General features: G+C 36.8%; 2 protein-coding genes across 4 annotated transcripts; one reads left to right on the top strand and one right to left on the bottom strand.

The window, feature by feature from the left end:
• Window positions 1–10,660: 10,660 nt before the first annotated feature.
• SKAP2 (src kinase associated phosphoprotein 2) lies at window positions 10,661–174,558 on the bottom strand. Of its 3 annotated transcripts, none has more exons than XM_033088628.1 (13): window positions 174,303–174,558; window positions 164,494–164,599; window positions 163,860–163,885; window positions 155,404–155,511; window positions 78,114–78,191; window positions 76,980–77,063; window positions 64,612–64,736; window positions 63,674–63,737; window positions 63,184–63,321; window positions 30,080–30,157; window positions 24,439–24,551; window positions 11,789–11,890; window positions 10,661–11,434 (listed from the first exon to the last, which is right to left on the bottom strand). In XM_033088628.1, exons 1-12 carry the CDS (start codon window positions 174,367–174,369, stop codon window positions 11,798–11,800), a joined length of 1,080 nt encoding a protein of 359 aa, XP_032944519.1. In that variant the 5' UTR covers window positions 174,370–174,558; the 3' UTR covers window positions 10,661–11,434; window positions 11,789–11,797. The 3 variants fall into 3 exon arrangements, with proteins under 3 accessions (XP_032944519.1, XP_032944520.1, XP_032944518.1); XM_033088629.1 differs by having other exon boundaries at window positions 10,661–11,431; XM_033088627.1 differs by having other exon boundaries at window positions 10,661–11,368.
• LOC117012393 (high mobility group protein B1-like) lies at window positions 138,623–139,528 on the top strand. The gene has a single exon (XM_033088630.1). The coding sequence runs from the start codon at window positions 138,623–138,625 to the stop codon at window positions 139,271–139,273; it is 651 nt and encodes a 216-aa protein (XP_032944521.1). The 3' UTR covers window positions 139,274–139,528.
• Window positions 174,559–253,903: the final 79,345 nt, after the last annotated feature.

The following is a 253,903-nucleotide window of genomic DNA, read 5'->3' as shown; positions in this document are numbered from 1 at the left end:
TACAGCCTCGCTCATACCCTGCAGCGGGGTTTGCTCCAGCGATGGGGTACTTCGGAGACCAATTTGTTTAGCTGATCACTGTCTCTTTGACGTGGCTGCAAATGTTACCTTTCTTTTTCAATCAAAAACACAGCAGGGGGTGCCATCTGTTTGGCACAGGCCTTCACTCACTTCCCCAATGCCTTTTTGTGCAGATCATTTTACGTGGCAATTCGCTAAAAATCTTTCATTCCTTGGTTTTGCTAAATATAACTCTCCAAAATGGGCTGTTTTCTCAGAATGTCAGCAAGACTCACAAATGGGCGCAGTTTTTCCTGAACAGCCAATATCAGATCAAATGGAGCATTTATCAGCCTTTTTTTTTTAATGAACAAATACCTCACTGTCATTTCATTGTTTACTTAAAAGCGACATGTTTACTGAGGGTGGCGAAATCACATCTACTCCACTGAAGTTCACCCCAGTTTCTTTGTTTGGCTTTGACAGAGGTGCACCATCCCCCACAGGGGCACCCCAGTTTTTAAGATCCTTGAAGAGAACAGGTAAAGCAAATGCATACGTAGAACCACCATATTAAAGAGTCGTTAGGAAACAACAGCGTGCAGGAAAGTGGTTAACTATTTCCCCAGCTCAGATGCTGTTCAAAGCAATGACTCCCCCCCAGCCGACCCCCCCAGGAGGAACAGATGATCAGCACCACGCGCTGAAGCCACAGGGATGCTTGTGGATTCCCGAGCGCTTGTAGAATACAAATGAATTATCCTCATTCTTCTCCTAGCAGAGCATATAGGCCAGACCTCATTAGAATTCAATATCACTCTGCTTTTCTAATGTTAATGTACCAGTTATATAAGAAATACGGGGTGTTGGGGGCGTCCTTCCACAATTATGTTCAACGTGATATCATAATTCTGAAAACTGGATGTAATCTTTGTTAAAGGAAATTATTGCATTTTTACCATTTTATCTTTTGCTTCTAATATAACTTAAATTTCCATTCTCATAGTGGATTAGAAGACGCCTTAATTCTTTGTGTCTCTCTTAAAGCCGCAGTGACTACAATACTGGCTTTATCGCCTTTTTTTTTTTTTTAATGCCATGACTAAAGATGAGATCGTGAAGGCTCCGAGGCCACCTCCCTGTGAAAGGAAACACAGCACATCACGTTAATAAACAACTGTAGGAGTTTTCTTCATCCAGGAATAACTCAGGGCATTAAAGCTTAGGGTCTTTTGTTTAGAGTGCGGCAAGAAGTGTAATGAAAACAAAAACACCGACACATAAAAATGCAATTTATGCTCTTTTATCAAGCGAAGAAAAAGTTGTTTAATGTTTGAAAAGGGAGCAGTAACGTAAATTTATTGACAATTTTATTGTAATAATTAGATGTTTACACAGTTTGGACATTGTGGCTAAATCACTTGGAGCATGTTTATTTGCAGGGAGCCGATTTCTGGGTACGGCAGCAGGTTCATTAAGAAGACATACTGTATTAGAATTCAAAGAAACAGCCAGTCCTGATCTCCCCATCTCTGTTTTATATATTTTTTAAAATCTACAAATAATGAAGTAAAATACAGAATTCCCTTCACAAGGAAAACAACTTCTCTCGTGACCCCAAAATAGCTTGAAAATAAATCTTGTATTGAATATCTCAACACAGAGACCACTTCTAATGACTATAACTAGCTTTAATACCTCGTGTGTAAATGGCAATCTGTTTTGACTAAGAATAAATTATAGCAGAGTATTAGGGAAGCTCTTGCTTCACTCTTTTCTTAAAAAAAAAACCAACAGTATTTATTTTGGATGAGAGGTTTCTCTTCTCAATATATATTGAAAGAGAAAAACCTCATTTGGAGAGAATTATTTCTCTTCAGCAGTCTCAAACCAGATTAATGGATCAAAATTGCAAATTTGAAAAATCTGACTAAATTTAAACTCTCCACATGGCTCTCTTCCATTAATTTTTTGTGCTTCTATACTAATCTTTACTGTGTTGCTCTGATATGGCTTTCATATTTCCAAACTGAGCTGAAATGGAAATGACAGATTTTCAGTTATGCAAAAATAGCAGTGAAGTGCCAGGAAAAATATGTGAACAAAACAATCCCTAGAAAAGATATGAAATGAGAATAATTTTATAGCATGATATGGATCCAATAACAGAAGTATATTTGGGGCAATTATATTAATTTTTAAATTTTAAAACTGTTTAAAAATTAAGGCACTAAATGCTAAGCTATAATGTGTTTCCAGCCTTAGTATACTTCCATTAGAATTAAGCAGTAATCAATATAGAGTATTTATTGCTATAAACCACAGCACCAGAGGAAGCAAAAGGTGGTATGCTTAGAAGTCAAAATTCTCTACTGTAATCATTTTGAAAAAGAGGACAAAGTTTTAGGAATGGACTGATTTTTACTTTAATCAGTTACCACAGTTTATTGTATTCCTAACTACTTTCCTTTACCAAAAGAGTATAGTAATGAAAATACATTATGAAAGTGGTAACTTCCCTGTAAAGTTTAAGATGGTAAGAGAAGCTTTTATTTTACAAAGTAAATAATAGGTAAGGAATATGACTATTTTTAAAAGTTAATGGAATTGATTAATGGCTCAAAATAACCAAGAATTCACATTACTATTTTAAAGAGAAGTGCTGAAAATTAACTCTATACTATAATGACATTACCAAACGTGTTACTGGAATTATATACTGCATAACACTATAGATTATAATTGCTAGGCTAAAAAAATGGAATCTTCAATGATGCTGTGTGATAACAAGTATATTTAATAATCTTAAATAAACTCAAACTTACTTTGATATCTACACTTCTAAGTTATTCAAGACATGAGAAATGAATTTTAAAAAATCAGATCATGAAAGCCATTATTATTTGAAGGAATATGCTCAATTTTTTAGATAATTTAAATTATTTAAGAGTCCTTTGCATTTTTTATTAGCTTTGCCTAAAGTTATAACATTAAAGCATTAAGGTTACATGTAATGATGTTCTGGTTTGCCCTTATTTCTAGTCCCATACTTTTACAAACTACAAACCGAGATATCAGTGCTATATTACAAAGCTAATTCCATCAAATAAAATTGTCTTATTTCTAGATAGGCACCTGAAGAAAATGTTTAACTACAGTGTGTATTCACATGCAAACAATCACAGATACCCATTGGAAGAAACAGTTCATAAAGAGAGTAGATACTGGTCAAAGGAAATCTGTATAAAAATTTTCTTTAGAGTGTCTATTCCAAAAAGAAATGCTCTGTTAAGTCCAACCAACTACAGACAACATATACCTAAAGCCTGTTATTCAGATTCATGTTTTTATATATTAAAGGAAAAGTTCATTTTGAAATTTTACAGACAGAAGTAACATCTCTGTTATTGAAATCTCCATTAAGAGAAAGTGACCAAGGCTTGGAAAACAATGGCTTCCTTCATAATTATATTGAAGATTATTGGAGACTTTAATCCCAAACTCCTTCAGGATGACTCACATCAATTTTCGTTATAACAAAACCAACAGCTCACTAACATTATTCCAAGCAATCATTAGCAAATCTCAGCTAATGCTGAGTGTTAAAAAAATTTTCCCCTTGCTTGTTTTTGGTGTGAAGGAGCAATTTTTATTTTGACCCATCGTTCCATTTCAGTTCTCATGTCTTCCGATGCAGGAAAGACATATTTAACACTGTCACTGATTTTTCAAGTCACCTCCAAATATAATCTCACTTGAGCCTAACGACACCCTGTGAGGTAGAGAGAACAAGTATTTTGCAGGCAAGGAAACTTTTTCTAGGGCACAATGCAGTAGAGAGCTGAAACTAGAATTCTGATTGACTGCAGTTCCAGTGGTCGTCCTATTACCCACTGTCAGCTGAATACCACTGGTACACCTCTGTCTCCAACTGAAGGAAAAGAGTACTTTTTCCCAAAGGGGTAGGGGCCCCTCTCGGCTTCCAGAACTGTGCTTTACCATAATTGGCAGCAACTCTGCAAAAGATGCTCAGGTTATTCACACACAGCAATTTGGTTCCCCTCACACTTAATTCAGTATGAACTACAGGCATTTCATAAAATTTCCCAAAACCAATGTTTTCATCTGAACCAACATTGAAACCCTCCCTTCCTCTCTGTACATTCAAATATATGCATGAAAGGATTCTCAGTTTGTTTCCAAGCTAGTCTCCTCGATTCAGATGTAACAAAATCTGTTCAGTCTTAGGACACTGCTAGTGATTAAACCTGCTAAGAATTGCACCGAGGTGAGCTACCCGGGGCTGTTCTCCTTCCCAGAGTTAACATCCTGTCTATTGTATTTAGACTATGAGTCTGCTCGGGAAAGACTGTGTCGAATTCTATGTTTGAAATGCCCCTAGCACACTGTTGGTACTTAAATGCAATTATTCAAAATGGAATCATTTAATTAGATAGGAAGAGAAATAGCAAGCCCGGAGATGATAATAAAGAATAAACCAAATGTGCTGACCGACTGAAGCAAAGCAACACATAGGTAACCACGCGTACTCACAAGATAACCACGTTGCAATTTTTCGATTCTGGATGCACAGAACAGGGTAAACACATAGTTGCATCCCTTGCTTTTGCTGGGTTCACATAAAGCAGAGAGCACAACTGATATTGATAACTCTGCAGAGTGATAAGAATTCTATGCCTCATGCCTCATATGACTTAGCTCCTTGGGAAAACCTGAGGAGGAGGAGGAAAGTGGAGCAAGGAGATGAAAGCAGGGAGTGCCAGAGACTCTACGAAAGTGTACCCTGGATGCTGAACTGGGAATTAGGAATGAGTTGTGGACCCACCTGGAAGGGACAGGTCACTGTACACCAACAGGGTCCACTTAGTCGGCAGCTGGAAATCAGAACAATGCAGTCATTTGTTCCCTGCCCTTTAGAAGCATGGTATTCTGAGGACTAGGCATAGAAACATGTCAGGTACAATACAGAATGAAGTATTCCTTGGAAAGCGAACTTCAGCACATCCTCTCATTTGGGGCTGTAAGGTAGCCAGTATGTCAGAGTGCATGTTAGACCACGAATGGGCTCAATCTTACCCCTCCTTCAGCTAAATTCCAGAGCCCCATAATGGATGTAGTTCTTAGCTCCCAAGCCCCCGAACCCTGCCAGCCTCCAATCTCTGAGCTACAAAAGATTTTTTTTTAAAGATTTGTTCAAAACACACAACAGAAGACTCATTATGGAGCCCTGCACAAGGCACCACGCAGGTACCCAAGGAATAAGTCTTCGTACTTAAGTGCCAGACATTCTAATAAAAGTTCTCCTTAAATGAATTCATATCTCCACTAGTAAAAGTCTCATGTCAGACATTGCCATCACTTGGTTACAAAATTATACAAGTTTTATAATGAAGTTTGCTTATTAATTGTAAAGGCCCGAACCGTTTAATAACAATCCTTTAAACTGGTGAGAAAAACAATAATTTAAACCCTACCCCCCAAAACAACTACGGAATTGAAAATCGTTTGAGACAGAAGCAGCCAGCTTTTTGTCCTCTCCAAGGCCTCCCTACTGGCCTGTGTCCTTGGGCTTGACTTTGAGGAGGGGGAGGGGATAGGAAAAGGTCATTTGAAAGGGTCCCTTTGGCCTGGTGTCCTCTCTCGTCCCTCTGCTGCCTGGACTATTTTCAGCCAGACTGCAAGTTTGTGGAGAGAAATATTCCTGTGTTAGTCCATGGTGGATTAGCTGCTTTTGGTTTCTTACAGTCACCACGGTCTGCTTTAACTGGTGCAAATTTGGCTGTCCGCCTGTCCATCCCTGAACTACCATGTTTCCCTGAAAATAAGACCTGGCTGGACCATCAGCTCTAATGCATCTTTTGGAGCAAAAGTTAATATAAGACCTGGTCTTATATTATGTTAGATAAGACCTGGTCTTGTATTACAGTAAAATAAGACCAGGTCTTATATTAATTTTTGCTCCAAAAGACGCAGTAGAAATGATGGTCTGGCTAGGTCTTATTTTTGGGGAAGCACGGTATTCTTCTCACATGCTCCAGCCTATTTTGTAAGAATGGGCAATACATTTTTATTGAGTGCCTGCTACATACAAACAATAAAGTATTTGGTTTGCATTTGTCACAGTACTGGGCAGCAGAAGAGTGCTGAATTCGAGGGAGGGAGGCTGGGTAACTCACTAGGTCTGGACCTTGGGATAAGTTACTTACCCTCAGTTTCCTAATCAGGAAAATGGGAATAAACGACAGAACTTACCTCATAGGGTTGTTAGAAGACTGAATGAAAAGTGCACACGTAGTAAATAGTTAACGTTAGCTATTGCTGTCTCTAGTCTTAGTTAAATTATCATCATTTTGACATAATAAAGAACACAAGGTTTTCTAAATGGACTCCCAGGAGAGGGAAGAGGGAGGCTGTGTATGGGAATCAGCTTAGTTTTTGGAATTTTCTCCTCCTCTAAAGCAGCCATTTTTAATTGGCATACATCGCTGGCATTCATTTTCTCCTTTGAGAGTATCCTTTCCTTAAATAAGAGGCTCAAGCTACAAAATGTCACCTGCTTTTACTCTAGCAGGAGTGACAGTTTTCTAGGACAAAGTTGAGGCCAGTAAACAGAAAACAGGCAAGTGCTGTTCTGTATTACGTCTCTGAGTAACAGTGAATAACAAAGGAAACCGTGAAAATGGTGAAGAGAGAAACCGGAAACACTTTCCAAAGTTCCAACATCACATCAAGAAAAGTATTTAAGAGATGGGCTTTGGGGGCAATTTCTTTTTCACATATTCACACGTGTTTTTTGGGGTTTTTTTTTTGTCATGCTCAACCTCCAGCCTCTTTCCCAACATTACAAACTGAGCTCGGTACAACTAAGACCACTTTCTGCACTTAGGTTCCTGCATGTTGGGGACCACTGCACTCAACATAATCAGACCGCTTCAAAGAAATGGGGAGCAGAGGGTAAAAAGACAAAAGTCGGATTATGGTTGGATTTGGCAATCATTGTGAAACTTTCCACTTACAGAACTGCCTTTTTTGATCCATCTGAGGACAGCTTGAATGCTTCCAAGATCAAGAGCTCCGGATGTTGCCCAGGTGGCATGCAGTGGGGGCAGCATTTGGGGCAGATTTGGGATGTATTGGGAAGCGAAACTAGACTGCTTACCCCAAGCTGCCTGAATCACCTGTCTTCTCTGAAAGTGTGACAACACTGAACACTGGAAAAGGAAGGGAGGAAACATCTAAAGACCAGCAGCCGCACTCAATTCAGGTAGCAACAATCAGATCCAATCCACTTGCTGATGGTATTACGGGGACAATGAAACTGCTTTTAGACTCAGTAAAAAGGACTGATTTTTGGACTAAGAGAATATCGTCAGTCAGAAAGCCAATGTCCTAACCGATACAAGTCAATGAATGTACTACCAGGTAGAGAAGTCACGCTCTTCTTAAATCTCAGGTCTTGAGATCAGTTAACTAACAAATATTCACTGGACCCACACCATATACTCTGAAGTACCACACTGGCAATAAACCGTGTGTGTGTGACCGAGTAATGACAGAGCAGATTCTACTAGAAGCAGCAGCAAAGGCCCCTGAAACACAGTGCTAGTGAAATGTCGTCCCCTGTTACCGTGATCATATAATTTTGTAAGTATTTACCTCATCACATCAAAATGTTACCCTATCAGGGGTTCTAACAGATATTCTAGAAGGACTAACGACAAGGCCGTGGATGGCAACGTGGGCTGCAGTTGAGGATGTCACAAACTCCTCGTTCCCAATTCAGACGATCAACTGTTTTCAGTTAATGCCCTTGGATGAAGGTTACGTTTGTAGAAAGGCACTTCAGTAATATACTATTTATTTGTTTCTCTGTATTTCGGAATACTCAGGATTTTACTAACAAACGAGGCCGTTTTAACAAATGTTTTTATGTTTTATGTATTAATTATATTCCTTCAACCTCTGGGTGAAGCTATGTTTCCCATGTTTTGATGCAGCTTTAATCTCCACCACACCTCTCTTTTTACCACAGGATTGCTTTTCAATATCCTGAGATCTACTGAACTCAAGAGAAATAAAAGCGATATCTACACAGTTTGAGTGTAAAATTCCATTCAACAATTGATATATAAACAATTGACTTACCTGAAATTTAGAAGTACTTTATCTGACTTAAAAAGTCTTCACTCAGTCTCATTGATGAACTTTAAGCTTTTAAATAACATGTATGTTAGGATCAGTTTTCTTATAGTGACTGAACTATAAATCTGGATCTCTAATACATAACCCGGTTGTGGGTTGTTTTTCTAATCACGACCCTGGAAGGTACCAGACTCTATGAAGTGAGTAGAAATACATTGGACTGGAGAAAGTATAGAAAAAGTAGAAATCATAAGAACTATGAGAGAGTCTTAACTAGAAACATTTTAGAAACAGTTGAGTGGACTCTTCTTATGAAAGGATATATTCCACGTGTTTGTACACTAGTAGCAAAAAAAACCCCTACATTTACAGATTTCACGTACCGAATGGTTGAAAAGTGATTTTCTATGATCCTATAATACTTTATGTAATTAAATTAACACAAGGTAAAAGTAATCAACTTAAAATTATAATATAAAGTATTGAAACCAATTGCCAGGTTAAACAACATTCTTTTTCATAAAAGAAAGTGTCACATGTAACAAAGTGGTAAAAACAGAATGGAGCGAGCTGTGGTTTAGTGTAAATCCTTACAGCAATACAAGTCATTTGTACTATCCTTACTTCTTTGAATAAATTCAGATGACAGCCCTATTTCATTTCTTCATTCAGTTTGGAGGCCAGATGGCATTAGAATCATTTACTTCACCTTGTTGTGCTTAATTACTACAATCAACACACTATTTTCCAAATTAATCATAACAAAGTAATTTCATTAGTAACACAGCAGGCTGTTGAATTATTAGCATCATAACAGTTTGCAAACAATTAAACTTTATTTGAACCTTAAAAATTTGCAGAGTGGAACATTATTGTAAGATCTAATGGCAATAGAGTACAAATTCAGTACAGAGCAAATAATCAAGCAAAATGCTATATAAAATATGACTTACAATCACCTTTGAAAAAAATTAGCTCTCTAACTGTTCATACAAAAACAAATAAAAGCTAAGCAAACATAATGAGAACATAGCAATTAGCATATTTTCTAACAAGCCATGTTGTTTAAATTCACATTAATGATATTATTATGATCTTGAATAGTGTGTGATATATTGTCAAGGGTGTAAAGAAAACTTTCTCCCTAGCAGTATACAAATGATTTCACCAAATGAATATCAAGTTGTCATGAATTGAAAGTAATGATTACTTTTCCTGTCACTCCAATTTTAAATCTTTTGTTTTATTTCCTATCTTCCCACCTAGATTCAAGTTAAAAAAAAGAACAAAGGCCAGAGGAGCTCTGGACAGAAGTAACACTTGATTTCTGTATTGTCACCATTCACGGAGAGGCTGTCTGGCTTGGAATTGTTGGCCATCAGTTGGCAAAGGACTCCCTCTCCTGGATTAACTGTAAAAGGAGGCAGAAATGTTCTAAATGCTTTACATTCTGTGTGTTTGTGCCTGAGTGGGGGAGGGGTTTCCAAGCAGCTTGGTCTGCAATGAAAAGCTGCTGCCATCTCCTGGCCCAGGGCTAAAACCTTCGCTTTAACCAGGAGCATGAAACCTGTGTCCCGTCCACAAGGAGCCTACATGTGCAAACCCACAACTGCTTCTGCTTTTCAACTGCCCAGGCTTTGAAAACCAGTCCATTAGTTTCACCTCCGGTTGTCTTACTTTTCTCAAGATGATTTCAATCTATTCCAAGGGCTCGCTATTAGGAAAAGATGAACGAGTGCACAGATCAATTTCTGAAAGCTTTAGCTCAACAGTGTCTAATTTATTAATATACAGACTCGGGTTTACCCACAATCCCTAAACTTAGTACTTTTTAACATTTCAAATCACATGATGGTGGTATTGAGGGGATAATGGTAACATACACACTCTGAAATATTGCTTGTCAATAGTTTTATGTAAATAATGGAGGCTTTAAAATATAATCAGCTTGTTTGCATGGTTAGAATCTTTATCTTTTTAAAGCAAAGATCTGAAAAGTTCAATGAAGGTAGCACCTACTATTAATCAGTGAGTCAATATGAGGAGATTATATCTACTCTAAATAATTATCCATTCAGCAGTGCATTTTGATATACTATAGTAAGGCCATATTGGTACTTTATAGGCATTTAGAATACCTCTGATTTCAAATAGACATGAAAAGTAACAATAAAATTCTGCAAATATTGGGCTCAGGTAGCACAGCTGAGAGCTCCAATCAATGTCACGCTAAAGCTACCCTTCACTCACCTGTTGGTGTGTGTGCTCACCGGGATGTCTATGCTCTCCACTCTGAGCTTTTCTTTTCTTTTCACAGAGGGGTGCAGTGGAGAACTCACATCTGGAATTGTGCTGTTTTGTGGTAGGATTTTAAGAGCATCACCACGACCAGGAAGGATAAGAGAGGGCTGGGGTTATGGCTGCCTACTCTGAGAATACATTGAGATTCTTTATGCCATTATATTCATGGAAAATGGGGTTTCTTATCAAGTTTTAATTTTATTAAATTTAAACAAAACTATGGCAGTAAATGTTGGCAAGCCCATTACCTAACCAGGATATTTGTTATTGATACAAGGCTTTGCACAAACTATGGTTCTGGTCTGCACATGGGTTGCAGAAGGTAACAGCAGCCCTGCCCCTTGCAATTCTATCTTTTTTTTCTTTCTTGTGGCTTATTACACATAAAGCAAATCTGCCAATCAGTACAAATTCCTTCATGAAAATGTTACTCTTGTGTGAAAAATAAATACTCTAGATGTAAAATCATCTACAAAGTCTTAACACATCCTTACTCTTTAGATAGCATCTACCAAAAGCTTACATGGTTTCAGTTTGAATTTCTATGAAATTATGTATTACAGTTTAAAAAAATAATTGATGTCCAATATCAAGAGAAATTGCAACTCATAAGTAGCAGTGACTACGTGGTACATACAAAATAGTGCTGTATTCTTCACACAAATCAAATAAGTAAATAAAAACTATAATTATGTCTTTGCAAAATAGCAACAGGTATAACTTTACTGCTTGCATCTAATTTACAGTCATATCCTTCATTTAATTTCACATCCGAGGAATACTATAATGAATGCATAAAATCACGAAGAATGACGTTCAACAAAGAAAGGTTATGAGCTGTCACTCATGCTTTCACGATGATTCTAAATCCAAAGCATTGGCAGAGTAGGAGAATCCTCCTTTCCTGAAGGCAGAAAGGGAAAGTTGCTTTGTAATTTTTTTTCTTCAATCAAAATGTTGATTTGTCCTGCTTAGAAAAGAATGACATCTTTAGCCAAGGAAAAATGAATGTTTACTCAACCTTTTGCCAATTCGGTTCCTCAGAAAGGCCATAAAAGTGGTATTTTACTAAAGAGAAAGAGGTTTGGGAAAACAGCTGGCTACTATGAAAGGGACTTTCTCTAACTATTTATTTCCAAAGCAAATTTTATGAAGTTATTGTTTAAATTAAACCAGATGTTTTAAAAAAGATGATGATGATTTGGGAGCATAATCTCTGTGTTATCAGAAAACTACAAAGACTTCCAAAAAGGCAAAGACTCATAATGCAGAGACCAAGAGAACATATGAGCTATTACAGAATATTGGATTAAAATGTACTTACCCAGGACTCTCAAATATCATACATCTCCATTATGTAGTCTTTCGGCACCAAGCCAATGGCTCCCTTCATTTCTCCTACCCACCAGCCATATCTATTGTATTCCTAATTGAAAACAATATGCAATATTAACCTTTAGACTGGTGGGAGTACAATGTCGTTTTTATGCAACTTCTTAGAAATGTTATTTCTTTTTATAAAGTTACAAGAGCTGGAGCTGCAAATTGAAACATTTTAATCTTTTTTGTTTCAGGACACTTTAAAAATGCTGTTAGGCAAAGATTTAAATTAAAGTGTAAGACAAAGCCTGTTTATTACTGTGTAGAACAGAAACAGTCACTTATAAGAACCTAGCAAGTAGAACTATGTACAGCTATCCGGGCCCCTTTCTCTCTCTCTCTCTCTCTCTCTCTCTCTCTCTCTCTCTCTCTCCCCCCCCCCCGCCTCCACCCCACCCCATCCTTAGGAGTCTATCTTTGCCTTCAAGAAGCTTATCATCTAGCAAAGATAGAATTTTTCTTTTTCACAGTGAACTACTTAATTCTTACTTAAAAAACTCGTATAACCAAAAATTATTTAGAATGTAGAATTTCTTTCTTCTGAAGAAATTCTAAGCTACGAGTATAGACATTTTAAACAGATAAATTAGAGAATAAAGACACACCAATAACACCAGGAAAAAAAAAATCTTTTTTTTACAAAACCATTCACAAAAGGGCTCCCTTTAAAAAGCTTCCCTCAGGCATTTAATTGTTCTTTTTATTGATCATAAACTACATTAGATAAAAGATGGGTAGAAGGAATTTAAAGGTAGTGTTCGAGTCACCATTACAGTGGGAGATCAATGGGAAATAAAAGCATCTCAAGTTATAATGGTGAAATATTAACCCAGCTGTAAAGAAGAGTGACTGGGGCGTCACTTTTGCCTTTACTTTGCAATGTGGGCCCAACCTCCACTTTCGTTTCTCCCCTCGGTCTCCCGATAGACACACCACCGCTTTAGGCATCGTGAACACTCTGTAACTGGTCTCATATATCTGCCAGATTGACTAATGTATTTTTATCTCAAATTTATTTATGTTTACTGAGATACAAACAAAGTAAAATGAATTACAAGTTTCAAGAATAATATCTTTCAAAAGCAATACTCTGCAAAAGCATTGTAGGACCCAAATTTAATTTTTCATATAGATAAATTTTTAAAATCAATCCCCACCGTAATTCAATCGGCTATGATTTTCCAACATCTGAGTCATAGATAAATGTGCATATGCATATTGTTCCATGTGGGGAGGAAAGTTAATACAGGCACAGACTTAACATCTGTACTGATTAGTCTGTTATTGACCACCAGAAAGGAAAAAAATCATACAATTCTTCAACTCAAATGTAGTAACGTTAGTATATGTGTATTGATATGTAGTCTACAGAGAGATTATTGGATTAAAATTTATTATGTGCTTTTTAACAGTGAGATGTATCAGAATTAGGTTTATTGAAAGAATAGGTGGAAGAAAAAGGGGGAGAATCCTACATTTCTTAATTTAATTAGGGCATAGAGCTGGCTTATGAGGCAGTGGATACAAGATTTTAAAAGTTCACTGATAATGTGAACTAGTGGACAAAACTATCTAAGAAACGAAAATAGTCTGCTGCCCAGAACTCAAGGATGATGACGAAAGTGTATGAGGGATATATTTATCAGAAAAAAATACCAACTTACTGAAAGCTAAGATTAGCGACCATTATATCCTAATAGGTACCTAATAAAACTGCCCTTTTCAATTTTTAAGGCAATGAATACAATTAGAGCCTAATGCTTAACAAAACAAATGTATTTAACCTTTCAGAGGCCAACGGCTTACCCTGTAAGATTTCAAAATGGATGGTTCATAGGGTAAGCGTAAGTGTGAAAGCTCTTACTCAATGCCAACGAAAGACTTTTCCAATTGATTATTTGGAAGGAGTAAAGGAACTAGCCCCCCAAAGGGCAGACACAGAACACGTTCAGTGAGAACACATTCAGTGACCCAAACCTGCTTTCAGAGAATGGCCCACAATCTGAGTTTCAATGTTTAGATTCAAATTACAAGCCAGAAAGTTCATATTACTTTATAATATTCTGCTTTGGTTCTAACCTGTGCTCTCAATTAAGAGACTATTATTGTTCTCAGAAAGCTGACTCACATCCAAATTTAAGAAATTGATTTCTAACAAATCACTTCAACAAAGGACCAATGACATACTTCACACGTGAGAGAATTCTGCATGACGCTAACTGGTAAGATTCATTAAATAGGAAGCACAGTAGTAAACAGCAGGGAGGAGCTTATTCAGCTGTAAACAAATCCCTTAAAAGTAACATTCTAGGAAAAAAATTAAAGTTTTAGACTAAAAGCATCTTAACTGCTTCACTTAATTTAAAATAATTGAAAAGCATGTGAAATGCACACCTCATAAAAGTATTCTAAAATATCACAGGTTTCAATCAGAAAAGGGTAAAAAAAAAAAAAACACCAGAATGTTTATTACTTTACATTCGTAAAGGATTCCAGATAATACTCCTGTGTGGAATTAAGAGGTAAGATAAAATATAGTGAGGTAAAAATCTAGTAGGCAAATTTATGGATTTCCACTGCCGCCGTTAAGAGTATGTCTACAAGACTGCAAACACAGAAGCTGTTACTTTTATTATTACCTCCCTCTGTATGAGCCTCCTGAGCAACATGAATCCCAATTAAACCATTTGCAGCCTATAAATTGGAATGAAGATGCTTCCTGGAGTACAGTATTCTAAATTTCGGCCTGAAGATTCAGTATCATGCGAGGTTGCCTTTGGAAGAAGAAAATCTGCTTTTCTTTGCCTTCCCCCAAACACACGTGATTAGGAATAACACTTTACTTACAGTGGAAAATAATGCAATCCATGCAATGCTGCCTTGTGGTCCACATACTGATTAGAGGATTATTCTAAAAGACACAGGTGGGTCATGAAAAAACAACAACCCTCACACCTGATCTTGTTCATAAACAAAAAAATAAAGAGACAAAACCATACCAGGCTGCATATAAATCTTTGAAAGGTTAGGCAGCACCATGTCATCTTTATGGCACACGAGAGCTCAGGTACACGACGATCTGCCATCTGGTATCCCTCAGCCGCCTCGGCTCTTCCCATCACTGAAACGCTAACATAGGCAAGTGACTGCACTTCAGGAGGACTGATAAAATAATGAAGAGTCCTTTAATCTACAGGAAACCATTCTAGTCAATTTATAAGAAATATTGCATCCCTTTGTAGGACGTGTAATTATTTTCTATTAATCATGTGCTATAAAGCTACATTATGCGGTTATTCTGTTATCACTAGAAAGAAGCCTGCAGTCAGCTTCTGACAATGTTAGGTAATTACTAACACAAAGCTTCTTTCTCCTCCCGTAGTAATGCTATCAAGATCCAGAGGTGTAGTGATGCTTATTGTATAAAAATCGTACTCAAACGAAATTCAGTATCTGCAAAACAGATGGCTTCAAGGCAAAATGTAATGTGGCAGTCAAAGAAGAAAGCCAAACTTGCCTAATAAGCCAAGAAAAGAATCGTAAAGCGGCACTGAACATTTGTGATCTAACTCGTCTGTTTTCAATATTCATACCATTAAAATCATTGTTATTGTAGTTAAAATTTTAGGCCTCAGTTAATAGGTAGTAAGCAATAAATTAAAGTGATTATGTAATAAGGCAGGAAAAAAGGACTAGTTTTGATAAAGTGAAACAGGGACTTTCTCCAACACAATAGTAAACATATGTCCGTGTTTACCCACCACAACTACGTCTTCTGTCTCTGTCGGTGTGTTATTTTACACTTAAATAAGGTCCCCACATTTACTACTTAAGTCCTTTTCAGCACCATGATTCTCATTTTTCAAGTATGTTAATCCACTTTCTGCTAACCATATGGTAAAAGAATGCTGCCTTTACAGAAACTTGAAACACTAATAAGATTTTGTGATGTACTACCCCTTCCATAAATTAGTTACCAATCTGTTTGAAAGCAACAGGTGTTAAAAAGGTCCTTTCTTCAAACATATATCTGTGTTCCAACTATGCACTATAATAATTTCAATTTTTCAAATTATTCATAAACACAGAAGCAGTACAAGAACTAGACAACTATTTAAAATACGGAAATACTTTTTTCAAGACTACCTCTTCAATCACTTCCTTTTTCCTAGCTCCAGTTAGAAACTTTGTAAGAATTCTTTCATTTCTCATACATCTATCATTTCAAAGGTCCTCTTAAAATGCACAAGAACTTGACAGCCTCAGTGTTTTACTATTTTTATCTACACATTAGCTGCTCCAATCAGTCTCCTGACCTGTTAAATGACGAAACTGACACTAACTATCTCCAAGTTCCTCCAGGACGTTTGAACGCCACCATTCATGAACCTGCTTGAAGACACTAAGTCTCCCAGTGGCTTATGGAAATCAACCTAATTACTTTATAATTTACTATGCAGGTGTGACTCTGAGTTACTCTCATTTGAAGAATTACTTTTTTTTTCCTTCTTGCACTGTGTCTTCCATTTTTAAAGCAAGAAAGACAAAGGACAAGTAAGCAAACTGATAGTAAGAATTTAATTCTTAGAACAAATTTTGGTTTATATGCCAGAGTCGAGACACACTTAATGCAAACTGCTACCAAGTCAACATTTACAATACCGTACAGTAAAAAGTGATGTTCAAACTGACGATGGTAAATACTGTTAGGCAAAGAAGGCTCAAATCCAGCTCAGGAGGACGTGGTCTTGGCACTCAGTGTATTCACCAACCAACACGTGCCTCTGGTAACTGTTCGCAGGCTCACCCAACTCCTCTCTATTCCACCGGTCCCTACTCTTGTTCAGGCCTTCATCATCTCACCCTGGATCACTGCATCATCAACTCTGCCTCTCCGTTCTTCCCAGAAACTGCCTTTGTCAGTTTACCTTGCTGCTCAAGAACGTATACTAGCTCCTCGACGCAGTAACTATGAACACCTCAGCTTAGCTTTTTTCCAACATTCTTTGCTCACTGATCTGGTCCGCACCGTCCAACCTTCCACACTACATGCATTCTTACCTCTGTACGTGGTGCTCCTTCCCCAGAGGATGTCTCTCCCCCCTCATCCAAATCCCAACCAGAGACTGAGAGTTACCCATCCGTCATGAAGTTTTCTCCGAATCATCTAATCCATACCCACATGTATATTGTAGTTTTGTCCCTTCAACTAAAAATACAAACTCACTGAGATCAGGGAAATGTCTTACACTAAATCTGTATGCCCCACACTGCAGAATGTGTAAAACATGTTCAATAAATATGTACAGGGTGATGAAACACACCCTATCTTTATTTTGGATGATGCACCAGTTGACTATCCTAAATATTTTCTTAAGAAATGAAGTTTCCAAAGGAATGGCCTTTCCTTTGTGTATATTAGACATACTTGAAGAATTTTGATAATGATTCAACAAAGATTTGTTCCGAAACATGCTTAGCTTTTCAATCAGAAGTGTGTTGCTCCTACATGTAATTGGCTGTGGCCCACCACGTTTCCCAATGCATTATATATGATACCTCATCTAAAGAGCTAAAGTTTCACCTGCTGAAAAAAAAGATAACTGTCTCCTGAAGAATGGGACCAAATAATTCCAGTTCTTTGAAGAAATGAGTTCCGTTGAATTTATTTGAAGTACTGAAGAGGTGAAGACGGAACCCTGAAAAGGTAGAAAGAGTGTGGCAGGTTTAAGGGACAATCTGCTGGGTTGTCAGGTCCTTCTTATTATTCTTGTGATTACTTTCTCAGAAGATCCAGAGTCTGATCCCAGCTCTGTTACTAACTAGGTATGCAACTTTGGGCAATACCTAAGTTCTTTAGGGATGACTTTCTGTTTGTCTGTTTGCTTCATTCCTTGTGACTCCACAATAATCCTGTTACATACTTAACATAAATCAAAAAGTCAAATTACTATATATTTGGACCCTCACAGAATTACTTTTATGAAATCTGTTGTCATATTATAATTTTTTTGTTGTTGAGGGTATTATCTACGCTTGTTGTACAGATTATAAAAAGCTGTTTAGGTCCAATAATCAGTGAACATTCTAGAAATTCATGTGAGAATTTTGTTTTTAAGTAGCCAGTACTGGGAAAAGCGAAGATCTCTACTTTATGATTAAAAGGAATTATTAGCTCTTTGTCTCTCCCTTTTTTAGTCTGGTTGCCAAGAAGCTCAGGGCCGAGCTGGAAGCTGGAGTGCAGAAACTCCATTGTCTTTTAAGGTCTCCACAGGGTAGTCCTTTTCCCTTCAGCTTTTTATTTATTTTCCCCCCATTATCTTGAGCCTCAAGATTTCCTCACCTATAAAGTGAAGGGCTAGCACGAAGTTTCCGCTGACTCTATGATTCTAAATTCTTTTAAGAAGTTCAGGATTATTTCCTACGTTAAACTGTTTCTTCATTAACATATTAAACATCTGTCTGCCATAACGTTAGGTATTGGGCGTACAACAATACCTAAGACATATCGTCTACTTCAAGGATTTCAGGGCTGAGACACAGACACGGATAATCCTAGTCGCACCCATTAGGGGGAGCAAAGCAGAAAGAGAAAAGGCTTTAGGGTCAGATCTAAGTTGATTCCAGGAAGTACTTACTAGCTGGTGTCCTCAGGCGATTTACGTAATAACCTTACTGAGCATCAGTTTCCTCATCTGCAAAATTGTACCACCACCGGCGCCACCGGGTCCTCTTACGAATCAGGTGAGCGCAAGTGTATTGAGTCTAGGACAGGATACGATAGGCATGCAACAAATACTTGTCCATTCTCTCCCTCTCCCTTCCCACTAATTGGTGTGGCAAAATACCGCGGGCAACACAAAATTGAGTATTTGGGAGTGTACTGTAAAGCAATCTGAGGATTACAAGCAGTTCTCTACCCTGCTCAGCCAAAGGGAATCTGACCTTTAACGGGAGGTGGAGGGAGACATCTTAAAGGAGTGAAAGTGTGCCATACATACATTGAGGGGGTTCCTGATTGGGGTGGGGGGAACATACGAGCATGGATTTTTCAGTTTAGGATTAAAAAAAAATGATCAGCATAGTGATTTTTGGTGGTGTTTTTTTTGGCTTGTGGCAAACCCTTGCTTAATCCACGTAGAATCAAACCCCATAGGCCCTGCAGCCCCTCCACAGCCACCTCCGCTCACCTGGCCTCTGCCGCATGGCCTTCTGGCTTATCTACCTCTAAAGCCATTGCAGGGGCTCAGCCTGCCAGCCTGCCTCCACAAACACCTTCCCCTTTCATCTGTCAACATTTTCCCGGAATGCTTCCTCCATCTTATGCAAGAGAAAATAGGGAAGTCCTCGAGCATGGTTCCCAAGGAGATAAGGACATCTTCACACTGGTGCTGTTTCCACAAACTGCGTATCACTCCGCGGGAGCGGCGGGTACTAGCAGGTCTGCCCGGTTCCTGCTTCCCTGTGCCCCGTCCACAACGTCCCCGTGGTGACAGCCTAAAAACTAAATGCCACCAGACCCAAACAAACGCAGTCACAAGTACAAACACTCCACAGTACTGCTCCTTCCCCAAAGGCTGTAAGAGAGGACAGCAGTTTGGGAACTAGCTTTGTGTCAAGAACGTGTGTCCTATTTTGAGACGTCCCAGTTACTCTTCAGCAGTTGGTTATGCTATTTGTGGCACAATGGGCCAGAGAGTCAGAGGAAAAACTAAGAGCTGACGTGTACACCTGTACTTCCCTCTGCCAGGAGAGCTTACCAAGACTTCCTATTTATTCTATTTTTCTGGTAGGTTTGAAGCCAAACAACGCCCTAGAAATGGAATCTTTACATTTTCACAACGAGAAGCAAATGATCATTGACAGCCTCCCCCAATCGCTAGAAAAAGTCATAAACAAATATAAAAGGAGGTGATGCTTGGAACTCTAACTGATACACACTTTAAAAAAAAAAAAAGCCCTTAATTGTGTATTAGTGAACAGACAACCTACATTTCCTGTTTTTGACTTACTAAAAACACTTCTCAAAAAGCTGCAAACCTCAAGTCACACAAGGCCCTGGACTAGATAAAATATTCCAGGATTCTTAACGCTCTTATTTTTCTGTTAATACCAGACAAAGTAGCATGCCTCTTTCCTGCTGAAGCATAGCTCTTCTGTCATTAAGTCTCTAAAAATAATTTATTGCTTTAAAAGTAAGAATAGGAATGTGGTGAGCAATTTACCGATGGGCACAGATTGAAAGATAAACTAAGAGAGGGTGTAAATCCAGAACAGCAAGTAGAATAACATACCAGAGAGGCATGCAGGCCCACCGAATATGCCTATAGCTATATAACCTGGATCCTGCGATTAGAATTATAGAATTTCACAAACACAGTTCTAAGAAAATACTATTAACAACGATATTATGTCCACGTTTGAGGTGGTTATAAAATTGAAATGAAAACTAGTAAAAGAATTTAGCATGATTTTAAACAACCGATTCCTAAATAAATATGAGTTTCTATTTCAAATACAATTTCTTCCCCATCAAATTAATCTGAAACCAGATTAATTTGTGTTTCAGAGTTAATTCACTAACAACGCAGCTGTTATTAAAATTACAAATTCTAGTTTTATCCACTCTAGAAAATGTGCTCCATTTTGGGTAGGGGGAAGACGGTAGGAGGAGATTTCTAAATCTCCACTTAACTATTAAAGTATTTAAAGTGTTTTATTTTAATACATAAAAAAACAGCAGCAACCCTACATGAAAAGAACTGTAAGCAAAATGCTACTGGCTCACCTTTTTAGGCAAGCAGTATTTAGATTTATTATTGGTGAGGTTCAAGGGTTAAAACTAAGAAAATGCCCGACCCTTTGAAGGAGGGGCTAGCTCAGCCAGGGGTCACATGACAGCTGCTAATTGGAAAATGTTAAAAAGAGAAGGGGGAGGGGCAGGGTATCTGCCTACTCTTCTTTCTTAATTGCAACATTTGATTTCCACTAAAAATTTTAAAACAAAGGCTGATTTGTAAAACTCTCAAAAGCGGTCTAAAAAAAAAATAAATCACCCCAGGCTGACTGAGCACAGCTGACACCCCATCAAGGCTTCCTTGCAAAAATAGAAAAAGAAAGGTGAATTTTAAAATCAAACTGTATTTCTATAGTGAATTGTAGTGGACAGTCTAATCACCAAAATAGTTAAATCTGTTTGTGTCATTACATTTACAAAATCAAAACCCTCTTTATTATAATGCATGTCATTTGGTTTCATGATTTGTTTCAATGTTTATTTATATTGAAAGAATGCATCTTTTCTTAAACTCTTTTTTTAAAGAGTTATCTTCAGAAATGACAACCTTCTGGAAGATAAGGCAAAAAAGTACTTAAATATTGCAAATTACAGATCAGTTAATTATTAAAGCAAGCTGTATTTCTTTAAAATGTTTTCAATGGTGTTAGTTATTAGAAAGTCATGGCATTCATTTCTTTACAAAGTGCACATTTTCTATGTCTCTTTAAATATTATGTTAAGACTCCTTAAAATGTATTCTTCCTTGTATATACAATTTTTACATTTAATTCAGAATGATGAAAAAAATTTTCATGATTAATGCTAATACTTTATTGACATGAGATAGGAAAGTAATAACCCATAGCTCGATTTAAAGTTGGATTTATGACATCATTTTGATTGTGCACATTAGAGGCAATTACCTGCACCACTCATTCTGAGCCACTAGATGGTGTAAAAAATAAATTAAAATGGTAAAATTTCATTCCATCACCACGAAGCCTAAATATAACTCTGAGAAAGATTCAACAAATTTCTAGGTATAAAACAATGCTAGTGATTTCTATATTAATTATACTTAAAAAAATCTGTCAATATATAACATCAGGTCTACCTTGATCTAGAAACAAACTTTTGAGCAATTTTTCACTCTAATGAGGCCCTTTAGTTCTGCATTTATAAATAATAATACCAAGCATTCAAATTGCTGTCACCATTCATATAGTGAATAAACCTATGATATTAACTTATGGTCTGTGTTTGCCAAACTTTTGATAAAAACCAGAAGGCCAAGCCACAAAAAAATTATTAGTGTCTCCAGAGATTCCAATCTAAACTTGCCCAAAGCAAAATATACTGAACCCCAAAGCAACCGGACAATCAACAGTCAAGCACCCATCAGTGGCCCAGAATTTGTCCAAATTCCATCAAGGAAGAGCTAAGTGTCCTTTCTTTTTACCATCACCAAGATTTACCTGGTTGAGTCTACTAAGTTTCACAGCTGGATAAATATGGGTAGTTAATCATTCAGCCAATGGTACATTTTGCTGGCTAACAATGTCTTGTCTCTTCCTTCAAAAACCAAAACGAGCTCCACACAAAATACCCACCTCTAGAAGGCCCTTTCTGAAATGATGCTGAAGGTGAAACTTCAAGCCTTTTGAAAGGCTGATGATACAGGAAGTATTCTTGATCAGTCCATACTCAAATAGCATTTAGAAATTTCAGTTGGTCGTATGCTCTTCCTATGTGCTGGGCCACCACTAACCTTAGATCTATGATCAGGCTCCACGCGTAAAATTACAATCTCCACAAAACAGTTTGGGGAGTGCCGGAATTAACTCCCCTGGAATCTTAGAAGCATGGTACACCCATACGATTATATTTTTAATTTCGTATTAACAGAAAATGGTTTTCTAAGGCAATGGTAGGAAGGACACATGCCTATGGGAATGCTGCTTGCTTCACAGCCTGTCCTGGAGGTTGGTACTCTGAGGTTTTCAGTAACAGTGACTCAGAAAGAAGGTTTGAAGAACAATTCCACATGGGCTTTGTAAGTTTCCTACTTTATCATAGGAATATAATGGCTACCTGCCATTTATCCCTATAATCTGAAGTTCTAAGTGGAAGCTAACCAACCTTTCAATTTTATACACAATTGTGGCTAAACTGGTGAAAAAACTGTGAGCTAGGTAAATTTGAGGAAAGTTGGCAAAAGAGTTTGTCAAGAACTGAAACTAATCAGTTTGGTTCTTATATTTAGTAATTAACTAAAAAAACTGTTATCTTAACTCAGGACAATTAAATGCTCAATAATAGACTTAATCCAAGAGTTGTGATATAGCTATCTATGTCTCCCAAAAAAGCATCTTAAAAAAAAAATCCCAAACTGATGAGCAGAGGACTGAGAAATAAATGACAAGTCTTAGCTTTGGGTACCCCAACTAGCAATGATCACAGTTGGCTATTATTTACTTATTAAATATTTTCCCCCGACAATCTACAAGTGTTTATTTCTTTTGGATCCTGGTACCTAGAATGCCGTTCTGGCATATTAGAGGTAGTTTATGACAGTTTCAAATAAAACACAAGAAAGGAAGAAAAGGAGGGAGAGAAGGAAGGAGGAAAGAGGAAAAGAGAGAGAGAGGGAGGGAAGAAGGAAGGAAGATAGATAGAAGCACAAGAAAAAGAAAAATAGAGCAGAAAACCCTGTCTGGGAGTCAGGATGCCTAGCTAAGTACTGGCTCTTGCACTTTCTTGACCCAAGTTCCCTAACCTGTAAAAAAGAAGAATAGATAGATGATCCCTAAGATCCCTCACGCAAGCATTCCATGATTTTCTGTGTTACGATTTTATGTACTGGCCACCTATTGTTAAAATTCATTAAGTGATCTTATTTATTTCCAAACTATCTTCTGTATCTAACAAGTCATATTATTTTTCTGAAAAGCCCAAAATATTTTTCTAATCAAGAAACCACATTAACCTCCTAGACTTATGATTTATATAACATTTCCATACTTCTATTTAAATAGTTTCCATACATCATTTGTTTCTAAAATAGTCTCATAAAGTAGATATGGAAGGAGATAATTTTTAATAGCCATATTACAGTAGGGAAAGTTAAAATGTGAAGTTTAAGGGAGCTCACACACGTCATCAGAAGTATAATCACAATAAGAAACTTTTAGATCTAAGGACAGAAAGATTTTGAATAAACCAGTATCTTAAGAGGCAGAGACATGATTTTTTATATATAAAGATGAGTTCGTAGCAATGTATTTTGCTATTATGTTTACAAATACAATTATGTTAAACTTAAAAAAAATTACCTAAACCTGTCTGAATAGAAAAGCATTGCTCTTAAATTGTCGGAACACCCGATGTATTTACATAAAGATGAAAAACTTGTACTATAAACATAGTGTTTCCAGTAGTGAATGGCAGACAAAATCAGAATAAGCACACAGAAGAATAAAAAGGAAGAGGAAAGAAAAACATAATAAATAACCTAATACCTTACAATGTTAACTTTCACATAAGTATATTGTTTCTGGAGAAGGCAGTGTGTGGATGTGAGCCAAAGGCTGAAGTGATAGGTAAACACACTGTTAAGTTGAATCCTGTTATCTGATTGTGTTTAAATTTTGATTATATTTCACTTGACAAAATAATTAATTATTGTGAACTCCCAATTGTTAACAAGGATCTAGAAGAATTCCAATTGGCAGTTTTCCCCAGTGTTGTAATCCAATGCATAAAAATCAAGCTTTGTATTCACCCTTTACAGTTGTCATTTTGGGGTATCTTCTTACCTTGCTAAGAATGTAAATCACATCACCACGTTTAAATGACAACTCATCAGAAAGAGAACCTGTGCAGTCCCACAAACCCTGGTAAAAATTAGCATAATCAGTGCTTTTATCGCCTAGGAAGAAGAAAGAGAAAACACCAGTTAGAGCTTTCATGTAATGGACTCGCATTTAAAAATAAACCCAGAGAAATTAAAGGGCACCCCAAACCACCAAAATAGTCTAAAAAAATTCTTTACTGATTCAAAAAACATTTTATTACATCCACACAAGAATCCTACTTCCTTTTATCGTCTATAATTAAGGACCATTTCAGAAAAATCTGATTTTGAATGTCTCTTTTTTCCTGACCCTTTCTTGTTTATGTAAAATCTGTCACTGAAACATATTCTCATCACACCAGCACTTCCCACTTATTTTACATACGAACCTAAGCCCACTTGAAACCTGTTTTAATAAAGAGACCCACACTGCATAATGGGCAATATCCATGAGATGTGATAAATACATTGTGAAAAAACCACCTTACAGAATTTGGGACACTTCATAAAAAATAATAATAATAAAGGAGCTAAGGTAATAATAATAAATAAATAATAAATAATAATAATAAATCTAACCCAAACTAGGGAACAAAAAATTTTTTTTTTAATTCTAAAACCTAAAGATGGTTAAAGAAAGAGGATAAAGTGGAAATAATACAAAGGGTTCTTTAGGGACTTTTGTACCCAAAGCCTCTCAAAGTTATTTTAGATATATCTAACAACTTAGAAATTGCCAATGCTGAAGCTGCATTTTTCAAGATTTCAGTCAGCCCTAGTTTAGGACATTAGGCTCTGAATAAACATGCAACATACACTGCGGTTATCAGCTCATCCTTCTAACAGCATAAGCACAATGGATGTGATGTGTTCGAACTGCCATACAGACCATTAACTGATTGATTATTTAGCGCTCTCCGCTCTGCAATACCACAATAAACCGGGTAATAAATGCTTTGTCACTTATACAATGTGGGTCTTCTGAAACACAGCACAGAGTTAAATACACTGGGTGCTTTTGTTACACTGAGAACTGTTTCCTGTTTTTAATTTCATGATAATTGAGTTTTGATGAGTTCACGCAAAAAGAATGCAAGTCGTATCAATAAGATGTCCATGCATTCACTAACCAGGCAGAACATACACGTGCTGACAACTTCCATCATTGGAATGTCATCTTTGAATTCAGAGGGGATCACTGTGGAGACACACGTTGCATCAGGGTTGTCATCTTGTGTTATATGCCTCTCAAACAGCAGGCTTCTTGGCAATTTCCACACAACTAGTCACATTAGTGTGTCATTAGGGCGTTCGTCTTATTACACCTCGTTTGTGATACATACAAAGTGGTATGCTCATTAGAAATTTTTAAAATTCTCTTTAATACCTGAGACTTTTTTTTAAGCCAAAAAGAAAATCTGAATAATACGGAGTCTGAATATTTAGGAGGTAAGATGCTGCTTCTCAATTAGACTTTTAAGAAAATAAACAAGGACTAGAATACATAGCCTAGCAAAAGCCCCCTATTATATTTTTTTCTTTTTGTTTTTCTAAGAATTAAAAGGGGGGGATGGGAGGGAGGATGGAAATGGGAGGAGGTAAGAGAATAGAAAGGAGAGAGGAAGAGGGGGAGGAGGACAGAGAGAAAGTGATGCCTTATTGACTTCTCGACTCTAGCATTTGAGCACTCATCACTGATACCAGCAGGGATGTGTACAAGCCTGGGAATCCAACCAAGAACTAACAACGCTCGTGGCCACCCTTCATTACATTTTTTCCCCCAAAGCACAGATTAAGTAAATTCTATAAATGGACACTAGAGGGCACTCTGGCTGGACAGATCACTCCAAACATTGTCAAATTTTTTTTTTTTAGAAAAAAAATTACTAAATAATAAAGTGACTGATTTCCTTTAAAAACCACTTATTTAGACAAATAGAGATTTAGAAGTTGAAACATCCTAGTCAGATTAAATCAGCTGCTAAATGGGTCAAATGTTGTGCCCCATGCAGTCCGTCAGTGTCAGTTTAAAAGTCAAGGAATTAGAGCAAAGAGAGGATGACATCATTTCACGTGCAAGGCCCTCCCCCACAATCACTGGCCAGGAGGTAAAAGGATCTAAGTCGCTGGTTTCCCCAGTCGAGGCTCCTGTGTGTTCCCCATGCCGCTCTGCCTTAGGCTGGATCCAAAAAAACGTTGAAGAAACAAAACTTGGGCTAAAAACTAGAGCAGAAGTTCTGGCTTAGCTAGGGTATCCTACTAGCTTCCTCAGCCATCCAGCCTGCTGCCTGCTCTTCCCTTTTTCAGACTTTCTCACAATAGTTTTTGTTCAACATATTCTCAAGGGGGGGAGGGAAGAAAGAAGGAAAAGTAGATGATTTCTAACACATAATCATCCTTATCACTTTGGGGTCTCTCTTCCGCTCGATGCACTTGGAGAATCTCCCATTAACACTAATGGGAGTCACAGGAGCACATGAGGGGTAGACAGACCCACCCCCGCCCCCCAGTGTGCAAGATGCATCTCTCTCTAGATGTGCATGGTGAACATTTCATTAAATCTCACTGCTGTAAGAGGCAACAGAGCTAGCGATTTGGTCATACTGGGGAAAGAGGCATTTTCTACTGTGCTTTCTATACTCTTGATGATGATGTTACCCAAAAACGAACCTCTTTCTGTGTCCTGTATGTGAGTTCTGTTAAAGAACAATAAGTTGCTAATATCACGTGGTTACATGTACATACAATTTACTATTCTATCAATTTTAGCATGCAGTACTCGTTACAAATTAGAAGAATCACAACTAGAGAGAAAACCTGGCAGTGTGTTTATTAGCCTCAGGGAAGTAATATTAAGATTCTTGGTTTAAATTCTAGACATAAAATTAGGAATTAATTTTCCCTTAGAAAGCAGCACGCTCCTCTGTTTTACTTTGTAAAAATTTAACTGTGGTTAAACATACACAAAACATTACACATAGATACAGCCCCAGAAGCACGGTGGGTCCACAAAAGTTAACAGTGTTCACTATACATTGAAAAATAACCCACGGTGGGATGTGATTTAAAAAAACAGCAGCAGAACATTGGATGGAGCATAATGTCATAAACCACAGACAAACATACATTTTGAGTACAAATTAAGTCTGTTTAGTTGTCTACCACATGCATTAATTTTCCTATTTTAGCCACATGATGATCTATGTTTCCAAAAATTACAACAACAACAAAATCACCTCATTATGTTTCTTGTCCTGAGAGGCATGAATGGTTAAACAAAAAAAAAGGAAAGAAAAAGAAAAAAACAACATTGTAAATTAGCCAGCCTGTGAAGGATTTAAGCAATGTACTTGCTACTGCTTTTTTAAAAATATAAAACGGATCGCTGGGCAATAATAGTAAAATTATTACGAAAGTAGAAACTAAACAGTGGGGATAGTTTTGCAGACATGAAAAGGTTTTTAAAAATATGACAATCGATGAAATGTAAAATAATAAGATAATGGAGAATCTCTCCTTGAACAGTGTTACAGGTTTAAAAACTATTCTAGAAAGGTAAGCATATTATATATACTATGTTCAAAGAAAATCAAATGGAATCTTTACTGTACATATAATAAATATATGCACGATATATAAGCTCGAACATGAAAGAACTTGTAAGAAATACAAGACTAATTTTGTTTTTGCTTACGTATTTTACAACAGTCTGATTTTTTCCTTCTTTTTCAGTAAAATCAGCCAGTGTGAAAAATATGTAACATTCTTGAGTAAGGTTAGAAGTTCACATCATGTGATGCTCAGCAAGATAGTAATACCCTTGTCAATTCACTGCCTTGCACAGCAAACAAACTTCTAGTGTTACATCTTTGACAGCCTAGCGAGAGCAAAGGTCACTGCTATGCAAAAGCATTAAAACTGTTGCTTGAAAAGAATTTCATGTCACTAAAGATAAGAATTATTGCAGTGCTAATTTATAGCTATTGCATGAAAAGCTAGGTCTAGTTACTGCATTCCTCTGAGGAAAAACTGATTTTTCCCCCTTCCCTCAAAGGCAAAAACTTAGGAGATAGTTACTATAAAAGGATTTTTGAAAAATAGAATTGCTTTAAGCCAAAATACTTACTATATTTGTGGAAAGAATATGTATACGTGTCTATCTTCTACACCTGCATTGAAATTTTAAAAAAGGAAACTACATGCTTTTGGCAGAAGCTTTATGACACGTAATAAAACATAGATACTTAAATTACTACCGAACATCTTCCTCAAGGTTTCACTCAGCCTTAGTGTTTTATAGCTGCATTTTACAGGGCCTGAGAGCGAACATCTAATGACTTCGTCCTCACTTCCTTTCTGAAAAAAGCAAACCAAAACCTTTTGCAGCAACCTGCTCCGGCTTTCCTGTTCAGGTCCGGAAATCAGGCCTCTGTTTCCTTTCCACATGTCACAGTAGGAAGGACTCTGGAAAGCTACTTCCTGAACACACACTTCTTGTCCACCCTGCCACTGACAGCTTGGAAGAGTGATGTATGGACATATCAGAGAGGGGAAGGTGACCCTCAACGAGAGTTCTTTGCAGGACGTGGGATGATATGGCAGACCTTGCCCCAGCTGACATGCGGCTGTGAAGAGGTGTAAACTCCTGATAAGAAGGCAGTCCTTCTCTTCTTTCCGTGTAAAATCATTGCTAGTTTATCAAAACTAACCTCATGCTTGCACTACAGATATGGTTTATCTCCGGCTATTTCCAAATAACAACGAGCAAGAAAAGTTGCCCATATCATGTGCTTTTGTACATCAGCGTGTGTAGTTATTTTTCCAGTCTCAGGCCTAATTAGTACCTGGGGCCACGAGCCAAGTGGAAATGGATAATGGGAATATCCTGCCTAGCGTTCTAGCCACCAGTGTCCTTTTCCAATGTTGAAGCTGCTGTCACTGGACCCTGGCATTTCTTACCCAATTCATTTGCTTTCTGTGTTAATCATATGCAATGAAGATATGCATGGCCAACATTTAAACAGGCTGCAGATCAATTAGCGGTCTTAAGTTTATCTGATTTTTATCAAAGAAGACAGAGCTGTGGGTCGATTGTCAGAGGCTGTGTCAAGTTGACCTTTTCAGAGATGTCTACATTGCCAGTCCCCTGGGCAACTGGTTGTCCCCTGTTAGTCTCTGAATGGCAGAAGTCTGTTCTGCTCAAGCATAAAGTATACACAGATGTCTATATTACATTCTTATAGGTTTGACAGCAACTGCATGTTGTATCTATAAACTGTCCTTTAGCAGTGACACTTCCTCAATGATGATAAGCTAATTTATGCAACTAAATCTCCTTTGTGCAGAAATGAAAGCTAATTGAGTCATTACAAAGTAATTCAGGAAGGAATACCTTGTATAAATTGGCTTACTTTATAAATCCTCCTCAAGTGGTTTTCATGCATCCTAAATTGGGCTAAGCAGCTTATCAGCCATAAGATATACAGACTGAAGGAACCAACTTCAGGGAGCTGCGCAAACATCTTTAGGGCGGTGAGAAAGTGACTAAAAGGAAGTGAACAAAAGCAAGAGCCACTTTCCCAGGAAGCTACACAACCCATTACCTGTGGTGTGATGAGCAATGTCCTGACTCATCTTCCTTTGTTCCTCCACTTTGACAGGGGCCGTGTCCTCTTCCTCTTCTGTAAAGAAACAACACAAACAACACACTGAAGGGTTTCCTCGGGAACAACAACACGGCCCTCACGCCATCCTAAGAGTAAAACTCATAAAAGTGTATAACCCAGAAAGCATCCTTTGCAAAGAAGGAAATCACCAACATTCACATTCCTTCTTCCATGATCTAAAGCTGAACAAATAAACCTCTAGCAATTTCCAAATAGCAATCTTATCAGTTGGCTTAATAAACTTAAGATATGTACATACGTTGTTTTAAATACTTACCAAAACTCATCTGGGACACCCTTAAACCCAGAAAAGCCCTGAGATCCAGTAAAATGATGCCTCGCCTACATGATACTGTGGCAGGAGCACAACAGAGGATAAAATCATGAGCCCTAAAATATCAGCACAGCAGAGACAGATGTGTGATATAAAAATACCTGTAAGTCACTTATTAGTATCAGAGGCTTCATAAGTTTTCTCACTTGATCTTCACAGGAGGACACTAAAAGGATCCTTAGCCTTTCAGATAATCCCCCCAAATTATACTGAGGACCTACGAGGTGTCCTGCACTGCAGCAGACGTTAAGGTTTCATAAGTAAACAATCTTTAAATCCCCATTTTACAAACTAGTAAATTGAGACTCAAAAAGGTAAAGAAATTTCCAATGTTTGTCATTCAAATTTAGGTTTGTGATTATAAAGTCCATGTTCTTTATCCTGCATATATTCAATACCTTAACTATATTATTTCCACACTCTCCTGTTACATTCCTTCCCCAACTAATAGGAAGAAATGTGGTAAAATTAAATGAGAAGAGTTTTAAACAGAGTCAGTAGACCATTTAAGTCTTTAACATCAAAGAAACATGTATTACACTACCACTTTCCTCACCTAGGGATTTATATACAATTTAAAAATATTTAAGGCAGGACATATGAACAAAATGGCATGCCAAAGAAAAACTGGTTCAAAAAGAATCATAATTTCAAGAAAATCCAAAACTGTAAAAAAAAAATACACAAAATATGTAAATATAGCAAATATGATGGTTAAATAATCCAACCAATAAATCTTCATTGAGTATTAAGTAACTGTCAGGGAGAGAGAGTCTACCAGGGAGGCAAGAATAGTTGGGGGCTTCTGCCTTCAGGAAGCTGACAGCCTAGAGGGGGCAGAGACAGGATCTAAAGGAAAATGGGAGAAGGGGCAAAAACCTGACATGTGGGGACCTGAAGGACTGCAGAGAAGAAACCACCCAACGGGGGAATACCATGAAGGCTCTGAGGGATGGAGAGAATCTGAATAAGAAGAGATGGGAAGGAGAAAATTTCCAGAGGGAGAAGCATGAAGAAAAGAACAAGGCACCATCATGTTCATTTTGACTAAAAAATGTGGTACTCAGAGGGGACGAGCAGGATGGGAAGTAATGCTGGTAGTTTGCACCACTTGTTGACGGGCCATGAACATCTGCTATGGACTTTAGACTTTTATTTGGTAAGCAACACAAGCCCCGGAAGACTTTTGAGCAGAGAAAGGGCAGGATAGAAACTATGGTTGAGGAATGGTCGTCCAATCCCATTGTGTCAGATCCTGGAGTAGGGCGTGGGGGCAAGGACCTGGGAGTCTGGCTAAAGGGGAAGGAGGTCCCGAGCTGCAGGGGCAGAGGAAATGGAAAGGAGATGGTATGAGAACTAAAGGAACTAGAACTGATAAACTTTGTGCCAGACTGGACATGAAAGGCTAAGGGGGGAAAAAAAGAGCAACGAAGGATGACTGAGGTTTTGAGCTAATTTAACTGAGAAATAGGAATATCATTCCTAAAACGAGAATAGCCCAGCTAAGCTATTTTGCTGAGGAAACACAAGGAGTTGTGTTTCTGACACGAGAGATTTAACATACTGGTGGGCTCATCAGAGGAAATGCCCATGAGCCACTGAAAAGTTTGGTAGAGAAGTCAGGACTACAGATGTAAATTTAGAAGTCTCAGGCAAACTTGAAAGTGGTGATTAATAAAAACCAGCATTTAAATAAAGCTTGAGAGTTACTGTATTTATAACACAAATACAACTATTTTGAATTTTTGTAACTCAATTCGAACAAAATAATGAAAGCTCCAATATAAGGAACAGCTGGAAATATTTGGCACTTTGTAATATTAAGTCGAACTTAACATTGGCAATTTCATATAGTTCAAATAGTAATTATCACATAGAAGACCTAATAAAAAGTCTGATACTAAATCCTGTCTCTTTTCAACAACAATCATCTCACTTATACCAAATCTCAAGGACTAGTTATCATAAATGGGTTAATAGTGTGTTTTCATATAAATTTTAAAGGTATTAGGGACATCTGCAGTATTTAGTCTAACTTACTCATTTTACAGATAGTTAATTTTTTTTAAAGGTGAAGGAGAAAGCTTTCCTTACTTTTCACACTTGCTCTTCCTCCAGCACTCCCTCTTACAATTTGGTCACACATTCAACAGTAAAGAGTAAGTTAAAAAATAGTTAAGGGCGCTTGTCCTCGAGTCAAAAGCCATAACCACATCAAGCACTACTTCGCTCTTAAGAAGAGATTATGAGATTTAGACTCTCCTCAAAGTCAGCGTCAAGATATCACATAAACTAATTACAATAATTAAATAGAAAAACTGCTTTTGGCAATGTTAACAATGAATTTAGAGAAATTTATTACTATGAATTTATTCTTATTTTATTAAAATGTAAGTGCCTATAATGTGCACAGTCTATTCTTAAATTACCAGACTATTAAAAATTTTTACGTAAGAATCAATATTTACTGTGATGTATCCAAATCGAAATCTGTGTTAAGATGCTTAATAAGCAGTATTTTAGAGGATGAGATGCTCGTCAACAACACTTCCTTTCTCCATTTCAAACCTAGTACTGATATTTTTAGTCCAAATCTTTCTGCGTTTCATACATCAATTTTTCCTTAACAATATTCAAACAATTCATCTTATTTGAACGAACAATACAAACAGCTTCCATATAAAAGACAACAAATCAAATCTGGTGTGTGTGTGTGTGTGTGTGTGTGTGTTTAATCTTAGGGAAAACAACTTAGGCTGAATCTTGAATATGATACAATCAAGATGTTCACTGAGTGATACCCAGACACATCATAATTAAAATGTTAAAGATTAAAGACAAAGAGAGAATCTTAAAAGCAGCAAGAGAAAAACAGTTAGTTACTTACAAGGGAACACCCATAAGACTATCAGTTGATTTCTCAACAGAAACTTTGCAGGCCAGAAGGGAATGGCACAAAATACTCAAAGTGATGAAAAGCTAGGACCTACGACCGAGATTACACAGCAAAGCCATCATTTAGAATCAAAGGCCAGATAAAGAGCTCCCCAGACAAGAAAAAGCTAAAGGAGTTCATCACCACCAAACCAGTATTACAAGGAATGTTAAAGGGACTGCTTTAAGACGAAGAGAAGAGGGGCGGCCGGATAGCTCAGTTGGTTTAGAGCACGAGTTCTGAACAACAGGGTGGCCAGTTTGATCCCCACATGGGCCAGTGAGCTGCACGCTCCACAACTAGGTTGAAAACAATGACTTGACTTGGAGCTGATGTTCTGGAAAAACACACTGTTCCCCAATAAAAAAATTTAAAAAAACTAAAAGAGAGAAGAAATGATCAAAATTCTGAATAAAATGGCAATAACTACGTATCTATCAACAATTACTTTAAATGTAAATGGATTAAATGCTCCAATGAAAAGACATAGGGTGACTGAATGAATGAGAAAACAAGACCTTTACATGTGCTGCCAACAAGAGACTCATTTCAGATCAAAAGATACATACAGACTGAAAGTAGAGGGATGGAAAAAGATATTTCATGAAAATGGAAATGAAAAAAAAAAAGGCTTAGGTAGCAATACTTATACCAGACAAAACAGACTTTATAACAAGAGACAAAGAAGGACCCAGCAATTCCACTTCTGGGTATTTACCTGAAGAAACCCAAAACACTAATTTGAAAAGACATTTGAATCCTTATGTTCATTGCAGCATTCTTTACAACAGCCAAGCTACAGAAGCAACCTAAGCGTCCATCAGTAGATGAATGGGTAAAGAAGTGGTACATATATACAATGGAATATTATTCAGCCATAAAAAAGAATGAAATCTTGCCATTTGCAACAACATGGATGGACCTAGAGGGTATTGTGCTAAATGAAATAAATTAGACAGAGAAAGACAAATACTATATGATTTCACTTATGTGTGGAATCTAGAAAACAAAATAAACAAAACACAAACAAACTCATAGATATAGAGAACATTTTGATGGTTGCCAGATGGGGTTGAGGAGGTGGGTGAAAAGGGGGAAGGGATCAAGAAGTACAAATTGGTAGTTACAAAACAGTCACAGAGATGTAAAATACAGCATAGGGAATATATTTAGCATAAATATAGCATAGGGAATAAGTCAATAATATTGTAATAACTACATATGGTGTCAGATGGGTACTAGATTTATCAAGGTGATCATTTCATAAATTATATAAATGTCTAATCACTATATTGTACACCTGAAACTAGTATATTATTATATGTCAACTATAATTGAAAAATTATTTTAAAAAATACTGAGTGAACAAATGGGAGTCAAAAATCATGAAAATATATCCGACTACATTCATTTAACAGAGCAAACCTGTCCACACCACTCAAAAAATATATAAGGACAAGTGACTCAAATTCTAGGCAATAATCACCTTCACAATATATTAGAAATACACACATGTTGTTTTATTTAGGTTTATTATTAGACATATTTTATTTTGGTGTTGAGGCACAATGTCATTATACAACACTAATTAATACCTCAAATAGTCAATGTTTGTGGGTTAATATATTCCATTCAACATTTTAATAACAGTAAACAAAAACAGCTCAGCTATGCAGTAAATCCATCAAACCACACAGATGGTTATAAGGTTTTCATTATGTGGTTTCCATAGCAATCATATTGGAAATCTGGAAGCTTCTTGCAAATAAGCAGCTTGTATTTACATGCCTCTCAGCTGCAGCACAAAACTCTTCAACATGTGAAGTTATTATTCCAATCACACATTGTTAGAAGAATCATCAGGAGATTTTTTTGATCAGACAAGATGCAAATAACAGTAAAGTGAACTCATTGCAGAAGATAATTCAAATAGAGTTATACATTTACTAAACTAATCGATGAGTATCAGAAATGTTCTTGTAGGCACTGAAAGGTTTTAACATTAAACCCTATCAAAAATATGAAACTTCCAGGCGCAATCAGACCCGAAAGAATCCAAAAGCTTAAACTCCACTCTCACTCTTCTTTTTAATAGATATTGAGCCTTCTTCCTGAGTTGAGTGAAGAGAAGAAGAATAGTGGAGAACTGAGTCTTTCCACATCTTTTTAGAATGACGACTATTTGAGGAAACGCTTACTGTGGGAAAAGTCAAGACCTTATTTTTTTCCTGCTCGATTAATCAATTTAATTTACAAATTGATCCAGTTCTGTAACAGATGGATTATTACCCTAATAAGTATCACAAATCTGTCTAGCTATGCAGGTTTTACAAAATGGCTATTTCTGGTTTACTAATGTTCTTTTTAAAAGGATAAATGACCAAAAAAAAAAAAAGGAAAGTGATAAGCAAATGGCACATGTAACTGGCATTGCTTGAAAAAGGCTAAGGACAACGTGTTAGCACCCAAACAGGATGTGTGACGTTCACATCAGGGCTAACATTGATTTTATCATGTCTTCCAGGGAGAAGAAGATGACAACATATGAAAAATCTTTGAACTTTGTGAGGGGTGCAAATGTCTAATCGTTATGTTGTTTTGTACACCTTTAGCTAATAAAAAATATGGAAAAAAATAAAACTTGGCAGAGAAAACAGAAAAAAAAAAAGACAAATCTTTGACTCAACGCAATGATTACCTTTCTCACTAAAAACCTTTAGAAAAGAGCTCTGCTGAATTAGAATATATTTCAAAAGACATAAAACACAGAACCAACAGTTATGCTCTGAAATAAAGCTTGGGTTTAGAGCCCTAGCTGTCCAGGACTCATTTGATTACGTGACTACATATTTGTCTTCAGTTAATATTTATTGCTTAAATGTTCATACTATATGCATTTATATTCATTATGTAACTAAATCCTTGTAACAATTCTATTGATATAGGTAATAGTACCTTTATCATCATTTTATGGATACAAAAATGAAATTTACAGAGCTTGAATAATTTGTCCAGGTTCACACATCCCAGTTAGAACAAGAGCTGGGATTTCAATTTTAGCTTGTGCCTCTAAAGCCCCAGCTCTAAGCCATAGTGCCACTGCTTTGATTTTCATTAAAATCTTCAGTTTGTAGATGGATTGTTTTCTAAAATTTCATTTGAATACTGGCTGTTCATGGACTTGGAAAACATTTGCACGGAAGTGGGTGAGTTCTGTCCTACCGTAGCATTGCATTTGAGGTACATCTTAAGTGATCAGTTAGTGATGATTTAAAAACGGAATTTCATGTTGGGATGCCCCAAATCTCCATCTTCTCCTTTCTATTCTCCCAGCTCTCCCTCCCCACCTCGAACGTTGCACATACTCAACTGCCCCTAAAGCCAGCACACAGTGTTTGATACTTGGTAAGGACTCTAATGCAACTCGTAATTGCAAACGAATTTATTTCCAGGCCAACCAGCTTTTCTTTCTCACTTAATTTCAATAAGGAAAACATGTTTAAATGTAGAGGGTAAAGGTGAGTTTTTCTGCAAACAAAGATCTGAAAGAAGTTCACCTACATTTCAGAGCAACAGGCTATCCTGCACATGTCATCTCAGGTTCAGGCTCTAGGGTGCTGTGTGCAAGACGCTCCTGAGTGGGGAGAAAAGGGAGCAGACGGGAAGGGGAAGCGAAGACACCTCTGGCTGGTCCTAGCAGCACCATGCAGAAGAGGGAGAAATGCAGGAAGGATTTACACAAATGGCATCTCACCCCCTCTTCTCGCTCATACCTGGGGCAAGCTATGAAGCTGGTGGAAAGGTTAGGAAAGTGGAAGCGTAGGGTCAAAGGGATTTGGGCAAAGGAATTCAAAATTACGACAATGAGGAAAAGTGAGTTTCTTAAGGGCCTATGAATCCTATACTACTGGTCATTTAAAATAGGACACTTGTAAAGAATTTTTGTATCTATTTAACAGACTGACATATATTTTACAGCAATAAAAGATATACTTTTATAAAGTTAGAAGCATGTGCCTTTTAGTATTATAGGAACTTCCAAATGAACAGAAAGATAAGACTGAAAGAACGTAGTTAGAGTCATGTTTACTCTTCTGGAAATCAGGCAAACTGGGGCCTCTTGCTCAAGTTCTAGTTACTCATGTAACCTTGACACTGTTTCTAATTCTCAGTGTCATCTCTTTTAAGTAGAAAGAATGTCTATCCCATAGCACTTTGAACAGGATTTGGGGAGGACAATGAGATAATCAGATTTCTCAGGGGAGGCGGAAATGCACAATTAGCATGTACTATCAAGTTCATTACCACAGGAGCTAGGTGTTTTGCAACCATTTATTAATTTAGCAACCAAGAAGGTTAATGTGATATAAAAGGCAACACAATAAGCAATAGTTGTTCAATCATACAATCCAATTTCCAGCTTTGACATTCTATTCTTATTGGGCTTAAGAGTAAAAGGTTATCATTGCACTGCAAAAGCACAAAGACATGCCATTAGATTGTAGCACATTTCTGCACTATTAAAATTAATAATTTATACACAAATCTGATACATGCAAAAATAATTATTTTTCCCAGACATTAAATTTGTTAACATCACGGCTAGGATGGTGGGGGAAAAAATTGCAAATTCAAGCAAGGATCTCATTTGACTATAGAAAAGGGTGAAAACTTGGAAAGAAACCTTAAATATAATCTAATTCAACTTCCTGCTTTCATTAAAGGGGAACCAGACTGGGGGTGTTGAGTGACGGGATCGAGGTCATGCAGCGTGGACCCTGCTCTGCTCACCTTGCACTGCAGACATTTCTGAAAAAGTCTGCGGCTGCTCTACATGTACTTCTCTATTCAAGAGCGTCTTACATAGACTTGACCACCTGCAGGCAACTATGGCAGGCGAGAAAAGCACACAGGTTAAAAATCAGGTTTTAACAGGCCATATTCTGTCAGAAGCCGCTGTGAGTCAGACAATGATCCGACTCCTAAAGATTACTCGACGAGGGGAAATTATGAAATGTGGCTCCTTGTCCCAGGGTTTTATCTTCACCGTAGGCTATAATATGAAATTCTTCTAACTATTCTATAATGCTCAAATTCTTAGTTTTTTAATTAAAATGTGTTATAAATGCTGCAACATTAAAATTCATTTAACCCAAGAAGGTCCAAATGAAATTATTTCTCAATTATAGTAACTGCTGTCTGGCTCTGGATTTCTGGTACAATTATAGTTTGCTACATGTAAGTTCTTTATTTAAAATTTAAATGAACCTTTTTCTTATTGTTCTTGTTACAAAAACAGTATCTGTTCATTGTTGGAAGTCAGAAAATAAAGATAAGCAAAAAATAAAAATGTTTTAAAGTCATCCAAGACGTATCCATAGTCACAACTGACATCTCCTTGCAGACGACCTGTATTCAGTTTCTGGTTTTTCTTTATTCTCATTTTTAATAAGACTATCCCCAAATGTATACATATTTCATTATAAACCATTTTGAATCCCCTTTTAGACAGTAAATTATTTAATCTCAATTTAGATTTTCGTTTGTTTTAAATCTTAATCTGAAAAAAAAAAATAACACCTAATGATAAATAGGTTGTGTTAAGATCATTTAATTGTAACGTGGCTGTTTTATGAGGATCTACAACTGTCTATTATAACCTTAGGGGGAAAGAAGATACACAGATGCAGAGCGCACTTGTTATAGGCTTTGGCTCTGTTTCATCCATTTGTTTATGCAAATACACTCGTCCCCTTTACGGGCAGAGTACCTTAACCTCATTTTCAAGATCCAAGAAAGAGAAAACATAGATCCATTAAGAGGAACTGTCGCCCATTAGACTTATTGGTTCCAGATCCCTTGCACCAGCCGTGGTTTCCAAGGCCTTTATGGGGGCTGGAAGGTCTATGAGATCAAAACTATTTTCATAACAAAATTAAGACATTAGCCTTTTTCGTTGTGTTAACATTTGCACTGATGCTGCAACGCAATGGTGGGTAAACTGCTGACACTTGAGCATAAATCAACACAGTGTGGCACCAAACTGTCACTGTATTGTTCACCGCCTTGCACGAGTATTAAAAACAAACAGGCCAGTCTCACCTAAGAACGTCCTTGATAAAGCAGTAAAAATTATTTTTATTCCACAGTAACCTTGAGTACATGGCTTTTTAGTATTCTGTGTGACAAAATGGGATGAATGCATAAAGCATTTCTGCTGCATTTCCAGATATGCAGAGACTGACTGGCAAGCTGAACCAGCAGCTTTTCCTATGGAACACCGTTTTCACTCGAAAGAATGACTGACAGACAAACTATGCTACTCAGACTTGGGAATTTGGCAGACGTTTTCTCAGAAATGAACTAAGTGAGCTTCTTATTTCAAAGAAAACAACGAATAGTTATTTATTGCCAATGATCAAATTTGAGCTTTCAAGCAAAAATTAGAATTTTAGAAACTTGTATCTTCCACTGGAAGCTTGACAGCTCCCTAGTATTTAAAGACTTTTCTAATGAGATTGGTGGTGCTATTAATGAATGTGGTTTTTTTAATCGTATCACCATTGTGTCAATATTTATGCACAATGTAGTGAACCAATATTTTCCAACTGACTGATGCATGAGTTACAAAAACACACATGGGTTGAAGACCCATTCAAAACAAGACAGACTCATGGATTTTAATGTAACAGAGTCTGAAAAGTTCACTGATAACGGTTTTGGATTCCACATTCAACTAACATTTAACTACCTCTTGTCAAGTTTGAGTACAGTATCAAAGAATATCTACAATTACCTGCAAGGACTATTAAAATAATTCCCTTTTGGGGCAGCTGGTTAGCTCAGTTGGTTAGAGCACGGTGCTCTTAACAAGGTTGCCGGTTCGATCCCCACATGGGCCACTGTGAACTGTGCCCTCCACAACTAGATTGAAACAACTACTTGACTTGGAGCTGATGGGTCCTGGAAAGACACACTTAAATTAATAAAAGTTTTAAAAAAAATAGTTCCCTTTTCCTACTACATATCTGTGTGAGGCTGGTTTTTCTTCATATGCTGATTGTACTTAAACTAAAACAACATACCACAACAGAGTGAATAACAAAGCAGATATGAGAATCTAAATGTTTCCTATTAAGACAGACACTCAAGAAATCTGTAAAAATAGAAACCACGCCACTCGTCTCACTGATATTTTGGGGAAATACAGCTATTTTTCCTAAGACTATGTTATATTCATATGTAATGGGCTTATCATTGTGATTTTTAAATTCATTAACATTTTTAATATTTCTCAGTTTTAATTTCTAATACAGTAAATACTGAGAGGCATAACCCACATAAACAAAGCTTTGTGGGGTTCTCAATAATTTTTAAGATTGTAAAGGGCTCCTGAGACCAAAAAGTTTGAGAATCACTGCCCTATACTTCGGCAGTTTAGTTAAATATCTAAATATTGTTGATCCACAACATGAAACCCAGAATATTTTTGATAATTACTTTATATTCCCTAAGCACACAATCTCAGGAATGAGTTACATTTGCACAGTTGACTCATACTGAATTGTTGACCAAAACCTCTTTGTGTTTTTCCCATTTGCTGTGGAGCCAAGTCTCTCCTTTCTCATACTTGTGCAACTAGATTTTTGGAGTAAGTGTGATATCCTATCATATTTCATCTTGTTAGATTTGATCCATGAGTTAGGTCTATTGAGAGCACTGCCTGTATATCTTCATCCAAGACATTGATGAATATGATGGTATGACAATATTGAGACAATATTAAGCTCTAAGGCATTCTCACAAAATCAATTCATCACCACCCTTTGGGCACAGCTATATGGTCAGTTATCTAATGGTCTTTATATCTATAAAGATTTTTAAAAAGCAAAAAAAAAAAAACAAAAAACCAACAACAACAAAAAAACGATTTTATGAGGATCCTGGCCAAATGCCTTACTGAAGTCCACTTATATGTCTGTCATTTCTTTGAACCCATATTGGTTCTAGTAATTATCATTTCATCTTCCAGATCACATAAAGGACTCTTGGACGCCTTATTTTAGTAGCTTCTCTGGAGTCCACTTCGAAGTTCCTCAACTGTCTACAGTTTGCAGAATCCACCTGTAGTGGATAATGCAGTGTTGCTCCCAGAAGTGCTCTTCAGGGCCAACACAGCCGTCCTCCAACTGCAGGACTCAGATTGCTGCTGGCTCACAGCTGTGTCCCTCCCCAGGAGTTGACCTTGGCTGCAGGAAATTGCCTCACTCAAGGTCACACCCCTCCCAGAGGATAGCCTGGAGCCAATGATTAGTTGTTGTGGGGATATAGACATGCCCCTTTGCCTCAATTTGGCACAACCCTGAAGAATCATCCCAATCCCACAGCTCCCCAAACTAGTCCAGCTGAGGCCTCGGTCACAGCTGCATTGTGGGTCAGCTTCTGTGGTCCAATTCTGCCTTCCTCCCTTTCACACAAGGGTATCTTCCAAGATCATTCACCAATACATCCATATACAATACTGTCGCAGGGTCTGCTTCAGGGAACCCAACTTAAGATACTACAACTTTCTACTCTTTTTAAAAAGTTCACAATTCAATAGAAAGACTCCATACGTCTAACACCTCTCTTTCATCCTGCACGTTTCCTTCAAAATCAGTGACAGCCGTTCAGTGACTTCATTCACAAGCTGTCTTGTGATGTAGTCTTATCTGGGCCAAAAAACAAACTCTCCTTTAAGACATGGCTCAAATGTCCCCCAATTTAGGATGCTCTCACAGTCTCAGAGCAGGTCTCCCTTATCATTGCTCTCATAGAGGACTTGAAACATTTCTCTACGAGTCTACTTTTCCTCCAAATGTGAACTCCCCAAGGGTATATTTATATTACACAACCTAACACAGGCTGGGACAAAAAAATATTTTCCATGAATGTTTGTCGAGTGAAAACTAAATGGATTTTGGCTAGCTAGGTATTTTATTTGAATCTCTTTGCCCATTCTGGGATTCTGTTACCTCTTACCAATCTTATCAGTTGGAAGATAATTCTTGACAGAAAAGGAGCAAATAAAATAGGAACTGAATTGTTTTCTTTGAATTACTGCCCCTAGCAAATTCCAAAAGGAAAACAACAACAACAAAAAAACCCACATAGCAACTGTATACCTTTTGCTGGACTTAGCATAATTTACACATTTCAGCTATTTTCATGTGTTCTTTGGTTATCTGGCTATTTCAGTGGTTAATCTATGTTTAAAAGCTGCATTCTTTGGATAGATTCTAGCACAAGAATACTCACATATTTTAGTTTCTTTCCCTTTTTTCATCATTTGGATCATCTGAGATTAAATGGTATTTTTAAATACTTGTTAGCATTTACTACCATCCATTTGCACCTATTCTTTCTCTGAATTTTCTGAAATCTGCCTTCCTCAAGTGTAGGCAAGTATGTTTGGCTGATGGCCAATGTTTTCCTCGCTGGCTATGATGGATTCTAAGATGACAACTGCTTTTGTCTAATTTTTCCCACAATTAAATCTGGATACAGCAGCAGGTTCCCTATTTCTTTCCTATATCCTTCAGCCTCACTCATCTTTTTAATACGCTACTTCCACGTTTAAACTGTATCTGAAGAAAGAAAACGATGCAATGATAATGACTGGTTATTGCTTTTTCTTTCTCTTCATATTCTTAGCGTCAGTTCCTCTTAGTTGAAGATTCCTAGTTGCTAAATGCTAGAAAAAGTAACCGCCCTGGTCCCTGGTTCTGTGTCTCAGCCATGAGAAGCGATGGTGGGGAGGCACTCTCCATTACTTAGTATCTGTGCTCAATTGGCTGAGCCTGAAACTAATACTACCACCTGCTCAGAAGCCCTAAATTCAAGGAATGGAAGGGACTGAGCACGCAGTATTGGATATTTAATATTTATAGGGCAATTATCAAATAACAGCCCCACTTGTATTTTTCTATTAACACCACATACTCCCTTTGCAATGCATAATTTCCAGTTTGGGACTAGATATTCTGAGCTACATCAATATGCATGGCATAATTCCATGACATGCTGTTTACCTACAGCAGTGGTTGTCAAACTTTAGCAGGCATCGGAATCACCTGGAGGGCTTGTTAAAACAAAGATTGTGGGCCCCACCCATAGTTTCTGGTCAGTAGTTTGGGGTGGGCCCAAGAATGTACATTTCTACCAAGTTCCCATCCATACTTCTGCTCTTGGGACCACATTTTGAGAAGGACTAAATCTAGAGCCGTATCTTCGGAGGATTTCTTTTACATAATATTTCAATGGTTTGTGTTCTATCATTCTTTGAAGTAAATTAATTAGAACACTGTATCTTCAAATGTCACTTGTCTTTTGAGCTTCACACTATAGGTATATCTAACTAAATAATACTAATGGGAAATTAATTATAATGAAATTAGTAAAGCAGAGATTCATTTCATATTAATCCCAAAAGATACAATGGAACTACAGAAATGCAAATAAAATCCATAGTCCAGAAGTTCATATTACCCTCTTTTATTGGCTGTACAAACACAGACAAGCTCATTACATTCTCTGAACCTCAATTTTCAATCTGGAAAACAAAAATACAAAATCTACTTTAGAGAATCAGTGTGAGGATAAAAGAAGGTGAAGTAGGCAATACAATGCCCAGTGCACACATTTATAATAACAGTGATTATAATAATAATCTGAGGAATCACCGTGTACTAAGCACCATGCTAACACTATACACATAAATCTCATTCAAGCCTCAAAACCCTATGAGGAAGGCATTGCTGTTGTTCCCATTTTACAGATAAAGAAACAGAGGCATAGAAACATTTAAGGAACTTGTTCAGCATAACACAGCTGTGAGAAGTAGGGTCAGGATTTGAACCCAGGCAGTCTGCCTCCAGAGCCCAAGTTCTGAGGCGCTATACTTTTCCTTCCCTTTTGATGTAAGACCTTACATAGATCACTTGTTCCTGTATTTGCTAACTAATTAAACAGCACTTTAACCTATTGCCATAACAATCTATGAGAAAGTTAATATTCATGATGTCATACTGACATATACTCTTATTTTTAACACTCTTCAATGACAAAATAACTTGGCTAACGATGACAGTCTAAAAAAAAAGTGCCTCCCTTGAAAAATAGTGTACACTGCAGAAAAACAGGAGAAGAGTCATGTTTGTAATGGCCATAGAAAGTGAAAAGCTTGGCATTTGCCCCCTCCATTTTTCTTTCAGTTGGAAGGCAGCTTGCAAATGGAAAAATCATCTCCCATCACCTCCTTCTCAGAGACTGAATATGATGAAAAAACAGAGGAAGGCCAAGCCCTGAAGCAAGCAGAGCTGAAAGCAGCTTCCGTCCTAGCCAGGAGCCTAAGAAGATTGATTAATCCTGAGTAAGACAGCTATAGCTCCTCACCAGATTTGACTGCGGTGAGACATGAAAAATGTAGCAAATTAAAGCACTTTATATAATACGAAAGAATGGCACAAATTTCCATGTACCTATGAGGGGTTGTGCACAGACTTTCGGAATTACGTTTTCAAGACATGTTCAATTCTAAGGTAATAGGTATTTTTTTTGGACAGACAAATTCATGATAAAATATGTTCCAGTGTCTAGAAAATGAAGGATCTAAAAGTGGAGTCTTTCTGTAGAGAGGAGTTGCCAAGAAGAAGCAAGGTAGAACCTGCAGGGGAAGAAGGGGAGGTTCCTTTGATGGAGGTCTGGGGGTTTGCTCCTGCAAAATAGTATTTGATGTTCTTCAAAGTACATAAGAAGAAACATTTGAGCTTAAAAAAACAACACACTTGCTCAGTTTGGGCCCCCGAACGGGACAGGTTGAACTTTCATTTGCAAAGTGTCTCTTACTTGGATTCTAGAAATAAAGCCAACATAAACAAAATGTCTGCTCTTACGTACAAGAGCCAGGGTATTTTGAATATACATGGCAGGTCAACCAGATCTGACTTTTTGAAGGTCTCTCCCAGCAGTGTCCCTGGGGTAGCAGATGGAGTAATCGTATCTACTCTGGAAAGACAAATCCCTGCCACCCAAGGGTCCCCAAATCCAGGCAGTGTCAGCGCTCCAAGACTAACCCCTCGCCTGTTTCCCAGTATGACAAAGCATTCTTGTCTTCTCATCCCCAAACCACAACTGTTTGAATTTTTTAAGTTAAATACAACATTTTACAAACTTTTCCAGGCATTTTTAGTTAACATAAATGTTATGCTATAATTGCATATATTAAAATGCAATTTAGGGTTTATTTCCAGCTAATTAAATAATGCAATCACACATGTAAATTTAATGACATGCCCAACTATCGTACTTAATTAAAGGGTCATTCAATGTTTATTGTCCTTCCTTAGAGTAAATCATTGATTTAAAGAGAATACATGAAAGGACATATGAACTTTCCTGAACAGTCTAATTAGGAGAATAATGTTAATGATCTGAATGTAGTTTAATTGCACGACTTATTTACACCTACTCTAGCTAAATAAAAGTAATTCTCAACCAGCTATTATAGAATTCAGGTAGTTATAAACAATTTTATCATATGATCCTCACTTCGCTTTGGAAAATAATTTCTGGGTTAAAACAACTCAAGAAGAAAAATTATCTCAATAGAGTTCCCTTTAGTGAGGAAATATAATACACTACTTGGCATGTGTCCACAGGAAAAGTCTGGCTCCCAGATGCTTCTTGCCAGCCCACAGTGGATTCAACAATGTTTAAACAACTGACAATGTGCTCTCATAGCACTGATGACACAGTGACCAAAAATTCAGCAGGAGCCCGTCTCATGGGTATTTTCATATATTGAAAAGTAATATCAAAACAAAACAAATCATAGGCACACTTCACAAACCCAAAAGACTCAACACAATTCAGTCAGGCTTTTTTAAAGTAGATGTCACCAAAGTTACATAAAAATTTACAAGGAAGGCTTGTTAGACCCAGTAAGAAACACAAATAAAACATAATGTTTTTTTATTGTACTAGTGTTCTTAAAAGTGAAAAATATAAACTCTAATTTGATTTCTATATCAAAAGTCCAACAATAACTCTTTCCAGCATTAGATTAATTGTTTCCATAACTCATTCATTATAACCATGCAATGTATATTAATATCCACGATTTCCTAAAAGCCATACTTGTTGCTAACAACTGTTTCTACGTATTAGTTTGAACCAAGTGAAATTCCCAATATATTACCATTTTTGACCTCCAAAAACAGTTAACTTGGTAAGATTCAGTGGTAAAGTGAAACTTCAAAATTTTGACCCTAGAGTGGTAGTGTAAATTTCTTAGACAATGTCTGTGATCTTTATAACTAGCCCGCAAGTATGTCATTTAGCTGGGATGATACACTTTCTAACCAGGAAGATTCTGAGTAAAATCTACATCCTACTATAACACATTCAAGCATAAACAAAATACTGTTAATATTTAATATGAAATCTGCTGTCACAAATGTAGCCAACAGTAAAAAAGCCATGATACAAATAAAATTACTTTGTGTGATTTTTCCTATTTCCAGATGACAAGTTTCTTGGAGATAATATTCTCTCTCTTAATAATAAACAACTTCTGTCACATAATGTTTATGTCATGTAAGTTTTGCAAATCAATAGTGCAAAAACTGGTCTGACATTCTGGGAGAGGAGACGACTGATGGCACAGGGAATAAAATTTACCTTATGTAAATTAGGAGGACTTCATTTGATTGAAATGCCAACCCCATTTTAAAGATATTCTCATGTAACCACATTAACCTCATTTGACATGGCCTCACATGCAAATATGTTTTATTCTTAGCTTATAAAACCAAGGTACACATTTGGATCTGGATGGATCTCGACCTTGATATAACTTTTGAGTAATTCTTTGTATATACGAATACAAATGTCATTTTCCCCTAAATAGTAATAAGCAACCATTGAGGATCATTCACTTCATAAATTCAGTATCTATTTAAGATCTCTTCCTTCATAAATTCAACAATAATTTCTTCTTGTCAAGAAGTAATTAAGAGTCTAAAGCCTATTAGCAGTCAGGAGACAGAAGACATTAGACCCCTAGCATAGAGCCTTGCCTACAGTATATACACAATTTTTTGTTTATTTGACTTGAATTAAAGTTTATCAATGAAGCACTTATAATTAAGCTAAGTCTCTACTGTAATGTTTTTGCAATAATTGATTACTGATGACTAGAAATTCATCCTCTAGCAATATGGTCAACCAAGATGAGACAGGCCTGTCTCTCCCCACTTGCTCAAAGAGGAATACTGACTGTGCAGGGCGGGGTTGAGGCTGGAGTTTTATCATCTTCAGGGATACAGGAGACATGGCCTTGGGGCCATGAGAAGCAGACAGCTGGAAGTAAGACACCCCCTAACGCCCACCCCAGGGAAGCCACAAGGAAGCTTTTTGTCTTTCCAGGGCTCTGGACCATGGAAGTCAGAGGAGGAGGGAAAGGGTTTCCTGTGAGAAATCAAAACTCCAAGCCTGTACAGTGTGAGATCCAAATTTATACTATCTTCAAGTGTGGTATTCCCAAGCCAAGAAATTTAACATAAAAACTGAAACTCCTGGGCTGTGGCAGAAGCAAGTGCAAAACCACTGTACAGGAGCATTCCAGAACCCAGGGCACACAGCACTCCCGCAGCGGAAGGGAGAAAACCTGACAAGCTCGCTATACTTGTAGCCAGCAGAAGAGACACCCGAGTAAACAGGCAATTCCTGTGTACTCTTCTAATAGAAATCAACGCAGAATGCTGTAAGAACACAAAGAAGAGCTAAGAAATTGAAGTCCAAGGAGACGTAGTTCTTTATTTTTATAGCATTGCTAAGCTAGAGATTCAAAATAAAAATTGCACTAGTCTGGTCTCTCTGCTTTCACCCAGTGAAGGATTGATCCCATGTGAATATTTTCTGGGGCTTTGGACCATCTGGTTTTTAATGTCTCAAGCAATGGGGTTTCTTCTACCACTTCCTTTGGAAAGTTTTTTTTTGTTGTTGTCATTGAGACAAAAAAAAAAAATAGGTTTAAATGTTAAGGGGACTTGGCAGTTGTATTTAGTCTTTTTCTTTCTTGTTAACTCTTTCTTAAATCTTTTCATGAATATAAATGCCCCTCTTTTCCTATGACATGAATATGCTATAATCTGGCCTCTTCCAAATATACCGACTGCTTGGTATATCTAAACACTCTGTAAAGGGTCTTTATTTAATACACACCCGGACCGTAACCACTTTATTTTCATCTTCGGAATGTCCTGTAGGGAGCGTTCAGAACCCCGTCTTGCTCCTCAGGTATGCACAGCACTGAATGAATAGGTCCTTTCAGTTATCTCATCTACTGGCACAGACTCGGCTTTGATCTTTGTTTCTTATCAGTCTCCGATCACTTTTCCGAAACTATTTCTTATTATTTGTTATATTTTCTATTTCTACTTAACGAACTCTGAGTCATACTGGTCACCGCTGCATCCCCAGTGCCTAGCACACTGCCTGACACGTAATAGCTGCCTAATAAATAATTTATATTTATATTTATGCATGAATAATGAATCATTGAATTACATAAATGTTGGGTTTTTACCTTTCCTTATTTCATTTTATGTTTCATGTTCTTCGTCCTTTCTTTACAGTTCACGTATTAGAATATTAAATGATCTCTTCAGAATACCTTTAAATGAATGCTGGGCTCTCGGGAACTATCAAATATAACAAGTAGGCTCAAAACTCACATATTATAAAGCATTTAGATAGCTATAGTTACATGTTTTGGGGTCACTGTTTCTTAAAGTTATATCTTAAGCAACATAGCAAAAGATTAGATTTTATTATGGCTAGCGATGACCTTCACCTCGACCGTCACAATCAAGCTGGGTTTCCAGGAAGAACTGAGATGTAAGGTAATTTCTGAAAGAAAACATAGGCCAACCAGGGACGTGAAATGAGGTTATCTGTGGACGAGAGAGTGCAATATGCAATGTGAAATGTGGAGCAGGACATGTAAACAAGCGGGCTGAGAAAGGAGCTTGCCTAATTGAAGGAAAGGGTGTGGAGTGGAGAAGGAAAACAAAGGGCTTACTGTAAGGAACGAGGAGGGAGCACAGCAAATCTTTACCTCAGCCCTCCTGTTCTCGAGACCCTGCAATGACTCCTCCATGCCCACTGAAACAAAGTGGTGGCTTGAAACACAGTTTTTTAAATCCTTTCCCCAAGCATCTCTCTAATCACTGATTCTTACTTAACCTTTGTTTCACCATCCTTTAAGCTGCTTATGCAACTTCCCATATCTGAGTTTATTTTTAAACATGAGGCTTGTTATTTTCTTACCAGTTACAGTCTGATGTTTGTCCTTGTACGTGTCAGCTTTTTAAAATCATAGTTACGGTCCTGTGCTCTTTAAACCTACGTTACCTGTGGTCTTTTATGAATGAGTGGAAGCAAAGGAGAAGGTCATTTCCTGGGAAATGTCTTACTTGAGACGACTAACCTACTTCAGGGAACTGGTAACTCGGGTTGGTCCTGCTGCTTCAGTGCATGATCTCTCTTTAATGGCGCACAAGATTGATGGTATTACAGCTTTTCATCACTCAATGTATTCCATTTCATGAGTTTATTTATTTGAGACTATGCTCACTGGAACAGTAATGTTAGATTTTAATGAGGCTTTGGGAGATCAGCCAGACTTCAATGTACTAGTCATAATGTGCTACTTAGTTATCTCATTCTTTTAGAATTCTGCAGTAACTGGTGTTATTAGGAAAAGCATCATCAGAGCGAGAGCAAGAGAGAGAGAGAGAGAGAGAGATTCTCCTAATTTAACTTCAGGCACCTCTAACTATAGACTACATTGTTCAGGTATTATTTTGTTGACTTTCTATGAGGAAGGCATTTATCTAAGTACTCTAGGGGATGCCAAGAAATACAAGGTTTGGTCCCTGCCCTCAAGGAGCTTGTAAATATAATAAAGATAAGTTATAAAGAGCCATCCATTTGCTTGTTTGATGAATAAATAATCACATGAAAAGTAAAATATTACTATAAGCTTTAGAGAACACTAGATAACAACACAAAATGTCACAACATTGTGTGTGATTAATTTTCAAATGAATGGTGCTATAGAAGTTCAGAGAAGCAGAGGTCATTTCATGCTGGGATGGGTAGGAGAGGGTTTTCTGGGGGTATGGGATTTGGCCTGGGCCTGAAAAGTGGGGAGGATCTGGTTAGAAACTGAACTAAGAAGAGAGCATTCCATACAGAGTGGAGTGTACGAACAAAAATGTGAGGTTGGAAAAGTATGGCATGTCTAGGGGAGAATGAAGAGTCAGTCAGTTGGTTGAAATGGGAGAGTTGGTGTAGCCTAATAGGATTTGGGCTCGAGTGTGAGGTTTCAGTCAGCCTGTGGAAGACCTCTGAACCCCAAAGTAAGGAGTACAGGCTTTATCCTGCGGGCAGTGGAGAGCCATTCCACATTTTAGAGCAATAGAAAGATATGCCTTAAGAATGTTCCAGTGTACAATTGTGTGATACATCATCTGTATGTCGCATTGTGTGTTCACCACCCAGACTCAGTTCTCCTTTCATCACCTGAAACCTATGTAACTTTACTAACAATTGTCACCCCAATAAACTTTCACTGAAAAAAAAAAAAATAATAATTTTTTTAAAAAGAAACTTCCGACTTCTGTCTTTCTGGAAAATATTTTCCCCATTAAATGAAAAAGTATTAATCAATTTATAAAGGTTTTCAAGTCTCATATATGCATCAGATTCCTACTATCAGAGGAGACATTCTTAATAAAAGTGCTAATACCGAGAATGGTAGAGTATATGTTATAATACTGTATTTAGTAGTCTACCATAATACTATACTGTGTTTAGTATTATACCATCCTATACTATAAAAATACCATACTGTGCGCAATAAATATACAGAGCCTTCAAGGGCACTGTAATTGTGTCGAATGGAAAGACCACAAAGATTCCACCTAAGCACGTTTACAGCAAGTACTATATTCATACCAGTACTGTGCAATGGTGTGATAAACAGACAGAATCAACAAAGGTATTTTTAATTGTTTCTCACGGGCGACTTTAAAGGTTCTTTATATATAAAGGGTGACTATAAAAGGTGTGGATAAGGAAAACACGGCCAAAGTGTATAGTAACACTGTTAGACCTTGGAATTGGTAAGAGTATGATTTAGATAGACTAGATAGATAGATACCAGATAGACAGATAGATAATGCTAATGGATCTACCTCTATGTGTTTAGTTTTGGTGTTTTCTATAGCTAGATATTCATACACCCATTTCTCTGATTAAATTACAGCATATATGAGGACAGGGGCTATTTATTCGTCATCTTAGCATCCACTCTGTGTCTTATAAATAGTGAGATACATTAGAAAATATGGGCGAGTTGTTGTGGATTGTGTAGATGGAAAAATAAAAAACTTCATCAACCAAAAGGTTTAGCTATACACTATTTGAGTGAAATTTTGTCCTCTAATTACTTCATTAACTCAACATGTTAATTTAGTACAAGGTACCTAGTGCTAGGTAGGTGACGAAAGCAGTGAGGCGAAGCACAGGGCAGGAATAAGGAGCCGTTATGAGTTCGGTCGGTCTGGAGCATGAGGGGTCTGAGCAACAGGAATGGGACTGGAAATGTAGACGTGAGTCAGACCATGGAAGGGGTTCGGGCCTGGCCAGGGCGTTTGCACTTGATTCACTAGGCAGTTAAGACACATAAAAGTTACTGAGCGAGGCATTAATTTGACCGTGTTATATTTTAGGAAGATCAATCTGTTGGCAGTGTGTAGAACACATTATCACGTTGGCTGGTGAGAGAGAGAGACAGAGAGAGAGAGAGAGAGAGAGAGCGACAGAGACACATAGGAAGTGGAGAGAGCACTTAGGAGCTCTGACAATGACCCAGAAATCATTAAAGCCTGAGCGAGTGAAGAGCTGGGGATGAAGGATGTTTTAGAGGCAGAATCAGTGACAACTGGCAACTGATTGGACTTGGTGGGGAGGACAGGGGGAGACTCATGGAAGGAGTCAAGGATACTTTTGAGTTTTGCTTTATTTTTTTAAATGTGCATGGGTATTGATGCTGTCAATAGAAATAGAAAAGAAAGGAGGAGGAACAGTATTTGTAAGAGAGATGGTGAATTTGATCTTAGATACAAGTTTGAAATGATGGGCGAAAGTCACTTGAAATGTGAAGCCAAAGCTCAGAGGAGAGGCTAGCTATGAAAACATTGGTATATTAGCCTTTCTGGTGTTTTTTAGTACACGTGTGCCAGTAACTGCTTACTTGATAGCTAAGAACAAAGGATTATCACCACAATTCTGTTGAGAGGCAGTCTAGTTATTGGCTAAAAGCTTGCCCTCCAGAGTCAGAATGCCCAGGTTCAAATCCCAATCCCACCACTTCCTAGCTTGTGACTCTACACAAGTTACTGAATCTGTCTGTGCCTTAATTTCTACCGGTAAAATAGAGATAGTAAAAGTCGCTGGGCCATAAAATAATTATGCTTGTTAAATGAGATAATACGTAGGGAAATGCCTGGCACACACTGTTAGCCACTGTTGTTCCAATTATCCTTTCGTATCACCTTCTACATTCTTTTGATGAACTGGCTACTAAGTGACGATGTTTTACATTGCTCAAACCGTACGTATGTATATGGAGCCATACAAAAATGTATAACGTTGCCCAAGGAGAGAATAAAGAGATAAAGAGCTCTTAAAATCCATTTGTTTTGTCACATTGGACCATTAAACAGCGTTTGCTGTCCATGGGCAACCTCACATAGCATACAGGTCCGTCTCACGTTAGTGACTCAGTACACATTTCCCAAGTGTTACCTATGCACACGAGGTGCAGTAAGGATCAGTCCCTCCGACAAAGGCCCGGCTTGACCTGGCTTTTGCCTCTCTCCGATCTCATTCTGAGCTCTCTCTGCGAGGCAGCCTGTGGTTCTCCTTTGATTCCCGAATACCTCAGCATTCTCCGGCCTCAGAGCCTTTGCACGTTGTGCTCCCTCTGCCGAAAAGGTGCTTCCCTGGCTTTTTGTATTTGCCAGTTTAAGCTAAGAGGATCAGTTTAAAAGTCACCTCTTCCTTGACCACAGAGTATAAAATAGTGACTCCTCTCACATCATGCTCTTCTCTTTGTAGCGCTTACTACAATCTGTAATGATCTCAATAGAGACCCCCAGGTCTGCCTCTTTATGCCTAAACCCCCAACAGCTAGAACAGAATCTGGCATATAATGGACTTGCAGTAAACATTTGTTGAATCAATTAATTAAATGCAGAATAACAACAAAGGATGAGAAGATAAGAAAAGACAAAGTAGAAACAAAAAGCTTCACTATTAAAGAAATACAGGATAAATAGGAAAACAATCTGAAACAATCAGCAAGCCTCAGGAGATGAGGGGATTTAAAACAGTGCTGACGTGCTTATTTATAAATATGATATGCAGCAAGAAAACAAAATGGGAAAGGTCAAAGGAGGAGACAGTTTCCAGAAGAAAGAGGTGGCCAGTAGAATGAAATTTCGAGATGAATTTGAGGACGAGCTTGATAATTGAGAGTGTACCTGTGACTCTGAGGAAACTGTCTGAGTGAAGGGAGAAGGACAGAAAACCAAACTGCCCGGAGTTAAGGGGTTAGCAGGTGAACAGACAATGAACGGGACAAACAGTTCTCCCAAGGATTTAATGCTCAAGAGAAGCAGAGTTAGGTTGTAGCACCTTGAACCCGGACGAGGAATGTGGAAAGGGGCCCCCAAAAGGAGGCAGGAGATCTGGGATCTGGTTCCAAAGGGAGCTAGAAAATGGCCACTCTGCATCTGAACTTCCTTGTCCGTCTACCAGAAACATGTTCTGCCCCATCTCAACTCCTCTAATAAGGAACACGGGGGCTCAAGCTCAAGGTCAGGAGATACGAGGAGCTGTTATTTCTTTGTAAGAGTTCTAATGAAGTTCTAATAAAGAGGAACAAATCTATAGAAGAAGGTTTTATTTGAAAAACAAAATCAAGGTAAAGTTTCACTTAAGCTTAATTAAGTGAAGCTGCTTTTCTTCCACTTTCTTGTAGGCTTTGCACTTATTCAACTGCAGCACTTGCTGAGACCAGATATGAAAAGTGCTTATATTTATCACTGACATTTTGTTGAACTTGTCCATTCGTATTAATCATTGCTTTAAAGTAAGCAGCTGAGTACTCTTAGGAAGTTGATATTCCCAGCTGACCTATCTGCAAAAATATTGGAGCTTGATGCGCTCCTGCTGCAGTCTATGTGTTCATGGAGGGGGGCGGGGGGGAGGTGTGTGGGTGTGTGTTTGTGTGTGTGTGTGTGTGTGTGTGTGTGTGTGTCTATTTTTTCTGGGACCTAAAGAAACAAGTAGATTTTTGTGAAGCCGCTACAAATTTTATCATATTCTGTCTTCTGAAAGCATGGAGGAATTAAAAACAAAAGCCGGCTCTGACCTGTTTATATTCTACATGGGAGGCAAATCATATCTGTGGAAGGAAGACTCCAGTTAAAAAGTCTGATACAAAGGTGATTTGAAGCTAGGCCTTGAAACTAATTGTTGAGATTTCTTGGTGTTAAAGGATAAAGTACTCATTAGGTACAGATAAAAACTATGGCCTGGCGCTTTACCGAGTACAGATACGAAACCTACAGTGTGAATATTTGACCTTCTGGCACAGTTTTAGGATTCTTCATCTAAGGTTCACAGAAAAATCTTAATAGCCCAGCCACATTAGTGTAATGTTTCTTCTTGCTTTATATATGTTAGCATTTAGTCTGATTAGAATGGCTGACATTTGTTTACATTTTGGTTCAGAATTTTTAATATGCATTCTAATGGCTCCCATTAGAATGTAACATTCCCATTAGGCAATGTAACATAAACATTGAGTCCAAAAAATTAGAATTTGGTGGCTAAATAATCCAATTAATCAATAATTTCTAGATTGTTCTTCCATTTCCAGTTCTTTAGGGATTCTCTCATTTGTCTTATTCATCGCCATATCCCTCGAAATTCCCGGTAAAACACCATGCCATAGTTTTTATCTGTACTGTTTTCATTGTCTTTTAGAACTACATATTTTGTAATTTCCATTGTGATTTCCTCTTTTAACTCATGAGCTCTTTAGAAGTTTATTTTTCAGCCTCCAAACACAGGGGGTCTGTTATTTTTAACTATCTTTTTAGTGTTGGTTTCTAATTAAATTTCACTGTCATTAAAGAATGTGCTCTGTATGATACAGTCACTGAAATTTGTTGAGATTTCACTTGTGAACTTATATATAGTTAATTTCCATGAATAGTCTGTGTGTACCGAAAAGAACATATGTCTTTCTTATCTTTTCAGATAGATTAGATGAAGTTTATTAATTCTTTGGTTCAAATCTTCCATATCCTTACTAATTTTTTGCCTCCATGGTCTACCAGTTTCTAAAAGTGATATGTTAAAATCTCTCACTGTGATTGAGGATTTGTCGGATTTGTCTTACGCGTTTTTGCTCTATAGATTTCAATTTGTAGTGGCTTCACAAAAATGTACTTGCTTCTTTGCTTAATAGTTAGACGCATTTAAATTTTACCTTCTTTTACTATCATTATGTAGTGCCCTTCTGTAGTTCTATTTTTGCTTCATGCCTTATCTTCTATATAGTCTGATCATTATGGTGTTATACTTGCTTTTTTGGATAGGTATATTTATTTACATTCCTTTACTTTGAAACTTTCTATGTCATTTTGTTTCAAGTATATCACCTGTAAGAAAAATGTTGCTAGATTCTTTTTAAAAATATTCAGTACTATTGTTTCTGTCTTTTAATATAAACAAGCTACATTTATTGTAATTACTTTTGCATTGGGACTTATTTTTACCATATTTTCTCTTTGTTCCTTTTTTTCTCTTTTCCTGCCTTCTCTTGGATTTAGTTGTTTTCTGTGATCACCTTTTATTTCCCCTCTGCTGCTTTGGGAACCCGGAGGTTGCATTTCTATTTACTGAGTACTTATTTTGAAATTTTAACATGCATTTCCTAACAAAGACTGAAGTTACTCAGCATTTCTCTCCTCCCTGCTCCTGAACAAAAACAATATTTGGCATGCTTTCACTACCCACATCTCCGTCTTGCCCCAGCTAATGTTTTAATTGTTAGATAAATTTAGTGTAACCCATTTTTTAAATTTTAAAAAAAGTTTATTTCAAAATAATCAATAGTTAAAGTTACTGACATATTTTACCCAGTTCACTGTTGTTTCTTGAATTCTCTGCCTTTCCGGTGTTCACTTGTCTTCTGGCTACAGTACGTGGTAAGGGGCAGAGCTGGGGCTCTGCCCCTTACCACGTACTGTAGCCAGAAGACAAGCAATGTGTGCTTGGTCCCAGAGTCCTTGCTCTTAACCACAGAGACTTCCTGGGTGTAGATATACAGAAAGGTATTCTGTGTGTGGAGGCTGTGGGTGGAACCAGCAGATAAGAGGCAGATGGAGAAAAGGAGGGGAAGTGGAGGATGGCTGGAAAGAAGGTGTCACCATAGTTTTGTCATGATAGTTTTGACACAAGGTTAATATTTATACTACCTGCTAGAAGATAGGATTCCTATATCAGAAAGGCAAAAAACAACAGACTCATGACATAAATATAGCAAAAATATGTAAGACATAAATAAACGTGGGGGGGATTATGTATGTAGAAGTCAAGGCTTGGGCCAGAAAAGACAGAGATAACTATACTCTGAGGCCTGTATAAGAATGGCAGGGGGATTCCTAGCATCTAGTAAAAGTGCCTGGCACATAATACGTGCTCAAGAATATGTCTGGAATGAAGGAAATGAAAGTAAGAAAGAAAAAAGGATGGAAATGAAAAATAGGAGGGAAGAAAATAAAAGAATGAGAAATGGAGGCAGGTAATAAGAGAGTAGGAAGAAAATGAAAGGAAATAAAAGAAAGGGCAGAAGAAAGTAAACGAAAAAAAGATTTCATTTTTTAAAAATTGTATATGCATTTGCATATTTGTAAATGGGCAAAACAAGACTAAAGATTCATATCAAACTGTTAACAATGTTTATTTAGGTTGGGGGTGAATGGCTTAAGGTTTTTCCAGTGAGCATGTATTGTCTGTAAATAAAAATTAAAAATTAAGACTCAGCAAGAGCAAAGGGGAAATGAACAAAGAATAATAAAGAACCATCGCATGTAGTTTGTGAAGTACATCAGGTGAGCCCATCTTCACTAAGCCCCTCTAGGGCTGCCTCAGGGACTCCCTGTCGACCTCCAGAAACAGAGACCATTTTTCCTGCCATTCTTCCATTAATCTCTTCAAAATCTAGGCCCAAGAAGGAGAGAAGTCCCATAAGAGGGCTTCCTCTGCTCTTAAAGCTACTTGTCAAATTCCAGGTGGTCCTGGAATTTTTTAGCCCTGAATTCTCCCAAGATGCCCTACTCCCTTTACAGAAAATCCAATACCTCACACACAGGTCTTTCAATTCAGCCTCAAAAGAACCCCATCAGGATATTGTAAACCAAGTACCTATGTAGGAAAGGTACATATGTACAATATCAAAAAAGACTCTTCCTTCACAGATTGTAGCTTATGAAAATAGAGAAAATGCTTCCCTCCTTTTTTGTCTTTCATGGTTTCTCCATTCTCTTAAGACTGATAGAACTTCAATCCCCCGAAGGAAACAGTGACAGACAAGTCCAGCTGGTCCCTATGATCCAGAGGCATTCTATGTAATCCTAGTTTCATGTATGTAAGGAAACCTATGTCAGGTCCATAAAAATAAATTCTCATACTGAGTGTGGATTATGGGTTTTTGCAACTCAGGAGACACAGATAAAAAGGTGATAAACCAAAAGCTGTCTATTAATACATCCCTGTGCTAGGATTTCTCAATCTCAACACTACTGACGTTTTGGACCATATAAGTCTTTGCTGTGGGAGGTTGTCCTGTATATTACAGGATCTTTAGCAGCATCCCTGGCCCGTCTGCATTAGATGCCTGTATCTCTCTCCTTCTCTCTCTCTCTCTCTCTCTCTCTCTCTCTCTCTCTCTCATACACACACACACACACACACACACACACACACACACACACACACCAGTTGTGGCAACCAAAAATATCTCTGAGCATTAATTAAATCATTAAATGTAGCCTGGGGGCCCAAATCTCCTCTGGTTGAGAACCAGAGCTCCAAGTTGCAAAACTGGGTTAGTTTATATTTCTATTAATGGAAATATGTTTTGCATGCACACAGACAGGTATTTGGGGTTTTAATATGTGTTAAACTAACTCTTGTAATGACAAGAAATCATTTGCCACACCAAGATCAAAGCAGAGAAAAGCTACATGACAGGCACAACTGTGTCCTAAAGCTTCACGCCACATTATGAAATAGGCAACTCTATGAAGAACACTAAAATCACATTTATATTCAGCAAAGATAAAAATAGAAACAATTAGATGTGTGCAGTGACCCTAATTTTCCCTTATATTCTATAACTTCAGATAACCCTCTCAGCAGAGTTCAGAGCTGACACCATCCAAAAAAATTGACTCTAATCTAGTTATATACTTGGAAAAAAATATTTACCATACCATTTATGAGGACACTCTATCACCACCCTTAATAACTTTGTAATTCAGTACCATAGTTTGAGAAAAAAGAATGCCAGCAGGCTGCCTGCACAAACAATATTAAAATTCTGAATATATGTGGTTCTGTGAAAGTCACTGGTATTTTTACGTTGCATTCTAAAGAAATAATGAGAAAATTTCTTTGGTGAAACCACAACCTACCATCACTTATAATGATGTTAATAGTAAAGACTCCAGGATCCCCTATAATCTTGATATTAAGTTGGTAATATAAGTGATAATTATTCAGCAAGAAAATAAAGCTAGGATGTATTGGGGGCGGGGAGTTGTAACCCCTTATTAAGTTACCACTTGTGTCCACTTGCTGGAGATTACTCCAAATTTAAGTACCCAAACACTGTCCTTTTTTATGTAATTATCACAGTTTCATTGAAAAAAATTACAGCGGCATTTTGCTTTATATCCCATTTTCGATACAGATAGTTGGACTGAATAAATTTAAAACGCAATCGAATGACCAGAGGACAAAAACATCCTTTTCTGGCTCAGAACAGTTTAATCTGTCATTACATTAAAAAAAAAAAAAAATGAATTAACACTTTAACAAAATAGGTTAATGGAACTGAAAATTTGTCTTCCTGTTTTATGTTGCCCTCTCTCCTCTAGTCTACTTGCCAGAAGAATTTCAAATGCAATTCCCCTGAAAGCTGCAGATTTAATAGGTTAATGGGCGGTTCCCATTCTTGTTACTGGGCTGATTCTATTCAGTCTCTATCTAGAAAAATCGTTTTGTTGTTGTTGCTTCTGCATAATTTCCTCACATTAAAGAAAAAAAGAAAGCAAGTGACATGGTAACTAGAAGACAAGAGCAAGCTGGGTTGATTTCTACGGCAATTTTCCAAGTATTGCTTTTCCCTTTCAAGATTCAAAATCAAACAAAAGCACTCCTCTGTATTTTTAATGAAATAATGAGCAATAACTTCTGAAATTATGAACTCATTACTGTGTTATGAAACCGTTTAATACACTTTGATCAATATATTAGTGCACACATGCTCTAGTAATATTACAATGTAAGCAAACCTGACTGACCTATGCTAATAGGTACTAAGACATAAAAGGTGCATTAGGGTATTTGAAGAAAAGCCAAATACCTTCACTACTCCCCAGAAATGGCACTCCCTCAGCTCTTTTGTACATATGTACAAATCCCCTAAATGCAAAGAAATCTTACATATTTATTCTTATTCTTTTATGAAGTTAGTTAAAAATTAATGAACAAGAAATTAAAGAGAAGCTGCTGTAATAAAGTTAGAATATTCTAACTGAAAAACAATTACAATGAAACTACTTACACTCCCACAGAATTATAAACATTTTTCAAGGGATATTTTGCAATACAAATTTTTAAAACAATGTTTTCTTCTTCTTACTCTTGAGACTTAAACACTGCAGGTTTATTTTACATTAAAAAATACATTTATTAGAGTAAGAGCTTTTACTTTCTTAGTAAAAGAACTCTGTGACTTAAAGTAACATGTTGAATGTTTGCTTAGATTTTTCTTCAACATTTATATGCTTCATCTTTCAACTAAAAGGATTAGTTTTCAACTATATGTAATTGACAGAAAATTGTGTTGAAATGGCAGTATTAATTCATTCTGGGAATTTAATCAATCAGATTTCTCAGAAATGCAGTTCTTTGTACAGAACTGGAAAAAGACCAACAGTTTGTAAATGTGTTCACTGCCTTTCCACTATTTTCTCCTCCTCTCAAAATTATATTCCTATTTTACAGAAATGAAAGCAATTAGCTTAATTCTTATCCTGAAAGAGAGCTCATTTTTTAAAGGAAAAAAGTTACCCTTCTAGTGTTAGATATTTAATCAAACAAAAGCTCTAACACTAAGAGACAACTGTAGGGCTTTCATTAAGAAAAATCCCCTTTGTAACGGCTGGCTCAAACTGGACAAACTTGAGCTGTGCAGATGTTGAAGTGGGTCTGGGTTCCACTGGGGAGGAAAGAACTAGATATTCCACAGCTGCTATACCCGCTTCCTTCCCACAGTTGTAGGTTCTACCGAGCTCAATCACTCTGTACAGCAACTGGGATCCCAGGCAGGGGCCAAGCAATCCCAGAGCAGCTTAGATTTCTTCCAGTCCCACAGCAAGAAATAAGACTACTTAAAGAGTAACTAGGTATTTCCAACAATTAGTTGGCCCCAGGCCAAAAAAATGAAGAACATCTGTAATAAGAGAAAATAAAAGATGTTCCATATTTCTAAGATTTCAAGCTACTTACAGAAGATTTTCCTTGGGTCTTTGTTAGGAAAATGACTATGAATAGTTGGTCTTTATTCCTTACCAATATTTTATTTGGGAGAGCGGGGAGAGAACGGTCAAGTTGAAGAAATGCAGAACTTAACAGTTAGTTCAACGATTGTAATGTAACCCATTCATTGCAGGGTTTTAAAGGAATAATGTCTATGACAGTAACAGTATGTTTAAAGGTACTACACTCCCCCATTTTACATCAGTATACATTCCCACAAGCTCTTACGGACATCTTAAAAACTAAAATAATGGTATTAATGATATGGGGTGCCTAAAAGCAAGCAGTCAGAGAATACTCTTCCCTACTTGAGAGAACTGGTGCTATGGCAGATGGCATTTCCATACAATAAATCAGAAAGGAAGGACCTACGGACATATAGCTCATTAAAATAACAGAAATATACAGATTCCTATTCGATGAAACTATGCTTTTATACTAATCATCTTCTTCCAGGGTAGTAAAAGACAATACATAGGTGCATATTCTGAGTAGTTTTTATATCTTGAATTTATGATACCATTAAAATCATTAATCTTACTTGTTCAGAAAATGATTATTATACCTTCATACAAGCACTTGTAAGAACGTAGCAGATACACCAATGAAAACAATGACGATGTTCAATGTATCACAGGTTTGCTATGATTCAAGCACTGTGGTAAGAGCTTTGGATACATTACCTCACTCCCCCGCCCATGATATTATCCCCATTTTATAGATGAAGGAACTGACTTGTAAGGTCACCAAACTACACGGTACTGACAGATTTTAACCTTTTTGACTCTGAAGTCCCTGTGCTAGTTGTTATGCTCTGCTGGCTTCACTGAAAATAACATTTGTACATTAAATTGGAGCGTTTTAAGTCTTTCTGAAACCAACTTTAAAGGTTTATACTATGTTGTTAAATTGTTCTATTCAGAGAAAAATAGACTCTCTACATGAGATATTAGTTACATCTCACTTATGTTGCTTATAATTGCCTTTCCTTCTCTGAGTACTGACACTTCTAACAGCCAGAGAAAGGCTCACGTCAACCTAGAGTATTAGTAATGCAATAATTCCCTGAATATTTTCATATTCTAAGTATCCTAAGTTCCAGATGCCTGTTTCTCTGTTTTAGGTTGACCCTCAAAACTACAGGTCAAACAGCTAATAGGCAATTTTATGTTACATAACGGATCCTGGGGCATATAAACACTAAACCACACCTGAAAATGTATAACAAGAAAACTTATTCATGTCAGTAATAAAACATCAAATGAGAAAACTTCAAGCCTTAAAAGCCCTTTGTTTATAGTTCAACAATATTCCTCCAAGACAACGCCACACACTACAGCAAGGAACGCATGAGGCAGAAGTTGTTGACATATGGGGTGTGCACAGAACTTCTGGTTAATGGAAGTTCCAAGATGTATAAATAAAAAATGATGTGTGAGTTGGTGGAAAAAACTGTAAGGCAAGTCAATTTTTTAATTAAAAAATTATGTAGCATAAACAATGCTAATGAGCCAAAAGTCCCAGGAGATTAGGACTGTATCTGCTTCAGTTTAACATTCTGTTCCCTTTTCATAAGCGTACATCCACTCACTTGAACTACCTCAAGCAGAACCCTTTCCGTAAAATAGAGTTTTGAAGATTTTCTTTATCCTTGTTCTTAATAGTTCATCATTTTCTACGCAAATTGTCAACTTGATGGCATTAAAAAAAAAAAAAAAAGCTCTAAAATCCTTAAATGATTCACCAGATAATAAATACCTGGAAGTTCTTCATAAATTTCATCATCGATGGGTTGCCCGCCTGCGGGTGCACTGCTGATGGGTAGGGGGTGATCAACATCATCGTATAAGTCTCCTCGTTCATCATCATCCTCAGGAATAATATCAGATCCCATATCTACCAAACACATTTCAGGAAGTAAATTTTTAAAGAATGCAAAAGAGGTTTTCAAACCCTGTTTTCTAAATTAATGCAGCCCTACAGAGTCGCAACATTGTTATACGCTATATCCTTAACTTAAAACATTTTTAAAAAATGATGGTTGCACAAATATGTGAATTCCAAAGTTGCCAACTGGTACGTATAGAATACTTTTGTAAATTTGAAGTCCATGGTCTGTATTCATACCAGTCATGTCCCTGTGGTCATTCTCACAGAAATTCAATAAGCTTTTATATATGAAAATCCAAATCAGTCACTTATTCAGTATTCAAAGACTGTGATACCTTGTTCAATGGATTGCGCTTACCTTGTAATACAAATTTCAGCTGCTGTACCCATTCCTCGGCATCTTTGGGAGAAGCTGCTGTGAACTAATAAAAAACCAAACAATAACAGGAAAAATCACCACAGTGGAAATGAAAGGTATGTCCCACTCTGATCAGTTCTTTAAGACCATTAGTAATTCTTTTCATGTCTAGTACTACTTTTCTTGCAAGGATGCTTCTTATAATGTACAGTTAATTTTGACAAATTTACGTAATTGAAGCAGAGGATGATGGATTTGAAACTCTGATCAGCAGCTGGCAGCTGTGCAAGAAAAAAAGCTGCTTCTCTTCATCAATGTCAAAGACAGAACTGATGAACAAAATTTGCCCTTGACAATTAGAAGACACCCGTGAATTTCTTTAGACTGCTGGATATAGTTTCCTTAAAAATGTTCTTGTCAGATTCCAACACACTACCTGACAACTTAATTAACTGGCTTTCAAGTGCAATCTCAGATATTTAAAACTTATTAAACATACATTCCATATTGATGCTAGCTGATAGCTCTTGAATTGCAAAGCTGATACGTGCCTTTACCTTCGTTTTCTCCCACAAGCCTAAGCAATACAATATGCAGTAACACTGATATTTTTCGTTTGATAATTTTACTCTTTCTGCTATGTAATTCTTTGAAGAAATCACACAGTTCTATTAAAATAGATATAAGATGCAACATGTGAAGTAACTGATAAATTACATATTCACTTGTTCTCTTTCAAGAAGATATCACTTACTAATCGGAATTTTTTGTATACATGTATTACCTCTTATGTGAATGTTCAGTGTATAAAAATCAGTATTCTCTTTATTACTAACATGTCAGGGAGAGTTGTTTTAACAAAATGTTAATGTCTTTATAAAAAAAAAAAATCAGAACATTTTATCAGCTTCATTTCAAAACGATGTAAAAACTCCAACCTGGTAGACGCGTTTATCAGGAGCAGAGACTTCAAAACAGCAATCCTTCTTCGCATCCTTCCTGAGAGTGTGATTCATTCTGACATTGTAGCCATCGATTGCAAATTCACCTTTCTGTTGTTTGTCTGTGGAAGATAAAACAAAAGTCAGAATTTCATTTACTACAGTGAGTATAAATGCCCAGTCGATTTTCTCTTACTGAGATTTTCTTTGTCAGTTCTTGGAAAGAGTACTGCTTTCATAGTATAATGTCTAAATAATGTTCCTACATATCACTTTTAATTCTAAAATCATAGAAGTATTTAGGATTGTTGGGTCTAAAAAGGATATCTCAGTGCAGTCAGATGGCTCAGTTGGTTAGAGCGTGAGCTCTCAACAACGGGGTTGCCGGTTCGATTCCCACATGGGATGGTGGGCTGTGCCCCCTGCAACTAAGATTGAAAACGGCGACTAGACTTGGAGCTGAGCTGCGCCCTCCACAACTAGATTGAAGGACAACGACTTGGAGCCAAAGCGTCCTGGAGAAACACACTCACTGTTCCCCAATATTCCCCAATAAAATTTTTTTTTAAAAAAAAGGGTATTTAAGGGAACCGGAGAAGAGGTCTGCAGATAGTGGTCTTACTCAGCAGGATGAATAGAAATAAGACACTTTCATGTATGGAAAATTCAAGAACTGGAACTCAGAACTTACTAGACAAACCCACTACAGGGGGAAAACCCATCTAGTTGAAAACTCACTGGGCTTTATTTACCACTCTCTCTTCTCATTACCACCCTCCCACCCTTACCACTCAAAAGCCTCTAAAACACAACTTAAAAAAAAAAAATTCTAAATTGGTATGAATTGAACTTCAAATTTACAAAGCAAAGCAGACCAAACAAAATTAATTATTAAGAGATATAAAGGGAAAACAAAGTATTTGGATGGAGAAAAGTGGTCAAGCAAATACAGAAGCATTAGTTACCAAAATAAAACCAAAAAAAAAGTAGGTTTCTTAACCAGTCAGTGAACAATTAAACTGGTAAAGCACATGTGAACCCCAAGTGATGAAGTATCGAAAGAAATGATGACTTGAGCTTTCATTTAGTCAGATATTATTTTAAAGACAAAGTAGGAATACAACAAAGGATTTGATACTCTGAAACTGAAAATAAAATCAGCTTTCCTAGTTCGCCCAGTTATACCATTTTGATAGAAAAAGCGGCACAGCTATAGGTTTATTTCCTAGATTAACACACAATATTAAAATCGTAAGGACAACTGTCATTTTTACTGAGCTTGGGGGAAATACAGAAATGCTTACATATTGGGGGATAAAGGGCTCTCTCACCTCAATGCACCAAATAATACTTATCTCCTTTTCTTAAATATACTAATTTAATTCCTGAAATAACACACATTTTTAAAAAGGTCACCAAGATCACACCTTGCTCAAAACATCAAATGAGAAAAAAATGTGAGTTAGCAATCTCTGCCTTAAATCTGGATAGTCTAATCATAGTTAGTCATAACTTACATTTCTTTGGATAATTGAATAGATAATTCAAATTCAAAAATTTGAAGTTTGCTTTGTTGGAAAAGTCTACAGTGAACTCTATGAGGTTCAGAAAAACTATAAAAATTAGACCAACATTTCCCAAAGTGTGTTTTATGGGATCTTAATAGGTTTCTATGATCAAATAAGTTTGGGAAATGCTGAATTAAATAAAGTTAAGCAGGTTTCGTTAGTGCAGGCCTTCTTGAAGTTCTTAATATATTTACACATTGATTGAAGTTCTATGAGAAAGATACAGTATGTGGCATTTCCCAAAATTATTTGTCCATAGAACACTTTTTCACAGAACATTTTATGGAACTGGTACTCCCGGGACATATTTTGCAAAATACCTAACTAGGAAAAATAATATTGGGGAAAAAGTATTAAAATAATAATTAAGCACAGTTGATTCTTCTAAAATGCCCCAAGAAGACTAAGTCATTCTTTCACTCATTCAACAAATTTATACTGAGCACTTAAAACAAGCAAGACAGTGTAATAGAGATGGTGAAACAAAAGCTATTACCACCTCACCAGACCTTTCCCACTACTCATTGAAACACACACACATACACACACACATACACTCTCACACGCTACAAATTTAAGTGCTCCAGAAACATTAGTCAATGATCCACTAGACTGCAAAAAAATTTAATTTTTCACTTTAAGGTATGGAAGTAATTGGAAGCAAAATATCAAAGCCATACTGGACAATTCTGAGAGATTTCCTTTAATTTCCCAGAAAAAAAAACAGGATTTTCAGGACCAGATGGAGGAAACTGGCTCTCTTACCGCACAAGGGCTCAATTGCTCCACTCACAAGGCTCATATGATCTAAAGCCCATGCTTCCTACCTCTAATCTGGGTCTAAAATTCTTAGCAATGTAATGAGTGGGGATGGCAAATGCACAAGGATTAAGAGTTTACATCTGGAGATGTAAAATTAGCACTACAAAAACTGAGTTTAAAAGAGCAGCAGGGAGCAGGATATCTTCGTGTGCTGGATTATTTAGGAATAAGACAACCAGACAGCCAAATTAACTGATTCCCTCTTTAGACTAGCAGATCCACTTTAGATAAAATCCCCAGATATATGCTATGGGGCTATGCATTAGATCTTCTGTTACAGTCTAAGAGAAGGACGAGAGCAGCCTCTAGTCAGATGAACCAGAGAAAAGCGACTGATCCAACCTAGAGGTAAGCATCCCAGGTTACAGAGACAAGGACAGTATATTCTTGTCCAAGGATAAGTAAAAGAGGAAAAGCAAACAAACAAACACAAGTGCCATAAAAATATTCCGTAACACAAAAACGTAACATAGCACTCAAAATGTAGAAAGCAGAAGACTACGAGAAACAGAAATAAATGTTAGACAATTGTTTTGCATCTTTGATAAAGTAAAAAGAAAAAAAATATTCTGAAAGAGATTAAAGATGAAACAATGTAATATAAAATAAAGAGAGAAATGCCTGAGACGAGTAGAATTGGAATGGAGGTGCTAAAATAATAGAAAAGTACTGTACAAGGAAATGGAAAACATAGCAGTAAAACAAATGAAATATTAATGTGATAAAAAGTTAAAAATTTTGAACATTGTTGAAAAATCAGATCAGATATACGTACTTAAAAAAAAATTCCCTCAGTAGGTAGAAAAAAAGAATACGGGGGAAGAGTGACAAAATGTATATGGAAGACTAACAAAAATATCAAAGAAAAAAATGGGTCTTCTGGAAGAAGAGTAACAAATAAAGCAGTGCCAATACAATAATCAAAGATGTAACAGAAGAAAAACTCATTCCACCAAAGAAAGACATAAGCTACAAAACAAAGAGTATTGTTGTTTAACTACGTAAAAATAATAAAGAGAAACTAAAATCTAGACCTATTCAGCTGACTGCTGAGTATTCAAGGATAAATAATCACATAAATATCTGAGTGGGGCAGGGGGACGGGGGGAAATATCGTACTAGAAAGTTTGAAGAGAATGAAAGGAAATTCATAGCTCTTTCTCAATAGCTTTTGCAAATCCGTAACCATAAAGTAGCTTTATTTCCAATTAGCAAATGTGAGATAAGAAGCTCAAGACTTCAAGGACAGAATGTGGCTCTAAGAAGACTCTGCTCTTCTCTCTTCACATGTGCATCTCTTCTAGACAGAGAAAAAGGAGAAAACCTTAGCGTTCCATGGCAATCCATAATAATTTGTGTACAGGTTAGTTCCACAGTGCTTTCTGGGATAGTTTCAAGGATACATGTTGACTTGAGACAGATTTAAAAAAAAAAAAAAAATACTAAAATGCCAATCAAATGAGAAACCAGGTCATATAAGTTCATTTACCCAGAACTGTAAAAGACTAATAAAATTTTTTATCTAAGTTAACTTCCCAAATAGCAGAAGTTAACTCCATTAAGTGCCAAAACTCTAAAATGTTTGTAATTATAATGGAAATCTTTATAAAATACACACTCCCCTGACTTCTCAAATAATTCTTTTAAATATAATTTAACATATTATTGATGACTTAGTAGTATTAACTTGAGTATTAGTTTTTATATTATAACACACTGGTGCCCTCAGGATTTCTGAGGTGTTTGTCCCTCTATTAAATTTCCCTCGGCTTCTATTTCACACGTTAACCTTGCCTATATCATGCTGTTCGAATTTAATGTCCACAAAACTGAAGGCTGCCAGGAGAAGCTAGATAATAAAATCTATTAAATCAGTAACTTAATTTTATATAATTCTAATTCAATAGGTTCAAGGTAAAAAGCAGTTGGTGCTGATCTCCTACGAAACAAAATGCACAAGGTTGATGATAGCTATTTCCTTTTACTTTTTCACTGGCTTTTAGGTTTATAGCTGTGTTCTGGATATTTTTAAATGCCAAAAGAGACAACTCACACCTACTGAGCTCCTTCTATATCCCAGGAATTTAATGCAGAATATGTCATATATGCCTTGTAATCATTCTAAGAGAGAGAAAGTATTTATTATATCCCCAGCACTGATGGGAAAACAAACCCGAAAATAACTAACTTGCTCACAGCCACACAACCAGTAAGCGGTAAAAACCAGGACTCTTCATGTAAGTCTGATTCCAAAGCCTTGCTTATTCAATCATTTCCTACTGTCTCCTAGAAAGGTGTTTCTCTAGGTATATTTCCAGAATCATCTATGTTAGAAATGGCTACCACTCTGTACTTGCTGTATAGGAATCTCTGGGGGTGAGTCCAGGAAACTGAATTTTCAGCAAGCACCCCAGATGATTTTGATACACATTCAATGTTTGAAAAACCACTGTTCTAGAATACGTAATTTATGACATCTCGGTAGAGAAGATAAACATGATCTTACATTTCCTCCCGCGACTTGAGTCCAACTTTCTCAGCTTGGTTTATGGGCTCCTCTGCGTTTGCTTCTCTCTTACACAGCCATAATAGGTTATAGTCTAAACCCTCCTCTTTGCCAACTTTACAAGTTTTGCTGGGCAACCTCACTCAATTCCAAGGATTAAATTCCTAGCAATATGCTTGTGACTCACACTCCTCCGTTTTCGTCCCGCTTCAGAATTGTACATCCAAATCTTCATCTGCTCACTCTATCTGTTTCACCTCTTGCATGGCCCACGGGTACAATGAATCGAATAGGCCCACCAGGGACAGCACCTCATCCCCACTCCCCCAACCTTTGAGATCTTTCATCTTGGGTCCTCCTTCTTGGTAAATGGCACCTCCATTAAAGGAAGCTCCCAACCAGAAAGCTGAACACCATTCTTTATTGCTCCCTTTCTTTCATCAGCTGCTCCCATGTTCTCTCCCTCCACCTCACTACCACCTACTAAAATTCAATCAGTCCTATTTTTCTTGCAAATGTGCTTACTGTTTCTCTGCTTTACTGGATCTCAGAAAATAGGCTTAAAACACCAATGACTCTCCTACCATTTTAAATACAGTATAACTATAGCAATGAAATGATTCCCGATCATTTGAGTATCCCTATAAGGTGCGAGCATTTGTCATCTGAGAATCCCCAGCACCCCAGTATCTTCATTATTTCCGTCCTGAGGTTGTCAGGGTATAGCCAGCTTCTTGCCACAGACGCTGGAAGGAGGCAGACCTCTACTGTTTCGGGTGAGCCGAGCAGACGCTCCAGCCTGGGACCTAAATCTGAACCGAGCAACAGCAGAGTGAGGGGAGAGCTCAGAATCCATTCCTGGGGCAGCAGCATTCCCCGACTGGTGCCAGGGCACAACAGCAGCAGAGCAGTCCTGGGATCGCAGGGCCAGCAGCGGCGCAGTTGGACTCTCTCGGGGCCTGGACTGGGCTGAAGTTCTAGCCGCCTTACTTCCCTTAGTCCCTGTCTGCTGTCTGAGCCTGGTGGTTCAGCGCCCCCATCAGTTTTGTCTGACAGCCGATATTCTCCCAATAATTTCCTTTTCTGCACAGTTAAACAAAGGTGGTTTCTGCCGTTCATACTAAGAATGCTACCTGGGGACAAATGGCTAGCAAACAGAAAGATATGCAATGTGTTCAGAAATTTTTCAGTAACATCTGATTCTTTTACTCAAGAAGGCCTTTCCCCCTAGTGAATAACTCGTGTTATTTCTAAAAGTACTAATGCTCATTAGCAGGAAAGAGGAAAATGTACCCCTTAATACTAAACCCACCCAATAAACTTGATCAAACTGATCACCATGTTGTTCTAGGCCCTCAGTTAAAGATACACGAACATGGGGCCGGCCCGGTGGCTCAGGAGCAACTAAGATTGAACACGGCACCTTGAGCTGAGCTGCCTCCCTGATGGCTCAGTTGGTTGGAGCGTGTCCTCTCAACCTCAAGGTTGCTGGTTCGACTCCCGCAAGGGATGGTGGGCTGCACCCCCTGCAACTAGCAACGGCAACTAGACCTGGAGCTGAGCTGCACCCTCCACAACTAAGACTGAAAGGACAACAACTTGACTTGGAAAATAAAGTCCTGGAAGTACACTCTGTTCCCCAATAAAGTCCTGTTCCTCTTCCCCAATAAAATCTTAAAAAAAAAAAAAAAAAAAAAAAAAGATACACGAACATTTTCCTTGCTTATACAGCTCACAGAAATACAGCTACTAACGCTAATTCAGAAACATACTTCTGGGGTTTTGAGTTATACTGTGAGGAAGTATCAAATTATTACTATTTGAAGTGAAAAATACTATATGCTCTATATATTTGTTACTTACGGGCCCCAAATGGCTCTGAATAATAAACTCAGGCAATAGTTATGGGTCCAAAGGGAAGCATGTTACTTAGAATTAAAAGTTTGGCTGATATGGTCTGGTGGCAGGAAATGTTAGGTATTTCCAAAACCTTTTTTTTTTTTCTTTGAAAGCAAAGCAAAGTGCACTGCAAGCATAAAAACCAAGTGGTTTTTGTACAGCCCCACATTTTCAACCACAGGTATAAACGTGATTAAAAAACAAGATAGTATGAGGTATCTGTGAATGGAGAATAAATAAGTTACAGGCATTTTTATAGATTGGGAGTTTAAAACCCTCTTTCTACTTTTTTGGCTATCCTTACTACTTTCCTCTACAACTGAAATTTAGATAATAATTATGATATGGTCTATGAGACTATCATAACATATAGCTATTAAGCTAAACATTACACAGAGAATAGCTTCATAATAATAATATATGTATGTGTTGTCCTCTTAGAGCCTCCTACAATAATTAAATAAAGGACACCGCTGCTCCTCATGGAACATGAGAGTGACGACAAACATCTCCGATAACCTGCAGCTCTTTCACGCACCTAAGACGGTAAACAAACTCTCTGAACTTGTCAGTCACTCTCAACTTCAGAACACATCTTGCCAGCGGTCTCACCTGCTCCTGACAGCTGTCCACGTGATTTCTCCAACGTCCAATCGGAGTTTGTCATGCCATCTACTGACCTTCAATGCTCAGACACACCACCTGTCCCTTAGACAGGAAAGCCTAAACTCTTGACAGGTACCAGCTTGACCTCGCCCCTTCCTGGCATACAGCCCTCACTTACCTACTGCCCAGGCAGCCGGCTTCTACATCGCACACTGTTTTATGGGTCCTCTGTGCCCATTCCCCTGACCCAATGTATTCTACTGCTTTGTAGTAATAATACCTGGCACACAGATGTTCAAAGAAAATCTTCTGATATAGGTGTTGCTGTATCTATCCATGTATACAGACACAGATAAGACACAGCAACATCTCTATACTAATAGCTATACATATAGAAATAGCAGTGTACAATTTGATTTAAAACAGATCTACCTTCGATCTCTGTCTTCAATCTATAGATAGATGTCAGTATATTTTAAATTTAAATCAAACTGTGTCCTGTTTTATTGCAAACCAACATGATTCATCATCATCAGACTCCTCATAAGACTTAGCTTGTACCTGGTTTCTGCATGTTGATGGAATCCTTCTACATATCAGATGTACATTTTAACTCCTCTGTACGCTTACAAGGTCTCTTAACTATAAAGGCAGAAAATAAAGACCTCGTATTTAACACTTATTGTAATAAATGTTATTTGTATATCAAAGGCCCAAAAGTCTATAAAATTGCAATAATCCTGTTAAAAAGTAGAATTAAGTATTTCTATTTCTTAAGGGATAACAAAGGTATTATCTTTATTTACACAAACAAAATTATAATATAAATTTTTTTAAATATCAGAGTTTATTTACACATTTTATGTGTATGCTCATGATATAATTATAAAATGCTGATCCCTTGACCCAGGAATTCACCTCCATCAAATGAATCAAGAAAAAAGGAAAGCTTTTATAGATGTTACTAAAGTTGTTATAAAACAACAAAACCTTCAATTGTACACTCTGTCACTTTAACAATGTTTTTTAAATATGAAAACTATGATGCTATTTCAACATCAAAAGACACTATAATTTTCATCCACACTGAACAGATATGTCCTATTTTTCCTATCAATGGTGAAGTTCTGGGGGAAGTGAGAGAGCAGAAAGGTCAATTTCAATGAAAAATTTTACTTCCCTGCCTACCTGAAAGTTTCGTTATTTTAAATTATCCATATTAAGTCCAATTTTCTAATGACTTTTATTATATATTGAAAAGAAATCACAGTGAAAAAATTATAACCACCTGATGTAATAAATACCTTTTGATCTACACTTAGAATCACTTGGTAGGACCAAGGCTACTTGCAGCTGCCACATACTGGATGGCGTTAGCATTTTCTTTAATTGGGGAGTGAGGATAGGGGCAGCAAACCCCATAAGAGGAAAGCAAAAATACTACAAACTAAACACTCCCCCCTTAGAAATGGGAATAGATAAGTAAGGTTCATAATGTTGATTTAAGATCACATGGAGGGTAAACAGAAAAAGGAAAACAGCAAAATAAAACACGAGTTTAGAACAGGTTCCTAAAGGGGCTATCATTTACAGGCCCGTTGGAAGGGCTGCAAACAACACAGTTGTGCAAGGAGCGTGGCTTTGGAGCTAGAAAGGTCTGCACCTCTCCTCAATCTGCCTCTCAGCAACCCGTGATCACCTCTCCTGCCTGGACTAGCTCAGTGTCCTCCAAAATGATCCGGCTGGCCCAGCCTCTATCCATTCCAATCCATCTTCCAGGATACTACCACAATGACTTCCTAAAAACTAAACCTGGTCGCGGAGCCCTAGGCTTCATGGGATCCTAACCCACTCCTTTAGCCTGATGTGCCCCCTCCTTCACTCACTCTATGCTCTGCCTTGATTCCAACTTGGGTCTTATCCAAGGCCTTTGTAACAGAATCTCGGCTGTCCCCCTGCCTGGAATGCCCATTTTACCCTTCTTCATCCCACAAACTCTTACTCCTTCTTTAAGGCCCAATGAAGGGTCTCTCCTAGAAAGTATTCCCTAACTCCCCTGGGCAGTTAGTCATCCCTCCTATGTTATTCAAAGATATTTTATTTAAATCACTCATTATACCTGATTGAAATGATCAGTTTACCCACGCAGCCCCTACCTCCATTCCCACAACTTCCTCTCTTTTCTCCACTTAAACTGTGAGTACTTCTAAGGCAGGATTATCTTTGGATCCCCCAGTGCCAGTATCCATCAAGTGTCCAATAGATGTTCATCAAATAAATAAATAAATAACTACCTTGATGGCAGTCTGAGCATCTAGGACAAAAGAAGGTTGATGAATGAAATTTGAACAATCAAAGAATGAAAGGATGGACACAATTTCATGAAGTGATAAAATATGTACTCTCTCTCTCTCCATATATATATGATATATATATATATGATATATATATCATATATATATATATATCATATATATTATTTAAGGGCCCCAAATGGCCATGAATAATAAATACAGCCAATATTTATGGGTACAAAGGTAAGGCATTATTTACCCGAGAGGCTGGAACTACTCTTTCTAAGCCATTACAATCTTGATGGGTCAAAATGATTTTTGGCACACACAGTATGTTAGAAAATATGAACTATGTATCTGTCAAACAGTAACAAAGTACAGTTTAACCTAGTAAGTGGTATCAACTCCTTCTGTGCCTCTATAATCCATTTATCTAAATCCTACTTAGTTGGAGGATTATAGTTCTCATATATCTAAATAGCTCTTTCCAAAGTTTAGGTAAATGGTTCACACATACAGTAAACAAGACTATAAAAACCAGCTATCAGATTTCACAAAAGAAAATAAAAAGTTCATGTGACACATTTTCCTGGAAAGAAAAAGATACAAAGGAAGGAAGTTCAGATCGTGCCAAACAAGCAATTAAAACTGTCTTAAGATAGATTCCGTCGCCCCTCTGCCCCCAAGTCCCTAAAAGGAGAACTGGCCAAGAATTCCAAAGGAAGCAGCCACAGAGAAAAGAACCACTAGAAACAGATCTGAAATCTCCATGGAAACAGAAGGCTTCAGAGCAGATAGGGAAGAGTTTAAGTAAATATAAACCAGATCTTCAAATATCCACATAGAAAAGGAATGCTAAAGTAGTGATTATTAAAAAGCAGTGGTGGTAGAGGTGGCTAAATGGATCACAAAGTAGTTAAAATACAAATTACAAAGAATGTTATTACCAACAGGTCTCACCAAATAAGACCAGAAATGGAAATTTAACTAATACCCCTTCAAAAAAGCCCCTAGAATTTATTTATTGAACAGTCCCTAGGGTTTGGGAAAACTTACTAGTCTTTGACCTAACAGTTGGTATATACGAGTTAAGACTGAGGGCGGAAGAAAAAGACATTTAGTATTCACTGATTCTTAAAGAAGTTAGAAATGAGAGCCTAACTGAACCAAAGGCACAAGAATCTGAAACCTCCCTCCCCTGGTCTTATGAAATAGAGGGTATTTCTTTGTAGAAAAGTAAGATTTTGATCTCAAGTCACAATGCTGTACAAAATGATATTTCTATAATAGTAACACATGTTTATGACTTATGATAATCATAACTGAACTTGGACTCTAAAGTTTCTGACCAAATCACCTACTTACCCTTAGCAGAAGAAGAAGGCTGCCTGTTGACAGCTGTTTATAGTTTACACCTCACTGATGCCATTATTACACTTGAACATATTGTAAACTGGTGATAGAATGCAAACTACCCACTAAACTAATTCTTAATTTGGTAATCCCATCAGCCAAAAGGTGAGATCAACTTCTAGCATAATATATGCACTTCAAATTTTTCTGAAATACATGCATATCTGCCCAGTTTTATAATAAGGAAAAAAAAACCCTAAAATCTGCAAATAATGTCAAGTGAAACATAAATTTCCAAACAACACTGATAAGAATTCCATGGGAAAGTCATATTCATTGATATTTATCCTTTTCATTGATATTTATCCTTTTTCTCAAGTGTCCTTTCTGGAAATGAATGTTAGCTATTTTTATATGACCCTTACTTTATAATATTCAATTTCTGATCTTCTTTTTCTAGAAAAAAGCAAAACTAAAAAAGTTTATAGCCTTTGTATTTCAATATTTTATGGCTTTCTTTGTTCAAATAAAAATCTTAAAATTAGGGGAATTATGACTAAGAGACTTATTCACTAACAAATGAAATTACAAAATGTATCTTGTAGTTTCTAAATTAATATAGTGACCACAGTGGTTAAGAATATGGATTCTAACCATTATGCCTAGGTTCAAATCCCACATCTGCCATTTACCAGCTCTGTGACTTCCAACAAGTTACTTAACCTCTCTGTTTTCAGCTTTCCAAACAGCAACATAAATAGGGCTAGTAATAATAGTACTTACCACACAGAGCTGTATTTAGACAAGTTAATATAGCTAAAGTGCTTAGGCAGCTGAGGTGCTTCAAACAGTAACTTCTGTATAGATATGCTATTATTTAAATCTGTAATACAAGCTGAGAAAAGTACTCCACATATTTCATTTTATCTAAATTTTTCTTTTCAAATATTTGAAGGAAAAAAAGTATTTTTTCCTCCCTTTAAAACTCTCACAATCCTAATGGTCTTAACTTTTCCATACAACGATAGCGTGGATGATAAATATTCCCTAAGGTTGAAAGGCCACACCGATGAAAGTTATTTTACTCTCTTTTTTAATTCAATAAAACATAATCAGGTTAACTTTTGGGGCATTCTGGAATTTGGAGCATTTGTCAAATAATGAAATAGAATTATAAAGTAGTCTTAGACCATATCTATTAAAGTTCTCAGTTATTTTTTCTTCATCTGTCTTCAATTTACTTTGTACCAAAACGGGAAGAGGGTTAAAATGGCCCGCCAAGCACTCATGCAATAGCAGTACTAAAACCAGTAATACCTTTATCACTTCCATAGTAGTAGAATACCGTTTTACTGAGAGCACACCATCGTTTTTGCCATTCAAATCCCAGAAAGCTGTGATCTACAACAAAGGCGGAAAAGGAACAGTTTAGATAATACCCATTACATACGTAAACACAACACACCATTTCCTTATCGTAAAAGGAAAAGTTAGTTAATATGATTTCTCAGCTTCTTTTTTAGCTCTCAAATTCTAGGGCTAATTTGTATCTTCTTTTCCTAGAGATAAACAAAGAACAAAGCCTAAAGGAATAAAGTGAAGCAGAGGAGGAGCTGTTACATTTATGGGATCAACAGCATGTTAGCTAGCCATGCTAGCTAACAAACTCTCCTGACAGAGGCCATCAAAAAGGCATTTGACCATAAAGCCTTGAGATAACTGATTCATCTGGGCCTCTTTTTCTCATCTGTTAGAAAAGGGAGGGGGAGGAGTTGACCTAGATTATTTCTATTATCTCTTTCAGCTTTTAAACTCAGCTAAGAAAGCTAAGAAAAGCGAATGGAATATAAATAGAATGGCCCAAAGTGACCACCAGAGAGATAAGCAGAATGGTAATGAAGAGACTTTCTGTTTTTCATTTCCTGTATCATAACACCACCTCCATATTTCATTTCCATTATATATTGGTGTTGAAAGAGTGGGACCATATGGTCAACTCCCAATTATCATAGCCAATGAAGAGGAACACTGAACGAATAATAGAAAATGGCAGACAATATGCCAGGCTAGATCTGAACCACAGCAGACACTGTGTGTGTCTTGTATATAACCTGCTGCTCAGCTGAGTCGGAAACTGGTGAGAAGTCTCATCCTTGAGAATACAGTCATGGCCTGCAGCCTTCCTCTAAGAGGCAGGAAATAGTTCCTGAATCATTTACAAATAACCGAGATTGACAGCTAAAAACCTGACCCAATGTTTTGTTACTGAAAGTTATTTAGAGCTAAAAGCTGTATTTTGTGGTTCAGATAATGTCATCCAGATTTTCTCAAGAGTCTTAAAACTCTTCCGTCACCGAAAGAGAATACTGGCTCCACATGTATATGGTAAGCATATTTTATCTAAGGATAAAACCATTTTTAGATTTTTTTCATTAGAATCTTACAGTTTACCTTTTCTGCGTTTTTCAAGATAGCCAGCCTTTAAAACGGAAGGCAGGTCCTGTGCTGCAATTGGAGGAAACTGGTTTCCTGTGGGAAACAGAGGAAGGAAAAAAAAAAAAAAAGTGAGTAATCCATTTTAGAAAAATCAAGTACCAGATTTCATTAGATTCAGTGTACTTTTAATTACCCAAATTAATTAAATCCAAGTCCATTAGCTTTGTTTCAGATCCATTCCATAGACTAGTTCCTCTCCTGCTATAAATCTCAAGAGCAAAAAAAAAAAAAATGTTCTGTATTCCCGTATCTTCATATATTATGCTCCCAAAAATATAGTAAAATAATGTAACTGAATGATCTCTAAAGGGCAATACTTTTCAATCTACAGTGTAGGGAAAGGACTAGGAAACTATTGTAGATAAATGAAATAAATCCCTGAAAGAGGAGTCAGGAATTTCAAGTAAATCATACAAGCATCTCTATATTTATGTTGGATAAACTCTTCAAGAATTTTGTTGCATATCAACTCTTACCTATATGTCCCTATTCCTACATAACAAAAACATAAAATGATTTTTCCTCAAAAACAAATTTTTCCCCTAAAACAAATGCTAAAATGCGTTTCTCTGAATCCATAGCAAATATTCTCTCTTCCTAGTTGTACTCACAGAGAAATTCATTTTTTAAACCGTTTTTGCTATTTGTCCAATATCTAGGATTTGTTTAATACACATATAAATTTTTAAAAGACCAAAGTTTATTAATAGTAATCCCTTTTGATACTTAAGATTTTATGCCCTTACAAGAACCATTTGATTTGTACAGCATCGTAAACATATAAACACCTAATACTATTTGATGGTAGAAATTGAAAATTTGTAACAAGATATAAAAAGTAGTAATTTCTCTTTAAAAACAACACAAATTTTCATGTTGTTTAGACCTTATACCACTATACCTCAATGATCAATAGTATGTCATCATTGAAGAAGATTCACATTGATCCAAAGAATTAAGACTATACAAATGCAGTTATCATGACACATGGAAGGAAAGGAAAGACTAATAGCAACCTATCTGACACGCAACTAAAAAAGAGCAACCAAACATTTGCCAAGCACCACAATTAAATTATCTCACCATGGGAAACTATACAACACAGCTACTTACACAACAGTCTGACTAATTCACAATTACATTCTCAGCTCTGTTTCACTATCAAAATTCACACCTTTGTCCCCAAAATAAATTTCGTACTGAGTCTTAATCCTTTGGCACATAGTAGGCATTCAGTAAATGTTAGCTTTTAATTGTTATAGTTGAATATTATTATTATATGTTAGCATAACTGCAATTATTAATTTAAATAAATGGATGCCAGTGTAAATATAAGACTATTTAATGTTGCTTAGAGAATTTTAATCAGAAAGATGGGGAAGGAAAAGCATGATTTGGTAACGGTGCAAGTTAAGCATTGTAGTTATTTTAAAAGCAGTGCAAAGATTTCCTGTTCATTAGGTGAAAGTGGTTGATGGAGAATTACATTCTAACTAAGGAGAGAGAAAAAATTAACCTATACTCTAGGGCATCCTGTTTCTGCTGCAGACTATTACTATATGGGCTTAAGTGGCCACAAGCTTTCGGTACCCTGAGGAAATAAATACGCATATATATTGACATAGACTAGTTTCCTCTTTATAAAATGAGCATGTATTGCTTATATAATAGCCTTAATTTTCGAAAGCAGCTCAAAATATTAGATATTAAAATTAACACCCTCCAAGAACAGACAAGGAATGGGTCTTCCTCTAACTTGCAATTTGGGAATCTGAAACATGCAAAAATGGCAACAAGGTCACAGTGAATTCAAATAAACAAGTATCAAGTGCCTACTATATTCCTAGCAAGTCAGTGGGGAAAAGGCAGTAGTGGAATCCAAATTTTCTTAGGTTGGTATTTTATTCACAAGTCCTCTGTTTTTAAAAGATAACTCAAGAGTTCTAGAATGTGTCTTGAAACTTTTGCCTTAAAAACAAACTGTGTATAGAGTGGACATAGTCTACCAGCAAGCTAAAGGAATAGATTCTAAAATCAAAAAAATGGAGAAGAGCTCCAAAGTATGAAAATAAAAAACAAATTACCTACAAACTAAGGTATTACCCAATCTTAGCAATTTTATTGTTTTAACTTTTCTTCCTTGAATCTGGTATAAAAAAAATACTAGGATGCCTAAACACTAATAATATATTTAAGAAGTAAGTTTTATCGATGGAAAAATTTTAACTATTAAAAATTATTTCAAAATGAACTTTCTTTGGCAGGAAGTATTAAGGCATGTTTCAGATGTTAGGTTGGTTGGGTATAAAACCAGTCTTGGCATTAGCAAGGTTAACAGCTACATTACTGTACATAAGATAGAGAAAGGTGGAAAAATTGTCAAGGTCATAGAATGCTATTCCTGGGAAGAAAAGGCCTAGCACAGCATGGAAATCCCTTGAGTAGGAGAGGGAGTGAGGGTTAAGAGTTGGGGGAAGAAAGAGTTGGAGTTTAGAGGAAAGAAAGATCCAAACATCCTTTCTCTTTTGTGCCTCTTTTCTCAAAATAATCTAAATAAACAAACTTGAATTCACAATTTTGTCTAGCACTGGGTGTCTCAGTGGACTATTCCTGGGCCTTCTCCCACATTGACATATCTCCTTATGCACACACACACACACACACACACACTCAAACTATATCCCAGTCTTACACCCCTATATATGTATTTATTTTTCTAACACATAAAGTGAGGCATCAATTTCAAAGTGCAATTTTAAGAGAAGATTTTTTTTTTCAATCTGTAGAAGTTCTAACTATTGAGTCCTGAAATTAACTTTTTATTCCGTTTCCTTTCTATCAATTTGGCTCTTCCTGTGGGACTATAAATAGGTGTCAAGGGATGTGATTCAGAGACTTTTTCAAAATAGATACTTGTTTTTCCTTATCCTTTTTATTTTGTGATATGCAACATTGATGATCATTTTTTAAATGCTAGATTTCTAAGGAATCTAAAGCCTCCTTTTTCACTATGTTACCATTAATAAATTATTATAATATTATGAGCTTGACTGCTTTAATATATTCACAGTTTTATGGCTGTTCAGTCTTGACTTTGTACAAAATTCCTGTTTGGTTTCTGAGTCTCATCTTTTACTGGCTTCCATTTAGTCTTCTTTTATTGGCTTTTCCCTTTATTACTTGGCATTTACATAGTTTTCTACACAAACTCTAAAATTTCAATCAGTATAATTTTTCCATCTACTTTTACACAACTGAAAATTGCGTTTCCCTAATATTAGAAAAGAAAGGAGATACATAAAAAAGATTGTTTTCTGCTTATAATAATTTTCACTCTGAGTCAGGATCTTGGCCTAGTTAGTCAAATACTGTCTCTCACCACATAATGTGACTGTTTTCCTCGAACTACAAAAAGCTAAAGGTAAGTCCCTCAACAATATCTTTTCTCCTCTCAATTCATATGACTAAAACATCCATGAGTTTATCTAGATCTTTTTAAATTCTTCATTTTCACCTGATAGGACACTGAGTTCCATAAATTGACCACATAAAAGGACACAGTGCTTCCTTTTATCTCTTCTAAATTTACATGTGATAAACTTTACTAAATGCCTGATTATAGCTTTCCCAAATTTGATAGACTCTTTTAATAGTATCCCCCCACTTAATGATTGCTTTATATTTAAAACACATATTAGACTTCAATTTTCTAAGAGTGCTAATCATTTCAGTTTCTCATTTCAAGGTGGCAAGACCCTCTCCTACACTGATCATCTCAGTGCTTATTTTATTTCTAGATTAACTTCTCCGTTCGAGTTCATTTTTCTTAAGAAGTCGTCATCTGAATTGAAGTTTATTTTTAAGTGGCAATATTTCACGCATTATAATTTTGTATGAAAATAGAGAAATGCTTTCTGTGTCCTGTATCTTCCCAGATGATGTCCAGGATCTTAGACATCAAGACACTTCTGGCTGAAGCTACACTGGGAACTTAGCTTTAGGAAACAGTGTATCATTGATCTTCAGTTCCCAGAGCTATTACTGGCTGAGAACTCAGTTCACAATTTAATTCCACTTTACTTTACATAAACTTAGATGCCCTTGTCCAGCTTCTAGAGAATAGATACAAATAATAGCTACAAAGATGCAGTTGCTGACATTTTGTTTCCTTATTATTCTAAAAGGTTTTAAGTCCAAAAATTCACTAGCAAAACAAAAGAGAAAGACTATGCCCTAACAAGGAAGAGAAAACTAAACTTAATTTGAATATAAATATTAAATGAAATGATTCCACAGTATATATAACAGAGACCTAGAAGCTTAGTTTTACATTAATACTGACTTCAAGATGCACGTATTGGCCAAAGAGGTCTGTAATGAAACCCCAGTTCTGTAAATTTGTGACCTTAGGCAGGTCAGTAAGCCCCTCTGGGTATCAGTTTCTCATCCAAATCATTAAATAAAAAACAAACAAAAAACTAGGTTAGGTCATCTCTAAGGCCATCCCAACTCTAGGATTCCATGAAATATAAATACAGTAATATTTTTTCTTGTACTTTCAGTAATAAATGGCCAAGATCCAAGATGGATTCAACTTTCAAAGATATCAAATGTGGAAACTTTTCACAACATATTTTTTGTAGAGCAACTGATAACTTCCTTTAGATCTTTAATTCTATAAGGAATCATTTTAATGTATTATAAAAATGTGATACCTCCTGGTATTAAGAAGTGGCCACCAGACTTGAAGTTTATTTTTAAGTGTCAATACTTCATGGATTATCATTTTGTGTAAAAATAGAAAAATACTATATTCCCAATGTAGCCTTAATATTAAAATTAAAATCCTATGTCATTTTAAAGGTTTCATTTCCAGCTAGAATTTTGGCCTGGAATATCTGTGAAAGAAAATAAATATACAAATTAAATATTTTCATATTCTAATAATTCTCTTTACACAGAAAATTTGGGATTTCAAATATTTTTATCAGTTTTTTTAGTGGCAAAAAGAAAATTATTATGCATTCAATGGACAAATGAGACAACAACAACCTTTAAGAAAATAACCTCTACAGTAAGTAAAAGATTACTAATTACGTTACTTTAGAATGGTTCTTTCACAGAGCTTATTTTCTCACCACTATTACTCTCTTCAGAAAGGATTAAGCAATGAATATACTAACTAGTATACTGGTAATTTCTGAGGCTACCATGATATTTCCTTTAAAAAGTAAAAAAGAAAGGGGCTCATGTGATGCTTAGACACAAAGATGATCAACTTCTTATTAGTAGGACCACAGAATTCCCAGGGGGGTAAGGCTTGGGGACAAGGCTTTAAAGACTGATATAGTGGCCCATGTGATGACACTGGGGACAAAAAGCAGAGGTTGCAACTCACAGGTTTGCCATCTGTTAGTCTCCCCCTCCCCACCTCTGTAAAGTGGCAAGTCGCTTTGAAAGCTACCAAGCAAAAGCTGAATAACCATTAGGATAATTCAAGTTGGCCTTTATTAACACTACTTCTTGAAATGGAAATTCCAATAGCCTCGTGGGAGTTCCAACAGGTCTACGGGAAGACATCTTGATTTTAGTCTAGTGGACTTCTGACCTCCAAAACTGTAAGGTAATAAATTTGTGTTGTTTTCAGCCACTTAAAAAAATGTAGGCAGACTATAAGTTTTAAGCATATTTTACTAAAAGCATCATCAAATATAAATAGCAAGTACACATAAACAAATACCAGCGTGGTTCAGTGACGTAATAAGAACTGTAACAGGTAACATTTATTAAGACTTTGCCATGAGTTAAGTACGATATAGTCATCATCTCATTTCCTTCCTACACAGCCACAAGACGTAACTGTTATTAGCTCCCTGTTACGAGTAGTAAATCAAGGTCACACACAGTGAGTGGTGCAGCCAGGATCCCAGACCTGACCAGCAAAGCCCATTCTCTGAAATACTATGCTCTACTGTGAATGGAATAAGTGAATGCCAGCTATAGAAACTGTGTAAGAAAACATCACTGAATTACTGCTTTATGGCATTAAAGTAATTATGATTATTTAAAAGTATTTTCTTAACAACAGAACGATACATTTAAAAATATTAGTCATTTAAAAGTCTAAAACGTTTGTTTCATTTTCTACAAGATTTTAGAGAAGTCAATTTTGCTTCCTAAAATCGTCTTATTTTAAAAGACTTCCATTTTGGTTTACAAACACATAGACACAAACATGGGACAAATTAGTAATGGGAAAACTGATATTTATGGAATGAAAAGGAGGCTCTTTGTGTATGCAGATTCCTCTAGCAAACTGCATAAACATAAGAAATGAATGTAATTTAGAATGAATCCTTTAACGCCTTTTCATTCAACTAAGTTTTATTTTCACACAGGCCACAGGGCAAATATTTATTTTTTGTCTTTTGCAACTATTTTATGTTGTGACTATTAAGCTATAAATTTGTACAATTACTTTTAGAATATGAATAACATTTTTCTAACTTGTATTATTCTTTCAATTCATTTTTAGTCACTTATTTTTCCCACTCTGTGTACAAAAAGTTTAGAGCCATTAATAACATCATATCTGAAGTATCTGAAATAGGAATATGCAGAGTTAGAATGCCCTCTAGACTGTAGGGTATAACAAAGTTCATGTTTTTGGTTTTGCCTTGAAGAAAGAGAACAAGTATATAAACAATTGTCATTCTATTCCCATCTCCTCAAAGAATCTTATTATTGAGGGGTGGTTAACATAAGTGGAAAATAGTATGAAAACTATCAAATATGAAATTATTTTGTGACTAACTTAAATTAATAAAAAGTAAACACTTCTGAATAAAGACTCTACTTTCGTCCTACCTACTCTGATTACTTGATTACTAAATTGGGCTGGATTACTAAAGCAAATACATTCTCATTATTCATGCTTTAGTATTTATTACCTGTTTCTGTTTAAGAAGACAGCTCCCGAATTTTTATTTAAATCAAAAAGCCCTTGGCATTTCCATTCTTCTGCCATTCAAAATGTTTTAAGTATCCTCTTAAGACACACGTGTTCTCTCTCTCTCTCTCTCTCTCTCTCTCTCTCTCTCACACACACACATACGCACACACACACACAATTTATCTTTCTTCCATCTGAAATACTTCTTTCTGTAGGTCTCTTTTTTCAATATAGGTAAGAAATTAATACATTCTTATCTATTATTGTTGTTAATTTAGTAATACACTGCTTATGACCCCAAAAAGGCATTTCACGGACATTTGTACAGATACATTTGGTAAGGAAAGTAAAAGCAAATAGGAGAAAAGTGTGTGTATACAGACGGAGAGAAAACAAATACCTGTGTAGAGAAATATTAATGTTAACGAAATCTGAGTGAAGGGTATGATGGGAATTCTTTGTATTATTCTTGCAACTTGTATATAAATGGCATGCTTTTACATTTCAAAAAGTAAACTACAAAAAAATAAATAAAATGTAAAACAAGTGAAAAAAAGGCAAAACTAGGATTCAGAGCAGAACACAAAACACATTGAAACTACAAAGTCATTTACACTTAGTAGGAGTGGGCCAAAAACTCACTTATAAGCTGTATAACAACCAACATGAAGCAAAAAATAATAAATTATGTGATTCATAGCCCATAAGATAAGTACAGATGATTGCTCAGGGAGGAACATACAACAATTGTTTGCAGTTCCTGGTACTGAAATGAGAAAAAAAATGTCTCCCATGTGTTCTAAATATCCACAATAACATTTTTACAGTAAGTAAAATAAAAGTTGTTAGGGCTGTTTTGTATAACATCACTCATATCGAGCCAACAGCATAATGCCAAAGCAAAATTCAGTAAAAGCAAGTCTACGGAGTACAAAAACCAGGTAGCCAAGTACTATCCATAGCTCCCAAACAGCACTAGTAAGCTCAAGGATAAGATGATAGAGTCTCTATAGGAATAGACACCCTGCACGTTTTCCAGACAATCCTTCCCAAGCGCTATTTGCCTTCATCAAACTGTTGGTAAATCCCAAGCAGAAGATGGACCTCTGCAAGAAACTAACACAGCTCTTTTATGTTACTGCTTAACAGCCGTGTCCCTTATCAAGCACCCTAGACACGGGTAATGACATGCTCTTATTTATAAATTTACATATACGTTCATAAAGTTTAATAGCTTTGCAGAGACATATGCCTGGACGAAGATTGCCTTAACACAAAAACAAATCAACTGCCCATAAAGTTCAAACTGAGTGCCAGAATAATTCTAGCTTGCAAAAAGTTTAAACATATACCTACTTCACATAAACAACATCCAAAGAACACGTCAGTGAGGATGATAAAATGCCCTCATCTATTCCTCAGTATGAACTGGTAATAATATGTACACCTGCGTAACTGAAAGTATTAGAAAGTATTGTTACCCACGTAACTGAGTAAATTACTAGAAAATACATATTCAAACTTCAATATTGGAACAGTTAGTGCATAGCTTTTTCCCCAGTACCTGAAAATAAAAGTATATACCACGTGCTTACTCCTCTTTCTGAACCTTAGCTTCAGAGGGGAATGACTGCTAACAGCCATGTGTGAGACCGGCCAGGGAGAGCGACATTCATATGGTACCTACGGTCTTAGGCTAAAATAATGTGGTCATAAGTTTGTGTTTTTCACTAGACTTTGAGCAAGGGATCCTAAGAGTGATTCTCAAACTTGAATGTACGTCAAATCACCAAGCGTACTTATTTAAAATGTAGACATACAGTTCTTAAGTAAACTATCTACATTGCTCTGAACAGTATTGTTACCGAAAAACGGGGGTTCCTGACAAACGATAAACAGGAAGGAATTGAGGGGCGTACCGAATAAGCAACACAAAGTCGAGCAAGCAGTGGATGTATTAAAAGAAAGGAAGTAGTACAGTACACGCTCATGATGGTGTGAGTGGGCAGGCGTAGAAGAAGAGCAACTGCACTGAAGACCAAAGCAGCTTAGATTTTATTCAAATGAGGCCACGAAATATTCAAGATTTAGGGGTGGCATCACAGGAATTCCCAGGGTGGGTCCTCGCTGACCACTTCTTCCCACGGGGAGGTAGGATTCCCTTGTTCTTACTTGGTCCTTGTTGGAACTATCATGGTGACATAGGGGGTGGAGATTTTTCCCTGCCTATAATGCTAACAGTATTAGAATCTACTACAATTAACTGTAGCTACACCTTTTCTTAAGAATGGTCTCATCTCCTCCTTCTTTTCCCACACTTCCTTTTTCCATTCCTCTCCCCTCTCTCCCTGCGGCCCTGTTCTTTCTGCCTATGGTAACAGTATATTTTTAAAACCTCATTTAACACTTGCTTATAGGGTTTATAAAATATGCTCTAAGATAACGTTTAATACAAAATCAAAAGAAGGTCAGTAAGTAGATAAAATACAGTTCTCAAATCAGCACAACAATGAAAAGAGAAGGGAAATATCAGACATATAAATGATAATAAGGATGATGATTTTATTTACAGAGTATCTAACTTTTGAGTCATTAAAATAATTTTAGAAAAACTTAATCCATCTTTCACCATAACTAGTGTGGTCCCCCACTGATGAAGAGTATAGGAAGAAGAAACTGATGAGGAAAAACACAGTGAAAGACAAAATAGCAAGAAAGGAGTATGACAAGTTAAGAACAAAGCAGTCATCCTTCTAATTCTTCTACTTTCACAATTAATAACCCTCCAATTCAGTTCTAAACTTTATAACCACCAACATAAAGTAAGAAATACAATAAAAAGAAAAAAAAAACAGAAATTGGGACTGAATGTAGAGTATAAAATGTGCCCATTTTTAGCCATGTGATTTTAGCATGTTTTTCAAAAATGAGTATCCATGATATAAAAAATCAATTGCCAAATACAGAAACTGATTATTTACTATGACTTGGACACCATAAGGCAATCCAGTAATTCACTTACTGTGTGGACAATCCCAGCACTGGGTTCACAGAGCTGACACAGCCCAATCATTCATGGTCTCCTTTTCTCCCAGTTAAGAGTTGTCATTACCAGAACAATTTCACCACTAAAGTTTTCTTTATTATTATTAAAATTAAAAATGTCAAAACAAAAACTTTGAAAAAAATTCATAGAACATTACATGGAATAAAATGTTTGCTAGCAACATGAAACAAATGATGCAACTTCATGTAAACAAACGGTGCTATTCAGCCACAGGTGAACATCACACCAAAGGCAGGTCGGTTGCAGTCTCGCAATGCAATGTAAGATGCTGGCAGTTACCTCATGGGAGTTTAAGGCAATAAGACTGTCTGAACTCTGACTCTGTCGTTTGCTCGTGCATATTTGAAATACACAATGATCTCTTAAAAACATGGAAAAGACTTAAAATCCAAAAGGTATACATTCCACTCAACATCCATAGGAATAAATGAGATAACACAACTTATTCAAAATTGATCCAGGTATGGTAAGCTCTTATGATAAGATATTCCATTACATGTTTTTCTACAAAATCAGATTGTAATTAAATAATGTGTGAATAGATCATGACGTATTTTCTCACTGAAAAAATTTATTTTACATATTGAATGTTATATTGATCTTCCTAACAATGAGACAATAGTTATTACTAAATCAATTAATTAAGTTCCCTTCATCTGGATAGCCTCACGTCTCACGCAAGACCCAAACTTCCAATGTACTTTTTAAAAATATCAAAATACATTAAATTAGAGAAAAGAAATAACTCATAAATTCCTCAAAGGATGGAAAATTATGGAAATTTAACACTTGGTCCAACGATCTCTTACCAGCCAAAGAAATCAGATATGGTATTACAATTCCATACATGGATAAAAATTAATACAATCATTCATTTGTCAAATGATGACATTTTCAAAGGGTGGATGGGGGAAATATTTGCATGTCACAATAGACAATGAACTGCATCAATAAGAAAAAGATAAACAGCTTAACAGAAAAACAGGTAAAGAATAAGAACCAGGCAATTCACAAAATAAGCACAAAGGCCAATAAGTATGAGAAGAGATGACTGTTTACTGATTAACTGTCTTTCCTCCAGCTCTCTTCACCTTCACTAGGTAAAGAGATAGATGTAAGCTCCATGACCTCAGAAAGCACAGTTGTCTTCCACTGTGTACCCCCAGTGCCTAGAGTAGTGCTGGGATACAATAATTACTAAATTTTGCTGAATGAATAAACAAACCCAACAAAAACTAAAGAAAACAAGCTAAAACAGGATACTAGTTTTTTACTGATGATACTGGCAAAAACGTTAAACGTTTAATAACATCGAACAGCAGGGAATTAATTTCTTAAAAAAGATTAAAGGAAGATATTTTTTCTGATATAGATAATTCTTACTACTGATTTTTAGTGTTCCAAAAAAGTCACTTAAATGAAACAAAATAGACACTGATTTTTAATTATCCAGGCATTTCTGTATTTTCTGAAAATCTCCAACCAAAGGCTTCAAGACAAACTTTGTTCTGAACAAAATACTGAGGGATTTTTGGAAGTCCACATGGACTAGACATGTTCTTAGTTGGAAAACAAGCACTGATGATTAATTCAACTTTTTTTTTTCAAAATGAAATAAATCTAAACTTTTTGATATTACAAAAATAACACAATCATGTTTTTGTTGTTGTTCTATTTCAACTTAAATGCCTTCAGACTGATTCATGTAAAAATATGCATAAAAATAATTGTGCCAGGCTATAACTGGTATTCCAAAATCCACTTGGGAAATGAATTTTATGGCCATAACATAAACTTCTAAACTCCTGAAGTTTTAATAGATATGCTGACACAACCTGAACCATAACAGTTCTGGCAACTGCTGCTATAATAAATCTGTCAGTGTCTATAATGCCTATGACAAATCCATTAATATGAATGATGCACACTTCACATAGCACGGCCCACAGCAACTGCACAAGTTATGTCATCTCCATTCTGAGCTGCAAATCAGTAATCAATATTTGTAAAAGCAGCAGCTAATCCTTTGTAAAATCACTGGCTAAGTGATTGAAGAGTTTGCTCAATCCACACAGTTAATCCCTCTTCATCTGCTTGAGCCCTCTATTTATCCCAGCCTCTTATACTGCTAGCTATGGCAGATTAATACATCTCCACACGTTAAACATGGCCTGACAATTGACACAGGAGATTGCTGACAGGATAAGCTCTCCAAACACTGGCCTTTTAAAAAGGAAGCTTAAAATTAACATTCAGAAACCCAAAGTTTACAAATAGGCTCACCACTATCCCTTCCCAACTCCAGTCACCTGATTTACTGAGCTCACACTCCTTAAGAAATATATCCCTATGTTTGGTTTGAAAAGTCTTCTGGCTGAATCTAGAATGCTTATTCATAAAGCTTGTTTCGTTATTAATTTTTTAAGTCAAGATATATGGAAGTTTTCTAGCCGAGAAAAGAGGTTCATACATAGAGAGCCATTTAGAGAATTCTTATGTATAAAATAAAAGTCCCTGTTCTCAGCTAACGGTACTTCAAAGTTCTACACTTGAAAAAAATCTCAAAAAAGCATTTGAATGGAAAAAGTGATGCATTTTCACACTGTAAAGTGACTGACAATATTGTAAATAAATTGCTCTGTGCTAATAGAAACATAAAGATAAAAAATAAAGAAGCTTAGTCATCCTTAACAATTAGATATAACAGATTCCTCTTTAGGAATATATTAAATTGTATTTAAAGACGCAACATAAATCTCCTTAACAAAAATATTGCAATTCAGATGGTCTATGCATCCCTAATGGAGACTAGTAGAAGGAAAAAAAATGCAAATTCATGTCAAATTAAAAGTAAAGAATAGGCGTGGAGAGAAAAATTATTTCCTAACCCAATATATTTATTAAATGAAATTAATTTTTTTTGAAAGATAACATGAACTCCTTTACATGTACAACTTCTGGTTAATTGTGTCTAAGAAGGAATATCAAACAAGCTATTAAGTCTTATACTTTTCACTCCTCCCAAGAGGAAGAGGAGGCCACAGAAAGGCTGAGAAGACACAGTATGAGAAGACTAAGAGAGGATGGGCTGACCAGAAGCCAAACGAGACCAAGAAAGAGAAGTACTAGGGATTGTTCACTAGCTATGGAAATTAGAACGCTGCCGTGATCTTGCTGAGATATCAGGAAAAAGGTAATGTGGACAGAAGCCAGTAGTAATTAAGGAATAAAACAGGAGAAAGTGGCACCAGGAGAAGATAATTGATCTTTCAAAAAACTCGTAGTAAAGGGGAGAAAAAAGGGAATAACAGTCAGGAAGAAAAGCATTTCCAGTTTACTTTCTAATCCAATATTTGTAGTAATATTCCCTTTTCCAAATTCTACTTTAATGCAACATCTAGTCTTTGAAATAATTAAAAGCCAATACTGCAATTTTTAATTTTGGTAATGTTTAACCTTATTTAGTAATAATACATTCACATGTAATGTTAAAGATGAATGATAATAAATTAAAATAATAACTAGCATTGGAAATTTAGAGTGACATTTGTAATATAATGCAAAATGTCTTATATGGTATGTTGTATACGTTAAGAATACAATCTTAAAATCAAATAGCGTTTCAGATATTAAGCAAAATAATTTGCTAGTCAGTTAAATTTGCTATAAAATTAGACACATTACCAAATCTCACAAGACAACTGGTTCTAATTAGCCTTACTGAAAGAAGCTAATACATAGAATGAATAAAAAGACAGCAGTACTAGCTCAATATTATAGGTGATCTGTCCATGTCAAGAATATGGCACATTAGATAAGTAGAGAAGTTTGCCAACAGCTAAGAAAAATAAATTTCAATACTCTTTTGAATCATAAAAATTAGTTAGAGGTCACCATCACCAATGCTATTTCGTACCATCTTGAAAAGTGGTATTTCTCTGGTATATTTAAACTATGATACTGCAAAGTTCATTTTATACATAACTTTTAAAAAACACATCTATTGTGCAAACTACATATTTAGTGATGTTGATATCTTTTATGTCTACTGTTGCCTTTGAACCTCCTAATGAAATTCCTTAAGAATCTGGACATATGATTATTTTAATGTTTTCTCTCATACAAACGCATGTGAAATGTGCGTACATAGATGAATGTGTGGGATGCACACGTGCTATGCTGCCCAATAAATCCCAGGGAAGCTGTTTGACTTATTTTTCAAATCACAGTGACGTTCATCAACAGCTTATTTTTAAAAAAACAACTAAAATAATTTTCTAAGAAACAGTAAATATTTTTTTAAGGTGACAGTAACTGAGTATTTCAAAGGAAGGCAATTTATAACTTCTTTCAAAAACCTTTCATAGTCTTACTTAAGACACCCAAGTAACCAAAATCATAAACTTGCAAGTTAATTTGCCAATGTTATATGCATAGCCAGAGAACAAAATAACACCCATATAAGATCAAACATGTAACACTGGCCTCCTTAATACGTTTTAACTGAACTAACTTGCATTAGTTTCTTCTTTAGGATATAATGAGAAAGCAATATTGTGTGTCATTGACCAATTGAAGTTACATGTTCTGAAGAAAATGTTATCTTCAACTCTTAGACTTCAGATTTCTATAAATATGTTCATTTCTATTTAGATAATACCAAATATTTACTAGGTGGAGTATCAATAAAACAATTTTTCTTGTGTTTTTTAATCACATGAATAAACAAAAATTATCAAGATTTTTCCATATAAGAAAATACCCAAAAAGGAAAATTAGTGGTCACACTGAAACTGATCTAGTTACACCATAAATTTCTTTGTAGATTCAGACATAAAGATATAAAGTCTGAATTTCTTATTATAAAGAATTACAAATATACAAAAGCAAAAAAATTTCATTTTCAAATTTCATCCCGTTATTATGGCACAGTACACCATGTCAGAAGGCACATGCTGTCAATGTGTGCCATCACAAAGGACGTTAATTTTCATACCTATTCAAGGTGGTATCTGTCAATTTCTCTACTGTCACATTACTATTTTTCACTTTATAGTTTAAAAGCATCTTATGGGAAGATTCTTTAAGATGACGTAAATATCCTGTTCGTTCTCCAACTTTCTCCCACTAAGTTTTAGCATTCATTGATGATTCTTGTCTGAATTAATTTTTTCTATCATGATTGCAAATGGTGGTATTTTCAACTTTTTAAAAAATAAATGAAGCTATCAGACACTCTTTATATGCAAAAGCTGAAAGTTACACAAATGATGACAATTTGAGAATTGAATATTTAGGAAAGAAAATATTTAGGAAAGAAATAGCTGATTCTTGCCCTGGTAGGCTGCAAACATGACTCTGTGTGTGTGTGTGTGTGTGTGTGTGTGTGTGTGTGTGTTAAGATTTTTGTAACCAGGTATATCACATCATAATGTATATACTAAGAAAAACTGTGTAATAAAAAAATAGCAATAGCATAGTCATTCTTGATAGAAGAAAAAGAAAAAACAGATTAGGAAATGGAAGACTGCTCCTATCAGCCCTTAAACTTTTTGTGGATATCTAGATGATTTAATGTTTCTAGACTTCACATGTAAACTAATTTGTAAGATTCTTTCCAACTCTAGTATTCTACATTCTAATACTAGGTTGGTGCAAAAGTAATTGCACCAACTAAAAATTGCAAAAACGGCAATTACTTTTGCACCAGCCTAATAATACTAAAATATGTTGATTTATGGAAAGATGGTTTTTGAAATCTTGTCTTTATCACATACTATTTATATATATCAAAAAAACAACAACACTAAAACTGGAGGAAAGTATACTTAGGTAAGGCTTACCCAATAATATTGTAAAGGAAATAAAATCATAATTCTCCTCAGGAACCTTCTGGTTATGATTTATAACACAGCAGTCATTTTTCTATTGTTTATAGTAGATGGTATAAATTTCCTCTAACAGAGAAAGGAGGCATTGTTTCTGCAAGATTAAGTGTTATAACTTGTTAATATGCCAACTTACCCCACGTATCGCTAGTGATAGTAAGGTTTTTAACTAATAACTAGTCTGGGACCTGAAGACTCAAACTAAAAGGTATACCAGCCTATTCTAATCAAAAAGGCTAGTTTCTAAAGCTCTTCCCCCAGATTCAACAGAGAAAACAAATCTGAACTCTTGTCCAAACTTGCCTTGATGGTTTAAAGGAAAGGAAGTCGGCAAGTGGAGTTCAAGAATACAAGAGACTACTGTACATGTAATGATAAGTTGGTGATGTAACTGATATTCACAAAGTTATAATGAACTTGTAATATCAGGGAACGGGTACAAAATCTAGGCTGGAGTCAGCTGTGCATATGTAGATTTTATGCAGGAAATACAGAAATATGCACGCTTGTGTGTGTAATTAGTAGAAAAATGCACCAATATTTACAGAATAAACATATTTACTAAAATGGAATAAATACTATGTAGCCAGCTTTCTTTATATTTGTGACTTAATATTTACTTTCTTCACCTACAAAAATGGAAATTAACAAGCTGATTGTCAAAAAGTGTACAAACCTGACGAAAGTACCACAGATTTGTAGATCTGAAAACAACGAATAAGTACTGTGTATAAAGCAAAAATCATTACTGTTATGAAAATAGTTTAAATAATCAAAGTAAAAGCTGAAGCACTTTTATGCAGGTCATTCTTTCAATGTGTGGCTAAAAGATGACACCAGAAAAGCAGCGAAGAAAAAGTTATCTCGAATGAGAAACTGACTGGGGGAGCGGCAGGTTTGAGCATAAGCTACTTAAGTGCAGGACCATTCAAAGTTTTATTTATCTGCCTATTCTCATTGCACAGATCCTGGAACGTAATCATGTTGAATAAATAAGGATTATTAAATAAAGACATATATTATAGGGGTCATCCTTTACACCAAGATTACTTTTACTTTTTATGTGAAATTAGAGTAACCATGGTGAACCATAAAGTTATATTATCGCCTCCGACACAAATAAAACTCATTGAAGTCCATAAGCACTACGTAAACATCATAAAAACCAAGGCCTATTGAATCTTTTTGTATGCAGCACTTTACAAAGCACTTGGCAAATATTCAGCCAGCCGGAGGAAATTCCAAGTGAAACTCAATCCATCTGTGTGTTTGTTTTGTGGGAGCCAGTTATTTTTACGGCATGTAACTTCACTCGGTGGCAGATATAAAATATCACTTTATAGTTACACTACATGTTCATTTACTTCTGCACAGAGTCTAGAATATTTAATCAATAAACTTTTAACACTAATGGGAAATTCTGCACTCTTACGACAATGCTGGGTTCAGTGCTAAGACGTAGCCGGTTCCACCAGCCTTCGTGCAGTTCTATTAACTCAGTCCCCTGATGGCCGTGGCCTTGACAACTCTGTCATCTATAAAACACATCTCCATGTGGGATGAGGATGATATTCTCCAGAAATGCACTTTGTATGAATTGGAATTTAGACTCTTTTTAAACTCCCCCCAAACAAAGGGGCTGATTCAGGTCTGAGTCTGTAGGCCTACAAGTAGCAGCCACACACATCACCTCCTGCCCCCTCGCAGAACTGGCGAAGGGCACCAGAATGGAATGAGATGCCCTATCGACGTTTTTCTCTTCCTGTCTTACCACTGAGGATAAACAGGTGAAAACCCTCCTTTTTTTCCATTTCAGGTTATATGACTTGAGATTTATTGCCCTCCTGAGGATGAAGGCAAGACGATCTGTATTAAGTCGGCATTCCCCTTAGGTAGTTCTTGGCATGCTGCAGACTTCTCTCAGTTACATTTATTTTGCATCTTCTAGCTAATACATCTCCAAAGGTGCATTAGAAACACCAGTTTAATACAGCAATTCTGTAATTGGATAGCAAGATAAAGTGCCATCCCAACAATTTTTCCCTCTTCCTTCTCCATCTAAACCTCATAACTTCAATTATGAACTTTATTTCAGAATAAAATATAATCTTTTTCACACAGTCTCTATTCTGCACCAACAAGGCGCGATAGTCATTATTCAATAAACATTTAGCACGAACCTGGCAGATGTCAAGAACCATGCTAGACCCTGGGGAGACATAAAGACACAGACTATACCAGTTCTGCCTCTAAAAGGCTCATACCTTACACCTAAAAAGCAACAACATGTGATGAAACAGCAACTGTTACACAAGCTTAATCCATAAACCGGATCTAACTGAAACAGTAATACCGAGGGTAAGGTTGTAAGGTATGATGTGTGCAACCCAGGGCGGGTGGGAAAAGCAGGGTTGGAAAACGATCCCTTAGTACACTTCTCTTTCTCCCACACATCAATCTTTTTCACAGGTCAAAACAGATTTTAAAAGCACATCAAGGACAACTTGAAGGAAAGATAGGCTTCAAAAAGAGCAACATACACTTGAAAGGCAGAAAAAGGCGAGAACTAATTCCAGAGTCTTTGCCTTGCTGGAATTTGGTAGTGGGGGAAAGGAAAAAATCAAGTTGCATGCAATGTATACAGATGCCGATATATGCCACCAGTTGAAAGGGTCTCTCCCAGTGAGTAGCCAATCCCTTAGCAGCTCGAAACCCCTTAGTTCAGAGTGATCATCCTGAGTCACTCTTTCCCTGAATGAATGTGAATGATGCCACGACTTCTTTTGCCGAAGCCTAATAAGCAAGCAATACCATTCTAAAATGCTGGGTCTCGAGATATGCTATAAATAGTAAAATATGCATTGTGGTGCTGATTCAAATTATAGATCAATTGCAATTAAAAAAAAAGAGCAGGATGCTACTACCATAAGCTTACAAACACTTTATTTGTTATTGCCTTTGGTGGATAAATGGCATCATGTCATACATGCTGATATGGAATAAAGAGTTGCTAAACCTTATTTTAAAGTCAGGATACCCAAGTCTGTCACAGTCATTAATTAAAAAGATAATTTGCAATGACTAGGGTTGTCTTTTTTATGAATCAGAGAGACAGAGACAGAGATAGAGAGATGGGGTAGGAGAGAGACACTATTAACAGGGAACACTCAGCTTTCCCCCATAGACACACACACACACACACACACACACACACATACACACACACACAAACACATGCATTTATATTCACACCCATCCCTATACTTTCCTCCTGATTCAGAGACAGTTCTCTCTCCCCCGCATCTTGAATCTCTCCCTCCCCACTGCTGCCTCCTCTGCAACATATACACGTGATCAAGTCCCTCCCTTAACTTTGCATCTCTCCCTGGCTATTCCCTCTTACCTCTCCCCTTCACTACTTGGATCTTTTCTTGAAATGTTTATTGAGATCATTATGGATTTACATACAGTTATAAGATGTAACCCAGCAGCGCTTGTACACTTTGCCCAGTTTCCCCCAATGGTAACATTTCTAAAATCTGTAGCATAATATCATAAAGGATACTGATGTTGATACAACTACCCGATCTTATTCAGATTTTCCCAGTTTTACCTGTGCTCACCCGATCTTATTCAGATTTTCCCAGTTTTACCTGTGCTCATTTGAGTGTGTGTGTGTATTAAGTTCTGTACAATTTTCTCACCTGCGTAGGTTAACATATGTACTACAGTCAAGACACAGAACAGTTCCGACACCACAGGGACCTCCTCTATTGTCCTTTATGACTACACCCATCCCCCTCCCTGACTTCTGGCAGCCACGACTCTATCCTCCATTTCTACAATTTTGTCATTTCAAAATTGTCATATAAGAGGAATCATACTTTAGAGACTGGATTTTTTCAGTCTCCAAGCAGCGCGATTGTCTGGAGCTTCATCTAAGTTGTCATGTGTATGAGTGGTTCCTTCCTTCCTATTGCTGAGCAGTATTCCAAGGTACCATAGTTCGTGGTCCATAGTTCGTTACTACCTAGATTTTTAAAAAAGAAATTTGTTCTCTACTTCTTATTCCTCATTCCTCAATACACTGCAGTTTGACTTCAGCCCATATTGCTCCACAGATACCTCATAAAATCACCACAACCTCCTAATTTCCATATTTAATGGGCAATTTTTGCTACTTATCTTTCTTGGCATTTCTGAAGCAACTGACACCACTGACTACTCACCCTTCCCCTAAAAATCTCTTCTCCCTTGGATCCTAGTCAGACCGTTCTCTCTTGGCCGTCTTACACTATTCATTTTCAATCTACTTTTGCAGGCTCTTACCCTCCTCGTCCCAGTCCTCACTGTTGACAGCCTCCCAGCATTCCATCTTCAGCGTTCTCTCTTCTAAAACTCCACACACCGCCCAGTGTAATCCAGACGCACACATAACTGTCACTGTCCCCTATATGCTGAAGACTCCAGCAGACGTCTTTCTCCTGAAGTCCAAATCCGCATTTTCAAATGACTAAATAGTTCACCTTCAATATTTAATGTGTCTAAAACTGAACTACCCTTTCTCTTCACTACAACTGGCCCAATTCCAACCATTTCCTCTACTTCCTGTAACCCCTATCTCAACGAACGATACCCCGTCTGTTTAGTCATCCCAAAACTTCAGACTTATCTCAACTTCCTTCCCGTCACTCCCATCGCTAAGTCCCGTCAACTCTATGCCTGAAATATTCGAATTTGTTCCCTCCTCTTACTCCCCACTACCATGTCTTTAGTTTAAGCTCTTACCATTTCTCACTTGCATCACCACAACCACTTCTCCCTACTCTGGTCTTCCAGGCCATTCTGCAAACATCTGCTAAGTGCTCTTACCTAGAGACAAATCTGGTATGTCATTCCTGCCTGAAGATCTTACAACGGTCCCCAAAGCCTACCTCCTTAGCGCAGTACCCACGGCCCTTGCCTACCTCTTCATCTTCTTTCACCAGTCGTACATCTGCATCCTATGATCTCACCATTCCAAACTACTTGCAGTTCCCACATGTTCTGTTTCACAAACCAGTGATTCAGGTCTCCAAATGTAGAATCGGGAGTACGCTATGAGGGAACCAAAATGGTAGCTGGGACTCCAAGGAGGTCAGGAGATTGAAATAACTAATTGATTTGATATTCAGAGGAAAAGACATTTTAAATGTTTAAAAATATTCTAAATTTAAAAGAAAGAACAATATTTCAAACATTTAACATAAAACACATCCTGTCTGGAGATGGTAGCCATTTTGTTCCTTTAACTCCAAAGGATGAGGTTAAAATACCCTCCTACTCAGGGCAGAAAAAGAAGTGCGGTGCTTGTTATCATCTTGCTAAATACTTGAATATAACACAAAATAAAGTCTAAATTATGGATTTTTTTCCAGAGATATTATGAGATCCTTTGCTCTCCAAAGAAACAAAATGATGACAGAAAAAAGGAAATAAAAGTTGCTTCTGATGAAATTTGCTAAATATTAAACAGTATACATTAACAGCTCTTTGAAGTTGTGACATGTTCTCAGATTTACAGGCCTCCCAATGATTTAGCTTTAATCTTCTTTCATTATTCCTGCTATGCCTTTAAGCACTGATAATAGACTGATCGATCTGCACCCCCGGGCAGTGTATTCTTCAGCTTATCCACAGGGTAGCAGTGTGTTTCAAAATAAGATCACCACTGTGGGAATATAAATGAGTACCTAACATGTCTGCAGAAAGCAGCTGGTCCTTGTTTGCACACACGCAACCATAAGACTACTAGGGTAAGAGGCTGTCACTTTGTGTGTCCAGAGTGTGGTGTCAAGACTAACAAACAACAAAATACTTGTAATAAGAAAACATGCCCAAAAAAAGCATGAAAGGTATTCTGAGGTTGAAAAAAAACAAACAGAAAAATAGAATACGTTCCTGGTAAAATAAGACATACCCATTGTTTTACAACTCAACATCTATATATGAACTGATTTGTATATATTTAAACTGACAAAATACTGGAAATGTATAATTTTATGAGCTGTAAATTTTGACATGACGACATCATTGCTTACATTTTACGTAAGTACATCAAAAGGTAACAGAATCCTTTCCATGACCCTGAACTGACTTCTGACCACTGAGACCTACGTTAGAACACTGCCATGCTATGAGAATTGTAGAAGCAAGTCTAAAAGTTGTTCCAAGAAAATCATTACTGGTAAACAAGAAAGCCTTTACTTTTATGAGCTGTGAAAAACTCTTCAGGGAGGCAGAATTCACAGCGCTTAAAAGTATAAGGCTGGGTTTAGCATAGGCTCCCTTGGGAACGTAAATTATTTAATCTCTATTTAGCCTGCAGAAGTAAATAATATAATACGAACACAAATCGCATAGGATTGTTTTGAAGATTAAATAAAATCATTTATGTAAAGCACTTAGAACAACATTGGACAGTTTTCCAGGCCCTTCTTGCTCCATAGTCTATGATTCTGCTAACAATCAGTACTATATACATGCTCAGACTTTTAAGTTCATAAAAAGGACATTAAGAACAGCCATGAATCAATGGGCACATTTCTATTACTGCATTCATTATTTTGCACTGTGATCATCTGTAGGTCTGTGAAGAGCTTGGCACATTGCTCAAAGTCATGGGCTCAGGAGTCAGACAGAGCTGGCTTTGCCAGTGCAAGTTCTTCTACTCCATAGCTAGATGACCTTAAGCAAGTTACTTTTCTGGAAAAGAAGGTAACACCTTATGTCAAACACATATTTCTTAATAGGTCTAAAAGAAATATATTTCATGATTAAGTAATGTAAACATAATTCAAGTATTATATATACTATAGTATATATAAAGTTAAGCAAAAGTAAATTTATTTCCTTTCCTCCAAATATTTGATACAATAAAAAAAAAGCAAAATATAAAATTACAACGATCTGCTTTGTCAACACCAAAAAAGACTAAAAAGATAATTTTTTCAGACTGTAACGTCTACCTTAATAGCTGAGACATTGTAAAGTTAAGGCTAGAATTTCAAACTCAGGAAGTTAAATCCACTAATTGAAATGAAATAGGAGGCAATAAATTTGAATGGGTAAAAAACTGAATTAAGGGCAGTCGGTTGGCTCAATGGTTAGAGCACGGTGCTCGTAACACCAAGGTCGCCGGTTGGATTACCACATGGGCCAGTGAGCTGCGCCCTCCAAAACTAGATTGAAAACAACAACTTGACATGGAGCTGTGGGTCCTGGAAAAACACACTGTTCCCCAATATTCCCCAATAAAAATTAAAAGAAAAACGAATTAAAAAATTATTTTATAAAACACAGTGATGTTAAGTGTTCTTAATTTTAGTATGAATAGAAATTTGAATCTATCAATAATTCCAAATAAAGTCTGGTGAGGGGCATCCTGCTTTAAAAAACTTATTAAGGATTATCTGTAATTGCTGTCATTGAATACCTATTTATAAAATACAAGAGTGGTTCTAAGAAGATATTTTCTCTACAACCATTTTTTGCAGTGAATAAACCCATTTTTCTCTTAAAGAGAGAATACAACTTCCTGCTCTTATGACCACAAATTCTGAACTAATGGAATGAAATTCCATTAATATTATAAACAGTTCTCAACCTGCCACAGATCAGGAAAATCTAAAGCCAAACTATACTCAATGGAATTTAATAAAGATAAAATGCAACCACGTTCATTGATATCAAATATCCCAGTTAATATCCGAGACAGAAATGGTATCATTTGAATCTTTCTCTAGTCCCAAAACTGACAACCGCATGTCAAGGCACCTCCATTCCTATCATTTTATAAAACATAGTCTGCAGTTAGGTTTAGCTTCTTATTAGATTCTGAAGCAAAACTTTCACAATGAATATTCAATACCAATGTACAAACAAGATTTATTTGGGAGAATATATCTATTCAAGTACATGATCAAGATGGAAGTTCTAAGGGTGGGTCAGGCAATAGTTACAATGGGAATTTAGTGATGAAGGGTTGGATTTATTGGAGAACGCATGGAAGCTTTAGGGTTTCTTCTGAGTGTCGGAAGATAGTAAGCATAAGGGACAAATGCTGATGTGAAAGAGGCCAGCCTAATTAAAGCAAAGGATTACGTGAAAGAAAAGTACAAGATTATGGTTGTGGAGAGCCTTACAACACAGGCAAAGCAATTTGGACCGGACTCGGTAAGCAATCTCCAACTGCTGTAGGATCTTGATAAGGGGAGTGCTTCTGTCAGGGTAGCACTTTATAAAATCAGCCTTGCAGGTGAGAATTGAGAGCATAAAAGAAATTTCAGAGATCTTTTAGTTTAGCAGGCAGCCACAGTCATTCTTTGTGATGAAGTCTCAGACTAAATGGTAGCATTGAAAGTAGATCTCTTTCATTCATTCCTTTCACAGAAAGCGCCTGTTACATGTTGGGTACTGTGCTGAGCACAGAGATTACAATGGTAAACAAGACTCATGAGCCCTTATTTTACGGAGCTCACAATATAATGGAGGAGGTGGACAGAAAAACAAGTAACAAATAAACACAAACATTACAAATTGTGATGAGTGTTATTAGGCAACAAGCAGGGATGAAGAATAACACGGGGCAGAGAGAGAGGCTCATTTTAGAAAGGATGCTCGAGAAGGTCTCTCAGAGGAGATGATTTTGAAGCTGAGACCTCACTCAGCCTTGTGAAGAAACTGGAACTGGATTTTAAGTGCAATGGGAATCCACTGGAGGGTTTTGATCTGGGAAGTGACATAAAATGTTAAAAAAAAAAAAACGGTAAAAAACAATTGGATTGGTCATAAATTACACAAACAATGGGAAAAGCACTTGAAACCATTTCAATTTGAAGTTAGATGAATTACACCGATGAAGCTCTTACGAGTACAAACATCTTACAACCTGGTGGTGCCCTAAGTGAGAACAAGCAATTGCCATTATACAAAGCACAATATCCTTACCTCTTACTCAAGAAATGCAATACCAACAGAAAGTACTTACAAGATAAATACTTGTGAGAAAACACTGAGATAAATTTGAAACTCAGCTCAACTAGCCTGTTGTCAGCACGGACTGACTTTGGACAGTTTAACCTCTTTGTTTAACCTCTTTGCTGCTTCCTGTAAAATGAGAAAAACTGGAAGCTCAGAGTTGTTGTGCGAATTAAATGAGTCAATGTGTATAAAGTACTCAAAAGAGTACTTGGCAAAAAGCAAAGGTGCACTACATGTTAGCTATTGCGGTTATTATTGTACTAGAGTTGTTTTATTCTGCCTAGTTCAATTCATACTTCTGTCATGCCTTTTTCAAAATCAGGCACTTGGTTTTGAATGACCGCAATAATTTCCATTCTTACAGAGGGGCTATCTAGGCCAGGGGTAGACAGTAAATATTTTGGGATTTTCAGGCCAGAAAGACTCTCACTCAGTCACAACTACTCAATCTACTGAAATGTAAATATCATATTATTTCCCTGTATCACAAAATATTATTACTTTGATTTTTGTTCAATCATTTAAAAATATAAAAACTACTCTTAGCTTACAGACTATGTAAAAACAGGTGGCAGGCCATAGTTTGCCAGTCTAGACACTTCAAAATACATGACCCTTTCAGTCATAATTTCTCCATATATAAAACCAAATTGAATGTAATCAGCTTTCCTAACTTTTAAATGTTCCAATAGCAACATTTATTTTCACATGAGGAATAATATCTAGGTCATGGGCTCAATTTTTCCTCCAATTTGTTCCAGTGAAACATACCACAGAAAAAAAATCATGGCTAAGACAGTAGGAAAGACTATTATACTAAGTTTCTTTTGGGTCTGAAGTTGTACTGTATTAAGGGTGTGCTTACATAATTGAAAGCTTACAGAGATCACTGTAACATAAAAATTTCCATTATGATGTTACTTTATTTACTAGTGCTCATTTTACAAGATAACTAGGGCTGTTGTCAATTTTCATTAACAGACAAAAGAAGATACTTATCCAGTCTCACTAAACCCCTGCCAACAGACATACTTTTAATAATAGAGGAAAACGGAAGCTTATCCCTCAGAAACATACAATCAATACAAATGTGGTCCTCTTCCAGTGTGTGAAGAACAGTGTGTCTTACATAACATTAGCTCTGAACACAGCAGCATGCATCTCAAACCCAATGGAAAAAATAATGCTTTGTGGGGTTTTTTCCCTAGTAAAGAAGACGTAGTGTTTCTGGAAAAAAAATTAAGGTATATTTGCTCACTTTGCATATAATTACAATTCATAAAAATTCCAAATACCTGTCAAAAGAAGACGGAACTGCAAATGCCAACTGGGTGTTCTGCTCCTGGCAGATACTGCATATGTGCCTGCTACTAAAATAGTCAATGAATCAATTTTGCAACACACCCTTAATTCAAAAGGAGACTTATTAATGGAGACCTTTTAAAAGGAAGCTAAGTATTATGCCTAGGCTTCGTGTAGCTGCCTTTTTTTTTTCATTTGAATACTGAATCAGTGACTACTCCTAAATAAAATACGAGAGTTTAAATGGAAAGCTAAAACTTGACTTTTGACACCTCCCTCTCTGCTCACCCATCCCCAAGTCCCATGATTTGACCTCTTAAAAATCTCCATCACTTCTGTCTTGGTCATCACCTCTCTAGATCAAGCTACTGTCGCTGGCCTCTTCCCCAGACTTCTGAAATAGCCTCTTAGCAGTGTCCACTCCATCCATTCTTATCTACACTGTTCTCCACACGACAGCCACTGTTTCCTCCTCAGGGACGGCCTCCTGACCCCCCTGACGAGGTCAGCTTCCCCTGCCAGCACCATGTACCTCTCCTTAACAGCATGTGAACTTGTGAATATTGTTTTTATGTTTCCAAGCTTGTGTGATTAATACCTATTTTCTCCACTAGACGTTAAGTTTCACAGGAGCAGGGTTGATGAATTTCCAATACCTGACACAATCCTAACACAGAACAAGAATTTGATGATTTTACTGACTGCCACATATGCTAGAAGACATTAAATCACTTGTCTACAGGTTGAAGAATTTTTTTGTTCAAACTGAAGAATCACCTTAACCGGCAGTTATGTAACTGATAGTTAATATAAGGTAATGATAAGTCTCCATCAGCCATAAAGTCTGATTTCCCAGAACAAAGTCAAATGTCAATCACCACATGCGATATCAAATTGTAATAAATAAATATTAGCTAAGGCATCTTCTGAAGAGAATGGCTACAGTTTATCTTTGTTTCCACACAAAAAAAGTTACCTAAAAAAAAGATTGTATTAAATAATGCATTTTAGAAACATGCACAGAAAGTACACCAGAATGTACCAAATTACTACTGCCTCTCCTGAAATACACATATTATGATTCCAAATGGCTCTCTGAGCTCCAGACCCGTATCTAACTGCCAACATTGCAACCTGCGTGTCCCCAAAGCAGTCCCAACTTAGTATTTTTTAAATCTCCCCAAACCGTTCTCTTCCTTGGATTATCTTGGTGCAATGGACCATCTCCCATTCACTTGCCAAAGGCTGGTACCCTGAAGTTATCACTGACTCTGTACTCGTCAAGTCAGTCACCAAGTTCTATTACAAGTTCCTAAATATCTCTTATTTGTCCCCTCTTCTCTATCCTTCCTGCCTTTATTCTGGTCCTAAGCGATACTGTTACTAGCTTGATGTTTTGAGGAAAAAATGCCACTCCCCTAACCTGATATCCTCCACTATCTCTCGTTACCTCTAACCACTTAGCAATATATACAAGAACCTCCAGTACCTACACAAACAAGCTACTAATCCAGCATTACCCATCGCCTGCTCATTTGACTCATGCTCATCCTTCAAGAGTCAGCTTAAGCGCCATCTCTTTCAGATGCCTTCCTCTGGGCTGGAAATTCTTCTAGTGCCCCTCTTGTAACAAACACTTCTGGTGGTGTGCTGGAGCGGCAGGAGCTGAATCACAAGCCACTTGTTCGCTTCTCTTCCCAACTCTGCAGTGACATCGCACTGGTTACTTGGAATTAATTGGCTGAAGGGACCAAAACCCAACAGCAGATGGAGAAATAAATTTCATCTAAACTCCCCTTATCTGACTAAAACAGAGCTTTACAAGAATCCACTGCCATCACACCCCAGCCCACCCCACTCCAGAGGTCTCCAGTCAGGGCGACTAACCTTGGGCACGGGACATTTCAAAAAATTTCTGTAAACAAGCCTCGCCGAATCTTCCATCCTTGGAAGCCCTAAACCCCCTCCTTTTATTAAGCTGGTATATAACCCTTTATCTCTGGCTATTCAGGGAGTTACTTATTACTGAGTGCTCCCACACAAGTGTGAATAAACCTCATCTTTTCTCCTGTTAATCTGTCTACTGTCCAATCTGTCTACTGTCCGTTAATTTACAACTCCCATCACCACCACAACCATTCAGACCCAAGCTGATAGACGAAAATTTTTCCTCCCAAATGGCCATGGTGGGAATATTTATGCAATGGAAATCAACAAATGCTACAAATCAGAGTTTCTTCCTCCAAGAGCCAGTGATTAAACAAACACCAGAATACCACCACTTGCCACCCTGTATTATCATTCTCTGTGTTGCTGTCTGTGATCTCCCACTAGAATTTGTGTCTGAAGGACCTGAGCCATTCGTATTCCTCACTCCAAGTCTGAGTCATGTGAGCAAAATCAGATGTCAATCACCATGTACTATATCAAGTTACAACAGTCACCAAATAGGCATCTTCTGAAGACTGACCCAAGCTCAAACTCGCTGTTGAAGAGTGAACATAATTAAGTTCATCAAATTACAGGAAAATTTTGTTTTAGAAGCAGTAAGTGTCTAGAATAAGGTTTTTTCAATCCCCTATAAAAAATAAATTCCCATGCTTGTGTAGTTAGGCGAAAGTATACCAGTGTCTTCAATTTACTTTGAAATGCATCAAAAAATTAGTTGAATGAATGAACAGAGGGGTGGGAAGCTGATGTGTGATAAAGCAAGGACAGGAAAGTATTCATGATAAATCTATGTGGTGGGTATATAGCCATTCACTGTAAAATTCTTTGACTTCTCTGCAGTATGGTTGAAAATTTTCATAATGTTGGGGGAAAACTGACTTGTCGGGCGTTTTGCTCCTAAGGTATGCAAATAGTTTTCACCTTCATTAAGAACCTGCTCAACCATTTTAATACACCCAAGTTCTGGGAAAAGGACCATGCCTTTAGGATCCTGAGGAAGAATAAGTTTTAGATACAACACTCAGCCCCTCCCCTGACCTCTGCGGGCCTGTACAAATGGAGGCCCACATAGCATATGTCTAAATATTAAGATGCTATATATCAAACTCACAAAACTATTAACTAAAACATGGCCTAGCCTTCAAATTTGACAAATACACACCATTATGGTACTGTAGAAAAAGACCAGGGTTAAATTTAGCATCTCAATTCCTGAGTTCCACATCTCTTTACTTCCCACCTCTGGCTCCATCCCACCCCCTCAAGGAGCTTTGCGCCCACGCCCACCTTTCCATACTCTGTCCACACTCCCCTGCACAAAACCCTTAGCTACTCCCTACACCTACAGGTGCACACACCAATACTATGGTCCACCTACCAGATGACAGACCCAGGGAAGAGGCCCACACAGGCCCTGGAAACAAATTTGTGGCCACCTGGGAAGGGTTTCTGGGGACACTGGATACCCAGAGCATGGCGAGATGAAGTAAGGTGTATACATGAGTTGGGCACCTGCCCTTGACCGCAATAACTGGACCTGTGGACATGAGTACAACTAGAGAAGGGCCCGTGAGGGCCTTCTAACGTATAGGATCCAAAGCAGGGTCCCCCTCTTCTATGGGTCTAAATATTCTATTAGCAAAACCATACAAACTATTTAGTAATCATGACAAGAGAAATTAGGACCCAGGGAAAAAGTTTTCCTTTTAAGTAAGATTAGAATTCAACCCTCTCCAAGGAGTAACATAGCATAGAAACAACTACTTTGATTCCATGTAATTCCCACCTACAAGTAAAAAGGCAGAAAATGTAAAGAAGTTAAATGCATTCTTTCAACTGGTTTTTATTAAAGACCTACCATTCTAGAACTGGGGATATAGTGTTAAACAAGACAAACAAGGTCTCTACCCTCAGAGAAATTACGTTCTAGTGAGAAGAAACCAATATGAAACATACAAATAAGATAATTTCAGATAATGCAGGGTGCTGTGGAGAATATAAAAGAGACTAGTGGACAGAGACTGATGGCAGAGGTTGGGGGAGTATTTTGGAAAGGGTGGTCCACGAAGGCTTCTCTACACTGAACTGAGGGATAAAAAAGAGCCAGTCAGGTCACGAGGGAATAAAGTAGGGGCGGGGGGTGGGGAACAGTCCAGGCAGAGTACTAGGCAGAACGTAGACCCAAGGCAGAAGTGAGTCTGCCCCTTCAAAGGGTGCGTGTGTGTGCACGCACATGTGCACAGGCAAAGGTAAAAGACCTTAATTACAACAAATAAGTGTCCCAGCTCGTATGTAAATTACCTGTCCCTATCTAAACAAATACTTCCTCCCCAAAGTGACAGCTCTAGAATATGTTGTTTCTGTGAACATACAACTTTTTGACTCTATTCTACCTATAGAGTTCTCCAGTGTTTTTAGGGTTAGGAAAATCTCATCTCTCCTCCTCCTACAGGTCACTTTTTTTTAGAGGGCTATTACCTAATATGTAATTAGCTCAACCCTTTGCATCTCTTTTCCCCATAACAAATTAATTTTTAATCATGTAAACACATACTGTATATCCACATGGGACAGGAAATGAAGTAAAAGTAGAAATCCAAGCCTCACTTTTAGTTTTCATGCACTCCATATCCAGCTATCTCAGATTAGGTAAAAATGAAGCTAAATTCCTTGGTTTGAGCTCAGAATTTTGCTCTAATCCACATTCATCAATAACTTTTAACCACCTCTTTTCAAAGTCCCACCAATTCAGAAATTTATATTGGTCAAGAGAATACATTATGTATGGCTAGATAAGAACAGAATCACCATAGGTCCAAGGAATAAAAAAAGAAAACGGGTCTGAGTATTTATAACATACTGTTAAAGATGTTTCATTAGATTTTATGAAAGCTGATTGTGACGATTATATTGGTTGTTACAAAGTGATAGGAACAGAAGAGTAGGTAGATAACGAGAAACAAGCTCTGCTTTCTTATAACATCAGTGTCACTGGCTGGGATCTTGAATAAGGCACAGAACCTTTGTATCCCCTTAGTCTTCCCAGTAGCTAAGAGAAAAAAAGGAAAAGATTTTATAGAAGAAATCAGACACAAAGCACTCAGAAGTCTTAAGAAAAAAAAAGGGAGTATATAAATCCAGATAATAATTAGCATGTCTTTCTTACACTACAAACTAAGAAATGAAGACATGTCATAAATTAAGTGATTAACCCCAAACTGCCAGAATTTAAATTGGCCCTACCCATTTTTAACCGTAAATAAAGGGGCATATAAATACCAAACAGCATATTAGTCCTATATCCCTTTTTAATGAGTCAGAAGTAAGAAGAATCAGGTTAGAAAACTGACTTTTTGTTACCATGAGTATAAAAGGCAACTCTAGCTCTAATCAAGTGTAAGTTGGAAAACTGAAATTCTACGCATATCAATTTCTTGGCGTTTCTTCCAAATACTGAATTCTCACACCCCTGAAAGCATGTATATATATGTATATATACTTAAGCATCTGTGTGTGTGTGTGTGTGTGTGTGTTTGTGTGTGTGTATGTAAACACACACATACACACACACAGATATAGATATTTTGGATATAATTATAAAGTTATATGGTATACTCAACAGACCTTGACAATTTTCTGAATGTAGCCTCTTTGGAGTAATTATGATCAGAATGTAAAATGACTCAGCACATCTAGCATTGGCGTAGAAATAATAAAATACCCTGTGAACTAAATGCCAGCACCTCAAACGCAATAGGAACCACTGTTAGTTCTAAGTATTATTTTCAAAACCAAAGGCCACAACATGTATGTTTTACTCTACTAAATAGAGTACATAGACTTTAATTTGTGAAAGAGTTAGATGGCTGGAAAATAATCTTTTTTCAATTATGCTGGCATACTTAACATAAGAAAGCTTAATTTACACATCTAAAAATTTCAAAGGTAAAGGTTTCGATTAAAACATTTTTTTAACTCAAACATTTTTGGTATATAGTTAACTTCTTCGTAATATCTGATGTCTGAGAAACCTTCTACTCTAACAGGCTTTACAAGTGGCACTGAAATAAGTGGAGGCCCAGCATATGTCACAAAATAAGACCGTATCATATTAAAGTAGCTCTCATGTAACCAATTTTGTTTTAAACAGCATCTGCTTTAAATGGCTGTATATTGTATTAATAAGCATCATTCACCAAAGACATTCAATCGTTTGTGTTATAGACATTTACAGAGTTGTCACACTGAATATTCTAACATTCCAGTGTATTTTAAATGTGCATTTTGCATCAGATTACCTAATCTTTTTTTTTTTTCAAGTAGCCACTGTTCCCTTTCAAGCTTTTTTATTTTCTCAGCAAAATAATAACTCTTGGTCATCACAGGCAGCCAAATATCAGGTCTTAACCATCTGTCAACTGGCTTGGATTCAGCAAGCATGCTCCTGTAGCTTTAGTTCTAATTGTGTTTAATGCTGCACTAATTATTTCAATGGGGAATAATTTTGTACAGTCAAAGTTGACTCATTTTATAAACTGGAAGCTCCTCAGCTATAAATTGGCAGGTCTCATCCTTCATTCCTCCTAAGCGTTGTGCCAAAGGGGAATAAGTATATGGTTGCTCTGTGACCAAATGTCATGTGCTGGGCAGAAACATTGATCCTGGCTATTAATCACTCTGCAAGCCCTCCCAGTAATCAAAGGGCACAGCTGCAATGATATATGACCAGTGTCAGAGCAGAAAGCCCTTTACAAGACTGCATGCTTACCAGCTGATGGCCAGTACGTACTACCGCATGCACACTGGCCAGCCCAAAGTGCCCAGGCTAATTAATCACCTCTAACTGTTCATTCTATCATTAAACACCTTTATTGGCTGCATTATCGGAGGATTCTTACCCCCCTAATTACTTAGGTCTGGAAGCAAAGAACCTTCTCACCTGGATACAAAAAGCTGCCTATTACCTGTTTCAGACCAGTTTGCCCTTTCATTCTCTTCTCCATAAAAGTTTGCTGACCTAGCAGTGAACTAGAGACTAGGAGAAAATTGGATGTTGTTGCGACTGATTTGGGTGAGGTTCACATCAAATGACTGATAGAAGAGCTACATAACATGGAATCATCTAAATTTAATAAGGTGAACTTGTAGAAATCTTACATGTGAATTTTACAACACGAGTTATGAAACATTTTGATATAGGAAACTATGAAGTACAGTTATTTAAGAGCAAACCAGTTTTCAGAAACAATACTAAGAGAAGGTTTTACCAGTTATAATTACCGATGTGATTTAATATATTGTTCTATTTGCTATCTTCCACCTCAATAAGAGCCTTCATATATTAGTTATTTTAACAAAACATTTTATATTCGTATTTGCTTTCATACTAATATCCTAGCATTTCTAAGGGAAAAATAATGCTTTGGAGATTATCAAGAAATTGTAGGATAGCATTCACTCACCCTTAATTTTTATGTAAATAATTATTCCTCTTTCAAAAAAGTGCTAATCCATGTAAAGAAGCAGGAACCACATAACAGCAGGACCTTAAAGTTATTACTAAATAGTCATGCTCTGTAAAAAGCCTTGAGCACAGCACCATTTTCTATTCTGCTAAGACATCAGAGGACTTCAAATTAGAGAACTATCAAGATTTTAATAGTCAAATATGGTGAAATGTCTTCCTTAAAGAAAACATTTGGACAGTAGAATGGTGTAACTCTTGAAGAATAGCTTGAGACTTTAAAATTTTTTGTCTTAACTTTTTAAAAATGTTAGCATATATACAATTGCCAAGGAAATTGAAGAAAATGTTTCTTATTAGGACAAACTCTAAGAGTTGAAGAGTCAGGTGTTGCTTCAGCCAGCATTACCATGTCGTATGTTTAGGATATACTTGACAATAATGGCTTCATTCCCACAATAACAAAAGTGATTAGAATGTACTGAGTTCAATACAAAAGTTTTTAAACTGGGGTGATTATAAGCAGTTTTAGAACCATGAGCCAAACCAACCTAGTATCTTTAAAACAAATTCAACTAATAAGCAGGTAGATGCTACGCTTTAGTTGTTTCCAATTTCAAAATCTTAGGATTCAAGGATTACCACAAAGATAGGTAGGAAGTAGAATTAAATGGTAGTACAATCACGAACGCTAAAATGAAAAGACCAACAATACTATGTGCTGGTGAGGCTGCAAAGCAAATGCTACTCTCATTGCCAATGGGAATGCAAAATGGTACGGCAACTTTGGAAAACAGTTCGCAATAAAGTAAACATACACTTATCATATGACCCAGCAATCCCACTTCAAAGAGAAATGAACATATAGGCCTTCACAAGACTTGATGCAAACATTTGTAGTAGTTTTATTCATGTAAGTCAAAACTTAAAAGAACCAAAATATCCATCATTAGTGAATAAACAAGTTGTGGTACAGCCATACAATGGAATACTACTCAGCAATGAAAAGGAATAAACTACAGATACGTGCAACAATATGGATACATCACAAAAGCATTATGCTAAGTATAAGAAGCCAAACTTCCCTAGCTACCTACCACATCAATCCACCTTTTGGATAAGGCAAAATTATGGGGGCAGAAATTAGATCAGTGATTGCCAAGAGCCAGGAATGAAGGCATGGGAATGGCTACAAAGGGGCATGAGGGGGCATGAGGGGACTGTCTGCAGCGATAAAAATGTTCTGTATCTTATCTCAATATAACTGTGGTAGTGGTTATCCAGCTCCATACATCTGTCAAAACTCATCACACTATACACATTAAAAAGATGAATTTTATTGCATGTAAATTATACCTCAATAAACCTGACTCAAAACAAAACAAATAAAAAGCAGTAAAAGTGGGGAAAGATCTGAGAAGTGAAATTAGTTGACTCATTTCTATAGAAGTCACAAACATTTATTTTGAAACCACTGACCTGTATAACCCAAATGCACTGATAATTTAGTCTAATGAACTATAACCCTTTTTATCTGAATACAAGACTTTAGTCTACATTTGAAGAACCATCAATTCTAACTCTGATATAAATGGAAAACTATGAAACACCAAAATACCTTAAAAGGGAGATTACTTTTCTTAACATTTTATCATTCATAGAGTTGAAAAAATTATCTCATATAAATTATCTAATCTGAAGAAAAGAGTGAGCGAGCTGTTCCAAGATCTACAGAAATAAGGCACTTTAGTTCAATTAAATGATTTCCCTGCAGGCAATGTCTTTTCAATCTGAGCTAATGACATCATTTAAGGAGGATGGTCCATTTAACTAAAAGGATCTTTTACAAGGCAGACAGACAGAAGGCAATCTAAGAATATTTGCAAGGACTTTCCATATTTCAAAATCATAATGGTGAAATGCCTACATAAAAATTCTTAAAGTTAGATATTAATCAATACGTTGCAGAAATAATTTCTTGCAAAAGAATGTAATAAAGATCTTAAGAAGTTTTCTCCATTATTTTTCCCTTTTAAGAAACCAATTCTTTCCTAATGGCAATTAGGCTACTCCCGACTGGCAGTGACTTGGAGTTTGCTAGAAATTAGGACCTTATTTCTGAAATGCTAAACTTCTTTACCTACCTGCTGTTTCTAGGATAACCCTCCCAGGTCCTACAGGCTTACTTTTACCTGACTTTAAACTTCTGCGTACGAAACAGGCAAAAGCACAATTGCCAACTACTCTTAAAGCAACTAGGTTGACCAGAAATTAAGCTCTTCATTCTCCAAGATGAGAAAAAGTTTCAGGAATCCTCCAGGGGCTCTTTCCTTAACCCTACGCCCTAGAATCAGAAATGGAAAGTCTTAAGTGGACTATCCGTACATAAAAATTCCTCACAGCTCAGTATCCAGACAAGAGAAGCCACTTCACCACCATAGCCTGGAAAGACTAACAACTCTCAAATCATTCAGTAGGGGAAATCATACCAAATTCTCTAGGAAACGCTTCTTTTTCCTAATTCTGAATGTTAAAATAATTGTTTATTTAGCAGTATAAACAGTGACTACTATTGTGTATGACCCGGCAAGAAAGTTAGACCAATAAGGCCAAGAGACAGCAAGTCTTAATCTTAAATAAGAGACATATAATCTAAGTTATAGAAGCATGTCTGCCACTAACAGGCTGTGTGACCTTGGATGAGTCATGAACAACAAAACACATCAGTACTTCAATTTCCTCGTCTATAAGATAATCTTTGAGAGCACTTTCAGCTCTCACAGTTGATGATTCTCTCACATACTAGAATAAAAATGATTCATTTTTAAAAAATAAATGAAATACAAAGCTACTATTAAATGAGTCAAGTTTTACACTTGCTAATATTGACAGACTTTTTAAAGCAGCAAAATCCAGGCTTTAAAAACAATTAATTTGCCTGGCTGTCAGGAAATGAGCCTGCCCTAGGAAATTAGAGCACAAAAGAAACCAAGACAAGAATAAAAGACTGGTTAAGTATCTAAGAAATATTTGATATATTAGCTGAAGGTGCTTCATCAAATCTTTCTCTTTGGAAATGGTCGTAATAAGTTAAAAGCAAAAAAGAAAATTCCCTAAAGTCATCTGGTTCTATAATCAATTGAGCTGCTATTCCCAACAGGAGCCCAATTATTTTTAAGTTGACTCTTTTTTTTTTTTTTTGGAAATGGTATAATTTATGATCTCATATTTTTAAAGCAAGGATTAGTAAAATTTGAATTTTCATTTATAGAAATTGAAAAATCAATATATGTTATCTATAATAATTCGCCTCACATACTCCTACGGGTAGGGAGAAGTGGGTAAAGGAGTAGACAAAACAAGGTATTTCACATATAAACAGGGAAAGTCCTAAGATAAGAGCTGCAGAAATCCAATACGCCTCTTGCTACACAGTATTTGCTTCAGTTTATACCATCAAAGTCCTCGATCTCTGAAACTTGGGCAAAGTTTCTTATCACTTGTGATAGATACACTTTAGTAATATATACAGCCAAAGAGGAAGAATGTAAAACATTCAGATATTGGTCTTTTCCAGTAAATAATTTATTCCTTCTGATGACTATCCTAATATTAAGTCATACTACTTTTTTCCCACCAGAAACCTCTAAGCTTTCTAATAAGATTAAATTATCTAAGTATTAAACATTTTTACCTTATCTCAGATCGTAGGGTGGATAATCTCATACGTAGATTTCTGAACTTTTCTCTTACTAATAAGTACTTCATCTTGATAACTTAAGAAGTAGTTTAATTTATTAAATCAACATTTTTTTTTTAGCAAAATACAATTTTCAGCACTATAAGTAACAAAACTTTAGTCACCTCAAACCCATTTTGGAAAGAGACAATGTATAAAAATGGTGTGTCATTTAGGCCCCCACGTTCTGTTTAATTTACTGGGCAACAACTGCATGATCAAGACATGGTTGTACAAAGAGATAAAGAAAGCAGTCACCAGTAGGGTACCATTAGAGAAACCTAGGAAGTTGCTTAACTTAAAAAAAGCAAAATCTCTCCCACTAGCCCAAGGCTGTTACCTAATACATCATCAGTGGTTAATTGTTGGGGGTTATTAAGGAATGCTTATTTGCTAAATGCAAATAGCAACTAATTAATCATATTCTTTACTCTTTCACCAGGAGAAGAGCACAAAATATCTGGGAAGTGAGTATTAACAGGTTAAGATTTGGTGGCGGAGGAATAGAAAGAGAGCTGCAGGGAGAGAGAGAAAATAAGGTATCTTCATCTGTAACTAAAACATGTTAGCCTAGGATTAGATTTCCTTTGTTATCTTTTCTAACTCTAAAATCCTACATTTATTTTTCTTAAATCAATACAAATAATAAGCAAGGAAGAAATATTTACAACTTACATGATAATGTTTTAGAATCCTTAACACATAATGGATGTTTAATAAAGAAAAAGAACATGCCAATTTTAAAAATGAGCAAATATATAAAAAGGCCATTCACAAAAAATACAAATAATTTTTTAAAATACGAAAAAAATCCACCATCACTAATAATAAAAGAAATGCAACAATGTCAATTATATCCCCCTCAAATTAGGAGGAAAATACAAATTAAAACAACAATGAAATACCACTTTCAGCAAATAGTTGAAAAATTTACAACTGGTATATAGAAAAACACAGTATCATGAAAAGATGTCTCCAGTATGTAACATGGAAAAATCAGATTATAAAACAGTATCTAGAATGTTAGGTTGGACATGCCCAGAAAAATGTCTTGAGACTGATACATACTATAATTTTAGCAGAGATTATGTCTGTTACTTACGATTCTTTTCTTCTTTATGCTTACCAGTGTGGTGATTTGTAAATATGTTCACAAATTCCTTGACACCCCTCCCTTTAAAATGGTAGACTAATCCCTTCCCCCACTGAATGTGAGTCAACGTCAACGATTTGCTTCTAATGAACAAAATGATGCTATGTGACTTCTGAGGACAGGTTATAAAAAGGGTATAGCTTCCACTTGGTTCTTTCTTAGATCACTAGCTCTGGGGAAAGCAGGCCACCCTGTCATGAGGACACTGAAGCAGCCAGTGGAAAGGCCCACGTGAGGAGGAACTGGAGCCCCCGGCAATAGTCAGCACCAACGTGTAGCCATGTGAGTGAGTCACCTTGAACGTGCATTTGCTACCTCCATCGAACTTTCAGGTGCCTGCGGCCCCAGCTAACACGTTGACTGCAACCTCATGAGAGACCCCAAGTTGGAACCACGCTCCCAAATTGCTCCCAAATTCCTGACCCCCAGAAAACGTGAGAATAATAAAATGTTTATTATTTAATAATAAAATAATATATAGGTTTTAGGTTACTTGCTATGCAGCAATAACTAACTATACGTCTGTATAGGGTTGTGGTTAAAAGTGCAGGTTACACAGTTTTCATAAATAGCCAAAAGGTGGAAAACCCAAGTGTCCATCAACAAATGAACAAACTGCAACATATACTAGGAGTGCCAAAAAAAAATGTACACATTTTAAGAGATGTTATCTATGTGTTACTTTTCGAAGTTGAATTGAATTACGTAGCAATGTGTAGTATGACGTTTGTTCAAAAGATGGCGTTAATCAAATGAACGCTAGCGTCATTGATTGGATTACAATTTTAATACAGTTTTTTCCTTTTTTAAAATGTGTATACATATTTTTGGCACCCTCTGCATATACAATGGGATATTATTCAGCCTTAAAAAGGAATGAAATTCTGATACATGCTTCAACATGGATAAACCTTGAAGACATTATGCTACCCAGGCACAAAAAGACAAATATTATGACTCCACTTGTAGGACATACCCGAAATAGGCAAATTCATAGAGACAGAAAGCAGAATAGAGCTTACCAGGGGCTGGGGAAGGGGGAATGCTATTGTTGAATAGGTACAGAGTTTCTATTTGGGATGATGAAAAAGTTCTGGAAATAGTGTTGATAGTTACTCAACATTATGAATGTACTCAATACCACCAAATTACATACTTAAAAGCGACTGAACAGGTCGCTTTGAACAGGTCCTGGAGTTAAGACTGCTCCAGTCTGAATCTTCATTCCAACACTTACTGGTCATATGACCTAGCCTCTGTGTATTTTAATTTTTTCCTGTGTAAAATGAGCATAACAAGAATGCTTACGCATAAGGTTGTTGTAAGGATTAAACGACATAGTCCCTATGAAGCATTTAGCCCTATACCTAGCACTCAGCAAGCGCTCAGAAAATACCAATTACCATCATACTAAAAGGACCATGTTTTGTTTCCAGTATCTGAAAAAGATGTTACTTTTTTATTACAAATAATGACAGACAAACTTCATGTCATATATAGCAGTATATACAACCACTAAAAGGAATGAACAGTGATTGCAGCATTCTAGAACCAGGGGACTTGGGCCTACAAAAGAGGCATGAAGGAGCTAAATTCTGAATGGCATTTTCAGAGAGGAAAGGAACCCGATTTCAAAGAAAGGGGGAGGTAAAAAATATTTATGGCTTAAAGGTAAAATTGGGAAAATTGTGAGGAAGCATATTTAGAGAAAAATAAACATGAATTAAAGTCCTGTGAAATAAAGACAGTTAAGTATTAGCATGGCCGTTATAGAAGTCTTTGATACATCTTATATTTGATGGTTTCCAAGAGAAAGCATCCTAACAGGGAGCCTTCTAAGAGGCCCAGGACAAAGCTGCAGGGCTTCTTCTGACCTGGCATTAGAAGCCACACGGCATCACTTCCATCATACACTATTGGTTAGAAGCAAGTCACAGGGCCAGCCCAGATTCAAGAGGAGGGGACACCACAAGGGTGGAACATTAGGAGATATGGCTCATTGGGGGGTCATCTTGGAAACCGGTTACACAGTAGACATAGAAATATAGAAATGTGAAAAGATGTCGAAATACTCATGTATATTATATGCACACATATTTCCCAGATCTTTCCACTATGAGAGCCTACAATCGACGATACACCAGCAGCATGAGCACATTGGGCACCTAGATCCTGATTTCTAAACAAAATTCTCCAGTAAAAGGAACTAAGGCTTCTTAGAGAACAGGCCAAGCCCAGGACTTCGGTACCAAAGGACCTAGAACATCTTGTTAAATGAAGTGCTCTAAAACTAATGGGATCATACTATAAGGACACAGGGATCAACTCGAAAGGGTTCCTGCTGGCCAGATCTGGGACAATTTCAGTATCAAAATAATGATAATAAGGGAAAGTTATAACCACATTGAATAAAATAAGCATCTATAAGTCCATAACTGATATAAATACATAAATGGAGAAGGGAAACTTTTATTCTTAGTGGAATGCCAACTACTAAATATATCATTAGAAAAGCATTAATTGATGCTGAAACTAGTATGTGAAAATGCAGCAGGGAGCAGACTATTTAGATAGTCTTAAAACATCCCCTTATCTATTTATTAATTACAAAGAAGAAAACAGTAAGTTTAGAGTGGAGAAACCTGGAAGATACCAGCTTAGCCGAGTGACCAAAGTTAACATCAGCAATACTGGAACAGACTTCAACTACCTCCTGATATAATGTCCTGAAAACAACAGAACATCACATCTGTGGAAGTCCTGCCAAAGATGCACAACCCACATCTCATCATAAGGGAATAGCAGACAAACCCAAATTGATGGACATTCAATAAAATAATTGGCCTGTACTCTATCAAGGTCAAGAAAAACAAAGAAAAGCTAAGGTACTGTCTCAGAGTAAAAGAGACCAAGGAGACATAATAATTAAATGCAATCTGTGATCCTGGACTCGATCCCGGACTCAGAATTAAAAATAGCTACGAAGGACATTATTGGGATAAATAATAAAACTTGATTAAGGACTTTGGATAGATAATGTAGTAATAATCAATGTCAAAATTTCCTGATGTTGATCATTGTACACTGGCTATATAAGAGAATATTCTTGTTCTTATGAAATACATAATTAACCATTTGGGAGTAATGGAGCACACTATCTCCATGTTGTTTTCAAATGGTAGTTCAGAAAAAAATATACATATGTATATACATACATATGTACACACACACACACACACACACATATATGGAGAGAGAAATAAACATTTGGTGAATCTGTGTATAATAAGTCCTCACTTAATGTTGTCGATTGGTTCTGTGACTTTAAGTGAAACAATGTTTAACAAAACCAATTTTACCACAGGCTAATTGATATAAACATGAGTTAAGTTCCTACGGCACCTCATCAACGTTATAGAAAACAATGTTGAACGATACTACATTTTTTGGAAACCTGCTGTACAGTCATGCCCTACATAATGATGTTTTGGTCAACGATGAACCACATATACAACGGTGGTCCCGGAGATTATAATGGAGCTGAAAAATTCTTATCTTCTAGTCTGCACTTAGTGACACTGCAGATGTCGTGAGGTCACAGGGCAACACATTACTCACGTGTTTGTGGTGATGCTGGTGTAAACCAACCAAGGGAGCTGGCAGTCGTGTAAAAGCACAGCACATACAATTATGTACAGTACCTAATACTTGATAATGGTAATAAATGACTGTGGCGCTGGTTTATGTATTTACTATTACTATACTTCTATCGTTACTTTAAAGTGTCCTCTTCCTACTTTATATGAAGTTTGCTGTAAAACAGTATGCCGTGTTATGCTGGCAGCAGCCTCATACAGCTTGTATGTACCAAGTTTCTTGAGTGCATCATTTCTCTTGTGCTTGATTTAATCTCCTGTTGTTCTGTACAGTAACATGCTGTACAGGCTTGTGGCCTGGGAGCAGGTTATAGCACACAGCCCAGGTGTGTAGCAGGCTGTACCATCTAGGTTTGTGTAAGTGCACTCTGTGATGTTCACGCAACGAAATCGCCTAACAACACATTTTCCCAGACATATCCCCCTTGGCAAGGGGCGCATGACTATGTGGGGTGTACAGGAATTACCTGTATATTATTGCAATTTTGCTATATATGCAAACTATATCAAAATTCAAAAATTAAAAAATAATTAAAACGGAAGAGAAAAGAGTACAGTGCAGAAACTTGACACACACTACCTCTGACAGGCAATCAAGGTTAACATCGACAGAGATAATCACAGTGATAGTATGTATTTGATAATAAAAGATGAAAACAGCACTTCAGTTCTGGGGTCTTCCTCCCTAAAACCCAAAACCTTAGCCTAAGCATGAGAAAAATATCAGACAAATCCCAACCGAGGGACATTCCACCAACTAGCTCACTTCTACTGTCTAGGACATTAACAACAAAGAAAGTCTGAGAGAAACCGCTCCAGCTAAGAGGAGCCTAAGGAGACATTCTGACTGAATGTAATGTGGTGTCCTGGATGGGGATCCTGGTTCAGAAAAAGGACATCACGTAAAAACTAAGGAAATCTGCATTACGTATGCATTTTGGTTAACAATAATGTATAAAAAATAACTTAAATTGCTTTAAGATCAACAATAAAGTCCTCCTTGCCGAATCTAATAATTTTTCTCAGTTCTCTGAGAAATATTTTTCTCTGAGAATAATTTTTCTCTGTTATTCTCTCAAATGAAGCTGTCTCTTTCTTTGTGTCATTGTGCCATGTTAACTCCCCCTCTAGCCACCTTTACCTCTTTTGTAGCTTTCCTCTCCTCCTCTCATTTAACAAACACTCGCTGTTCTTCCATTTCAATGTCTTCAATGAGTTCACAGTATAACCTCAAATTTTATAGAGATGGCTTCGTATTTTATGTAACTACTTCTGTCTTCTCATCTTCTAACTTCATTCGACAGTTTCAGGACTCTAAAGGACATCTTTATACAGATACGTGAACATTTTAACTCCCTTCCCTGCGATCTAATCATTCTTTGTAACATCCCCATTACTTTCAATAACTGCTTATCCTTTCAAAGTTCTGTCTCCAATACGTAACAGTAGGAATTATTCAGCATAGGAGGTGCTCCCTACATTTTGTTGAATGAATAAATGCCAAAATTAATTTCCTTGTCACTGGACTTACAAACTGAGTTCTCGCCGATCCCTCCTTTTTCTGTCAGTTACTTCATTTATTCACTTTCCTTTATCCCATTTCTAAGATTTGACACTTTGCCCTCCAAAATCAAAATGCAAAAATCAGGCTTTCTCCATCTTGGTTCTTATTTCAAGAGCCTCACAGTTGGTGACCAGGTCACCATTATGCTTTTCCTACAACAGTCCACTTTTTTTTTTTTTTCAGTTTGATTGAGATATAATTGACATACAGCACCATATAAGATGTACAACATAATGACTTGACACACATCTAGTGTAAAGTGATTACCACGGTAAGTTTAGTTAACATCCATCACTTCATATAATTATATTAAAAAAATGTTTTTCTCCTTGTGATGAGAACGTTCAGGATCTACTCTCTTAGTAACTTTGAAATAACACTAATCAGCATTGTTAACTATAGTCATCATGTTGTATGCTACATCCCCCGTACTTTTTATGTTATAATTAGAAGTTTGTACACCTTTTGATTATCTTCATTCAGTTTCCCAACCCTCCACCCCCAACCTCTGATAACCACAAAGCTGATTTCTTTTTCATTGAGTTTGAGGGTTTTGTTGTTGTTTTGTTTCTTAGATTCCACATATAAGTGAGATCATACAATATTTGTCTTTGTCTGGCTTATTTCACTTAGCATAATGCCGTCTAGGTCCATCCACGTTGTTGCAAACGGCAGGATTTTCTTTTTATGGCTGAACAGTATTCCACTGTGTATACACAGCACCTTCTCCTTACGCAATCATCTGTCAATGGACACTTAGATTGTTTCCATGTCTCGGCTCTTGTAAACATGCTGCAATGAACATGGGGATGCATATACCTCTTTGACATAGTGATTCCATTTCATTTGGATAAATACCCAGAAGTGGGATTGTTGGATGGTACTGGAAGCTCTATTTTTAATTTTTTGAGGAACCTCCATACTGTTTTCCATAGTGGTTGCACTAATTTACATGCCCACCAACAGTGCACAAGGGTTCCCTTTGTTCCACATCCTCACCAGCATTTTTTATCTCTTGTCCTTTTGATGATGGCCATTCTAACAGGCATGAGGTGGTATCTCATTGTAGTTTTGATTTGCATTTCCCTAATGATTAGGGATGTTGAGCACCTTTTCATGTACCTGTTGGCCATTTGAATATCTTTGGGAAAATGTCTACTTAGGCCCTTTGCCCATTTTTAAATTGGATTGTTTTTGGGGGGGAGTCTTGGGGTTTTTTGTTTTTGGGTGTTTTTTTTTTTTTTTGCTATTGAGTTGCATGAGTTCTTTGTATACTTTGGATATTAACCCCTTTTCAGATATATGATTGGCAAACATTTTCTCCCATTCAGTAGGTTGCGTTTTCATTTTGTGGATGGTTTCCTTTGCTGTGCAGAAGCTTTTTAATTTAATGTAGTCTCACTGTTGATTTTTTATTTTACTGCTTGTGAACAGACCACTTTTCATACAAATACCAGCTTACCTTCCCACACTGCAATTTTTATCCTCTCCTCTGCATGTAATCTAAACAGGGTTTAGAATTGGAAGTCATCCACTGACAACTGGCTATCCACACCGGCAGCACCCTATATCTCAGGCTCTACTGAGTCCTTTTACTACAGCCCATCACACTCAGGGGTAATGCCAAGCTTTTGCTCATCCTGTTGTAGCTCCACACAAAACCTACCAGCACACTGAGGTTTTATCTTTTTAAACCTCACAGTGCCTCCGAGTCTTAATTATAAATACAAATATTATATTAAAATATGCTTTCAAGATAAAAGGTCTTAGCTAGTGAGCTGAGTATCCACTAATTCTAGGTCAGACACAATGAAGAGCTTAGTTTTTAAAAAATGCACTTCCATGAATTTGTCTTTTTGCCTAAAAGTGGTATTGAAAAGAGAATCGGTTAATTGACTTCTGGTTAAACAAAGTCTAACCATATATGTTATAGTATACATTACATCACCCTTAGCTTTTGTTCTGCAATTTTTAATGTATATGACCACAAGCAGGGACCTTGTCTTACTTTGTGTTTCCATAGCAGGAAATCATGAATTCTTATTAGTATTCCTATCTATCCTGACAGCATTTTCCTCAAAATATTCACATATTCTAGGTTTCTCACATTTTCTTAATTATCCCAGAATTTTGTTACTTAAAAAATTATACTATAAAATATTTATTCAAAAAGTGCTATTTTACATACCAATTATATAGTCTTCTACCCTAATTAAAACACTATGAGCTATAAAATAAAATTCATTCAGTAAAAGGCAGATGATGTTAAACATCAGAAAGAGAGTTACCATATTTTCCGTGTATAATGCACACCCACGTTTTTGGCCCAAATTTTCAGGGAAAAAAAATCATTCATTTTAACTTTTAATTCAAATTTTTATTTGTTTACATTTAAGTACTTGTTTTGCATTATAAAGCAATTTTAGCTTTTATTTTTTAACATATTATGGTACAGGAAATTTAATGTAACAAATAATTACAAAACACAAAAACAGATACAAGGTACAAGAAATTTTATGTACCAGTAACAAATTTACGATATTTACCCATCATACTGTGTTTCCCCGAAAATAAGACCTAGCCAGACCATCAGCTCTAATGTGTCTTTTGGAGCAAAAATTAATATAAGGCCCGGTCTTATTTTAATATAAGACCGGGTCTAATATAATATAATATAATATAATATAATATAATATAATATAATATAATACTGGGTCTAATATAATATAATACTGGGCTTAATATAATATAATACTGGGTCTTAATTTTTGCTTCAAAAGATGCATTAGAGCTGATGGTCTGGCTAGATCTTATTTTCGGGGAAAGATGGTAGAAGGCTCTTCATCATTGCAAGTTCGCCATAAATTCAACAAAACCGATTATTGTATTCCAGAATATGAGTTTACATATGGATACCATTATTGACTTCTAGAGTTATACTTTTAATTCATAAGCATAAATAAAAGAATGTAAAACATTTATATAGATACAGAATTAGTACTACCAATGTATAATGCGCATCCTTATGTTTCCCTCACAAATTTGTGCAAAAAAGTGTGCATTATACATGGCAAAATACGGTAGTTACTGAAGTAACAAAAGAACATCCCTGTAAAGTGATCTCTCTATAAGGCAGTCCCAAGATGCACTATCACAACATACCACTTGATTATTTCTGAGGGAGAAACTATAAGGCCATTTTAAAAAAAATAAATCAACACACAATTGTTTATTGTCTTACCCATTTTTAAATATTTTATACTGACCAGTTTCTCCCAGTGCACTGAATATCATAAAGTTGCCACCACCAATTCCCCAGGCATTTTGCACTATTGTTGTATAAAATAATTTCTCTATTAATCCAAGCAAAATTATATTAAGAAGATAAATCTTCCATGGAGAAAATAAAAATCATCTGAAAATTAGTATTATGTGCCGAAGCATAGTTTTTGGAATAGTTTACTGTATGGATTGTCACTATTTCCCTTCTTTAAGGAAAATAATAATTAGATGATTATAGCTTTAAAATGAAATTTATTTTGCTAATATCTATGTCAATTAATATGTTTTCATATCTACCCTAAATTTCAGTTTTTTTAATCAGTAAAATGGGTATAACACTTCCTACATAAGGATGTTATGAGGATTCAAAATAGCACATTAGAAATACCCAGCCCAGTGCCTGGTACATACAAGTTCAGTACATGGTGCCAGTAGGCGTGGTGATACCATTCATTAGATATAGCGACCTTGAGAAGCCAATGAACCAATCTAAGTGTTAGTGTTCACCTGTAAGATGAGGAAGCAGCACACTAAATGACTTTCTAAACTATATAAAGACTACATAACTCCCATGGCTAGAAATCAAGAAACGTGAATTCACCTTTTTCAAAACATCTGGACTTTAGATATACCATTAACTTAGGAAAACAACAATTGCTTATTGTAGAATATTGTGATTCACAAAGAAAATTTGCATACATTATCTCATTAGGGCCTCAAATAACCTCATGCAATAGCTATTATTATTATCCTTATGTTAATCTAACTAGAAAATGAACTTTTAAGAAGCCAAATAGTGTGGCCAGGTCACAAAGCTAATACCATGTTTTCCCAAAAATAAGACCTAACCGGAAAATAAGCCCTAGCATGACTTTTCAGGATGACATCCCCTGAACATAAGCCCTAATGCGTCTTTTGGAGCACAACTTAATATACGACCCCACCCTTATTTTTGGGGAAACACGGTATCAGAGATTTCATTTCCTGTTTGTCAGCATCCAAAGCATATGTTCTTAAACACTACAAGCCTGCAGGACAGGTATTAGTGCTGTACAGGAGAAAGATGATAAGCTTTGGAGAAAGGAAAAAAAAGACCTAAATTTCCACCGCAGCTCCACCTAATGTGGCTTTGAACAAATCACTTAATGTCTCTGGGCCATAGTTTCTTCAATAATAAAACAATAATTCGCAATGCATGCCATTGAAATTTATTCGGATATATTTCTCTAGAGACTTTACCTTAAAGACCTAAGGAAGCTACCTAAACACTGAAATTTCTGATGAACAGATAATAAAATCCCATTATTTTCTTCCACCTCTTCACCTTGCTCCTTCTCTACTCTTATATCCTCCTTATCTAGAAGAAGAGCACCAGAAACGTCTATCTGTCCCTGTTTCTCTTCACCCCCAGCAAATGGACATATTTGTAAAAACTGAAGTCCAAAAGGACAATACACTTTGTACGTTACTTAGTATTTCTTAGAGTCACAATGAGAGGTGGAGGGACGAACCTAGTTGATAATAAAATAGATACCCCTACCTGTAGGTGACAATTGTTATAAAAGTCCCACTAAGAAACTGTCTTTTACTACATACCCCCAAATAAGAAACTGCTAATAGGGGAAAAGGACACTTAGAATAAATGCCATCTAATGATATAGACTAATAAATGCAAGTAATTTTAATGTAGTAGATTATAGCATTTTTAAATGCCATTTTTGCAACTATTTGCAAGAGTTTAGTAATTTAAAGAACAATTTGCTTATTAAATCTAACCCATAATTTACCTTATAAATAAAACGTTTGCAAAAGCTATAATCTTAATTTATATAACATCAAACTCACATCCTAACTTTGGCAATTTACTTGCAGGCATGTTAATTTTTAAACAATTTAAAACCATTCTTGAATGTGTTTTCCATTTCCTCCTAGAGCTCCAATTTGTTTTTAAAGGAATTGTTTCAAAGATGTTAACTGAAATTGCAAAGGGACAGCTGCTTGATACGATGGTGCATATTACTGCCTTGCAATAGTAAATCACTCAGCCTCACTCCTTTTCCTGTTTTGGGGCTCTAGGTTGCCACTAAAGTGGCTATTTATTAGTAAGTAAATACAGTGATGGTCATATTATGCACACTGATATGCCCTAAGGTCCTTTTATTGGGAAATGAGTATATTTGCCCATATACACTTTATGTCTATGTTAATGTCTGCACTTGCTTTTAACTTTCCCTAAATCCCAAAACACGTTTCAAGATTTGTTAACTGGAAATTTTCACACCAATGCACTTTTTTGTTCATTTTAAATTATGGAAACTCTCATATCTGTCATGAACCTTAGGAGACAAAAATAGAAAAAACATCCTTTAAGTTGGAAAAAAAAAGTCCTATGTTATGCTAAATATAACATTATAGAAGAATATTAAAATATTTAACCTTATATTAATCTTACATATGCTATTTCATCTTACCATGAATTATATCAACAATGTATACAAAATAATGAATTTAAACTATGCATATCAAAACACCTAGGCTCAAACAGTTTTGCATTATTGCTCTAACGTATAGTAGGTATGTTTTTTTTTAATTATCAAAAATAATGCAAGAGTAAAATTAACATCATTTATGGTCATACCACTTTTTATATCATCTTCCTTAAAATCTTGAAACTCAAGTATTAACCATATAGTTTGAATGAGAAAAGCCATAAAACCATGTTTTTAAAAAAGAAAAAAAAAATTCTGTTTTTTTCCTGGTCCTGGCTTCCCAGGATCATAAAACTCACAGTATCCTTCCCAAATTTATCTTTTCTCACTTGTTTCTTAACTGCTGGATTATAAATACCTTTGTATTCTAAAAACATATATTTCCTTCTGCAGATTCATTCTTGTGAGAAATGTCCCAAGTTCTCTATATATCCACATGCATGAGAATTTAAAATTTGACTTCTTATGTAAAGAGTAGTTCTTAAATTTGACGAAGCCATACAAAAACTCCACTAATTTTTCTTTCAACGATATTACTTAAATTTTCTCTAGCATTAGTTCTAGTTGGAAGATACACCCAGAGTATGGATATATATGTACACACATACACTAGGGTCAGAATTGATTTCCTATCATTGAGCCTGCTGGGCAAAAAAGTAACAGTATGCAATTGTATTCATGCTGTGCAAACCTCCTTGGTAATATGCATATTAAAATTCTAACACACTTGGGTTTTCCATGCCTATTTACACTATACATACATTTATTCTGTGCTTTTTCAAAAATAAATGTTATGTGTAGATGAAAATATTTAAAGCCAACAACAAAAATGATTAGAAGCTCGCCCTGTATTAGAACTTCTTTTGTCCGTCAATCAACAATAAAGTATTATTCTACCATCACAAAAGGAAAAGAGGCAGTAGAGGGCTATGGGTTGTGCAAATGTGCAGTTGCTAAGAAGCAAATATGCCTCTCTTCTAATCAAATAGCCCAGCTCAGCAATGCCGCTGGCTTGGGGCAAGAAGCAAATTCCACCAGCCACAAACTTAGAAACAGTCTTGAATTATTTGTTGCTGACCGCTGGCTGAACCCTTCCTGATGAGCCCATCACCATTAGCCACTACTCAGTGTATTCCATCAACCAATGGCAACAGCAGCATGCTACAGCTCAGGCTACAAGAAATTGATCAAACAGGGTAATGAGACTATTTCTTCACGGAGGTTATTTTAAATGAATATAAATATTTTCTTTCTACATAATTTGCCACAGAAAGGTCACTGAACTCTTTGTGATTCCAAAGAAAAATGCTCTACTGTCCCCTTTACATATTTGAGTTAAGATAAAGCCAACAAACAATTCAGGGCATTTTTTGATATAAGGGGCAAATTCTAATGAGCTGGCATGTGAGACAACAGATTAACTGTAATATTTTAGCTTCATATTAAGTTACAGCTAAAAACTGATCAAATGATGCTACTCGATAAAGATAAAACTAACGATGATCTACCAATTAAAAACATTTATAAGCGTCCATTTTTGTTTAAAGAAAGCACAGTTAATCTCTAATGTCGGTGATTTTGAGAACATGAATCATATGTATGCCTTCTTAGCTGAAGTTATTAAAATTTGATATAATTGTTGTAAATTATTCAGTGAAGAATTCATTTTTCTGTAGCCACCTCCTCCTGCTAGACAGTAGAATAAAATGCATGTTAACTATTCCAGTTAGCACATGAATCATTTCACTGGCATCTGATTTAGCTCTTCTCACAGAGTGACATTTATTGCTCCTTTTCTCCATATACTTGAAACCAAAACAATTATAAACAACTGGACTGAACATCACCACATGACCAAATTACAGCAGTTCAGCTATATATTTGATCTTCATCCAGTTTTCAGTTAGTGGGCTTCTAATACAGTGGTATTAAAATAATCCCAGCTAGGGCACCATTTAAGAACTTCAAACACCCACATGCCAGAAACCATAAGGATTTGAAGTAAATATTTCTAACATAATCAGTACCCTGTCATTATTACAATCCAACATCGGTTATATAGAGTTAGTTTAACCTCAGAAAAAAAACAAACACTTTTATATGAATGACCACATCTGAAAACTTGCTAAGAGACATTATTTTATTCCATTAAAAATGAATGCAACCTATATGACAAAGTAAACGCATGTCAAAATGAACTGCTTTACGTGTAGATTCTTTGAGAGTTTAAGCAATAATTTATTTTTGTTTATGATCTTTATTTTAGAAACAAATAGGTCAAGTAACTCTTTGCCTTCACCAAAAACGTGTAGTTTACTATGTAATAAGAAAAAACTACTTAAGTGCGGAGAAATGCATGCTTAGGAAAATTTTTTTTTAATTACTGAAATTCAGATGTGCTTTTCACAACTATTCTTTTAAACTGTTTATGGGTGTTTCTAGGCATGACACCAAAATCACCTCATCTGCAAAATAAAACACAAGATATACACAAGTGGCCTTTTTTTTTTTTAAGGGAATAAAGTATTGCTGGATGTTAAAAGGTTATCTGTGCCCCTGATACGGATTTCTAAATATTCATTATTGGGAAATGACAGCAGTCATAACAGGATTTTAAATACACAGTCAAATAATTTTTAAACAGAGACACACATTTTCAAATGAAACAGAAAACCTCCACAATTAAGTTTAAATTAATCTCCCTTGAAAGGGAGGACTATTAACGAACTAAATAGAATACAGTTCAGAGAGGAGAATCTCAAGGCGGCCACATAGTATGCGTTTAGGTGCCTTCCATTCCTTTCACAATAAAATTCTGTAATGTTCTCTGAAATGGCTAAAGAAGATTCTCTAAATAAAAATCAATAATTAGTTAAAAGAATATTAGGATCAAATAGCAAGAAACATCCCATCAGCTGCCTAACAATATGACAAATTCAGCAGCAACCACAAAGAACCGATAGAACTTCTGGTGCCAAGGAGCCAGATGGTACTGCTGGAAAAAATTAAGTCTACAGATTGGCAGCTCCACCCTGTGATTATTGCCCAAGGGAGGACAAAGTGGAAGAGGAGCGGGCGGTTCAGTAGGATGGGGATAAATCAATTACACCACTCACTACATCCTTCCTATCATACCCTAACAACAGATTCTAAACACCATACCAGTGAATTGTTCAAGGTTTCAACAGTCCCACTATTAGCTGAGAATGATAAACTAATACACAGTAAAAAGTAAGACCATCTCAGCATTTCATCATAGGCCCTGGCAAAGTACACTGATAACCCGACCCAATTGCCTAAGATCCACATGCAACAAAAACCGAAGTACCGGTATTTTAGTTATGGCTTTGTTGTGAAAAATAAAGCTACACTTTTTCTATTTTTTTACTTGTAGTCAATGACAGCATTTGTAAAATTCTGCATATTTTCCAAAAAGAGAATTATGAAGAGATAATAGTTACTTGTGATGGTGTCATGACTAATAATTGACTTACACATTTCATTGAAAAATATTTCATTTATGTTTTTATTCACTAAAAAAACACTTCTGACTTTGTGATAGCTAACGAATGCTAAAGAAACAGTTACATCTCAAGAAATGTTCAAAGTCAAATCATGGTAGGAAAAGATGATGTACACTGTTAAATTATGCAATTATAAGAAATTCAATGTCAGTTTTAGTCATACTTCTGAAATGTAAGGCAGTTATATGCTTAGAAGCAGCTGGGAAAGCTTATGCTAAGGGAGAGTTTTTGAGTTTTTTATTACCACCTTTCCTTAGCCTACCATCACCTATGAATGTATACAGCTGTTTTGTACTACTGTAGCTTAAGTAGATCAGATAGTAAGATAAGAAAATTAAGAATATTAAGATATTAAAGATAAAAAAATTCAGACTTGATTTTTTAAAATCCTAAGAATACATAATCGCACAATATAAGTATGTGCTGATTGACTTAATATGTTAGCAATTATGCTGACAGACCGCCTTTGGATTTAGTTTCAAAAACCAGTGACAGATCAATGAGATTTGATTAATAAATAAATTTGATAAGGCAAAAAAGTTTTTTGGTTAATTAGTTTGTAAGTACAAAAGCAAGGACTGAATTTACAAGTCTTCTAGAAAAGGATTAATCAAATCACAGGTATAAACTAATTTGATCGATGTTCACTGAAACCCTTTTCAATCCATTTTCTAGCATATTGCAGAAGGATAGGCTATGAATTGCTAACAAGAGTTGTGCAATGCACTATGTGAATCCCTGTTGTGGGTACTGACAGCCACAGTGATGGACAAATTAATCTCAGAGGCTACACTTTATCCAAACTATACCTAACTCATTTTTCCTTATCTAACTAAAACTGTGTATGTATACTCCAAGTAGCTTGTTTGAAACACTATTATAAAATTTAAAATGGACATCAGCATTTCAACTTTTTAGGACACATTCCCTCATCATAATTTGTGGATAAATAGTCATTCAACCTTCATATTTCTGGACTCAATAATAGAGTAGCAATGCTTTTATAGTCTCAGAGGAATGCAGCTAGTTCACAGAAGTGTCGGTATTCACACAGGTCAATAGGCTCCTATATCCATAAAGATTCATAAAAATGCATTAAATATACTTTAGTGTTAGGTGAAAATCAGAGCAGAAAGAGTAGAGGAGTTAAAATAATGTCAACAGAGAAGAAACAGCTCATGATAAGATACCTTATAAAAGCTCAATGGGTAGTAAAACAGCAAGAAAAAAATATATCAGGGAACAATCTTAAATGAAAGGAGCTACTACTATATAAAATCCAAATATTATGCATATAAAGAATACCACTAACTTCTATTTCATATATTTTTATCATCCAAAGGACAACTTTGTGAAATTCCAGTTGATAAAGTTCAAGCAACAATATTAAGACTTCAATTTTTATTTAATTATAAAACATATAGTTGCATGATACAGGTTTACCTCTTTAGAAAAAAATCAACTACTTAAAAACGTGATTTCTAAAATTTGGACCAATTGTCACAAAAAATAACTCTTCCTTTTACAAAACAGGATCCATTAACAAGTTCTCTAAATGTTACCTCCTACTGCATTTAAAATGTAACTTGGTTTATAAAATTTTGTCACAATATAACTCTGTAATAACTATGTATCCTTTTTTTTTGGCCATCAAGTATGCAATTATCCAACCAAAGAATAGAGCCATTGGAATTGCATAAATATCCACGTTTTTATTATTCTGGCAAAAATAATCCAGCTGATGGTTCTCAAGATTAAGGCTCATTTTGATCAAACTCATATGCTATTGTTTCATTACTTTCCTACTGTCTAACAAAGACAGGAAGCTAAACACAATTAACACCAATAAAAAAGAAACGGATCACTGAAATTTAACATAGGTTGTGACATGTGTGAACCACCATATTAAAGTGCCTGTCATATTTACAGTAAAAAGTTGAATATTAAATCATAAAAAACAACCCTAGAGGTATCAACTCATCGTTTAGCTACTCACAATATGATATGATTAAATGAAATACCATCTAACACAACTTAAATTACCTAGATTCAAACATGGGTTAAAATTCCAGAGAAAATATGTACTAAAACTAATTATCTAATCATCTAATCCCTTAGTCATCTTATGACATTATAATAGCCAAGAGCTAACAATGTACAAGTCCTGTGTGTCAGGCACTTTTCCTTACAATCATCCTATGACATACTACAATTATCCCTATTTTTTTAATAAATTAAGAAACTAAGGTTTAGAGGGAAAATAATTTTTCCAAAGCCGTAACGTTAAACTAGGATTGAACCCAGGTATATATGTGAAACCATCATCTGTACGCTTAACCACAATAATACAATTTGATCCTTGATATGATGAAGTACAAAATTTACCCCCTTTCAAGCCTTTGAAAATTTAGTTTTCTGAACTAGAAGTGCATCTGGTCTGCCTTGAATATTACTTAATATTGTTTAAGCTGCCAGGGCAAACCATACTTAATAAATATGATACCCGAATTACAAGGAGGAAAATAATTAGACAATAAAAACAAAGAGAAAAGCCTAAGATTTAAATGAATGCCAAAGAAAACTATCAAGATAAAATGTGTCCCTTAATGTATATTAAGGACGGAAAGTAATTAACGGCCTCTAAAATTCTGTAAATTGGGATCCTATGTTTAGAAGCAAAAGCAGCAATTCTGGTTTACCTGTGAGGAAAGTTGGGGCAGATGAACCTATTCTGAACCTCTCCTCATCTATCTCCTCCGATCTCTGGCAAGTCTTATCTTTCTCACGACATTCAACATGTTTAGGCAAATAAATCAATCGTCTCCATATCTCTATCCAATATCTCAGACTTTCTCTTAAATATCTTTTACTGAATTTCTCAATACTCCTACAAGTTCCACAGACTTGATCTTTCTTATTCACTTTGCCATTTTCTTTATAGATGGTATCACTTCCTTGAGAAAAGAATCTAAGTGTCAGGGTTTACCTTCGGCATCATCACGAAGTCAACCATTGGTCCTTCCTCAGGCTCCCTCTGAGTACTTTTTCTCCCTTGTCCCTAACCATCAAGGTGACCACTGAGCCTTCCGTCGGGACTTCTCAGGCCTGAACTCCCCAGAACTGTACCAATCTCTGTCTCTCTTCACTCCCATTTCTCCTCCCACACAAACTTTTAAATTTTTACTTGTCTTATATGCGCTCCTTACAACCCTTATCCCTACTTGCTTAATCTGATACATTCACATTTATTAGGTAACTAGTAATAATTAATAACTATTCTGATAAGTACTTTCTTTGCCATATCTGATCTTTATTATTCATTTCTATGGTGATAGCTTATCCATTATCACCTTTGTTAAATATGACAACTGATGAGCCCAAGTAGTAAATATAAGAGATATGTCATTTGGTCCTCGACTACCCAATGTCTTTGTATTGGTATAGAACTAAAATTATTTTCAGCGGAAAATTTGGTATGCCTCTGGGCCAAATCCCTGAGACCACTGTCACGTACGGGTGTGTTGGTTTTCTATGTAGGCACACATCCTTGACAAGCTCCTTATCTTCTTAAGAGAGTATCAACCCTACTTCCAATTCTGCTGGCTGAAAAGACATGACTACAATTAGCGACAGATTACTACACTCCAAGCAGCGATCAAAAAATATATCCTAAATTTCTCTGCTATCCAATACCATTTCAAATATACATGTATTTGAACATAGCTGAAGAATGCACATCTCAGCTATTCTTCTAATTCATTGGCCAAGAGCTAAATCTCACCAGTCGCCAAAAAAAGTATGTGAAGGAGACCATGACTGGGAACTAACAGAATAGTATGAAATGCAAACTGAAAAGAGATGGAGCATCTAAGGCGATGACAAACACAACGCAAGCCCAGTGATGCCAGATCATCCACTTATTCCAGAGAAGGCAGAAATCTGAGTTCTTCTGGGTTGGTATAAATTTTCAAAAAACAAATACTGATTTGGCCAAATGAAATACAAACTTATAAACTGCAACCTCTGCTCTCCACACTTTGCATGCTATCTTAATTTTCATTTTAAACCAATCCATCAGAGAGTTGTATATCTAAACCAGAGGTTGGCAAACTTTTTCCGTAAAGGGTCAGCTAGGAAATATTCCAGGCTTTGTGGGTGGGACATTTGGACTCAGTCACAACTATCTACTGCTGTTGTTGTTGTAGCAAAACAACAGCCATAGCTAATATGTAAACAAATGGGTGTGGCTGTGTCCCAATTAAAAATTAGTTATAAAAATAACAGCAGGCCAAATTTGGTCTATGGGGCATAGATTGCCAACCCCTGATGTAGATGGCTATTTTGTCCCTGCATTAAATGACTTGCCCTAAACTGTGTTTTGGCATTATGCTACACGCCTATGTTGATGGATCTTTTAAGGAAGAACTCCAGAGCGTTACTGAATGTACTCTTGAGGGTTTTGTTTATCACACCATATGGCATCCTTGTTTTGGGCGCCCTTATTTGCTAGATTCCAGTACTACTAAGAACTACACTTTTCTTGAGTATCGTATTTACTTTTATATCAATGGCACTATAAATCATACGCCTGATCAGTTCTCCCTCTTCGCACTGGCCGATAAAAAGCTCAGGGCCAAATAAGGGGTTGATCTCCAGCAAAAGTCTAGAGTACTTATGGTACATATTTGAGACACAAATATTAATCCTAGTTTCACTTTAAGTTTTGCTAGCTACCTTCCTTCTCCCCATATTTTTCCCTAATCATTTTTTAACCTTGGTATGTAATACATTTATCTTTGTTAACTGCCTCAATTTTTGGTGTAAAACAATGCAAATTAGAAAAAAACTAAATTAAAAGGCAGGTTTGTTGTAGACAATGAATTCAAATAATCTAAAAATCTATATACTGTTAGCTCTAATATATACAACTTTACCTTTTTATATGGATGCTAAAAAAGTAGGTGATTATTTCATCTATTTAATCCTTTATATTTGTAACATTTCGTATTTTTAATATTTGTTTCATCTATTTAATCTAGTTACACTTATACTGCTAAAGAGAGAGAGAGAGAGACAGAGACAGAGAGAGAATAGGATAGCCAAACAGCAAACAGGTTTAAAATAAAACAGGAAAAAAAAACTTCACTAACTGCAAAACCAGCCCTTAAGAAAGCTTTGCAGATTTGAAAAAAAAAAAAAAAAAAAAGGTTAACCAGTCTAGACAGTTAACCTTCTTAACAACATTTTTTTTTTTTTTGCCTCCAGGTCTTCCTTCTATAAATCAATTCAAAATTTAGCGTGCTAAATAATGATTTTAACCTACTGCTTTAATGATATTACTCTCCTCAAATCAGTTTGAAATACCCACTGCTGACTGAGTATCTGAAAATACTGTCTACCCCAGCCCTTTATTTTCCTATCTCTCTATACATGCTTTTACAATGTCTAAGTTTAGTCATACCTTTATAACATCGTACCTTGCAGTCGATATCTGTTTTTGCCTGCCCTGAATTGCTTCTTTCTATCAGTAAGTGTGCCTCAATGTTCCTTTGGAGAATGACACCTCTCCCAATCTCTATGTGGTTCAGGTGGAGCTGACCTCACCGCCCTTCCTGCCATCCCCAAATCCTTTCTGTGCATATGACCCAGATCTGGCCAATTGGAACACTATGACCCCCAGGCTCCTAACCCCCTTTCTTGCCGAGACCATAGTAATTAATTCAGATGCACACGTGACCAAGGCAAGGATTTTTGCTACAACTTCTGAGAGATCTCTTTTTCCATTCAGTTTACTAAGCTGGTAGAAAATACCCAAGAAGCTGCTGGTGGCTAGTGGCCATCTTAAAGGAAGCTACACATAGCAAAGCAGGATGTGAGTGAGAATACTGATTACAGTTTGAACACCCACCTGCGTTCAGGTGGGCATGAAGCAAGACTCTCCAGCTCTATCCTTCTGTCACAGGCAAACCAAAAAATTCCATGAGTTTTGCTTAAACCGGTTTGAGCTGGGATTTTCTGTCCCACGCACTGAAAGAGTCCTAACCAATACATCCCTTTACCAGGCTGTTTCACAAATCTGAAATGCTTCCATTGCACATGTCATAAACTTTATTCTCCCATACCTGGCTCAAATGCCACGTCCCCTATCAAGGCTGTCTGTATTCCAATCATACTTATCATCTTCTTTGTCCCTTTATCTGTCTTATAGTACTGATTATATCAATCTGCCTTGAATTGGAGATGATATTTATCTCTCTCTTCTACTAACCTATAAGATCCTTAAACACAGTGATATGTCTTATTAATCATTTTATTTCCCCGGTCTAACAAAACAAATAAAATCTGTTGAATTAAACTTTTATTCCATCTAACACTACACTGCCTAAAACATACATTTTTACTCTCCCTCACAACTTATATTTTTAAAAATCAATTCTTCACCTACTATAAGACACATTTTCTTTTAGCAAAGAAATCCTATTCTAAGCATATTAGAGGTTTATAGCATGCATACATCCCAGGACACAGATTCCTGGATACCAATACCAAAACAAGTCCTAGTCAATGAAAGAAATATGTGTGTATTTCTTTTTCTCCATGGTAAGACATTTCACTATTTTTGATATTAAAACATTGTTTTTAATCAACCTCCTTTTGTATTAAAGAAAGCAATGGGCATGTTCAAAATAGTAAAGCTTAAAAGTGGTATTAAAAAGTGGGGAGGGACTTTTGAAGACATTTAAATAAAATGAACCAAAAGCACATCTCTGAGATGAAATTACTTTCCTGGTAGAGTTTTAAGTATGGCACTATCTGTTTCTGCTTTTGGGGCATGAAAAAGAACTAGATATTATTCAAATTACATTAACCTTTTCTTTAGATCTTCTGAATGAAAACTTTTGCGGCTATCCCATTGCTCCATAACACCCAAACTCATTGACTGCTCTCAGGACTTTCACATGAAAATGTAATTAAATATCTGAATATGATACCGGAACTTGTAAGTGTATTTGACAAGAGATATGGGTTTAGAATCACTAAAATTTCTCCAAGTGAAAATGAACTTAATATTTAAATTAAAATGTGACTAGGACAATGAATGAAGATATAGGGCTCCCCACAAAAAACCCAAAATTTAGAAGAGTTCTAAGACTACTATAATGAAATCTCTCTTCAATATCCACAGATTAGTCAAAGTGATACACCACATCAACAAAATGAGAAATAAAAATCATATGATCATATCAATAGATGCAGAAAAAGTGATTGACAAAATCCAGCACCAGTTATGATTTTAAAAAAACTCTTGACACAGCCATTGCAGTACATTGAGCTCCACAGAGACAGCGCCAGGACAAGTGCGAGTCCGAAGGGTATTGGGTGACTTTGCACGCTGAAGAAAAATAATTAAACATGGGCAAAGGAGATCCTAAGAAGCCGAGAGGCAGAACGTCATCACGTGCATTCTTTGTGCAAACCTGCCAGGAGGAGCACAAGAAGAAGCACCCAGATGTTTCCGTCCACGTCTCAGAGTTTTCTAGGTGCTCAGAGAGGGGGAAGACCACATCTGCTAAAGAAAAAGGAACATTTGAAGACATGGCAAAGGCGGACAAGGCCCGTTATCAAAGAGAAATGAAAACTTACATCCCTACTAAAGGGGAAACAAAAAAGAAGTTCAAGGATCCCAATGCACCCAAGAGGCCTCCTTCAGCCCTTCTCTTGTTTTGTTCTGAGTATCGCCCAAAAATCAAAGTAGAGCATCCCCGCCTATCCATTGGTGATGTTGCAAAGAAGCTGGGAGAGATGTGGAATGTCACTGCTGCAGGTGACACACAGCCTTATGAGAAGAAGGCTGCAGAGCTGAAGGAAACATACGAAAAGGATATTGCTGCATACCGAGCTAAAGGAAAGCCTGATGTGGCAAAAAAGGGAGTTGTCAAGGCTGAAAAGAGCAAGAAAAAGAAGGAAAAGGAGGACGAGGAAGATGAAGAGGAGGAGGTGGAGGAGGTGGAGGAGGAGGAGGAGGAAGATGAAGATGAAGAAGAAGATGATGATGATGAATAAGTTGGTTCTAGCGCAGTTTTTTTTTCTTGTCTATAAAGCATTTAACCCCCCTGTACACAACTCACTCCTTTTAAAGAAAAAATTTGAAATGTAAGACTGTGTAAGATTTGTTTTTAAACTGTACAGTGTCTTTTTTTGTATAGTTAACACACTACCGAATGTGTCTTTAGATAGCCCTGTCCTGGTGGTATTTTCAATAGCCACTAACCTTGCCTGGTACAGTAGGGGGGTTGTAAATGGGCATGGAAATTTAAAGCCGGTCCTTGTTGGTGCACAGCACAAATCAGTTATATATGAGGATGGTTTTTTCATCTTCAGTTGTCTCTGATGCAGCTTATACAAAATAATTGTTGTTCTGTTAACTAAATACCACTCTGTAATTGCAAAAAAAATTGCAGCTGTTTTGTTGACATTCTGAATGCTTCTAAGTAAATACAATTTTTTTTCATTAGGAAAAAAAACTCTCAGCAAAGTGGGAATAAAGGGAACATACCTCAACATAATAAAGGTCACGTATGACAAACCCACAGCTAATATCATACTCATTGGGGAAAAGCTAAAAGCATTCCCCTTAAGATCAGGAACAAGACAAAGGTGCCCACTTTCACCACTTTTATTCAACATAGTACTGGAAGTCCTAGCCACAGCAATCAGACAAGAAATAAAAGGCATCCAAATTGGAAAGGAAAAAGTAATACTGTCATTATTTGCAGTTGACATGATACTATATAAGAGATAACCCCAAAGAGTCCACCAAAAAAAACTATTATAACTGATAAATAAATTTAGTAAAGTAGCAGGATACAAAATTAATATTCAGAAATCAGTTGCATTTTTATACACCAATAACAAACTATCAGAAAGAGAAATTAAGAAAACAACCCCACTCAGAACTGCATCAAAAAATAATAAAATACTTAGGAATAATTTTAACCAAGGAAGAAAAGACCTGTACTCAAAAGTGTAAGACATTAAAGACAGAAATTAAAGAAAGAAGATACAAATTAATGGAAGCATATATACCATGCTCATGAATAGGAAGAATTAATATAGCTAAAATGTCCATACAACCCAAAGCAATCTATAGATTCAATGCAATCTCTATCAAAATACCAATGGAATTTTTCACAGAATTAGAACAAATAATCCTAAAATGTATATCAAACCACAAAAGACGCCAAACAGCCATGGCAATCTTGAGAAAGAAAAACAAAGCTGGAGGTATCACGCTACCTGATATAAAACTATACTACAAGGCCATAGTAATCAAAACAGCATGGCACTGGCATAAAAACCAACACATGGATCAGTGGAACAGAACAGAGAGTCCAGAAATAAATCCATGCCTATATGGTCATTTAATCTATGATAATGGAAGCAAAAATAAATTCTAGGGTAAAGACAGTCTATTTAATAAATGCTGCTAGGAAATCTGGACAGATACATGCAAAAAAAAAAAGGCAACTAGACCACCTTCTGACTCCACATACAAAAATAAACTCAAAATGGATTAAAGATTTAAAGGTAAGATCCAAAACCATAAAACTCCTAGAAGAAAATATAGGCAGAAAATATAGGCAGTAAATATAGGCAGTCTCACACATTACCTTTAACAGTATTTTTACTGATATATCTCCTCAGACAAGGGAAACAAAGTTAAAAAATAAACAAATGGGACTACATCAAACTAAAAACTTTTTACACAGCAAAGGAAACCATCAACAAAATGACAAGACATCCTAATGAATAGGAGAAGATGTTCACCAATGATATATCTGATAAGGGGTTAATATCCAAAATCTATAATTAAAAAAACCTCATACAACTCAACACCAAAACAACAAACAATCCAATTAACGAATGGGCAAAGGACCTGAATAGACATTTCTCCAAAGAGGACATACAAATGGCCAATAGACATATGAAAAGATGCTCAGTGTCACTTAATCATCAGAGAAATTCAAATCAAAACCACAATGAGATATCACCTCACACCTATCAAAATAACCATCATCAATAAATCAACATTCAACATATGTTGGTGAGGATGAGGAGAAAAGGGAAGCCTCAGGCACTGTTGGTGGAATGGCAAATTGGTGCAGCCACTATGGAAAATGTCCACTAGGGAGATTCCTCAAAAAATTAAAACTAGAACTACCTTATGACCCAATTCCACTCCTGGGTATTTATACAAAGAAATCCAGAACACTAATTCGAAAAGATATGCGCACCACTATGTTCACTGCAGCATTATTTACAATAGCCAAGATATGGAAGTAACCAAAATGCCCATCAAAAGATAATTGGATAAGAAATTGTGGTATGTATATGTGATGGAGTATTACTCTGCCATAAAAAAGAATGAAATCTTACCATTTACGACAACATGGATGAACCTAGAGGTTATTTGCCAAGTAAAATAAATCAGACTGAGGAAGACGAATACCATATTATCTCACTTATATGTGGAATCTAAAGAACAAAATAAATAAACAAATAAAACAGAAACAGACTCATAGATACAGAGAACAAACTGATGATTACTAGATAGGAGAGGGGTTGGGGAACTGGGTGAGAAAGGTGAAGGGATTGTAAAGTACAAATTAGTCATTACAAAACAGTCACGGGGATGTAAAATACAGTGTGAAGAATATTGTCAATAATTTTGTAAAAACTATGCATAGTGTCAGATGGCTACTAGACTTATCAGGAGGATCACTTCATAAATTATATAAATGTCTAACCACTACTCCATAACCTGAAACTAATATAAAATAATATTGAATGTCAAGTATAATTTTAAAAAAATAGTCACGGGGATATATAGTACAATATAGGGAATACAGTTAATAATATTGTAATAACTATGTACAGTATAAGATAGGTAATAGACTTATTGGGGTTATTACTGTGTAAGGTATATAAATGTCTAATCACTATGTTGTTTTTGTATACCTGAAACTAAAAATAATAATAATAAAAATCTCTTTCTAACCCTAGATCAATTTTTCATTCAAGCTGTAGTGAAAAATCAGTTTCCTCCCAGGACATCACAAATTAATACTTTGGTTAAAAAGAAATACACACACACACACACACACACACTATATATATACATATACACACATATGTATGCATACATACATATGTGTGTATATATATGTACATATATATTAATTACAAGAAAAAATAATGATCACATATTTGTATAATGCACGAATGTCAAAGTGCTATAAACATTTCCACCATTAAGGGCTTACTCTTAATTTCTGTACTTAGGTTGTTGCAATCTAGTAACAAACAGATGACAGACCCAGACCAGTCTGCAGATTACACACTGAGTAGCACTGCTTAGATAATTTACACGGCTTCCTTGTATCTCAGTTTCCTTATCTGGCCAGACTGCTCAGTTTAGCGACTGACACATAAGGCGGAAAAACGAAAAAAGAAAAACCTCCATGTCCTTACAAAGAAGAGACAAATTCACAGAAACAAACCAACTTTCGTTTTGAAAGCTAAAAATAGTAATCATTTTTCTAAGCTGATCATCCCAGCCCCCGTTAATTTCCACCACCACAACTATACATAGACAAAGCTTAGCCCAAAAAGAGCCAGAAAATCAACAAAATAATTTACTTAGACTATATGTTCTCTGAAATCATTTGTTAAACTGACATGAAGAAGGGCTATGTGATGACACATTTATATTTGTAATGCACCAAACCTTACTGCATTTACATTTCAAAAGGCATGGATGATATTACTCAAAGTGAGAAGAATGATATCATATGCAACAACATAAAACAAGAACTCTTTTTTTCAGTGATGTTAAAGGCTATAGCATTCGAGAGTTCACAGAACCCAAAAGGCACAGCAAGAAAGTTACTTTTTGCCATTTGCACAATTTTAAAAAATGCACTAAGCAGCAATAACAATAACATTAAAGGTGGGCTAAAATATGTCCTTGTTTTAATTAGTATATTAATTTCACAATTCTTTAGAGTAAAAGAACTCATTATTTTGAGAAGTAGCTTAGCCTCAAGTATTGAAACCTTGAGAATCTTTAGTTAGGTAATGACTTCTAAGACATAATACCAAAAGTACAAGCAACAAAAGAAAAAATAAATTAGACTTTATCAAAATTAAAAACTTTTGTGTTTCAACGAACACCATCAATAAAGTTCAGGCCACAGAACTGGAGAAAATATTTACAACTCACGTGTCTGATAAGAGACTGATAGATAAAATATATAAAGAACTCTTGGAACTTAAGAATAAAAAGACAGCCCAGTTGAAAATGGGGTGCCTTAATCTCACCCCTGATTCTGTACTGCAAGGTGCTTCTTGTAGAGAAAAAGCTCCTTAAGAAAATAACGTACTCAAGTTGATTCTTCTTCCTTCCTTGCAGGGACATTTTCCTCCGTAGTATCTGTATTATTTTAACATCTATAGCATGCTGTAACCAATTTTCCCTCAAGTACTGAAGCAAGAATCCTGATATCAACTCTCAGTTTGAAAAAATACTTTGGTAAGCAGATACCAAATACTGTATTCCATGTTTAATTGTGTAAAAATAAAAACAATTTTTTGCCTTAATCCACTCCGGGTTTATTTATAAACACAGCCTTTATTTGCTACTAAAGACTCTCCAGCCCTGTACTTTGAGTTGTGCGTACTACCCTTTCTGTTTGGACCTGTTATTTTCTTTAACATTATCCCATTTGGCTCTTGAATGAGACTAACGAGACATTAATTGGTATCCTTGTTTCACAATAATTTCAGTCCACTTTTTGCCCCACTTTTTTCCCCCACATACAGCTGCATGAAATCTAATATAGTTCAAGCTCATTCAAATACTCTCAAAAGTTTGCAAATTTTTTTAGTCACTGGCTACTGAGCTCATGTATAAAATGAGGGACTCCTTTCATGAGCTCATGATGCCAATCCACAAAATTTTTCCGGGTATAAAAGTCCTTTATTCTCATATTCTCATTATTTACTCAATAGGGAAAAGCTACGGCAGAGAGAGGTAGAAAGGGAAATAGCATGATAAATTTGCTACAGCATATTTAACCATGAAGTTTTCAACATAGAATACTCAATTTAAAAAATGATCATGTATTTTGGATCTCTAAAACTTCCAACTGCAAATCCTACAAAATCCAACTTAGCCAGTGAAACAGAAGAGCTATATATAATACAGAAAGCAGACATCTCAGGCACATAGCTGGGTCAAACAGAGAAAGAAACATTTACTGAAGGCAATCCCCAAAATAAGCTGGATAACAGTAATATCTTGCATTTATTACGTCCTTATGACAAGCCAGGAAGTATTCTGACCATTTTATGTGCTTTACCCTGTTTAATTCTCTTAATACCATAGGATATAGTTGGTGTATTTATCCTCACTTGATAGATGAGCAAACTCAAACAAGTTAAGCAACTTACTGGAGGTCACAGAGATAAGTAATGAAGAGGCCAATATTTGACCCCAGCTGTATGATCATTGTAGAACCTGTTCCAATCACTGTGTTTCATTTTTAGGGTGAACAAAGTAGGTCTCACCCCATATCTGCCCCAAAAGGGATGAAACTAGAAAGAGAAGAGCAAGCTAAGGCTCGCTTAAGCTCTAGTTCTATATTTCTAAATAATTATTAGTTTGGATGTCCGTTCTTACCACAAACTCAATTGTTCAACCCCAAACTCTTCATCATTTTCATCTTCCTCCAAACCTATTCTCTTCTCAATTTTCACATTTCAGTCAAGTTTCCCAGTCATCCAAATTTAGAATTTTGTAATCATTTTTGGCTTTTCTCTTTTTAAAATTCCACACATATCCACTTGCCACGTCATGTCCATTCTTCCTCAAATGTATCCTTTCCTTTTCAATTTCAGGGTCCCTACCCTGGTCTAGTCTCTGATTACTCTACATCTGGCGTAATGGAGTGTTCTCTTATCTCACAGACTAAAGTTGTTATCCCCTTCAACCCACCTATATCCCACAACTAGTTAAATACTTCTAAAATATTTTTCATTGCAACATTCTCTTGCTCAAAAGTCTAAAATTAATATTCCTTTTGTCTACGAAATCAACTCCTTATGACACCATTTAAAGTCTTCAACACTTAAATTCCACCTTGCCTAAAACAATGGAATTCTTTTTAAAGAAGTAAAAACAAATCCATAAAGGTGGTACCTTGGCCAGAATAACTCAGTGGCCGAATGAGGACCGGAAGCCAGAGCCCATGCTTTTTACATGTCACTCTTGCATCTTCATCTCCCAATCTTCGTCCATCTTTCTCAGTCATCTTACTCTTTTCACAGTTCCTCATACTAGGCCTATTTCCAGTTCCATTGCCTTTTGTCCCCATTCCCTCAGCTTATCTAAAAGCATTCTCCCTGCCACGTCTACTAATTAAAATTCTACCCATCCTTGTTAAGTTCCAGTTCAAACTCCAATTTCTTCCATAAAACATTCACTGACACCAGTTTGTAATAGGTTCTTCCTTTTCTGACCTCCTAGAGTATTGAGTGTCAATGGCACACATTTTTGTATTTGAACAAAGTTTATATGGCTTCCAACTATTAGGCATGTGTGTCTTGTATCCACAGTAAGATTGCAATTCTTTTAGGCCAATGGATAGTTGGTTTCTATTGCTTATAGCATCTGGGTTCTTCTAGAAAGTTAGCGTTCAATCCAAGTGACTATATCTAAGCTTGACTGACATACTTATTTGGACTACCTTTGATCTGTAGCCAGGCAGTATACCTCTTCCCCAAGGAATGATGCTAACAGATCACCGGAACAGTTGTGAAATGATTGTGAAAATGTTTTAGGATAAAGCAGCCTCCTGGTACCATTAAAAAAGGGAACACAGACGGAGTACAAACCTTTCCTCCTAAAAGTCCCCTTGAAATTCTTTTTTGTTGCTGTTTTTAAAGACTAAAGCCTTAATAACATTGGCAATCAAGAAAGAGTATCTTCAATGGGTAATTTTGAGTAATTCCCAGCAACTGGAAGGCAGATGAGACTGGAGTGATGAAGACACAGCAGAGGATCCCAAAGTCCAGGACACCAAGGAGAGTAAGTGCTAGTTTTCCCAAAAGAGCCTCGGAAATGCTACAAGCAGAATTACAGGGTGGTGAGGAGGTCACTCATTAAAGAACTCGAATCAAAGAAGCTAGAATTCTTCAGTCCAAAGCAGCTAGCTATAAAGGCATTTGTGCTCGAACTAAATCCCGAACTCCACTCTCTAAATAAAGTGCACCAGCCCTCTGAGGAGGGCTCCCAGGGAGGGATCTAAAGCTGGGAGGGAAGCTGAGCAGAGCTTCAGAGAGTTCGAGACTGCCCCCAGCCCAACACCAAAAAAAAAAAAAAACCCACAAGGGGTTAAAAACCTGTACCTAGGAATGACATAAAAGCATTCCGCTTCCCCCTCAGTAATGTCCTACTTATTCTGACAACTGTAGGCTCCCGTTCTGCCTCTCTGCTCCTCACTAAGATGCCTTGTAGGCAGGCTGCTTCTAAGCAAGGCTTCCGCACTTTTAGCAAACCCCCTCTTAGACCTCCCATTAAAAGGGAAAGGCTGGCATAACAGACATGCAAAAGCAAAGGAACCCTCACCTCCCGCCCCGCCCCCAGCTGCTCATGCACACTACGCAACCGGGTCTTTCACTCATAAACATGAGTCAATAGCCAAGGCTCTCCAGGCATTTAAGGAAAACCAATAAACATGAATGACAAGGATCAATGTTTACAATCCAACTTGTAGACAAAGCGCAGTCAACTCAGAGAATCAAATAGTAACTGTTAGAGACCATAACAATACAAACGTAACTTAATTAACAAAACTGGAGTTGAAGAATAGAAGAGATGGAAGGTTTGGAGTTGCACCAATTTTTTGACTCCTAAGGCCAACGGATAACTACCATCCTTTAAAAGTGTAAGAAAGCCATATTATCAAGTATGGAGGCATGAGTTAGTAGTTCCTGCATATTTTCTTGGTAAATAAGAAGTTTTATATTCTATTATTAGACTCACAATCTAACGTTTTGGTTTAAACTATATTTACAGTATAGGGTCCCTAGAAAAATTTTGGGGTTAATGGACAGGAGAAGCAGGGGTGACTTGCACACATTTAACAACAAAGAGTCAACAGGCACTGAGGTTGGCATATTACAAACTAGGAAGAACATTACTTAAGTTGAAAGCAAACACAAAAAGAACTAAAAATAAGAGGACAAAAAAAAAAAAAAAACCAGGAAGCAGAAGTGGGAGAGGACATGTGAAGAACCAACCATCATAAGAGGGAGACAACAGATACTATTCTAGGTGATCAGACGAGAACTAGAAGTACAGTGTCCAAAGCCACTGTGGTACCAACAGAAGGAACTGTAACAAGTGGCTGCTTTGGGAAGTAGACGTAGGGGCTAGGGTCGGGTGGAAAAGAGGGCTCTTTTTATTGTACACACTTCTGTTCTTTTTCATTTTTAATCATAGTATATCTCTTCTAATTTAAAAAAAAAAAAAAACTAGTCTACTTTTTTTAAGCAGCACAACATAGAAGGAAGGGCCAAAGGAGGTGACATTTGCTACTTACGAGCTGGATGTTCTGGCCAAGAGACCTAGACCTTTCTGAGGCTCAGTTTCCACAACAGCAAAATACGGAAACTGTCTCCCTCACAGGGCAGTTTTGAGCCAATTAAAGGAAATAATCTGATTCTGAATGACCTTAGTTCAGTGCCAGACTTGCTTCCCAATAAATATTAATTAAAGATTGTTTAACCTTTCCATTCTTATAGCTGCTTCCCCAACCACCAGCACAGCCCCCTCTAAGGTATTTGTAGAGAAAGGAAGCTTTCTTCGGAATCCTGTGCCAGCCTAGCATGCCTTCCTCTAAAATCAAATGGGTCAGTCTGGTGTCTTAAAGAATCTTTGCTTTTCCATTTTCAAACTCTAAATTCATACTTTGACTCAAACAGGAGACACAACTGCAAATAGGAAGCTCTCCACTGCCACTTCTCCGAAGTCTGCAGGCCAAATCCACAGATACCAGCAAGAAAGAAAAGCCTGCTCTGTGCTTAAATATTATGAAACATGGTATTCTGCAACAGCCAAAAACATCTTCAGCACTGGCCTGAGACTACTACCTAAAGATCTATGAGTGGGACTTAACTCCCTCAGGTTAAGGCATTTCCTCCACTAATGTGCAAATATTCCTAGGAGTAATTGATCAGAACCTTTCCTATGTACTTAACCCAGAGTTGGAGTTGACAGGAAGTGCCACTGAAAACAGGTTCAAAAATGAGACAACTACTCATAGACAGCAGTCTCAGGAAAGGGCCCTGTGCAGCCAAGGAAGCCAAGTATTAGGGTGCTGAGGGACCCCAGAAGAGTGCTAGAAGTTAAGGCAGGTGTACACTAGAAGGATATTTGTTACCTATTTCAAGGCATTGCCTCGTTGCCATGCCGAGTCACCCATTTACACAAACAGCCCAAGAGCAACGGGCATAGTCTGGCTCACGCTCCTTCTCAGCTGCACAGGCCAATATGATAAATGCCTCTAGAACAGAGTTTCTCAAGCTTGAATGTGTATCTGGGGATCTTGTTAAAATGCTAATTCAGATTCAGTAGGTCTTGGGTGGGGACAGAGATTCCGCATTTCTAACAAGCTCCCAGGTGACACTGATCCTGCCGGTCTGCCAACCATTCTTTGGGTAGAAAGGAGCTAGAAAATCCCTTCCTTTTCAATGCAATGTCCACCACACTAACCCTGGCTCTCATCAACACCCCCAAAAGCAACAGTATCCTAGCTGGGGAAGAGGCAACAGAGAGTGGCTTCGAGAGCAGGACAGGGTTCTTGGACTCAGACAGACATGAATTCAAATTTCAGTTCTGCCACTTAGTAGCTACGTGACCTTGGGCAAATCATTTAAACCTCTCTATCCTTGAGCTGCCTCAATTGTCATATAGTGATAATATCTACCTCACAGAGAGGCTGTCAAGATTACAAATAATGTAGCAAAGCACTTAGCTTGCTGCCTCCACTAGATGGTCTCTTTGCCTTAATTCATCATACGTTTAAACTGCCAGGGCAATTTCCCTCAAATTTGCATTCATCACATCAGTATATTGCTTCGGGAATGTCTTAATGACGACCAAATCAAAGGTAGAATCCTTAACTTCACTCAGTATTCAGTTCCCACTGCCCAGACCCCTCCTACTCCTTCCTATTCAACATCACCTCTGGTTATTACCTTCTGCAGGCAAATCACCTCTGTGCCACCATTAAATTTACTAATTCTGAAATGTGGACACAAGCATTTAGAGAGCTAGACAACTTCTAAGCAATCTCCTGGTCCAAATTCTTCATTTCACAAACCAGAAAGTACAAATCCAGAGAGGTAAGTGACTCGGCCTTGACAACAAAATTATTAGCAATATTATTAGTAAGAAAACTGGTTTTTGGATTTCCACTCCAAATGTTCTTTTCTGCATCTTTTCCCACTTTCTCGCCAGGAACCCTCGAGAAGCATGGAAAACTCACTTAAACAAAAGGCCTTCCCCTCCACAATTTACTCCGCAACTTCTCAGAATGTAGTGTAAAGTTTATGCTTTGGTTTGTTCAACATAGTGCTGAATCATACAATTGACTGAGTCAACAAATTAAGGAAGAAAATCAGTGATACCAATTTTTTGCCTTGGTATAGACCAAATCAATTGACTATTACCGTGTTTCCCCGAATATAAGACCTAACCGGAAAATAAGCCCTAGCATGATTTTTCAGGAGGACATCCCTTGAACATAAGACCAAATGCGTCTTTTGGAGCAAAAATTAATATAAGATCCGGTCTTATTTTCAGGGAAGCACAGTATAATACATATCAGTTACTATTTTGGGAATCTGCCTTACTAGTACTTAGATTGCTAGTTACCTTATTTTAGGTGATTGTCTTGTCTTTCCATCTCTTTACATGTCTCTTAAAAATAGGAACTTTGTCTTATTCTAAATCTTTGAATTCCCCATTGTCCTGTCAAGGTATCTTGCTCCCTTCTTCATCTACTGTATAAATAACTGCTAATTTACTGTATTAAAGATGCATTATATTTCATAATGTTGAGTTTTATTACCTTTGCAATATTTCTCATATAACCTACTTTGTTATAGTCTTATTTGTCCACGTTGTTTTATTCTGATACATTTTCCCATTCAATGGCATAAAACTTAGAAAGATGATTCTCAACAGCTATGTGTTTTTACTTATTCATATATAGGTTTGTAGCATAAAAATATTTCACATGTGTATTTTATATCTCCAATCACACAGCATATATCTTGAGTGTTAAAAACATGTCTTCTACTTCTATCATTTCCCCAAACTATAACCTCTCACTTCTACCAAAGTACTTGAAGCTATGCCATACACATTACAGGACTAAAATAATCATTGTTCTTATGCTGTTATAACACATACAAGCTAGCAATTGATACATTGAAATAACAAAAAAAGTTTAAAAAAAACACAAATGCAACAATGATATATGCTATATATGCAAAGATATATGCAAGTTGAAAACTAATCTAAATTCTCAGAGTACAAAAACATGACGTTAAGTATCAAAAACCATATGATAATATTGTAGAAAAACATTTATCCTAAATGGTAAGTTATTGAAAGAACCTTTTTTGCCTGGTTTTAAACATTGTTTCATATTCTGCTGGATTAGTGCTACACCTAATTTTACACACAAAAAAAAAATCTTACTGAAAAGTTTGATGTGTAATGTGTAAAAATTTACACATTAAATTTTATGTGTACACACAGATGGGTTTATTGCTAAGCTTCTTTGAGATGCATTGTGAGAGTTCATTATTTATAGGCATCCTGGAGATAATCCTTTTCAAAGCAATCCTTTGGAATAAGTGATTTATATGTTTTATAAATCTAAATTTTCATACACTGGATTTTCTTAAAGAAAAGTATACCTAACAAAGAAGAAAATCATTACTTACTATTATAAGCTATGATCAAACGAGCCTTTTTTCTATATCTCCAAGTTTTAAAAAATAGTTCCATTCCTAAATCAATATTTTTTCATATAAACCTATGTCCTTGCAATGCGCACAGTTTTCAGTAACGTGTGTTACTTGGGAATTTTTAGTTAGGAAGGTATCAGGGCAATAAATGACTGTTTTATCTCTTTAGCTTCATTTTAGCCTTCCTATATACACACCCTAGAGGTTCCAGATTCTTATCCACAAAGTGATTATGCTCTAGGACTGAATCAGATTTGTAGCAAATGTCCACTGGGATCCTTCGACCTATCATCGACGGGCAGAAGCGATATGTCTTCTAGCTCACTAAATCCTTTCACCTCACCTCAGGGACTTTCCACAATGCTATATGGTTAGAAGCTTTCTTCCACAAATGATGAAAATGAATGAAAAATGATTTCAGAACAGAAAAATGGAATCCCAAATCATTATACAGTGTCTGGAGGCTGCCCTGCATCTACCACATTAGTGCCCAAACAAACACTCTAATGTATACGATAAGGGACACTCTTCCTTAAGGTTTTAAGTTTCAACTATGTCTAATTTTATCTGATTACTGACATGCACCATTAACACTTCGCTATATACAGACACACAATAGCATAAAACTTCTGTAATAGATCTGTAATAGTCTAGAACCCATTGTGATTTATTTTAAATTTTCCAGAGAAAAGATAAAGCACAAAGCTAATATAATGAAATTTCTAATAAGTATGATTTTTTTACATAACTATTACCACATCAAAATGAAACTAACAGCAGACATGCAATCATTTATAAATAAAATACAGACTCTTCTACTCTTTTTCTTAAAAGGTAATTTAACGTGTCATTTTTCTCCTTTTTTGCCATTGGTCTTAAAATGTATTTCTCCTCAAAAAAATAAAAATAAAAAGCACGTCCAAAGAGAGAGAAGAAAAGAATTACAAAGTACAGTATTTTTTAAGCTACAAACTATCCAAAAATCTGTCACCATCAATGTTACAATTCTAGTCATCAATAAGGTACTTTTTTTCAATGCACCACTCAAAAATCAATTATATCAACTCTTTTGTATAGAGAAGCAGCACACCTTTCAGGCAACTAGTATTAATGAGTAGACATGACTATAGAATCTCCATCTGTTTCTCTGACAAAGCTGTGGCTACTCTAGCCTCTCATTGAAATTCCATTAATCTGGTGGACCAAGGTCCAATGCGAAAATCAAAACTCCATCTAACCCTTTCTCAGCTCACAATAACCTACACGTGAACTCTGCCTGTTAGCATGCAGCAAGTTATGATTTTGCTATCAATCAGGCAGTTGGCCAATAAAAAAAAAGGGAGGGGGCAGGCTGGCAACAGCGTGTCTGGCAGGGTTGGGAGACTTTGTTTTTGTTTTCTGTTTTCATCCCCTTTCAGTTTCTATAGGATGTCTGGACCTTGTGAGATTATGCATTATTCTCCTTGGCTCTGATTTAATTGCTACCAGCAATCAAGTCGAAGCATCACTGAAGTGTGCTTGAATTTCATTAGGAGATATAACTTATGCTACTTTCCTACAGTACCTAATAAACCATAAAGAAACCAAAACACATATGGCTTGAGGGAATAACTGGAAAATTAGGTAGCCATTTGGGAACTGAGTGAACTTTTGAACCAGAGGAACAGAGAAAAAGAAATATTAAAGGAAAAGACAGACTTAGAATGCACACCGAGATGTGCGGGTTTGACCTTTTCAGTACCTTGAAAATTACATTAACATTATGAAAAATACATATCATGTTTAGAGTTTACAATCCATCAGAGTTCAGATACTTTGTTAGCGCCTACCATAAGGTAAAAGTCAAAAGGACAAAACAACAATCTGATTTGACAAAAGGCCTTTGGGTGACCTGGCTAATTTAGTTATACTTATTGTTAAATACATTATCTTTTTATAATTAATATATCATTAGACTGAGGTTACATCATGAGAGTAACTTTATTCAGCAAAGGAAAGAAAACATATACAAAATCTAAGTTGCAGGGAGAAAAACAGATATGACTAGATGATATTTTAGAGTGGGCATTTAAAATCCAAGTGGTAGTTTTAAAATTAATTTATAATATTCTTAGAAGAAAATGTAAAACTGTCAAAAATGATATCATTTATATACCAATAAAGAATAATACTAAAAGTTAAATTTTCAATCTGCTTAAGAATTGCTTACATAAACACTAACGAAAATGCACCAATATTTAACAAAAAATTAATGTTATACATAAATATAAGTTATTAAATAATACTGAAATACTGAAAGTAATCTTTTAACAATAAATATTTTTCATGCTATTAATGTATTCCCTGTATATATGGTTATAAAAATAAATATATAAATTATTTATTCATAAAAGAGAAAACACAATAAGCATGTAAATGCAATATAATTTAGTAACAATTCACTTTTTCTAACAAAGCACTGGCTCCCACAGATATTTAATTGTTGGAATTCTTTCAATTTTTTTAAAGAATGCACATAGTGTTTCCTTGTACATCAAAATATTTATGCTATTTTGAGAAATTCTGAGTGTGTATATATGTGTATATGTGTGTGTGTATATATACGTATATATATACATATATATATATACGTATATATTCTATGAACATATTCCGAATGTGTATGTGTATATGTATATATGTATATTCTCTTGAGTATAAATATTCTGTCTCTGTATATGTATACATAAACACATACTCATTTCTATCTACTAACATTTTACAGAGAAGCAAAACAAATCATTGTAACGTGTCTGAAAAATAGTTCAACTCATATAATAATTCAGTGTTTTGCCTGGAAATATCATTTCATCATTTATAAAATATTTTCTAGTACAAATGCTTTTGAAGATCACCTTAGAAAGAGTAATGCTCTGTTTCGGATCGTAAGTATCTTTAAAAAACAAAATAGATAGGAAACAGAAAGAAATCTCTTTAAAAACAGAAATTAAATGTTTGTCAAAATGTAGAATTCAACATAAAATGGATACGATTATTATTGCTACACACTGTATGAAGTTCTGAATGTAAAAAAAAAGATTGTGTTGTTCTGAATCAGTGGTTAGAATGTTTATCACTTATGCATGTACTTGACTTATCCCTGTTCTGCAATAGACATAATTTTATACCTCATAAAAGCAATTTATGTTTCCAGAGGGAATAATCTGGATAACATAAAATGTGGAGTGCTCTGTTGCAGGAAGCATATTTTCATTCAGCAATTGTATTTCGAGACGGAACCGCACAGTCTGATCACCATGTAGAGGCAGAAGGCATTATTCATTTCTATGTCTATGTGAAACTTTGAGTACCACAAATTAATATGCACGGCTAATTTATCGATACACATTCTTAGTTTATAACTACTTCTCACCCTTTCAAGGTCTCTATAATACAGACGCATTCATCGGGCTATAACAGAGAAAGCACATACTACACTAAAAACAAGTTTCATAACTTTGGCAAGTTTTTCAACATTACTAAGAGATAAACAATCAATGTTATTGCTAATTCAATTAATACAAAGCACTGTAATGTTACTGTGTAATGTGGAGCATTTTTAGGTGACAATCAGAAAAATGAAAATGTGTAGTAAAAGAAGCATTTGATGAAAACCTGTCTCAATGTGAGAAGGCAATGTAGGAATAATTGATTTAATATTTTATGAACTCATTATGTATGAAGTTTTCAGGAAAAAAGAGATCAAAAACCTTTTTCATTATTAATAAAATAAATAATACAACAAGCCATTAGCAACACAATAAAATTAAGCATGAATCTGATAATATTAAATTAACCAACAAATTTACTAATAATATTCATGCGATGATGCAAAAACACTCTTCTAAAAATTCTAGTGAAGAAAATTTCCTAGGAAAAGAAGGAACTACATACTTAGGAAAACCACTAGAGAGAGCTCTTCTGTTCCTTAAAGATAAGTTAACTGAAGCCTCTGTATTTATCTGCATTCTGACAAGACCACCATCTCTACACACCACATTGTTTTGCATTAGAGTGTCAAGAAGTACATACTATGGAAAAATATCACATACCATCAGAGGGGGCTTCATCATCTTTATCATATCTTTCTGAAGCTAATGAAATAGTGTCTGCAGATCCAGCAAAAGGGTCATCATATTCGTCTCCATCTTCTGCATCACCTATAAAAGAGTCAGAGAAAAGCCTCTTATAATTTAGCCATCTTAAAAAAATGTTACTTTGTTGGAAGAGGTCAATTTTCCTATTAAATTCAGTCATTGTCATGGAAAAACAAAGAAAACATTTTGAACTGAAAAAAAAAAGGTCCTATTTTAATGTATATCCACTGTAATTTAGATAAAGTAGGAGTTTTTGAAGGTCAGTATACAACTGCTTATTTCTAGTACAAAAGGATACAAGTTCCAAAATTACTATGCTCTCTATAAAGATGAATACAAAAAAAGTAGAAGTAAGGTAAAACAGAGTCTGTACCCAAAATAAATGAATAAAACAAATGAAACCAAAATAATGACACACACAAAAAAAACATGGAAAGCACAACAGAGTAAATACTTCAATTTGCCTACCATTTACCTACTCAATATTTGAAAAATTATGATGAGAAATGTATAATTCAAAGCCAGATGAACATTTTATGTTTTCATTAAAAATCCCGTAACATTAGAGTACATTAAAAAATGGTAACATATCTCTCAATGAAAACTGAAGGTATCTAATTTGTAAATAACCCTGTTTGAATTTAAAAGGTTTATATGAGTTTTAAAGCAACTTTTCCCAAAAAGGATTCCTGCTCTTGAAAATGCAACTAAGTATTTTTAATCTACTGTAAAATGTTCTAGTTTGTTTTCTACATGATTTTCCAATCCCAGCTTGGTTGGTTGGTGGTTGGTTGGTTGGTTGGTTGGTTGGTTGGTTGGTCAGTTGAAGTAATTTAAACCCCACAATTAAAACTTGTGGTTTGAGTTTTTCCCACATACTCATTTAGAATAATTTTTTTTAAAAGAGTGAATCAGATATTTGCTATCCCAGTTATATATAAGCATTCATTTTTCACCTATATTCAACAACAAAGAAAATCTATATATTTAATACTAAATCAGTTATCTCACTGTTAATTCTAGTTATGTTATCCAGCTGTTAACAATTCAAGAGAAAACCAACCACCTTAGGGATTACCCGAAAAGCATGGTGAAAATCTCCATATGGAACACTAGAGTACCTACAGTATTACTTTGAGACCATAGCTGCTGAGCAGGTCCAGATTAAAGATACTCATCTCTCCAAAAGTGTATCTGTATCCTCTGACATCCATTTGACGGGTAGCACCCTATTTTTCACCATATATTTGGAAGGGGAAATAGCCTCTTTCAAGACAACACTGACAAAGTCATAAAAAAATCAACATTCATCTCTATTTTCTTACAATTGTGATATTTCATCAGCATTTGTCATTCTTACCCTGAAAATAAAGATAGGACTATCTCCCATCAAGACAATAGAGCAGAATATAGAGATGACTATCTTCCTGTTCTCAGTGATTTCACCACTGGGTGCACCATATATGGTGACGTTTCTTCCCCAATTAAAATTCCAAGGAACACATACATATACCACTCATTCTTCATATCTTAGTTTCTCTTTCTTATGAGATGCTCAAAGTATTTTTCAGAACATTCAGTGATCCCTTACAATATTTCTCTTATGGAAAGAACAGTGCTCTGATTTTGAAAAAACATGAGATAAGAGAGAGCCTCATAAAGCATTAGTAAAAATATGTTTGAACATGGAATGATAGCTCATGGAATATGCGTTGGAAAGATCATAAAATTCTCAAGTGCTCTTAGTTGCAAGAGTATCCTTATATTCTTAATAAATAAGAATTTTTATGATGTGAATTTTCTAAGGATATTTCATACTCTGAACCATAAATCTTGCTGTGAAAATAAAAGTATTAGGATATTTCAAATACATCACCAGAACTTAGCACTTCGTATATTACACTATTATGAATATAAAAATACAACAATAAAACCAATGGTTATATGGAAAAGGTTTTGAAAAATATTCAAATGTTCAGGCTTAAATCTATTAAATTCTATGTAGAAATATGCAGAAAAAAATTAAAACTTAAAAGGTTTTGAAAATCAGAATTAGTTTGTTTTCCTTTGAAAATATCCACTATATATTTTATATGTACGTCCATGTATATACACACATGTACATAACAATCTATATTTATACATGTACACACACACACACACAAAGATCATTATTAAAGCTATAAATTCAGTAATATTTCAGTTACAAATATTCTACACAAATTGGTCACCCACATGTTAAAAATCTCTGTGGTTTTTGTTTTTGTTAAAAAAAAAATGTTTGAATTATATAAACTAACGTGAAATTGTCTTCAATTTACCCATTCTAAGACCTGCAGCTCATTTGAAATGTTGTTTTATAAAACAGTAAGTGTGGTATTTATATTTATCTAAGACAAAGAAAATGAAGTACTGCTACTAAACTCATTTCTTCCTTTTTTTTTTTAAGCTTTCTTTGAATTAACTCCGAAAGTAAAGAATAAGAATCTCTGCGGTATAGGTACAGAGTTATTTCCTTTCTCACCCGCATTAAGTTGAAAGGTCATTTTTCAAAACAGCCTTCTTCCTTTTACTGTTGTTCCAGTGATGACCCATCCCTTTTCCCCATCCTAATGAGTTTTTTCAACTCATTAAAGAGCTGCAGCCTTATAAGGAACTTTAATTGAACACAGGGGTCGCTGTTGAGTAGGGCAAGGCATTTTTTTTCTCCCCAGGGGCTGAGTATTTGCAGCTCTACCTGCAAAGACTTCTAAAATTAAAAGGAAAATGTTCAACTTGTGTTTATGTAATAGAAAACTGAACTCCAAAGCAACGATGGGCATCAGGTAAACGTATCCAATACAATTTACAGACATAATTGAAAGCATTACAGCCTAATCAGACATCTAGAAGAAAAGCATGCTCGAATGAAATGTCTCCAGAATCATTAGTTGGCAGCCATTCGATTACAATCACACATAATGTCAGTGGTGCCTTGAGCCCGTGCCAATGACAACAGCATAAATTTTGCATCTCATTTCTGTGGTCATAAAATTAATGATCAGTTTAAAAATACTTCTTTGTAAAAGTTATTGCGCAGAGAAAAGACATGAATGTGTCCCTGTTATGTACTCACGAGGATAATTATGGGGTTGTTGCTCATTAATACTGTTTCTTGTTTCCCTAGAAAAGCATTTGATTTATCCCACAACTTTCAAAAGTTTAATTAACGATACAAAGTTAACAGTCTAAAACACAATGGTCCAAGACTTCCCTTCCCATTTGCAGTGGCAACTGAAATATCACTGCAAAACCCAGGCTTCATCGTACCACAGCAGCATAGTTCTCTGAAAAACATTTTTTCTATTTATAGTAGTTGGGTTAAATCACTAAGATCCCTCCTGTTTCATATGGGTCCTTATCAATGAAGCTTTTCCTAAATGCCTAGAGTTGAAGCCCAACAGCCGCTCAACAGTCATGACCCCTACCACCACTGAAGTTGATTTAACCAATTTACTGCTTGTTTTATCAAATATGGCCCTCTTTTAAACATAGGCGGGTAAACACTAAATAATATACCTAAAATTTGTATTATAATCATTCCCTCTTACAGAGCATGAAAGACAAACTTCAGGGGGGGAGGAACTACTAGAGTGAAAACAAATTAATTTCTAATTTTCCACTCAGTTCATTTGTCCAAACTAATTTCTCAAGTAATAATACACAACTAAATAGACAAGCATTTAACTTGTCATTCCTTACCCCCACCTTTTTTTATTTTTCAATTACAGTTGACATTCAATATTACTTTATATTAGTTTCAGGTGTACAGCATAGTGGTTAGACATTTATGTAATTTACGAAGTGATCCCTCCAATTAGTCTAGCACCCACCTGGCACGATACATATTATACTTATTACAATATTATTGACTATATTCCCAATGCCGTACTTTATGTCATTTCTTAAGGGAATCTGTAGTTTAATTCTAAAACTTTCAAAGATTTATTCACCACAAATAAGAAGAGTCTCTTCATAACTCTTCTGCCATAGGAGCGCTAATTTATTGGGTGCAAATATGAGGCAGAGTTATAAAATAAGGATACCATTTCTCAAGCACTACCTCTGAAATATACTTCTAATACTACAGGCCCTGTCATTTTGAACGTGCTTAACACATTTTTACAAAGCCAGAGATGGGAGGAGGGGGGAGCTGCAAGTTATCTGCTCAGATTTCACTGGGAGAGCTAATTTTCAACATTACATACTCTGTTAGGAAGGGTAAAGGAAAGGAAATTAAATGTCATCCAAACTTCTGACTTTTCTGCTGTTCTTAAGGATTCCATCAGAATAAACTAAAATGGGTCCTTTCTTACCTAACAATCCTGCTATTTTAAAAAGTAATTTAGTCCATTAATAAATTTAATAATAAAAATAAGGTCAAAGGAAATTGCTTTCTAAGTAAATCTATGCATATTTAACATTATCAATGAGGTCTTAAGGAAAAACATCTATTAATTTTTTTAATTAGAGGAAAATACTTTAAAGGAGAAAATGAGAGCTTTTTAGCTATGGCATTTAAAGGGAATTGAAATCAATATAGTCACATTTTTTAAAGCTGTAGACACTAATATTTTACAAATTTGAAAAATATTCTCTTGAAATATTTGTCTTGTGTTTATATGTATGCCCCTCTTTTAGCAACTTGTAATGTCCTCAAAAACTATTTGAAAACTAAATTATAAATCAAGATTTACTTAAATTCTCTTGATAAATGAAGTTGAATCACACCTGCTATGTAACATGCACAGGTATCTTCACATTACCTTAATCATTCTATAAAGAAAATAATCATACTTAAATCATCACTGAAGTAAAACAAGACTAATATAAGGGCAAGATACAACTACAATCAAATCTTGTTTATCATTTGCCTAATATACCGAGGGTGCCAAAAAAATGTATATAAGTGGATACTTTGGTCAATGTTGCTCAAGCAGTAGCTTGCCGTAATCAGAAGTGTCTGGATGCGGATGGTAACCACTTTGAGCACCTCTTGTAATTGCAGAACTCAAACATGACTTGTATTCCTCTTTTTTTATCAGTATATATTATTACAATTTTAATACACTTTTCCTTTCTTAAAATGTGGATACATTTTTTTGGCACCCTCTGTGTATTAGAAAATTTTATTTTATACTCAGTCAGTAACAGTCTTTATTCAATTAGTAATGTATTTTCATTACAAAAATAATTCTTTCAAGTCACATTTAAGAGACCTATGACTTTATTATGTGACAGAGAACAAATTCCAAAATAATCATAATTCTATTCTAAATTTACTCTAAAATGAGCACAACTCGTGCATAAAGCTTATGTTCAAGAATACTTTATATTATAATACTAAGCTATGTGATAACTAAGAATAGGAAACTAGGGTTTGATCGTCTGTCAAGTACAATATTTGACAGATATAAGAAGGAACTCTCTATTCTAAATAAAATAGGCAATATTTCAAATGAATGACAGGGACTAGACTAAGCAATACGAGTTCTAGTTGCTTAGATTCAAATCTTATGTACAACCAAAATTAAAGAATTTAGAAAGCCAACTGATCATTTATTCTAAAGTCACAATTTGTCAGGCCTCCTCAATGGAGAATCTAGACTTGAGGATATGAAGAGGTAAAATGAGGACCTTAATAAATTAAAGAAATGAAAAGGGGAGTATTAAGACCACAGCTTGCCATGGAAATGAATATAAATAGCAAGTAGAAAATTAACTTAATGGACAAGCTTCAATATCTAGGAGCCACTGTAATAAAATAAGTTTCTACCAATACAAACTACTCTCATCTAAAAAAAATAGAAATTAAAAAATAAATCTTCTAAGATCTATGCAGCTTAATGTTTCAACAAATGTATCAATTCAAATAATTTTAAGAACTGCAATACTTCAGACTGTGAATTCTGTGTTGTTCAGTCTCACATGGGGGCTAGTATCTACAGCGTAAAGGATGAGGAGATGTGGGAGGGAAGTAAAAAAGGATGACAGACAGCTGTGCACCTTAGAGAAACTTAATAACTCGCTTAATAGAAATGAATAAATCTGAATTAATTCTTTTTTTTAAGAACTCTCTACCTGCTCCTTTTTCCTCCCAATAATGACATTAAGATGGTATTTAACTATCATTCAGAGAAAAAAAAAGTATGTGAAACAAATAGGAATCCAAAGGTAAAAAGGAGGAAAACAGCCTCTGTTTACTTCATTGTGACCTCATATTGACCTGAGAGAGAGAGAGAGAGAGAGAGAGAGAGAAGGAAAACAGCCAAAAGGAATCTGCCCAGGTCTCCTTGGAAGAAGATAATCCAAAACCCAAGGGGAAAAGGAAAGAAAAAAAGAAAAGAAGAGAAAAGAAAAGAAAAGAAAAGAAAAGAAAAGAAAAGAAAAGAAAAGAAAAGAAAAGAAAAGAAAAGAAAAGAAAAGCAGTACTATCAAAATATACATAGATGCACTGAATTTACTCAATGTAGAATCTGATCACTAATAAATTCCTATTTTTGAAAAAAGATGTAATCTTGAATAATTACTTGCAACTATTAAATGTGCAGTAACTTCCCTTTACTGTTCCTAACAAACTACAAGAATGGTCCTTTTAGAACAAAGTTGAATATACTTTGAGAGTAAAATGGCATAAAATTACTCAGCTTCTCATATTTCTCCAAGGTATACATCTAATTTATCCACAGGCTTACTTTGGAGCAGGCACCCATGGTGATTAGTTAACTCAATACAGCAGTATTGAACTACAAATGACTTATTCAGAGGAAAATGATTATGGGGAATCTCTGAGTTCTGTGTTATTTGAACTCTTATTCTAGGCTCATTTTTCAATCTCTATCAAATACTATATAAATTTCCATTTTCTTTAGAGACAAAGAATGTATCTCAGTAATGGAATTTTAATATCCACACACCTGAACAAGTCCTAAACCAGCGTACCAAAGGGAAAGTTCTTACCCTATTACTGAATCATATGCAATCATACAATGACTTCATATTATTGTGCTTGCATAGCTTAAAACTGTGCAATGTATAAAAATAATTAAGTCACAATGAGAGTTTGATAAATAATCACTGGGACAAAATACACCTTTTAAGAAGAGAGGCAGAATCTAATATAAACAGTACACTGTACAAAAGTTACCGTAATTAAAATGTATAAATTTATTAGTTCTATATTCAACTGAGCAAAATGCAACATGATTAATCCCATAGTTAAGAGTTCATCATAGGCTATAAAGAAGTGGGTATTCATGGAGAGGAGTTTCCTGCTCTGCTCTTTACTTAACAGTGTTAAAAAGATTAATATGAAAAGAAAATCTTCTCGTTCCTTCCAATCACAATGATCTTGATGATTTAACGTATAAAGAAACTGTGGTTTCCTTTGAACTGTTTGATTTTAGGCTTGTCTGGCTAAGTACTTGGTTTATTGAAACTGTCATTACTCTCTCACTTATCAGCTGGCAGAGAAATTAATTACTCTGTGGTATCTGCTAGCCCCAGTTAGAAGACGCCATACTGTTTTCCCCAAATCCAGATCCTAGCTCCACATAGGTTAACTGACCTCATGTTGTGACCCTCAGACCAGCATTCACAGGATTCAGGTCACGACCTATGAATTAGCATCATGGAAGTAAGGGCCATACCCCGTTTCCCTTACAGAACTGAAGACATGAAATAGTAGGAACTTCCTACGTCTTTCCTGATGTGGTTTTCAGTACACTAAGCAGCTGCTTCTCGAATCTAAAGGAAGACAATCAGGTAATCAGCACTCTCACATATTTCAAAAAAAAAAAAAAATGAAACTGAAAATTTCTATGGTATACACTTATCTGCATCAAAAGAATCACAAGGATGATAAAAACCAGCACATGAAAAATATTTCACTCATGTTCTCGAACAAAAAGTGATCCTGTTTTTAAAACAATTATCCTTTAGAAACATTACCTAGGAGTACCCAGCGACAGGCCCCCTGCTCCCATCACTACCATAAAGTCTCCTTTGCAGTGTTAAATGGCGTTGGGTTGGTATCTCACCTCTGCTTCACCAAATTATTCCATGTGCAACCACAAGTAAATGCCTTTGCTAACACATTTCTACCACAATGTACTCTAAGAAACATAAAACCTAAGAATGATAAATACAGAAGTTTGCTTCATCAGAAGACAGTGCAGAGTAGATTCTGGATATGCTTTTTAATTTTTTTCTCAGCAGGGGGAGCTAGCACTCTCATCTTGAAAGTCTAAGTATACAAGTCGGATATTTAAATTTTGATTCCAATGATCACATTTCAGTATGTGTTAGATTATCCTACTGAAAAATCTCCACAAGGAAAAAAAATTTCAAGTTTGACAAACTTCAAAATTTACCTTTGTCTTGAAATTCCTGAAGATAGCTGCAAAAAAAAAACAAACACATTATATTTTAAAATGAGGGTGACAAATCAAAATAAGGTCCAATCAGTGGCAGTAATTCTAATCTGTTTTAAAATCTATATTATAAACATACATTTAGGAAAAACTACTTCCTATCCTGAAATGACAATTCCAAAAAGTTTATGGATTTATAATAAAAGTGTTTTTAAAGACCTAAGTTATAGTAGTAAAATCAGGATTTATCTTTAATATCTATGACTTATATTTATTCATTTCAGTATCTGGAGATTATTATTTTCCATATTTACATTAAAATTCTCAACCTAACTATATCATCATTTAAACCAAATATATCCTCAACTAATCAAAATAAACAGTTGAATTTTGCTAGAATGCTTAGAAAAATACATATTCAAGAAGCTTCACAAAAAAGGATATTATGACAAACACATCGGTTTTTAGAAATTATTATAGCGGAAATATATTTTGTCCTTTAAAAATATTTAACAGCAATTAAATTACAACATTAAAAATTTAATTCCGTGACAATCAATTCTTTATTGAAATGCTAATTACAAAGTTGCTTCTAAGTAAGAAATTAGTAATAAAAGGCAAGTAAGGGACTTACATCGATTTCACATCTTTTATCTTCTTAATAAGAGATTCTCTCTTTTCCTTTGCTTTCTTGGATAAATTTTCCCCTTTCAGTATGTCTGCTACAAATGTTTCCACATCTAAACCATGAAATATAAGAAACAGGATACAAATTATAAGAAAGAATCATTTTTTGTGGAGACAAATAGGACAATGATTATTTCTACCCATAAGTATTAATATTGGTACAATTTGTTACAGTTATTTATCAATCCAAAGCATAACAGTTGAAGTATGCTTCAAATACTAAGTTGGACAAATCTGTTCACCACTTAGCTAATAAAATTTGTATGCTCTGCTTATGCTTAGCACAGCAAATGCTATTTGGATGTTTGGCATCATTACACCAGGAAGAAGCACACAAGTTTTAATCAACTACGGTGCCCCATAAAACAAATTCTCTCACATAAAAGCAAGCACAGAGCATTTATGCATGTGTTACTATCATTTTACAATATTTTCTAAGTTCCTGTATGAACAGGTCATTCACAATATTATGTCAATATAAGTTAATGTCTCTGGAAAGGGTCTGTTTTTCCTAGTGTAATTCATTTTTAGATGTACACAATGTTTAATGCTTTAAAAGAAAAAAAAGTCCCTTTTTCTAGCCAGATTCCCAAACCAAACCCTCCTCCTTCCTACCTGCCCCACCCACTCTGGGCAGCCACCCTCAAATAAAAAAGATAATCAGTTGTGTGGTTTTGTATGCTCTAGCTTCCTGCCTTGGTATTACCACCTTGAAATATTTCTTTAAATAAAGGAAGAAGTGGCAAAAATAGATTCATCCACTATTTAAAACTAGAGTAACCTAAAGATAAGATTTCTATGGCCTCATTTTCACATAACATAGCCTCCGTTTTTAAATTTTAGTAAACTTCTAAATTTTTTTGTCTTCTACTCGTTGGTATAAAATTCCTACAAATCCTTACTGGTATGATTTTATAATAGCTCTCATTCTTATTTTTTCTGAAACATTGTACAACTCTAAATTAATTTTTTCAGAATTTCCAATCTCACTTCGAGTTCTCTAATACTGAGAATATCATTTAAAAAATTTAAATACATGAGTGTAAACCATCCATATTTCATATTGAATAGATGTATGTTTTACTTTCTTTTTACTTAACTACTTGGTCTTCTAACTCACCTTGATAAAAAGATGGTAACAAAACATACGATAATATTACATGTATTAATTCAAAACAGTGCAATAGTCTTTCAACTGTACTTATAATTAACAATTTAAAACCTAGTATTTGAGATAGAATGTAATCGATTTTAAATTCTTGATTAAAATAAAAAATATCTTGATCCAATGCACAAAGTTGATTAAACTGTTATTCTATGCATTCACAACAAATGTGTCAAGATCATTTTTCACTAAATCAATCTGACAAGTGAAAGATTTAAATTTAATATTGATATATTTTTTAAACAGCTTTCTGTTTTCAGGTCCATTAATGACTAATATTAAAAATATCAAAAGGCAATGAAAGCAAAGTGTCCCAGGTTCTCTTTCGGTGAGCTGTCCATATTTTTCGAAGAGGGGGACATATAGAGACATAATCCAATACCACCGCACTTTGGACTCAGATTTCTAAAGTGAGTTCAAACTAATGAAACATCAAAAAGAAAAGCGCTCTCCTTTAAACTCTTTAAGTTTTTGTACCCAAAGGAGCAGACACTCTTTGGACATCCAGATATTAGCTGAACTGGAAAAGATCGTTGGCTTCTCTAAGATGGTCACAATAAGTCTACTAAGAAAGTGGGATGAGAGAAGGAATGGCATCTCTACTGCGGATTCCTTCTCCAACGGGACTCAGTACTTGTGAGAAGCACCGGCACAGTGATTAGTGAAGAGTCTGCTTAATGTTACTTTCACTCAGTGTTTGTCTTTAATTCCCTCATCCACGGGTATTTAATTGCCTATTTTACATTTTCATTATACAACCCAAGTTTAAATAAACGGGATCTATTTTCTATCTCCGGAAGCAATAACAGCAGGAATTATAGCCCACGAGTTATTTCTTTAAAAGGTCATTTCATTTCTATAAAAACAGAAAACATAAAAAGCTGCAGTGCTTCATCTAGTGTTTCCTAACACTCCCAAAAAATATTTTTAAAATACGGATCCCTGCTATCCCTGAGGAAATACTTGTTGAGAGTGAAACTTCAGGGAAAAATCTATGTTGTTATTTGTTTGTTTTTCCAGGGGGAGGAGATTCCGAGGTTGGGCAAGAGAAAAGATCTGTATTTTTAGAGTAGTCTTAACGTATTAATTCCTAAACTTATCCCAGAAAAAGAGTCTCGGGCAATTAAAAAGATTTTATAAACACTGATTTTAAAAAATATTTCTCAAAAGAGACATGGAACGCGTAGGAACTGCTTTGCTATTTTCTTCTTTTTTTTTTTTTTTTTACAATATGTTAAGAACTTTATAGTGGAATTGATGCAATAATCTTAGTTTATTGGTGCCCACTGAACTCGGTTAGGTTTTTAAGTTTTTGAAATCTGGGTTCTTCCTTAAAATCCACAATGTGCCCATTTATTTCGAATCCAACGAAACCAGCCTCTCCCAGGCACAGGAGACCCTCTGGAAGTGCCGGGGGCCTGGAGCAGGGTCCCAGAGCAGAGAGCGAGCACTGAGAAGTGAGAAGTTAGTGGGGGCTTTCCTGGGAGATGCTCGGACTCTGCCATCCCCGCCCCTCGACACTCGGAGTGTTAAACCCCGGGGTCCCCGTCATCGGAGCTGTGAGCCGGGAGCACTGGGTTTGGGGCAGCGCCTTCACCAGACAAATGGGACTGGATCTGCGGCTTTGTAGCTCAGAGCCAGGGTAATATTTCAAAAGCAAGCAATAAAAAAGTCCTGGGCGAATCAAGCGCTCCTCTGGCTGGTTGGAAAAGAGATTTGAAGCTTTTTATTGTGCTCTGAATAGCCCTGCAAACGGTAAACTAGCGAGCGCGGTAGCCCTCTTCTACCTTCCTTTAGGGGTCGTGTCCCTCGGTTAATTTGTAGATTTCACTGACTCCAGACTGCCTGTAATTCGGGGAAAGGCAGTAATTCGATTACGAGAAAAGGTCAGCCTGCCTCCTCCCTCGCCTCTTGGACTGATGAGTTAGAATTCCTCTTCCTCGGACACGCACTCACCACAGGAGAGAGAAACGTACAACCCACCTTGCCCGTGAGGAGAAGGGGCAGTTCGTGGGTGCCCCCAACGCACGGGTCTAAACCCCACCGCTGCCCCGCCCGCAGCCACCTAGAACGCAGGTCGGCTCTCCGGCAGCCCCAGAATGAGTCCCGTCTCCATCAGCCTCTGCCCCCAGTCATCACGGAGGAGAAAGTTACCCCATATGGCGGTGGGGTTTGCTCCTGTTACACCTCAACACTGCCAGAAGCAAACCTTACCTCCCGGTACAACTGTAAAGATCTGGGGGAGAGGGCCTTGAAAAGAGCAGATTTACAACTGCTCTGCAGATAAATGTGGTCTGAGAACAGAATTAAAAGATATCGTATCTTGGCTCAGCAATCCTCAAGCAGTTTAAGTTAGAAAGCTCTCAATAGCCATCTGAACCCCTAAGAGGCAAACACTTGGCGTACACCAAATCACCGAATAGTACTCCAAATTGTCCTTTTTTTTCTCTTTTTATATACATATGGACCCCCTAGAAAAACTGCCACCAGGGCTTCCCCTAGAGTCCTCAAGTGGCTAGGACAGGTATCAAACACACACACACACACACACACACACACACACACAAACACACACACACAGTTTTCCATCAACTTCCACATACAGTGAAAATGTGAAACCACACAATGTTGGAACAGTTTTTAAATTCTTGCAAACAATAAAATTAACTGTTGGCTTCTCGAAACTGAGTACATAGCTCAGGTTCCCACTCGAAGAAAAGATGTTCGACTACATGCCCTCCCCATCCTCCAACAGCAAACAGCCTGGAATATAACTGCCAGGCTGCAGGTTGTAAACAAGTCACCAAGGTAACACCTGGTGTCTTCAGCCTGTTCCCAATTACGCAGTATCTTCCTGAGGGGACATGCATTCAGACACTTAGACACACACACACACACACACACACACACACACACACGCAAACACCCTCTGTGATAGCCTGAATTGTATAGGAGAGGGAGGCAAGAATTAAACTGAATCCACTATTTGCTCAGCCCCAGATCAATAAAACAAGTGTAAAACTAATCACACCACACCCCAAATGGCTTTACTACTTAATTCCATATCTTTCTCTACTTTACGAATTGGGCCAGGTTTCAGTTTGTATGCACTGAAGTGCTATCACCAAACTTAATGTGGTAAGGATCCCAGCCAAACTTAAACTGGCACCAGAACAAAACGCCATGCTTTTCTTCTCTGGTAGAGGGGGGTGTGGTCTGACCAAACACCTACTGGTGAATACATTTTTTAAAAATCAATTAAACCGGGCACAGGTAGATCAATGAAGCCAAATGCCCAAAGTTGGAAAATGGCTAATTGAAAAGTTATTGATTGCTCTAATTAATGTCTTTCTCTTGATTACTTAGCAGTTTTACAGGTTATAGTGGAACTGTGGACTTTTCAAATATGGAAGAAGAAATGTGAATAACCACAAGGAGTTCTCAGAAAACACACCTGAGTCTTACAATCCAGTCATCTGACAAAATTGTCAAAATTGGTTTTGCAAGCTAAATGATTTATTTTGATAGAAAACTGGGCTGTTGAAAGATAGGGATGAACATCTTTCACCTCTAAAAGATGGCTCGTGATAAACAGTACCTTATGATAATCAAAATCTTTTTACTACGCATTTTCAAAGAAGCCACAGTGAATAACACATTAGTCTGAGATTTACGCCATATTCACTGTTAGGCAGCATCTATTATAATGTGTTCAGTATGTGATTGAAAAAGAAATGTAAACTCAGTGGAATGAAAAAAATAGACTTGGCTTTAATTGAAAAAGACAAACTAAGTGAATAATGAGTATATAAAAACTAGCCTATGCCACTTTTATCACCCATATATGACACTTAATCTTAAATTTATGAGCGACAACTGAACTGTTTCAAATCACCAGAGGCTTTTCTTATTCTGTTGTTTCTATCTTCTTTCTAATAGTATTTTAATGCTGGTAACGTAGAGATAAACCCATTTGGAAGTTTTTTTACATACTTCTCATTTGTAGTATATTTGGATTCCTTTTTTTAAAAAGAAAACCAGTGATAATTTGGATTGAGTCACTATAATACCTGTGTATACTAGCAAACGCCTTATTTACTAATGTGAAATGAAAATACTTTCAATGGAAACCCATGTGGAAAACAAGCCAACCAAAGATGCCCTCCCAAGAAAAAGCAGAATATCATATGCTTAAGATAGGCAAACAATTTTCCTAACATCACATCTTAATTCATCTATGTTACATGAACTATACAAGGAACTGTAAATTTCTGGTCCCTTGATTTACTACTACATTTTCTTATTTCTAGCAGAGAAAATCTTAGAGGTGTATTAGACTGATTCCACCTTGAGATAAAATGTTCTCATATCAACTTTATGCTCATTAGTTATTCCTGCCAAAATGGGACAGGCTTGTTCTTGCTCTATAGGAAAATCCAGGTGCTAAAGAAGTAGGTGACTATTGGTGACTCAGTAGGTGGCACTCTTCCCTTTACATACTCAGCTAATGCCCCAGAAGAAAGTTATGGGATACTAGATATACCATAAATAATACTCATACCGTGTCTCCCCGAAAATAAGACCTAGCCGGTCAATCGGCTCTAATGTGTTGTTTGGAGCAAAACTTAATATAAGAGCCGGTCTTATTTTACTATAAGACCGTGTATAATATAATATCATATCATATCATATCATATAATATAAAATAATATAATAAAATATAATACCTGGTATAATATAATATGATACAATATAATACTGGGTATAATATAATATAATATATAATAATACTTGGTATAATATAATGTAATATAATACTGGATATAATATAATACTAGGTCTTATATTAATATTTGCTCCAAAAGACATTAGAGCTGATTGTCCAGCTAGGTCTTATTTTCGAGGAAACAGGGTAGGAAAAATAAAGCCCAAGTGTTGACCAAATTATAAATGGAACTTTGGAAAGGTGGAAATCGAACCACACTCTTCTCGGCATTGAAATAAAACTCTGCTTGTTTCAACTGAATTGTATTCTTTACCTAGTACCCCTAAAGCGGTTACAGATTATAATGCATGAAGGTTTAAAAAAAAAATGTTCTGGAAATTCCCAATAGGGGAAAATGCAATATTTCAATTCAAGGCTGCTGGATGAACAAAATCTCAAGGTCACTTTGCAGAAATCATACAGCCACTTTGTTTGGTTTGGTTTGATTTTTCAAAGTACAGATAATCCACTATTTTCTTCTTTTAACATTGGTTTCATTTTCTAGTTTAATAGAAAGAAACTAACATCCTCTTACAGCTCTCCTTTTTAAATGTGTTGTCCAAAAATAAATGAATGAGAATATCTGATTGCAAACCACTAACAGTCCAGCAGTCAAAGGGTGGTGATTAAACAAATGAAGGGGGTTGTGGGGGCCAGTTGTTCCAGTTCCTCTCACTTTCTTGACTGCCTGGAGGAAAAACTCACATAAATCAAGATTATTCTTGCTGTTAGTCCTAGTCAAAATATTTGGATGTGGGAAAAGATTAAATGAACAAGATTTTGGATTATCCTTTAATTCTAACTATCCAGCCTAAATCTGTTCTTCCATTGTTATTTTTTTTAAATTAAAGATTTCCTGTAGGACATATGGCAGAATATTCAAAATTTGCTTTGCACAACAAAAACTCATGAAACAAAAGAATAATTCAACACTTTTACAAAAAGCATAGGCTTGCAAGATTTAATATACTGATTCCACAGAAATATAAACAACTAACAATCAAACTACACAGCCACTTTTTCAAGAGTATCATTAAATGTAAATTGAGAATGATAGCCTTTCTGGGTTTCTGCATTTCTGTAGAATTTTTTTTTTTTTAAAGGAGGAAGGAATGAGAAGGAGGGAAAAACAAACATTGAAAGGAAAGTCTAAAACTGTTATAATCATAAAGAAAAATAATAAGAAAAAATAATAAATTGATGAGAATACATTTGAGTACCTATTTCTATCAAGCAGTTGAAATGTCAAACATTTAACACACAACATATAATGAATTGAATAATTGGCACATGGAATACAAAGGAAAAAGTCCAAACAATATTATTGTGAAAGGCGTTTTCTTTGGACTTTATATTCTTTTTTCTGAAGGCAAGGGATTTTAAACACCAGAAAAGTTTAGTTCCTTATCTTCTCTACCTTGAAATTCTATCACAGTGCATACATTCTAAGAGCACTCAACTCAACTGTTAGCTATAACCACCACTACCAATATCTCCATTCTTAGTTTCAAAGAAAGAACTAGGTAAGCCAGCAATATCTCTAACATTCAAACCAATACCAACTCTTCCTCTATAGTTTTAGTAATTTTACATCTAACCATGTACTATTTACCCAACATATTAGAATTATGCAAATCATCATGCACAATCCTAACAGAAATTTTTTGGATGAAAAACTTGAAAACACTGCTGAAAGCATTTTATTACTGAAATCTTCCTTACCTCAAAAAAAGATTTTAATTACAGTCAAACATAAAATGTTAACAACCACCTTTAAAGAAGTTAAAAAAGAAAAATGAAAAACACGGATTCACTTGTTTCATTTCTTTAAAATATTTTTTCTCATATCCCTACCCCTTGAAAATATCCTCTGAAAATAAAGTAGAAGCCAAATTTATAATCTCAAAAACTTTAATATTTTAACATTTCTTTTTAACATTTCATGTGTTTTAATATGATTTGCTCTAATAAAAATATTGGAAATGTCAATAAGATAACTTTCAAGATGCTGATTTCAGACATTATGCAAGTACATTATCTGACTAAAGAGAGAGGGATGGCTAAAGTATATAGGAAGTTAGTATTGGAAGATAATTTAAATATTATGTAATACTGAGCTTTCAGTTAAATTACTCAAACAAGGGCCACATGAAACATTTGTATGGGGATCAGAGAATAAAGGGTCTCATAACCTACATATCATATTATCTGCAAATGTGTGATTATGGATCCAAATAGCAAACTGTCTACTGTGGCAGCTGTCAAGCTTTAATAGCATGCACCCAGAGGTCTGCGCTTTATTAAGTTCACAAATTCATACCTAAAATAAAGGGGGAAAAATTCAGACCTAGACTTAGAATATTGGGTAATGGTAAACCCCACTCTGATCTGGTTACTAAAATAACACTCTAAATTCCAATATCGCAACAACAAAAATGTTAACTGTAGTAAAACAAAATAGTACTCATGAGAACTCTCATATAATGGAATAAAAGCTGCCTTAAATCAGTCTTTACAGTTCTTTCAGTATTTCCCTCTGTGGCATCCATTAATGACAACAAGCATTTCTTAGAGTAAAACCCGAACCCAACCACAAATGCATTCATTACACTGTAATCATGTTCACACAAACATAAGTCTGCATCCATACACTATGGATTTTAGTTTCTCTATCATATTCATGAATGCTAAGCTAACCACCAAAACAGTATGACAGCATGTTAGATTTGGTCTCACACTATAACAGTAACATACTATTTAAAATGTCTCACTTTAGAAATTGCTTTTCAAAAGTTAAAATAAGCAACATAGGTATCTAAGGGGAACTTTTTAAATCCAGGTATTCATGACCAATATTGAAAGAGAAATGCTTTAAGAGACAACTAAAGTAAAGCTATCAAAACTCAGTTTCCAGAATTCTGATGTATGTATGACAAAATGAATAATGGTAAGAATTCCAGAGCATCAGCATAGGTAAGATTTGTGCTACCCTAATGTATTTTCTATCTTGTGCAGAAATATAAATTTTCCAGTGGCCCTTAGTGAAAATACACATCTCCACATCTAGTTCACAGCATTGACCAACCGCATCTTGCACTCCTAACGTACAGTAAGTTCCTATAAATGGTAATTTAAAGCTGAAAAGGGGAAGATAAGGGTGCAAACATGAAGTACTGTCATCGTGTGACACAGGAAGTTGGACTTTAACACATCCTTCCTTTTTAATATGTTACTCAGGCTCAAGACAAGTGGCCATTTAAGAATCAGGCCCTTTGAAAGTCTTAAATATAGGTGGACTGAATGTTCAAGAAAAATGGGAGTTTTAGAAATGACAAACCCTCCCATTCCATAACCCCTAACACCTGTAGCTCAGACCTCTCTTTGCATCTATACCCCCTTCTCCTCCACTGGCCAGGCCAGCAAAGAACTTCTTTGATTACTGATCCCTTCCCAGTTCTCACACTTCTCACTTCTCATTCATGTTCTCTCTCTCTCTCTCTCTCTCTCTCTCTCTCTCTCTCTCTCTCTCTCTCTCTCTCTCTCTCTCTCTCTCTCTCTCACACACACACACACACACACACACACACACACACACACACGCCGCGCGCGCGGCGTCTTTACAATGCATACAGAATAGGCTTCCCCACCATCCGAGCACCAAAATTCAACACACACGGCCAGACCCCTCTCCCCACTCCCATTCCCACTCCCACTGGCCAGGAGACATGGGGAGCGCGGGGAGGGAGGGTAGAGACTCTGAAGGCTTCAGTCCCCATCAGCTCGCCCCCGCCCCCGCCGCGTTTCCCGCCCCCTTCCCGCTCTTTACCTGCCAACAGGTTCCTAATTTCCTCAGGGAGGGTATAGGGAGAGGAGGCACTGCTAGGGTTGGGCATATTAGGGAGCGCGGGGCGTGCGGGGAAAGGACCTGTGCTGCAAGGGTAACCGACGGGCTGGGGTTGCGGCTGCGACCTAGACTCTGGCTAGCGGTCCGAGTAAGCACCGCGGGGCTACGATTCCGGACACTGCCGGGCCGGGGCTCACAACAAGGAAGTCACTGAAACCACAGCCTGCAGCTGCTGGACTCTCGGCCCAGCCCCGCCCGGCAGATCGGGGCGGGGCGATGGGCGGGGCGAAGACCCAAAGTCCCGAGGAACCCAACTGCGCATGTGTCTCCCAAGGTTTGCCGAAGCTCCGAAAAAAGCCTCTGGGCAGGCGACGCCCACCGCTACGTCAGGGAGCGGGAGGAGGAGCGGCTGGTGGGAAGGGAGCCGGCTGCTGGGGAGCCGGCTGGGCTGCGTCACCTGACCCGGCGCCTGAAGCGCCCCGCTGCCATTTTGGTTACTGGTACCACCAAAAGTGCTGGCCGTTTCTCCAGGATCTCGGAAAGTAAGGTCTCCGCAGTGCCTTCACGTTTCCCGATTAAGAGACCTTCTGGCCGATGGTCAGCGTCGCCGAGGTTTCACACCTCGCCTGTATCCCCCAGGCATTTTCGTCCACCCTAAATTATTGTGGCCTTCTTTGTCCGATTGAATGAAGGTAACCAAGCCCCACCTTCCGCCAATCCTCCGTGAGACGCCCGGCGAGCTGCTCCGGAGAGCGATCCGATTGGCTTACGTTACTTTTCCACCGAATTCCGATACTTGGGAGGGGACTGATTTTCCCCACGACAAACTAAGAGTGGAAACTTCTAGTCACTATCCTTTTGAGTTACAAAATATAGAGAAAGCTAAATAAACATGGATACCACTGTCCTTCTATAAGCAACCAATTGATGGTAATTAGTAGAATGGACTTATAAAATCTGTTCGCTCCAACCTGATCGTTTAGTCAACAAACAGTTATTGAGTGTCTTCTATCTTTATAGTCTACAGGTTTTACACGTTTTCTCTAAAACCCAAAAAGACACGTTCTGGTGCCGTGTGTGTGTGTGTGTGTGTGTGTGTGTGTGTGTGTAATATATATATACATTTATATTTCTTCCAATAGGAACTGCCATGGCAAAACTCTTTCCCATATCCTGTGTTTTGAAGATTGTATTGTGGCTCCAAATCGCAATGTAAATTGTTTATTCCTCTACCCTCCAACCCTCACTAGATCAATAGCCCTTTAACTTTAGTTGGCATTAAAACCACAGCGAGAACCTATTACAATGCAGGTTCTCAAGTCCTACTCCCAGAGATTGTTAGTTTAGGTGGGACCTGATTATTTTGTCGTAAACAAGCCTTGTAGGTGGTTCTGATGCTAGACATCCTGAGATTTGATTTTGAGAATTATTTTACTACTTTCCAGCTCCCATAGGGCACAAAATTTGCCATAACTTATATCTCCACCTGGAACCCTACACCTGACATAGAAAAATGACTCTATTAATATTTCATACAAAAACACCTTAGAAATACGAAAAAAAATTAAGTAGTCAAATGCAATGCTATTTTTGTATAATTCTCTAAGAGGTACACCACATATTAATTGTAAAAGGGAAAATGGGGACATTTTGGATTCTTCCCAAAACAAAAAATTTACAATTGAAGTGAAACATGCAAAATAACAACAAAAAAGACACCTCCTAAAACAAACCCATTTCCTAAAATGGAATCCGAAATTCCTACTCAGATTTAGAAATGTGATGAATTATAGAAAGACTACCAAAAATTAGAATTATTTTCCATGGACATAAAAGTGAATAGAGTCATTTTACAACATAGGTCTTCCATCTTCAAAGAATTGTGAGAATTATTATTCTTAAATTATACAATTATCTTCCTTCCTAAAGAAGGAAGAAACTATTTCATGGGCATTTTACATTAGTGCGGATTCTTTCTCCCTTTACTGTTATCACATAAAATTCTTTGTCTTGTTGCATTTTAAAAAATAAAACTAGGCAGGCCGGCCTGGTGGCTCAGGCGGTTGGAACTCCGTGCTCCTAACTCCAAAGGCTGCCGGTTGGATTCCCACATGGGCCAGTGGGCTCTCAACCACAAGGTTGCCAGTTCAACTCCTGAGTCCCGCAAGGGATAGTGGGCTGCGCCCCCTGCAACTAGCAAAGACAATGGCAACTGGACCTGGAGCTGACTGAGCTGCACCCTCCACAACTCAGATTGAAAGGACAACAACTTGACTTGGAGAAAAATCCTGGAAGTACACACTGTTCCCCAATACAGTAAAAAAAATAAATAAAAATAAAACTAGGCCTCCAAATGTTCCTACTGTGTTTCCCCGAAAATAAGACCTGGTCTTATGTTAAGGTTTGCTCCAAAAGACATATTAGGGCTTATGTTCAGGCGATGTCATCCTGAAAAATCATGCTAGGGATTATTTTCCAGTTAGGTCTTATTTTCGGGGAAACACGGTATCCTTTGTTTCCTTCTGATGGAACTGACCAGTTTTTTTTTTTTATTCTTGTGTCTCATTTATTTATGTATACTCCACTCATTCCACAAAGGAATTGAGGTGATTTACTCTTGTATCAAATAGACAGCTTTCTGGAGTGGATCAAATGGACAGTGTCTACACTGCTCATTATGACAAGTCATTCTTGTTACTGAGAGACAGGAAACTATTAAGATTGCCTTAAAATATATAGCATCTAGTAGTCCAAATAAAAAAGGCAATAACAGAAAATGGACTTCTTGTATGAAACACATTTTCCCTATTTAGGAAACCATTCTCAGACACAGGTTTATGATGGATTCACTTCGGTAGTGCTTTGTATACTCTATCATTTTTACTGTTTATTGTTAAAGTTACTGAAATTGATTATAAGACAGAAAGACAAATAAACAGAGGCTAGAAGAAATATATTCTTATTTCTCTTGTTTCCATAACAAAATCTAGGAAGGAAATCAAATCATACTTTACATTCTTTAAACTAGTCATATTAGGTAAAAACGAATAATAAATGAGCCTTTAAATCTCAACTCAAGAGAGGTAGCAGCTGCTCTACCCTTCTGCAAAAAAGAGACTAGGCTCTGGAAAAATCTCATGATCTGTCTTCTCAAAAATAAATCCTAAAAAAAAAAAAAAAGTAAATTCTCCAGTTCAAAGACGGTATATATACAGTCATGTGCCACCTACTAGCAGGGATACAGTCTGAGAAATGGGTTGGTAGGCGATATAATCATTGTGCAAACATCACAGAGTGTACTTACACAAACCTAAATGGTATAGACCACTACACACCTAGGCTATATGCAGTCCATCATTGACCAAAATGTTGTTATGCAGCACATGACTATATACCTCCTAAACTAAAGCTAACCCCCTTCCTTACATCTTTCAAATTTAGCTTAGCTGAATAAGTATTTGCCCACAGGCCTGGGTTTAAAAATATATAAATGAGCATTGAAGAAAAACAGTGAGCTAAAACACGATGTACTTTTCTCTGCCTCTCTTTATCTTCCTTTTGTTTAGTTTTCGTAGGCATGTGGAAGAAGTACTTAGGCATTGTATTAGTTATGGTTTGCTGCATAACAAAACTCAGCTTAAAACAAATACTTTGTATCTCATGCAGTTTCTGATGGTCAGGAATCCATGAGCAGATGAGCTGGATGGCTCAGACACAGCATCTACCAGGAGGTTACAGTCAAGCTGTAGGAAGACTTGACCATAGCTACAGGATCAGCTTTGAAGAAAGCTCACCTGCATGACTGTTGTTTGGAGTCCTCCATTCCTCTTTGTCTACTGGCAAAAGGCCACAGTTCCTCAGTACATAAACTTCTCCACAGGGCTGTTTGAGTGTCCTCTTGACATGACAACAGGCTTTCCCCAGAGCCAGTGATCCAAGAGGTAGCACAACCAAGACAGAAGCTGCAATATCTTTATGACTTAATATCAGAAGTGGCAAAATTTTGCTGCCATATTCTATTGGTCACACAGAGCTGGTATATAGAAGGAAGGGGCTATACAAGGCTGTGAAAGAATACCAGGAGGTAAGAATCACTGGGGCCATATTGAAAGCTGACTACCACACTCAGCCCTCTGGCCCCCAGTGATTCGCATCTCTCCCAGTGCAAAATACACCCGTCCCCTCCCAAAGCCACCTGCAAAGTCTCATCCCATTCCAAAGTCTCATCAGCTCAAACTCCAGAATCTCATGTAAATCAAGTCCGGGTGTGGATGGTGCTTCTTAAATACACTCGTCAAGTACAGTTCTCTTGATCTGAAGATGTCTAAAGTAAAAAGACAAGTTATCTGCTCCCCACATAACATACAATGGTGGGATAGGCATACAATAACCACTATAGACATTCCTGTTCAAAAGGGGTGGGGACAATGAGAGTACACAGAGATCACTGGTTCATAGCAATGATGAAATCCACCCAGGAAAAGGTAAAAAGTTCTTTGATCAGAACACAGTTTTACTCCCACCTGGAATAACTTCTCCATGGATCTGGGTTCTGCCCTCTGACTCATCCTTCTTTTCGCATGAAAGATAGCCTATGTTTTCATTTGCATAGTTTTCCCAACCTGCTTTTCATTTTATACCATCACTATCCCAGTCTCTATTAGTGTTCAACCAGAGAATCAAAACCACTAGAATGGAGATAGAAACACAGAGTGATGTAATATAAAGGAATTTGTCACAGAGATTTGACCCTACACAATTGTGGAAAGTGGCTAAACTGTTGCTGGAGCTTGCAGTCCACAGAGCAGAGTCAGGAAGGGAAGATGGAGGAGATTCACGGCAAGCTGGAACACAGAGGCACAAGCCATAGTTCATGAGGACAACCTGAAACCCAAGTTAAGCTCTTGCTGCCTTTGACTTTTATAGTGTAGATGTTCAGCACAAGCCAGGGTCCTTCGTTACAGAGTTACATACACACTTGCCTCTGGAGTCAGAGAGCTGAAACATGGAACCAGCAGGAGATGGAGCAGGTGCAAGGACCCTCTGCTGCCTCATGCCAGTGGAGGTGAGCTAGCAGATAAGCAACAATATACATGGGAGCTACAAGATGTCTGCTGCTTCACTTCTGCAAATCTCCCATAATATCTCTTCTGCGGCCCACTCTAACCAAAAACAGACAGAAAAGGGAATTCCAGGAGCTCTACTGCAAACCCACACATACACCTACACTATCATTAAGTAAAGAGTATATTAGTTAAAAGAAGCAATTGAAATTTCATATTTATTTCATAGCCTAATACATTTTTAAAAGTTTTTAAACCTATCATGTCTTTTGAGTCATCTAGTAAGGGCTCTTTTAAAAGTTTTCAGAAATGAAGATTTGTTTTTATTTTCTAAATTCTTGTCCCTCTTTTCATTTGAATCTTTTAGGGCTAGTAGGTATAAGTTTATCATTGCGGTGGCAATCAGCAGGAAAAAGATTATATTCTCACTAGGATTCATATGAAGTCATTTACCCTTAAAAGAAGTGATACAGAACCCACCAGAACTAATAGGTTCTGACATAGGTGGTTCACTACTTGTCTTTTGAATATTTAGGTTATAATTAGTATTAATCCTATTAGTATAATTTATTAATTTAGCAAGATAAGGAAACATATTCTCTTTTGCTCTCCATCTCATTTGCATACACATAAACAAATACTCAGGCATTTTGCTGCTCTGGCCAATCATTTTAAGCTAAGCTTAACAAGCAATTTAATATAGACTGGATTTGGGGTCTTAAGATGCTGTGTGTCTTTAGAATTCTACAAATTAGGAATAAGGTTGAGAGAATTGTCCATCCCATTTTGGACCTGTCAAAGACTACCTGATTGTCTTTTCAGATAACAATTCTTTTGTCCAATTAACAACAGTTGATTTCCCCTATCCAGACTCGAAATTCTCAGAGATCACACCATCACAAGGTCAGCCCTAATGATAGTCTGGCTCTGACCTTATGTCCTAGTCCTAGTAACTGAGTTTCTCCTGCCTGGGTTCTGAGACCACGTCTTTTACTTTGCCTACGTTCAGTACAGGGACCTATTTATTTTGATTCCTTCTAGCCCTCTTGGACTATGGCTCTGCCTTACTCTTGTAGGTTGATTTATAGGCTAGCATTATATTCTAGATGGAACCCCAGAGAAGAGATAGAACCAAATCCCTGTCTTGTATTCTAATCAGCCTTGGTCCCGGAGTGTGTATTAGGAGCATGCCAAGAAAATCCTCACTCCTTAGTACTATATACAATTGATTGCAGACCCCCTCCCTCTCCATGCTAACTGTCTTACACCTCTGGTTTGGTGAGGTTACCTTGAACTTGGAGCACGTGCATAAAAAGAAGAATTTTTGATTCTCCCCTATTTCTTTTCATCAGAATCTCTACTTTCTACCTCAGAGGCCCAACTGAGTGACCCTGAAGATTCCATTTTATTCTTGGCTCATAACAAACTTAGGAAGAGTTACCCCGAGCTTAATCTAAGAGGTAATGTGGTAACCATGACCTGCACTCCCTGCAATTCTAGCAGTTAGAGACGTAGGAGAGTGGATCGATAACTATCACCCTTTGCACCTCAGTCTGATTGATTGGAGAACTCAGGTCTTCTGTTACCGGGATTAAGCACACTGTGGTTTGGCTGAAAAATAGCTGAGACAATATTTTGGCATTTAGAACACCCTGAAAGAAGGCAGGCTCCATGGACCTTCCAAGGAATGGTTTCAGGACGAGCCATGTAAAGCAAGCAAGGTGTTTGTTCGTGGGCATATTTTATGCTGTGTGGCCTCTTCTTTCTTTAGGATAGCTCTGGTCCCACAACATACTTACCAACATTTAATGAGAAGATAGTCTTCAAGAAGAATGACACTGAATAGCATGACTGCCTCATGGATTAAACTTTGGAGGACTCACGTCTGGGCTCTGAATCATCATTGGTTCGATATGAGCTATTTACTCAATTTTCTGTCCTTACCCATATTAATTATTTTTGTTACAGGAATTTTATTTTATTTTTGTTTTGTTATTGTAATTATTGCTTAAGAACATGAATGTAGATGAAACATAATTTTTCTAATACTCTTTTACAGATCATTGTGTAGCTAAGTTGGCACAGGTTTTAGAACATTAAATAATTAGAAACTGATCAAGGGTATTTTTTTTTCTCTATGTAAAGGCGAACCAGTAAATTGTGACCAGAGACCTTCCTCTTATTATAATACATCTATTCTCACTAGGCAATTTTAAAATACCAAGCTGTCTTCAGCAACAGTAATTCAGTGGGCTTGTGCTTAATATATTCATCAAGGACTTTGATGGATTTGATAACCGTAAGTAGCTGTTAACATTAAATTGCCATTTAATTTTTTTCAGTGACTTCCAAAGTTGTCAATATTAAACAGTAGTGTTTTATAAGTGGCTACTTTAAGACCAATAGTAGTAAAATTAAATAAAATTTAAAAGGTTCAAATTCTCCTTTTATCTATAGTGTCCGAATACTGAGCTAAGAAAAAAAAAAAAGCATTTTTACAAGACTTGAAGCACTGCTTTGTATATTTGCCTATAATTTGCCTATAATACTATACTGAGAAATTCTTCCATTCCTTCCCCAACCTCCACATCCTCATTTTATTTTTGGCCTTTTTTCATATATCTCCGGGAAAGTTGAAAAAAACCTAATCTGGAAAACTACTGGGGAGGTCCACTTACATATAAACAACCTTAACTAGCGAGAAAAAATTAAGTCCACTTGTCCTGATTCTCCTAACAAGTATGTGAGGCATGTGGTTTTTTGATTTTTATTTATTGATTTTCCAGCTTTAATGAGACATAATTGACATATAACATTGTGTAGTTTTAAAGTGTACAATGTTATGATTGGAATATGTGTATTTTGCAAAATGTTTACCACAATAAGGTTAGATAACACATGGAGGCTGTTCGTCTTAATGATCTAAGCGCACCAAAAAAGAAAAAAAAGGCAATGGACCAAAATAAAGTCTTAGCTTCGGTGCTGATGCCTTACTCTTCAAGAATTAAATAAGAACTCTAGCTCTTATTTAAAATTATTTAATTTGCTCCCCTGAGGAAATAAACTTGATCTATTATACATTTTGGAAAATATAAATACAACACTGGACCTATGGTGTTTGCTTTTTGAAAATGGAAGTAAACATTTTCAAAACCTACATAACAAGATTTTTTTCAATATTGTAAATATGGTCTGCTAATAATTGCTATACAATAGATACAATTCAGCCAGGACCAAAGCAGGAGGCTGGACATGCAATAATTCAACGCATGATTAATAAAAGGCAAATATTAACTGAAAGTATTAAAAAGGAAAGATTGAGAAGACATGAATATTCTGTAGAGATATTTACATTTACATATATAAAAATACAGATACACACACACAGACACACACACGCATACATATAGTGGGGTGTCAAAAAAATGTATACACATGACTTGTATTCATCTTTTGTTATTGGTATATATTGACTATTACAATTTTAATACAGTTTTTTTCTTTCTTAAAATGTGTATACATTTTTTGGCACCCTCTGTGCAGTCCCATTTCATAACATAAAGCAATTTTTTTACCTTCATCCCCAACAGGATAATTTGATGACATTTGTCCTTGATAATCTGGATCTCATTTCTTCCCCTCTTATGTTTTACTTTTTGGATGACTATTTTTAATGTGATTTGGGGTTAAATTTGATTTAATGGGTTAAATGTTGAGAAGCAAAGAAAGTCAATGCTGTTGACAAATTGTGACCCAGTCTTCACAATTTGGGGACTGCCACAGACACGTCTGTGGCACAAGAAAGACATCAAGAATTAGTCAATGTACTGTACTGATGAGCTTTGTTGTCCCTCAATCCATTTGGTCAACATTCTGAAGACACACTGCTGTCTGTTGGGAACTTGTTTCCTCATCTTAGTTCTCGGCTTTGATCCTGAAAGCATTATGCCTCCGCCAAGAATCACACACCGGAGGAAAAAGCCCTGATAAACCAGATTCCGCTCCAGCCAGCTTGCTTTATATTTCTGTGACTACTCAGTTTTATATTTTTAATAGCCATCTTAATTTTTTTCAGAGAGGTAAAAAAATTATTGTTATATTTTTATGGAGCGCTTTCAAAAGGTATACTTTTTAAAGTCTAGAAAAATTACTTTAACTTTCTGGAGCACAAAAAAGGAATTCCCAAAGCATCCCCAAATTACATGCTTTCGTTTATTGTACTTAACTACTACACATTTAAAGAGGATATTGCTCATTTTTATATTTTCAAATAAAACACAGCCATGTACTTGGGGGGGGGACAATGTTCACATGGAACATTTTCAGGGAAATATTTGTTTTTTCAAAAGTGAGAAGCACACTGCACACATTTGACCTGAGGAGAATACTTTTTTGTGAGCTTTTCTATAGAGAAAAATACATTATATCTCCTTAATACCTGTATTGTCATGCTATTAACCTAAATAAATTAAGAACTATTTAGACCATATATCAATATGGCAAGGTTAAATATTTTCTAAGTTGTTCAAATAACATTAAAAAATTTATTTGTCTCAAACAAAATATTACTGTTAAAGGTAAAACTATATTTTAATATAATATATAAAATTTTGTGCAGCACAGTGTTTGCAAAAGAAAAGCACTTACATATCATCCATGTTAATTAGGCATCCCTGACAAAACAGATTCAACATAGAATCTGCCAAAAGGCAAATCTTAGATAATATTTGAAATAATTTTCTTTGGCAGTTAACAGAAGAAAGTGTCTTCTGCTTTTCTAGATAATTTTGTGGTTCACCTTTTTGTTGTGGTAGTGGGGCTTTTTTGGTTTGTTTAGTTTTGTTTTTTTTCTTAATCGAAAAATATTTGAAAACCATTTTTCACAGTTTAAAGTTTCAGTCACTTTGAAATTTTCTGTCATTCAGTCGTCAGTTTCAGTCATGAGACATCACACGTCTTTCTGAGATGTGGCCTGAATGAATTTTATATATCATTTCTTAATTTTAAAAATAAAAGCTGAAATAAGAAAACAACAAATTTGACACATGAAATTTTAGTACAAGTCCTCAAATTTTGTGCATTCAAATATATTCATATTCTTGATTTTCATAAGCGACAGTATCAGCGTCACTCAGCATAGTCTACAGGCAGATGCCCATCCACAAACTGTTACCAGTGAATGAAAAGATAAGCATCAAAAGTGAGCCTATTTAGGGGCCGGCCTGGTGGCTCAGGCGGTTAGAGCTCCATGCTTCTAACTTCGAAGGCTGCTAGTTTGATTCCCACATGGGCCAGTGGGCTCTCAACCACAAGGTTGCCAGTTCAATCCCTGGAGTCCCGCAAGGGATGGTGGGCAGCACCCCCTGAAAATAAGATTGAACACAGCACCTTGAGCTGAGCTGCCGCTGAGCTACCGGATGGCTCATTTAGTTGAAGCACATCCTGTCAACCACAAGGTTGCCAGTTCGATTCCTCGACTCCCGCAAGGGATGGTGGGCTGCGCGCCTTGCAACTAGCAGCGGCAACTGGACCTGGAGCTGAGCTGCGCCCTCCACAACTAAGACTGAAAGGACAACAACTTGACTTGGGAAAAAAAAAAAAAGTCCTGAAGTACACACTGTTCCCCAATAAAATCCTGTTAAAAAAAAAAAAGTGAGAGTATTTAGAAACTGTATGTCTAATTGTATTTTATTAATTATCAGTCAATATGGATTTAACAATAAAAAATTTAACAATAAAATTTAACAATAAAAAAACAAATGATTCTTCACCATAGATAGCTTGAGAAATCCTGGTATAAATAACTAAACTCAACAGACATTACCCAATGTTAAACTTTTTTTACCCAATGTTAAACATTACCCAATGTTAAACTTTTTTCCTAGTAACTTATGTCTTTTATTATTTCTTACTATAAATCACAGTATCACAGGGGCAGAATCACAATCTGAGCCCAGAGCAGCAGATCATGAAAAAAATTTGTTTGTTAAAAATCAGAACAGCAATACCTGTTACAAATACACAAGCAAATTGAATAGAATAAAAAGATTTCATTAACTTAGTTTCGTTTTTTACAACACTATGAGTAATGTAATTTCTAAATACTATTTAAACCACCTGTATCTTCTTCTTGTATGTATCCCTAACATCTATCGCACTAACAAACTAGCTACTTAAAAAAAAAAAATGTGTCCATTTAATGGTACATCAGTGTAGATTGGTCATGATCAATCAGGTCAATCAAATCTTTGCTATCCAACTCAGAATGATCTCACGTGTTGTCTCTTCCCTATACCCTTCTTCTCCTTTGGGAATGTCTATGAGCTCCATGTGAATGGAGCATGGAGGTTTAGCTTCCAACTGTCTGCCCAGAACTTTGCACAATACCTGCTGCCTAGTAGTTAAATAATTGTTGAATGTATGATGACTAAATACTGTCTAGCAGTAAAATAACCAGAAGTGGCAAATAAGGTCAGAAAAGAGGAAAATCCAAGAACTCTACTGTCTATTGGCTATTGCCACAAAAATGAAGCATAACAAGCTATCTCAAAATTCACTGACTTAAAACGACAGTAATTTATTCTCAGATATCTGTGGAGTGGCCACTGGGCAGCTGAAGGTTAACTAATCCAGGCTGGTCTCAGCTATGGCTATTTTGCACTACTCTACATGATTCTAGTCTTGGGCATATTCTTCTCATAGCAATGGCTGAGATGCAAGAGAACATGCCCAGAGATTTTGATTATATCCCACCTGCTAAAATCTCATTGGCCAAAGCAAGTCACATGGTCAATCCCAGAGACAAAGGACGGGGAAATACTCCTTAACCACAATGAGAAGACACTGAAAAATTACTGCAAAGGATATGGATCTATAATCCTATTTCTGGGGAGGGAATGAAGAGTTGGAACAATAATCCATTCCTACCACACTGCAGTAGGCAGAATAATGACCCTCCCCCAAAGATGTCCACATCATAATTCCCAGAACCTGTGAATAAGTTACATGGCAAAAGGGACTTTGTAAAGGTGCTTAACTCAAGGATCTTGAAATGGGGAGATTATCCTGGATTATATCAGTGGGCCCAGTGTAATTTCAAGAGTCCTTACAAGAGGGAGGCAGGAGGGTCAGAGTAAGAGAAAAGAGATGTGATACCGAAGCATAGAGAAATTTTAACATGCTATGTTGCTGGCTTTGACGATAGAGGAAGGGGCCATGAACCAAAGAATGCTGATGACCTCTAGAAGCTAGAAAAGGCAAGGAAAAGGGCTCTCTTCTGGAGTCTCCAGAAGGAACCAGCCCTGCTGGCATCTTGATTTAGCCCAGTGAAGCCATTTCAGACTTCTGACTTCCAGAACTGTCAGATAATACATTTGTGTTATTTCAAGCCCCTATGTTTTTGGTAATTTGTTACAGCAGCAATTGGAAACTAATGCATACACCTACAAAATCTATAAACTGAGTAAGAGATTTCTAAATAATCAATAGAACCAGCATATGTGATCAAACTGCCAATTAAATATCGTTTTAGTTAATAGGACTATCTGTAGAAAATATATTAATGCCTATGACTTTAGTTTCCTTATTGTTGTATATAATTGTGAACAGTTGTCTTCATACATCAAACACATATTCCCTTAACAAAATCTACTGAAACCATCATCCCTAAACTCCTGGCTTGAATACTGAATATAGAATCTGACATCGTATTTACAAAGGCAATAACTATTGCAGTCCAGCCTTGATAAACTTCCCTGAGTTTCTTCCCATCTTCAAATTCATGCCAGTCTGCTTTTCAGATCTCACCATCCCCTCACTAAACTCTTTCCAAGATAGTTGTACTCATCCTCATCTGCTTACTGAGACTCTGAGGTCAGAGGGCATTATTTAATTTCTTGTTGGTCTGGAAATCTCACCTTCCTGATTGCCAAATACATTTCATTTTTCCTTATGCTTACAACAAAACTTCTGTAGGTAGAATTCAGAAATATTTCAAGTAAAAATATATAATTTTAAAAATTGAATTGCACAGTGCTTTGATTAGGAAACTTTAAAAATTATGTTGTGGTTCTATAACATGGATAAAAGCAATCCAAGCCTCAGTCTATGAAAAGGCCTAGCTTTTTTAAAAGTGAATTTTCATTGAAAATTATTTTCAGTTGTTTATTTTTAATAAGGAGAGCCTTTGAATGCAGTGCTTATGTTATGTGATTCTCTGAAAAACAGCCACTTAAGAATTATCATGTGTGAGTTAAATGAAAGTCATCATAGTTTAATCATAGTAACCCTAAGTACCTCATCACACACACACAGGACTGTCTTTTATTATTTCTACTACTTATGAAGGTTCATCTGAAGGAAGCTGACAATGGAATTTTTCAATACTACATTTTCTGATGTTTTGGGGATTTGCTGCCCTTGTGTGATTGCTTTAAGTAGCAATAAGTCAGAAAGCCATCATAAAATTCAGATGAAGCATCCACTGCTATCTGGGTCCAACGTTGGTATTTGGGAACACGTAAATGAAAGGATGCTTCTAAAACATGTAAATAATCTTCTGATCTGCTTGAATCAGGAGTATATCTTTTTTCTCATTGCTTTAACACCTTCTCCAAGTGGGTCAGACAACCGGTTTCTTTGTACTGATGCACATAATCATGAGACACTTCAATAAATGTGAAGCATTTATTGTTTCTCTACAAAATGTGCCCCCGTTTTATTAGATTGTATTTTTAAATTCCATGGTAATAGGTTCCATGTGAGTAGCTAAATACTAATTTGTAAAACAGGAGATCTTGGTAAACTCTTGATGTAAATGCAACTTATTTCAATAAAGTCTATTAGGAGTAACTTCATTTTTTTTCAGCGGAACTACTCAATTAACATTGCACTTCTCATTGAGTTTTATATATGAGATTTGAAGACTACAAGACTAGGAGCCAAAATCTGCTATTATCTGTGTAGTGTGAGCATGTATACTGATTTTGAGGAATTCTTTTATTTAGCAAAATACTGTGAAAATTAGCACTGTATATTTTGTAGCTGCAGTAAAGTACTCTCTAGGAATATGGAAATTGGGAAAATAAGATTCCCCTCTGAGAATTAAACGAAGAAATCAACACATAAATGGGGCGGGAATGAATATATGTGACCACTTAAAAGAGACAGAAAGAACATCTGTTTCCGTGGTCCAGAGACTGGGCTGTAACCTGATTAAACGTGGGGACCTAGTTCTCAGCCTTGTGGTCAGCTATAAAAGCAGAGAAAAAGAGAGAATCACAATGGCAAGAATTGACAGTGTTCGCCTAAACACTATCTAGGAAGGAGAGAGACTTAGTCAGGAAACTTCCATGTAATGGATGAGACAAGCTCGTTTCTAAGCCAATGTATGTAATTGTAAACAGTTTTCTTCATACATCAAACACATATTCCCTCAACAAAAACTACTGAGACTACAGTTCAGAAGATATTTAAACTATTTAACATACAGGAGAGAGAAGTGATAATCTATGGCATGTGTTTCCTGAGAAGGCAGGAGGTGTTGGGAGTCAGAACACTGAGCTTGGGTAGGAAGAGAAACATTCCTTCTATTATGACACGAGGGAGGGAGGTGCAGATGAGGAGCTGGGTGGATTTGGAAATCTGGTAGTAATAAGTTGAAGGACTTCCCGTTTGAAAGTTTCTGTTCTCTCTGAGAAGAGATGAGATCATCTTCTGAGTATACGTAGAATGGAGGCGGGGGATGGCAGGGAAGAGGAGAAATTGCAGGCTTGATTTGTTTTAATGTTTAATAAAGATTACTCCGGCAGCAGCGATATTCCCCTTCGGCTAGCTTTTGGCTAAGCACTCAATTTGATTGAAGAAATCGGGAGGGCTGGCCCGGTGGCTCAGGCAGGTAGAGCTCCATGCTACTAACTTCGAAGGCTGCCAGTTCGATTCCCACATGGGCCAGTGGGCTCTCAACCACAAGGTTGCCGGTTCAACTCCTCGAGTCCCGCAAGGGATGGTGGGCTGCACCCCCTGCAACTAGCAACGGGACCTGGAGCTGAGCTGTGCCCTCCACAACTAAGATTGAAAGGACAACAACTTGACTTGGAAAAAAGTCCTGGAAGTACACACTGTTCCCCAATAAAGTCCTGTTCCCTTTCCCCAATAAAATGTTTAAAAAGAAATCAGGAATGGGAGTATTTTTATATCTGTATAAATAAAGGGAAATGTGCCCTTATGACATCAACACAACAAAATGACTATTCACACAGTGTTGAGAACAAACAAAGTGTTCATTTGTATCTATTATAATTTTTGTGTTTATTTCATTATACAGGGGTGGAAAATAGTAATACAACGGGAACAAGAACTCAGGCCTCACTTTACATTTCAACTATACTGTAGGAAATGTTTTCCACTACAATGTCTATTTTCATTTGTTTTGCCTTTTTATCTATGTTTCCTACCACAAAAAAAAAAGTCCATTTTTAATTGGATCTTAAATGGTTGGTGGTGTCCTCCCAACATGGACTCAGTGAACCTGAAAGCTGGTGTGTGGATTCATCAGCGTTCAGTTTGGCTGGACACGACAGAAAGCCCCACATACAGTGGCTTAAGCAGGATAAATGTTTTAAAGTCCTCTCATTTTAAAGTCCTGGCAGGCAGTCCAGGGCTGGCATGGTGCTCCGTGTGCAGAGATTCCTGGCTCTTTTTCTCTGGTTCCTTCAAAATGTGAGGTTTCAACTTCCTTGACCATGATGGCAACTTCTGTGTTCCAGGCATGAAGATGGAGGAGCGTCAAAGACGAGTGACAAAAGGCATATAGTACTACTAGCCTTTTCTTCAGGCAGTTTCTCAAGCCGCCACAGGACATTTCTACTCACATCTCATTGACCAGAACTTAGTTACATGACAACACTAGCTCAAAGGAGCCCTGGAAGTATTTATTCAGGGCACTCCCATGCTCAGCTAAAAATTCTGTCAGTCTAGAAGAGACGAGAACAGATATTATTAGGGAATGACTAGCTGTCTGTCACAGACATTGAGTATGTTCCTTCGTGCTGACTAATAGCAGAACAAAAACTATGCCAGCACCAAGTATTTGTTAACACTTAGTGAATTTGTTGTTGTTGTTGTTGTTGTTGTTGTTGTTGTTTTAAAAAGCTTTTAGGGAATCACTTTACTTTTCGTTTGTCACGTGCTGCTAGCACGTTTGCTCCTCTCTCCTTGTCGAATGTTCTTGTGTGTTACAAAGTTTATTCCCTTGTTTCCCAGTTTGATTTCGTAAAACATTTCTTTACAAATTTAACTGTGTCATTTTCTGAACTTGGAAGATTAGGACTCTTTTTCAAGCTCCAGATAATAAAGTTAGTCTACATCTTTTTTTTTTTTCATGTATGCCAAGAGGCTCAGAAAAGCATTTGGCAACAGTAATTGTCATGATTGCATTTTCTTACAGTGACTCTAGCGTATCGCAGTTCTGAGTCTGGAAGGCTCATTCCTGACCTCAGCTGTGACAGTCATTCTATAGATTATCCAGAAACTAGATGAAGCTTATATGAGGATTAAAATGACAGCTTTCTCTACCATAAAAATCTGATGGCCAAAACTGTCTCTCCTAATGTCCCTTAGGCTGTCAAATCAAATCATGCCCATAGTTCTCTCAAATGTTTTAAAAGAGACTCTTTCCTTGGTGCTATTACCTCTTATGTTCATACTTGGCCTTCACAAGTGTAACTTAGGACAGGAATTTATAGTACAGGAACGCCTTTGAGTAAGAAAAATGGATGTCCTCTTCTCTGCTGAACTAAATAATAATCCTGTTCTAGTAACAGCTTTAGAACTAGGTTGTCAAATTCTCATTAAATTTAATTCTCTAGGTCTAAACCCACAGGATTGGAATTGTATTTATTCAACTGATGGTCATAGTTTTCTGCAAGGTGTCTCTGGATGGGAAGTGAAAATGTTAGGTATTGAAGGCTAAAAAAAATCTGGTTATTTTGGGAATATCCAGGTAACAGCTTCTAATTCAAATTCACTTCGAAACTGAAAGTTTGAAGTCATATAGGCACAACCTCTGTGTCCTCATATGTATATGAAAGAAGCAAGAAAGCAACTGAGCTTTCATACCAATTTTGTTTACCCCATGAAATTTCATCTCTCCTTAACAGCTTTGTATCCTCTCATTTTGATGCTTCTCAATCTCTTATTATGAAATTCTAATGGTTTCTGCAGGATTGGATTGGGCTGGATTAGAGGTATCTAATGCAGATTTGGCTTTTTTTTTTGTTTAATTGTGCATTTGGGTGAGAAGTCACTTTCCTGGTAGAATTGGGAGTAGAGTCAGAATAGACTGATGTGTGAATGAGCAGATGGGAACATGACCTTGTCTGGTTGAGCTGGGAAAAAAAAAGAATCAGTAGTTTCCACCTCTATTTTCAGCTTTACCCCTGTCCTGTATGACTTTGGGGAGAGACAGAGCAAGTCTGGAATTTCAGCTCTGTTAATTTATGAAGGCACTTGGGCAAGTTACTCACCCTCCGTACTGGTTTAGTCATCTGAAAGATGAGGACTACATGATTGTTGCAGGAGTTACAGATTCCATTTGTATGCGTGGCACACAACAGGCATTCAATAAGTAGTAAGTATAGAACTAGGCAGAAAATAGTGAACGTTACCAAGCTGCCAGCTGAGACAAGACATTTTTATCACCAGTCCCTCCTCCTAAACTCTTTCAAGTGGTTTGGAACCATAGAAACATGCAGAACTAGTCAAGTTCATAAGGAGAAGAAACTGGAAAGTTCATTAATCTTCAACAAATATGAGCAAAGAGAAGAATGCACAGATGTCAGCCAGAAGATAAGTCATGTACACACGTTACCGTATTGCACAGCAGAACGAGGTATGTGCCACAAGAAATCGAGGCAAAGTGCGATGCAGCTTTGAGAAAGAAAATATTTCTTTCAGAAAATATGATATAGGAAAGGTAAGTGTAAGCAGAGAGTTCATGGGTAAATAGGCAAAATGTGTTTATGACAAAGTGTGTGTGTGGCATTCAATTTGAACAAAGTATGGAGTGAATGAAAGGGTAGGGTGTGAGATAAGACAAAAAAGGTAGATTTGGACCACGCTGTACAGGCATTTGAGGTTTTTCAGCAAAGGGATAATATGGGTTGATGTGATAAGAGCTATAGTAAGAGACAGTTCGTCTGAAAGCTTTGTGAAAGAAAGAGAGGAGGGAAGAAATGGCAAATCCATTTAGGAGACTGCAACATGACACAGGTGAAAGACTGTCGTGTGCTAATTTAAGATAAGAGCAATGGAATTAGAGGGGGAAAGAGTAGATTCAAGAAATAGAATGTACACAGATGAACAAATATGCTGTTAATTAGTAAAAAAAGGAAGGTAATGTGGTACTTTTTTTTTTGTCACCATGAATGTGGGTATTCTGTCTGATTCTGCCTTTATTTTCATTAGAGTAATGGACGGTTTTTAGCTTTATGTTAATTAAGAGTTTAATAACTGTGGGATGTTAATTATCTTTATTTCATTAGGAATTAAAATAAAAGTTAATCCTAAATTTGACTTCTCCATTTTATTCTCCCTAAGAGTCCTAGACTTTTCTCATTCCTAGTAGACGGGTCTCAATCCTAGCTGCTCATCAGAATTCCCTGGAGAACATTTTAAAAATTCTAGTATCTGGGCTCCAGCCCTGGACAAATGAATCAGAAACTCTGGCAATTGGACGTGGGCATCAGTATTTTTCCATTTTATTCTCCCCAGTGATTCCAATGCGCAGCTTCAGTTGAGAACTACTGGCCTTGAACTAGATATACTGTAGTCTCTAAATAACTACACTTGCTCACATTGCTCTCTATCCATTCATTGTAAAACTCACCAACACACTCATGGGGGTTCATTCCCAAGCCTCAGCTAAGGGGCAGATGCCCAGAATTCCCTGATGCTCAGGGAATTCCTTGCTGGTCTTTCCCCACTCCCTACCATTCCATCTTGGGAAAGTGAATAATTTCAATTCCTACCAGAGGTACAGATATGAGACAAAGCAACCTGAAGATAAAGTAGACACCACTGATATCAGAGGACAAAGACAGAAAGAACATGGGTCCTTGATGAATTGAACTATTATATCAATCAATCCAGAAACCTAATCTACCACTGGACTTCAGGTTATATGATCCAAGAAATTTTACTTATCCTTCAAGCCACTTTGAGTTGGGGTTTCTGTTACAGCCGAAAGAATATCATATTATAGTATCAGTCCTTTATGCTCTTGAAATAAATGGTTTTAGATCTTATCTGTGGCTATCAGAGTTCAGAAATGACAAAGTACAAACCTGCAATGTAACATATTTTATAGGGCACCCAGACAATCATCTTGTCTTCGTGTGTAAACACTTGGGCTGCGAGTGCTACACAGCGACGCAGACCTGGGCTTTGAAATCTGACACATTTTCCAGCTGTTTCCTGACCGTTTGACGGTGTTCTTATGTTTTTAGCAGTATAGACTACATTACGTGAAATTCCCTTACGATGCTGTTGCAATTAATTTTCAAAAAAGAAAATAATTCCAAATCTAGGCTCTGAATATGCCTTGGAAATTTAATCACACCTATAATTTTACTTTTTCTTCAAAAGATGCTTCATAAGATACAGAAGAGTGTGAAAAAAGAGTTAAAATAAGAATCAGCATTTATCTTTGCTCACATATATCAGAAAACTGAAAGGAAGGAATTATGAACAATGGTTAACCTCGAGCATAGTGGGGAGACTGGGCAGATGAGGATGTTGGGAGGAGACACATCGCTAGATCATAAACTCTTTTACCATGTTTTCCTGAAAATAAGACCTAGCCGGACCATCAGCTCTAATGTATCTTTTGGAGCAGAAATTAATATAATACCCAGTATTATATTGTATCATATCGTATTGTATTATATTACACCCAGTCTTATATTAAGACTGGGGCCTTATATTAATTTTTGCTCCAAAAGACGCATTATAGAGCTGATTGGCCAGCTAGGTCTTATTTTCTGGTCTTTGGAATAATGTGATTTTAAGTACCCCCAAATTAATTGATTATTCTCCCATCAGGAACCCACCAACATGAGAAACCCTACCATCTCCACTAAATGCCATGTTAGACTTTTAGCAAAAATAACACTAAATGAGACATTTAAAAGCCTTTTTGCGGAATGCTCTCCTTAGTGATGAAATTCTATGAGGACATCCAGAACATGAGCCAAGCTCAGGAATGACCCTGAAACCACACAGAGGAAACACTGTACATCCAAGATGGGGGTAGAGCAATCAGGGCAAAGGGAGAATAGGCGTGGTTAAAGATGAACAGAAGAGGGCTGAGCTGGCATTCCCACCCAGGATACCCAAAGAATAAGCACGACTCACAAATATGCAACTAACAACGAGATGTCTTACAAATGGCACCTGAGTATTGACTGACTACCGCACATTAAACACTGTCCTCCAACTTGCCCCAGCTGCCATTTCAAAGCAGATCTTATCTTTTACTTTCCCATCTCTAGAGACAGACAATAGAGTCCAATCCCAACAATAATAATACGGGCTAACATTGATTGCTTGTTTGTTATACTCCTCTCCTACCAAATGTATGTATTTCAGGTCAAGCTAAGCATGTGAGAGGCTCTCAAAGACACAACCAGATCACGAATAAACCTAATTTTTAAAAATGTATCCCTTGAGTAGATTTGTGAATTACAATACAGCAATACTTTATAGCGGTACAAAGCTGCCAAAGTCACTGTGACAACTATGTTAAAATGTACAAGAATATGTTACATGGAAGAGTAAATCTAAAAAAAGCAGCATGTCACATAGTATGTGAACTCATTACAATTATATAAGGATGTGCAGATGGCTGCGGCTCAGGAGATAACGTACAAATTTTAAGATACAGTTGTATTAGAAAGGTGAGCTTACTAGTGGGTTTTTTTCCTTTTCTCAAAATTTCTTCCAACCTTATTGTTACCGGGTGCATTACTTTAACCTGTGTTAGTCAGCATATCGATGCAGCTGCATTACAAGACCCAACATACTGTCAAATTACATGAGATTGCAGTTATTTCTCTCTCACATTACAGTCCCAATATAAGCCGTGCAGAGCTCATGTAGTGGTTCTTAACTGTGTGCTAGGTTCTACACCTAGAAGTTCTGTTGCTAAGAATGGGAGAAGGGATGTGCGGAAACAACGAGCGTGTTTTTGCCTCATCGCTCCTTACTTTTTCTCAGGACAAGGAAACCAGTTTGCAGTTGTGTACGCTTTTAAAACCGTATTTCGCCTAGCATTATACTCTCAAGATCCGTAAAGCAGAAAACCATATGATTTCACTGATATGTGGTATATAAACCAAAAACAACAAAAGAACAAGAAAACAAATGAGGAACAAAAACTCATAGACACAGACAATAGTTTAGTGGTTACCTGAGGGTAAGGGGGGATCAAATATATGGTGATGGAAGGAGAACTGACTCTGGGTGGTGAACACACAATGGGATTTATAGATGATGTAATACAGAATTGTACATCTGAAATCTATGTAATTTTACTAACAATTGTCATCCCAATAAATTTAAAAAAAAAACAAACATATTAACAGCAAGCTCTCCACCCATCCTTATCTGGGTACTAGTTCCTGAAATCAGTGATGTTCTACCTCTTAACCAAACACCTGCTACTAACTACTGCTCTTGTCACCAGATTGAGTTTACGTTTCCTCAGACCCTCACGTGACTGGCTCCTTCTTATCTCTCAGGGCTCTGCTCAAATGTTGCCTCCTCAGATATGCCATTCCTGAACTCTTCTATCTAAAGCAGCGTCTCACCGGGTCACCATCTCTCACCTTGTTTTATTTTTTTTCATTGTGTATCTTTATTTGAAGTTATTTATTTATCTTTATGATTTGCCTTCCCCCAATTTAAGTTCCATGAGAGCAGAGACCTTGTTTACCTCTGTATCCTTAGCACCTGGTATACAGCACCACGCACAGTGCCTGATATACAGGACCAAAAAATGTGGAATGAATGAATGGATGACCAACCCTGCAGGAACTCTAGTGTTGAAAGGGCCCAGCAGGGAAGCAATAACGCAATTTGGTGGTTACCAGAGGGTAAGGGGGTTGGGGAGTGGGGGATGAGGGTGAGGGGAATCAAATGTATGGTGATGGAAGGGGAGCTGACTCCGGGTGGTGAACACACAGTGTGATTTATGGATGATGTGATACAGAATTGCACACCTGATATCTATGTAATTTTACTAACAATTGTCACCCCAATAAATTTTAAAAAAATAAAATAAAATAAAATAAAAAGGGAAAAAAAGAAAAAAAAAAAAAGATACTTGATAATTACCAGTATAGGCCTCTGATGTTTTCTCGTGGACCTTAGAAATATCGGGGTGTGGGAAACAAGTAAGATGTTTTGCAAGCTAGTGGGAAAATATCTGATTGTTATCTAAACTCATTTAATCTTGGAGGACTGATTCAAGGTGCAGGCCTGTACTTCTCAATGGGAACGGTGTACCACTTAGCTCCGTTAAACCCCGCCATCCAAACTTCTGGCCAGTTCCTTTTCTATAAACTTCAGAGTTCAAGGTCACAGCTGATGACGCTAACAGAAATCAGCCTCACTGGGACCATCCTCATGAATATCAAAAAGTCTTATAAGTGAATTTTTATTTCTCTTTCTTTCAGTCTGAGGCACATACAATACCCACTACATTCAAGGGTACATCCCGGGGTGAATCAATCTATGGGTGAGGAGAATAAAAGTGCTGCCATCCAAAAAGGAAACCTTGTTCTAAATTCAATTTGCTGACTTTCCAACCAAATTTAGCATTATGTGAATGTTCAATTATAGCTCTTGATGCGTGTCTTATAGATAAGCCAGTAACAAATTCTTTAAATATGCATAGGAGGTAATGCTAGGAAATGCAAAGCTAAATAAACACAAATGTGCAGAGATAATCTTCCTCTAAATTATCAGTGATCATACTTTAGATACTACATTTCCTGCTAAGGTGTGAGGGGATTTTGACGGGTTGTAGAGAGTGTCTGGCATGTTAATATTGCTAATGGATTCTTGTGCTGACAGCACATAACATAATTCATTACATGTTATATGACTTCCTGCCATGGCACATAGGAGGCCACTTGAAAGTCAAATTATGCATATATTATTGCCTCTGGAGCTATACAAAACTTTAGCTTTCATATAATCATTGATTTAAGGAATCTTTTCTTGAGAAAAAATTTTAATAAGCTTGAGAATAGAACAATCACCAGTTTCCCAATCAGAAGTCATTACTTTCCTTGTAAATCAGACCTTCCTCTCGGGTTCCACATTACTGAATGGTGACACAATCCTCCAGGACATTTGGTGGTTTCTATTGTGTTTTCCATATTCCCAGCATCCACAGAGACGCTCACCAGTGCCCTCTGCATCTTCTCGCAATCAGGTAACAAGTAATAGCTTAACTTTTCTCTCTACCAACAGCATAAATTTGAATTCCTTTCCTAGAGCATTCTAGATACATCCCAACTTGGATTCGTTTCACTGGTCAGCATTATCTCTCACTACAAACCCCCCAAGCAGAGCTGATCCCGAAATACGTTTTTAAAAGTTCATGTCTCTGTGTCGTTGTTCATCCAGTTTCCAGAGTCTGAAATGTTGACCTATGATCCCCTTCCTTCTGTTCCTTCTGCCTGCTCATCTTCTAGTGCTCAGCTCGATTGGCACTTAATCAGCTAACTTTATCCCAATACCAACAGTAGGAACTCCCTCCACCTTGCTCCCAGGACATTTTGCTTGTTTATAATAAAATTTAAAATATTTTATTACTATGATTATTTCTATTGTTATTATTAAGGCCTTACTATGTGCCAGACACTTCACTAAGCAAGCATTAACTCACTTCATCATCACCATTATTATTCCATCTTCTAGAAGCCTCTCCCAAGATCAAAGCATTTAAAGTCATGCAGTTAGGAAGTGGGGGATTGAAACCCCGACCAGACAAATGCTCTTCTAGAGCATTCTGCATGATGCTACAATTCTGTCTCTCCATTGAAACTGTAAATGCCTTGAGATGTTGGGCTGTGTCTTTCTAGCTCGGTGTCCCCACCGTGTCTAGCACTGTGCTTTGGGCATCATGGCTGCTCAGATTCTTTAATGAGGAAAGAGGAAAAAAGATATGGAGGTCTGACAGCTCTAACACAGTTTTCTTACACCACTCCTTGCTTTCCTACCTTACCTCCCCAGCTTATTCGTGTAGATGACAAAAACTGCATATAATCCATAAAGCCGAAGCTATAGCTTTCACAGAGCTCTGAGACCCACATTAGCTAAACTATCCTGAGAAGTGAGGTGCCAGAAGTACCACGTGATGAGCAGCCTAACACAGGCTCGACACTTGAGAGTCAGCTAGAAATATGACCACGGTTAGAGCTAATTTCCACCCAACTGGCGACCGTTTTGTCTAAGCTGTAAGCATTCCAGCCCTCCAAGCATAACCACCATAATATTTATTGAGCAATAACAATTGCTAGACGCAATTCAGAATGTTGAATTGGATATCATCTTTCCCCAGGAGACTGGTAATTTAAATTCGACAGACCAAAAGACTCACGAGGTCTAACAATTAAGTTTGCGAACTTGTTGCAACTATGTTCCTAACCATTTTTGATACCAGAGGGATTATTTGTTACGAATTTATACCAACCGGACAAACAGTTAACCAAGTTTACTATGTGGAAGTGCTGAAAAGGCTGCGTGAAAAAGAAAAAAATGACCTGAACTTTTCTCCAACAATTCATGGCTCTTGCATCACGATAAAGCACCAGCTTTACACGGCACTGTCTGTGAGAGAGTTTTTAGCCAGTAAACAAATCACTGTATTGGAACACCCTCCCCACTCACCTGATCTGGCCCCCAAAGACTTCTTTCTTTACCCGAAGATAAAGGAAATATTGAAAAGAAGACATTTTGATGACATTCAGGACATCACAGGTAATACGATGACAGCTCTGAGGGCCATTTCAGAAAAAGAGCTCCAAAATTGCTTTGAAGGGTGGACTAGGAGCTGGCATCAGTGCATAGCTTCCCAAGGGGAATACTTCGAAGGTGACCATAGTGATATTCAGCAATGAGGTATGTAGCACTTTTTCTAGGATGAGTTTGCGAACTTAATTGTCCGATCTCGTATAAGGATACTGAATTAAGCACTCAGCAAAGATGCGTGAACTTACTCGGGCTGAGATGATAGCATTTAGTGTGCTGGAGTAGTGACTTGCCATACAGACCTTAGTGTCCCATTCAAGTTAGTACAGCTTCTACATGTGATTAATGCTCTAACATAGCTTATGAAGTGAGATCAAAGATGTAGCCAAGGTTGGCCCTAGAGAAAGACTGTAACAGAGCTAGAAATATAAATCTCACCTCTCCTAATAGCATCACCTTCTGCTCTCTGGTATGTACCCCCTTTATTCCACCAGGCTCCATCCCATTTCTAATTTCAACTAATCTCTGCTAAACATTTAACTGGCAATGGGCCAATTAATGCATTACATTTTAAAGTTAATTTTAATTTTGATCAAAGTAATACATGCACATCGTTGAAGTAGTAAAACATGACAAAAAGCAGTCCTCCAACCCACCCTTTCCCAACCCCTGTTCCTGTTCCTGGTGGTAATCACTTTCAATTCTTTTAGCTGTTTCTTTTGGTGTTTATACCATTTTACAAATAATGTTATTTCTTAATTTTTGAATTTTAAACATTATTTATTTACTTCTTTCTACGGAAGATGAGGAATTACCTCTCTTAACACATCCCGCACACACACACCCCCAAAAACATACACACATTTCCCCTTCTCCATCTTCCCATCATAACTATGGCATTCATTTAGGTTAAATCCATAATCAAAGTTTACATAATTATGAATCTATTAATATTGTTTACAGCCCAGTCATGCAGTATAATATAATTATATCTCTTATAAAACTTTTATTTCCTAAAAGTTTATACTTTCTTCTGTTTTTTTGTGGGGTTTTTTTGGCGGGGGAGGGGTTGCTTGATTTTCTGTAAACGTATCATCAACTCATTCTCTAACTCCCCTTTAGAACAGAAAACCCCTCTCAGTGTAGCCAAACACCTCATGTAATCTGTCAGTTTCCTTTGTTTCTTGGAGACTTCCCCATGGACTCCTCTGCCTTACCTTACCATTACGATCTGGACTAATTGTTTTCTAGGCAGCTGGATACCTACCATTGTGGGATTTCCCTCTGCCATTATCCTGAGAATTCCCTTTGCCTCCCTCCTGTGTTAGATCCCTTATCTTTTTTTTTTATTTCATGCCTTCCTCTTTCTTATTTTACCTATTCATTTCTTTTTTTTTTTTTTTTTTTTACCTATTCATTTCATGGAGCATATCCTTCCACATTTTTTTTGAAAAAGAGTACAGGGGCAGTAACTCCATTGAGAACTCACATTCTGAAAACACGTTTATCCTCGTGTTTAGATAGGTATAGAATTTTAGTTTGGTGAGCATTTTATCTCCAAATTTGTATAACATTTCTATATTTTTTCTAGTTTTGAATATTTAATAGACAGAGAAATTGAGGGCCAGTGTAGTCAATGGCAAAACCAGGCCTCAAGATCACATCTCTATAATTCCAAGCCCAGGAATATTCTTACCCTCTGATACCCAGCTTCTATTTACTAAAGTATAGAGGGATAAAATGGAACTACTTCCAGCAGTATTTGTAATTAGATAAAGGGCTCATTTGGAGACCTAAAGCTTGAGTTGAAGGAGAGAAGTTATAATGGTAAAATAACGATAATATGTACTTAATTTGAGGGACAGGACCCCTCAAATCACAAGGCACAATTTCTATTTCTACCCAGAATGTCAAGCTGGTAGCATGCCCTAAAGTTTCTTGGGACTCCAGAGACTAAGTGTCAGGAGGCAATTCTGTATGGGTCTCTCACGTGTCCGCATATCTTACAAATAGAAGCACTGACTGCCTTTGTTCTGAACTACCTTTTCTATGATGTATGTGTAGCAAACAGCCATTGGAGATACAGATAACGTCCTGCAAAGGGCAGGTTTTGCTTTCAGTCTGGAGGATAATGTCTCTTTCTGGAGGAAAAGGCAGACACACTTACTGCCCATTATGAACAACTGAGGTCTCCTAAACTCAGGGTTGCTCACCGTAAACTCCTCCCTGCACAATCCTCTTCACATTGCCCAGCAGGAGAACTGGCACAAACGTTGATATTCTGGCTAGTGCTGTAATAAACTGTCCTTGGTTTCTGACCCAGGAGTGTCATGTCTTCTGCCCTCACCCATGAAATTGTGGCAGGCTAACTTCTTGGTTTGCAAATCAGATAAAATTTCAGACCGTTTTCAGTACTTGAAAAAGATATATCTAAACATATTTAGAAGAAACATGTTGGGGGATAGATGGATTAAAGTGTTTCCTATGTTAAAATTGTTTTGGCTTGAGAATACAGAATTCAAATCCAACCACTGTCTAAGAGTCTGGAAATTAAATATACTTAAAATTTGGCTTGAACAAGTTAAATATGCTTGCAACGCACCTAAAGTGCCTATATGTTTTCGTTAATATTCAATATTTCTACGATCAAGCACTCTCTACTTTTGCAGAGCCCTTCACAAAATATTTATCCTCTAAGATGTCACCATTTAGGAGCCAGGAGGAATAAGGATACCTTACAATTAACTAAAACCTTCAAGGACTATTTCAATTATTCCTGTAGACCCAAAACACAATAAAATCTGTCAAATGTCGTAGAAACCATAACTTAAACTAAACCATAATACGAGGAAATGTCCTTTGAATGCATCCATTCCTGCTTTTGGCATCACAGACAACACCACTGACTGCATTAAAGGCTGTAAACTCCAACCTTTAGAGCTTTATGTTCAATATCAGCGCAAGTTAATCTTCCTCATCACATCACGCTTTAAATACCCAGAATAAAACACGAAGTCAAGAAGAAAACACCTGTTTGCCATCACGCAACATGTAGCCCTGACCCAATGAGAAAGCACAGTTCAGAACCTGGCATACTTAGTTAGAGTAACTCCCTCCAGGGCACTGTAATTCCAAAAAGTTCATTTACTGTGCGGTCACCTCCCAAAGTCATCCGGGTATAAAGGTCACCTCAGAAAACTGCAGGAAGGTTCCGAGATGGACAGAAACGGCATTATGAGGAACTTCGCGGGAGCTGTGGCCAAGAGGAAAGCACACAGATGATGGGTGCAGGGGAGTGCTACTCAAATTCTGGCTCCACTCGGACCAGTCATGAGGCTTTGGGCTTTGGGCCTTTTTTTTTTTTTTTTTTTTTTTTAATTCTTTTTGAGCTCAGCTTCCCTGTCCGAAAACTGGCTGTGGTAATACGCAACGAGATTATTTTGAAGATCACAAGATAATGTTATGTGCGACTATCTGGCACAGAAGGGACTCCTAGTAAATATTTGCTGAGTCCAAATTACAGAGTAGGCCTGGAGCAGTGCTAGGCCTTCCACATTAAAATGAGCCGGAATCCTCCGACCCATTCAAATCCCGATGTCTCTGCGTACTTAAAATAAGAGGCACTCTTATCTTCCTTACGTAAAGTGTTTTTTCTTAAGGTGAAGCAAAGTTAACCACTTCTGAGGTTACTGTATTAAGATGAAGGTGGAAAATAGATGTGATACCTGCTAATAGAGAGCCTTGAATGCCGAGTAGGAAATTGAGGCTTATGCCATAGGCTATGAGGAAATGGTTAGTGTTTCTAAACTAGGGAATGACAGCTTAAGGAAAATTACTCCGATAGCAATGAATAAAATGATTTGGTGGTGTTTAAAGAGTGCCTCAGTCAGGAAGCAATTTAAATTTTCCAGAGCAGAGGCGTCAGACACCCAAATAATGATAATAGGACCTGATATAAAGTCAAATATTCTCTTACTGGTGCTAAACTGCTTGTGGAGAATGAGTAGAGTTTGCCCTTCAAATGATATTGTGTGTATCATACATTAGTCCCAGCAACCACCTCACAAAATAAGTCCTTCAGGTAGTTAAGCTGGTATTTTTACATGCCATTCTTAATAACTTGAATATAAAAATGCATCCTGGTTGAAAACAGACACTCTTTAAGTCCAGTTTATTTATTCTAACACAAAGTCTTCACTTTTGAGGGAGCAGAATAAAAAAAATTATCTTAAAAGGACCAAGATATGAATTTGAGCAGTCAGTGAAACAAAGTCAGAATTTTGGCTTAAGCCTTCAGTTTATGGAGATGTTAATAAGTTTTTTTTATGCAATTAGAATGAGACATGGATAAGCATAGGAACACACTGAGTGTTCTCTGTGTGGAAGCAAAAGGCTCACCAAGTGTGGGGAATTGCAGGGCCGAAGGAATCATCTCGTTATTTGTGTTCCATTTATGACTGGAAATTCATCCTCTCAAATATTGCCACGGTTTTCAGCAAGCAAGATCATTTAGGTTTGCCATCTCAGAGGCTATTAAGAAATATTGGGTGGACATTACTAGGTTCACGTGCTTGTTTCCTTCTTTCATTTTCCTCTTTGCTGACCAAAGGACACTGGAAACCATTCTGTGAAATTGCCATTACTACAGACTTAGGAGAGAAATAAATGACCCGGTTGATGGGTTTAAGAATTCAGAAGGCTTAAGTAGATGCTTTCCTCAAAACATAATTCCATCTCCCACTTCCATACACGATCTCGCTCAAACTCCCTCCTCCTTTGGAACCCATAATCCTGACACAGAGAAAACAGATTTTTTTTTTTTAAGTTTCACATAACCTACCACTCCAATGTTCAGCTCTTCACACAAATTCATAATTGTATTCAATATTCATCTTCTTAAAGGCAAGTTAAGTTTCGTGGAAAATGTCAGTTCCCTAATGCTAAAGAAAGGGGTCTATAAGCTCTTGAGTGGTAAACCATGCCTTCCGATGCACGCAAGTTTTCATCAACTGCATCTCAACTAGTGAGGAATAACGGAATGTTTTTAGTACGGAATTCTCAAATAGAAACTGGGAAGAGTTAAACTTGGCCAGAAGATCCACAGACACACAAGTCAATTAGGTATTGAACAACCATTAACGCCAAATGCATAGTTGTAGTCCTCTTCACACAGCCTTGATCAAATAGCCTAAGAAAGCCAGTGATTGGGAAGGCAACCAATCGAGCTGCTAACAAAAACCAAGTCCTCTCAGTATTTGAAAAAAGATGATAAGAGAAACTGAAGTGAAAAGAGAAGGGATGTGGTAGATTGCAGAAGGTGGAACCCAAATTCTTCCCATTTCTGTATGTGTGCCCCTTTGCACTATAACATTGTGTCATGTGGATGAGCCTGGGCCAGCCAATGGATGGTGACAGACATGTGGTTATCACTCCAGCAGACACAGAGCAACCGCCAGATGGGAAGACAGCCATCCTAGACCTCTAGACCCAGCTGAGCCAGTCTTTGCCTTTTTTTTTTTTTTATAAATTTGATATGTTACATTTTGTCAGTTTAAGGTACAGTATTACTTCAATGCATTTATCTATTTCAATAGGATTGTCATTGAAGCAATATTTATCACATTATATCACCATAGTTCACTATTATCTATATACATTACACTGTGCGTTAGATCTCTATGGTTTATTTACTACTCATTACAAGTTTGTACCCTTAACCACCATCCATCTTATCCCCTAACCATGCCCAGTTGAGCCAGTTCTGATGAGAAAAAACACCCAGCCAATCCATAAAACTGTGAGAAATATAGACACTGTTGTTTACATCTAAAACTTTGGATGGTTTGTTATGTAGCAAAAGCTAACTGATGTAGAAAGGGGAATTAGGACTGGGCTGCTGCTCTAACAGCAGCATAAAATATATAGCATCAGCTTTGGGACTGGTGGTAGGCAGAGACTGGAAATGTGGCAAAAGAATGTTAGCCAAAATTGGAAAAATGGTGAATCAGTGTTGGCAGAGGCTAGAAAGTTAATGAAGAAACTGCTACAGCACCCTGGAAAAATGGCAATCTGTGTTACACTGTAGTGAAACAATGGCAAAACTGTTGTCTATGATAATTTGGAAGACAGAAAATTTACCCAAAGAATTTGTAGATTTGGCTAAGGAGAATCCCAGGCAAAATATTGAAGGAGTAGTTCTTTTTTTTTATTTTTAATTGCATAAAATAAGGAATAAAAAGCAAGATGAACTAAAGAGAGAACTGTGCAGTTTTCCTGCAGGATTCATAGGCAATATAAAGGAACCAGGACTTGAGAGTTTGGAAAATAAAACTATTTTGTATCTCTGGTCCCTCTAGTCACTAAAAGAGTCTCAAAGTAAGAACTGACCTCAGAGTAAAGATCCAAATCAAGGGTGTGGCTGAAAGACCCTTTGTTAAAACACTGACAGGTATAAGGTAGTGCCTAAAACCTTAGGGATGTTGAATCACAGCCATGTAACGTTTATTGGGGTGCAGCTGAAAGTGGCCTCAGAAAGAGTTGGTGATGTGGTCTTTAGCGCCGAGTGGGCCCAAATTAGTTTCATAGGAAGCCCACCAGTTTTTTAAGAGAGTTGTACTAATAAAATCCTGGCCAGCTTGGACTAAAACAGAATTCAAAATGAGAAGATTTCTCTGGGCCTCCAATTTTCTACATGCAAGAAGCAGGCTGAGAAAGCAACCCAGCTACAAACATGTGCTATTTTTTATTGAAAAGGAAGAGTGTCTCAGACGGGGAGGAAAGAGCCGAGAGGGCATGCAGCAACTTCCCACATTCGAAACTATCCTAGGTTACCCATTTTTATTAGTAGTCTTCAAATTCTAGATTGATCAGATTAATAAGCTTTGATGAAAATCTTGCCAGTCTTACTAATTTGAATTTCACTTTTTTCTTCCCTGGTCAAATCTATATCTACTAGTATTTGGGCGTCAAATTCTCATCTGGGTTTCCTACTTTTTCTTTTATGTTGAATAGAAAGGGATTCGTGTTGGTTGTTCGTGGGGGGAACTAACAGACTCTCTGAATTTAGTATTTAAAAACTATAAACAGAAATATCACAGTTATTCCTAGAATTGTACCTCCCTAATTTTAAGTCACTTTCATTGTACATTTGTTTTGTTTTTAACATCTTTTTTTAAATTAAAGTTTATTGGGGTGACAATAGTACAGTTACACAGGTTTCAAGTGTACAATTCTGTAATACATCATCTATGTATCTCATTGTGTGTTTCAAAGGGCCAATGAGAAAGAATAGCGAATCATGTGATTCTGGCCAGGTACAAGAGCACAGATTCAGGCCCAGCACCCTTGGCAACAAGAGCAAGGATACAAGAAGTGAGGAAGGTGGGACTTCCAGTGGGAGTGTTTATTGCAGTTACCCTGTTCCTGTCTCACTGTTTTATGTAAGGTATGAGGCCAGGTAACTTCAAGAGGAACTGCACCTGCAAAACTACATTCAGGGAGCCTCACCCACGTCCAGACCAGCTGCATATCACAAGGTCCGGACTTTGATCCTGATACTTTAGGATAAAATTATTGAGTTGGGGGCGTTTCTGTGATAAATGAGCATATTTTACAAGTAGGAGAAACGTGAATGCTTTGTGACCAGAAAGCAGATTGGTAAACTGTAAAAAATGGCCAAATATTCCTCCCCTCCCTGAACGTGAACCCTTTTGCCATATGACTTTACAGCTAGCCCTTCAAGAGGTGGAATCTATTTTTCTACCCCTTAAATCTAAGCTTGACCATGTGACTGCCTTTAGCCAATAGCACATCAGCAAGCATGATATAAATGGAGGCTTTAAAAGTGCTTGTACATTGGGGTTTGCCCTCTGTTGCTGCTTGGAATCTTTCTGCCACCATGTGAAGGAGGCTAAGCTAGCCTGCTGGGTGATGAGAGCTACATGGCTGTCATCCCAGCTGACACAGAGCAACGCCCAGTCACGTGAGAGAGGCTACCCTAGACCACATCCAGCTTGGCCAAGCTAGTCCAGACCAGATCTTGTTTAATTCACTAAGTTTGGGAATAGCTTTTACCAAGAAAAATTCAATGAACAAAAAGGATTCTTCCTTTCAAAATTTGTTCTTTAGGAAGACTGCAGCAAGAGCAGAAAAAATAAAGGAACCTGTAACCCAGAGCAAGATTTCACAGAAAAGTTTCTAAAAGAAAATAGAAAGAGCGAAGCAAAGGCAAATGAAACAGAGGATAACAAAAGACAGTATAATTGACACATCCAGGATTTGATTTTTAAAGTAAAAACCAGAGTCCACCTGGGAATCCATACACATTCAGTTCATGTATCAATAGTTTTGCATGTCACAGTAATGGAGAACCGGAATTTTCATCCCCAATCTAAGGTGAGTAGATCATTAAGCTGTGTACGTTGTTCTATAATACTAAGGCAGGAAAATTATCTAATGTTTTCAGGAAAAAAAAATTTAGCAAGAGGTGTAGAAATAAAAAGGGTTGCAGCATTTTAAACAACAAAAACATTAATCAGATTATCTTATTTCCTTGAGTCTTCCAATTAATCAAGAATATATTTTAGCAGATTATAGGACCTTTGTACTTGCTCTCTGTCTAGAACATTCATCCCTCGTGTAGTTCCACACCTCAAATGATACCTTTTGATGATGCTCTTCCTGACCACCCTTTTTAAACTGCAAACTGCTTCCTATTTCCCTTCCCTGTTTTATTTTTCTCTGTACTTGAAACTCTCTAATGTATTATTGTGTTTCCCCAAAAATAAGACCTAGCCGGGCCAGACCATCAGCTCTAATGTGTCTTTTGGAGCAAAAATTAATATAAGACCCAGTCTTATTTTAATATAAGATATTATATTATATATACAATATGTATAATATAATATATATGTATAATGTATATAATATAATACCAGGTCTTATACTAATTATGCTCCAAAAGACGCTTTACAGCTGATCGTCCGGCTACGTCTTATTTTCGGAGAAACACGGTATGTAACTTATTTGTTTGGCTTATCATCTCTCTCTCCACACTAGAATGTAAGTTTCATGAAAGCAGGGATTTTCCTGTTTTTCTCATTGTTGTATCCCAAACACCCAAAAGAGTGGCAGGCTTATCATAGGCCCTCAAAAAATATTCATTGAGTGAAAGAATAAATTCTTTTGTCTTTTCATTTTCCTTTGGTACTGTATTAACAGGCACTGTAGTTTTAATTGCCAGAACAAAACAAAAAGCAATGTGACCTAAATGTGGGATCCTGTTCACAGCAAGTCAATGCTTCCAAAAGGAGGTAAAACTTCAGTACGAATCGAGCTAGTGCTTAGAGCCTCACAAGGACATAAGACAACTCCTGCAAAGCTCCTAGAATGATCAGTTTGTGCTTGAGGCAGGAGATTCTATTCCTTCTTAGTATTCATAACTACAGTATTATGACTGGCCATAAAATCACCAAGTCCTTTCTAATTCATCCGCTGACTAAATCTATGACCTCCCAGGGTAGTAAATTCCACAGGTTGGCCATACCTTGGGTGAAGAAATATTTTCCTTATTTTTTAATTCTAAATTTATATCAGCCATTAATTTTGCAGAATGAGTGACCCTTGTCTTAATAATTGGACGACACAAAATTAAATAAATTGAGCCTGCACTAAGAATATCATTTTAGTCGTTTTCTGTGGTCGTGTTCCATTTATCATATGAACATGTGGCTGTGTTAGAAGAGTGTGAATAGCTAATTATTTTCCTTTTAGGTTTTTTGTTTCATGGGAGGATAGAAAGGAAATGTCAGGATAAAAGGAAAAGGAAGAAAAGGGAAACAAACAAACAAGGGACATATAAGACCATCCAGACTGTGGACTGCTATCATTCTACTGGGGTTTTTTTGAAATTGCTATAGTCTAAGATAATAAGATAAAGGAAATTGATTCATTCAATTTTAAAGCTGAATTCCTCCTGGGTGACCGTAACAAGCATCTGACTACTTCTATCCCTTAGGTCAGAAGCAAACGAAAGAAGGATTTGCTTTTGACAGGATCTTATTCTTAAGGCTAAGGTTGTCTTTAAAACCTGTTAACAAAGTATTTTGTGACATAATTACTGCATGGGATTTGGGGGTGTGTGTCATTTTTCACAGGCTATAGTCCATCTCATTGAAACGTGTAAGGTCAGCTTATATCAGGCAGTTTACCGCCTGCTGCATGATTCATCAGATTGGGGGCCTCAGCAGGATTAAGCCTTGGAATGAATAGGAATTGTTCATTTGTTTTTCGTTTGTTTGTTTGTTTAGCTTTGGTCATTCAGAAGATCCTTCCTCACTGTATTAATTACAAATTTTTTTAAGAAAACAGATTCTCCATTATTTAAGGTTACACTCCCAATTAACTCTTCTATGGATAATATACAGTTTTAATACAGAGCAAGAAACAGTGGACAGAAGAGTGCGAAACAGTGAAGGATTTTGCCACCTGAGGTATTTAGGGAATGAAATATGTGCACACTGATGAACAATTAATATTTCAAATGATACTGCATTGTTTATGAATATCGACATATGTTGGCACACATGCATTAGGAAAAAAATCATAGCTGGAAAGGATTCTGCAATCACATGGTACAACTGGAACAAATGAGAGCCTGAGAAGTGTCGTGATGTGTTCAAGATAATAGAACTACTCTGTGGAAGGCAGAAAAGTGGGGCAATCGTGCTGACTTTTCATCAATAGCCAACGATTCTGTCTCGGTCATAGCATCTTGAAAGAGGGGGACCCTCTGACCTGTGACCAAAGGCTGGTCAATTTAAGACTTCATGCCAGGCCCTGTTTGCTCAAGCCCAGAGAAATCTGCTCCTTTCTCCAGATCTGGAACACTAGGAAAACTATTGCACCCTGGGCATGATCAGTGGGGAAAGCGACTTACAAATTTACAAGGAACAAGTTGCAATGGTACTCCCCACTCCATGGTGTACCTGCTGAAGGGCCAGGAGAGTAACTACGTCTTTACAGTAGTGTACCCTTCCATGCATGACAACACTGAGGAGTACGTGCATCTACTACATACTAAACTATTATTTCCCAAAGCATGTGATTCCAGCTTTCTTCATATTATGGCACGTAATTACAACTTTCGTTCGCATATTATGGGTCTGGCCAGAGGCATGGACTCATGCCACTATCGCTTCTGCTGTAACTAATTCTCTATTCTTTAGAGATATTTTTATGCTTTGTGTGTCATTCTGTCCCATGGAGTATGTTGTAATGAGTATATTTATGAGTCCAGCCATTGGGAGTGGGAACTGATGTATTACGTAGCCTTGCACCTCATGTGCAGCTGAATTATAACGCAGACCTTAACAGCCAAGAAGTCTGTGTTCAGAGGAAAAAAGAATTTCAAAACATAAACCATGTTCTTGGCACTAGCCTCGAATACTGGACATTCATAACCCACAAATGCCCAGACTATAAATTCGCAAGTTGCATTAATATGGCAGTAAAAGTCACTCTTCTGAAAGCTGCACTTGTAAAATATTTATAAATTCACATGGTTGTTCCTGGCAAATAACTACATCTGTCAGCTCTGTCTTTTTGTTCCCAACGCAGCAGGGTTGGTGTCCTGTGTAATTCACAATATGTTCATAAAATATTGTTTTGGAAAAATAAAGATGGAAGATATTTTGTTCTAGGGGGAAATATGTCTGCTCTTTCAACGGTGCGGTGTTACTATTTGATCTCCTGAGATTTTTTTCTCATCAAGGCTTTTTCTCTGAACAATTTTCATTTTGGGGGGACTTCCCTAGTTTCCAAATTAGCAAGCTAACTCTTGTGGGATCATCTTTAAAATCCCACATTAATATGTACAACACAGTGTATTTTTTCAGTCCCAAGGTCAATAATATTTATCAGTGTTACACGGTGAAGGAATTTTCTCTGTATATTGTTATCTCCCTATAGTATTTGGAAGACCCTTTACATAGGGGGCTCTCTAGATAGACCTGTCTAGATAGTTGTTTATTTGTTTATTTTTAAGAGAGGAGTAAAATAAAAAAAGACACCAGATTGCATTTTCATGCAGATGCATGCCATCTAGGATTATTCTTTTCAGCCCACTGTTTCTGAAAAACACAGACAAACAAACAAAAATGCCCTTTGAGATCGTACCTACTAACAGGCTGAGTACTTGACAAGAAAATGTGCTGTTGTGTTTATATTTATATAATGTTTACTGCCATGTACCTTTTCCTTCCCTCTCCCCCCACACAAAAAAAAAGATTTACATTTTTTATAACTGAAATATATTTGTTATTTAGACAGAGCAGTTACAGACAATATCAAAGATAAAAAAAACACCATATAGTGCTACAGTCCTTAACTTTTTCTGGGTAATGAATCCCTTTAAGAATCTGATAAAAACCTTGGGCTTCTTCTCCAGAAAAATGTGAGTATACAAACACACACTTTTGCATACATATTCATGTATTCAGAGACCACCAATACCATTTCACAGGCCGCCACAGAGGAAGGGGAAAGAAAATGTGTGTCAGGACACTAGAATAAAATTATCACTAAAATTAAGCACGAAATTTTAGCTCTAATCTTTGTAGCCAAAGGAAAAGAGAGAATTCAATGGGTTTGTACAGATCTCAATGTTTAAATAGAAGAACACACACCAGGTTTTCAGGAAACACATTTTAAGAGGGATTTGTCAGGTGCTCGATCTCTAATTAATTATTAAATAGTCAATGAACAATGTCTTTAACAGCAGTTTTGCAAAGGTGCAAAACTATTTTTCATGTGGCCATTTTCACATTGTTCCCTTAATAAATCCTGAGGATAACCTTATTAAATAGTAATTTTTATGAGCAGTTACACCAACTGAGCCTAGGTAATCCAGCTTCTATATCTGACATGACATAACAGTAAATGATTTTCCTCTAGAGAAAGCTCCAAAATTCATAAGGCGCAATATGCCGGCAGTGGCCTTCCCTGAACGACACCTAAGGAAGCTGCAGCATCAATGGGCCTCCTGGGAAATTGTGCAGACTCACCGACACACACCCCAGTGGGCATAGCCTCGTGTGGAATGAAGGTGAGTAAGTAAGGCACCCAGAAACACGTGAGTTTAAGAGGCAGAACTAAATGCTATAAATAGTTTAAAGTGGGACTGAAGTCTTGCCTGACTTGATTTCTGCACACTGCGGAGAACCCGATGGTGTGTGAGTTAGTCTTTTTCCAGCCATAAAGTGTATCAGTCATGTATATCACCTGGGAATGAAAGGGAACTGACTCAATACCATCTAGTCCATTGCGAGGAAAAAAAGAACTGGTCAAGGAAACCCACAGCTACGGCAGGAAGAATATTATTATATCACTAGATAAAAATGGATTGCCTAATTATATTGATCCAGCAAATGCTATTCTGGTGGCAGCCCAAATCATATACATATACGTCTTATTTAAAAAAAAAAAAACTGTCATGTAAACTTCTTTAAAGCATTATGAAATGATGTCTTACCAAACCCGAAGAGCAAAATTTCTTGTTAAGATGCTTAAGACAGAAAGACCTGGAATCATCTGTCTAAATGATGTCAAAATCGCCATTGATCCCTCCATAAATGGAGGAGTGGTACTGGGATTTACTTTGTGGGATTCAGTTAATTTTGCACTTGACATATCATATGAAAAGAGTTTCTGGCACTTGGGCTGGGAGAAGCAGGGCTTCATATTCATTCCATTGCCTGAGACATATTCAGTGGCTAGGACATTTTAAAAACGGCAGCCTTTCTCCAGAACTTTCTTTTGAGTGACATCTGGGGTGAATTAAGTTTCTGTTCAGTCCCGGCTTTAGCTACAGATGTGGAGGTGTAAATGTGCTTTCCAGGAACTGTACATTATATGGTCATGATGTAGACCACTTTTATTAGGAGCTCAAGTACCACATTTCCAGAAATATGAAGAATGACAGCGAGGAAAAAAGCCTTTAGAGCTTAAATTACAACCACATCTAATGAACTCAAAGGTGTTTTTCACTTACTAGGGTATTGCTTTTCAACTCCTGTAGCTTAAATGAATCTCGTGATCATAACAGTAAATGTGGGTTCCAAAGGTATCCCAAGAGGTATCATTAGTCATATATTGCATCCTTTTCTAATTTGCACACTTTCCATGTTTCAGGGTTTCACAGGACTGCTGAAACCTCCAGAATTTCATGTTTCCCTCAGCAGTCTACAATAACCCTTAGTCTGAATGACATGTATTATTTCCTCAGCAAACATGTGATGTGGGAAGCTTAGTAAAAGATTTATTATAAGAAACGACTCGATGTTTTATTTCCTCCCTTAATTGAATACATTATTGCTCTGTGTTTAGAAATGCTGTGTTGATGTATTACACCTCAGAACAACCATGCACATGCCATCTGCAGCAGGAAGGTTTATTAGACTACAAATCAGGATACAGATGTTGGAGGGAAAGCTATGTATGCTAAGTCATAATACATTACAGCACATTTTAAATCTATACATCATGGTGGTCCGGCAGGGTTTTACCTTTAAAAAATTAGATATCGGTACTTATGAAAATGAAGGAACTGGAAGCCCTCTCTTTCATCATACATGTGATAGGTAAAGAGATAAACCACCGAGGTGATCGCTCTGTCCCTTTAGATGGGGAAAAGGACTAAGTAACTTCAAAAGAAAAATCTCACCTTCTTATTCCTTAATACTAGTGTAAAAGATCCATATTTAAAGTCACACTCTAAAGCAAGCAAGCAGATGAATCTTCTGGGAGTGTAAATGATCACATCTTTATCGATCTATTTCACAAATTTAAATTTTCCTCCCCTTATTCAAAGGGCATTTACTGAGTACCTGTTACTTGCTAGGTGATACTGTGCTCTAGGGTTTTATTAAAATGAGGCTGACTTTTATGATTTTGATACAAGAGCAGCTGTTGAATTTTCCTTCCCTTTCTCCAGCTATGTCAAGTTCAGGCCTAAGCATGGACAAGCTGCCTCCAGAAAGTTTACAAGATGACACCAAGTACTCCATTGGTCAAACGGATTAACTGCCGAAGCACGGCCAGTGCAGCTGAGGGGACTGCTTTGCTGAGAGATGATGCGTTTCTCTTCCATTAGATTCTCAAAACTATAACTCAATTGTATCCATCTTAAATAAATAAAATCTAGGAGGCTCACACTTTCAAGAGGGATTAGTGTTCTGCAGATTTATTGATCTTCTGTGCTCCTCTTAAAGCATCCGAAGGGATCGTTAACAACGCTTTGTTCTGATCTACTTGCCTGTCGGCCAGCCGAGGCTCTTCCAACCCGCTCCAAATACATTCGCGCTTTATTCATCATGCTTATTCTATAGATAAAGACCTGACATTACTGGCATTTATGATTGGGAGGCTTAAGATTTTAAAAAATTAGACTAGATATGCCTTTTAAATAGGGTGTACGTTTTCAAGACAAAGCAGTCGTCTCTTTCCCTGGAAATATTTGGAAAAGAGTCTGCCTTTGGTTGAGCAGCACAAGCAAGGGCAATGATTCAAGAAACCACTGTAAAAACACACATGTCACCAGGAAAAGGAGAGCATCTTATTTCCTATTAAGCAGACTCAAACAGGTGGTTATCATTACCTATATGTCACATTTGTGTAACAATGAAATTGCAACACACTGTCATATATATATATATATATATATACACACATATATATGACACATATATATGTACTGTCTTATTTGCTGTATGAAGGAGGGTATGTACTCATTCATTCCTCAAATATTTCATGAATGCCTACTAGGTGCCAGGCATCTTAATCTGTACTAGGTACACTAAGGTGAAGAAGACACATTCTCAGCAAGCTCACTTCCTAGTTGAAGAGTAAAATGAAAGGCATTTAGATCATTCTAACATGTTATAATGCACACATGATGAAGTACTGAGGCAACACGTGATTACTGGTATCCTAGCCTCATTTTACAGGAAAGGAAACTGATCAGTATTATTAATATTAATAGTAGCGGGTAGTTTTAACAATTAAATGAGAAACTCTATTAAAGTACTTAGTACAATGCCAGCCCACAAGGACTCCATAAACGTTATGACTGAAGAGGTCGCCTAGACCACCTCGTAGAAGAACGGACTCGATCAAACTTTTGGGCTTGGATCATAGCTCTTACACTTCTTAGCTGTGTGGTCTTGGGAGACTTATATAGATCTCAGTTTCCCTACGGCTAAGATGGGAATAACAATTGTAACCATTTCCTGGGACTGTTGTTATAAAACGATGATTGTTGTGAAAATTAATTTGACATACACAGTCAAAAAAGGTTATCCATGGTCAAGATCAAAGTTGGGAGGAGAACTGAAAATTTTAAATCCCACCAAGCTTCTAGTTGACTTCTCATAAAATAGAGATATGTGGCCCTGAAGTGAATGATGCCCTTTAGTCTCACTGTGGAAAGGAGAGCCCCCTGCAAAGAGTTCAAGGTAGGAGAAGGCAGCAAAGCATATTTAGCATCTTGAGAATTAAGGGGAAACTGGCTGAAAAGGAGAGAGCCCAAAAGAGAGGAAGAGTGTAGAAACTGGTGGGGGAGGGTCCTGGGGCTTGGGCAGGGGTCAGAGTGAATAAAGCAGAGGGAAATGGCTTTGAGAAGACAGGAGGAATATGTCATGCACACACCTGTACTTTCCCTGGCACTAGGTGAGAGATAATCTTTCCAATATGTCTGACCCATATTTTGCTAAGTGGGGGCATTCTTTTCTGTTAAATCCTTCCTAAAATGTTATGAATAGAGCGTAACTAAGAAAGAGTATCCAAAGTAGTCCAATAATGACCTTTGAAGATGTTTAGTAGAAACATATGCTCTTTTCTCTCATGTGGGTTCCTACAAAGAAACCGTTGGGTATGAAATAAGGGCTGATATTGCTCTATAATCATATGTCTCATGAGACTGAGAGGGTTTTCACATATGCTACTTTTCATTCATTTTTTGTTTGAATAAGTGATTTCAAAGTTCTTTCTATACGTGATGAGATAGGAAGTGCCTGAAAACGGAGTCCATATACTCGTATGGTCCTGAAAGTGAACATGACCTAAAAAAGTTAATAGTGAGTAAGAGCAGTAGTAAGAGAACTGAGAGAATCCCATTGTCTCCTAAGCAGTAGCCGCTATGATAGACCACCACCCCACTCCAAAACACATTGTTATGTTATTTTTGAAATATGTCTTCTCTTGGTAACTGAGCAATAAAGAATCATGGAGTTTCGGGACTGAAAGATAAGTTCAGATAATTGAATCCAATCCCCTTCTTTTAGAGTTGACAAAACCAAGGCCTTTCATCATTAACTTGACAGTATTTAACAGCCAACTATAGTAAGGACATTTCTGTCTTAATTCAGAAACTAGAGAACAATAGTAACTGCAAATTTTTATTGAACATTTACGATGGGTCAAGCACTACTTGTTTTACATGCCTTGTTTTTCTTCCCTCACAATAATCCTGTACGAAAAGTCTTACTGTAAGAAAAGACTCCATTTTGCCAAGAAGGAAATATGAGCTTTAAAGAAGTTATTTAACTCACCCTATCACACAGCTAGAAGAGCCAGAAGTTAAAAAAAAAAAAAAACCCTAGATGTGCATGAAATCAAAGCCCAAGCCCTTAACTATTGCCTATGATGACTCAGTAGAAAGAATGCCTGGGCTCTAGTGCCGACTTTATTAATAACCTGAAACATGGTTTTGGAAAATCGTGAACCTCTCTGGTTCTCAATTTCCGAATACTAGGAAGAGGAATCATTTTCATCCTGTTTGTCCCGCAGTGTAATTGTGTGGGTGAGATGACATAATAGATATTAGAGTTATTTTTAAAGTACTTTACAAATGTTAAGGAGGTATCTAAAACTGGAGAATAAAACAATGAGGTACAAAGAGACATTTCTCTCTCCAAATAAGCAAGAAGGTATATGGCTGGTTTAAAGGCAGAAAATCAATCCATTCACTTGTTAACTTTTTCACTCACTAGTGGCCATGGCTATGTTAGCTGTGACCCCAATATAAAAGCTGCTGTCAGATGAGGACAGGAAGCTTTGTTTTCTGGATAACTAAGCAACTTCATGACAGAGTTCAGAATTGAGCCTCAGTTTATCCACAGGGCAAATAGAACAGGTTCACTGCATAGCACCATTTCTCTACAGTAGGGTTTCCTTCTTAACCTCAGCTCTGTAGACATTTGGGGCCAGATGGGTCTTGGTAGGAGGCTGTCCTGTGCATTGTACGATGTCTAGCAGTATCCATGACATATACCCACTTAACGCCAGTAGCACTCCCGCACACAAATTGTGAACATCAAAAATATCTCCTGATAGTGACAAATGTCCTCCCCCGACCCCAGTTGAGAATCACTGCATTAGAACATTAAAGTAATTCCATATTAATGCATGTGAACTGAGGAAAAGAAAGAATTAAGCACATTGTTTTAAATACTAAGAATGATGGCGATAAAAATATATGCCCCAAAGAGCCAATTAACACAGTATCAACTTCCAAGATGAAACCAATCAGTACAAAATTACAGGGTCACACAGCAGCCAAATTACTAAGTAGAGATCCGAGGAGAAAAAAAGAATAAGAGACACCAGCAAAAAAAGTAGTGACTTCCATTTTGTGAAAATGACAGGGTTTTTTGTAAACAGATTTATTGAGATACATTAACAAACCATATACTACTCACCCACTTAAAAATGTACAATTCAGTGATTTTTAGGATACTCACAGAGCTCTCCTACAATCCAATTTTAGAACTTCAAAGAATGAAGAAGTTTTAACCTGTGGTTTCAATGCTGCCAGTTTAATGGGTCTCTGTTCTTACAGTAGAAATTACTGGGAGCCTATCTCCAAAAGTAAACATCCTAACCAGCAATCACCAAGTGGCTGATTAAAACATGAGTATATTTTACTCTCTGAGTGGCTAGCTTCCTATGAAAGAATATACACATTGTCTCTCCTCTTTTATTACCTCTCGAATAATATTGGTTATGTTTGTAGGCTAATTTATTACATGTGGCAACATTTGGAGGGAAAAGTTAAATTAAAACACTTTAGGTATAATTACAGATTTCTGCTGTGCATCATTATCACGAAGATTACTCATAACTAGTATAGCATGTCCAGGCCAGTTCAGATCCTTGGCAGTAATAACAGAATTCTTTTACTAGCCAAGCTCCAATAGGTAACCCTTTTACAAAGGCATTCATTGTTTGTTCTGTTAGCTATCGAACCAGTCTTTGTATATTTGGATGCATAAGCTTGCAAAATGGAAATTTTTATTCCAAGTTATGTGCTATACTTTGCATACAGAACAAAAGTTGTTTAAATATATGTGGGAAATTCAAATGTATTTCCTCCATAAAGACATTAATCTGTGAACAAGGGTCGAATTTGAGACCATATAGAAAAGGAAAACATATACCCTCTGATACGCTGCTCAGTCCTGCCCCCCATTCTACCCCACCTAAAGCCCCTCATTAATGAAAGTTGTCAGAGTACTTGAATATGATGGAATAAGAGTGGTATTTCAACAAAAGATGAAATGCCAAGAAACTCTCTCCAAAAAAACAGGTTATTCGTTTATTCCTAAATCAATAAGCCAGCAAAAACAAAACCATATTTGATCTGGCAAAACCTCCTGTGCTTTTAGATTCGATGAAAAAAGAAAAGGAAAAAAGAATTCTTCCATATTCTTTATGCATAACAAGAACACTCATTAAATGATGTTTATGTATATAATGATGACAGTGTTTAGATTGGTTCATTGCTTGGCATTAAGGGCAGTGTTACGGAGTCTTCCCCCAGTTCAATCTTAAATAAACAACAGTTCTTTAAGTTTTCAATGTACAAACTTGGCTCAGACCATGCCATGAATTACTTTTGTGTGAAGGCTGCCATAAAAAAAATTACTGCAGAATGCTCCGCTGGCAGTTAGAACCAGTACGAGCTAATGCAAGCAAGTTACGCAAGTTAAAATAAACAGCAGAGAATTGGGTGTGAAAAAATATTAATCAGGTATGTCCATCTGACCGCTGTAACTTTAAAACATCTGCAGAGTAAAGCATTTCTTGGTCAAGGTCGCTTACCGTTGAGAAACAGCTTTTCAGCTTCAACGAAAATATCCAAGAAACAAAATGAGGGCAAAAAATAACATTCAAATAGGTTATGTTTCATTTTATGCCACTTGTAAGAGGCAGGATTTTCAATCTAACGTGCGACTCCCATGTCTTTATTCCTCTCTAGAGGCATTGCTCTAATAAGTTCAAGGGCTTCAGACATAGAAGATATTTAGAAAATGAATGATCACCCACATCATCAACGTTTCCTGGAGAGCTAATGTGGCTGTTACTGGAGAAAGTCTCAACAGCCCACTTGTCCCCCAGACAGTTGCCCCACAAATATTCCTTGCGATATGAAGACTCTCCTATTAGCATTAAATCGGGCATTACATCTTCAGAAAGCCCCTGTTAAATATACATATGCTGTCTATAAGGATTAATACCACATGCTAGATATTTATGTCAGCCCTATCAATCTCCATTTGACTCACCTTCTATTTGTAGAGATTAGATAGCTAAACACATTTCTTCAGAGCACAGACTCTACAGGCCACACTTGGACTGTTCTTGTACTAGTTTTGTGCCTCTGGTCATTTTATATTTACACAGTAGCCTTTCCGGGACACTACGAGAAAGACTATAAAAGTGACAGACATAGAAATTGAGCTTATTGGATCCTAACCACTGTTTCTGAGTATTTGTGGCCCCAGGCTAGGAAGGTCACCGTGGTTTCTCAACTATAAAATAAGGATGATACTAATAGTTCCTACTTCAAAGGGCTTTTAGGAGGATTGAATGAGATAAAGAATATAAAGTGCTCAGCACACACTCTGGTAAATACTTAACAATAAGATGTTAGGAATTTTGTTCTCAGGTCTTTATGAGGCTCTGGTAGCAGGGAGAGAATGAAAAAGGAGTAGGGGACCATCCAAGGCAGTGGGGTATGTCCTGGCTGAAGAATCCTTTATCTCTAATTTATAGTGAGAAGGAAAAAGACCACTAGGACTCTGCAATGAACACATTATACCAAAAGATTAGCCAGGGACACCCTTCTAGTGTAAGGTAGCAAAGTTCTGTGGGTCTTGTTGTAACAAGTTTCCAGGAGTCCCCATTCCCAATCTAGATGTGCATATTTTTGAGTCCATTGGCATATGGGCCAGACACTGAGCCTTGTCTAAGCTACAGCTGTTTATCTCTCCTCTGGTAACAAAACTCCAACTTGTGTTCATGTTGTTGGCAGAGATATCCCGATTTCAGGAAGGTTAGGCCCCCACCTCAGCCACAGGGAATGAGCTGAAATAGGTCTAAATCAGTCATAGTAAACTCCTCGCCCTTCCTCAGGTATTGGCTCAAGAGTAGGCAGATGACTCAATTCTAGCCAATGAGATATAAAGCAAGTCAACTAGGAAAGACTCTTTTCCTCAATAAAAAGACAAGACTTCATGAGGAAAACGTCTCCACCTATCCTCCTTCTTTTTGTCCTGAACATGGATATGGTAGCGGGAGCTACAGCAGCTACATTTCGGCCAAAAAAACGACAAAGAAGTTGGACCTGAAATCATCAGATCAACTCAGGCAACTGCCTACCTCTAGACTTCTTGTTATGTAACAAATATGAAATTCCATTTGTTTAGACCTCTGCAGATGACTTTTCTATTTCTTACAATCAAATGCATTCTGATACAGAGCTTTATCTGCTTATTTCTTATCTCTGCCTGAACCATCTGAGGGATGGGGCACAAGCCACTTTTTCTACTTGGCTTTATTTGAACAAAGATTTTAACAATCAACCTGAAGAAACTAGTCTTTTGATCCACTGCTCTAATGTAATATAAAAGTAAACAACCATGTCCTGCAAGAAGAATTTTGCATCCAACTGGTTTATAAGTTGGAAACACAGGTTAAGCAGAAAGGTAAAACCAAACAGTCTCTTACCAACTTGCTTCTCATCTCTCCCTCTGCTGCATTTAGTTTCAAAGAGACATAAAGGGATGCTATTCCATCATTTTTGACAGAACCACATTTGTGATGCAAAAATATGCTGAAATTCTGTAACTCTTTGGGTGCCTTGAGCAGGGTGGGATGAGCCACTTGTGTGTCTATGGTCTCTTCTCCCCTGTGTCACCTGCCACCACCCTAACCTACACCCACTCAGGCATCACTTGCCACAAGCAATAATCATAATTATTTTAAGGCCTTACATATGGATGCTGTCTGACAATATTTCAGAGGGCTTACGAATATTCTCTCCCTGAAGGCTCACAACTCTGCCACATACCAGCTATAGCATCCCCATAAAAAGTACTGCAGAGACTCTGAGGAAAGGAATCCGCATTTTAAGGGAAAGGTATCATTTTCTTTCTCCCCTGAGCCGAGCTCTGCTGCAGGCACTAATGGTACCTCCTACTATCTACTCAGCACCACTCCACTCCTGAACCAATCATGACCCAGTAGCAAGAGGCCGGTCCCTAAACTGCTGGCTGCGGAACTAGTCTTGCTGCCTAGAGCAAAGTAAGAACTTACATGCCCACATATGGCCTTCTGGTCCTTCACCCTAGTGTGAGAGGGTTTTCCTGTGATCTGACCTCTGCTGTGGTTTTCTGATATCTGAATCCCATGTTGGAACAAGAGTTCTATTCAAATCTTGGGCCTGTTTAACTGCCCTGCCTTCACCAATCTCTTCTGCCCACAGACTGAATTTCTGTTCTCAACTGAACTGATCCTCCACTAGAACGTAAGTGAACTAAAACCAGGGCATTTACTGCTATTTTACTGAACTATCCTCAGCACATAAAACAGATTCTGATTGGTTCACAGCAACTGCTTCATGAATATTTGTGGAGTGAATGTATGACTCTGAGAATTGACCCTAACTAGACATTTCTGCTACTGTGCCCTCATTACCAGATCAGACCCTTTGGGCACTAACACCCACGTAGGCCCATTTATAGTTTTCTTATCTCTTTAAATGACACAGTATGGACTATTGGACACCCTTTCACCACTGACCTCCTATGGCCACCTTATGTCCTTTTCCCTACTGGTCCAGGCAAGTGAAGTCCCAGGATACTGAGCTCTCAGCGAGCCTGCCTAAGATATACCTTCATAAATGAGATTTTAGAGATATTATAATACCATAAAAGGGCAGAAGGCCTCAAAAAATAGAAGAACACTAAAAATAAACCTGGTCTCTTTCATTTCACCAAATGGCCAAAAAATTGTCCACATGAAAAAGTGATCAACATCATTAGTTATCAAGGAAGTGCAAATCAAGACCGTAGTTAGATTCTGTTTCACACCCACTAGGCTGGTTATAATAAAAAAAGAATGAAAATAACAGTTGTTGATGAAGAACTAGAGAAATTGGAACCCTCAAACATAGCTGATGAGAATGTAAAATGGTACAGTCACTTTAAGACAACGGTATGGCACTTCTTCAAAATTTAAACATGAACTTACCATATGACCCAGCATTTCCACTCTTAGGTATACGAGTATACTAAAGAGAAATGAAAACGTATGTCCATACAAACTTTATACAAATGTTTGTAGCAGCATAAGTGCCAAAAAGTGGAAACAATGCAAATGTCCATCAACTGATGAATGGATAAATAAAACATAGTATACCCATAAATGGAATGTTATTCAGCAATAAAAAGGAATGAAGGAGAATTCTGGAAAGATAGCATAGTAGGAAGCACCAGAAATCTGTCTCCCCACCTACACAATTACACTGGCACAATATGTCTGATGTAACTATTTTGGAAATTTGGAATCTGTTGAAGGCTTGCAACATCCAGGGGAAGACTGGAATTACTTGGGTGGTAAACTGCAATTAATTTCAGTCCATTTCAGCTATTAGCACAGTAATAATTACCCATCCACCACTTCTCAGCCCAGTGGCAGGTCGCTGTGCATGTGTCACTGGAGCAGAAAACCCACAGCTTGTATAGGATTCAGGGTGGGAAAAAAGGACTAGTCCTCCAAATAGCATGGATCTGTGCTCTGATCACTAATTGTTGCTTCTGATCACAGAGGTGCAGACAAAGAGGTGGTGACCATTGTTGATGCACATCCCCCGACTGTTGCAAGCCCCTCCCCTCCACTCTTCATTTTTTTTCTTTTCCCCTTTCATGCCCAGAAAATACCTTAGAAAACCTTAAGTTTATACCTCAGGTTGATCCTTGGCACAGAGACAGTTTGCAACAACTGAAAAAAAAAAAAAAAGCGAACCTTGAGGAAGGAGGAGAAATGTGATTTCCAGAGTTACCACATTATTAGATATAGATGTCCACTATACAACAAAAAAATCACAAGGTATACAAAGAAAGAAGAAAGTATAGCCCATTCAAAGGACCAAAATAAACCAAGAGAAACTGTCCCTACAAAAAAAAAACTTGACGGTGATGTATTAGACAAAGACTTTAAAACAGCGTCTTAGAGATGCTCAGAGAACTAAAGGAAGATGTGGAGAAAATCGAGAAAATAATATATGAACAGAATGGAAATATCAATAAAGCTGTATGAAACTTAAAAAGAAACCAAAAAGAAATTTTAGAACTGAAGAGTACAATAACTGAAATGAAAAATTCACTAGAGGGATTCAAAGGCAGATATGAGTAGGCAGAAGAACCAGCAAACTTGAAGAGGAATAATGGGAATTATAAAACCTGATGAACAGAAAGAAAAAAGATTAAAGAAAAGTGAACAGAGCTTAAGGGACACCATCAAGCAGAGCTACATACATATTGTGGGAGTCCCAGAAAGAGAAGAGAGAAAGGGGCAGAGAGAATATTTGAAGAAATAATGGCCCAAAACTTCCTGATGAAAGACGTGAATATAATATCCAAGAAGCTCAACAAACTCCAAGTATGATGAACTCAAAAAGACCCATACAAGACACATCATAATCAGACTATCAAAAGACAAAGAGAGAATTTTGAAAGCAGCAAGAGAGAATCAAATCAGATACAAAGGATCCTCAATAGGGTTATCAGCAGGTTTCTGGTCAAAAACTTTGGAGGCCAGAAAGCAGTGAGCTAAAATTTCAAAGTGCTAAAAACAACAACAACAACAAAAAAAACCTGTCAACAAACTGTCCTTCAAAAGTGAGGGAGAAATGAAGACATCCCCAGATAAACAAAAGCTGAGGAAGTTTATTACTACTAGACCTACGCTGCAAGAAATGCTAAAGAGAGTCCTGCAGGTTGAAATAAAAGGACACTAGATAGTAACTCAAAGCTGTATGAAGAAATAAAGATCTCAGTAAAGGTAAACACATGGGTAATTGTAAAAGCTCATTTTATTGTAACTCTGGTGTATAACTCCATTTTTTGTTTTCTATGTGATTTAAGAAATTCACACATTATTAGTCTAAACACATTATTTAGACAATTATTAGTCTAAAAACTAATATTATTGTAACTTTGATTGTTAATTCTACATTTTGTTTTCCACATAATTTAGGAGACCAATGCATTTAAAAAATTAGTTTGTGTTTTTGGTCACATCATTTACAAAGAGGTAATTTTGTGACATTAACAATTGAAATGGAGACGAACCTACTAACAGAGCAGAATTTTTGTATGTTATTGAAGTTGAGATGATATAAATTCAAATTAGAGGGCTATAATTTAGGATGTTAAATATAATCTCTAATGTAACCACAAAGAAAATAACTAAAGAATATACATGAAAAGGAAATGGGAATGGAATTTAAACATCTCACTACAAAAAAATAAAAATCAACTAAACACAAAAGAAGATAAGGAAATGAGGGCCAAAAGCTATAAAGCATATAGAAAATGAATAGCAGAATGACAGAAATCCCTTCATATCAGCAATTACTTTAAATGTAAATAGACTGAACTTTCCCATCAAAAGACAGAGATTGGCAGAATAGATTAAAAAAAAAAAAAAAGCACGATCCAACTATATGCTATCTAGAAGAGACAGGGAGTTCTTGTGTAATGGGTACAGAATTTCAGTTTTGCAAGATAAAAGGAGTTCTGTAGAAGGATGGTGGTGATGGTTGCATAATATTAAGGCACTTAATTTACTACCACTGAAATATACACTTAAAAATGATTAAGACAGCAAATTTTGTTATGTGTATTTTACCACAATAAATGAATTGAGAAACAAAAGGAAGGAAGTACTGATAGATAATACTACAACATGGATGAACCCTGAAAACATTATGCTAAGTGAAAGAAGTCAGACACAAAAGACCACAACACACCTTATATGATTCCATTCATAGGAAATGTCCAGAACAGAGATTCCTACAGAGACAGGAAATAAATTAGTGTTTGACAGGGTCCGGAGGGAGGAAGAATGGAGAATGACGACAGTGGGTACAAGGTTTCTTTGAGGGTGACAAAAATGTTCTAAAAACTAAATGGTAGTGATAGTTGCACAGCTCTGTGAACATACAAAATACCACTCATTGAACACTTCCAAAGGATGAATTTTATCGTATGTGAATTCTATCTCAACAAAGCTGTTATAAACAAACAAAAAACCTTCTCCCTTTACAATGTTTTTAGGGCTAGAAGACTATTGTAAGATGAGGCTAAGATGGAAACTTAGGTCTTCTGCTTCCTCGCCCAAAGGTCTTCCCACAACTCAATCACTCTGTCACTGCTGTCCCCAGGCACTCAGCTGCTCCATCAACCCTCAGAAACAGTAACAGGTATAAAAGCATCAGAAAATCACTTTACCAAGTTCCCACTGCTGGGCCCAATTAAGTTAGAGACAAACTCTGCCCCCCAGAACTGCTGTTTCTGCCTTGGCTTTGACTAGGACAGTGTTTTCCACATAAATTACAGTAATGCAAATAGGAAATATAAAATTTTTTCATCTTGTCTATAAACTAAAAAAATGTTTCATTTAGCCTATAATATATTCTTAGAGATAATGGCAATCTGAATTATGAATGTTTTACTTTTTCACCATTTAAACCATATTGCTTTCATTTTTTTCCCTCTTACTGCTGAACAGTGAAAATTCCTTTCTTACCAAATATAAATGTCATTGCAATGTTCCTGGGATATTCTAACGTTCAGAACCACCATATATTCCATCTTTGCTTTTCAACAACTAATCCTCAGTCTGAAAGGGGAAAACAGGATAATCCCTTATTTAAATGATCAATGAAAGAGAATTAGTACAGAATAGCAGACAACTCTCACAACTCAATCATTCAAAACTTGCAGAACTTTTTAAATAATATTTCAGACACATAAATACTTTAATACATTGACAGCAAATATTCCTACCTCTCCTAGGCTTCTGATATCTATAAACCTGTTGTTAGCCTTACTGTATGCCAGGCACTTCACAATATATTTATTTTCTCATTTCATTCTCTTTACAATTCCTCTTTTTGTCAACTCAGGAGACTTCCAGTCTGGGACAAGGACCAAGGGTAGAAAAAGACGGTGATCAACTGGGGATTGAGTTGTGGTACCTGCTCCAAAACACCTACCTTTCTTTTGGTTTGGTATACTGCCTGAAATTCCATCATTAGGTTTGAAGGCTTTTCTGTCTGGTTTTAGAAAGCAGATCCTCCTTAAGCCATAATCAAACAAGACTTCCGTCTCATCTGTTCTGGGAGCTCAGACTAAAAAGAAGGAGAGTGGGGATAGGCAGGGGAGACCAGAGAACCCATGCCGAATCCAGCAGTTTGGGCCAAAACGCTGCCCCCTCCATGAGGATCCAAGGAGCCCCCTGCAGGTCTGCATTCTACTCGTACAAAGACAGGGTAGTTTTCATAATCCCTGTTTTCTTGGCTAGTTCATCTCCGACCTGCATTTTCACTGGCTTCTGATAAAAGACTGTTTTTTAAAAAAAATCTGTCCATCTCCTACTAAGGCTCAGAATGTGTGATTTGCCCAATAGCACAGTGTGGTAGAACCAGGATTTGAACCCTTGTAAAGTTGCTGTTCTTAATTACTACCCAGTATTTTTTTTTCCCACTATACTATAATTCCAAGCAGAGTTAGGACGTAACCCAAGAATGTTTTGCTTTGGGTACCCCCAACCACTTACTTTACTTTCTGAATACCATTTCCCTAATGCCTTCTCAAACCTGACTTTCAGATGTCTTATTTATACTAGGGTGAAAAACTGACTAACTTGCATGCTTTCCCAGAATATCTTCAGTTTAATAGGAAACAATAATTTAAACTAAAACAATGAAGATTTAACCTCAGAATTTCAGGCATTATTGAGGATGGAGGCTAGTCCCAAGTATGATTAAGTGGGTTTAGAAGAAACATCTTAAACTTGGAAAATATCGAAGACCCTTCAGCAAATTGAAACATGTTTTCCGCATTATATTAATATAAATAAAAGTGTGGCTCACAGAGGATTTTTCCAAGATCCAAATTTAAATCAGCAAATGAATGGTTTCAAGTCCCCCATAACACAGACCATTTGATGGGATAGCTTATCAAAAACTATGAAAAACAGCATCGCTGTGATGCTTTAGAAAGGGAGATAAAAAGAATGGGAGCTGAACTCCTTTATTCTTGATGTAAAGAAAGGAGAGGAGGGAAAAAGCCCTGATTTTTAAATTCTTCTCCGTCTAGTTTCTCTGACAAACCTGTGTGATGGGCATCAGAGACCTGAAGCAGAGCTTCCAGGGAAAAAGTAGCCATCATTCATGCTTCATTGGATTTCTATGACAGAATGATCACAGTCTGCAGAACCTGGCATAAGCACATCATTATAAAGCCTTGCTGTAGCATTTCTTAACTGATCACGGATGCTGTGGTCCTTGGTGGCTCCTCTCTGCTGGCACTGTTTGTAGTTATTTGACCTTTTCTGTGGATAATCCACACAAAAAGCCCTAATTACTTCCCCAGCTCTCACCAGCCAGCAGTGTGAATAATCAATGACACTCATTTAGGTATTGCACAATCAGATGCTCATGGTGTTTAAAGAACATTTTTCCATTGACCTGCCACAGCTGTAGGACAATTACAAGCAGTAAAGCTGCTGTTGTAATCACAAGATGACCAAGTGACCTTGTGGGTTTAAAGTTGATGACTGGGGGCCTTGACTGGGGCATAGTCATGATACAGAACATATTTGGGGAGAGAAAGGAGGCTTCATTGTCTGCTAACGTGACAAGCTGAGCCCTGAGAGCAATGTTCTGAAATATTGACAAATCAGTAGACTCATATTGGCAGATAAAATTCAGTATTTGTATCCATGGCTTCAGCTACTTCTTCCTACTGTATATAAGTAGTAAATAAATAACATAAGGGGGGAAAAAATTGAACTCTAGCCACACTTCTTTCTACACTTTTTCTTAAGGTAAACATGAAAACGAAATTGAAGCAAGATTTTCTATCTAAATAGATACTCGTATATAAAGATAAAGATTAATAGGGTGTTAAATTTTTTAACATATTCGAATTACAATAAATCCTTAGCCACTCTCAAGCCAAACTTTCTACACAAAGATCACTATTAAAAAGATATGAAGTCTGTGGTTCTTTGAAACTCTGATTAGTTATCAAATTACACATAAAGCTGAATTATAAAATAAATTATGAGAAAATGGAACATGACAACATTTCTAAGAGTGTGCTCCTAGCAACCCTACTTCATTGAAAATCCTTTGGAAACAAGGATGGATCATCTAATAAGTTCACAAAATGCAGCATATAATATCCTCTTGGAGATTTACAATGCACTTTAGCATATCAAACGTTCTGGAATGTGTTTCTCAAAACAACTTAGGGTAATACTAGTACATAGGTCTTTTTCTCGTTACTACCATCTTACATGAAATCTGAATTTGTAAATATTAGTTCTTGGCTCAGAATGTCAATGAATAGACTTTCTATTTTACTTTTGAACTCTCTTAAAATTTTCATAAGATTGTGTACTTATTTATTAAAAGGAACACAAAATAAAATCAGTAAAAATCAAGCAAGGAAACAAATTGGCAGGACAAGGAAATAGTTATTTACTGGTAGAAAAGATGAATGAAAGGATGTATCCTAAATTAAGGACATAACAGAAAAGAGTTTAGGAGTGCAGAAAGTCCCAGATAAAAGAAAAGGAAGGAGAAGTCAGAAGTAATGGCACAGCCCATCCTCTCCTTTTCTAAATTGGAAGGCTGTCCTGATTTAATCTGGCAAAAGAAGGCAAACCAGCTCATCAGCATGCAATTGATGATTTACCCAGCCTGCTGTCAGAAACAGTCCTGTCTAAAGACACAGTAAAGAATGAGGAAAAACAGGCAAAACCCAGTGGGTAAGCCAAGAAGGCCAATCACTGAGAAAACACAGCAAAAAGACTGCACATTTGATGGTGTGATCTCGATTAATCCCAAAATAGCTGAAGCTTTCATATTTGGGGTTCCTGGGATGTGTAACCCAAGTTTTTACCGATAGTGGCAGAATCCAATGTATAATATTTGTAGCAAAGTAGCTGTTTAAACATTCCTTTTAGTTTCAGCAGGCATCCCTGTGTTTTCCCTTACTGTCAGGCGCAGTTGGGTGATATTTATCACTTTGCTTATACATGTTAATTGCTTTGTTGAAAACTGAGACCTCTACTTTTCTGGGTTCTACAGTATCCCAAGATTAGGGTGGATCTTGCCCCTTATTGCAGCACTTTCTTCCAAGGACCCAGTAACCCTGTGCAACTGGTTCCAGCTTGTAATTGACATCTGGGAATTTTTCAGTCTTTTGGAATCCACTGATTTCCTCCCAAAAGATTCATTCTTACATGTTGCCAAACTGTCAAGGCTACGAGGTTATTACGAGGGTCAGTAGTGACAGGCAGTCAGAAACATGGGGGGGGGGGGAGGGGGTGTTGGGAGGCCTGGGTAGCAGTGGCAGGAAGTTAGTTACCCATACAAACTGCTGAGTAAGTAATTTCTACTGCCTTTCTGAAACACTCAGCCTTGTAATTAAAGGCATACCAGTGAATGTGGCAAGACTCACTGTGGGGAATGTATTCAGAAGGACTGTTACACCCAGTCACACATTTCACCTTCAACCCATCGTGCCTGTATACGGCCTTTATGTAACTGGTAGCATATTAGGTCCCATTCTAAATCTAAGCAAGAAGTTTCCAAAAGAATAAACTAAGAAGAAAAAGGTTAAGAAAGCACACACCCAGGGAGTCAAATAGGTGACTATCTGGCTTCGTACTGAATCTCTGAATACTAGGAATGTGAAACTTTGAGACCTGGGATATGGGATATGTACTATATGCAGCCAATTTTTAATGGTTTGTGGATGAGGAACCTGACACACAGAGAAGTGAAATGACTTGACAAAGATCATAGCTGATAGTTAGCAGAGTAGAGCATAAAGAGGTGATCGAAATGTAGTGCTTTTTATTTTCACTGTAACATATTTCTCCTAAAAATTTTGCCTATTTAATATAGGATATATAAACGTGTGACACATGTAACAAGTCATTTACAGATACATCAATTAAACTTTCATGTCATTCTTTTTAGTAAAAGAAAATACCAGGTTTACTCTAAGCATCAGAAAAACAGGCATCTCAGGAACAAACTACAATAGTTATTAGTGAGAAACCCCATCTCAACCCGGTGTGTGGATAATAAAAATTATTCTTAGCCACATTAATTCAGTTGAAAAAAGATGCTTCACTTTTAACATCTAAAATTCCAACCCCGAATCAAAAACAGCAAGATGGTCATGTTGAAAGCATTTGCCGTACATTTGTGTCTCGTTAGGGTTGCACCATCCAATCTGCTGGGGCGTTATTTGGATAATCTGGAGAAAGACACCTAATTCTCTCGTTTCTTCTTTGATTAAACCGCTGAATACCAGAGAGCAGCTTCTGTATTCACAACGAGTTTCTGCATGATTGAGAAACCAATTCAAAGGAATGCTTCTTAAACTTGCAGCAACTTAGCAACTCATTATTGTTAATATTTTTATTAAACCATTCAAAGCTTTCTTGATATAAACAAAATTTCCTTTTCCTAATCAGTCAGCATATCTGAACATTAAAGCTTGTTTGATTTTCCCAGAGTTTTGTTTGGGTTGTTTGCTCTGGGGTATTTGGCCACTTTTATAAAGTTAGTCGAGTTTGGGAAAGGAACTGTAAGAAAGTTTCTGATAATGAAAAGAGTTTGTTTGCCAAGTATTTCCAAGAAAAGACTTTGGTCAGTCACTTGGGTGTTTATCTACAAGATGCCAAAAGTTTGAATGTCACAAATATATTCTTGCACATTAGATAAATACTTTTAAAATTGGACTAGTTAAACTCTATCAAAATATCCATAACACGTTCCTTATGAAAATGAATTCCACAGTCCAGTTTAGCTTGCTGGGGACAAATCTCTGCTCAGCCCCTTGGGTGAGAATCTTATCTCATGACCTACCAGTAACGCAGCTCTCTCAGCAAGAGATAGATATTCTTGAGAGCCAGTAACCTAATTCTAAATTGTAAAATGGGAAGTAAACTTGTTAGGGCAAGAACTGCCCTAAGATACCACAAATTGTGACCCAAGAGTGGTCTGGGGCCAGACTCAGAGAACTCCTGCACGAGAGTAGTCAGAACCCGGCTGCCCTTCCTCGCAGGAGCACATGGCAGCCCTGCCTACTCCTCTGAATATTCCTCTCATCCCTACAACATTTAGGTCCCAGGACATCAACCTATTAACCTTATGCTACGGATGGTTCTAGGGCTGGAAGTTGTCATAGAATCAGGCAATTTGGGAACATCTTAAAGATCATCTGGTCAGAGGTACTCACACTTTCCCAGTTCAAAGCATGATGAGTGGCCAATAAATTTTTTCATGATACCTCTAGGCCAAAAGCAATAAATAACAACCTCACTTATTAAGTAGTTAGGCCTGAACAACTTAATAAGTATTTATGGCCTAACAACTTAGTAGCTATTTTGTTAAATACACAAATTAAAAGAAAATCATACTTTTACTTAATTCTTAAACAACCACAATTACCTTCTAATGAGGTATGTGTGCCTGGTTGGCACTGCACATCTCAAACCTGGGAATCAAATTGGAGCCCCCCCCCCATGCTCCTTTCCTGTTCTGCGTTGATTTTCACATAGTACTTACTTTTTATCACAGCAAAGGACAAAAACTCAGCTTTCCAAAGCTATGACATCAAAATAAATGTAGTGTGAGCGAATGTATGAACTATCTCAAGCTCATACTCTGCCTGGTGTATGAACGATGTCAAGTATCACTGTATTTTCCTTGAAAATTTCAGTTATCTTACAACTCCCCTGTGAATTCATGACAGCACCCCAAGGCACCTTAGTGCATGTGAGCCTAGACTAACAGACCATTTCATGGATTAGCAAAATGAAACCAAGAATAATTAAATAACTTTCCCAAGATTGTCCAGCTAATTATAAGCTAAGTCAAAACAAGAAGATATGTTTAAAATACTGAAAATTTAGCCCACGTTCTTAAATTAAACTAGAGGCCACAGATCTTGAATGTGCAGAGTAAACCTGTGGATGTAGAACTACCTCCCAGGGCATTCCTGTCTTTGCATTCACTGCGAGGTGGTCTTTAACGTACTGATAAAGAAACAAGGTGCAAAGAGGTAAGGGACTTGCCTAAGAGAACAGAATTAATTTGAGGAACAAGAGTAGTACCTTGTCTCCAGACCTTCTGTCCAGAGCTGTCTTCATCACATCAGTTTCCTTCGTTTCCTAATCTAAAGGCCTTCACCCCCTCCTCAAATACTACTTTCTTCCTCCTTGTTTCTCCTTTCTTTGCTCTTTAAAGCATTCTACTTCCAGGGACCATAGACCACGATTAAGCTCAGTTCCTTCATACAAAAGCTTAGATATTGTGGTAGAAGCTACTAGTTATGTCCCAGTATTCATTCCTCTTCTCTTCCTTGTAATAGAACATAAACATTTTTATTGGGCTATCTACAATAAAGGTTACATTTTCCAGACTCCTCTGCAACCAGATAGAGCCAAGTGACTAATTTCTGGCCAACGGGATATAAGTAGAGGTAATGCATGCAATTTTCAGAAAGTATCCTTAGAGAAGGGCTATGCCTTTATTCCCCCTTCCTTCTACCTGCTGGCTAAAATGAGAACTGGCTGGCTAAAATGATGACTGGAGTTCAAGCTGCCATCTTGCTCTATAAGGAGGAAGCCACATAATTGAGGATGAAAGAGCAATAATACAGAAAGATCTGGGTTCTTGTTCTTCTTGGGCCTCCTAACAAACTGCGGTCTGCTTACGGCTGGACTTCATTTCCATAACAAAGAAATACATTCATATATTATTTAAACCACTGTTGTTTGAGGGTTTTTGTTATTACCAGCTAAACCTAGTACTAATACATTTAGACTACCTTCATAACAATATAATAACAGAATATGTTACTTTAGAAGAACTCCTACAGATTTCCACTATTATACATTTGAAATATGTAAAAAAAAAACTTAGGACTCGTAACTTCAGGCACCTGTCAGAAGCATATGCAACCACTCACTATTAGGCCCTCAAGAATTAATCTATTTCTCCACACCATATACCTCACATGGCATAGGGTTTATATTTGGTTTATATTTTATAAACCAAATTATATCGGAGTAAAATATATAAAGAAGTTAATATACTTTCATAAGGACAGAAATTCTCACATAAAATCAGTCCCATTTTAAATGGCAAATTGAACACTTTCCTTTATCTCCTCCAGTCCCTCCCCCAAATCCAGTTATGATGGTAGACAGTTTTCAAGACAAACCCATAAGGAGAACAACAATGAGAGAGGGAGTAAAGTCACAAAATTTTGGAAGCTAGGAAACAGATGAACAAGCAGTAAGACTCCAAAAAGCTAAATCCTACACTGGAAGTGGGGATGGCTAAAAGGCAACTTAATTTGCTTGCGAGAATTTCCAAAAGGCCCAGAAATTGACATCACAAGTCGCTATGGAAGTGAAAAGGTGAATGGAGAGCTGTTCCTTCCTCAGTTCCATGCAACTGGACAATTGTCTCTTCCCAATCTCCATAGAAGACAGAAGGCTTATTCTCTGGAGAGGGTAAAGTAGAAGGACTCCAGACTGGAGAAATCCAGACATAAGTGTGATAGAAGTATCATATTAAATTTTGAGAGATTAAATGAAAGTTTATATTCTGAACTTTAAACACCACCAGCACCCACCACCACCTCACCCTCCACTTCCAGCCCCCACCCCTCCACTCTCTTGCCCTATTTTACTCCCAGAATTTGACAGCCAGATTTATATCTTCTAAGGAATTGTATGGTTCTTTTGGGAGAAATATGATCAACCCAAGATGGTAGACCTAAAGATTCTGATACTGGGCTATTTCCCTACAAACAGCCCCCAGAGATCAACCTACAGTCAAGCTAAAAGTCAGCTAACTCCACTCACATGCTCAGAGCTTCCAACAGATTTTTAATCTCACCATTCTTAATCACCAACAGACAGCCAAGACAAATGAAAAAATTCTCTAACATGAAAGTCAACTACCAAAACAAATAAAGAAAAAAAAGCAAGTTAGAGGAAATAGGGACTATGCATAGAGAAGAAAAACTTCCAAAACATAAATAAGATATCTTTCCTTGTCACACCTCAGAAAGAAATAAGTTATTACATCCATGAAAGAAGACTAGTATTTTTTTAAATCAGAGAATAAGAAAAAAATCCATGAAGAGGTTGAGATCATCTCCAAGAAAAGAGAGAAGAAAGACAAACAGATTTTTTTTTTTTTAATGAGAAAACTAAAAAACAGAAGAGGATCAATCTAGGAAATCCAACATCTGCTAACAGAAGTTCCGAAAAGAGATTGGAGGAAATCATTGAAGAAATAATTCAAGAAACTTCTCAGCACTGGAGCACATGAGTTTCCAGAATGAAAAGATCCCTGGAGTACCAAGCACAATGCATAAAAACAGACCCACACCTTTATTTTAAAATATCATTATGAAATTTCAGAACCCTAGCACCAAAAAGATTTTAAAAGATTTCAGATTTAAAAACAAAAATACATACACACAAGATTAAGAATCATCATGATATCAGACTTCTTAGTAACAACAGTGGAAGCTAGCAGGCAAAGGAATAATGCCTTCAAATTTTTAAATTTTAGACAATTAAATGTGAATAAAAGTAAAATAATGGATTTCAGTAACTTAAGATCTCAAAAATTTTTCAGGAAGCTATTAGATATATCTATCAAAATGAGAATGTGAAATAGGAAAAAGAAAGACATGAAATCCAGGAGGGATCCAGGGGATCCAATACAAAACAAAAGCAAACAGAATTCCCTGAAATAGGTCCGCAAATGTCCACTGGCAGTGTCCACAGGCCAAATCCATCCTGACACCTGTTTTATATGGCCCATGAGCTTAGAGTAGTTTTTACATTTTAAGTGGTTTTTGAAAATCAAGAGAAGACTATTTCATAACACATGAAAATTCTACGACATTTAAATTTTAGTAAATAAAGTTTTAGAGGAACAGTCACGCTCATTCATGAGTTATCTGTGGCTGCTTTTGTGCTATGATGGCAACATTGAGTCAATGCACCCAAGACCATATGGCTTGAAAAACCCGAAACGTGTATTATCTGGCCCTTTACAGAAAAAGTTTGTCTTGCCCTGGGCGATGGTTAAGGAAGATCTTAGAATGATAGCTTTATGCAAGCGTAGGCAGCAAATTGTCCAAACTAGAACAAGTCAAAAAACCATAGGAGAGAGATCTCCAAAAAAATAAAATTAACGAATTGCTGAAATGTTTGAACATACTGAAAGGAAATTTGTACAAGTGGGAAGAATTGGGGGATAAATTGCTTGTAAGTTCACAGAAAACTACATAAATGAAAAATGAGCATTATTCAAATAAATTATTTTTTACATAATGGTACAGGAAGAAAAATCATTATAGTATACTACATGGTTCAGCTGTGAATAGCATTTATGTAGTCATAATAATGTAAGCACTGAATATTAAACAAAATTACAATATAATTATATGAGGAAAATGGGGAAAGTAGAAATATAGCAGGCAGGAATGAGAATACTGGTGGCAACAAGAGTAAAAGAAAGATAAACTCTTATTTTCCACATGGGTATGTCAATATATAGGACCTAAAAATAAAAAGTCAGAAAGTATCAGTTTAAAAATATTTAGTGACATAGAGGTAAATACCAAGAGAAACAGCCACAAGAGTTAAAAGTGGTTTCCTCTAGTAATTGAGAAATGGGGTTATGATGGTGGAAAGAGAGAGACAGACCTGCTGTTTATCAAAGTGAAACTTGCAGAACTATTTAAACTATGTCCATATGTAACCTTGATTCAAATAAAAGCCAAATTTCTCACATAAAAAGATTTCGCAAAAAAAGAAAATTTCTCACATAAATTTCTGATTATTTGGAATACTTTATCACATAAGTTTTTCAAATAACTTTTATGAACACACCTGATTTGAAATTTTTAAGCTGTTTAAGAAATAAAGCTCTTATTTTACTTACAAACCCTTTATGTTACTTACCAGCCTAGGGTTGGTAAGTAAAAGTGAAGGGATTTTTAAACACTGATTTGTTGTGTGTTTTTTTAAGGAGGGCACAGCTCCCAGTGGCCCATGCGGGGATCTAAGGGGCAACCTTGGTGTTATTAGCACCACACTCTAACCAACTGAGCTAACCGGCCACCCCAAAACCAATTATTTCTAAAGGACTCAAAATTCCTTTACACTGTTCTACTCTGTTTAGATAATTACTAATGAGAAGAACTAACCTAAATATGAAGCACTTCACTTGATTACATGAAACTCCTTAAAAGATCTAATGGACGGGTATTGACATTATGATAGATAATATGATAAGATAGGTATGTAAGAATAAGCTATCTTACCAAACAGTTCTCCAAAGAAGGGAAATGTATTAAGTGCTTCTGGATTCTAGCTTAAAAAATATAAATAAAAGTAAAATGAACACATTAAAGTTACAATGATTAAAAAAGAAAGCAATGAAAATATTGCTAGTAATTAGACACTCCAAATTTGTCTTTCAGTATGATCTTCAAAGTCACTCAAACCTGGTACATATGTTTTTTTTTTCAATTATAGTTGACATTGGCACATATTTTTTAAATGTCCCAGTTTTTGTATGAATTGTATACCGGGCTTTTATTTGAAGATTTATACTGATATTTGACAACAAATTTAATTTGTAATTTTATTCCCTAACATACTTAACCTTGGTGTTCTGTGTTGGTTTTTTTTTTCCATTTTAACACTCTTCACCCAAATGACAATCAGTTTGTGGCAACTAGCATTTTAGCCTTACAGACTATTCTCTTCTACATCTACTTTCTAAAGAGAAAAGAAAAATGCTATTTAGTTTAATACTAACTCTGTTTTTAAATTGTGCTGTGAATTCATTTAGAAAATACCTTTGAAACATCAGAATGGCTAGGAGTATTTACCTGCATCCCTAGTTAGACTAGAATGGCTTTTTCTAAGAAGACTGCATGCACGTTCCCTTTTCTAAATGAAATGTAGCAATTGCCTCTCAAATCACCATTGTGAGAGCATTATGCAATTTTATCTGTCTATACTCTATTTCTGTTTTATGTTGTGGTTATATGGGAGCTCTACAGGAGTGTTTCCTATCATTACAAAGGCCAGATAAAATAGTTTAACTACTACATCAGATTGGGGAATTATACATATACTAATTGTCTGCTTCTGTCTACAGATTATGTCTGTAAAAGATAAAAGCATTTTTCTTCGTTTAGAGAGAACACTCCCTGTGCCTCTTTGGCCTCACATATAAATTATCTTTTAAGGGACCAGGTGCAATGGGCAAAGAATTGGCTGTCTTCCCAACCCAGCTATGAGATTTGATTTCTAAATGTACTTGTCGAGTTAGGAATCACAGAAATGCAGAATTCAGAGTTTCAAGTCACCACGTCAAGAATTGTTTTCCTGCACCTTTTGCCTAGGGGAGAGAAACGGGTGGGGGATGACACTTTGGGAGAAGTCATCTGAACTGAAATGAACTTAATTGCTTTTCCTGTGGCTCTCTCTGCCTGGACAAGTGGCTGTGACGGTCCTCTGTGTCCCCCACTGATCCATATCAGCCTGAACATAAGAGTAACCTAGAATTTGGAAATCAGGTTAGACATCCAGGCAGCTCTCCAGCTTTGGTCCAGATGCAGGATGAACATGCTTCCATTGGAAGCATTTGTGTGCGTGACATGATTAAATTATTAGTATCCAGCAGAACACCAGTGCAATAGTGGCCTAGTCCTCTCAAACCAGCTTGGAGCCAATCCCTGAGAGTGTAGGTCCACCGTGGCATGAGACCTTTGGGTAAAATTAACACTCTATCAGTATGTCTTCACTGATACAATTTTGAACTCTGAGAGAACTGCACCAGAGCACTGGTGGTAATACAAAAAATTCCAACTAACTAGATAATGGCAAGCAGGGAGGCTGGTTGGGGTATTGCTCAGAGAAAGAAAGTAAAAGTACTCTTTAGTCTGGTTCGTGCACTTGCCACCATTATCCCTTCTATATTCCTATGCCCAACATGCTATAACCCATGAGAAGACGCTTTTTAGATTCTTTCTATTTAAGGAAGGCAGTGTAATTCCATGTGTTTCTGATGGATTAAACTCAGATCTACCTCCTTATGTGACTTACAGCACAATCTCTCAGAATACTATTATTATCTTTTCAACATTGGTCAAGCTGGGAGTTGAAGAAAGACATGGAACCTTTGCATTTATTATTCCATGACCTAGAATGCTCTTCATAGAGCCAGCACCTCCTTCTTCAGGTCTTTGTTTAAATGCCACCTTCTGAAAGACATCCATCATCACCATCCTTTATAAAGTCAATTCCTTGAACCTCCATCTCTAGTTATTAGCTGTCATAGCACTCTGCTTATCTCCTTCACGCAATTATCGCACCCATAATTATTTTAATTGTGTGCTTTTTTTTCTTACCTCTTGTCTCTCTCCCCACTGAAAACTTCCCCAATGGAAGCTTCATGAGGTATTGTATTTCCAGGACCTAGCAAATAGCTGAAACACAGAAGGTACTCAATAAAATTTATGGATGAATGAGTTCAGAAGATTACAAAGGAATTTTACTGCAACATTTAAAAGTTTTATTTTTGGTACATGTATCAGTCAGCCATAAGATTCAGCAATAAGAACTCTAAAAAAAAATCTCAGGACTTAAATGAAAAAAATTGTTTCTTTCTCACTCTTTATGTGAGCTGGAGCTTGGTTGTGGCTTTGCCCCAATGATCTTCATTCCAAGGCCAAGGTTGGGGCCGTGGCCCCTGCCTGGTACATGCCCTGGGTCATCTCATTCTCAAGGCAGAGGAAGAAGAGCAAGAGCTGTTGGAAACATACGGGTGTCTTAAACTAGGATCTGGCATCTGTTATAAGAAGTTACTGGGAAAAATAATACAATCAACCACAATAGGATATTGCTCAGAAACTGTTACTTCCTCATAATTTGTAACCTAACTTTGTTCATATTGTTGTCCATTCGCTCTACATTCACCAGGTTTCTTGAATTACAGTCTTATCAGAGATCTTCTATATGCTAATAAATAAGACTTGTAGGTGAGTGCCACTTTTATTCTGATTGCGCCCTTGCAATTCCTAGGTCATTGCCTGAGTATTTCCTGGGATCCCAAATGTCTTTATCTATACAACAGAACGCCAACGGCCTCCAACTCCCAAGTGACATCAGTTCTGCCAGTATCAAAGGAAGCTGGCATGAGAAGTTCCTTCCCCAGAACTAAATTCTTCCCCAGTCACAGTAAATGACTGGAATGGATGAAGAGAGGCCACATCTGGCCTAAATCCTTCGAGTGACATTTAAGTAATAAACCTCGTCCTATATACATGCCTTAACCTGAGGCTCACCATTTAGTCATAAACTATTATGTGTTCAATTTTGACTGTTAACTTAGGTATCTGTCTATCTCTATTCTCCAATTTCTATACTTATAATAGATTCCTCCAAAAGTTTTCAGCACTGCATTGGTAGAACTATTGGGAATGCCTATATAAGATGAGTTTTGAACTATGGTCTTAGCTAAGGTTAAAAAGAAACTCAAACCAGAAACAACTCTCAACAAAGAACTTCTATGTTGAAAGTTGTTTTCTGTTTATTTGTGGGGGTTTTTTGTGGTTTATTTTGCTTTGTTTTGTTTTGTTTTGTTTCTAGTTTTTTATCTTGTGATTTTCTCCAATCTAGTATCATGCAGAATTGTACCTTGTAGAACACAGATATTTTTTACAATTTACAAGAAAGTTTCTTTTAGAAACTATTTACAATGTAAGTCAACATTGCAAGACTTTATGTACATTTTTGAAAATTAAAGATATAAGTGTGAATGGGAAATTTTTTTTTAATATGAGAATTCTATCTAGTTCCCTCTGTGCTATTAATCATATCACCCAGAAGAGTGGGTACAGAACTTGAGATCAAAGTCTCTCCAGTTCAACAGACATCTCCTACAGGCCCAAACCAAAGAGTGTGATTACCATCTCACTAAGAATTTCCCTCTGTTTATGCTTCTGGCCTCTCCCCAGATACTATCCTCTGTTGCCTTGTCATTTCCTTACAAATGTCATTTGCCACATTTTTTGCCATTTTTATTACCCGCCGCTGAGCCTGGGCAAGTCTTCACTTCAGTTTAAACACTAATGCTTCTAGAAGGTAACGAAAGTATATATCCATAGTATAAACAAAATATGCCCATTTTCACAAGGTTTTATATAGAAATTAAAGAAATTTCTCAAGTTTCACATATGTGGATTTGTGTAAATTCCACGGAGAACCATAAGTAAGAACTGTCATTTCACTAAGTTTCATTTTCCTCAGTATTTAAATCATGCAAGGAAAGAAAGCAACGATAGCCCCTCGTATAAAAGAAAACAGGATCAGGTTCATTTTCTGTTCCTCTTCTTTTGAGACAACTGCATCCATTTCTGATCATTTTAGTACCTGCATTGGTTCAATCAACTTCTCTAATAGTTGTGGAATGTGAAATGTCTACACTAAGATTGTGGGAGACTTTTTTTTTTTTTCCTTCCTAGATTCACTACCAGATGCAAACAAGGTGATATGTCCCTGCATGCTACTGTTGCTAAACTGTGAGCAAAATAAAGGGAAGACTGATTTAGATAATACATCTAAGATGCTTGTTGAGTGAAATGTCAAGTAGATTCATGTCTTGCCTTGTCCATCATCAGCCAATCAATGACACTTGAACCTGGATGACCAGGTCAACTTGCTACCACTGTTACCAAGTGGGAGAGAGAATGCATAGATCACTTCTCAGCATGACAATTACTACGTGGAGCTATGGTAATTCCACAAGCCTTGGTCATTGTCCTGCTTAGCAAGAGGCTTCCGATGCTCCCACAGCTAAATACCAGCTCCTCAGATCTTGACACAAGGGAAACAAAAAGGCCTTTGGGATATCAACTCCCTGGTGGCCCAGGTCTGATCAAAATTGAATTTCACTCTGCTTAGAACAACTTTGGAAAAAAAAAAAAAAAAGAGGGGGTGGGGTAAAAAAAAAAAGGATGAAAGTAAATGAAGCCTTTGAATGAGCTGTGTTCTTTCTTTTGCATATAAATGGATATGAATACGGTCAATAGACAGACTTTCGCTATCTTCCTCCCACTCCTACCCATCCCAGTGACATTTATTTTTTTAGTGACTCAAACTAGAATGTCGTCATAAGAAATAAATCCATCATATTCCTGTTTGGGATCAATACTACATGTTTACTGCTAATTTGTCATACTTTCATATGTGTACTTGTTGTAGCCTGTAATCCTTAAATTTGCTCTGGAGATTTGGAGATTTCATCAAATTCCCTAGATCAAAAGCCTTAAAATTTTTGTTTGCATTTACATGCAAAGCTTACAAAGTTCTCCAGGGAAAATGGTGGTAAGAGCATTCTTCAAACCCTTGTTAATTGTTAACTGTCAAAGCCTGAGGGTGAAATCTCAGAGGTTTGTTTTAACAGAGGGAAAAAAACATGATGTTAATTTTAAGTTTTCTTAAAACTCAGTGGTGAACATGAACAATATTTTTCCTGATCAGCTCACTTAAAATATAAGTGTAATTGTTAGTCAAAGCTAAAAGGGTATATGAAAACATCAACTTGTTTTCTCTTTTGGAAAGACAGATGTAGAGGCTGCCTATAGTATCATAACTGAGGCAAACTCAGTGGGAAAGCTGGTATTTTAGGTACATTATTTTAAATCACTCAAGTCCCTAAAGAAACTTTCAGTCACAGCTGTTGCTTTGATCACGCCAATACCATTGAAAAATAATATGTAAAATTAGACTACTGTATATTTATCCCTAAAGTTAGCAATAAGCTGAAAGACAGACACATAAATCAAATTTTTAAATCTGCCTGTCTTACTACAGAGTGACTCAATTACCAATGATACCATCTGAAAAGACAACGCTAAATCAACTCAATGAAGAGACCTACTATTTCAGCATTCGAGAGCACAAGTTCAAGTATATCATATAGTGTGTGTGTTTATTAATATATCATTTCATATGTTATTATTGTATTTCTGTAAAATAAAACTGAATTAGTCATTTACAAAAAGAAACAAAATTCACTTTAACCTGAACCCAGTAGATATGGGTGACATTCTCTGTACAGACAGGCTTCAGATTTGGTAGGGTTTTCACAGAAACTGACCACATTCCGCCTTAAAACATTCAATGATAATGATGGCTCTACCATTTTTTATCTCCAGATCAAGTTATTTTAAAAAATTAATCCTACCAAAGAAGAAAAGCATAAAGACGCTTTTTTAAAATGCAAGTCTTGTTTTGTTTTGTTTAGAATGGTATACCCAGAAATATTTACTTCCCTTCAGGAGGTAATAAAAAGTGACAAAGAGAGAATTTTGCCTACATAGTTTATGTTCTAATAGTTCCTGATTATAATATATACTGCGTATTCTAACATTTCCCATTTTATATTTCCTGAAGAGATTGAATCGGTGCAATTTCATGCCTACAGATTTTCAATTTCCAACACCCAATGACTAAATCATTGGTGACTGAACAATACTAAATTGTGCTTTTAGGAGGAATAACTGTCCAAAAGGAACTCATTTAGCAGCTCCCTTTCTGCGTGAACATTTGTCATTTACTCTCCTTATGTTTTCTTTAACTGTTTATTGCAATTAGTAGAAATACTTTTACCATTTCCGTTTGTTTTTCTGATTGGCCGGAGCTTTCACATTATTCCTGGAAATGCCAGTCAGGAGAATGAGAGCACTTCCAGGAATATAACCACAACAAAGCGATTTGGCCTAAATACAGGCATTTTAATTGAGTATGTGTGGGCACAGAACATTTCTTAAAAGCAGTGTGAATATTCGTCTTCTCAAACTGCAATTTCAAATTAAGATGCTATTGAAATTTACAAGCGTATTTCCTTAGCTCAGCTTCCCTATTTTAACCCTCCATGAGAGATGGAGGTTGAGGGCAGAAGTCAGATTCAGACTCTGGGAAGGCTAATAATTTTACTCCAATTGCTCTTTTCTTTTGGAATTTGCTATAATCCACATACATTCTTCTCTAAGGAAAGGCAACTACATTGATTTAAATTTGTAACAGTGATGAAAAGGATACAGTGTTTCACCATTTGGATTCTTCAAGGCCAATAAGGCACTGAAATTTGCTACTAGTGGTGGTCAGGGGCAGAAATGTAAAGAAAGACCCTTTTCTCTTTACCTTCACACTTAAGTAACATTCTAGGTGCATAACATAATCCTGTATAAGATCTGCATTACTGGGGTTTGAATAAATTATGTGCAATTTAGCTTCAGCATTAACTGAATTCTAATCTACTATATTCTTTAAAAATCAACTGTTGATATACAGCTACTCTCAATCATATGAATACTTTAATAACCAGAACATTCTATTTTCTTAACTGCCTATTAGAGTTGATGTTTGTAATAAAATGTTTCTTAAATTTGGTAGTGGATACTCCATTAAAAATCCCTCTTTTTCCTCAACCATTTTCATGTATTTCTTGAGATGCTGCTTCTAACTAAGATTCTCATTCCCTTTGTACCACGATGCCTGGGATTCTTTTCTGATTAACCATAGAATTTACCACAGCCTTTTATTCAGCTCCTCATGCCAAGATTCCAAATAGTATGAAATATCAAGCATTCCTAAGTTTCGCTCATAAAAATGCACCAAAGGGTAAGTGAATTAATTATTTTTACTCTCCTAAGGCAATACAGGGCAAAACAAACAGATCTTCCTCCGGCTGACCCTTGGCATCCCAGCTCTGGAGCTGAATGAATCCCTCCGCACACCACAACTGAAAACAAAGTGGGTTCTAAGAGACATTCAGAGTAACTCAAAGATATTTTTTCTCCCTGAGACCCCCCTTGGAAACAGTGTAAAATGATTCTTCTTCTGAGAATGAAGACTAATCACCCAGAGAGAAGCTGTTTGCTCGTGTGTGTGTGTGTGTGTGTGTGTGTGTGTGTGTGTGTACACGTACGAGGGTTTGGAAGTGCCAGCAGTGGTTAAAGCAGGGCAACAACAAACAGTCCCATCCTATGGTGGGTTCCCGTCCAATGGTGGGGGTCCTGCACAGTAACATCTAATCCTGACAGTTTGGGATTAGATGTCTTGGGCTTTGCGCTGTGTGCACATCAATTTCTACAGTTGCTCCATATAACTGTTGTCTCAGGAGACTTCAACTCACACCAACTAGGTATATTAGCTTCCTACTGCTGCTGTAACAAATTACCCCAAATTTAGTGGCCGAAAACAACACAATTTATTCTCTTGTAAGTCTGGAGGTCATAAATCTTAAACTACTTTCACTGTGCTAAAGTCAAGGTGTCTGCACGGCTGGTTTCTTCCGGAGGCTCTGAAGGAGACTTGGTTTCCTTGATTTTTCAGCTTCTAGTGGCCTCCGGTGCTCCTTGACTTGTGGCCCCTTCCTCCATCTTCAAAGCATCTCCAACTTCTGCTTCTGTCATCATCACCTAGCCTTCTACCCACCCTCCTGCCCCCCGACCCCACCTTCTCTCTCTCTCCTGCATTCCTCTTAAGGACCATTGTAATTACATTGGGCCCACACTGATCACCCAGGATAATCTCATCTCAAAATCCTTAATGGTTTCCCATCTACAAAGTCCCTTTTGTATATAAGGTAACAGTCACAGGTACCCGGGGTTCGGGCATGGGCATACATGAGGACGATTATTCAGCCATCACACTAGGCTAGGGGCTCTGGACTAATCATGAGGCCATGCAAGTGAGCCGCACTCCCTCGTATGTGAAGTTGTAAAGCCCTATCAACCACACATACATGATTCTGAGTAGACAAGGAGCAGAGACTGAAAGAAGCATTTTCTATCTTCATAATTCATGGTAATAAACAATGGCATAAGAGGAGCGCTGCACAAAAACAACGCATACTTAAGCTTAAATGAAACTCAGGTCAGAGACAGAATATTTCCTAATGTAGTGCAATTATTATAAAGTATAGGTCAGAGGCAGGATGTAATTTTAAATAAGTGGTGTTTTACTCACAATGTCTACTAAAGGAAGAAGGTAATCTGAGGAGAAAAATGAGGTGTAGCTCTGATTCATTTCAGGATTAAATGAGACAACTTATGTCAGACACTAAGCATCGTGTCTAACACTATGTAAATGCTCAGAACTGTTTAATTATTATGATTTCTTCCAATTCTCTGAGATAAAAACTATTTTCTTTCCCTCCGCTTGCAATGATGAATCTCCACATAGTTCATTCCTTGTCAGATAAGCACTTGCGTTACTACTCCCAAAGAGGGTGCTGACAGTGAGCTGAAGGAGGTCTCCGAAGACGACCATCCCCAGCAGGCCACGATCTGCCCAGCAGACCACCAGCACAATCTCTGACATGCTTTTCTTTCCTCAGTTGACCTCCTTTTCCCGGGTTAAAGTTGAGTAGCCGGGCATAAGCTGCTACTTGGAAAAGTGCTGAGTGGCTGATGTGTGCTGTCAGCGTCGGCCGAGGCCAGCCGGACAGTGTCAGCATGGCTCCTTCCTTTCTACTTGCATTTGGCAAAGACATCGTGCTGCTTAGGAAGGTGGGAAGTGATGAAAATGCATAGTTCTTTCCAGCCGTATCATTCACCCACTTAAAATGCCATCTTCCCGAGAGTTGGTTGAGCCAGTGGAAACAATAATGGGAATGACAAAGGGAAGCCATCATCTGGAGGGAAGCGTGGTCCTTAGAGGCAGATTTAAGAACCAGTCTCTGTTTCCTATTCTCCCACTGACGTGTAAAAGGTTAAATGGCACCTATTCCCCATCTGTAAAAAGGGGGGTGGTCATAATTATTAAATACATACTGTATAAAATCTGCAAGTACATCAACAAACGGGAAATAATGGGTGATTTACCTTTGGGCGTCCTACCTTTGACCTGACACAGTTTAAATTCATCCCAGGGCTTGATGGAATTGACTTGTTCCTTCTGCTCTCAACATTTTGAACCCCAAAAACTATTTTGGCCTTACTAAAAACTTCCTTTTTTTTTTTTAAAACCTTGTGACATTTTCCAGCAAAGGCAAGAAGAGGCAATCGTGCCTCAAGTCAGAATCCGCCATCACTCTTGTTCTTCCAAAATCCATTTTTCTTCTCTCAGAAGTCACCTCTGCTTTCCTGTAATCCTGATGGTCCTTTGGTGCTCTGGTTTGCCTCCAGGCAATTACTTCTCTCCCTTAATTTTAATCCAATGTGTCTTTATGTGAGCTACAATAGAAGCAGAAGGAGGTGTTTTGTTTTGCTTTTTTTAAGCCTCACTGTGAAATGCCCCTAAAACATTTGATAAATGAGACTGACCTTGCTAAAATGTTTTTGTCCTCTAAATGGTATTGAGGGAACCAGGTAAGTATCCCCATCTCAATAAGCAAGAATTATAGGGTGGATCAGAAACCTACGACTTGGTCTCCTTAGTGAAAATAATGACTCCCTCTTATCCAAACAACTATCACCTGCAGGTGATCAGTACAAATATGCAGATTAAGGCTTAGATGAAAATAGTTAACTATAGAGACAAGAAAAGGAAAGGGAGATTGGGTCGTAAAATATTAAAGAATTTAAAAAGTGAAGATTAGCGTTCCCTCTTCAAGGTTATCAATTCAGTGGAGGTTTGGGGCAAGGTAAACTGCCTCTGTATGAGTTATTATCCTTTCAGAGAGTGATTACCCTATTAAATAGGTTAACCACTTCATCCAAACTCATACAGAAGGATGAATCATAAGGGGGAAATATATATATATATATATATATATATATATATATATAAAATATATAAATGAAATATATATATATGAAAATGTCAAAGTTCAGGGTACAAGGGGATGGGGGAATTAATAAGTAACACAAATGCAGAAGAAAAAGGGACAATATTTATTATGTCCATTTAAAGACTAAGACCTATTAATATTTCCTGCCAAAGGTTTCAAAATTGGTCTCACTCTCCTATAATCTTCCAGCCTCAAACAATGAGATTATATGGAACATACAATCATCCAGTGAGACAATTGGGTTACATATACCATTTCCTACTTCCTTTCCTACTTTCCTAGCAGTGCTTGAAATCTAATAGGAATAAAATGTCCTGAAGGAAAATGAGTCTGCACAGTCCAATTCAGACTTAATTTCATCCAGTATACTTAAAATGCTCCCATAATCTCCTTGAATATCTCTGCCCACTAGGTAATAAAGATAATGACTAATATGTAGTGACAAAGGAACAGAACGGGAATCGGCACCCCCAGCCACGACCCTTCATAGAGTCCACCACCTGCATGGCAAATCATTAATATTTCCCTTCCCCCTGCACGGCCAACCTCACACTGAATAATCTTTCTTTAATGTTTAGTATAAAACATTGGACATAGAAACCTGGTTTCTTAAATAAAATGGTCACCACAGCTTATAGAATATCGGCTGGTATTCAAGGCCAGGCCAGGCCCCCAATACATAGTCCCAATTTCTTTTCTTAGCATTTGCTTATAAAAACCCTCCACTCTCACCAGACTAGCATACTCCCTGTCCCCGTGCACATTCCCATGTCACTTATCCCAGGCCACCTGGAAAATAAATGGAATGTCATCCTACATCAAGCCATTAGAATAAAATATCATAGAACCTTGGCACTCGATACGATTTTTGAGGTCATTTGGTCTAATCTCCTAACCTACAATGTTCCCCAAAGTAACCCAATTTAGATGTAAATCTATTTTTTCTGCTTTTTCATCCTGAACTTTATTGCCATGCAAATTATCTTCAGGAATAAAGAAAGCAAAAGTAACCTGGAGCCTTGTGTTGAAGAATTACTGGTTAACTATGCTAAATAGGGAAGTGGGGACACCCAAGTTGCAACGAGCACATGTGGGGGCCAGATCTTCATGTCTAATACTATTCTCTAATAAAAGGAACCATGGCCCCTTGGGAAAACGGCTGATTCTACGACTTGGATATACAAGACGAGCCTGGAGCATCTTGTTGCGCCAGAAAGTAAGGAAGTGCTCAAAAAACCCCACAGTGGTTGTGTATATCGATGAGCCACAGGAGCCAACTGCATGAGTCCCCAATAGCCAAAGCTGGAACAATGTGAGGAACAAAATAAATAAAGTACTATTGGATTACAACCCCCAAATTAAAATAAATATCCAAGTCCATACTAATAGAAAAGGAGGGAGGGAGAGAGGGAAAAGAGGAAGGAAGGAAGGAAGGAAGGAAGGAAGGAAGGAGGGAGGGAGGGAGGGAGGGAGGGACGGAAGGAAGGAAGAGAAAGAAGAAAAGAAGGGGAATAGACAGATCTCCTGATTTGAAGAATTCCCAACAACTTATATAAATATTCGATCTTTCCCACACCTTAAATGTGGGCTACATATAGTAATTTACATCTAGGTAATACAGTACAGTAAGGGGGGAAAAAGACTAACTTTACAGTAGAGAAACCTGACAAACACTATGTCAGCCAAGTGATGAACGTTATCAACAGTGATAACTCATGTTGATATAAAGTGATAAATGGCACTTTACCTCTATGGCCTTCCTCCCCCAAAACACATAACCCCAGTCTCATCATGAGAAAAACATCAGACTAATCCAAAATGAGGGACATTCTACAAAATACTTCAGCAATGAAGTATCATCAAAACTGTGAAGATTATCAAAAACAAAATAAAACAAGGGAAGTCCGAGAAACTGTCACTGCCAAAAGGAGTTCAAGGAGGAGACATGACTAAATGTAATACAGTACCCTGGACGGTATCCTGGGACAGTAAAGGGATATTATGGGAAAACTAAGGAAGTGTGAATAAAGTATGGACTTTAGTTCATAATCGTCTATCAATATCCATTCATTAATTATGACAAATATACCATACTAATGTAAGATGCTAATAATAGAGGAAGCTGGGTGCGGGGAACATGGGAACTGTATATGATCTTTGCAATTTTTCTATAAATCTGTTCTTAAATTAAAACTTTATTGTAAAAACATAGTGGGGGGTAATGAGGAGTTTGGAATGGTGAGTGGGCAGTGGGGGGAAAAAAATAAGAGGATGGAAATATGGGGCCGTTAGGGAGAAGCCTGAATCTAGTTGGAAGTCAAAGGGTTCCCTGTTTCAGAGTAACCTGGATTTCCAGGGATCCCTCTAGAAGTGATTTCTCGCACTCCTTCCCATTCCACCCTCACCCCCAGCCTATTTCCGTCTCAGTGCTGAAAGGACACTACGAACAAACAGGCCACCCTACGGTTTTAAGTAGAGAGAGAGCAAGGGGGCCAAGGGGAAAGTGTTAAGAAGAAGGAGAAATATCCCGAAGGCCTTCTCTTCCCTCTTTCCCTTCCTTCCTTCTTTCTTTCCTTCCTTCCTTCTTTCCTTCTTTCCTTCCTTCTTTCTCCACGTCTTGTCTCCTTCCTTATCTTCTCTTGAAGAAGGATGTGGTGAAATTGTTATTCTAAATATTGCAGATACGTGAATATTGCACATATATCAGAGTTTAATCAGGTAAACAAGCCACTAAGAATATTTGAAACAGAGGAAATTGGTAACACAAGTGACAGAAGAGCTACAATGCAAACTGGAGACAGTAAGGCTGACCAAGATAAAGCAGGAAGCCACTGACCTACCAACCCCTAAACTAGAACACCAAGAGAGGAGGCAGTTACTGGAGGCTGGAGTATGGGGTCACCTCACAGAAGCTAGAACCACAACTGAAGAGAGTTGCTACCTGAGACAGAGCGAAAGAAATATGGTGACCTCCTCCTTCCTCTCGCCCTTTAGTCTCCCACATCCATTCAGAAGCCAGGGAAGTGGAGCCTGCAGAGGTCTGCCCTCCTGTAATACAGGCCAAGCAGGGAAGGGTGGGGATGAATCTGGGGCTACCTCTTTAGAACTATTTCTAGTTTGATGCACAATTAGGCCTGGGTGAAACCAGCAGATTGTTGAGGTCTTTCCATCTGGATTTTTTAAAACCTTTTTTATAAGCACCTTCTGTGGTAAACATGAATCATCATTCCCATTTTATAACTGGAAGATTTGTATGAGATCTCAGAGGTCAGTCACAGGGTTGGAGGAGAGACTGAAAACCTCTTTTCTTTGCAGCACTATTTTCTGCTGTTTCGCTTTTCTCCATTTTATTACGCACAGGATCACTGACAGTTAAAACTAAAACTGGGAGCACAGTGCCTTGTTCAATATAATTATTCTTCTGCCAAACTTAGGTTTGGAAAAGAGTGGTTTGATTTTTTCCATTAAAGCCAGGATTTGCTCTGAACAAAGTGATAGGCCCCCACATTCTATGAAAACAAACAAAAATGGCAAACAGAGCAGCCAGTATTTTGTAGTTTCTGCTAATATTCAGTCACTTTGGAGACAGGCAGCCAAGATTCAGATGGGAAGATGCCACACATAAGCAGGTAGAAAAAAAGAAACATTTAGCAACTTTTGAGAATATGTCTTGTCTTTCTAGTCTTGTAGCATCTTTAAGGGTATTTCTATTACAAAAGTCTCCTAGAAGCTGACTGGACCCCGAGTGTCACAGTCACTCATTCTATGTCTTGTGCTACAGGGTCAACTGGATTCTAGCTGTCATAGTGATACTCTGGGAATCCAGGAAAAGTTTGGAAGGTCCCTTAGTTTGGGTAGGTAAAGCAGGTTTTACACAACTGCTCTTGTCTGCAGCCCCCTGAAGGTTTCATCCAGGATCCTTCTCTGCTCTCCTTGGGATTGTAGGGAGCTAGACAAAGGGGAATTGGATTATTCCAAAGATACCGGGACACTGTAAATTCATGATACAGGTTTGAAAGGCTATTAGATTCCTGGGGTGCTAAACCAGGGGATCGAGAGTAATGGTGGTGGTAGTAGTAAAAGCATAACTTCTGGGAAGACAAGGAGCATGTTTTACATTCCAAGGGGCTCTTCCTGAGTTGATAAACACCTTATGTCCGAAGGAATCTAATGTGAAATTAACAGCAGTATTGGACCCTCAAACCATAATGCTCATCTAGTATAACTAGAAGTCTATTCCCCCAAATTTAGTCTTACCAAAGCACTGTACTTAGAACATACACTTTAGGGAGAAAACGATGACGCACACTTAATAAGGAGGTATGAATACGCTTTATGCTTCTCAAGATATTTTTGAGTTTAACTTCATAATCACTGAACATCAAAGCAGGTTCCATAGGACCTGAGACCCATAGATGCAAAGACCAATCCTGCTGCGTCCAAGCATTCATTCAAATTAAATTGGAATAAAGCATACAGATTTTCCATCTTATTATGTACAAATGTGGATTTTATTTCATCTAGGCAAGGGTAATTTATTATGTTTATCAATGCTGTTATTGTTGTTTTTATGAATGTCATCCAACTGCATATGAATCACTTTAACTTTATTTTGTCAATTGAACTTAGACCAAAATTAAAGCTGCCTTTGAACTGAAAGTAAAAGCTTTATCAATAAAAGTCCTTTGAAGTGATATAAAAATCACCACTGCTTCATTACCTTCTTTTCTAGGGAACTTCCTAAAATGAATAACAGCTTCATTTGCATTTGCAGACAGGAAACTCTGCAAGCTATACTAAGAGCAAACCTTAGTTATTATTAGGTCAGTTGCTTACAAATATTTTAGAACAAGCATCGCTTCAGCATTTCAATATTGGCTAAAACAGCTTTAATATGCAAGACAGGATGTAAGATGCTTAGCTGATCCAAATGCCAGTCTATGGATTTGAAAGACTAAAGATCACATCACTAGAAGGTTGACAGAAGTGACACTTTGCAAAGTGCCAATGATTTATGCCAATGTCTTGCTTGATGATACTGTTATAGACAGCACTGTCATTAAAAAGTCCCTGCTGAATTCTTCCTACATTTATGGTGCACAAATTATAGGTGAGCCCAAAGATCGAACGCTCCCCGCCTTTTAGATTTCAATGGCCATGTATTTCTCATTTAGGTTAGTTATTGCATGTATCCTCCTTTCCGCCCGCTTCCTTATCTCATCTAGAAACGCAGCAATGGGAAAGCAAGGAATGAAATTTGTCCTGCTAAGAAATGTGAAACTTATAAACACATTCCCTACAAGCTCCCACAACCAGAAACCGGAAGGAATATTTTTTGAGTAGCAAAAGTCTTTCACAACCTGCTCCTAAAAAGACACCAAACACAGTTTTACAAGAGCATATTTGGAAGCAGAGCTCTGGAGTAAACTGTCACGATTATGGCTTGACCTTTGGCAACGTGGATGATATCCTATCACTGTGTGGTGACTTGGGAATTTCCAAAATAACTCTTAAAACAGCAAATAGCAGATGAGATTATTCTTTTAAGTACTTCATTTTCAAATTTTCCTGCTAAATTTCTGCCTTAAATATTTATTGTGTGAATACAAATGAGTTTTTAGAAATACTCTGAAGGCAATTTTTAAATGGCATTATTCAACCATTTTATCTTGTACTTGGAAAGAAATACTCCAAATTTTATTTAGCTAATCTCAATTTACTAAAGTGAACTCGAGATTAAAGGAATGAGCTGTTGTTTCTTTTTCACAAGGATTACAATAGATGTAACAGCTTTTGTTTTCTGAAGAATGTCAGACAAGCCCATAAACATTTGTATGTGCTAATTTATTTGAAATAGCTACTTTTAGCTTCTCTACGTCTTTATCTCACAAAAAAATAGAAGACTTTGAAAATACAGTACGAAAAGAGACTGGCCCAAAAGATTGTATTGCAACTTTATTATTTAGAGTTTACAGTGTTAG

Source organism: Rhinolophus ferrumequinum, chromosome 20 (assembly GCF_004115265.2).
Source record: "Rhinolophus ferrumequinum isolate MPI-CBG mRhiFer1 chromosome 20, mRhiFer1_v1.p, whole genome shotgun sequence".
In the NCBI taxonomy this organism is placed as follows: Eukaryota; Metazoa; Chordata; class Mammalia; order Chiroptera; family Rhinolophidae; genus Rhinolophus; species Rhinolophus ferrumequinum.
The sequence above is the reverse complement of the archived record's forward strand: the minus strand, read 5'-3'. Positions and strand labels throughout refer to the sequence as shown.

Coding starts and splice junctions, on each gene's coding strand:
- SKAP2 (XM_033088628.1), bottom strand. CDS start 174,369: ATGCCCAACCCTAGCAGTGCCTCCTCTCCCTATACCCTCCCTGAGGAA. Junction 155,512..163,859: donor TCAGGAATTTCAAGACAAAG/GTAAATTTTGAA, acceptor ACTCTTTTATAG/GTGATGCAGAAGATGGAGAC. Junction 63,738..64,611: donor CTGATAAACGCGTCTACCAG/GTTGGAGTTTTT, acceptor GTTTTTTATTAG/TTCACAGCAGCTTCTCCCAA.
- LOC117012393 (XM_033088630.1), top strand. CDS start 138,623: ATGGGCAAAGGAGATCCTAAGAAGCCGAGAGGCAGAACGTCATCACGT.